Below are 288,358 nucleotides of genomic sequence, written 5' to 3'. Positions count from 1 at the left end.
TTGGGAAATAACATAAGAGGTTAAGAAAAAGATCAATTGCTACCTTGCTTCCCCACATTGCTTCCCATGATATTTCTAATCGTAGGGAGAGGGATTGTAAGGCTTTAGCCTATTATAGAGGCTCCAAAGGCTGCCAAAATTCACTCTACTCACTGTACGCTGCCTTTTCTCTCTAAATGGGTAAAACGGCGCCATTACAGATTGAACGCGACAATGCGTGAGTGGGTCGCGCAACGCATGCATTAGTTGCGTTAAATATTTAACGTGATACATCTTTAAAAAATTAATTACCGCCGATATTGGTACCTTAAGCCTAAACTAAACACTCTAGCTAATTGTAACATATTATTTCGGTAACGTTGAATACATTTAGAAAACGATTTAATTAAAAAAAAAAAAAAAAAAAAAAAAATATATATATATATATATATATATATATCAAAAAAGCATGGCCGATATTTTTTTTTGCCGATTCCGATACTTTAAAAATGACTGATGATGAATGTCTAGTTGAGGCACAGGCGGCGCGGTGATTTCGCGCTGAACCGGAAACAACAGTCTGAGCGGACCAATCACAGTCCATTTCCCCCATGTCATATGCGTTGACGTGACGCTAAGATTTGAAAAATCAATAGGTACACGTCAGGCTACACCGCAGGGTCGTAAATCAGGTCTTCGTTGACTGTTTTCGTCTGGAGTCACACACGCTAAGTGTTTTGGGAATTAGAAAGGTGCGTGCCAGCACGGGTAAACATTCAAGCCCAATGCAGCCACCTGTTGAGATGTGCGAGGGAATGTTGATCAGTATTTTTGCTTCATTCTGCAGGGTTCCAGCGATAGGTTGGAGCCGCAACATGCGCAGCCGTTTCGTAGCTTTGCCGTCACAACGGCGTCCTCGTTAAATCGCAACCATTGTTTACATCATATTCGTGTTGCACATTCATGCAATGAGGTGACGTGTTCGTTTAGTGTCTTTGGGATGTGTTTTAAGTCTGATTGAGTGTAAAGTGCTTAGTTAGCACCATGTTTTTGGCCAAATTGACCGCATGTGTGTATGTGTGTGTATGCCGTATTTCTGGGTTGTGAGCGCGCATCCGCGCCCGCCCCCACCTTTCTGTTTATTGCACTGTGCAATTAATTTGTGTGTTGTTTTTTATTATTATTATTAATATTATTATATCTGCATTGTTTTACATTGGCACTGATATGCTCTTAACCCTTACCTCTAAACCCTAACCCGAAATTCATAATTTTTTTACATTAGGCTTAATCTTCGAGTTAGCGGGGTTTAATTAGTCGGTGTAGTTGATTTCAACTAATTTCATGCAGTTTGTCAGTTATTTGTTAGTTTCAGGGCTCCGGAGTGCAATCAATTCCATCGACTTCATAAACCTTTGCTAACTCTATGTGACAAATTCTGATCTTCCCCTTTAAATTAAATTATTGGAAAGTCATTTACATGCGATAACATTATTCTGTTGTCATTCTTATGCTGAGGCCGAAAAGGGAGAAAAATAGGTAAAAAGTAACCGATAAAGTTTTAAAGTAACTTAGTTACTTTGATAATAAAGTAATCGGTAAAGTAATTAGATTACTTTTTTAAACGTAAGCGGTAACTAAATGACTTTTTCTGTAATCTGTGACAACACTGAACATTAGTATGAGTACAGTATACTGTATACTCGCGGCACGAACAAATTGGGATATTTCTGATACTCATACTGTATTGTATGACTAAACACTGGATAATTGGAGCTGTACTTTTTGCATTATAGCCTTCCTCGATGCTTAGTGGTGCTGCAGTCAGGGCACTTGAGAGATGACTGATTGAAAGCTGATGGATAATGTATGTTCTGGAGGTGAGCCTGTAATTTCCAGGGGTGGGCGAATTGGGTCGGCCGCAATGAATGATTTATAGGTAAACATTATCCATAGCTTTCCCTCAGCTGGTCGTTAATTCTGCCTAACCGCCACATCACGCGTGGTTGTAATTGGGTAAATTTGAAAAGCAGGTGCTGTTAAAATTTAGTTCATGATACCAGGCAACGTTTTCTTGACAGTTTGCAGATTGCGTAACCGGAGAAGACAAACTCCTCGGCAAGTGTGCGTGTAAGTAGACTACAATATATCCACATACTGTAGTGTAATATGTCCACAAACACAATTAGCCACAAACAGGCTTCATTTCTCCTGCAGACCATTAACGCCAGAACTTTTGTGCTTCTCCTGGCTACCAATCAATACAAACGCAGCACCCATGTTGGACAGCCAATAAATAAACCAGGCGCGAGGTTTGGTACGGAGGTCAAAGCTTCAAAAAGATCGAGACTCGGGGGGGTTCTAGCTAAGGTTTCCCAGGCGTACTGAAGCTGCCAAAACGGTTTCAAAGCAAAATAAGACGAGATTTCTCAGGGAGAAAAGGGAATGTGCTCTGCTGCCAACTTTCCCTAAACATTGATTGACTTTTAAGTGACTTTGCAGCGGCCTTGTTATCAGCTCCCCCCAACACCCCCCCACCCAGCAAAAGTGCTGACTCGCTTTTCGCATTAGCACTTGAAAGCGCATCTGTTGCCTGCCGGGGCAATTACTGCCACAGATTTGATATTTCCACACCAACATTCTTCCTAATCATACAGAAAATGAGGTTGGAATCTTAAATGGAAGGAACTAATGCTAGAGAGAGAAGTTACCCGTGGGTTCTTGGCGATTCTGGAGCGTGGGGGTGACCCATATTTTTCCCTCCTCGGAGGACTTGGCTTTGTTTTCGGGGTTGCATCTCTCCGTCTGGCCATTTCAAACATGGAAGACTTCATTTAAACAAAGCCATATGCTGTGTGGACACACAAACATGCTTTGCATTCTGCACAACTCATGTTTGAAGAGACTGAATAAATTTGCCATGAGGAGCAACCCATTACAGGCACTAAAAACAGATTTTTATCAATGGGGAAAAAAGCCATCCTCATATATGAATTTGAAAAACTTAATTAAAAAAAAAATCATAAAAAAGAAAATGTAGTTTTTATACAGTTATTCTTGTGAGCACAACTGTCTGAGATTCAGCATTGTGTGCAGAGGACCACACGAACTTGATGAAATGCTTAAAATTTCCCATTCCATCTCCATTTTCAAGAAAAAACTAGCAATGCATGTCTAACATGCTAATTCTTTGGATAACAGTACTGTACTTACCATCAAATCCAATGTAACCCGATTGTTGAAATTGTTCATAGTTAATTGTTTGTGTAGGTGTATGTGGTCCACATTTATAAAGATATCTGGCCGATATCACATGTTTGTGGAAAACCGGGCCTCCGACTAAGAACCTTAGCTATCTTGGAGTATCCTTTTCACTTAGCTAGCTGTATAAACGTATACTGTATCTGTTTGTATGTACCATGTATTGTATACTTTGAACATGAAACGGTATTTTTTAACATATACTCAATAACCCTCTAACACCAACTTAATTTAACCAGCCTAGTGACGCTCGTTTGAAAGTGGGGGAGTTTAGGTCCACGCCATTTTTACATGAAGGTAATTGTCCAAGTACCTTTTTTTTTTTTTTCCGTACTATAAGTGGCAGTTTTTTTCATAGTTTGGCTGGGGGTGCGACTAATACTCTGGAGCGACTTATATGTGAAAGTATTAACACATTATTATATAATTTCACATGTTATTTTGGTGTTTCGGAGTGACACTGATGGTTGGGTAAATTTGTTTGCATGTTCTTTATGCTATAGTCATCAGTAAAACATTCTCAATAACTATGCTACGTTAACATACCGGCCACGTTTGCATTTTGTTGTTCATGCATCATGTAACATTATCATACTGTCCACTTATTCAGCATGTTGTTATCGTATTTTTATTTTAAATTGCCTCTCAAGATGACATATCTGTTCTATGTGTTGGATTTTATCAAGTAAATTTCCCCCAAAAATGCGATTTATTGTTTTTTCCTCTTCGTTGGGCATTTTATGGCTGGTGCGATTTATAGTCTGAAAAATATGGTAAAATGGGAGATAATGTCATTTGAGTTTTATAGTTTTATTGCTCTCATAAATAAATATTAAAACGCTGCATGGACCATGTGTTTATGTCCATAGTTCCATCGTTTCTTGTCCTTTTTCAAAACCGAAAGCACCACGAAAGACTACATATCCCAAGAGCCATTGTGAGGTCACGAAGGACAGACGTAATGTGAACATTTTTAATCAATTGCTGAGCGAGGCGCCACCTAAAGACAGGGAGGCGAGGTAGCACGCGATGGCTGGTTGGATCGAGCGAGCGATTTTGAAACGTGCAGAACGAATCGAAAACTAAATTCGGCACAAGCTAATGCGCTTAAAAAAAAAAAAAAAAAAAAAGCATGTTATATACCAAAATAATTTTGCATAAGATTCTAAAACAGACTTGCATTTTTTATTCAGTATCATATTAAGTGATGTGAAATATGTGTCAATTTCAACCAAAAATAATTTAAAGTTAAGATTTTCCTTTTGAAATTTAGATTTATGAATATGATATTTCCCAAGCAATATATAAAGATTTGATATTGTATATATATTTTTATTTTTGGATTCAAATACGATAATAATTGTTTTTCCTTTTAATCCAACATCTTGTCTGGTATGAAATGAAATATATTTTTGAAGCTTAGTCCAAAACTTTGCACTTATGGGGCAACCATAAAACAAATGAGGTATATTTTCATGCTCATTCTTATAAAATGTGCATTTGTTGTCAACATCCTTAAAACAGGACAAGTACACATTAGTTGGGTATATTTCATGTAAAATCTTCAAATGTAATTCCCTTACTTTGTTCGAAACAAACAGTTTGAAAGGAACAAGCCACGCCTCTCTCCATTTAATATGATCAAACTGCGCATTCCAGAAGAATATCCCGCGAGAGACAATTTTTCTATTTCTATAAAAAGATTCCCTTATATGTTTGTTTGTACATTTCTTGCTAAAAAGATCTTTAGGATATTCGCATCAACAGATTGCTCATTCTGGTCTTTATAATCTTTTAGTAATTCTAATATTCCACTGGGAATGGAGTTAATCGCAGAATTAAATTCTTTAAATTTAATGGGAAACAGGCTGACAGCGCAAACGGTGGAAGAGTGAGCTGTGTATGACGTGGCCCTTTGAATTGCAGTGCAAGTGGCATGCCTGAAAAAATGGAACTAAACTAGTTTAATGTCAATATTTTTGAAAAGACTATTTTTCAGTGTTATATTTGATTTTTTTCACTATCAATCTTTTCAATTTGTATATAGATGTATGTGTTTGAGAAGCTTGATTTCACATATATATTTTTTGATAAGGTGATGGGTGCAATACCTAACCTCACAAAGAAATATCCTCCAAACCTCCAAACCCTTTTTGTGATAGATGATATATATGTACTTACATATATATTTTCGCTATTTTGCACTGTTGGTCTACTGTATATAACCTGTTTTGACAACAATATGTATAAAGGCCAAAAACGCCTATGACCATACCTGCTGTTTGTGTTGAATTGTCAAAATGTTAAATGTTTTTCCTAAGAAGTTGAATAAATATTATCAAGCTTTAAAACGGATCGTCGAGCATGTCTGGATGTCAATAGTACATCAATATTACAAATTTTGAAAAAAGATTGGGGATTTGTCTTTTCGGGGTCCAAAATGTTGATAATTGTCCAGTGAAGAAAATACAGCTTGGACATGGAGATCATGGTGTCTTGAAAAAAGCAACCCAACCAGGCCATTGTAAACATTTTTTTCTTTGAAATATAAAGGCAACATCAAAAGTATGCAAATTCGGACGAAATAGGCTCAGGTGTTAAAGAGTTAAAGAATTAAATGAATCAGAAGCGATATCACAATATCTTGTTTGTACTTGATTTTAAATAAGTTGTTTTTAATGTTGAATAATAAATTGTTGTTGACTAGAATATCATAAAATGATTACAGTGGTACCTCTACATACAAATTTAATTCGTTTCAGGACCTGGTTTGTAAGTCTAAACGGTCGTATGTCGAACGGTATCTTCCTATAAGAATACATTATAATTTGATTAATTTGTTCCATAGCCCAAAACCTACGCTAAATTGTTCATAAATCCTGCTGGTACAATTACAAATAGCAATTACACATTGCAAAACAAATAAATTACAAATGCAAATCGTAATAACAAAAATGTAACAAATCGGGTTCTAATGTGGCGGTTGTGTTTTGCATGCTGTTCCTGAACGCACCGTGTGACTGACGAGAGAGAGCGAGAGATAGATAGATAGAGAGAGAGAGAGAGAGAGAGAGAGAGAGCGAGAGAGAGATGTGCGGTAGAGTGGGAAGTATCTACTTTTCTCATGTTTTTGTTGGCGTCGGCAATGGCGTGTAGCCGTGATGTGTTGCATAAGGTCTAAAATAAATGATCAAAAACCTGACGAAGCTGGCGACTTCCTTGCCAATGTTACAATAATAATAATAATAATGAATCGGAAATAAAAAAAAGCATTTTTATTGTCACCTTAACTTATAGAGACTGACGAACGGATGTCAGAAGAGACCAGCCATGTTTTCGAGCCAATTTACTCACACACACAGCCAGCTCATTTTTTTCCATCATTACCTTCTTCATTTCAATGGTACGTGTCACTTTTTTCCTTTTTTCAACACCTGCACTAACCTTCTTGGGACCTATGTTGATTTCTCACAAGAAAATTCGCTGTGCGTCCGTCTTGCGGGAAAACATTGAAATTGCTACGCTGTCCTAAATTGTCATATTTCGGGCGTGTCATCATATGTCGAGACAAATGACGAGTCAAATTTTACGTCGGACGTCGAAAGGATCGTATGTCGAGGTACCACTGTATAATCTTTTTTGACGGTGATAGACGTCCGATCCATTTGAATTGGGAGGGTGGCAGCGAATGAATGATTGTTGAAGTCTACTAGCGATAAACTCATTTCAATTAACAAGAAAAGGATGATTGGACGCCACACGACTGGACGACTGCATTAAAAACACAATATTATGGTCTTCAGTGTTGGGAATAACGCCTTTATAACGCCGTTGCATAACGGGGTAATCCAACTAATTATTTTTTCCGCCGTTACCATTACTGACGGTCAAAAGCGGTGCGTTACTTTGAATCAATTGAAGAAACTACCAGTCGTAGCGAGCCTACGCTGCTCTGTTTATTTGTCATCCAAGACTTTGGGTGCGTTCAGGTTAATGGCAATGAAAATACAATACAAAACACATAGCCTACCTTTGCAAGAATGATGGAGTTGCCGTTTGATACGGTCATAACGTGCAGGTCCTGCACCCATCTGCAGCAAAACTGTTCGTAGCTTTGTAGCGATTTGTAATTTCGGAATCGCTGATGAGTTTAGTAACATACACCAAACAATAAATACAGCAGAATGTCCATTTCTCTTAATTGTGGAAGCCCGTCGACATCTTTACTCGATTTGTCTTCGGCTTGCTCGTAAGGGTTAGTTTGATCACATATCTGTTCTTCGCCTTAGTAACGAGTTTGTCTCTTTATCGAACTGGCAAGGTAAAGTTTAATGTCCCACGAGCCAGACCTGCTTCCAATATGACTGCGTTGTTGTCAAATCTCACGTGATCCCCCATTCTGTGACGTAAACGCTCGAGCCTAATAGCGCAGGTGTATTTGTTGTTAATAAAGATTTATTTTTTATTTTTTTTTAAACAAACTTCAGAGCCGGTGTTTTCACACACAAACCGGAACAGCGCGTGCGGCAAGCACACACACGCAAAACAGATGCAGAGAGATATGATGGCAGAGTATTCAGAGGAAAATTTGTCCTTTACGAGGTGGAGATATAAACACTATTTCAAGTTGGTAGAAATTATAGGAAAGAACATGCATGTAAACTGTAATTTATGTCCCGGGGCAAAGCTTTTGTCGACATCTGTGGTAAACAATTCAAATCTGTTTATTTTTGTTGCACTTCAAGTGAAGGATAAATCTGTTGCTGGTGAGGTGCAATAAATATTACAAGGTTCTACAACATAACGACCTGTCTGTTCTACTCTATTCAACTCGAATACTGCTCAGAAAATTTCCCAAATTCTTTGACATACAACAACTTCTTTTTAAAGTAACGGAAATAATTACTTTCCCTGGTAACTAGTTACTTTTACTATAGAGTAATTCAGTTACTAACTCAGTTACTTTTTGGAAGAAGTAGTGAGTAACTATAATTAATTACTTTTTTAAAGTAACGTGCCCAACACTGGTGGTCTTAGCACAGAGCCTTGAATGAGTCCACGATTTTTAAATTTTGATCCTCTCATTTTTAACCAGACAACATTTTTAACCCTAACCCATTGTATTTGATTAGCCTTCCTCAAAATTTCTCCCATTTCACTTGAATTGAACTGTTTCTAGTTCGCCGAGCGGACAGCTCATTCAGTGACACTTTTCGAGCATCTGTTAAAGCACATGTCAATGGCATCACTTTATGACTACACGAGAGGCTGAACAACAGTTGCTGTTCTTATCGAGTGGGCGGGAAGAAAAGGCATTTTTGAGCATTTGGCCGCAGGAACCGAATGTCATTGAAAAGTTGGCAGCCGCAGCAGCTTGGCATCGTAATTCTAGACAATACTTCAGAGTTCTTTCGGAACAGGCAGCTGCCACTTCCGAGCGCCTGGCTTCCCCTCGCCGCACCTCCCTGCCGGTGATGGATGAGCCTGTCTTGTCCTTTCACCTGCCGCGGTAATTGAGGCTTCACTTGCAGGGCCACACGGGTTTACAACGGACGTGAAGGAAGCGCGAGTCACTCAGGGCCAAAGCGGCACTCGCCATTTCCCTCCTTTTATCTTATAATCATGTCACTGAGACAATATGATGTAATGGAATGTCTCCATTTTCAATAATGGCCTGCCTGCCAAAGTTTAACATGGGGAGTCTTTAACGAATAAATATTGAGTGTGGATTTGATAGGGTTCACAAACTTTAAAGCTGCACTGCTCCACTCATGCACAATGACACTAGTTCAAGTAGTTCTCAATTTAGAGACATCCTAAAAACGTACTGTACAACTGGTTTGGATTTTACTCTATTATTTATTGCCAGCCCAGGTATTGTATACATACATGACAAGTTAGTTAAATTATGAGTGGTGTGGTAGTTACAGTGGTATGACAAAGTATCTGAACCTTTTAAAATTTCTCACATTTCTGCATAAAATCACCATCAAATGTGATCTATCTTTGTCAAAATCACACAGATGTAAAAAGTGTCTGCTTTAACTAAAACCACCCAAACATTTATAGATTTTAATATTTTAATGAGGATAGCATGCAAACAATGACAGAAGGGGGGAAAAAAGTAAGTGAACCCACTACCTAAGGAGATTTAAAGAGCAATTTAAACCAATTTTAAACAAACATTTTAAGTCAGGTGTGTGCCCAATCACTGATGAGAGGTTTTAAGCTGCCCTGCCCACTGTAAAACACACACCTGGTAAGAATTGTCTTGATGAGAAGCATTGTCTGATATGCATCATGGCTTGGTCAAAACAGCTGTCTGGAGACCTGCGATCAAGGATTGTTGATTTGGATAAAGCTGGGAAAGGATACAAAACCATCTCTAAAAGTCTGGATGTTCATCAATCGACAGTCAGAGAATTTGTCTACAAATGGATTCTAACACTTTTCAGATATATGTGAAAGGAGCTTAAGTGACAACAATAGACGTCCAATCCATTTTGACTGGCAGTCAAAATAGTTTAGACATATACTCCTGTCAATGGCAGCCAAAGTGTTAATTAATGTTAATCTGACAAAATCTCCAATGAATTTTGAAAATCAAGGGCACATGGATAAAATGTCTACCTCAAACCAAAATGGCAGACTGTGTTTTTGATCGATGTTTGTTTTTCTTAATTTACTGTAACTTGATAAGTTAATTTTGTGTCAACAGTTTCTTATGGTACAGTGTAGCCCTGCATGATGAATGAACATGTGTGGAATTATGTACTTGGCAAAATAAATTTACATTTGAGGCATACTAGACTGGTACTTAACCGAACCAAAGTACTTTCATGAAATTCTGGTGTGTGATTTCATTTCACAGATATTTTTTTTTTTTTTAATTTCAGTTCATGTTCATGCCAGTCCCGATGAAGTGGACTCATTCTTGGATAGCTCTTTTAATAAAAGGACTTGCACTCTGAAGCCACAGCGTTGCATTATCGTAATGCAGATAATGCAAACAATGATTCAAATGAGCGACGGCTGTCTTGACTTGGTTGTTCCTTGTTCCTGACCGCAGTAGTTTTGTAGGTTAGCAAGTTCTGCCAACTTTGATGCAGGTCGGACTTTCAGTAACAAATTTTTTTGTTGGTTCCCCCACCTCCACAGCATTGATGTGTTTTTACAATACTTGCAGTGGCTGCTGCTGGCCGAAAAAAAGGCCCCTCCTCTTCAAAGGGGCCAGAGAAGGCGGCATGTTGTCGACATGAATCTGTCGGGTCTGAGTGAATGTGCTTGTGTGTCTGTGTGGTGTGAGGGGATGGGGGTCAAGTCATCAGCCGATCAAACGTGCGTTTGAGGGGAAAAAATGGACTGGCACATTCAGCAAGTGAAAAGGGCAATTTGGAAATACCGCATCCATCTGCCATCATCCTGACAGAGGAGGACATGTTCGTTAAGGCGGATTTGGAACCAAGCTCGTGCCACCACAAAGACATCGTGTTTTTGTAGCCATGTTGCCGCTGTGTTATGGAAGGTATGTTCTTCCTATCCCTGCATTTTCATATGTCCGGTGCTCGAAAAAATACTAAAGCTAAAGTCTTGTGAATGAAACGACTTGTTGCCTTTGATATTATTATTGTAATTATGATGATCTTTAATATTATTCACTACAACTACTGTATTTGCTGCTAGCCTGTTAAGCAGCACGTGTTGGATGTCACAATTATGTCAATGCATAAATTCAAGGTTTTGTTCGTTTGTTTACAGGTGGAAAACTCTGGCAAGGGAAGACAAGTTGATGTGCCTCACAACAACAGTTACTGTTACTGACGGACATATATCGAGACTACGTGCGTCCTACCCGCCGGCGGCCGAGAGGCTGGGGTTTGGAGACGGTGGCTCGCCCCGCGGCGGACTGCCAGCTCGATCCCAGGATCCAACTTCGAGCATTTTAACTGCAGCAACCTTAAGATACGCTATTGGAGGTGGAATTACCAAGGAAAGCAGGAGAAAGCCTGTCTGGAGGCCACCAAAGGTCTCTGTAATAACGGGTGAAAGTTTGGCGAGGCTCCAGGGCTCTGCTGTCTGATATCACATTCTCGTATGCAATTTTTCTAATAATTTTTATAAATTGTGATTTATTGACCTGTTTTGCACATGCACCAATCATTTTAAATCAAACAAGTAATGGAATCATGTTGTCGAAATGTTTTTTTGCGATTAATATCTGCAATAAAAAAGAATGACATAGTATTTTTGTTTATATATACATAACTTTTTACATAAACATAACTATTTACTTGTAACAACAAAATCCATGTCACCCCTTCTTCATTCAGCAAATGTAATTTTATTTGTAATTTCACCTCATTTAGGTCACTCAAGTGGCTGGCGTATCAATCTACACCTCACGTCAACACAGGCTGCCAGGTTTTTATAATTTTGTCCATGAATGATCAACCAATTGATAAGAACAATCATAAAATCTTTTAGGTGCATCCTTAGGTTTAAATCACATCCTTAACTTCTTGTCTGCTGCTGGTTTCGATTTAAGGCGGATGGCGAGGTAGAGCCACACTGGCGCTTTGAAGCTGGAGGCTGTTCAAAACATTCCACTTCAAACCATATACAGTGGGGCAAATAAGTATTTGGTCACCCACTAATTGTGCAAGTTCTCCTACTTGAAAATATTAGAGGGGCTTGTAATTGTAAACCTCAAATTGTGTAAACCTCAACCATGAGACAGAGAATGTGGAAAAAACACCAGAAAATCACATTGTTTGATTTTTAAAGAATTTATTTGCAAATCATGGTGGAAAATAGGTATTTGATCAATACCAAAAGTTCATCTCAATACCTTGTTATGTACCCTTTGTTGGCAATAACGGAGGCCAAATGTTTTCTGTAACCCTCCATGCAAGATCTCACCCCGTGGCGTCAAAATGATAACAAGAACGGTGAGCAAAAATCCCAGAACCACACGGGGAGACCTAGTGAATAACCTACAGAGAGCTGGGGCCACAGTAACAAAGGCTTCTATCAGTAACACAATGCGCCGCCAGGGACTCAAATCCTGCACTGTCAGACGTGTCCCCCTGCTGAAGCTAATACACGTCCAGGGCCATCTGCGGTTCGCTAGAGAGCATTTGGATGATCCAGAAGAGAACTGGGAGAATGTGTTATGGTCAGATGAAACCAAAATAGAACTTTTCGGTAAAAACACAGGTTCTCGTGTTTGGAGGAGAAAGAATACTGAATTGCATCCGAAGAACATCATACCGACTGTGAAGCATGGGGGTGGAAGCATCATATTTTGGGGCTGTTTTTTGCAAAGGGACCAGGACGACTGATCTGTATAAAGGAAAGAATGAATGGGGCCATGTATTGAGAGATTTTGAGTGAAAATCTCCTTCAATCAGCAAGGGCATTGAAGATGAGACGCGGCTGGGTCTTTCAGCATGACAATGATCCCAAACACACAGCCAGGGCAACAAAGGAGTGGCTTCGTAAGAAGCATTTCAAGGTCCTGGAGTGGCCTAGCCAGTCTCCAGATCTCAACCCTATAGAAAATCTGTAGAGGGAGTTGAAAGTCAGTGTTGCCCAACGACAGCCCCAAAACATCACTGCTCTAGAGGAGATCTGCATGGAGGAATGGGCCAAAATACCAGCAACAGTGAGTGAAAAGCTTGTGAAGAGTTACAGAAAACCTTTGGCCTCCGTTATTGCCAACAAAGGGTAAATAACAAAGTATTGAGATGAACTTTTGGTATTGACCAAATACTTATTTTCTACTATGATTTGCAAATAAATTCTTTAAAAATCAAACAATGTGATTTTCTGTTTTTTTTTTTTTTTTTTTCCACATTCTGTTTCTCATGGTTGAAGTTTACCCATGTTGACAATTACAGGCCTCTCTAATATTTTCAAGTGGGAGAACTTGCACAATTAGTGGTTGACTAAATACTTATTTGCCCCACTGTATATAAGCACTTCCAGGAATTGACGCACAGCACAGTAAGTCTCGGAGTGTCATCTACGTCGTGCTGAATCCATTTTTGGATATTCCGTGGGTTCCTCTGGTTTGATTTTGCAGTTTTAACTTTGTCTACACACTGCTTATTTCAACCGCAATTCATGTTGTTCTTCCTAAACCGGAGGTTCGGAGCAGACATTTTCCAAGATAGCGCCGCCCATATTTCGCTCAGGAAACTTGTCTATACTTACAACATAAGGGAAGACACTCTAAGTTACCTATATAACTGAACTATATATATATATATATATATATATATATATATATATATATATATATATATATATATATATATATATATATATAATGTGAATAAGGTTGCTAACAAGTATGCCCTTGGACTATAACGATGGAAGTAGACTTACACGATTGATCTCGCTTTGTGAGCATCTTTGTCTTAAGCTTTTTGGAAGTAGTCATCCAGCAGAGATTGTTCAATGACAGTTATTTGCTAACCTTAGCTTGTTAGACTAAAGTGTGTGTTTGGAAGTGATGACTCTCAAGCAGAAATGACTCACAAAGTGAGTTCTACCAAATTGTATCAACCGTTGCAAGTCTGCTTCTTGTAAGTCTGTCCTTTATGTTTGTGTTGCAGCTATTAGCATTCATGTTTGTTTCTGTTGCAAAGTGTTTGGAATTTGCAAATTGCCTGACACTTGAAGTGGGTATTCTACATAGTCAGCAATGGGTTAAGATTCCCTTTCTGAAAAGATCCAGGATGAATTCCAGGATATTTATGCCAGCCAAGGTGGAGGCAGGCAGTGTAGCAAGCATTTGTGAAGGTGTTTGGCACATGAAAGCCGTCCTTGGTTGCAAGGTCTTGGCAAAGGCTCTCAAGGGATCAGGTGCTGTTTCAGTCTTCCAGGTGGCCGGAGTTGACAGCACACATGACAACATCTGCCATTTTGCTCTTCAAAACATCCGGATTTTTAGCGCTACTCTAGCAACCTTTTTGTTATCCATCAGGCTTTCCACTTCTTCCATCTGTTCCATTGTAATTGTTGCTTTTTTTGCAAACTGTGTTTATAATAATTTGCATCATTTGTTTCTATAAAGAATGGGAACTGCTGTTCAATAAAACTAAGACAAAGTTGCCTTGGGTTACAAATGACGCATGTATTTTTTCAAGATGAATTGAGATGTGAGTGACGTGCTGGTACTGAGCTAAACTTTCACAACAAGCAGCAGTTTGGCAGACAGTGAACTGCCCTAAAAAAAAGAGGCTTCAGGGAATTTATTGCCGTTCCCTAATCGAGATTTTAAAAAAGTAATTTGGAGTTAAGTTTCCATATGTATTGGTTGCTGATTCATTTTTTAAAAATTTTTATTTCTGCTGCAAACTCATTAATTTTCTATGAATAGAAAAAAAAAATCGTTTTAGGCTTTGTCCTCCAATTCCTTTTCTGTGAAATCAAGTGAAATTGCCTTCTTGAAATTGACTTTCTTTGTACCCTATTTATTCCGCAAATGGCAGTGCACACAATGAATTGAAAAGGCTCATCTGTGTGTGGGGTAACAACAAAAACAGTAGCCATTAGAAGCATTTTAAATGCTAATTTAATAAGCTGCTAAGGTTGACTGTAAAAAAAAAAAAAGTATGTTGCATTGTCAGGATTGCACTCATCAATCCTGAAATCCGCATTTGTTTTGGTACTGTTGGCACATTTGTACCAAAGCAAATCTCAGTTGAATTGAAGCACATTATCTCTCTTTTCCCAACTAAATCCAATGGGTCCGAGGCACATGGCCACGGGTAAACACTCAAACAATGCGGAACAAGCCATGGGGGTAGATGGAGCCCGGCGGAGGGTGACCGGGCTTTGGAAAGCGTGTTGCAATTGTCGTTTAGTTGCTCTTGTCACGGCGGATCAAAGCCTTGGCCGCTACCCTGTTGCAAGCTTCAGCTGAGCTCGGCAATGGATTAGGCCAAGCCTTGAATTTAAAAAAGATGGGGTGGGGGTGGGGTCTGTAAATGTTGGACTAAAGGGGAAGGCATGTTGCTATTTATGGCAGGAGTCGCATCATCAACAGCTCCAATGTATTGCTTACGGGCAGTTGATTGAGCCTCGGCCCCATTTGACAGAAATACTTCTGTAACGACGCAAAATTAACGTACATTAACTTCTCAAAGTGGAATTGATGGAGTCACTTGGCACGATATGGAGGAACTGATTAGGAAATCGCTCTTTTAGCGCTGTAATCTTGGCTGAGGTCTTTACACTAATTCAGCAGTTATGACTCTTTTTCCTCTCGTGAAGCCCAGTGTAGAGTTCCAAACTGCCATCATAGCGAAATCACATAAGTTTGAACTGTTAAATATTACGACGAGAATGCTAAACCTCCATCTAATGGTGCCGTATTTTTCGGACTGTAAGTCACACCATTTTTCATAGGTTGGCTGGCCTGCAACTTAGATTGTAGTAGATTGGTAGTAAAAACATGTTTAACCTTTTATAGGGCAATCATTGGCTGCCATTGACGGTGCTAGAACCTTGACGCCCCTCCCAGTCAGTGCCATCAATGGCATTGGAAGATGAGCATTCATAGCCAGTCCTCCCAGTTTAAATGAATCTATTGTTGTGAATGACGGGCAATGAGTTAAACATCCATCCATCCATCCATCCATCCATCCATCCATCCATCCATCCATCCATCCATCCATCCATCCATCCATCCATCCATCCATCCATCCATCCATCCATCCATCCATCCATCCATCCATCCATCCATCCATCCATCCATCCATCCATCCATCCATCCATCCATCCATCCATCTTCCACTTGCTCCTGGGTCGGGTTGCGGGCAGCAGCTTTTACAGGGAAGCCCAGACTTCCCTCTCCCCAGCCACTTCAACCAGCTCCTCCGGTGGGATTCCAAGGCGTTCCCAGGCCAGCCGAGAGACATAGTCTCTCCAGCGTGTCTTGGGTCGTCTCCAAGGCCTCCCGCTAGTGGGACATGCCCAGAACACCTCTCAGGGGAGGTGTCCAGGACACATCCGAACCAGATGCTCGAGCCACCTCAGCTGGCTCCTCTCAACGCGGAGGAGTAGCGGCTCAACGCAGAGTCCCTCCCGAATGACAGAGCTTCTCACCCTATCTCTATGGGAGAGCCTAGACACCCTGCGCAGAAAACTCATTTCGGCCGCATGTATCCAGGATCTTGTTCTTTTGGTTACGACCCACAGCTTGTGACCATAGGTGAAGGTAGGAACTTAGATCAACTGGTAAATCGAGAGCTTTGCCTTTCAGCTCAGCTCCTTCTTCACCACTACGGACCGGTGCAGAATCCGCATTACTAGAGACACTGCACTGATCCGCCTGTAAATCTCCCGATTTTCCTACACTGACTCGTGAACAAGACCCAAAGATACTTGAACTCCTCCACATGGGGCAGGATCTCATCCCCGACCCGGAGAGGGCACTCCACCCTTTTCCGACTGAGGACCATGGTCTTGGATTTGGAGGTGCTGATCTTCATCCCAACCGCTTCACACACAGTTGCGAACCGCTCCAATGAGACTTGGAGGTCACGGATTGATGAAGCCAACAGCATCACATCATCTGCAAAAAGCAGAGATGCAATGCTGAGGTCACCAAACTGAACCCCCTCAACGCTTCCGCTGCGCCGAGAAATTCTGTCCATAAAAATTATGAACAGAATTGGTGACAAATGGCAGCCTTGGCGGAGTCCAACCCTCTCTGGGAACGAATTCGACTTTCTGCCGGCAATGCGGACCAAACTCTAACACCAGTTGTACAGGGCCTGAACAGCCCTTACCAAGGGGCTCGGTATTTATATGAATATTTTTGGTAATTAAAAAAAAAAAAAATCAACCTCATGAAGACCTGGCGTCAACATTCCTGGACATTCAATTTTGGGTCATGTGGGCCACGATTGTAACATTTATGATTGCCATGTATGTGGACACCATGTCGTTGGATTACACCATGTAAGACATACAGGTAGTCCCCGGGTTACAACGTACACAATTTACAGGATTTTGATGGTGACTTTACGATGCAGTTTTGTCTCCAATTGTTATTTTTTTGTTGTTGTTGCATAAACAGTACCTAGTTCCGGTTGCCGTTCTTCATGTCAGGATGCCCCTCCTCCCCCAGTAGTGTCTCCGTCATCCTGCAGTACTTTTCGGCTGGGAGATCTGCAGCTTACTTGTTCTCATGCTGCTGGTGCTGGTACTGCTTCTCCTCTTGCAAGTCCTGATCCTTTTTTGTTCTTTTTTTTTGAGTTCGGACGACAGGCTTGCGCTGAGAGTGCCGACGCTGGCAACCTGAGCAACCATGATATCTTCCCGCTCTCTCCTCCCTACTTTTTCTACAGTGCCCTTTTCTCTCAGCAAGGTAACTTCTGAAGTCATTCAATGTAATGGCATTTAACAGAACGTACATCACAGAATCTTACGTTTTACTTTTTTTAAAATTACCATAATTTTCAGACTTTTAGGCGCACCTGACTATAACCCGCCACCCACCAAATTTGACACAAAACGGCATTTGTTCACAGATAAGCCGCACTGGACTATAAGCCGCCGCTGTGCTCACTGTATTATGGGACATTTACATCAAAACATATTAACCGGTAACACTTTATTTGACATCGGCATCATAGTACTGTCATAATACCAACTGAACCCCAATGAAGCTTTGAACCAATTGGCTGCAAAGCTTCAAGAGGCTTCATTTGGCTATCACTGCTCTCTTGAGTGAGACAGTCAACCTCTGCTGCCACCTGCTGGCAACACTATTGTCGTCCAACATGCCTCCTAACATGCGTTGCATCACTACAGATGTAAATAACAATCAAAAACCATGTTCTGTGCTAGTTATTTCTTCAATTACTGTTCCACTTGTTTCATTAATTGCCATTTATGGTATTTGTTCACACATTATTTGACAGTGGTGCCATAAGACCCTCATAAACCATCATAAATATGACATGATACTGCCATAAGTATTAATAAATGCTTATGACAGATATCATTTTCTGTGATCCGGAAAATAATCTCACTTTTGAATGAATGTAAAAGATCCGAGCTGGATATAAATGGAGTTAGTGACAAAAATCTTTTCGGGTGACACTTAATGACATCTGTCATTTGCATTCTTTAATGTCCATGATAGTGTCATGCAGTGTAGGGCACGTTACTTTAAAAAAGTAATTCGTTATAGTTACTCACTACTTCTTCCAAAAACTAACTGAGTTAGTAACTGAATTACTCTATAGTAAAAGTAACTAGTTACCAGGGAAAGTAACTATTTCCGTTACTTTAAAAATAAGTTGTTGTTGTATGTCAAAGAATTTGATATTTTCTGAGCAGTATTCGAGTCAGTTGAATAGAGAAGAACAGACAGGTAGTTGTGTTATAGAACCTTATAATATTCATTGCACCTCACCAGCAACAGATCTATCCTTCACTTGAAGTGCAACAAAAATAAACAGATTTGAATTGCTTACCACAGATGTCGACAAAAGCTTTGCCCCGGGACATAAATTACACTTTACATGCACGTTCTTTCCTTTAATTTCGACCAACTTGAAATAGTGTTTATATCTCCACCTCGTAAAGGACAAATTTTCCTCTGAATGCTCTGCCATCATATCCCTCTGCATCTGTTTTGCGTGTGTGCGTTTGCCGCACGTGCTGTTCCGGTTTGTGTGTGAAAACACCGTCTCTGAAGTACGTGCGCTATTAGGCTCGAGCGGTTACGTCACAGAATGGGGGATCACGTGAGATTTGACAACAATGCAGCCATATTGGAAGAAGGTCTGGCTCGCGGGACATTAAACTTGAACTTGCCAGTTCGATAAAGAGACAAACTCGTAACTAAGGCGAAAAACAGATATGTGATCAAACTTAAGGATGTGAACAATGTTGACCCTTTCGAGCAAGCCGAAGACAAATGGAGTAAAGATGTCGATGGGCTTCCACAATTACGCGAAATGGACATTCCGCTGTATTTATTGTTTGGTGTATGTTACTAAACTCATCAGCGATTCAGAAATTACAAATCGCTACAAAGCTACGAACAGTTTTGCTGCGGATGGGTGCAGGACCTGCACATTATGACCATATCAAACGGCAACTGCATCGTTCTTGCAAAGGTAGGCTATGTGTGTTTACTATTTTCATTGTCATGAAACTGAACGCACCCCAAGTCTTGGATGACAAATAAACAGAGCAGAGTAGACTCTGGTAGTTTCTTCAATTTTTCAAAGTAAGTAACGCACCGCTTTTGACCGTCCGTAACGGTAACGGTATTGTAACGGCGGAAAAAATAATTAGTTAGATTACCCCGTTACTGAAAAAATAATGCCGTTATGTAACAGCGTTATTTGTAACGCCGTTATTACCAACACTGGTGTCATGTCATAATTATGACGGTCTTTTAGCAGTCTTATGACGCCGCTGTCAAATAAAGTGTTACCTATTTACCCAATAAATCAACATATAAGCCGTACTGGACTCAGGATTCAAAATAAGGGAAAAAAGTAGCGGCTTTTAGTCCGAAAATTACGGTAATGTCATATATAATACATGTTTATGGATAGTTATTTTGAGATTTAGGGGGTATTAAAGGGTATTTGAAGGATTAATTCTGACTTGCGCAGAAATGGCGTACCGCAAGCAACACGTCACTTCCGCTCATTAATATTCATGACATTAGCTACTGTTGCTAAGCAAGGACAATCCATTGTTTGTCCCTAATAGGAAATGAATGGAAATCGTGTACGAAGGAGACGTTTACAGCGCTAAACCTACCAATTCTCTCCGAAAATGATGTGCCTGGTGCCAAATTGACTGGCATAGATGTGGAAGAACATAAAAATATTCAGTTAAAGAGATGGCTTTAGTGTCGAAGGCTGAAAAAGATGAAAAAAACGAGCCGACCTAAGCATAGCTTTAGCATTTTTTTATCGAAGCGACTGACAATGACATTCTCCAGTTTCAACAAGCTATCATCAGCCCTGTCTTTCTTATATATCCTCTGGTTGTCCTACGTCTCTTACCGTTCTTCGGGGTAATTTAGTTAGCTTTGTGTAGCGATCGCAAATGCTACTCAGTGACAGCCAACGAACACTTGTAATTTTTTTCATTGATAACACATCTTAATCCTATAATTTATTTACACTTCCACCTTACTAAAGTTGTTTACATATATAACAGAAACGGTAACAGTGGCAGTCAGATACCATTGTAATTTTTTTCAGGTCATTCATTGTCAGACAGAAGCAGTACGGCACAACGTTACGCTAAAAAAATAAAGTAAAAATATAAAAATGGCTTACCTCTTTGTCCTCTGAAAGACCACGCCATCCCAACATAATGTTTACTGCATATGAAACGTGAATGGATTCGCCGAGCTGGTGTTAAAGTCCGCGCAAGTTGATTCGGTCTTCACATTTTTTCCTCCCGAGTTTTTGGTTTCCGGGAACGTATGAAGAAAACATCCTTCATGGTCATAATGTCTAGAGTCATTTCTACAAGTTCCAAAAAAGCAATGCGTGATCGGCATGTTCGTTTTTGAAAGATTACCGGCGAAAAGTAGCACTTTTTACGCTGGGTCTATGCGAGGGCGGGTCTATAATGTCCCACTTCGGCTTTACTTCCGCTTTACGATGCGACGTCATGGTCTAAAAATAGCCTGCGTGCGGTACGCCATTGCGATTAATTACGATTAATTAATTTTTAAGCTGTAATTAACTTGATTAAAAATTTTAATCGTTTGACAGCCCTAATATATATATATATATATATATATATATATGTATATATGTATATATATATATATATGTATATATATTCCTGCTTATTTTATACACATAGTTTGACCTGAAACATGAACATTTAACACATAACTAGGATGTAAAATTGGAAATTTTGAATTTAGCCTCTAATTTTACGAAAACCAAACTTTTACCTTTTAAGTGGAAATTTTTCATTTAGTTTGGACCCAATCAACACAAAGAAAATGATTCTAAGCCAGGAACAAAATTATTATTTTTTTCTGTAACATTGTGTTATTATTTTTTAATTCCCTGAAATAGTCACTTGCCCCATAAAGTGTTAAAGTCATTTAGGTGTCTGTGAGATCGCCATGTGTCACGCATCGTCTAATCGCAAAAGGCCAGCGCACAGGGCAACCAATTAGACTGAAGTTCCTCACATAGCGTCAAAAGAGCTCCGGTGACGTCATGAGAAAAGGCTCTGATCCAAGCGGTTTTGACGGCAAGGGCATTTTCCGGTGGCTATAAATAGTAGCGCCGAGTGAGTTGACGGGTGACGCCACACAATTTTTTCCCCCTTAAATCTATTTTTTTCCTTGATAACCCCATCATTCCTTCTTTCCTGTTGGAGCTCTGGTTAAAAATTAATGCTCAGGTTCTGCACTGCTCGATAAATAAGCACTTAATAAAATGCCGGTTAATATTTAATCACCTCATTGTGCATTATTAAAAAAACATAAGTCAGTTAGGCATTTCCTGTCCTGTTTTGCTAATTAAGCATGTGGGTTTAAAATGGAAGAAGTCCTTTCAACTAAAAGTGGCCACCGTGGAATACTAATCATCCATTTTTTTTTTTTTTTTAATTTAAATTGAATTCCCATCTGTTTGGATTGGGACGTCTGATTGTGGAGGTTTTGCTGTCTAGCAGAGCAGCTTTGCGTTGATTTTCTCCAGAAAGTAAGTCATGAGAGTTTTGGATTGTGCAGTTAGTGTGTCTGCCAGACAGGATAACGTGCTGGAAAGTGACCCGATTCAGTGCTGGAGTAATGATTTCGAAAATGATGGTGGCAGTGTTCAAACACTCGTATCTGAGCAAGGGTGCAGTGGGAGAAATTGCTGCACTTTAATTTGCTTTAAAACACATCACTATTACCCACTCGGTATTATCAAATCAGAGTAAAAAGCAAAAATAGATTGTTGTCCGTTATTTTCTCCTGAACTTGATCCATAACAAACCGTAACCCCTATTTGGGATTGAGACTGGGAAGGACAAATGATTGTTTTTTTATTCGTCCCTCCCAGTCTAAATGGATTGGGCATCTAGCGCTGTCAATGGCAGCCAATGAGTGCCCTAAAAAGGGGTAAACAAACAAACAAACAAACAAACAAACAGTTATTGTTCATTTTATGCAGGGGCGTTAATCCTGTAGGCTGGTTGTGGTCAGAGAAGAGTGTGAAGTTAATTTTTTGAATAATTGTGAAATAGTAAAACTTGGTGTCATTGAAGAACATTGCGGTCCACTTCTCCACGATGTGTCAACGTCATTTGTTTATTCGCTCCCTTACAGACAAAATGGATTGGATCAAGGTTGTAGGTTTAGTCTGAACATTAGTAGGGACGATATAACAGCATAACCTGCTTGGACGCTTTTTGCTGGGGACGCGACATTAATAAGACCAAACAGATTGGGTGAACGGGGGTCGGGACTACATTACTCACGAATATGTGGAATCGCCCTGCACATGTTCAACCTGAGCCTGAAGCTGGGCAGAGTTCCCCAGCTGTGGAAAACATCCTGCCTGGTCCCGGTGCCAAAGACCCCACACCCGAAGGAGCGCAACAACTTTAGACCAGTGGCGCTGACGTCTCATCTGATGAAGACCCTGGAGAGACTGGTCCTTGTCCACCTGCGCCCCTTGGTGAGCTACTCAATGGACCCACTCCAGTTCGCATACCAGCCTGGTATTAGTGTGGATGATGCCATCATCTACCTACTCTACACTTCACTCTCGCATCTGGAGAAGGCGGGGAGCACTGTGAGGATCATGTTCTTTGATTTCTCAAGTGCTTTCAACACCATCCAGCCCACCCTATTGGGAGACAAGCTGGAGCGGGCAGGAGTGGCCCACCAGCTCACCACATGGATCCAGGACTACCTCGCAAATCGGCCACAGTACGTGAGGACACGAGACTGTGTGTCTGACGTGCTTCTCTGCAGCACTGGGGCACCGCAGGGAACTGTCTTGGCTCCCTTCCTGTTCACGGTCTACACTTCGGACTACAAATACAATACTTCCACCTGTCACCTGCAGAAGTTCTCCGATGACTCTGCGATCGTCGGCCTCATCTCAGACGGTGATGATCGGGAGTACAGATAACTTACTCAGGGTTTAGTGGACTGGTGCCAGCAGAACCGCCTCCAGATCAACGCGGAGAAATCCAAGGAGCTGTTGGTGGATTTCAGCAGGCGCCGGCACTCTCCACCTGCACCAGTGAATATCCAGGGAACGGATGTTGAGAGAGTCTCAACTTACAAGTACCTGGGTGTTCATCTGAACAATAAACTGGTCTGGAGTGACAACATTGACGCTCTCTATAGAAAGGGTCAAAGCAGACTCTTCCTACTTAGGAGGCTGAGGTCTTTTGGCGTCCACGGGGCACTCCTCAGGAACTTTTAAGACTCGGTGGTTGCATCGGTCATATTCCATGGAGTGGTCTCCTGGGCAGGCGGCGTCTCAGCCCGGGACAAAAACAGGCTGGACAAACTGGTGAGGATGGCCGGGTCTGTCCTGGGCTGCTCCCTGGACTCAGTGGACTCAGTGGGGGACAGGAGGATGATGGCAAAGCTGTCATCAATGCTGCACAACCCGTCCCACCCCCTCCAGGGCACCCTTACAGCACTCCACAGCTCCTTTAGTAATAGACTTTTACACCCTCGCTGTGCAAAGGAGAGATTCCGCCGCTCCTTCCTGCCTGCCGCTATCAGGCTGTTTAATAAGAACACTAGATAGTCTCTACAAACTGCCGGTCATTGGTGCAATTGTGCCGTTCAGCACTTGTGATTATACTGTGCAATATTTAACATTCCACTACTGTATTTTTTATTGCTTCCAATTCTGTACTTTATATTTGCACTGCTGCACTGCCACTTATTTTTTTCACTCTGTACTATGTACAGACTATTAATGTGTTTTCGAATGTTGACTGCTAATGTTATACATTAACGGCCACATCACGGCGTCCTCTGAGCTACCTATATCTTTGCTGCTGTAACACCGAGAATTTCCCCATGGTGGGATCAATAAAGGTCTTCTTATCTTATCTTATGAACCTATTTAATGAATAGTCTAAATCAGGGGGGTTCATTATGTTGATCGCGATCGACCAGCCGAGCGCAACGCTAGTGTGGTTAGTAGCTCGCGGCACCCCCCCCCCCCCCCACAAATGTTATTTATTTATTCATTTTTTGATATACATAGTTAATGAATGATTATGTTGTGTTGTTTGAGCACCATACTGCATGAGGTTATGCAGCATCCCCCCAACCACTCCCCTATGATTTTAAGGTAGCTCGCAGGAGGTTGTTTCTTTGAAAAGTAGATCTTGGAGCAAAAACAATGACCACCACTAGGCTAAATGATTAATGCAAAATAAATCTGTATTGACTTATGCTAACTTTCATGTGTACTGGTTCAGGTGTTACACTGTACGATTCAAACCTTTGTTTTCATAAATTACTAAAGAAACATTTTGAAAACCTCCAGAATAAATGTATAGATTTTATTAGCATATTTAAATTGCAATATTTGAACATAACTTGGATTATATTAACATACACAATAAATACAAATTTGTGAATAATCTCTTAACTATCCAGGATGCAAAAAACCAAACATTTATCGTAACATTTGTCAGTCAATATTGTCTGTCTAAATGAATGAATTCAATATAAAAAACTTCTTAGGGAAAAACATAAATACCAAATGGAGCCTTCCTTCCTTCAAAAATCCAAATCGGGATTAATTAAACTTTTTACTTTGATTATGATTAATGTACGGTTATCTGAAAAAATGTGTGCATAGGCTGCAAATAAAAATATTTTTAAATAATGTTGAAAATAAATAAATACACTTTAATCAAAAAATGAAATGCACTAATTTTGTTTCAAAAGGGTCACAACATGCGCTAACCTTCTTTCCTTCTAAATTTGGCCGTTTACAAGAAGAAAACAGCAGCATGTGTTTTTTTTTTACTGTCAACATTTTCCTGTGAAACACAGACTAGGACCTCTCTCTCTCTCTTAGCGGCTTCTTGCTCACATTTTTCTGGTTCTATAGTTTCCAGCAGATTTCACTAAATTTCTCACAGTTTAATTAACGTTAACAGTAGAAAACAAACAGAAGGACACTTCTGTCTAAGCAGTTTTGTACTTGAGTTTTGCAGGTCAGCAAGTTCACACAGTTTACTGTTATGCTAACTGATGCAGGGCGGACGTTCAGCAGCAAAATTAATGTTGTGTTTCCAACCTCAAAAACATTGATGTCTTTTTACATTACTTATTTACAAGTTTCCTGATCCAAATTTGGGCCGTGCCATCTATGACATTTTCTGCTCCGGACTTCAGGTTTAGACAGAACACCATGAATTGCGGTTGAAGTAGACAAAGTTTTAAACTGCCAAATCAAACCAGAGGAACTCATGGACTCTCCAAAAACTGATTCAGCACGACGTAGATGAGACTCAGGGACCTTTTGCGGTGTGTTTGGTTGTGTGAACTCCTGAAATCGCCTTTATATATACTTGGAAGTGGAATGTTTTGAAAAGCATCCAGTTTAAAGCGCCAGTGTGGCTCTACCTCGCCATACGCCTTAAATCGAGCAGACAATAAGTTAAGGATGTGCTTGAAAGCTAAAGGATCCACCTGAAAGATTGCATGTTTGTTCTTATCACTTCGTTGATCGTTCGTGGACAAAATTCTAACAATCTGTGCAACCTGTGTTAATATGGGGTACAGACTGATACGTCGGCCATTTGAGTGACCACAATAAGGGGAAATTACAAACAATGTGACAGTTGCCGGATGCAGAAGGGCTGACATGGATTTTGTTAATTTTCATCTAGTTAGGTGTACTGTATTATGAGCTCATCGCACATGTACATATAAACACAAATAATATGTCACTCTTTTTTACTGCAGATATTGATCGCAATAAAACGTTTGGACAACATGATTCTATTACTTGTTTTTTTTAAAAAACGATTGGTGCATGTGCAAAACAGGTCAATAAATCACAATTTACAAAATTATTAGAAAATGAAGGAAAATAGTCGATATTTCCTTTTTACAGGTCGTTTTATTTTCATAACGAACAGGAGATGATGACACAGAGTTCAGGAATAAAAAAGAACAAAGAATTTACACTTAAAGACAGACAGACATTAAAGACGTGACATTACGGTAACGGGACACAGAGTTTGTCCCGCCTCCCAGCGCCTACCCTTTTTCTTCCCCTTAACTTGGGGAGGTTAACTAGGGCCGGATTATGGGGAGTCTGGGCCCCAGGGCCAGGAGTTTTCAAGGCCCCACCCCCCGCCAACCTATTGTACCTACGGATCCTACAAAAGTTTCTTTCTGCTCTTCCTTCTTGCAATGTCGTCCACTAACTCATCAAAGTTGAGCTGTCGAGCAAACTCTGATTCTATTGCAAGAAGGGAGAGTGAATTCAACAGATTTTAGCACATTTTCATCCTGAGCTCATTTTTAATTCGAGCCAGTCTCAAGAATGACCGTTCCGCTTCACAAATTGTTATTGGCAGGGTCAAAAATAGTCTGAGTGCTATGTAAACATTTGGGAACGTGGACTGTAAATCCCAAATTTACCATAGTCTTTAGCATTATCTTTGGACACTTTTGTTCCTCTGAAATGAATGATTTGTACTGAACAAGTTCATCTGCCAAGCTCATGGTCAGATCAGTGGGATACGCTGCAGCAAGAGATTTGGCCCTTAAAGTGAGCTCACTTTTAGACATATTATTAGTCATGAAAAAAACATGAAAAAGATTCGTCAAGTGTGTGTATGCAGTTAAATGATGGTTAAGACAGGACACAAGTTTGTCAATTAGAACACTGAACGTTTCAATCCGAAACTTTTCTTTTCCACTAAATTCAACACCTGGCTCTGCACTCTGCCATACATTTGCGCTTCTTTGTAAGGAGGTCTTGTATGTAGTCTTGGGAGAAAGAATCAGTAGCATTTAAAGCTGACCCTTCAAAAAAGGCAAAATTGTCTCTCTGTGCTGCCACAAAGTCATGAAGTGAAAGGAGAAGCTGTGCAGCTATATGGATGTAAAAGTCATGTTTCTGCAACTCCAGGTTCGTGGCTTGGAACCGCTGCAGTATTGTATCCCAAAAGTGGGCCATGAAAGCTATCTCTAAGGTGTCCAGCTTGCCACAGAGTGTGGAGGCCTCACTCCTAGTTTCACGTTTCTCCTGTGAATCTTTGGAAATATTGTTCAATGCCTCTCTCAACTGTGCATAATATTTCCACAGAACCTTTGTTGATTTAGCTCTTGAACTCCAGGGAGTACCTGACAAAGATTTCAGGGTGAGTTTCACATTTGTATCACAGAACACCTTTCCTGTCACACACTGCCATTTCCACCCCAGGCCTCTGGACCCTTGGGCCCCTGGGCGCCGGCCCCACTGGACCGGTCCGTATTACGGCCATGAGGTTAACTCCATCTCCAGACTTGCTTGGAATGTGCAACCCCCAACCCTGATCAGATTACATACACTGGTAAGAGAACAAAGGAGCCTAGGGTGAATATGGAAGAAAATCATTGTGGAAAACGTTATTATGTCAATAAATGGAAATATATCTCTACAAGAAATATTAACGAAGGTGAAGCATAATCCGAGCCTTCCATCATCAAGGTAGAATGCTCGATATATGTCTATCAAAGTAAGTGTTGTTGTGAGGCACCTCAAGATGCCTTCCCTTGCCCTTAACAGCGTTTTCCACTTGTAAACAAACAAACAAAAAACGTGTAACACTTCAATTTAGGCATTTAGGGTTAAAAGCACATGTATGACTTGTAGTAGAAGAGAGTTTTCCATTTCTTTATCGTTGAAGCTAATGCAAAGCTAATGATTTCTCAGCTGTGACGCAACACAATTGTAGTCAAATTGAACATACTAGTATTTGTATCTGTTACTGCTCTGTGGTGGCACTGTCTTGGTTCCACATTGTCATGTCATGTCATTTCCCGTTTTATTTTGAAGGCTTCACCCTCCTCGTGTTTGTGTAGTTGCCCTTCCTCTTGTCACCTAATCACCTATTGTTTCCACCTGTTCCCCATTACCTCATGTGTGTATACTGTATATTGCCTCAGTTTCCCTTGTCTTGTATTGAAGTGTCTTACTACCCATGTTGGTCACGTCCGCCATGTTTCATAGCAATCATAGTTGTCTAGATTTTATCCTCCATTTGGAGTTTTTTATGTTTGTACTTTTCCTTATCCCCGCATGTCAGCGGAAGAATCTTTGTTTTCTTAAATAAACTTTGTTGCCAGATTTCCACAGCTGAGTCCGCCATCTCAGCCTGACACACATCTGCCTTCATGAACACAAAATTCCCATATTCATGTATTAGGACACATACAACTGGATGCTTTGGTGCTTTTCAGGTCCCTGACTGCGTTTCCATCCACTGCCATTGCATCAATAAAATACAAAACTATTTTGGTTGTGGCGGCTCTTGGCCTTTTCCTCATGTTGTCCTCCCATGTCGCGATGATGGCAGATGGATGCGGCATTTCAAAATTGTCTTTTTTGAGAGAATTTGATGAGTAATGGCACACCAGCTCCACAGTTGTGTTGGTTAGAGAAAGTTTAAGTGGAAGTCGCGAGCAAAAATGCAGAAGTAAAGCACAAGTACCTCGGAAATTGTCTATAGTGGCTGTTGCTGGCCAAAAAACATGATATAACTAAGGGGAAGGGGGGGTTGTCAACAATTGACATGTATTTCTGTCGGGGCTGTGTGACTGTGAGCGTACACGTGTGTGTGATTTGGCGGTGATGTTTAATGTCCCCACCGTCCCTATGCAAACCTATGCCCTTGGATTGGACGTCTGTCAATGGCAGCCAATGAGTTCATTTAATTTACTATTCATTATTTTTTGCTCCGTCATTTACTTTATAAATATTTTTTTAATCTTAAAATTATTTCTAATGTTATCATATTAAAGAAATCTATTTTTTTGGGGTGATTTCTTTATTCGTTTGTTGCCATCATTTCTATAATTTATATTCACGCAAGACAATTACGCACCCCTTACCATTGTTTTGGTGTTTGATTTTTTTTCATCAAAATGTGATTGACTAAGTCAACATTTATAGCGTTGCTCTTTTTTTTCCTTTTTTTCTTTTAAATCATCTTATTAAAAAAAAGATGTTTGAATATAAACTGTGGCTCCTGTTTGATTTGAATATATGGAATTGTTCCGTCAACGTCGAATGAATGTAAACCGACGGCTCTGCGATAGACATTTAATCTTGTTTTTGTGCATTGTAATAGAATTTCCATATTCACCATTGTTCTCCGCTTGTTAATTTAACTCCTGACTTTTGTGCGCTTTGTTTTTTCATAGGTGCTCTGGAACAAAAAAGGAGCGTTTAATTAGAGGAAAACGGCTCGGCTTTAATTTAGTGCCTGTCGGCCGCTGTTATTTGAATACGCTGCTGCAGGAAGAGGCCTAAATAAAGCGTGGAAAATCACTTTGCAATGTGTGAAAAGGTCTAATTGGCATGAGTTAATGTGAATGAACGTATGCTAAAATTAGAGAGCTCGCCAGAAGGAACACTCGGCCCGGCTAGACAGGACCAACTTGTACAGGGACTTGTTTCTGTTGTGTCTTTTGCATTATATTGTTAAAAAGTGAATATATTACTGTTTTCACGGAACTAGGGTTTTCAACTTGATTTCGATAGCCCCCACCAGAAAAAAAAAAAAAAAAATACTCGATAAAATTTGTATACTACTTAATATACAACCCAAACTTTTTTTTTTTTTTTTTTAATTAACTCTTTCAGTGTTTCTCCATTCGTGGTTATTTTCTGGGCAAACTTCCTCGAATTGCTCCAAAATTAACAAGAAGTGACACGATATCAACAGAAAGTGACCCTTAAGTGCCCCTAAACCAACAGAAAGTGACCCAAAATCAACAGGAAGTTAACTGGAAATGCCCTAAAATCAACAGAAAGTGACCCAAGAGCAGGAAAAAACCTGGAAATACCCTCAAATTACAGGAAATAATAAAAAATATATACAGTTAGTGACCAAATAACAGGAAGAAACCTGGAAATACCCTCAAATAAATGAAAATAATCAAAAATATATACAATAAAAGATGTCGGAATTCCCTAAAATGTACTGAAAGTTACCCAAAATCAACAGGAAGTGAGCTGTAAATATCCTAAAACAGTGGTCCCCAACCTTCTTTGCACTATGAACCAGTGTGACGTGGGCCTTTTTTTCACAAGCAGGCAATGTGTGGCAGAAAATGTCAGTAAATATAAAATAACACAACGGGCTACAAGCGAACATTAAAGGGAACCTTGGATAAAAAGACATGTAGTTCCTAAAAGATAATTGTTAGTACGAGTTACAATAATTTGATATTACAACCCCTCTTAATGTTTTCGTTTTAATAAAATTTGTAAAATTTTAAGCCAAAAAATTAACCAGTTGATTGCCATTAGTGTTGTTGACGTCGCAGCGCGGTGACGTCACATGGGCTCACTGCTGGACTTCCACAGTGTCACTCATGAACTACATAAACATGTCGTTGGTTCTGCCCTTCCAAATTATAACCCGAATGTAATATTAATGACAAGGATAGCCCTGTCGATATTTCACAAAACGAGCAGCAAAAGCAAAATGTACATCAAAAATGGGATGAGAGAAGTGGCTTACATGTGTTAAATTGGCTAGTGACAGCTAGCACTCTCCTGCTCTAGTGACGGAGAAGGAGAGTGTTTGATGTCAAAAAATGTCGTCGATGATCATCCTGTTCTGTTTATAAGATGTTGCTCCTGAGAGTCCGGAAGCTTGCTTCCCGGTTAATAAGCGACTTTTCCAGGGTTTTTCATATTCCTGCTGCCCTGGTTATTTGAATCCTTTACCATGTGCAGTTATTTATTTTTTCTTCGCCTCACTTTTACGGCTTCTCACCGTGGTTTTCCCTCTGTTTTTTTTTCTATTGTCTACCGTTTCGCGATCGCGTGTTTTTTGTGTGTGTTCAATAAACCGTTGTACGCAACCCCTCTGCATTTGTTGTCTAATCTGTGGTCAAGCCTGGCTTCCGCATTCGCCAACTATTTGTTGCTTTTCATCTGAGGACTTGAGTTACTTTTGCAGCTAATTGATCGATAAACAATACACAGACTATCGGTGAAGAAAAAATAACCGTCATTGTGGTGTTTCCTGATTGTTGCCAAAAGTGTGTGGTCTCGAACACTCCCTTATTGCAGCGCCAATGCGGAGTGGAAAAGAGAATCACGTTTGCTCACAATGTGTCTCATGTGCTTTAAGTACACGATATTCCTTTTAGATCTCAATGTGCAAAATAACGCGTCATCATAACCTGTCGGGGCAATCTGTTTGGCAGAAAATGATGCGAATAGCCAGCAATCAAACCAAGTTTAAAACATTTATTCATTCGTTTTTAAGCAAGCTTCCGAACTCTCGGGAGCAACATTTTATAAACTGAGACACAGACAGGCTGATCATCGATGACGTGGACAGCGCATTTACGTGATGCAAAAAAAATCCAACTGCTGTATACTACTGATGCCATCCACACGACAGCTCTGGATGCTAAGTATCTCTATAATAATCTAATGAATCAGGTTATACTATAGTGGGGGTATTTGCTTGCGTTCCTGAATGCACCGCGTGACTTACGGAGGTGCGGCAGACAGCAGCTGTGTGTTGTACAAGTTCCCAAAATAAAGAATTGCAACTTACTAATCGGGTGACACTTTTTAGACGTTACAATAATATTGGAATAAATTGGATCACAGAATAGTTTACCGTGAGGATCTGCAAACATTTTTTCACGTCACTCTCCGGCTCTGTCACTAGAGCAGGAGTGCTAGCTGTCACTAGCGAACTTGACACATGTACGCTACTCCTCTCATCCCATTTTTGATGTTCATTTTGCTTTTGCTGCTCGTTTTGTGAAATATCGACAGGGCTATCCTTCTCAATAATACTACATTCGAGTTCAAATTGGAAGGGCAGAACGGACGACATGTTTACATTGTTCACAAGTGACACTGTGGAATTCCGGCAGCAAGCCCATGTGACGTCACCACACTGCGACGTTAACAACAATAATGGCGGTCTACTAGATGAAATAATTTTACAAACTTTATTAAAACGAAAAAATTAAGAGGGGTTTTAATATCAAATTAGTATAACTCGTACTAGCATTTATGTTCTAAGAACTACATGTCTTTCTATCCTTGGATCCCTTTAAGTGCAGGGATAAACTCACCATATGCGGAATCACCATTTTTTTTATAGTGGCCGCTCCTAAAACTACGGCAAATATCCTTGTTAGCAGGCATAACGAGTTCTTCTCCAATCGTGAAAGGTTTTCTTGGCTTTAGCAAAACGGTTTGCCACGAGGTATGATGCTCTCAGTGCATTCGCTTTTGTTGCCTGGTTTGCTAGCTTTTAGCCACATATTATGCAGAATGGACGTGGTTGTAGACTCAGTAGCTGGCCACACAGAGGAAGTCTGTGTTGTTACGTTTGTTATGGTCCGAGTTGAGGAGCTGCAATAAACATAGACTCAAATGAGTTCACGAAACTAAACTATGTGCTTTATGAAGAGTGAAAAAAGCAGAATTTAAAACAGACGAAATCATTCGGCCGATCAGAGTGAAGTATTACCGAAACAAAATGGTGACGTCACGTACCGTAATGGTCGGCAACGGATCGCCGCATACGTTTCTTCAACAGAATGTGGCCGTGTCAATAAAAAAAAAAAAAATCAGTTTATATACATATATATAATATATATATATTTCTGTCTCCATCCATGTACCCGTTTATAATGCGCACCATGATTTTACAAGTTGATTTGGGGGGAAAAAAGTGCGTGTTATATTCGGGAAATTACGGTACTAATCTGAGCAAAACGACTGGAAGTACCCTATCCGCCATTGCTGAGGTGTGTCACCTGCAGCACACAGTCAACAGCAGCTAACGTTACTGTTTACATTGACTGACGCTAGGTAATGGCGACAAACCACTAGAGGGCGACGTACACAAAGCTCTATGAGGATTAGTTAATAGAGTAGACAGGCATATTGATATGTCAAGAGGCACAGGCCAGATTGCGGTCGTCAACAAATTATTTATTTTTTTCTCTGCGGCCCGGTAGCAAATGCGCCATGGACCAGTGTCGGTCCCCGGCCTGGTGGTTGGGGTTCACTGCCCTAAATTGTATAAGGTGACCCAATATGAACTCAGTGCCTTCAATTGACATCAATAGACATCCAATTCATTTAGATTGTTCTTTAAATGTTATTGTGTTGTTTAGATACTTTGATAACCCCAAATAAAGTAAATGAGAAAATTCCAGAGAAATTTCTACACATCCTTCCAGACAATCAGCCATATTCACACATAAGGACACCTCAGAGTGGAATATGGACCTGCCTCCCACTTTTTTCACATCATGTGCTCAATCATGAATATAAAATGCATTGAGACCTCTGCGCTTGCTTCCATATTCACAGTCGAGGTGAGGAGAAGCGTTACAACCAAGAAAAAAAAAAGTGCTCGCGGTTATCAGCTGAATCACACAGCGGTGAGTCATGACGTTCGCATGCAAGCTGACCAATAGAAGAACAACAGGAGCTGGTGACTTTTACAAATAGGTCAATTACTTGCATGCTACCACCTTTTTGCCTTGGAAAAGCTCAGTGCTGAATCCCAAGCAGACAAGCCATTTGTGCTCATTTAAAATCACATTTGCTGTTGTGATTTTAGTGCTGAGGGGGTTTGAAAAATGCAACAAAACTCCCATTAGAAATATAGTTTTGAAATGCTCCTACAGTTTGAAGTGTCAAGTGTACACTTTCAATTATTTTGGTGAACATCTGATGTGATTTTCTCAGAATTTCAATGCACGTTACAATCAATGCATTTTGTTATACACTTACAATGATGATGAGATAAACCTTAAAAAGGTACACATCGCTTCAATGTAATGTGTATAGCTTGTATAACAGTCTGTTCAAAATAACTGAACGCATACAGTAACTTTTATATTGGCTGAAAACCTTCTCATTTTAGCTGACGTCTATCACCGTCAATGGCACCTTATGAGGTAATAATGGTATAATGGTAATGCAAATAGAAAATGCAATTTCAGGAAAAATTGCATGGGATTGCTTTTATGCTGGCTGGCAAACTCCATGAAGTCACTTCCTGTTGAGTTTGGTGAACTTCCTCTTGATTTGGGTGCATTTACAGGTAACTTCCGGTTGATTTTTGGTCACAAAACCAGGACCACGAACTGACAAATTTGGTTAGCAAAGTCCTGTGGTCACTTCCTGTTAAATTTGGTTCATTTCCTCTTGATTTTGGGGCATTTCCAGTTAAACTTTTGTTAATTTTTGGCCCAAAAACAATGACCGCAAATTCTTTTACATCCCTGAAATTGGCCTGGTTTGTGCTGTAAAAATATGCGTTTGTGCAGCTATCGTTCTTGAGATATTAATTTCGAGTGATGACGTGACTCACAGCCTCCCATGTAATGCAAAATGGACCTGAAGGGGTGCCATTTGTTTTTGCTATGTTTGCGCTAGTTGTTGGAACACTCCTCTGTTATATAGAGAGCTGGTACGCTTCGTCAGCTGCGTCGTGGTGCAATTGACATCATCACTCGAAATTAATATCTCAAAAATGATAGCTGCACAAATGAAATTTTTTACAGCACAGACCAGCATAAAGGTAGCACAAATGATTGACACCGTTTTTAATTAAAATGGGGGGCTGGTTTACTTCAGATTGACCGATAAAAGAATTGTTAATAATATTGTTGCACTGATACCAATTTTTGGCCCCGATACCGATACCTGGCATTGCAGTATCGGCTTATACCGATACCATACCGATAACATTATGCTTATTTATAGAAATAAAATTTAAAAAAATAAAAATAAAAATAAAAAAATATATATATAAAGATAGATATATAAATATATATAGATAAAGATGTCCCGATCAATCGGAATGCTGATGAATCGGGTCCGATCACATCATTTTCAAAGTATCGGAATCGACAAAAAAATATCGGACATGCCTTTTTTTTAATATATATATATTTTTTATTTAAATTGTTTTCTAATTGTTTTTAACGTTACAGACAAAATGTCTTACACTCATCCAGAGTAGTTTTGGCTTAAAGTAGGGCTATCAAATTTATTGCGTCAACGGCGGTAATTAATTTTTTTTAAGTAATCACGTTAAATAATTAACGCATGCGCTGCACAACCCACTCACGCATTGTCGCGTTGAATCTATAAAGACGCCGATTTACCTATAGATAGCGCTAAAAGTCAGCGTATAATGAGTAGAGAGAATCTTGACAGCCTTTGTAGCGATTTTATATGTTGCTAAACCCTTACAATACCTCTCTCAGCTATTAAAAATAACGTGGGAGGCAATGTGAGGAAGAAAGGTAGTATCTGTGGATCCCTCTCACAGAAAGAATGTTAATAATGTCAATGCCATCTTGAGGATTTATAGTCATAATTAACAAATACAGTACTTATGTACTGTATGTTGAATGTATATATCCGTCCGAGTTTTATTCATTTTTTTTCTTAATGCATTGCCAAAATGTATATGATCGGGAAAAATTATCGGGAATGATTGGAATTGAATCAGGAGCAAAAAAAAAAAAAAAAAAAAAAAGCAATCGGATCGGGAAATATCGAGATCGGCAGATACTCAAACTAAAACGATCGGGTGCAAAAAAACATGATCGGAACAACCCTAGACAACCCTATATATATATATATATATATATATATATATATATATATATATATATATATATATTAGGGCTGTCAAAATTATCGCGTTAACGCGCGGTAATTAATTTTTTAAATTAATCACGTTAAAATATTTGACGCAATTAACGCACATGTCCCGCTCAGACAGTATTCTGCCTTTTGGTAAGTTTTACAGCAAGGCTTTTTGTGCTGTCTAACAGCGAACTCTTGTGGTCGCTTTGCGACATGGTTTATTGTTTTCTTGCCAGTTCAATATGGCTGCACGACGTCTCGGGCTGACACCTACGTTGTAATGTTGTGCTTATATGATCCTTGGACAAGATTTGTCCGTAAGTATGGTTGTTGTAAAGAATGTACATATTATGTTAGTAAGCGAAATGTTATATTTTTTGTATGAGACGCTTTTTCTTTATGTTTAGTGAACCTGTATAGCGTGCTAAGCTAACGTTGTTGCTAATGCAATGCTTGTGTACTTTTTTTTGTAGTTTTACGACGGTCTGAAGAGGACAATGGTTTGAGGCCATTTTATTAATAAATCAGATGAAAAAGGAAGAAGTCTGATTATTAAGCCGTCGTTCACTAGCTGTCTAGCTTTGGAAAAAGTAGACGCTTCGGAGTGAGGACAGCATAGACAGATTTAAATGACAGTAGAGTGAAATGCCCACTACAGTCCTTATGTACCGTATGTTGAATGTATATATCCATCTTGTATCTTATCTTTCTATTCCAACAATTTATTTTACAGAATATATATATAATTTACAGAAAAATATGGCATATTTTATAGATGGTTTGAATTGCGATTAATTACGATTAATTAATTTTTAAGCTGTAGTTAACTCGATTAAAAATTTTAATCGTTTGACAGCCCTAGTTTTAATATAAAATTACTATAACTTGTAACTATAACATTTATCGTTTAAGAAGTACAAGTCTTTCTATCTGTGGATCACTTTAACAGAAAGAATGTTAATAATGCCATTTGTGGATTTATTGTTACAATAAACAAATACAGTACTGATGTACAGTATGTTGTAAGTACATGTTTGTCGTGTGTCTTATCTTTCCATTCCAACAATAATTTACATAAAAATATGGCGTATTTCAGAGATGGTTTGAATTGCGATTAATTGCGATTAATTACGATTAATTAATTTTTAAGCTGTAATTAACTCAATTAAAAATTTTAATCATTTGACAGCCCTAATTATATATATATATATATATATATATATATATATATATATATATACATATACATATATATATATATATATATATATATATTTGAAGTTCCGCTCTGAGACCCCCAATTTAGCCAAAATTCTAAATTGTCCTGTATGCATGTGTGATACATCACTGGAAAGTTTCAAACCTCAATTTTCTGGGGGAAGAAAAATTTTGAACAGGAGGGCATTTAAAAAAACAACAACCAAACAACAGCAAAATTTTTAACTGGAGGTGAGAACACGCGAGAGCATAATTAAAGACGTCATGATTTTAACGAGATATTATCACGAACTTACCTCTTTTTGATCCAAAAATTCCATGTAGCATGTATCACCAAGTGTGAAGACACAGCTGTGAATGGCCAGAGCCGGATTTTTTAGGGGATTTTATGGGTGAAACATGGTACTATAACAAGGGTCGCGATGCAGAAATCGCAGACAACAAGGAGTGGTCGATTTTCATATATTTACCCTTTTAAACGCTTTTTTTCAATTTTTCTTTGTTTGGATCGATTATATATCATCTAAAATATTGGGGAAAATGCGACAGTAATGAATAAAATACAATTAAGCGATAGTTATGAGGTAGATATCCATGAATTTTTTACAGACGCAAATTTTTTCATTGTGACGTCATTTGTCTAAGTTTAAAATATGCGAGTGAATAATTTTTTAAAGTGTTTTTTTTTTTTTTTTTTTTTTTTTACTAAATATTAGACATTAATTGATTATTCTAAGCTAAAAATGACATACATTTCGAATAATAAATACGATTTTTAACCTGATTTTTATGGCAAGGTTGAAACAAAAGTGGTTGCGCAATGTCTGTAAACGGGGGATTGCAGGGTAAAACGGACAAATTAAAAATAGTTCGGGGACTTAATGCGCCATGAATCTGCTATGGCAGCATATAGACATATTGTTCTATCAAACACAACAGTTCTTTTGGCTTAAAATACAGCAATTTATTTTAAAAACGGGTGCAAGAGCAGAAACTGCTTTTTCAGCCTTGTCTGTGTTTTCTGCCATACACATATAACACACAAGGTGATTTGAATGACTTTGAACATGGTTGTTGGTCCCAGAAGGGCTGGTCTGAGTATTTCAGAAACTGCTGATCTACTGGGATTTTCACGCACAACCATCTCTAGGGTTTACAGCAAATGGTCCGAAAAAGAAAAAATATCCAGTGAGCGGCAGTTCTGTGGGCGGAAATGCCTTGTTGATGCCAGAGGTCAGAGTAGAATGGCCAGACTGGTTCGAGCTGATAGAAAGGCAACAGTGACTCAAATAACCACCCATTACAACCAAGGTAGGCAGAAGAGCATCTCTGAATGCACAGTACGTCGAACTTTGAGGCAGATGGGCTACAGCAGCAGAAGACCATGCCGGGTGCCACTTCTTTCAGCTAAGAACAGGAAACTGAGGCCACAATTTGCACAAGCTCATCGAAATTGGACAATAGAAGATTGGAAAAATGTTGCCTGGTCTGATGAGTCTCAATTTCTGCTGCGACATTCGGATGGTATGGTCAGAATTTGGCGTCAACGACATGAAAGCATGGATCCATCCTGCCTTGTATCAACGGTTCAGGCTGGTGGTGGTGGTGTAATGGTGTGGGGATTATTTTCTTGGCACTCTTTGGGCCCCTTGGTACCAATTGAGCATCGTTGGAACGCCACAGCCTACCCGAGTATTGTTGCTGACCATGTCACTCCCTTTATGACCACAATGTACCCAACTTCTCATGGCTACTTTCAGCAGGATAATGCGCCATGTCATAAAGCTGGAATCATCTCAGACTGGTTTCTTGAACATGACAATGAGTTCACTGTACTCAAATGGCCTCCACAGTCACCAGATCTCAATCCAATAGAGCATCTTTGGGATGTGGTGGAACGGGAGATTCGCATCATGGATGTGCAGCCGACAAATCTGCACCAACTATGTGATGCCATTATGTCAACATGGACCGAACTCTCTGAGGAATGCTTCCAGCACCTTGTTGAATCTATGCCACGAAGAATTGAGGCAGTTCTGAAGGCAAAAGGGGGTCCAACCCGTTACTAGCATGGTGTACCTAATAAAGTGGCCGGCGAGTATATATATATACATACAGTGCTGCTCAAAAGTTTGTGAACCCCCTCAACATTTTGGAATTTTCTATTATTTCAACCTGATGTCCTAATCAATCAATTCAGTAGTTTTTTTTTGTTTTTTTAACAGTTGTGTTGTCGAGACTAAATTAAAAAGAGTTTTCATCAACTGATGTAGGTGCAAAATTGAACTGTTTGGTCACAACCAAAACCGCCATGTCTGGCGAAAAGTCAACACTGCATACCACCAAAAGAACCTTCTCCCAACAGTGAAGCATGGAGGTGGGAATGTCAAGATCTGGGCTTGCTTTTCATCCTCAGGACCTGGACAACTCCACATAGTCCAGGGAATCATGAATTCTGAGGAATATTGTCAAATCCTAGAACATAACCTGACGCCATCTGTTTTGAAGTTAAAGCTTGGCAGAAGGTGGATCATGCAACATGATAATGATCCAAAGCATTCCAGCAATACAACCAAGGAATGGCTGAAAAAGAAGAAGATTCGTGTTCTGGACTGGCCCAGTCAAAGTCCTGACCTAAATCCCATTGAAATGCTGTGGCGGGACCTGAAGCGAGCAGTTCATGCCAGACGCCCATCAAACCTCTCTCAACTGACTGCGTTCTGCAAGGAAGAATGGGCAAAAATCCCCCAAAGTAGATGTGAGAGGCTGATTAGTCACTACAGAAACCGTTTGGTTGAGGTAATCTCTGCAAAAGGAGGCGCAATATCCTATTAACTGAAGGGGTTCACATACTTTTGCACACATGATATCTGAGTTTTTCTTAAATCAACCACTTTTGTTAAATAAAGAATGACAATAAAACTATTTCTTTTGTTTCAGTCCATTATTTGGAATGTCAGTATTGTGGATTTGGGTATAACTTAACATTTAATAAGGTTATTTTAGTTTTTTTTACAAAAAATCTGACCATCGCTGTGGGGTTCACAAACTTTCGAGCAGCACTGTATATATATATATATATATATATATATATATATATATATATATATATATATATATATATACATATATATATGTCAATGGAAGGAAAACGGGATTTTTTTTTTTGTCTTAAAAGTGAGCAAACCCATCTGTGAAAGTGTCCAAAAATGTTAAGGATTTACAGTAACTCTTTTGAGCTACTGAATACTGATCATACAATGTACAATAATTACATGAATATCTCTTGGCAGTGCCAATCAAAAGTGCACTGCAGCATTTCGTACTTTACTGTATTGTCTGTCTTCACACTCTATCCACTCTTTCCCCCGTGCATGTGACTCTCTTTTGTGCTGACAGCACAAATGGCTGTCGTGATTAAAGGCGCTGTCACGCGCCTGTCAAAAGACGCCGCTTCCGCTTTCCTCTCGTCCACTTCTAATTTCTCTCTTCTGGTACACAGACGCCGCTACTGCGAAGGCAGGCGATCCGTGAGAACGCCAGTGCGGGACCGAAATAGGCGGAGGAGGCCGCGTCGTTGTGATTGTGAGTTGAGATGATGCGTCGACATTTACTGTCGTACGGGGTGATCATCAAAGATCTATTATCTCAGTGGACGGCAATAAACGTCCAATCGATTTTAGGTGAGAGAGTGTACTCTGATCATGTTTTAGTTTCTTTGACAGCGTTAGATGTCCAAAATGTTAATTGGCAGCTGAACGTATTGGCACGAGATGAGACATTTGACTGGGACGGTCAAAATTGATTGGACATCGGTCCATGGCATTGAAAGATGAGCATTCACAGCCAAGTTTAAATGAATTGGATGTCTATCATTATCAATGGCAGGCAAAATATTAATAGTAAGTACAGGAAGTCTTGGGGTTGCGACGTATCCAACTTACGTGATTTCGACTTTACGACGCCGGAGTCTCATACACCATTTTGCTCCCACAAAGAAGTCGTGCAGCCGAGTGAGGGGAAATATTACAGATGTGATTTGATGTGTGTGAAGCATCCACAGAGGCAACACCTGTATATAACACCTTTTGTACAGTTTTTTTTTTTTTTTTCTCGGTTTTAAATTGTGGTCGAATACTTGGAGTGAGTTTATGTGATTGTTTTGATGATGTGCAAACGCTAACTGATACATGCTAATCGTTTGTGTGGATTATTTTTGCTGTATCAGCAGTTAGTTATAAACGTAACCTTGAATTGCTGTTATTAAGGATGAAAGTGACTTAATACCATTTTTATTTTAGTTTCATTCTGCAAGTGTTGATGTCATGCGCAGCTGAATAAAGTCAGCAAACCACACGGACGTCCGACATCTTCATTTCGGAATTTAGCTCGGTGTCTAGCTAGGACAGCGTCTTGGCAAGGACAATACAATGACATATTCTACCCTTGTACATGTCTTTGGATTGTTCTGATTTACACAGAAATTCGGGTTACGTCACCAGCGTAGGAACGGAACTCGTTCGTAACCCGGGGACTACCTGTATTCTCTTATAAAACTGCAGTTATTCTCTATATTCATTTAAAATGTTTCTTATCTATCCATATATTTTGAATTAAAATAAAACAGTATTTTTGTCATTAACACAAAAATAAAACTACGTTAAAAATGATCATATTTATTTATTTCAGTATATACAGTATGTATATATTTTAAATACATCACATAAAAAAGACAGAATTGCAGATATTCTCTTTAATTTATTTAAAATGTATATTCATTTTTATTTTTCAAATTAAACAAGGAAAGTATTTTTTTTTTATTTTTTATTGATGCTATTTTATTTATGATTTGTCAACTTCAGTGTTATTTAGTGCTTTAACATGAGTGTATTTTTTAAAAAATTCATTCGAGTTGTTATAAATTTTTTTTCAATTTAAAATGTTATTACTTCACAATATACTACACAAAAAGTAATGATTAATGATAAGAAAAATAAAGATAATTATAACTGAGACATCGTGGATATCACATTTTGGAAATTGATGTCAGGTGTTTATTAGGCTTCTTTAATTCCCACCCAAAAAAGGGCAATTCAGCAGTTTGTTGTTCAGGCATTTCACGACTAATCTATTTTTTTTAAACTTCCCTACACTGTAATAACGTCTTGGGATGGACAATACGAGGTAGTGGGTAGTAAACATGCTGCAGTGCTGCGTAAAACAACTAGGTGTGTGACAGTATAAAATGGTGGAGGGTGGGGTGTGTGAAAGCAAGTGAGGTTGGGGGTTGGCGGCAAGGAAAAGAAGAAGAAGAAGAAAAGAGTATTTATCAGCAAAAGGCAGCACATTTTACCACTTCCATCTCGGGGTAATCCTGCCCGCAGCCTCGGCCCAGATCACAAACAGCACACAGGAGCACAATGCTATTCATGTGATGCCATGCGCACACATGCAGTATAAAACACGCACATACAGTGCAGTATCAAATGCAAACAATCCATCCTGAGGGGTGAGGTCTTCTGCAGCGTGTTCCACTCGGCCTTCTGATAAGATGATGATACCAAAGAAACATTCAGTATGAGTAATATGACCTTTAGGAAATCATTGGCTGCCATCGACGACTCTAGACGTCCAATCCATGTGAAGTGGGAGGGTTGGCAGTGATGGAACAAAAAATGACTAACTCATTTTAAATAACAGGACAGGGATGATTTGATGCTAGAACCCCTACCAAAAAGTATGGAATCACCAGTCTTGGACAACCACTCACTCAGACATTTTATTGTGTAGAACAAACTCGGATAAAAAGCTTGAAAAAATAATGAATTACTTCAAAAGTGCAAATCTTTAGCATTCAGAAACACTAAAAGAAATGAATAAAAAACATTGTGGTGGTCAGTAAATGTTACTTTAATAGGGCAAGTGCAGGGGAATAAATATAGAATCACTTCATTCTGAGGAAATATATATGGAATCATGAAAAACAAACAAAGAAATAACCATCAAAACACATCCCTAGTATTTAGTTGCAACACCTCTGGCTTTTATGACAGCCTACAGTCTCTGAGGCATGGACTTGATGAGTGACAAACAGTATTCTTCATCAATTTGGTGCCAACTCTCTTTGATTGCAGTTGCCAGATCATCCTTGCAGGTCGGAGCCTTGCTGTGGACCATTTTTTTTCCATTTCCACCACAGGTTTTCAATAGGGTTGAGATCTGGTCTATTTGCAGGCCATGACATAGATTCGATGAGTCTTTCTCCAAAGAATGATTTAAGCGTTTTAGCTCTGTGGCATGATGCAATGTCATCTTGGAAAATAATTTCATTATCCCCAAACATAAATTCAATTGTAGGGATAAGAAAGCTGTATAAATTTCAATGTAAACTTGTGCATTTACTGAAGATTTAACCACAGTCCCCAGTGCCTTTGCCTGATATGCAGCCCCATATCATCAAGGACTGAAGGAATTTTGATGTTTTCTTCAGGCAGTCATCATTGGAAATCTCACTGGAACGGCACCAAACAAAAGTTACAGTATCATCACCTTGCCTTTGGCCAAAGCACACGGTCCCAGTTGAAGCCTGGGACCGTGTGTATTTTTGTGTGAGCCCAAGATTGAGCTTTTTGGCAACAAACACTCTAAGTGGGTCTGGCGTGCCACGAAAGATGCGCATGCTGAAAAGCTCCTCATACCCACTGTGAAGTATGGGGGTGGGTCAGTGATGCTGTGGGGCTGTTTCGCTACCAAAGGCCCTGGGAACCTTGTTAGGGTGCATGGCATCATGAATGCTTTGAAATACCAGGACATTTTAAATCAAAATCTGTTGCCCTCTGCCCGAAAGCTGAAGATGAGTCGTCACTGGGTCTTTCAGCAAGACAATGGCCCTAAAAATATGGCCAAATCTACACAGAAATGGTTCACCAGACATAAAATCAAGCTCCTCCCATGACCTTGTTTTGTTGGCAAAAGGGGGTTGTACAAAGTATTAACACCAGGGGTGCTAATAATTGTGACACACATTATTTGATGTCAAATAATTTTTTTCTTTATGTGGGATTTTTTCCCCACTGAGTGAATGCACTTGTATTGAAGGTTGGATTTTTCTCTTTTTTTCCCATTAAGGTCCCATATTATTTGAATTAAAAAAAAATTATTAGAAGCTAAAAAACACATCTTTTTCAGGGGTGCCAACTACCAATAATTATGGAGGGCGCTGTACATAATTGCAATTTTGTCATTTTTTATTTGAGCTATTTAAAACAAATTACAGCGAATTAGTGAATATTTACTGTTTTTCCATTAAAAACAACAACAAATATGTAAAAAATAAACTTTTGACAATGAATACAAGAATATTTACTATTAACTCAATGACAACAATCACTGCCCAATTAATTTAAAATGGGAGGGTTGACTATGATTGCCCATGTTTGATTGCCATTGACGACTGTAGGTGTCCAATCCATTTTGTCAGGGAGGGTTGAATGAATGTGAGTGAACGTTCATTCACCCCTCCCCATCAAAAATAATTGAACGTGTAGTGCCGTTAATGGCATCCAATTCGATAAATGAGTGCCCTATGAATGAATAATATCCTATTTTTATTGTGCAAGAAATTCCAGTACTCATACTCTTCCTCACAGCTTTAATTTGTTTTGAGAATTGCGCAACGTGCCAACATTGCATCATATTTTCTCCAAAATGGTTCCCCACCCCTGACTTGTGTCAAAACCATCCAACATATCAAACGTTAAAGATAAAAGAATAAAAGTCTATAGGCTTAAGATCGTAACCTCTAGATTCCCTCTCAGGAAATCCCTATTCATATATATCCTATAATCCAGTTGCCAGTTCATTCAGAATCCACTGTGGGAATGCCTCAATAGTAGTTTTCCGAAAATGACTTTTTAACTGATATACTGATATTGTCCAACTCCAAATATCTGATACCGATATCAAACCGTTACCGATATATACGGTTGTGGACTTAACATATTATGGCTAACTGTATTATGATGCCCAGGTCAAATAGTCTGCTCACATAACAAATCCCAAGCATCTTAGTTTGAGGTCACCTAATGGTCAACAAGCATAACTGCTGTGATCAGCCCTTGTATAAAGGTAGAAGGAAGAAGGCTTCTATATTAACTTTGATTTATATTGGCCCAGAATCAATAATGAAAAACTGATGTCGATATTATCCGATAGAATTTCAAAATTATCGCCTACCTTATAATATCAGACAACTCTACTTAACTGTATTAACAAAGCTTCCTGCGTACAAAAATCAAATCTTTCACCTCAAAGCTGAAAACAGTGGGTTAAAACATCCCTGTTAATGGCAGTTAATTGGTTAAATGCCATGAGATGTTGTTTTTAGAGCCAAATAATCACTAATACTAAAAAATCTCAACCTACAGTGTATCACAAAAGTGAGTACACCCATCGCATTTCTGCAGATATTTAAGTAGGTATATCGTTTCATGGGATAACACTGACAAAATGACACTTAGACAAAATGAAAAGTAGTCTGTGTGCAGCTTATATAATTGAGTTAATTTATTTTCCCCTCAAAATAACTCAAAATATAGCCATTATTATCATCTAAACCCCTGGCAACAAAAGTGAGTACACCCCATAGAAACTATGTACATCCCTAAACGTCCAAATTGAGTACTGTTTGCCATGTGACTCGTTACAGGAGTGCTGTCAGCATTGCTGCAGAAATTGAAGAGGTGGGGGGTCAGCCTGTTAGTGCTCAGACCATATGCCGCACTCTACATAAAGTGGTGTACCGTCTTCAGAAGAGGCTTCCTCCTGGGGTGACAGCCATGCACACCAATTTGATGTAGAGTGCGGTGTATGATCTGTGCCCTATCAAGCTGAACCCCCCCCCCCCCCAACCACACCTCTTCAATCTCTGCAGCAATGCTGACAGCACTCCTATAATAAGTCACATGACATTTTGGAGGGAAAATGACAAGCAGTAGTCAGTTTGGACATTTAGGAATGTACTTAGTTTCTAAGGGGTATACTCACTTTTGTTGCCAGGGGTTTAGATATTAATAGCTATATTTTGACTTATTTTGAGGGGAAAATAAATTAACTCCATTATATATGCTGCACGCAGACTACTTTTAATTGTGTCAAAGTGTCATTTTGTCAGTGTTGTCCCATGAAATGCTATACTTAAATATCTGCAGAAATGCGAGGGGTGTACTCACTTTTGTGATACACTGAATATTCCAAAAAAAGTGCTGAAAATGCAAATGAGCAGGCAGCTTTCATTGTCTAAGCAATTTTACAGGTTGTGTCAGGACTTTGATGACTGCTTCGCTTTGTTATAATTGCATAGTGATCAATCACGAGGAGAGCACTTGTATAATGAATTCTCTCCTGCACACAGTGTGGAGGTCAAACAGCGAGCCCATCCCACGCATGTCGAATTGAGCTGGCGGTTTTAATTGTGCAAATTGTTTATGGCAGCGGCGGCTTTGTGGAAGTCAATGACATCAGGGTACCACCTCCCCGGCAGTGGCTACCTGTGGAGTGGACGCTTTGGCACCATCAGGTAGAACAGATGAAGCGTGTCGGCCTCCTCGGGAACGTTTGTCCTGAGAGCTGCCCGGCCGAGCATCTCGCGAACCCTGCTGCAGGGCTCGGCTCTCCTCTGTCTCCTGCTGTCGCTTCCCATTTCGCTCTTTTTTTTTTCTCTGTCACCCTCTTCCGGTGCCGCTTATCGTCCCGGAATGTCGTCCTCTCCATTTCTTCCGGACCTCAGCCGTTCAATTTGACGTTTGATTTAGTCATTGATTATTTATGTGGAAGGGATGATACGAGAGCCGGCTTTGACTAACTCCCCATTTATAGTCAAAATGAGACTTTAGGCCTTCTTTTTCTTCAGATTCAGAATATTTATTGTCATTGTTACAAAAAGCACAACGAAACTTTGTCTGGAGCATCCATACAGCTCATGCAGCTAAGTTGGTAAAGTGCAAAACCCATAAAGTAAATACCCTTCAGTACCCAGTGTAAATATTGACACAGTTTTGGACATACCTGTATGTACAACAAAGATTCCACAGCAGCATGATCTTGATCTAGGTGTCTTGGTAACTGGTATACTGTCGTTTTTTTCAAGATTGTTTTAAATTTCATGTTTCTAAATCCAATTTAACTAATTGTATTAAAGGCAAATTATATTTCATAATTAAAACAAAAACTTAACCCCACCAAGACCTGGCATCCATATGCATGGGTATGACATTTTTAGAGTATATTTTTTATGAATAATTCAAATGATTTATAAAATGTTAATATTATTTTTCTAAAATGAATCTAAACAGAACTACACTCTGGTTATAGCCACCAATAACTCTGTAAAATTTAAGTTTTATTGCTTTCCATTGACAAGGATCGCTGTCCAATTCAATTAAAATTGGAGGACTGGCTGCGAATAGGAGGACTGCTTGCGAATGCTCATACTTAACTCAGTGACTTCAATGAGTGCCCTATAAAGGGTTAACGAATCTGTACTAAAAACCTAAAAAAATATAGACTAATCCGAGCAAAACAATCGGAAGTACCCCATCCGCCATGGCTGGGGTGTGCTGCCCGCATCACACACAGTCAGCAGATGCTAGAGTTTCCAGCCGTCGATTGAAAAACAGTACCATCCCATATTAAGCTCATAGACAAGTTTCCTGAGCGAAACTTGGGCGGCGCTATCTTTGACATTTTCTGCTACGGGCTTCCGGTTTAGACAGAACACCATGAATTGCGGTTAAAGTAGACAAAGTTTTAAACTGTCAAATCAAACCAGAGGAACCCCCGGAATCTCCAAAAATTGATTCAGCACGACGTAGATGAGACTCCGGGATTTTCTGTGCTGTGCGTGGATTGTGTGAACACCTGGAAACGCCTATATATACAGTATATAGATATACTTGCGAGTGGAATGTTTTGAACAGAGTCCAGCTTCAAAGCGCCATTGTGGATCTACCTCGCCATAGGCCTTAAATTGAAACCAGCATCAGATTAAGGATTTGGTTTACAGTTTTAACCCTAAGTATACACCTAAAAGATTGCGTTGATTGTTCTTGGACAAAATTCTCCCATTATGTGCAGCCTGTGTTAACATGGGGTGTAGATTGATACGCCGGCCACTTGAGCGACCAAAATGAGGTGAAATTACAAATAATATTAAAGTTGCCGTATGCAGAAGGGCCGACACTGATTGTTGTTGCAAGGAAATAATATAATTTTCATCTGGTGAGATTATAGTTTTGGTATTATGAACTAATCACACATGTACATATAAACATAAATAGAATGTCATTCTTTTTTTATTGCAGATATTGATTGCAATAAAGCTTTTGGACAACATGATTCCATTTCTTGTTTTATTTAAAACAATTAGTGCATGTGCAAAACAGGTCAATAAATCACAATTTTAAAACTATTAGAAAAATATTAACGAAAGTGGAGCATAAATCGAGCCTTCCAACCTCAAGGTAGAACGCATGTAGTCTCCATATACGTTCATCAACGTATATGTATTGTTGTGAAGCACATGAAGTTGTCCTTCCTTGCCTCAGCTGTAAACAAACAAACAAAAAACGTGCAACACTTGAATTTATGCATTTAGGGTAAAAAGCCCGTGTATGACTTGTAGTAGATGTCTTTGTTTTCCATTCTTTGTCTTTGAAACTAATGCAAAGCTAATGATGTCTCAGCTGTGACGCAACACAGAATTGTAGTCAAATTGAACATAATTGTACCTGTTATTGCTTTGTCGTGGCACTGTCTTGGTTCCACATCTGCCTTCATGAACAAATTCATGTATTAGAACACATTCAACTGGATGCTTCGGAGCTTTTCAGGTCCCTGCAATTTGTGCATGTTGTCATCCCATGTCGTGATCATGGCAGATGGATGCAGCTTTTCCCAATTGTCTTTTTTAAGGGATTTTGATGAGTAATGCCACTCCAGCTCCACTGTTGTTTTGGTTGGAGAAAGTGGAAAACAGAAGTTGCGAGCAGAAATGCAGAAGTAAAGCGGAAGAATCTCAGAAACTTGTCTATAAGGGACACAGTCTGTCCTGTATTGACATGAAAATCGAAAATAATGTTTTATTTATAGAAAAACAATAATATGTGGGGGAAAACATACCCCCGCCTTTCCTGTTTTCTGACCAATGAGCTGACAGAACAATGACAATCCCGCTCATCTCATTGGTCGAGGTATTGTGGGTTGTAATTATGATACCGGAAGACAACGTAGGAGATAAGAAGTTCGACTGAAGCTTGAGTAAAAAGTATGTTCGAAATAATGATGTTTGGTTTCCTTGTTCTTCTCTAATTTATTTTCACTATTTGCATAATTATTTTTGTGTTCGGTCAATTTTGTTTGTATTTTCACATTGTATTTGGAGAGATCTTTTGCGAAACTTAATGCTGAGGGGACTTTGAACGCACCTCAGTTTATGTTTGCACAAAGTATTGAAAATACTTTGCCAGTAATGATTGCTTTCCGATTTGCTCATATCACTCAAACATGCACCTAATTCAGTTTGAGTAAAATCATTATATTACAATTACCGTATTAGTTACATAGCAAAAAAAAAATCACTTTTTACATACAGAATAAAAAATGAAAGGTGACGGTTATCCGGCCGGCAGCTCTACCAACGAGCTGTCCCTTTTTATGTTCAGGGAGTTGGCCACCCCAGCAAACATTTACATTGACTGACGCTGAGCTGCTACTGAGGTGTGTTAACACTCCAGTAATGGTGGCCACCACTACAGAGCGATGTCCACAAATCTCTACTCGGATTAGTCTATATAGCAGGGGTGGATAAAACGGTCCTCGAAAGCCGCAGTGGGTCCTGGTTTTTGTTCAAACCGATCCAGCACAGACAGTTTAACCAATGAGGTTTCAGCAGAAACAAGAACCACAGGACTACAATTAACTGATTGCACTTGTAAAACACCAGATTGGCGAAAAGTTGTCCTCTAAATGGGTATGAACAAAAACCTGCTCTTACCCTTTGTGGAATAGTTCGCCCACCCATAGTCTATATATATATATATACTGTATATAGTGTAGTTCAATCTTTTATCATCGTATGTATAACAAATAAGATACTGTAAAAGGTTGATTCTGATATGCTGTTGTCACGGACCAACAATCGGGCCATTTTTGGATGTCACATTTACGCCTAATTTGATTGTTGAAAAACACCCTGAAATCACTGAAACTGACAAGTTTTTTTGTTGTTTTTTTTTAATTTAACGATCTTGATGATATAATTGCCAAGGCCAAACCCATTCACTACCATTGACAGGGATAGAGTGAACATAGTCCAACAATGGAGGACATCCTGGCAGAAAAACTCCTTTTTGTCTTTGGCCATTTCATTAAAACATCATTTTTGAGCACCTTCTTAGAGGGCAACTCACTCAACTTCAACTGTGGCCATCCGGCCGCCAGCCAAAGGGAAGACCCTGGCTCTCGGCCATGATAGAGGACATTGAAGCGCCATTCCAGCTCTGGATGAAACCCATCAAGAGAAGGCCCGGCATCGCGTTAAGTGCACATTTGCAGGCGTTAGATGTATTTACATCTCCTTTTCTCACCCCGCTTCCACTCTAAATGCTTTAAAATGGAAGTGTTACATCATAAGGCAATGTATCTGTCATCATATTATTTTAATAAGCTCTGAGATACATTCTGCAAGCATACTCTAAGTGTCGAGAAAGTGATGTAACGGGCCTCGTTTTTGCTTAAATTGGAAGCTATTTGGGAAATTGTTTCTTGTTAGAGGCTTTTAAGCTCAAAGGTTTGATTCATCCACTTGCAGGGTGCCTTTTCCCAATAAAGTACCATCTTTTTTTATACTTATTCTTCTAAGATAGTTGCAGATCCTCATGCACAATGACAACGTCTGCGTCTGTGTGCTCGGGATTCCTTCCTTGAGAGTCTCCCCTGATGTGAGCTGGGAAAACCTGTGCGGGATTCCCATCTGCTCAGCGTCGGAGTAACGGCCGCAGTTCATCATGCAAACACACATAAAAGTTATTCAGAAGGTCTGTCAGCTGTGGTTGTGAGGCATAGATGTCATATGTATGTATATATAGTAGAAGTGGAAAGCGCACTGTGAGCCAATCGTTATGTCGGCCATTTTGTGTCCAAGACATTCGGCAAACATAACATTTTTTTAGTCAATAGAACGTGTACTTTAAATTTCATTCAATTTTCAATGGGCTTAGTTTTTCATAAATGTCAGAGATGTGGTAGATTATCTGCATTCTTAATTATTTATATTTCGTTTCAAAATCCAGCCTGAATCATAGTTACGTAATAGAGTTTGTTATAAACCAAACCTTTTGAAAATCCATCGAGAAGTCCATTGCTTTAAGATGGCTGCCAATTACTAACCATACCGAGTCGGACTTTTCGCATCTAGTTCTATATATTGTAAGTGTCGGGGTTGGAAGGAGGACAGGCAGGATGGGTTGCAGACAGGTTGGGCTCTTGTGGTCGGCTTTTATTAATAACAAAACAAAAGAACAAGTAAAAAAAATATTCTGTTTCTGGGTTGCTCCCTAATCTTAGAGATAGAGAAAACAAACAAACAAACAAACAAACACATTATGTTAGTCAGGGGTCCTAAACAGGGTTACAGAACAACAATTAAAACTCCCTAGCCACTAGTGATGTAACGTTGTGCGCTGAGCCTTCGAAGCGTATGTTGGGTAATGAAAGGACGTCTCCATGAAGCGCGTACCGAGGCTCGCTTCATTTAGGGGAGGTTCCTAAAACGATGACGTCTGAAGCCTCGCTGCCCAACTGAACCACATGATTGCTTCAGGGAGTGCTTTAGATTTTGCCGCTACGTTTGACAGCTCTCTACAATATATAAACACCAACATGTCAACAAAGCACATGGATTACTGGAACCATGTCCTATGGTCTGATGAGACTGGCGGGCTTTCTTGTGTATCGTCTTTCTGGCTGTACTGGCTATATTTTGAGTTATTTTGGGGGGAAAATAAATTAACTCTATTATATAAGTTGCACACAGACTACTTTTCATTGTGTCAAAGTGTCATTTTGTTAGTGTTGTCCTATGGAAAGATATACTTAAATGTCTGCAGAAAAGTGAGGGGTGTACTCACTTTTGTGATACACCGTACACCCACAATGAATGTACAGTATGTAATATTTATACATTATTTTATGTTTGTTCATAGACTTAATAATTGTATTGGTGGGTCATATCTGTCAGCCACTGTGCAACGCCTTCAAGTTGGGGGCTGTCCTACAGTCCGCTTCAGTTATTCGCAGTCTGCAGGGGATCCAACGCCAGATTTAGGTTATGGAAGTACAAAAGCTCTACCGCATACAAACAGGAAGGATTGTCTCAGGAGTGATATGTTCGAGGATTCCGGGTAATTATTACATTTTTCGTACCATGCATGCATTTTGAAACGTGAAAAAAAATCAATGGAAGAAATTAGCAGCTACAGCATTGGCATTATACTTCGGATTAGTTACGTAAAATAACTGCTAACTGCATGTTTTTTTTTTTTGCTTTTAACCAAGAATTGGAACTGTTTTACGTACATATCTATAAAGAATTCAGGGATTTAAGCATTTATTCACAAGAATCTTCAACGAAAAAAGCTCTGTTTACAAATGGCAGCCGCTAATTTCATTACTGACTAGCCTCATAGGCTATTCAGGCTGAAAAAGTACAAAAGCTGTACAGCATACAAACAGGAAGCATTGTCTCAGGAGTGATTTGTTCGAGGATTCCGGGTAATTATTACATTTTTCGTACCATGCATGCATTTTGAAACGTGAAAAAAATCAATTGGAGAAATTAGCTGCTACAGCATTGGCATTATACTTTGCAATATTTACGTAAAATATATGCTACCTGCACTTTTTTTTTTTGCTTTTAACGAAGAATCGAGACTGTTTTACGTCCATATCTATAAAGAATTCAGGGATTTAAGCATTTTTTTCACAAGAATTTTCAACGAAAAAAATCTCTTTGTCTGTGTTTCCACTCCATCACCTTTGACAGAGATAGGCCCCCTATGAATCGGCCCCGCGCCCTGTGTCCCGTCAATATATTATGAAGTCTATGGTTTGTTATTCCATCCATCCATCCATCCATCCATCCATCCATCCATCCATCCATCCATCCATCCATCCATCCATCCATCCATCCATCCATCCATCCATCCATCCATCCATCCATCCATCCATCCATCCATCCATCCATCCATCCATCCATCCATCCGCTGCTAAATCTGGGGTTGGGTCGTGGGGGCAGCAGATTTAGCAGGGAAGCCCAGACTTCCCTCTCCCCAGCCACTTCAACCAACTCTTCCGGCGGGATCCCAAGGTGTTCCCAGGCCAGACGAGAGACCTGATCTCGCCAGCATGTCCTGTGTCGTCCCCAGGGCCTGCCACCGGTAGGACATGCCCGGAACACCTCCCTAGGGAGGCGTCCAGGAGGCATCCGAACCAGATGCCCGAGCCACCTCAGCTAGCTCCTCTCAACGCGGAGGAGTAGCGGCTCGACACTGAGTCCCTCCCGGATGACCGAGCTTCTCACCCTATCTCTAAGGGATTATATTATTAATATTTCATTTATGTTTCAAAATTCTTTAATGTTCTAATGATAACTTATGCATTTTTAAGATTATATATACACTTATTAATAATATAGACACACAAAAAAATGTATGTCAAAAATGGGGAGCAGGGCGGGGGAGATGACCCTATTTCGCGTTTTTTTTTTTTCACTTTACGCGTTCGGTTTCGGTCACCATTAACAGCGATAAGTGAGGGATCACTGTATATATTGTACATATATAATAATCTATGTACATACTGTAGATAATTCGGTCAAACAATATTTTGTAAATTCATTCCTTCCTAACAGAGACTCACACCCACATACACAAAATCAACGAAATCACTCATGTGGTTGAGAGACAAGTGACTGTGATCATACACTTTTCAAGTAGGTTGGTACCGTGCCCACATGAAGCTTCAAGAAATGAACCCTTCTTGAACCAATTGGCTCAAGTGGTTCAGTGCCTCACAAGGCTTATTCTAACCATCACAACTAACCACCCTCAAAAGCTCCCACATACTCACGTCTTCCAAAAACTTTGTGATTTTTCTCCCTCCTTTCATAAGCGGCAGAGCCCCTTGATTGGTGACGAGAGACCATGTGTTGCCTAATCAGGCAATTGGTTGCATGTGAGGTGGTCACCTCTCTGGAGTGTCACTTTCCAGGATGCTGAGGATTCTTGTACTTTTTGTGATATCCCCGGTGAGGTCGCTGTCCAAGGTGCTGAACCTCTGTGGTGAGCCCTGTGGAACTAACCACTGGGACGCCACAAGACGTGATATCTATGTCGTGAGGCGCCACCTGGGCATCATATACTGAACAGCCGTAACCCAATAGGAACAGTAAGTGACCAAATTTTGACAGGAAGTTACCTGGAAATGCCCGAAAAATCAACAGGAAGTTTACTGACCACTATACAAAAGCCTTCTCACGCAATCTCTCCATAAATTGCATATTTTAGTTTGAAGTATTTTACCTTGTTAAATTGCATATTTTAGTTTGAAAAACCTTACCTTATTAACTGCAGCTGAAGGTGATACTTTCAATCCCTCTGCAAATGGATTGGTGCAAATGACCAAATGTTTATCATCGTCGATAGCACTGAAACAGTGGAGAAATAGCAGGTGAATTCGATTATTAATGGTATCTTAATGAAGTATCGACAGACGAGCATGTCTCTGCTGCATCATAGACTGGCTGCGTTATTGATCACGATGTTGCTGCAAGATATTAAGTATGCATGTAAACGTTAGATTAGTTGTAAAAACATTTAACGGTTTACATCCGATCCAATTGAAAGGGGCGAATCAACATTTGTTCAGTAAATGAGTAAATTTGTATTTCAGTATTGAAATAAAGTAAATACTGTAGTAACCTCATTGACTGCCATCTTGACTATCCAAATGGATTGGATGTCGAGCGCCGTCAACTGCAGTGAAAGAAGAGCATTCACAGTTAGTCAGTTTAAATGAATTGGACAAATATTGATGTCAATGAATTAAATAGTATGAAAGGATAAACCTTTCGGGTATTATTGGGCGTAGTGTATTTCTATTTTGTTCTTGTATTTTGTAAATGTATTTATAAATGAAAAATATATAAGTAATGCTTAGTTTTCTAAATATACAGTATATGTGGGTTGGAAGTGGTCCGGAACGCTGTTTCGGGGCCTGAACGGTGCTTTGATTCCGAAAATATGATGGCAACTGTCAATACTCTATGTAAAAAAAAATGGCCAGGCTGCCACACACACATCTCATCTATATAATAAGAAAACTTTTTTTTTTTACCATGTTTATTTACAAACGTTTTCAATGAACAACAAACAGTGACGATCAATTTCTACCAGTTGTTGGCATTTTCTACTGTCACCATGACATTCAAGAGACAAGATACACACATAAATATATATAAAAAATTTTTTAAAAATCACCGCATGAAGAAATGTGTATAGAAATGTTGTATATTTGACAAAATAATCGCGTTTCTGAAGTTTGAGCCTGAAAGGGGAAGAATCCGGAAGTAACACGTCACACCGAGAACAGCGACGGCAGCGCTCCATACGGCCGCCATACAAAGCCCTTCAAACAATGATTCAAACAGCGATATAAGCGATAGATCGAGCGCAAGTGAGGAGATCCAATTTTTTTTTAGAGTTGGAGGAATAGGAGGAGGTTGGAATTTTATGTTGGACCATACATGTATTAGCCAGACGCTAATCAGGATGCAAACAATGTGCCCAGACTACCTGATTATTATTATTATTATACTGTTATTATTTTTATGATTTGAAGCATGTCAGGTAAATAAACCACCTACTATTTCCTGGGGTAAATGAAAAGTTTTGACGAATCCCCGATCGTGTTGTGGAATCAACAGTAGAAACTAGCGATGTTAGCTTTTATTTACCTGACATGTTTTGGCGAACACTCCCGCCTTCGGACCCTCTGACGAAGGCGGAAGTGTTCGCCAAAGCATGTCAGGTAAATAAACCTCCCACTATTTCCTGGGATAAAAGAAAGGTTTTGACGAATCCCCGATCATATTATGGAATGAACAGTAGAAGCTAACGTCGTTAGCTTTTATTTACCTGATATGTTTCGGCGAACACTTCCGCCTTCGGATCCTCTGACGAAGGCGGAGGTGTTCGCCGAAACACGTCAGGTAAATAAACCACCTACTATTGCCTGGGATAAAAGAAAAGTTTTGACGAATTTATAAGTGTAGGCAAAATGAACTCAATACAACCAGGATCGGGGATTGCCACGAGTTAGCTTCTACTGTTCATTCCACAACACGATCTGGGTTTTGCCTCGAGTTACCTTTCGGCTAACGTCGCTACCTTCTACTGTTCATTCCACAACAGTTGGCAGCTCTGCTTTGACAAAGTCATCAGTCATCTATCCAAAAATCACACTTACTTTTTTGCAAATCCTTGATCATAAGCAGACCGGTTGAGGAAGCAGGCTTCGTCGAAGTGTTTGTAGCAGAGAACACTACTCGATGATGGCGTGAAATTCATTCGCTTCGTGCGAACGAAAGATGTCAATTTACGTGCCCTGCTATCCTTTGGCCACTCATACAACTTTTCTTTAAATTGGAAACAATACATCGCCACACACCGCCGTGGCATTTTACCGAGGAGCAATGCAACAATACTGTTCTATGGCGGACTTCCCTCGCCGTTCTTTGTGTGACGTCATTTCCAAAGATTTCCGAAGATCATCGAAGAAAAGCGTTTTCGTTGTCAAGGGCGTTGCTATGGGTTCAACAAAGAATATGGAAGGGTTGCGTTAAAAAAATAACGAAAATATGCTTATAATTGTTTAGCCATTGATGTTATTCAAAAACATGCTTGGCCAACCTTACTTCACATTTGGTCTTTAATGCGCCATGAATCTGGTATGGCAGCATATAGACATATTGTTCTATCAAACACAACAGTTTTTTTGGCTTGAAATACAGCAGTTTATTTTGAAGAGGAGTGCAAGAGCAGAAACTGCTTTTTCAGCCTTCTCTGTGTTTTCCGCCCTATATAATTATTAAAGGGACCTGGTGACATGGCAAAAAAAAAATCTTTATGAGGTTAAGTTTTGTTTTTGTTCTTTTTTATTTTTATTTTTTTATTGACTAAATAAAGCATAGTCACTTGCCCCTTAAAGGTTATAAGGTAAAAGTGGCAGGCGCGCATGCACCTGCCCGGTCCTGCTTACCGAAAAGGGGGGAAAGGGCGCATGTGTGTGCCGCATCCAGACGACTCACTGGCCGCCTCTGGATGATGTTCACCCCCCTCCGCGCTCCCCCTCCTCTTCCTCTCCTCTTCCTCCTTTCCGTGGCGCGGTGCGCAAAGCTCCAGCGCCGGACTGGATGCAGTTTTGTCAGTCCAAAAACGCTGCTGGAGATCTCCAAAGAAATAGGAAAAACAGGGGGAGGGAAAAAAAAGACAAGAAGCCAGACATGGATATTTAAATGCTGTCAATTCGTCACTCAGTTTTATTTTATTTTTTGGGTGATGATTTCTCTCTTTACATGTAGATGTTGCTCCTGCCCCGCGAGCGGTTAAACGAGAAGCGGCTGCTTCCAATGACTCCAATCAGTTTTTAACCGCTACAAGATGAGGATTTCTTCCCGACGCTGGGTTTTGTTGATATTTTGGGGCTTGTGGAGACTGTCCTTGGCTGCTTTCCCCAGCAGTGTCCAGATCGGTAAGTGCAAAGAATACTCGAGAGCGTTTATTTTTCATTGTATTTTCTTTTTTTCCAAAGAAAGGATCGCGCATGAATGAATGAATGCGGTGCGCGGACGTCCTGACAGAGTCTTTTCATTTGGATTCTAGCACATTTTCTTGGATGTGTGCGCTCAAATCTCGGTTACGTTCGTGGATGCTTTTCAGCATTCACTTACTCTGTGCGTGTGTTTATGTGTGTGTACGGGGAGCGAGTGTGCATCCCGTCAGCGCACTGCAGCAAAGTGACTGCTTTTCTCCGTGCAGCCTGCATGTGCACGGGTTGTGCGTGTGTGCATTGCAATTAACCCTTTATAGTGCAAGTGACTGTTTTTGCTCATTTGAAAAAAACTTGGCGGGCACATAAGTGGTCATCACATTTTGGGTCATGGCCAAAATGTTAATACTTGGCATAGTATTAGTGTGGTTATCTTTTTATTTTATATGTACTACAATTTTTCGACTATAAAATGCCTCTTTTGCTCAATTTTTGAATCCTGCGGCTTATAGTCTGTGCGGTTTTCTTATGGTCAGGTGCGCCTTTATAATCCAAAAATTACAATGTATTATTTGAATAAATAAAACTAGGAATTAATAAAATAATAATTGTTACTATGATTGAATGAATTAAAATGAATTAAAAATACTCTAGTTATTGGTTTAATTGAATTAGTGTGATTAAAAAAAGGGGCAATGCAGCAAACTGCGCCTTTTATAATCCAAAAAATTACAGTATATTATTTGAATAAATAAAACTATGAATTAATAAAAACGAAATTAAAATGAAAACAAACAGAAATACTATAGTTATAGCCCCAAATAAGACTTAATTTGAATAATAAAATAGCATTAAAAACAATTTTTAAAAAATCCTTTCTTTGATTGAAAAAAAGTAAAAAAAATAAATAAACATAAATAAAAAGAAAAATTTCAATTTTAGCTTAGTTTTGCCCTTTTTGTTTTAGTTATTAAGTAAATAAATATAAGACAATAATTACTATAAATTTATTACCTGTCATTGATAACGATAAATGTCCAATTATTTATTTACTGGCTGGGACTGACTGTGAATGCTCATGTTTCAGGGCCATTGACAGCCAATCCGTTTGGACCGGGAGGGTCCCCCTCCCAGTCAAAACGGATTGGCTGTCGAGCGCCGTCAACGGCAGCCAAAGAGTTCAATGACTGTCCTATAAAGGGTGAAACCCCACAGAAATAGGCAAGATTTGCCTAATTACGTACTAGCGTTGGTTTCAAGCAGGGGTGGTAACATATCGTAACTCATTGGTAGCAATGACGGCGATTAAACGTCCAATCTGCTTTGAACAAAATGGATTGGACGTCTATCACTGGCAATGTCGCTGAAACGTGGTCAGTCACGACCAGTTGGAATTGATTGAATGTCTTTACTTTAAATCATCCATAGGAGTGACTGCAATACTGAAGCACACCCACGGCTCAAAAAGAGGGCAAGAGCTATTGAAAAGGGACGGATGGATGAATTTTATTTTTTACAGCATTGACATATTGCTCACCCTCCCTCCTGATGCGAAATGACACACTGTTCCAATGATTGTGCTTGTCTCTTTATATTATATGATACACTATAGTACCCCCAGGGAGTTCAGAGGTCGGGTTCTGTTATGAAAGCACACTGCTCAACCGGCGGCAATATGCCATTGTGCTGTTATAGTCAAAAGTAGCCAAGTGGACTAATGCTAACCAAATGATCAGTGGTCAATCGGATCCCCAAAAACATACAGTATGTGATACACAACTCTGGTCAAAAGTTAGTGTTGTCAAGGCAAGTCAAAACAGAAGTCAGGGTTAAGCATTGCGCCCTTCAAGCATTGATGAAAACCAACTAAACCCCTATATGAGCAAGCACTTGGCAACAGAGGCAAGAAAAAAACTAAGGAAGAAACCGACACCTCAATACTTGTCGGGGGGTCGTCTTAATTGGAGAGGCATAGTAGAGGGATAGTGGGAAGCGGAAACATGATCGAGAGTTTGTGTGACCAGCGTTGGCTATCAACAAACCACAGGCGGACAGTGGCCTTAAACGTGTAATTAGTTGGACTATATACAGCATGTCGGCTACACTACTATGTTTATTATCCGGATTAGTTGTTAGACTGATAATGTAGGCGGATAATATTACCTGCTGCTTAATATGGACTGCTGTCTCCATACAACAATAGGACACTAAGGAAGGGACGTCATGCCGTCGCCATTTTTAGTGCTGTATAACGGCATCGTAAACAATGGAGGTGGATGATCACGACGTGGCATTGCTGCTCCTCTTTTCTTGTCCACACATTTTTCTTGAACCCTCAAACTAAGTCTCAATAATATGCTTCAATTCAGTGCCAATTTGTGGTCCTCACATCGCGGATGACTCGGAGATGAGCGTTTTTTACAGAGCTCGTCACCCGCGTTGTCTCCGATCAGCCAGCTGCTGGGCTGGCCCCTCCCAACTCAATGCCGACTGAAGATGAGTATATAAAAATGCGTAGAGGAAAATTAAACCCCGAAAAGTGACCTGTGTGGTACCTACAGTCAAAGAGGCACACGATCAGTTTTTTCCCATGACATTTCTGATTGTCAAAACTGTCGCCACTTCCAGGGTCGCCACTGTTATACACAAGCACTCCTGCTTGCGGCTTCCAGGAAATATACGCAGCGCCACACCATATGCTTCTATTTGTTATTTTCCAAGTGGTGAGAGTGCAACTGAGCATCGATTGTAACATCCCAAGTAACGATGTCAGGCTTTCATTGTTTTCTAAAGACTTATTTCAATCACAAGTCGGCGACTGCTCTTAAAAACCGAGTGTGAGCTCCCTTCACTCTCGCTCCTGTGTGATGCGTTCTATTGTGTTCACGAAAAAAAAAACAGTGATCACAAAATAATGACAGTCTAGAACAGGGGTGGGCAAACAGGTCCTCAAGGGCCGTAGTGGGTTCTTGGTCTTTGTTCCAACTGATCCAGTACAGACAGTTTAACCAATGAGGTTTCTGCTGAAACAAGAAGCACCTGACTGCGATCAACTGATTGCACTTGTAAGACATCAGATTGGTGAAAAGGTTTCCTCTTGAGGGGTTGGAACCGAAACCTGCACCCACTGCGGCCCTTTGTGGAATAGTTGGTCCATCCCTGGTCTAGGAGGCTTAGTAATTTCGAAAGTTGCCGTCGGCGAGTAATGAGTTTCCAGTTCAGAGGTAAACCGGGTGAGCGATGATGCAACATATAAGGCTGCTCCTTTCTACGCATGCGTAGTTTGCGCTAATGCAGGTGTACCTTGCAGAAAAACCTTAAATGTAAGTGTGGAGGAGTATAAAAATAGTCGGCAAAATACCCTGGATAAAATTCTGTCCTAGGGAAGACATAGCCACAAGATGATCGTATTCTACATTGTACAAGAACAAAACAACAACAAAAAACCCTTTGTGACTATTTTGGTAATCAAAATAAAACTTGGCCTCATAAAAACCTGGCATTCAACATACTTGAACATCACATTTCAGGTCCTGTAGGCTGCAATATTTACATTTAGTGTGGCCTACATGACCCAAATGTTATGTTCACATACAGTATATGTAGATGTCAGGTCTCAGTTGCCACGTTTACATGGAGCCAAATATTCCAATTACAATCAGAATATTTGTTCAAACCGAATAAATGTGTTCCATATAAACACCTCATTTGGAATGAACAGGCACAAACCGAATGGAATTTCATTCCATTTCACAGGGGTGGAATATTCCTTTTCCCAAACCGATTAGAAATAAAATTATATCATGTAAACAGGGAAGCGGAATGGTGTCTGGTTGCGTTCTTTCTGCACATGCTCCGTACTGACGTGGTGACGTCACTTGGTGACGTAAGTAACGTCACTTGCAACATGGCTTCCAAGCACACGCACAGCGCACCCACACAACTTTTTAAATGAACGGCGTGTCATTCTGAAGTTTTGTTTCCACTCGAAAAGTTAAAACAGCAGCTGATCTGACGATTGATCTCCATGTTTTGCAACGTGACGCTTTGTTTTGATTAATCTCGCATGTCAGACGGCAGTTGTCAAACGTCCTTTCAGAATAAAGGCAGACACATGTAAACGCTGGATCGGAATAGATGAAGTGACATGTAAACAGCTGATCTGAAATTTCCATTCGGAATTATTTGAATCGGAATGAATAAAAGTCAGCATGTAAACGTGGTTAGTGACAATTATATACAGTCACGATACGACGTGCCCAATTACATGATTTTGACTCACCGACGCTGGAGTCTCGTCCGCCATTTTGTCTCCAGTTTTTTTTTTTAAAAAAATTTTTTTTATGTTAATTGTTTTAGTTAATGTTGACCTTTGTTTTGTGATACATGCGTTTATTTTGGCTCCAGAAACAGAAAAGGTAGTACTTCCACCCGTGAGTACGAGCGCATGTGCACACAAAGAAGAACGTATTTGCACGCGTGATGAAGAGGGCACGAGCACACACAAGGAACAGCGCATTTGCCCCCACGAAGAAGTCGCGCAGCCAAGTGAGAGAGAGGGGGATAGATTACAGCTATAAGCTTGCGCGCTCATTTGTTGCTTGTGAAGCATCCACAGAGGCAACACCAGTACATAATACCTTTTGAACTGTTTTCACTTGTAGTCAAATACTTGGGGCAAGTTTATGTGATTATTTCTTATGATGTGCGGATGCTAACTGATACATGCTAATTGTTTGTGTGGATTGCTATTGCCGGATCAGCAGCTAGTTACAAACACAAATTTGAATTGCTGTTGTTGAAGATGAAACTGATTTAATTTCTTTTTTAGTTTCATTCTGCACGTGTTGATATCATGAGCAGCTGAGTAAAGTCGGCAAACCACACGGACATCTGACACAGTCATTTTGGAGCTTAGCTCATGGTCTAGTTAGGACTTTGCTCCAACATCTTGGTGAGGACAGCACAATGACGTATAATGCGTGGTTTTGGATGGTGATTTTGAGATTTTGGGGGTGTTTAGGGTTACTTGAAGCGTTTATTCTGACACGGAAATTCGTGTTACGTCGCCAGCGTAGGAACGGAACTCGTTTGGAACATGGGGACTACCTGTATATGTGAAATGTGAATAAGTAAATATGACTTAAGGCAATTTTATTAATTTTAAAATGAATGAAATCAGTAAAGCACTTGTTATAGCCTCAAATAACACTATAAAAAAATGAATAAAGTGGAATAAATAATTTTGTTATTCCCGTTTTTATTTTAAAAATGTATGGAGAAGATTTTTAATTAAAAAAAAAAAAAAACAATATAGTCTGCCCTCTATATCATTATTAATTATTAGAAGTTTTATTTACTCATTGCCTGCCATTGAAACCAATAAAAATCTAATTCACCTAATGTCTGGCTGTGAATGCGCATCTTTCAGTGCTATCGACGGTGCTAGACGTCCAATCCATCTGGACTGGGAAGAGCGAATAAACTGATTGGAAATTGAGTGCCGTCAATGCCAGTCAATGAGTTAAATAAGTGCCCCATAAAGCGTTAACAAGTCTTATTCAAAACTTTAGAACAAAAATGTCCTCGTGTATTTCTCAGTTCATTGTTTTTGCGCCGTGCACTGTACCCTTCGCTAGAGATGCTTGTTTGTGTTGCGACATTACCTTCACTCACAAAAGATGTTTTCCGACAGACATTAATAATATCCAAAATACAGCAATTTGAAAGCAGAAGTGTTCACACAGAGTTCACTCTTCAAATGTACTTATACCTTGAATATATAAACCACTTTCATTTTTAGAGATAGTTAAACAACACAACAACTATTGATGTGAACCTAACATGCCCCCAGTTTACTATATACAGCAGTATTTCATGAGCGACATGATCAGACGTCTAACCTCATCACTGGCACTAAAAGAGCTAAACAGATTAGACGTCAATTGCTGTTAATGGCAGCTAATGTGTTTATGACCAGGATAGATTTTCCTGGATGTCCCAGCATACGTTTCATGACTTGGGTCAACGTGTGTGAACATTCTATTCTGACATTAAATCAATCCATCACATCCACAAAAGCCTCAAGTATTCTACGATTCAACAACAACAAAAAATAGATATAGATCTCGTTTACGATGATTAAACTTTACTCCTTTAAAGTTTGTGGTCATCAATAATACCCCCTTAAGGCATTTTTCCTTAAACTTCTTTTCCTCATCTTTCTTACAACTGTTTCTGCTTATGAAAGTCCATTGTGACTCATTAAGCGGTAATAAATTTAGGTTGGTGGAGGTCAACTATTAAAGAAAAAATACACACTGACATTTTGCTTTAAAGGACATTTGCACACAAGAAATATAGCCTGAAGGAATTCCTTTAAAAATGTGAAACAAACTGCCTTCAGGCTAAAATACCTTTGACATTTGCACAAGCATGAACATACATAATGAAGAGCTTTGTACACGAATTAGATTGTAATGTCAAGAAGGCTGAGAGGAACCAATAGGTTATTTTATTTTTGTAGTTTGATGAACATCACAGTTGCTATTGTTTTTATTTCAGGTAAAATCAGATTTTTATTTATTTTTTGCGTTATTATTATTATTTTTTTATAACCTAGAATGCAGTTCTACCAGGTTTGTGCGAGAATTTGTGTTAAAAGTAGCCAGAAAGACATTTTTCATGATACTGTAGTTGGTCTTTTTGAGGCTCTTCTGCACATATGAGGTTTCTCACCAACTCTTTCAATGCTATTGCTGTACTGTTGATAGACGTCCAATCATTTTGCTCTTTTGTGAATTCTAATGAGGTTGAAACTAGTCGACGTCCAATCCATTACTAATGGATTGGAAATGTATTGCCAATGACAGCCAATTTATTTCCGAATTACAGTGGAAAATAAGTATTTGGTCACCTACAAACAAGATTTCTGGCTGTCAAAAAGGTTTAACTTCTTCTAACGAAGCTCCACTCGTTACCTGTATTAATGGCACCTGCTTTAACTCATTATCGGTAGAAAAGACTCCAGTCCACAATCTCAGTCAGTCACACTCCAAACAACACTATGGCCAAGACCAAAGAGCTGTCGAAGGACACCAGAGACAAAATTGTAGACCTGCACCAGGCTGGGAATACTGAATCTGCAATAGGTAAAACCCTTGGTGTATAGAAATCAACTGTGGAAGCAATTATTAGAAAATGGAAGACATACAAGACCACTGATAATCTCCCTCGATCTGGGGCTCCATGCAAGATCTCACCCAGTGGCGTCAAAATGATAACAAGAACGGTGAGCAAAAATCCCAGAACCACACGGGGCGACCTAGTGAACGACCTACAGAGAGCTGGGACCACAGTAACAAAGGCTACTATCAGTAACACAATGTGCTGCCAGGGACTCAAATCCTGCACTGCCAGACGTGTCCCCCTGCTGAAGCCAGTACACGTCCAGGCCCGTCTGCGGTTCGCTAGAGAGCATTTGGATGATCCAGAAGAGGACTGGGAGAATGTGTTATGGTCAGATGAAACCAAAATAGTACTTTTTGGTAGAAACACAGGTCCTCGTGTTTGGAGGAGAAAGAATACTCAATTGCATCTGAAAAACACCATACCCATTGTGAAGCATGGGGTGGAAACATCATGCATTGGGGATGTTTTTCTGCAAAGGGACCAGGACGACTGATCTGTGTAAAGGAAAGAATGAATGGGCCATGTATCAAGAGATTTTGAGTGAAAATCTCCTTCCATCAGCAAGGGCATTGAAGATGAGACATGGCTGGGTCTTTCAGCATGACAATGATGCCAAACACACAGCCAGGGCAACAAAGGAGTGGCTTCATAAGAAGCATTTCATGGTCCTGGAGTGGCCAAGCCAGTCTCCAGATCTCAACCCCATAGAAAATCTGTGGAGGGAGTTGAAAATCCGCATTGCCCAACGACAGCCCTAAAACATTACTGCTCTAGAGGAGATCTGCATGGAGGAATGGGCCAAAATACCAGCAACAGTGTGTGAAAAGCTTGTGAAGAGTTACAGAAAACGTTTGGCCTCTGTTATTGCCAACAAGGGGTACATAACAAAGTATTGAGATTAACTTTTGGTATTGACCAAATATTTATTTTCCACCATGATTTGCAAATAAATTCTTTAAAAATCAAACAATGTGATTTTCCGTTTTTTTTTCCACAGTATGTCTCTCATGGTTGGGGTTTACCCATGTTGACAATTACAGGCCTCTCTAATATTTTCAAGAGGGAGAACTTGCACAATTAGTGGTGGACTAAATACTTATTTGCTCCACTGTATGTCTGTCAGTGAGAATCTGGTGGGCATTTATATTGAGTGTAGTAACTTTGACATATTGTGACAACACTGCAATCGTTCTTCAATGATACCAAGCGTAGCTATTTTACAATTAGACGTGCCAATTACTGGTTTCAAGGTATACTGTGGTATCAAAACTTCAAGGTTTCAAAACCACAAACATTTTCCATCATACCGTCCCGAAGGTATTAGCTTTTTTTATGTCCCAAAAGTGCATGGAGAAACCCCTCGCTTGCAGTCGTAAGGCATAACCCTCCCCCACCGGTTGTTGCTCAGTGTCAGTGAGTCAACTGTGCTACACGATGGAGGAGGTGAAACTCCTAAACTTTCTTCCCCATCTAAGAAAACTAAATCACTGGTATGGGAATACTTTGGCTACAGATATGTTACAGACGGCCGCGGCTTAGAGGAGGAGGGACAACTGATATGAAAAACATGTTTGCGGATGGTGGCTGCCGAGGAGGCAATACTTCCAATATGATTTCGCATTTACTGTATACAAAATTAAAGGTTAGTAAACACTGTCATGAATGTTTTCCACCAGCTACGAGAGTTAACACCAGCATGTTTAGTGTTTCTGGTGGTGGTAAAACATGTAGTTTTTTTTCTTCGGCAACTGTCTGTGTTGAGAGAGTGTGTGTTTATAATGTAAACATGATACGAGTCATACACGCGTGCTTTTTATGGAAAATAATTCAATTATTTTTGTTTTGATGGTAATAATGTTGAGCTGTGGTTGTGTGTTTAGGCTCACCTAAAGGACTGCATTTATTTTATTTAGAATATTTCAATTTATTTTTATTATTATTTTTTAAACATTTTCTAAACTTTACATTATACATATGTTCCAATTCTGTAATATGTTTTGACTAGGGCTGTCAAACAATTAAAATTTTTAATGGAGTTAATTACAGCTTAAAAATTAATTAATCGTAATTAATGGCAATTCAAACCATCTATAAAATATGGAATATTTTTCTGTAAATTATTGTTGGAATGGAAAGATAAGACAAGATGGATATATATATTCAACATGCGGTACATCAGGACTGTATTTGTTTATTATAACAATGAATCAACAAGACGGCATTAACATTATTAACATTCTGTTAAAAAGATCCATGGATAGAAAGACTTGTAGTTCTTAAAAGATAAATGTTAGTACAAGTTATAGAAATTTTATATTAAAACCCCTCTTAATGTTTTCGTTTGAATAAAATTTGTAAAATTTTCAATCAAAAAATAAACTAGTAGCCCGCCATAGTTGATGTCAATAATTACTTACACAATGCTCATGGGTGCTGAAGCCTATAAAATCAGTCGCACCCAAGCGCCAGCAGAGGGCGGCAAAACTCCATAAAACACAACAAGTGAGCGTTTCACTGTAGTGTCATTTATATCTGTCTGAGCGGGGCATCTGCGTTAATTGCGTCAAATATTTTAACGTGATTAATTTAAAAAATTAATTAACGCCCGTTAACGCGATAATTTTGACAGTCCTAGTTTTGACATATAAAAATCCTCCTCAATGGAAAAAAGTTTGTTTGTTTTTAACCCAGATATCTCAAAGTAACACATTTTAGAGCTGTAATTGCAATACCGCGCTATTTTGGCTTAAGGTTATCATACTGTCAGAATATCATACCAGCACTTGCCTATTTACAATTATGCAAAAGTAAAATATTGACTCAATTCACACTCCCACTGCAGTGGGGTTCTGTGATCGCTTGCACACAGAGAGGCTTATTTGGTGTTAGGAGGCAAGGTTTTAGAAGGACCTCCTGTTTCCAAAATGCTTCGATATTCTTTTAATATTAATCATTCACTTGATGCCAACGCATTCATACGATGCGTCAAGACTAGAGGTCATCTCGTCTTGCAATAAAAAAAAGACAAAAGAATCCATACTACAGCAAATGCACATGTACAGATCTAAATAATACTTTTCTCATGCTTATGTACTGTATGCCTAATTTGGCACATTTAGAACCAGGAATGGCAACCTCCAGATGGCTTTTCTCAGTGCGCAGTGCTGCCGAGTTTAGTGGGTGTGAAGGAAAAACGAAGAGTGCAGGCTTTAAAGTGAAATCTATGTATCCTGCAAATGGATTGGCACATTTGACAGAAGCATTCATCTTTGCCTGTTGATGCATTGGCCCATGACTTTGGTGATCCCTTGATATTCCTCCCTTGGGTTCCACCGGCGATTCGACATTCATCTTTCCTGTTGAATGGCCAACACAGAATTGGATGGATGGCTATGACATGTGGCACAGATGTTCATGCGTACCTTCGGGCGCTCTGCTGATCCCTGATTTTTCACCCCAAAGACGCTGCTGCTTTGGTGCAAAACAGTTGATGAATAAACAGAAGCCGGGAATCGAATGACATTCCCATTGGCCCAGCTCCAATTTGTCCTTCGTGGTGTACAACTAGTGTTTAACTGCTAATGTGGAATAGATGCCGAACAGACTGCTGAATGGTATACAAATGAATACATGCTCTGTTTAACGAGGACAAATAAAGGCCTGCATGGTCTAGCAGTTAGGATCCCTTCAAAAAGATGGCATGGTTACAGGCCACATAGGCTTAAAGCGCAAGATGAGGTTTTGATGAAATACATCTCAGCGGAAAGAATCTTGTTTAACAATTTGAAAAAAAAAAAAATAATAATAATGATGTTGTAATTATGATGTGCAATAGTGGAGAAAAATTTCAATAAAAAAACTATTTCCTGGAAGTTGGCAAAATAGCTGTCGTCAGACATTTTTAAATGTCAATGCTGTTTTAGCCGGTCAAATGAGATTATTTCTGATTGTCCTGCCTACTCATACATTGTCACTCACTGGGGCTACCCACCCATACATTGCTATTTAAGAAACAGCCCTTTTAGGTTTTTTTTCGGACAAAAATACTTATTAGTCTTGGTCATATTTTAGTAATTTCAAAATGTGTTCGTCTTCGTTTAGTTTTTGTTGACGAAATCTCGCACAAATTTCATCCTGTTTTCGTCGACAGTTACTCAAATGTTTTCGTCTGCAAAATTCAAAAGTTTTTGAACAAAAATAACAGATGCCGAAAATTTCGAATAAACATAGAGGAACAGATGTTGTAGCGTCTACAAGGACAACGCCAACTTGGTGATGATAATACAGTACATACTCAGCAGGAAACACACCTGGAAGCCACGAACTTTATGTAACATAAATAAATAAATAAATGTCCGAGCGTTTAGCACTGGGAAATCTGAGTTTTTCTTGCTAATCTTAGCCATTCTTAGTTATTCTTCTAGCCAGAAGTTGCAAGCAACCAGTGTTTCCCAGCAATGGCTCATTTGCCAAACAATACAGCTGAAGTGGGCTGTCAGCTAAATACTATTTTGCCAACTGGCTCTCCACTAGACTTACGGACCAGAAAAGCCAAGTGGCCCTGCTTTAGACTGACCAGTGTTTTAAGAGGACGATCGCCATTCTGAAGCTAATGCTAACTCGAATGCTACGTTAATGCTAGGAGTTACATTTAGCATGTGATGTTCAGTCAGCACAGAACTTTAAAGGCTAAAGCAGCACTGCATATTTTCTCTTGCCCAGATAAGAATACAAATCTTACCGTCTTTCCAAACAGGCAAGATGGAGTTAAGCCTAACTTGAGACACATCCTAATCTCCGGTAAGGAGAGTGAGGGAGAGGCGCGGCATATCTCACATGAGTGAGACGACACAAACACTGCCACGACGCAAGCTGATGTACGCCATGTAAAATATGAATATTGTGAAAACTGTGTCGCATTTTCGTCTCCATGTCGTCTCATCAGACGAAAACTGGCATGTCTCATTATGTTTGTCTCCCAAGCCACGTTTTTAGCTCGTCAACGTCAACACAAAATTGTTCAGCGACAAAACATTTACGTTATCGTCATTGTTGACGAAAACAACACTGTTGACAAACGAGATTTAATTCATCTGAGAAGTGAAGCAGACATCCCTGGAGTCTCACACGGAGGAAAGAAAAAGACAGATTTGCACTGGTACAGAAATGATTGAAAACATGATTTTACCTGTTTAAAGTGTACTATAGCAGCATTTGTGTGCAGCGTGAACATGGCACGACTGAGGTCACACTTGTCATTCAGTGGCTGCGTTCGCAGTGTCAATTTTTTTGTTGTAAACATTTTCTTTGTTATCATAAATTTTCATTGTACATATTCAGATTCTTTGAGTAACCATATTTCATGTGAACGTCATTTAGAGCGGTTGGACAAAATGATGGAAACACATCAACCAAAACTAATTTAATATGGGGTAGGTCTGCCTTTTGCTGCAATTACAGCCTCAATTCTCTGAGGTATTGATTCATAAAACTTGTGAATTGTCCAAAGGAATTTTAAGCCATTTTTCAGTTGGACTGCCCGCTAATTCTTTTAAGAGATGATGACGGTGGAAATCAATGTCTTCAATGAATCTCAAAAACTGACCATAACTGCTCAATAATGCAATACGAGATGCTCAACTTCATTACAATGGTCCCCATGCCTTTCTTTAACAATTATGTTCAATGATTATGATGCCAAAATGTTAGGTGCTTCCATTATTTTGTCCAATTCTCGTTTATTGAATAATGCCTGCCAGCCCCTCCCAGTCTAAACGAGTTGGGTGTCAGTTGCCGTCAATGGCGGCCAAATGAGCTAAATATTTCTATGGATTTGACAACATAATGGACCTCCTAAGGAAACCATGTCTGCCATTTCTACAAAGATGAGTTTCACATTCTTGAGCTAGTATCAGCAACCCACGGCCGCATGCGGCTTTTTGGTGCTGCCCTAGAAGCTCCCTGGAGCTTTTTCAAAAATTAGAATGGAAAAAGATGGGAGAGGGAAATATATTTATTGTTTTAATATGGTTTCTGTTCGAGGACAAACATGACACAACCATCTTCTAATTCATTAATATTGTAATGAACTTAAACTTCAGGTGGCATCGTAAAGCAGAGTATTCACGTGGTGCGTCATTCTCCATTAAATGCACTGCCGGGAAAATAAACATTTAATCATGAAGGCTCATTATGTAATTCTAGCCAACTTAGTCATTTTGATTGTAGGGTAAAATAGCTAATATAGATACTGACCACAAGTACTGGCACCTCGGCAATTCTGTCAGATAATGCTCAATTTCTCCCAAAAAAATGATTGCAATTACAAATGCTTTGGTAGTAATATCTTCATTTATTTTGCTTGCAAAGAAAAACACAAAAGAGAATGTTTTTTTTTTTTTTTTTTTTTTTTTTTTTTTTTTTTAAATCATTATCATTTTACACAGAACTCCAAAAATGGGCCGGACAAAAGTATTGGCACCCTCAGCCCAATACTTGGTAGCACAACTTTTAGACAAAATAACTGAGAAAAACTGCTTCCGCTATCCATCAATGAGTTTCTTATAATGTTCTGTTGGAATTTTAGACCATTCTTCTTTGGCCAACTGCTCCATGTCTCTGAGATTTGAAGGGTGCCTTCTCCAAACTGCCAGATTCAGGTATGGACTCATTGCTGGCCACTTTAGAAGTATCCAGTGCTTTCTCTTAAACCATTTTCTAGTGCTTTTGGAAGTGTGTTTTGGGTCATTGTCCTGCTCCAAGACCCATGATCTCTGAGGGAGACCCAGCTTTCTCACACTTGGCCCTACATTATGCTGCAAAATTTGTTGGTAGTCCTCAGACTTCATAATGCCATACACACGTTCAAGCAGTCCAGTGCCAGATGCAGCAAAGCAACCCCAAAACTTGGGGACCGTGTTCTTTTCTTTGAAGGTCTCGTTTTTTCCCCTGTAAACTCCATGTTGAGGACTTTTCCCAAAAAGCTCTACTTTTGTCTCATTTGACCAGAGACTATTCTATTTTTTGGCTTTATCAGGTAAGTTTTGGCAAACTCCAGCCTGGCTTTTTTTTTATGTCTCTGGGTCAGAAGTGGGGTCTTCCTGGGTATACTGCCATAAAGTCCCTTCTCATTCAGACGCCGACCGATAATACAGGTGGACACTGTTGTACCCTCAGACTGCAGGACCGCTTGAACTTGTTTGGATGTTAGTCAAGGTTCTTTATCCGCCATCAGTGCAATCTTTCATTGAAATCACTCGTCATTTTTTCTTTTCCGTCCACATCTACGGAGGTTAGCCACAGTGCCATGGGCTTTACACTTATTGATGACACTGTACACGGTAGACACAGCAACATTCAGGTCTTTGGAGATGGACTTGTAGTCTTTAGATTGCCCATACTTCCTCACAATTTTGCTTCTCAAGTCCTCAGACAGTTCTTTGGTCTTCTTTTCTCCATGCTCAGTGTGGTACACACAAGGACACAGGACAGAGGTTGAGTCAACGTTAATCCATTTTAACTGGCTGCAAGTGTGATTTCGTTATTGCCACCACCTGTTATGCGCCACAGGTAAGTAACAGGTGCTGTTAATTACACAAATTAGAGAAGCATCACATGATTTTTCAAAGGGTGCCAATACTTTTGTCCGGCCCATTTTTGGAGTTTTGTGCAAAATGATAATGATTTAATATTTTTTCCATGCTCTTTTGTGTGTTTTCATTGCAAGCAAAAAAAAATTAAGATATTACTACCAAAGCATTTGTAATTGCAATCATTTTCTGGGAGAAATTGAGCATTATCTGACAGAATTGCAGGGGTGCCAGTACTTTTGGCCAGCAGTGTACATACAGGATGTGTTGCCTTCCTTATACGGCTTTTAATTTTTTGTGGCTCTGGACATACTTGTTTTTTGTTTTTTTCTTTTGTTCCAATATGGCTCTTTCAGCATTTTGGGTTGTCGACCCCTTGTCTAATGCATCAGGTTCCCCAGTTTCTCAGGATATTGTCACAGGTTCCATAGATTGTAGCAGTTAAGTTTGTCATTTAAAACAAAATGATGAGCAGTCCCTGGAGTTTAGAGGTTGTCTAGCCATTTTGGTCCAGATAATTCCGCTCCATTTTTTTATCAAACTGAGAATCCTTAACATGAATTGTCTTTGTGCCCCTCAGGCGGCCTGTTTATCCGAAACACGGATCAGGAGTATACTGCCTTTCGTTTGGCCATCTTTCTGCACAACACCAGCCCCAATGCCTCGGAAGCGCCCTTCAACCTGGTGCCTCATGTGGACAACATCGAGACGGCCAACAGCTTCGCCGTCACCAATGCCTGTAAGTTTTGTGCTTTTAGGATGGGTTTGCACAGCATTAACACTGTGTTGATGAAGTGTTTTGTGAGAGACATAGTAGCTTTTAATTAGATGATAATGCTTGTATACTAAAGTTTGGCCTTATCTCAATTTCAGCACTTGTTTCGGTAATACAGTCGCTTGACACTATCTGGTGTTATTATTAGATCTTTTTTGTGAATAGGTGATGCATTTTACAGAGTTTGCTGCTTGATAAAAATAAGATACAAGTAGAATATTTCAGACAACACTGTTTAAATGTTTTGTCTCAATTAGAAATGACTTATTTTCTTAAGTGGATACCATGGCATACTAACTGAATACAGGACACAAACCGTTTCTGATGTGATGTGAGAGAACGTCAGTGTTGACTCACATGTTAAATTGTGCGTCAAATGCCAGCTAAATGTAGTATTTGTGCGATTTCCATAGTTGGTCCTAATACAATGTGCATTTTCTAATTACCTGATATTCAATGACAATTCCAGCGTAGAACATCCGTGTTTCTTCTGGCGATGTATTTGTAAATATGTCTGTGTACTGGGTGATATTGTTCGATGAGGAGCCTACAAAAGTCAGAAAGCACAAAGGCTCAGTGTCTTGCACTATGAACAGTGTGGTCTGCTGTAAGAAAAATCAATGTGGAAACCAAGCAGAGAATGAAGTGCCAATCGAAGGTTGCGTTATTTGTGAGCTACTTTTGTTTTGTTATTGTGTGTGACAGATTTCGAACATGGGCGAAAAAGACTGTACTCGTATTTATTCAATAGGTCTGTTGTTCAGACAGGAGGCAGAAAATATCATGTTGCCGACGTCTGTTTATAAATGTGGACGTGTGACACCACTCAATAATGGTCCTGCTGATTTTTTCCCAGTTTCTTTCCTTTTTTTTTTTTTTTGCATAGAGATTGAAGTCATCTGCATTGGAAGCTATACACCTAAATTGTTTAATTTCACTGGAATATTAGCAAAATGCTTCCTGGATAAAAGTAGTGTGACTTAACTAAATTTTGGTCATTAAAAACAGTAAAATGAGTTCAAAAGTGTCAATTTGCTGTAGTTTTTGAGATAATCTCCACAGAAAATGTTAAATTTAAGCAATTTAGGCAAAAATGGATATTAGCCGGTAATTGAAATGGTTATTTCTGGGTAAGCATATCGCCCTAAAAAATTGTTTACCTTTTCGGAATATAACAGTGTAGGCGAGAGCTTTGACATATTATGCTGTTTCAATGTATTGCTTAAATCCTGGTGTTTTGGAAGTGCACAAAATTAATTGATGTAAGCACATTTCATAAGCGGTGGCACACACTTGTATATCCAACTCATGTCAAATATAGCAACTTGTAAAAGAGATGTACCGTAATTTTCGGACCAAAAGCCCCTAATTTTGTTCTTCATTTTGAATCCTGCGACATATAGTCCATTGCGGCTTATTTGTTGATTTATTTGGGTTAACAGGTAACACTTTATTTGATAGCGGCGTCACAAGAACGTCATAATTGTGACATGACACTATCATGGGCATTCCTGAATGCTTATGACAGATGTCATTAAAGGGATCCTCTATTTTTAAGACAAGTAATTCTTAAAAGATAAATGTTAACATGAGTTATAATAATTTGATATTAAAACCCCTCTTAATGTTTTTGTTTTAATAAAGTTTGTAAAATTATTCTAAGTGATAGGTCGCCATTCTTGTTATGTCGCAGTGCGTGACGTCACTGGTCCCGTTGCCGAAATTCCAGCGTGTCACTCGTTAGCTTTTCCAACATGTCGGCAGTTCTACCCTTCCTATTTGAACCAGATCTGAAAAGTGAAGAGCAGGACAGCACTGTCGGTCGTTCACAAGATGAGCTTCAGGGAAAAATGCGTGCAGCAAATACCTGATAAGACAAAAGTTGGGCAAAACTGGTGATGCGAGAGTGTGTGCTGTTTGGAACTCCGGTTTCATTAGCAGATATTCAAGGTAAGCATATTGCGTTTTCAAACTTATCCCCAATATAATTATGTAGATTGTTAACATCCAGAGCTGTCGTGTGCTTACAGTAAGAGCACACCTTGTGTAATCCATGTCTTGTACATTGTAACGCGTGGTAGGTAGGATACGTGTATAAAAGTACCAAAAAGGGGAGAAGCTTCCACTATGCACATTTATTCACAAAAAATATTTCCACCTTGACCACTCTTCACTCGGGAGCTCAGCAGTGAGCAAACACGCGTTCCCTGACGAACTCCAACAATGTTGTGAGGTCCACGTCAGAGTCACTGTCGTCACTGTAGCATGCCATAGTGCTTTACCTATTTAGTATGATTTGGGGAAAACTCCCACGAAGAATAGTCAACATAAAAGATAACAATAGTAATCCAAATCCGCGTTTTTTACTCACTCGAAGATCCAGGAATTAGACCGATCCCATGGCAATATCGCAGCCGTCGATTACACAAAATGGACTGATCAGAAAAGCCGCTGTGGGACCGGCGAATCAAAAAAATGGACAGATCCGAAACCAATATTGCAGAGGTGGTGGGACCGTCGGATCCAGAAAATAGACGGATCCCTTACTTGACTGAGGATCCAGGAAAAATGTTCGGGCGCCAGTTGTAACGCGTGGTGGGTAGGGTACGTGCATACAGGGACCAAAAAGGGGGAGAAGCTTCCTCTTATGCACATTTATTCACTAAAAATAATAATTCCACCCTGACCACTCACTTCACTCCCCTTGTTTCCATTTGACTGGAAATTGCATCCAAAAGCAGCACATCATGGCATTTTACTTCGCGGGTTTTGGCAGCAATAAGCAATTGTTTAACAAGCTACACATTTGGAAAGATACCAGTTACGTCATCACTGAGAGCCCGCAAACCATGGCGCAAACTAACGGTCAAAATATGGACTAAATATTATAAAATATTGCCATTGATTTAACATTTTATGTGTTTCTAACAACATATTTTAGTACAAGAGAACAAATGCCGTTTATTAGAGCCTACATGTATTTAAGTTAGAGGATCACTTTAAGTGTCATTTGGCAAATTATGTCCCTAACTCCATTTATGTCCCGCTCGGATCTTATGCATCCTTTCAAAAGTGAGTCTGTTATAAGCATTCATTAATACACATGACAATTATAATTATGATTATAATTACAGTATGATTGCTGATGACAGTCTTATGGCGCCAAAGTCAAATAAAGTGTTACCAAATGCCATAACTAGCAATTAATGAAACAACTGGAACAGTAACTTCCGAAATAATTAGCACAGAACATGAATTTCGATTATTTACATCTGTAGTGCTGCAGTGCATGCTTGGAGGCATGTTGGACAAGTGTTGACAGCAGATGTTGGCTGTCTCTCCCAAGGGAGGAGGGATGATCAAATTAAGCTTCTTAAAGCAATGAAGCTCTTCAGCCAATTGATTCAAAGCTTCATGGTGGTTCATTTGGTTCATGACAGTCGTATTATGCCGCTGTCAAATAGTGTTACTGGTTAATATTGTTTGGTGTAAATATCCCATAATACAGTGAGGAAAGCTGCGGCTTATAGTCCAGTGCGTCTTATCTATAAACAAATGCCATTTTCGTGTCAAATTGGGTGGGTGGCGACTTATAGTCAGCTGTGCCTTATAATGCGAAAATTACGGTAATTACACCAACTTAAACATTAAATATCTTGAATAATTTAGCCAACCAACACTAAAATCTTATATTTTCCAATGCATGTCACCACAACAAGTACGATGTAGCCATTTTTATCTATGAAACAGATGTTTTCCAAAATTTTGTTGCGCTTTTCGAGAATTATTAGATAAAGAAAATGCCACAGAAATAACTGAATTTAGTCATTTCAAATCAATAAATACATAGCCTAAAAATCAACGTCGAAACAAAATTTAAAAGACAGAAAGCTCTCAATAAAGATGAACGAAACAACAACAACAACAAAAAACGCCTTATAGGGCACTCTTTTACCTCTGCCATTGACAGCAATTGACATCCAATCCATTTGAACCGTGTGGGATGGCAGCCAATCACAGTTGAAGTGGATTGGATGAATACTAATGAAAAAGTCATTGAAATTCACAGCAGAAGAATGAAAGAGTTAATATATAATATTGAGTGGACTGTAACAGAACAAATATATTCTTGAAAGGTTGTCTTTTGTCCAAAAAGTATCTTCTTACACTAGGTCACAGATAATTCCAGTAATCCAACTGTGACTTTTTTGCTTATACTTGCAAGGTTACAGCATCCTTGAAACATGCAGTATGGAGGGAGTTAGTATAGTGAACACTTTCACCCATCTTAATGACTAAACGCACAAGAGTAGTTGGCGTCTAAAAGACATTTGCTCAGTTGTACGTACAAACACAGTAGCCTATATGTATTCCCGAGAAGAAGAGGAATAGTGTGATTGTTCGTCTCCAATTTAATGGCTGTCACAGGAAGCCAGTCTGCGGCCCATTGATTGGACGAGGCAAATCAGAGCAGAATTACATGAGCCAATCAATGACTGTGATAGCTCAGGGGCCAGCGAGGAGGAGGGGGGTCGACTATCGAACCGCATAGCCTCTCATTTGACATTTAATACATTTTTGCATTCATTGGTCTGCCTTTGGCTGCTGTTTGGTTGTAATAATTCGATGTTTATCTCTTGAGGTAGACAGTTCATGGACTGCCCAATAGACATTACTGTATTATTTATTTCTGCAGAAAATTGATGTCAATTTTCTTATCCTTTAGTGCTATTCAAAGGCCTAAATGTGTCAAAAAGTTTTGCGTTTTTGTGTAATGGACAACCTATGTATATTAAGGTTTTATATGATTTCTTTACTCTGCCATTGACAGTGATAGACATCTAATCCATATTAACTGGGTGGGTTGGTGAATGATCGATTCCAGCCCTCTCGGTGTGACTTGCCTTATATAGATTATGTCAAATTTTGGAGTGTCATTCTGCAGTTTCAGAGGTGTTGCCTACGAATGATTGTTGATTTAATTTAGAAGCATTTTTAAACTGAAAATAGTTGTTTATAGTAGACGTGTCACAATATATCGATATGATGATATATGGCAAAACTGTCTATCCCAATAGGTTGTTGATATGCCCCTGTCGAAAATTGATTTACAGTTTTAAAATGGTGTCACTGTTTGATGAAGGAAGCAACAGGTTTATACTGAAATGTTCCACTAATAAATGTCTAAGTTAAGAAATACAGTTGTTCACAAGAAATGGAGGTCGATCGATAAGAGATTTTCAAATGCCGATGCTGATACTGTATCAAAAAAAGTATCCAAAAAAAAAAAAAAAAATTCAGCCGATTCCCGATATCCAAAGCCGATTTTGTAAGCCAATATTTGTGGCCGATATACTTTATTTTCTTTTTTAAATTTTTTTAAAAAGCACAAAGGTATATGGCAAGGTAAATAAGGTAAATGACAACAGCTTCAAATTTACAATGATGACCGTGAGACTTAAATTCGGTCTGGTGCTACCAAACCAACGAACGCAGCACTTCTTTTTATGATTATACACACTGAGTAAGAACAGTACGTTATTTTCAAATAATTAAAGTTACCAGGATGTCATGACTGGATGTAAACAAGTAAGAGTTTAAGAGGATGGTCGCCATGCTAAAGCTAACGCGAATGCTATTCTAACACTACAAGTTTATTTAGACTATAAGGATCACTCAGTAAACCAAAGGCGGTGTATATATTGGTGTATATATTGGTAGGGACAATATAACAGCATGTACACTTTTTGCTGGGGAAGGGACATTAATAAAACCAAACAGATCGGGTGAACGGGGGTCAGAGCTACATTTCTTACTAATATGAATTTTCAATTGATAGGCTAAATGATCAATGCAAAATAAATCTATTATTCTAACTTTCACACTTTAAATGTATAACATCTTAGTCTGATCATTTTTCTTAAGTCTGGTCAAATAATTTTCTCCATCTTGTTTTGCGTGTTAAAGGCTAGTTTCAAGGAATTTAAGTGAGTAAAATGTTCTTGAAGCACTGGCAGATATTTTCACTTTTTCTAGCTGAAACAAGGGAATTTAACTAGTTTTAAGAAGCTGTGTTTTTGCAGTGCATATGTATTGGTTCAGGTGATACACCGCTTGATTCAAAAGTTTGTTTTCAAAACCTACTAAAGAAACATTCTGAAAACTTTCAGAATAAATGTCTGGATTTTACTAGCAAATTTAATTGTAATATTTGAACATAAATTATATTAACAGACACAATAATACAAATTTTCCAGGTATGCCAAAAATAAACATTTGTCTTAAGATTTTCAGGAGCAAAATTAGTGGTGTGTACCCACCTCCACAACACTGACGTCTTTTTACATTACTTACAGCGGCTGCTTCTGACAGGAAAAAAAAAGTAATATTCCTCGTCTTTGAAGGGGGCGGAGGAGGCAGCATGTTATATTTGTGTCGGGTCTGAGGTTGCGTGTGTGTGGGAGGGAATGGGTCAATTCATTAGCCAATCAAACATCCATTTGATTAAAAAAAAATTTGACTGGCACATTCAGTAAGTGAAAAGGGGTCAATGTAAGTCTGAACATAATGAAAGTAATTCACTTAATAATGGTAGGGTGAAATCTATCCTTAAAACATATGGGACGACACTTTAAATGACCTATATATCTGAACTCATTATATAATGCCAATAAGTTTGCTTAAAAGTTGTTAGGAACAATTTGAGCATCTTGAAAAGTTGGGAGTGTTATGTCCCTACCGTCCCTGTGCAAACCTACGCCGCTGCATTTAACACTTTTAAAACGCTAGAGCAACATTGCATATTCTCTCATGAAAACAAAAAAATCTTACAATATTTACAAAATGGGCAAGCCTGAAGCTTCCTGAAGCAGCCAGGCTTCAAGCTGCTGTCCTTCCGGAATCACCCACACAAGTGCCTGATCAAAATCCTTTTTTAAACGGCTTATTTATTTATTTATTTATTTTTGTTAATCGTCCGATGCTGGAAAAAATTCCATATAACAAGTATGTTGTAATAATAGTGTTGCTGTATTTATATTCAGAAATAACACATTGAAACATTCTTGTAGTCTGGAGATAGGCAAAAGTTTTAGACAGATTGTGGGCACTTTCATGGACAATTTTTTTCCCCCATTAAAAGTTTGGATTGATTTCTTGACTCATGTATCGAAAACTGTCATATCGCATCATTTTGAGTTAATCGTTATAGTGGGGCTTGCCGCTTGTATCACAAATTGTGAGATACCGAGATGTTGCCACCCTCAGTTTATAATCAGTTGTTTGCAATAAAAATGTTTTTTGGAACGCAACATACTCAAGCTAGACTTGCTTTGACTCAGGGATGAAAGTGGTTAGAATTTCTTGCCAGAACTTCCCGACGCGAAGGTCGCCACGGAGCCAGAAATTTTATTTTATTTTTATTTAAAAAAAAATTTTTTTTTGAGGAGGGTGTCAAAACTACTGAAATGCAAAGAAAACTGTTTTAGCCAGTTATTTCTATATAACATACAAAAACTGATTTTCATTCAAAACTGTATTTTTTCAAGGATTTGCAAAATAAAAGCATAACAAACAAAAACAAAAACAGCAATAACCCCAACCTCCATCTCCTGATTTTTATTTTCCCTCATTTTCTCACATACTAAATGCCAAATCTCAATTTTAACTACTTAAGAACATAGGATATATATTAAAATTGAAGTTAATGTAAACATTTTCTTTTTTTTTTTAATAATAAAGATATAAGTAACATACATTCAGAAAAATAAGTACAAATTACTTATATTATGCAGTGAAATGGAATGTATATTTTGAAGATTGACTTTTTTTAAATCATAAGGAAATAAGGATAAGTAGCCTAACATAAATGAACAAATATAAGTCCAAAGTACACTTTGACAGCTAAGATGTTCTGAACCTCCCCATCAGAGCAAATAAAACTAAATATGATAAATAAGCCTCCTTAACTCTTGCCTTGCTCTTAAAGATTTGATCCATTTACTGTTGCAGTGCCCCTTTTTTTTGCTGTTTCAGAAAACATGCACATTTGAACCAATCCGAGCTAACGATCTCTGATGATCACATGTCAGTATGTCAGCCAATTGAATGGATAAACGAGTCCAGGCGTTTTGCTTTGCTGCGTGCATTAGCACATTGACGTGACTCGTCATTGTCAGAGTCAGTTAACTGCACCAGCTGGGGAAACCTCCATGCCGTCCGTGGAATTAAAAAAAAAAAAAAAAAATATCGGTGGAAACGGATTACACTACACAAGCCCTTTATTATGCTTGTTGTTAACACTTCTGTATGTAAATCTGATGTTAGTAGATTGTTTTCTTCTTGGAGATGAAATGCATGTGTGGCAGCTTTGTATTTTTTATTTATTTATTTTTTTTATAGCGTTTGGACAGTTGCCGTCATATTGTCGGAATCAAAGCCCTGTATACCGTAACAGCGTTCCGTCCCTGAATCTTACACCGGAACTGCGTTCCAGCCCTGAATCTTTAACAGAAACTGCGTTCCTGACCGTTCTGGCCCAATTTCACCCCTGTTTAGACTTGAACTAAATTTACAAATGTCCCATATTCTAGTGCTGTTTAGTTGAGGAATGGGATAATACGATCTTATAAACAATTGTAAATGGACTTTAATAAGTTTTAGTGGGCAATAAACACCAGTGTAACGTATCTATGGTTGAAACAAGTCGAATAACTGAGCTAGGAGTGGAGTACCGTTTTTTTATGCTGTTAAATGTCTTTATACAACTAAAAACGTAAAAACCCGCGGTTTACTTGATGGATCAATATTTCATTTAAAGATATGGCTCGTTTATATTATTTGAAGTCAGCACACACCCTAATTTCTTTTCTGGTCTATATTAACTCATTGGCTACCGATGAATTAAATAAAGATCAGTAAATCATATAAATCAGTAACTATACAGCGAAACTGCTATTCGAAAGCACTTCGAAATCTTTAAAAGGTATGTTCAAGCATTACCCTTAACCCTTTATAGGGCAAGTGACTATTTTTGGTGATTCAAATCAATCTTAATCCCATAAAGACTTATAGAGGCCACCATATTAACATTTGTTATACATGTGTGGCCTATGCGACCAGAAATGTTGTTTTCACACATGGTGACCACCGATCTCAATGTTAAAAAAAAAAAAAAAAAAAAAGAAATTATGTAAATTTTGAATTATCATGCATTTTTGATTAGTGAGTACTTTCATACATTAATAAAAATGTTTATAAAAACAAAAATTAATTTTTATTTTATTTTATTGTATTTAACTAATTGTCTGCCGTTGACAATGATAGATGTCCAATTTCAAATGTTTTGTTTTCACAGTGACAATGCACATTAATAAAGATAATAATGTACTTGAGTTAGCCAGAAGGCTAATTTTCATCGGTAGTCTCCTGCCAGATCTTATTAGACACCAAACAGAAAAATCACAATGTCAAAATTACAGTTTACAACACAATAAACAGAACCGTGTTAAATAAAATAAAAAAATTAAAAAAAAAAAAAAAAAAAGAAAGAAAAAAAACTGTTTCAGTGATCACATTTCTGGGATTCGAACAACCTTTTTTTTTTTTTTTTTTTTGGCATTCACTTCAAATGATTGAAAGAATGAAGCCACCATCATTGATAGGAGCACCGTGCACTGTTGATGGGAGGCTGGAAAGGAGAACACCACCTGGCTGAACGCTGATCTCCTAAAGGGGATTATACAGTCTCCTCTGGTGGTACGTGTAGTTCTACGGTTTGACTGGACTGCAATGAAATCAACTCATGCAATTCATTAAAACTGGGAGGACTGGCTGTGAATGCTCATCTTTCAGTGTCATTGTCGGCGCTAGACGTCCAATATACATTTGGACTGGACTCTCAGTCCAAACGCATTGGACGCCTAGCACCGTGAGTGGCAGCAAATGAGTGCCTTATTAAAGGCTGACATACAAAGCTTGTATCACTTTTCTATTAAATTTTGCTACATCCGAAAATAAGCATAAAAATGCTCTGACGATTTGTGAAGAGGAGACTGAATAGTGGGGTTCACTGTACAGTATATTAATGAACTGTTGCTAGGCTATTGTGTGTTAGGTAGTATGTTAACATTCTGTAGTTGAGGTCACCCACTGCTGACGCACATCCAAAGCATTGATCTGCTGAGGCACTGATGTGTTTGGCATGCCGGAATGGTAGGGAGTATGTTTGCTAATCTGGCATTAGTCGAGCTGGGTATTGCAGCTTGAAGCGTATTGCGATATGATCTAATACGGCAAAGGCATATTGCAATACGCAGAGCAACTTATTGGGAAATGCTTATCAAACTTTTATGGTTTACCGGTGCGTGAAAAAAACAGAAAATAATGTTTACCAAATTCTGTTTATTACTGTAAACTATTTTCAGGAATAATAGCTATCGAGCTATAGCCATATAGCTATTTGACGTTTGTAACATCGGTGTGAAGATTTTTTTTTTTTTTCAAATTGTGAGTTTATGATGATTTGTAGTTGTGTCTTGCACATCCAATCCAATGAGGTGTCTAGTATCTAGTAATCTAATTTTATCTGGATGCCACAACCATTAGTAATTATAGGCCAATATGAAATCTGCCATTCCTGGGGAAAATTATCGAGAGGGTTGTTTTTGAACAGTTTCAGGTTTTATGAAGCAAAACAAATCTTTTTAACTAATTTCAGTCTGGATTTCAGCCCCACCACAGCACCGAGACCGTGCTTATCAAAGTCCTAAATGATATTCGTTGGAATAATGATGCATGCAAATCATCTGTTCATCTACTATTGGATCTCAGTGCCGCGTTTGACACTGTTGATCACAACATACTTCTCAGAAGATTGGAACAGTGGGTAGGGCTCACTGACACTGCTCTTTAGTGGTTTCCATCTTATTTATGTGTCATTGTGTCATTCGGAAACCATAAGTCGGAACGAACCAAATTCACATGTGGGATTCCTCAAGGGTCCATTCTCAGGGCACTTTTATTTAACATCTATATCACAGGTGTCAAACCGATTCCATAAAGGGCCTAGTGGGTGCAGGTTTGCTTTCCAACCAATGAAGAGGACACCTTTTCACCAATTAGATCTTTTACATGTGTAATCACTTAAACTTTGTCAGGTGCTGCTTGTTTCAGCAGGAAGTTCATTGGTTAAAGTCTCTGCGTGTTATCGGTTGGAACAAAATCCAGCATCCACTAGGCCCTTTCTGGAATCGGTTTGACACCTGTGATCTATATGCTTCATCTAGCTCAGATCATGGAACAGTATGACATTTATCACACCTATGCAGATGACGCATAACTATGTTTCTGTGTCCCTACTTGATTATAGTCCCTTAGTCTCCCTGATTAAATGCATTCATCAAATCAATGAATAGATGTGCGAGAATTTTCCCCAGCTAAATGTGGGGAAAACAGGTGATCAATTAAAAAAAAAAAAAAAAAAAGGAAAGGTCAAAGATCAGCATGTACCTTGGCACAATGTCATAGCAACAAATCGAGTCATAAATCTTGCCGTAATTATTGAGTGCACCTATAGTTTGATAGCCATCTAAATTTCGTCACTAAATATGCCTATTACCACCTAAAATATAGCCAGAATTAAGGGGCTTCTGTCTAAACAAGAAATGGAAAAACCTATGCATGCATTCGTTTTAGTAGATTGGACTATTGCAATGGTATATTTACAGGTCTTAATAAGAAAAACAAAAATCAGTCAGGAAGCTGCAGCGAGTACAGAATGCTGCTGCCAAAGACTTTAAAATATTACTGCTTGTCTACAAATCACTTAATGGCCTTGGACAAAAATACATGCTTGATTTGTTTGACCCCTCTGAAGCCTCTACACCCTTTAGGCCATATGGTCTGCCGTATGTTACAAGAACCAAGCAGGGTGATGCAGCATTTAGTTTCTATGCTCCTCACCTCTGGAACAAGTTACCCGAAGGTCTGCAGTGTGCTGAAACTTTTAATTCCTTTAAATTAGTGCTAAAAACGCTATTGTTTACCACCATATTCATAACTGTCTATATAGTTCAAATTTCAAGTTACAGTGGTACCTCAACATACAATCTTTTCGACATCGACGTAAAATTTGACTCGCCAATTGCTTCTACATCTGACAACATGCTCGATTTATGCCAGCACAGCTATTTCTTGGTTTTCCCGCAAAACGGACACATGGTGAATTTTCTTCTGAGAAAAATGGATTCCAAGAATGTTTGTGCAGGTGGTGCTTAACATTAAAATGAAGATGGAAATGATGAAAAATATGAGTGCGGTGTGCGCGTCAGTGAACTGGCTCGACAATACGGCCGTAGAATGTCGACGATATCGATGGTCCTTCTTCTACCTCCGTTCGCCAGTCTTTATAAGTTAAGGTGATAATTATTATGGTGGAAAAATGGAACAGCTCACCAACATCAGCACTTCATCCCCACTGTGAAGCATGGTGGAGGGAGCATCATGATTTGGGGTTGTTTTGCTGCCTCAGGGCCTGAACAACTTGCAATCATTAATGAAAAAATGAATTCAAAAGTTTATCAGGGAAAACAAAGGTGATCTTTTTTTTTTTTTTTTTTTTTTTTTTAAAGAAGGATCAAAGATAAAAAAAACATGAGCGTGGTGTGCACGTCCGTAAACTGGCTCGACAATACGGCCGTAGAATGTCGACGATTTTGACGGTCCTCCTCTGACCTCCGTTCGCCATTTTTTATAAATTAAGGTGACAATTATTATTGTGGTAACATCGCCAAAGAAATTGCCAGCTTTGCCAGGTTTTAAATAATTTATTTCAGAACATGTGCAACTCAACACGCCGACTGTCCGCAGCAGTTGACGTAAAAAACAACAGGAATTAAAAGTGAAAGGAAAATCTCTACCACCATCTCACTGTCATGTCATCCAAGCGGTGCATTCAGGTACAGCACGCAAAACACATCTACCACATTAGAACCCGATTCGTTAAATTATTACAGGAATTATTATTATTATAATTATATTATTATTCTGATTTTTATTTATAATATGTTTTGCTATGTGTAATTGTCATTTGTAATGGTATCAGCAGCATTTATTAAGGATTTAGTGTAGGTTTTCAGGCTGTGAAATGAATTAATGGAACTATATAATGTATTCCCATGGGGGAATCCTGCTCAACATACGACCATTTCAACTTATAAACGAGGACCTGGAACAATTGAACTTCGTATGTAGAGGTACCACTGCATTTACTTTTTATTCTTTTTTTTTTTATTTATTTATTTCCATTTCTGATTTTTGTGATTTAATGTGATTTTCATGCATAATTTTATTTCCTGTTTCAACTTCCGTTTAATTTAAACGTGATTTTTACGATTCATTTGACCTGTTTGTGGATCTTCATGTGATGTAAAAGACTTTGATTTGCCTTGTGTTGAACTGTGCTATAAAAATAAATTTGCCTTGCCTACTAGTTTCTATGGTTGAGCATGCGCGTAATATTGACCTGTGACATCACACGGTAAAATTGCGTCTGTGAGAGAAATTGATGAAGGGAAAAAAATGGATAATCATGTATTTCTCCGAAAATATTCACGCAATATGTTAGAAACCGAACATCGTATTGCCATATGCGTATGTGTCACTCCATATGACAATATACCGATACACCCATAATATTGCCCAGCGCTAGCTACTCAGCCAGTGTGGTGATCCAAACCGAAACGAGGTGTCTATTAGAGTTTGGGCCACTATTTAGGATATAAACTGAGGGATACAATAAAAGGGGCATATGGCTTTCTGCTGGAAGAGCAGCCAATAATGGCAATAAAGCCATAAAATTAACTGAGACGACTCTGCATAATTACCGTGGGCAAATGACGATGGAGCGGGAGGTGTGGCACAGTTGTGATGTTAAATGTTTCCCGCAGTGTAAAATGGGAAAACTGTTAACTCCTTCAGTGCCGTTGACGACAATAGGTGTCTGTTAGGACAATTGTGATAAACCTAACAAAATCAGATCATTTGGCTCCTAATCTAAATAAAGCAGCCTTCATCGAAACATCGTCTGTGTGGAGTCATTCATATGCGGAGTATGACTCACACCGCCTGTGCTCCTATAGGCGCACGTGCGGCAAAGGCGATGCTTCTTTGTGTGTCCTTGAGTGACAAAACACTGTATGTGTGCGTGTGTGTTGACCGTATTGAAGTCTATTATCTCCCGCATTGGCTTTCATTCAGAGGACTCTTCACCATACGCACCGTTCCTCATTTGTCTCATTCTTCTAGGAAAATGTATAAAGGCCCTTTTGCTGCTTCCACTGCAAATGGCTGGCAAAAGAAAGAAAGGGATGGGGTGGAAGGAGTGGGGGAGAAAGAGGCTAATGAGACATTAATGTCGTGAAGCATAGAGGAAGCCTAAGGATGGCAAGGCTAAAAGGAAGATAATGTGAAAGACGTGTGAGGGGATAGTGGTAATACACTGTGCCACCTTTATATATATATATACAGCGGATATAAAGTGAACACGTACTCAATCACAACTTATTTTCTCTAGGCAAAGTAACTCTCGCTGTGCTCAGAACTAATCACATTCAAAAGTTAAAAAAACAAAAACAAAAAAACCCACCAAGTTCAGTTGTTTTAGTAGGCTTTTCCTGACATTTTTATGTGTATTCTGCTTTAACTTTTGTTTCATTTAGTGCCATTAATGATGATAGACATCCAGTCATCCTTCTGCTGTGAATTTAAATTACCAGGAGTAGACGTCCACCCGATTTGAAGCGGGTTCATTCGCTGCCCTCGCACTTTAAATATCAATTGCATCCGTCGAGTCAAATACAGTGATTTAGTCACTTAGAACAGTGTTTTTCCACCTTTTCTAATTTTCACTGGAAAAAATCTCACGGGATATCACAAAACAAAAATGTTCCAAAATTAATTTCTGTAGAGTATATTTAACTATAAACTAATTTCTCAATATTTATACTTACTCAATGTGAAACTTAAGCCTGTTTAGATGAACACAAAGCTGTTATCCTGGCAGGAATCTCCGTCAACAGCTCTGTCTCTCTCATTTTTTTCTAGCAGTTAGGCTTGAAAAGCTTAGAATGATCAGACATGGGGACTTTCGCAAAATCTTTAACCGCATCAGGGCCGAGCATCTAGCTGACAATGGGTTGGCAGCCAGGTAGTACTGTCTTTGCCAAAGTGTGGGACCTTCAGATTTACCAACAAGTTCAGCAACAAGGTAACTGGCGTTAAAGCCTTTCTCATTTACCTTTGTGGTTATTTTCTCAAAAAAGTTGCCTGTTTCTCTTTTCACGAAGGCGAACAAAATAGTTTATCAACTTGTTTGGAAGCGACGGGTGTTTCGTTTGGAGATAACGTTTAAGCTTGCTTGGCACCATGTATCGTGTTCAAGAACTGCTCGGATTTCTAGCTGCTGGAATCAAACACAGGGGGAGGATTGACGGTCGTCACATATGCATAATTTATTTATTTTTATTCTTCTGATTTTTTTTTTTTTTTTTTGTGTAAGGCAAGTCACGGAAAATTTATTTGTATAGCACAATTCAAAACAAGCTTTTTAAATGAGCTTTAAATTACATTAACATCGGCAAAAAACAATAATGGAAATAAAAGTGGTTCGCAACACAATGTCTTAAAAGGTTAAATCGGCAAGACACGGTTAAAAACAAAATGGGAATCGGCACAAGTCACACATTGCAGATTTGAACAATAAGGGCAGTTCAGCATATACAGTACTATAGAAAATAAAGGTTTTAGTCCTGATTTAAAGAAACCTACTGTTTGAGCACACCTCAGTGCATGTGCAATATCAAAGTAAACATGGTCCTTGTGGAGATCTCAGCCATCACACTTTGGTGGCAATATTGAAGATTTTATGCTACCTTAGCCAACATTCCTTTTAACCTTCACCTGTGGTATCAAGAAAGAAAAAAAAAAGTTTTTCCTACTTTATTTTGCGTCTGTTATTTGTTTTGTCGAACATTGGTGACATACTCCCTGCCACTTGTTGATGACGTATGGGTTGAATTCATGCAGATATGTGCTTATACTGCAGAAGTGTCGAATATACATTTGATTTGACACACAAATGGGAAAAAAAAATCAGATGCATGTCTTGTATATACAAAGACATCTGAATTGACTTGTAGTGTTACCGTCGATTTAGCTTCAAACCAACCAATCACATTCATACTCATGTTATAAGGGAGAGAACACCAGTAGTGATGATGACGATCGAGCTTCAAATTTTAAGAGGTTTAAGGCGTTCAACTTCAGAGATTCCATTGTAGTCAATGTTCTTGCCTAAAGGCGCATCTTTACTGTGCCGAATGTGGCTTTTGTTTTGTATATTTGCTAAGGTCAAATGCAAAATAAGCAAGAGTCCCTCCCGGTCAAATGACGGTGAGGCTAATCTAGTCAAATGAGGGGCCGACTTCAAAAACAAATTTGGCAAAATTAGGCTCACCTGAACAATTCGCAAGAGCTCTTCTGACAGAATGACCTCAAAACATTACATAACATAACATCACAAAGCATGATTAAAAAAGTTTCAAAGATTGCTTTTTAGTTTTGTTTTTCTTCTACTTCAAATCATGTCATCTTCATCCTTTTTATCATTATTAGTCTTCAAAACTATTATTGTTCTAAATATTTACAATATCACACAGAAAATGAAATAACAACCGAATTTTCTGGACTAGAAGTCACACTTTTTCATAGTTGGCCGAATCTGCGAGTTTTTTTTTTTTTTCACTGTGGCAGCCCACGAGATTGTTATGTTGTTGTGTTCAGTATATAATTATGTGAAAAACTGTTAACAAGTTACCTTAACAAATCTCTATTTAGCCAGTTGTTCTCCATTTTATCATTAATACGCTAACGTATGATGTTTGTTCTTATTTCTGACAAATTATAAAATTGCCCCACAAAAATATGACTTATACTCATATACAGTATATCAAGCTTCACTATCAGTTAACGAGACAGCTCCTACAGAAATTGCATCACTGCTTCCCGTTGGGGGCCGGGCCAAGCAGAGCGTCATGGCAACTTTCATTGTGATAAACTCAAACGCTGCGTTCTAACGCTGGATTTAGGTGGAAACAGGACACATGTTTTAGAGCATACAAGCAGGCAGGAGTGTCTCGAGGGATTTGGTTGAGGACTCAAGGTAATTATTACGTAAAATAGCACCATGCATGCATTTTTAAACATTGTGAAAAATATGAAATTGGCGTGAAAAATTTGTGTAACTTTAGTTTGAAATATTTACGTAAAATCAAATATAACAGTCCGTTTTTTGCTTTTAACCCAGAACCTAGACTGTTTTAAATTCAAATTCAACCTTATTAAGTTGTGATTGTCTATAGAAAAATGCAAAATTTGCTTTTGTTGAGGAAAGTGAAGATGATTCTGCATGATTTCCTCAAGTATGATGTGAAAATTGAGTGATTTATTAGCTGTTGAAAACTTATGTCAAAATTGCACTAAAAAAAATAATAAAATAAAAGTTGCTATTTTGGGCAAAGACTTATATGATATGTTAAATATTGCTACTGATCCTGAAAATATAGGTGATTATCAGGGGTCGCGTTAACCGAATATTTTCCGTCGTTGACCGGTTTTTTACAACGGTGACGGAAAAAAGTCCATCAGTCATTTTGACAGGTTGCAATTAACACCCCAGACCACAGGGTGGCGAGTGAGCATATTAATTAGCTATTGTCTCTCTTGATGCATGACGTCGTTGGCCTTACTCGGAAAAATGTCAAGGCAACTGAGTGTCCGAAGTTTCTTCAAAAAGCCCCAAAACGACAATGGTGTTGATAAAAGAGGTGAAAAAAGAGGGACTGATGCAGTGAAGGATGACAACGAATCAAGTGAATCGCCGGTTCACTCCTCACTGCGGCGAGCAGTTGAAAACGCCGCCAATTCCCAAGAAGGGCAGAATTGGTAACACGGTGAAAGCTGCATAAAGCCAAAAAAGCGGACCAGACTAGCCAGAGCCTGAAATTATTTCAAGGAAAATATGGAGGGTGCCACCACTGTGTGTACTCTTTTTGCTAAGCTGAGCTCGCATACCACGGTAGCACGTCGGCTATGAACGAACACTTGACGCGCCGTCACCCAGGTGTATTTCGGAAGACAACAGGAAACAACAAGCTAGCGGACTGTAAGTCCATACAACTTTCTAACGATTTTTTTAAAAATTGGAAGTTGCCTATATGTGCATCGCATCAACATGCATTTTTATTTAATAATAATAATAAATTAAAAAAATAATAATAATAATAATAATATATATATATATATATATATATATATATATATATATAATGGAATTATATATTTTATTATTATTAAATGTATTAGGATCATGGAAGGTCCCACTTGGGGGGCGAAAATATATATACTGTATATACATAATATAATAAAAATATATATGGAAACACAGTACTGGCCTGCTTACTGTAATCCATGACTGCACTAATATTAGTTACTTTATATTATATTGTATTATTGTGTAAATACATATAGTGACTGCATCAAGATATAGTCATTTTAAAAGTTTAAGTGACGGGTAAAAATATATTATGACCGGATTTTTATCACCCTGTCAGTCAAAATGACAGACAACGAAAAAGTCTAGCGCAGCCTCTGGTGATTATCTCTCCATTTGGTGATTTTTGCGCATCTAGCGTAAAAGCTGAAAATTTTATAGCCATTTTAAATTTTGTTTGTATAAAAATAATAAATCAGGATTTTTAGAACGACTTTGAATTTTTTGATTCAGCTGTTCATGGAGACTCGTATATGCTGAAGGGTGGTGCCTGTTTTGGTTTTAGGTCGCTAGCGGTTTTGGTGTTAAAAGGTTGTTGAAAGGTTTTTGAAAATAGGCCCCCTACGGAGAAGCCCCACGCCCCGTTGATATTTCAATGTCAAAAAATGTGTTTTTATTAGTATTAGCATTATGTATATTTCATGAATTTTATTTGTAATTAATACAGTAAAACAGGGGTGTCCAAACTTTTTGCAAAGGGGGCCAGATTTGGTGTGGTAAAAATGAAGGGGGGCGACCTTGGCTGACGTCCTTTACGTAGAACAATATATTTAAGCAAATTTTAGCAAGCCATTGTGTGTGTCACATTTTCTTTTTTCTTTTTTTTAAATCAATAATTTCAACAACAATCTCGCGACTTGCCTTTGTAGCATTCTCTTTCGCCTCTCGGGCTCTTGCAAAATACTTCTGCTGTGAAATTAAATTAGCTTCAAGTTGCATCAATTTCTCGCTACGTATCTTCTTTAAAATCTTGTACTAATCAGCGTGTCTTGTTTGTTAATATCGCCTCAAATTGAACTTTTAAAAACAGCGACTGTCTCTTTGCAAATGAGGCAGACACAGTTGTTGCGTATTTTAGTGAAGAAATAGTCCAATTTCCACCTATCCTTGAAGCGTCGGCCGTCGCAGTCAACTTTCTTTTGTTGATTGTTGCCATTTTAGAAAATTGTGAGTAAAGGGTAAAACGGGGTAATGTTGCTTAGAGTGCTGCTGCCTTTTAGTGGGTAAATGAGGAGCAGCGTTTATTGTGTAAGCTACTTCATATGCTGGTAGCAGTACTACTGACCAATTTATAAGTCCGTGTCCGGGGCAGACGTTATTGATTTTATGACAGAGGCTGGGGGCCGGATGAAATTTGACCACGGGCCGCATTTGGCCCCCGGGCCGGACATTGGACATGTCTGCAGTAAAATGTCTCGGGCGTGTTTTTTTTTTTTTTTTCAAATTCCATTTTACTGGGTGATTCAAAAAGAATGTCCTAAAATCCTCAAGCAATATGTTAAAAGTGAAAAACATGACAAAATTCAGGCTTGGACAGATATGTTGAGCATAATTTCAACTTTGATTTCACATTTTATGAGTACAGTACTGAAATGTTGCTATCACCAGCAGCACGGACAATATCAAGCTTATATGAGAATTCCTCCCAAATCAACATGGTTTACTGCAACATGCCAAGGTGTTTTAGTGAGGAATTCCATGTAAAGCATGAAGTTATGTTCAACACATGTGTCCCAGCCTGAATTTTGTAATGTTTTTGATATATCAGGTGATGATTTTAGGACATTCTTTTTGAATAGCCCTGTATTTTGAAAACACTCTTGAGAATTTGAAAAGGTATTTTGAGATAATAATCTTTAAAAAAAAAAAAAAAAAAAAAAAAAAGTAAAATATATCACAAAAATATTCAAAACTTCTTTCTTTCCTGTTTTTTTTAATTGGTTAAAGGTCATTGTTAATATCACCCCATTGAGGACTAGTTCTTTTTGTTAAAATTACTAATAACCCTGTCTTGGGCACACGCCGTCAATGCCACTGAGACTTGAGCACTGACAGCTACATTCCTATTTTATTACAACTTTTTCACTTACAGTGCACGGTAAAAATTTCAACAAGTAAAATACGTACCTTTTCTCAAAAAGATTCATTGCAGAGAAACTGAAATGAAGCACCTCTTGTTCAACTTTAACTCATCCCCTTTCTTCCCTGCACTGTCAGCCCCCTCCCTCCCTTCCCGCTCCGTGCTTCCCCGTCCTCATCTGTGTGCTGGTTATGTAAGTGCCCCCTGAGGCGTGTGTATGCATTTGTGTGTATGTGTATTTTGTGTGTGTAGGTCACATAGGTTGAGAAAGAACTCTAGGGAGGCAATTTGCACCAAACATTTTACTGTTGAGTATTCTAATACTGTTTGATTAACAACATCTTCGCTATGTAGTCTTACGCGACATCAGGGGTGTCAAAGTCATCTTTGTGGAGGGCCACGTTGTCATTCTGGTTTCCTTTATGAGTCCATGATGTCAGCCAAGTCGGTCTGCCGTGATTAATCGACAAAATTGGCAACTCATCGATTATCAAATCAATCGACAACTATTTTGTGAGTTGATGAATTGTTTAGTGACATTGTTGACTTAAACATGGTTCAAATACTCTCATTTGAGCCTCAATAATATTAAACAAGTAAAATAATAATAAATAATAAAACCTTGGAAAAGTGGGAGAAAATGGATGGATGGGTAAATTATAATTAATATACTGTATAATGATATAATTAAAAAAGAAATTGAGCCTCAATTACTATTAAACAAAATTTATTTTTAAAAATGGCAAATATACTCATTCATTTTCCATGCCGCTTTTTCCTCACGAGGGTCGCGGAGGTGCTGGAGCCTATCCAAGCTAACTACGGGCAGAAGGCAGGATACACCCTGAGCTGGTTGCCAGCCAATCGTAGGGCACAATGAGACATACCATTCATGCACATACTCGTACTGTATCTACGGACAATATAGAGTGTTCAATCAGCCTACCTTGCATGTTTTTGGGATGTGGGAGGAAACCGGAATTCCCAGAGGAAACCCACGCAGGCACGGGGAGAACATGCAAACTCCACACAGGAAGGGGGGAGCCCGGGATTGAACCCTTGATCTCAGAACTGTGAGGCAGATGTGCTAACCACACAGCCACCGTGCCACCATGGCAAATATATATATGGTGGAAAACACTAAGGTGACTTGAAGTTCCGCTCTGAGACCCCCAATTTGGCCAAATTTCAAAATTGTCCGATTTGCACATGTGATACATCATTGGAAAGCTTAAAATGTCAATTTTCTGACAAAAGAAACATTTTGACCTGGAGGGCATTTAAAAAGAAAAAAATTGACCTGGAGGGCATTTAAAAAAATATATATATATTTTTTAAACAGCAAAACCCTAACTGGAGGTGAGAGCACGCGAGAGCAGAATTAGAGACGCCATGATTTTAACGAGATATTATCGTGCCCTTACCTTGTTTCGATCCAAAAACTCTATATAGCATGTATCATCGAGTGTCAAGACACAGATGTGAATGGCCACAGCTTGATTTTTTCGGGATTTTATGGGTGAAACATGGTAATATAACAAGGGTCGCGATGCAGAAATCGCAGACGTCAAGGAGTATTCGAGATTTTCATTTTCTTTGTTTGGATCGATTATTTATCATCTAAAATATTGGGGAAAATGCGACAATAACAAAAAAAGTATACAATTAAGTGATAATTATGAGGTAGATATCCGTGACTTTTTTACAGACGCCAATTTTTTCATTGAGATGTAATTTGTTTAAAACTTTCAAATATGCGAGTAAATAATTTTTTAAAGTTTTTTTTTTTTTAATGAAATATTAGACAGCAATTAATGATTGTAAGCTAAAAATGTCAGACATTTTGAATAATAAATATAATTACTTACCTTCTTTTTATGGCTGGGTTGAAAGAAAAGAGGTTGCGCGACGTCTGTAAATGGTTTTTTTTCAGGGTAAAACGGACAAATTAAAAATAGTTCGGGGACTTAATGCGCCGTGAATCTGCTATGGCAGCATCTAGACATATTGTTCTAACAGACACACCAGTGCTTTTGGCTTAAAATACAGCGGTTTATTGTATAGAGGGGTGCGAGAGAAGAAACTGCTTTTTCAGCCTTGTCTGTGTTTTCCGCCATATATATAATATATAAAAATATATTTGCCAAAATGTATTTACCTTTTTTAAATATAAAATAAATACCAATTGGACAAATTGTAACAATTATTATAATATTAATAAATATTTAATCATATAAGTATTTTATTTTTAATTTAGATTAGGATAAATTAGGATTGATTTTATCCATTACTTATTTTTTTGTTTATTATTCATTTTTAAAAAGTTTTTACACATTTCCAAAACCGATTATTAATTTATTTATAAAATAATAATAATAATTAAAAATAAACACAAACAAGCGCGTAAATATTCATTGGGTTATGATTACCTCTTCATTGAGGATTTCAGAAATATTTAAGTAAACCTTGAACTTTATTTGGGTGAAAAACAAGAAGTCGATGCACATACACAAGATGATGTTGCGGGGCCAGATTGAGCCACCTGTCCTAGGGTTTGACACCTGTGCTCTACATACTAGCATATTTTACATGCATGACTAGCAGTCAGTGCCATGGACAGCCCTAGACGTCCAATCCATTCAATGAGCGCCTATCCCAATCAAAATGGAATGGATGTCTAGCGTCATCAAGGGCAGCCAATGAGTTAATGGTGAATGTTTAGTCATTTCATTTTAAAAAAATATATATATATATTTTAAAAATCACTTATTTTACCTGTGTTGTTATAATATGTTGCCAAAAATACTTGGCTGAAGTCAACTAAATGACTCCCGACAGATGAAACGTGCCAGAGAGGCTGCGGCGGGCCGCAAAATGTTTGATGAGGGTGACATTTATTTAACCGAGCCTGTCTTATGTGGAGCTGCTTTCTTCACTCAATTAAAACAACAGACGAAAAAAAGTCTATTTTGGGGAGGGATGTGAGGATTTTCAAATAGATTTTCTCTCTCCAAAGTAGGACAGGAAGTCATGCCAAACTCTTTGTGCATATTGTGTGAGAGGTATTTATGCAAAAATCTGGCATCCCGCTGAAATATGTAAATATGGTTTAATGGGTAAACAACAATTATAGGATACAGTATTAGGGGTGGGACTTTAATTGATTAATTAATTTAAAAAAAAAAAAACATTTTAATGCCAACTTATGCTCCAAAGATGGAACTTTTAGCTGTGCAGTGACTAAATTAACACACACATTAATTCACCTAATCAATACTGAAATAAAGAAATACAATGACATAAGCATAATTCATTTTAAAAAATATAAAACCTTGATTAAATTTTTGTACAGCATACTACTCAGCAGATTGAAACTATGGATAGGGCTCACTGACACTTCTTCAGTGGTTAACATCTTATTTACATTACAGAGATTTCTTTGTTTGAATCGGAAACCATGAGTCGGAGCAAACCAAATTCACATGCGGAGTTCCTCAAGGGTCCATTCTCGGACCAATTTTATTCAACATTTATATGCTTCGTCTTGCTCAGATCATGGAACAGTAAGACGTCTCCTATCACACCTTAGCAGATGACACACAACTCTACATTTCAGTGTAAAAAAAAAAAAAAAAAAAAAAAATCAGTCAGGAAGTTGCAGCTAGTACAGAATGCTGCTGCCTGAGTCCTTACATATACAAGGAACTTAAAAAATAGGTAGCTCTCTGAAATTTCAATCATAGATGCATTTCAACTTATAGAAACACAATCTACAAAAATAATCCGGAACTCGTATTGTATGATTTTTCAATAATTTATTTGTAATTTACTGTGGTTCATAAGTATTTGTCCCCCTGTAAAAATCAGTGCTAGTATTTAGTGTAGAGGCCTTTGTTTGCAATTAGAGAGGTCAGGCGCTTTCTGTATTTCACCAGGTTTTCACATATGGAAACGGGGATTTTGGCCATTCCTCCACACAAATGTTCTCTAGATCTGTCAGGTTTCAGGGCTGTCGCTAAGAAGCACAAAGTTTCACCTCCATCCAAAGATTTTCTATTGGATTGAGGTCTGGAGACTGGCTCGGCCACTCCAGAACCTTGATATGCTTTTTACGTAGCCACTCCTTGGTCAGCTTGGCTATGTGCTTCAGACCATTGTCATGTTGGGAGATCCAGCCATGACTCATCTTCAAGTCTCTGACCGAGGAAAGGAGGTTGTGGCTCAAAATTTGACGATACATTTCACCATTTATCCTCTGCTTTTTAAAGTACAGTCGTCCTGTCCCCTTTGCCAAAAAGCTGCCCCAAAGCATGAGGTTTCCACCCCCATACTTCACAGTAGGGATGGTGTTCTTGGGATTGTACTCATCCTTCTTTTTCCTCCACACACGACGAGTAAGGTTTGCACCAAAAAGTTCTACTTTGGTCTCATCTGACCACATGTCTTTCTCCCATGACCCCACTGCATCATTCAGATAGTCCCTGGCAAACTTCAGACGGGTCATCACATGTACTGGCTTCAACAGGGGAACCTTCTTAGCAATGCATGATTTTAAACCATTGCACCATAGTGTTTTACTGACAGTAGCCTTTAAAATTGTGCATCCAGCTCTCTTCAGGTCATTGACCAGCTCTTGCTGTGTAGTTCTAGGCTGAGCCCTCGCTTTTCTCATCATATGTATATTTTCATTTTCTGTTTCAGTTGTCTTTAACTTTCTTTTTGATTTAATGTGATTTTTAAGAATCATTTTATTTCTGTTTGTGGATCCTCATTTGATGTAAAATACTTTGAATTGCCTTGTGTTCAATTTTGCTATACAAATGAATTTGCTTTGCCTTGCCTTACAAATATTGCCAAGTGATTTAAAATGCGATTAAGCCCAATTAATTAATTACAGAGCCTATAATGAAAATAATAACATGTTTTATCCTTATAATTTAGCATTCAATGGACACACGGCCTGATAGAATATTTCACTGCCATTAACAATAATAGATGTCCAAACATGCAGAACTTTGAGGCGTGCCGGGGGTGCGACTGCAACTGGGCCCGGGCTTCTTACGGGCCCGGGTGTGTGGGTGTAAAGTGGGCGTGGTTGGGCGAGGGGTGGGTCAGACAGAAAGAGAAGATGATGTGCGCAGCTGTTATATTGTGTTTAAGTGTTAAAATATCTCTGCCAGTTGCTTGTCCAGTTGTCTGGAGGGACCCGCAAAAAATTTTCACTTGCACCCCACGCACACACCAGACGATCTTCATGAGAGGCCTGCGAAAGTGTGGAGGGGCCTGCGAATAACTCTCCATTTGTTTCCTTCCCCCATCCCATTGGACGGTCCACTCGAAGGTTCCCCATTAATGCTCAACCCACCCAAGCCCTGTACACATTTGTTATGCCGCTGCGTCCAATCATGTGGCTCTTTTTCTGTTTTCTGCTGTTAATTGAAATGAGTTTGTCCCTACCACGTCTGATCTGTTTGAGCTGGGAGGGATGGCAGCAAATGAAATGAGTTCATACTTTATACCTGGAACCGATGCATGCGTTATTGATAAAGAGCGACCAACAGCCGCCTCTGTCCGTGTCGACCTTGAGCTGCCGCTAATATTAACATTGTTCATGCAGCATTAACGCTAATGAAAGCCGAACAGATTGAAGGGAATTACTTCACCAGACAGAGGAGCGCAATTGTTAACTGTCGCGGGAGGGATTTCAGTGAATAATAATTTATATTTTAGTGCTATTGACGGCGATAGACGTCCAAATCCATTTGAACTGAGAGCAATCCTTCTCTTTCTATTCAAATGGATGTCTGTCACCGTCAATGGCAGTCAGTGAGTTAAATAAGAGAAAAAAGGTCGGTGGGGAGTCACGACAGGTAGCGCTTTACCTCCCGGGACCACATTGACGTGGAACTAATGAACAGCGCACATAATTGAGGGCGTCCGTGACTGCTTTCTCCATCAAAGCTGAAGATTTAACGAGCGTGTAATCAGTGGGCTAATTATTTGGACACACTCGCACGTTCGCCACAGATGATTTCGGTGCGTCTGTTTTAATACGCAGATCGCTGGCCATCTGACGGATGATAGACTGAGGTAAGAGTGTGGTCATGGAACTCTACATAAGTAACTCATTGACCTCACAGTCCAATCCAAAAAAGGATTAGACGTCTTGAGCCTTCAATGGCACTTAAACATGATTATTCAATGCCAGCCATCCTATTTAAAATGCATTTCATGTCCATATAGCTGCTAGTGGCAGTGAATGTGTTAAACCAAATTCATCTAAGTTTAATTTATTTTTGTTAAATTAGTTCCATTTTATGTTGATTAGTTGGATTCTTCCCTTAACTAGAGTTTAATGGATGCCAGACATTTTCAAATGTCAGAATGTTTTTTTCTGGAACCAACAACTGCAAAGTAAATTATCTAAATCACCTCTTGATGCCTGAATTTACATTTAACAAATATATATATAAAAACATTTTGAAGTTGTCCTATATGCATGTGTGATACATCATTGGAGAGCTTAAAATCTCAATTTACTGGGGGGAAGAAAAAAATTTTTTTTCAAACCCTTAAACCCTAACTCAAGATGAGAGCATGAGAAAACATAATTAGAGACACCATGATTTTAACAAGATATAATCGCGTACTTACTGTACCTTTTTTCGATCCAAACACTGTGTAGCAGGTCTCACAGAGTGTCAAGACACGGCTGTGAATGACCACAGCCGGACTTTTGGGGGATTTTATGGGTGAAACACGGTATTATAACAAGGGTCGCAATGCAGAAATCGCAAACATCAAGGAGTGGTCGAGATTTTATTCAAATTTTTATCCTTTTAAATGTTTTTTGTTTGTTTGTTTGTTTGGATTGATTATTTATCATCTAAAACGTTGGGGAAAATGTGACAGTAACAAAAAAAAAAAAAAAAAAAAACAATTAACCCTGTAGTCAGACACAGGATTTCCTGACTCTAACCCTAGTTGCACTCATTGTCAAATCAGAAAGATACAAATGTTTATATCTCAGTAAAAAAAAAATACACTATGGGTTAATTTGCACTGGTTGATTGCTTGTTACATAGCCCCAGAACAGTACATAATATTAATAATAATTTCAACAAGTCATATTTTTACAAATAGCATATTTATTTAGAAACATCACATCAGCAACAGGTGCAAGCCGTGCGTCTGTCTCCCAGTACATTCACACTCCAGCCATTTGTACCAGGCCCATCTTGAGATACATGCCCATCATTCGTTCTATTTCTTCTTTATTGGTGTTTATGGATCTTCCATGTGTTTGAAGGTTATACTCATTTGTGTTTATTGTGAGTGACTAAATCATGTCTTCAGACACAAATGGCGTACCGCACGCAGGCTATTTTTAGACCGTGACGTCGCATCGTAAAGCGGAAGTAAAGCCGAAGTGGGACATTATAGACCCGCCCTCGCATAGACGCAACATAATTTTATGCTACTTTTCTTCGGTAATCTTTCAAAAACGAACATGCCGATCACACATTGCTTTTTGGGAACTTGTAGAAACGACTCTAGACATTACGACACATGAAGGATGTTTTCTTCATACGTTTTCGGAAACCAAAAACTCGGGAGGAAAAATGTGAAGACCGAATCAACTTGCACGGACTTTACCACCAGCTCGATGAATCCATTCACATTTCATATGCAGTAAACATTATGTTGGGTTGACTTGGTCTTTCAGAGGACAAAGAGGTAAGCCATTTCTATATTTTTAACTTATCTTTTTAGCGTAACGTTGTGCCGTACTGCTTCTGTCTGACAATGAATGACCTGAAAAGAATTACAATAGTATCTGACTGCCACTGTTACCGTTTCTGTTATATATATATATATATATATATATATATATATATATATATATATATATATATATATATATACTTTAGTATGGGGGAAATGTAAATAAATTGTAGAATTAAGATGTGTTATCAATGAAAAAATTAAAAGTATTCGTTGGCTGTCACTGAGTAGCATTTGCGATCGCTACACAAAGCTAACTAAATTACCCCCAAGAACGGTAAGAGCCGTAGGACAACCAGAGGATATATAAGAAAGACAGGGCTGATGGTAAAGGATAGCTTTTTGAAACAGGAGACTGTCATTGTCAGTCATGTCGATAAAAAATTGGTAGGTTTAGCTCTGTAAACATTTCCTTCGTACACGATTTCCATTCACTTCCTATTAGGGACAAACGGTGGCTTGTCCCTACTTAGCAACAGTAGCTAAGGTCATGAATATTAATGAGCGGAAATGACGTGTTGCTTGCAGTATGCCATTGTCGGAAGCATTCCAATGGTGTGTCGAGGAAATGAACATCGTTTTTGAGAGGTGGGCCAGAAATGTCCAAATCAGGGCTTTGATTTTTTTTTTTTTTTTTGAAAATATAAAAAGATAAATATGGAAGAATTTATCAATGAATTCCAACTGCTTTTTTTTTTGTGAAATGTAATATTCATTTTTGTTTATTTATAAATATTTTTTAATTTACAATACATTTTCTGCATACATTTATATATACGTATATATATATGGCAGAAAACACTCAGGTGACTTGAAGTTCCGCTGAGACCCCCAATTTGGCCAAATTTCAAAATTGTCCGATATGCATGTGTGATACATCATTGGAAAGCTTAAAATCTCAATTTTCTGGGGGAAGAGAAATTTTGAACAGGAGGGCATTTTAAAAAAAAAAATTAAACAGCAAATCCCTAACTGGAGGCGAGAGCACGCGAGAGCAGATTTAAAGACGCCACGATTTTAACGAGATATTATCGCGTATTTACCTTGTTTCGATCCAAAAACTCCATGTAGCATGTATCACCGAGTGTCAAGACACAGCTGTGAATGGCCACAGCCAGATTTTGTTTTGATTTTATGGGTGAAACATGGTGCTATAACAAGGGCCACGATGCAGAAATCGCAGACAACAAGGAGTGGTTGAGATTTTCTTTTTCATATAGTTACCCTTTTAAACGTTATTTTTCAATTTTTCTTTGGATTTATTATTTATCATCTAACATATTGGGGGAAATGTGAAAAAATAAGAAAAAAAATACAAATTTTTCATTGTGACGTCATTTGTTTAAAAGTTTAAAATATGCGAGTGAATAATTTTTTAAAGTCGTTTTCTTTTTTAAAACTAAATATTAGATATCAATGAATGATTCTAAGCTGAAATTGCTTACCTTCTTTTTATGGCTAGGTTGAAACAAAAGCGGTTGCGCGACGTCTGTAAATGGGGGTTTTCAGGGTAAAACGGACAAATTAAAAATAGTTCGGGGGCTTCATGCGCCATGAATCTGCTATGGCAGCATATAAACATGTTATTCTATTGAACACAACAGTTGTTTTGGCTTAAAATACAGCAGTTTCTTTTAAAGAGGATTGCAAGAGCAGAAACTGCTTTTTCCAGTCTTGTCTGCGTTTTCCGCCATATATATATATATATATATATATATATATATATATATATATATATATTGTTTGTTTGTTTTGGGTTTTTTTTTATTTTAAGAAATTAATTTTTACCTGTATCCATTAGTTTAATTTTCTAAACAGTACTTGTTTTATTTAAGAATAGTATTTTTATATACTTATGTATTCCTCCAATGCTTTTTATATTTGTTAAATGTAAATTCAGGCAGCAAGGTGTTAAACTGTATTTACATTTAATGTGTAACCATACAACATTGTAACCCTATTAAAGTCAAACTTTTAACCATGTTTTTATGCATATCATTTAAGACTGATATCGGTCAGCAACAACGCAGTCTTGCTGCTATTATTCCAAGCATGGCAACACGATGTCTTAAGTGCAAATGGCCAATTGCTCTCTGTATTTCAATCGCGCGCGCACACACTTTAACCTTTGACCTTATGCTACTTCTTCTCCATCTAATGTTATTACAGCAAATCATTACTGGTTATCTGTTCCATGCAAACCCTTTAGCCTCTGTGTCACTGCGCGTGTGTCATTTTGTCTACAGTATGTGCGTCAGCTTTATCTCTACAAAGCCGGCATTGGACGATTTTGCCATTTTTCCCTCTCTCCGGCAAGCTGCCAAAGAAGAGAGCCTGATTGTAAGCTGATTGGCCAATTATTGCACTTTTATTGAGCACGTCGATAACACACCCTCAGTGGTGGTCTGCGAGCAGTGGCGGCAGTAGGATCAGATCATTGAAGCATCTTTATCCACCTGTGCAAGTTTGTACAAAATCACTTCAATTGTGTCTTGACTGCCCATTAAATAAAAAAATAAAAATCACGATTAGGATTTTATTAGAGTTAGTGTTCATTTTTTTCCCCCCTCAATGACTGCCACTGACAAGTCAGTGAATGATCATGTTACATAGAAAATAATTTAAGAAAATGTATGGATGATGTGCATCATAATTTTATGAATTAACTCCTTGTAAGGCATGCATTTAACTCAGTGGCTGCCATTGACAGCGGTAGACATGAATCTATTTGGACTGGAAGGGGTGAATGAATGTTCATTCATTATTTTTAAATAGAATAAATATAAAAGATGAAGCTGCAATTTATTGTCTTTTGTTTAAAATATTAACAAGTTCATTGTGTACCGTGGCTGCTGCCCATAATTAGCTGGGATAGGCTCTAGCAACCCAGCGACCCTCGATAGGTGAAGCTGTACAGATGAATGTTTTTTTTTTTGTTTGTTTGTTTTTTTGTTTTTGTTTTTATTTTAAAAATGTTATGTTATTAATGCTAATTTATTAATTCAATTTAGTTAATTTTGGTGTGTTATAACCAGAGTGCATTTCTGTTTTAATTCATTTAAATTTAATTTTCATCAACATTATACATTATTTGTACATACTTACATTTACATCATTCATTTATAAATATAATTCAGTAAAAAAAAAAAAATTATAATAATAATTAGGGTTGTTCCGATCATGTTTTTTTTGCTACCGATCCGATCCCGATCGTTTTAGTTTGAGTATCTGCCGATCCCGATATTTCCCGATCCGATTGCTTTTTTTTGCTCCCGATTCAATTCCAATCATTCCCGATAATTTTTCCCGATCATATACATTTTGGCAATGCATTAAGAAAAAAATGAATAAAACTCAGACGAATATATACATTCAACATACAGTACATAAGTACTGTATTTGTTTATTATGACAATAAATCATCAAGATGGCATTTACATTATTAACATTCTTTTTGTGAGAGGGATCCACGAATAGAAAGACTTGTGACTTTGTATATTGTGACTAAATATTGCCATCTAGTGTATTTGTTGAGCTTCAGTAAATGATACTGTGGCCATGCCCAAATGCATGATGGGTGGATGTAACACGCCTTGATCAACCATGACTGTGCGTAGTGCTACCAATTGATATATCTTCTCTGCGTTGGGAAATAACATAGTGTTAAGAAAAAGATCAATTGCTACCTTGCTTCCCCACATTGCTTCCCACGATATTTCTAATCGTAGGGAGAGGGATTGTAAGGCTTTAGCCAATTAAAAAAAGGCTCCTAAGGCTGCCAAAATTCACTTTTACGCTGCCTTTTAGCTCTCTATATAGGTAAAACGACGCCATTACAGATTTTGCGCGACAATGCGTGAGTGGGTCATGCAGCGCATGCATTAATTGATATATATTTTTTAAATTAATTACCGCCGTTATCGGGATAAATTTTAAACCCTATCTTAAGCTTAAACTAAAGACTCTGGATGAGTGTAACATATTATGTCTGTAACGTTAAATACAATTAGAAAATGATTTAATTAAAATATATATATAAAAAAAGGCATGTCCGATATTTTTTTGCCGATTCCGATACTTTGAAAATGACGTGATCGGACGTGATGTCCCGATCAATCGGGATGCCGATCGATCGGGACATCTCTAATATAATATGTATGAATAGCAAGTGTGGCCATCATGATATCAGGTCGTTATGGCTAGGTTCAAACCGCAGGTCTTCATGCACAATTCCAATTTTTCATTGTGTTTTTTTGGCATGTCCCTTTAGACTGCCTTTTTCCATTGAGCCAATTCAAGTACAGGTAGTCCCCGGTTTACGAACGGATTCCGTTCCAGTGCTGGCGATGTAACCCGGATAGCCGCGTAAGTCGGAATTAACCCTTCAAATATCTCAAAACACCTTATGGTTTGCTGACTTTATGCAGCTGCTCATGACATCAACACTTGCAGAACGAAGCTAAAATAAAATGAAATCAAATCAGTCTCATCTTCAATAACAGCAATTCAAATTTGCGTTTAAAAGTAGCTGCTGATACAGCAATAACAAACGATTAGCATGTATCAGTTAGCGTCCGCACATCAATACACATAAATTCGCCCCAAGTATTCGACCACAATTGAAAATGCACAATAAACAGTAGGAGAGGGGTTATATACAGCCGTCGCCTCTGGATGTTTGACAAGCAACAAATGTCACCTCTGCCACTCGGCTGCTCTGTGAGTCTGTGTGTGCGTGTGTGGAGTTGGCCGGTGCGTCTGTGCATGCGTTCGATTCCTGTTCTACGCTTCCTGCACCAAAGTAAAAGCATGCAACACAAAACCAAAGTCAACATTTAAAAATTTTTTTTAAAAAAATAAAAAAAACGACGAGACGCAGGCGTCGTGAGCTCGAAATCGCATCAGTCCTGTCCTTCTTAACCTACCTGTATTATGCTTGCGCAATAACTAGCAGTCCGACACGCGCTGAGCAAACTGACCTGCATGCGCAGAAGCATCAAAACAAATGATTACACATGCTGGCTCTACGTTATTCTATGGTGATCATATTTTGATTTCAAAAAGAGGTCACAAGTAATAGACACAAATAATATATATACAGTGGGGCAAATAAGTATTTAGTCAACCACTAATTGTGCAAGTTCTCCCACTTGAAAATATTAGAGACGCCTGTAATTGTCAACATGGGTAAACCTCAACCATGAGAGACAAAATGTGGAAAAAAAAAACAGAAAATCACATTGTCTGATTTTTAAAGAATTTATTTGCAAATCATGGTGGAAAATAAGTATTTGGTCAATACCAAAAGTTCAGCTCAATACTTTGTTATGTACCCTTTGTTGGCAATAACAGAAGCCAAACATTTTCTGTAACTCTTCACAAGCTTTTCACACACTGTTGCTGGTATTTTGGCCCATTCCTCCATGCAGATCTCCTCTAGAGCAGTGATGTTTTGGGGCTGTCGTTGGGCAACACGGACATAACTCCCTCCTCACCCCGTGGCGTCAAAATGATAACAAGAACGGTGAGCAAAAATCCCAGAACCACACGGGGGGACCTAGTGAATGGCCTACAGAGAGCTGGGACCACTGTAACAAAGGCTACTATCAGTAACACAATGCGCCGCCAGTGACTCAAAACCTGCACTGCCAGACGTGTCCCCCAGCTGAAGAAAGTACACGTCCAGGCCTGTCTGCGGTTCGCTAGAGAGCTTTTGGATGATCCAGAAGAGGACTGGAAGAATGTGTTATGGTCAGATGAAACCATAAAAGAACTTTTTGGTAGAAACACAGGTTCTCGTGTTTGGAGGAAAAAGAACACTGAATTGCACCATACCCACTGTGCAGCATGGGGGTGGAAACATCATGCTTTGGGGCTGTTTTTCTGCATAGGGACCAGGACGACTGACCTCTGTAAAGGAAAGAATGAATGGGGCCATGTATCGAGAGATTTTGAGTGAAAATCTCCTGGCTTCGTGAGAAGCATTTCAAGGTCCTGGAGTTGCCTAGCCAGTCTCCAGATCTCAACCCCATAGAAAATCTGTGGAGGGAGTTGAAAGTCCGTGTTGCCCAACGACAGCCCCAAAACATCACTGCTCTAGAGGAGATCTGCATGGAGGAATGGGTCAAAATACCAGCAACAGCGTGTGAAAAGCTTGTGAAGAGTTACAGAAAACGTTTGGCCTCCATTATTGCCAACAAAGGGTACATAACAAAGTATTGAGATGAACTTTTGGTATTGACCAAATACTTATTTTCTACCATGATTTGCAAATAAATTCTTTAAAAATCAAACAATGTGATTTTCTGTATTTTTTTTCCACATTCTGTCTCTCATGGTTGAGGTTTATCCATGTTGACAATTACAGGCCTCTGTAATATTTTCAAGTGGGAGAATTTGCACAATTAGTGGTTGACTAAATACTTATTTGCCCCACTGTGTGTGTGTGTGTGTGTGTGTGTATGTATATATATATGTATACATATATATATATATATATATATATATATATATATATGTATATGTATATATATATATATTATATATATGTATATATATATATATTATATATATGTATATATATATATATATATATATATATATAATATGTATGAATAGATGGATAGAATTCATGACCGCAAGTCTGGCCCGGCGGCGGGACCTGCGGCGAACCTTGAGCGGTGCTGGCGGGCTCAATGTGAGGCGCGTGCCCCAGAGCAGCGGACGACCACTGGCCTGAATCCGCCTTGCCGGGTTTGCTGGTCTGGTGTGACGGTGACCGGCCGGCTGACCGGCAGGAGTAAGGACATTGCAAACGTAATGCTAGGTGGCTCCAATAATACCTGACTGTAGCCGATAGCCTACAAACTACGCCCACATGATGCTACGGTAGATATCACATATTATAGAACTAGATGCAAATGACAGACACGGTGGCATTACCAACATATATAAAGAACTAGATGCGTTAGTAAACAGCCGCCATCTTACAGCAGTAGACCTCTCAAGAAGTCTCTGTCGTACAGAACCTTCCAAGCGAACCTAAGTAACTTTTTATCTAAAATGCTCCTAGATTTAAGTCAAGATGTTGCCAATTTATCTTTAAATGATGAAACAGTTTTAAAACTTACACATGTCGAAAGTGGACTAAAGGCTACTAATGCAATAACGAAAGCAATTTTAACGGTTAATTCAGAACATTAAATGACTTCCATACATAGCAAAGGTTACAATCTAGTTATCGCAATATCCGCAATACCCCTGTGTCTAGTTAAGTTTAGGGTAAAGAATTGGGCTAGGACCAATTGTCCCAAAAACCCCTTAAAACTTCGCATTGTGTGACCTGTTTTTGAGAAAAAAAACCATGAAAATTATCACCAGTTACTTTGCCAAGTAATTAATTACTTTTACATTCAGGTAACTGAGTTACTAACGCAATTACTTATTGGGAGAAGTAATATGTAACTGTAATAATGACTTTTTAAAATTAAGATCAATAATATATATATATAAAAAACACACACTTACAGTAAGGTCACTTTCCCCCGACACTCGGCCATGTAAGCAGTATTGAAATATTGCTCATTTGGTGCTCCGAAAGAAAACCGAGCATTCTCCGGCTTGTCCTTTGTTTTTCATTTGATCGTTTTCTATGACTGGTCAAGCACGCCTCCCGTCTAAAAGCAGAATTCAAGCTCTTTGCTAACAATAATGCATGGCTCCATTTCTGGCGTCCTCCCTGCCTCTCTCACTCTTTGCTAACTCAAGTGCGGCATGAATTCCAATTTGGGAGACTTTTGAAAAATGTGGCCCAAATCGGATTTAAAACCGCATCAGAAAGTGACCTAGAGTATAATGGTCAGCTTCTATGCAACTTGTCTTGTTCTTAGTCGGGAAAACATCGGATTTGTTCATGAAAACCTGAAAAATTCAACTCATTTACCAGAAATAGTCACTTGCCTTCTAAAGAGTTAATGCCAACAGACAACATTCTGATGTGATTTAAATATTTCCTATGCAGACAACAAATTACAAAAAAAAAAAAAAAAAAAAAAGCTTGCCATCATTTTGTTTTACTAAAACAAGTGGACAAACTTTCATGACGTCAAAGGGGGAAAAGAAAGCAACAATGCAGTCGCATTGTGCATTGCCTTTTATTGGCACATTTGCACACAGCTGATGTCGGGGCTTATTTTCTGAGAGCTGCAGAGGATTTAGAGAGTGAAAAAAAGGCAAGCTTATTTTTTCTTCTTCTTCCTTTTACATTGCCCTTGACATTTAGCAGCCTGGCACTCTTGCCCAGTCAGAGACTCTCCACATTGGATTTGTGAGCATTGGTCGACCATCCTTCCGCCACAATATCCCGATTTTCCACCCGTCCGCAGCATGTGATAATGAATTGTCCTTGAAATGTTGCTGGGGATCTTATGGACCCCCACCCCCATCCACTTCCCCCACTCCATTTGAGTAAATCCGCTGACTTGCAAGATCCTGTGGGAACAGACTGCATGATGATGCACATTAAAGGCCCACAGAGAAAACACATTTTCTAAGTCGGACTGATGATTATGGCAGAGAAATGAAGAGAAAATTGCATAATTCATCATATTATTACCTATGCAGTTGGATCCATACGGACAAAGATGTTTTTTTTTTTTTTTTTTTAATATACAGTCGTCGGTTGTAAAATGGAATGCGTTCTACTGTTTGAAACTGTTAGACTATCAGGTTTTTGCTCCAAAGGAAACATTAAACTGAATTTAAACGCATTTTATCACTAGTAGACGTCCGATCCAGTTGTACTGGGAGGGCGGGCAGCGAATCATTTGCTGCCAACCCTCCCAGTTCAACTGGATCGGACGTCTAGCACTGTCAGTGGCTGCAAATTGTTCAATATGGAACTGACTGGTTCCTATTTGAATATTCTTTGCTCTGATAGGCTGTCGGTTCCTGGGCTTTGGCAATACGTGTGATTACTTAGGCCACGGTTACACAACAACAATCTTACGAAACAATGCAAAAGTGGTGTTATTTTAATTTGGCGTTTACACGACCATTATGTGTGGGGAAAACTGCATGCACACGGAAGCACAAAAGTGCATAAAACCTTCAATTGGCTGATATAATATGCATTCCCAATGTGTAGGTGGCAGCACCACTAAAACTTGATTCCAGTGTGTAACCCTTGCCTTCTGCTGTTTTCTCTTTCGCCCTGGTCAAATAAAAACATGGCGAAGTCCATCAGGCAGAATAATTTTGTGTAGAGTGACGAGGAGGTAGAGCTGTTGCCTAACGTAATTATAAGGTTGCTACTTGAAGACATGTTTTCGTACACCGTCAGACTTTGCGCGTGCACTGACGTCTAAGGCTAGGTTCATACTACAGGTCTTAATGCACGAATCCAATTTTTTCGTGTTTTTCCGACTCAAGTCAGGCATTAACTTGACGGTCTGAACGGGACAGGTCGCATAGAATTGGACCATTTCAAATCTGATCTGAGTCACTTTCGTATGTGGTTCAAATTCGATCTGGGCCACATTTTTTCAGAACGTGACTTGCGGTCTGAACTGTCAAGACTCCCAAATCGGAATTTGTGCAGCAATTACGTCAGCAAAGAGCAACAGGCACGGAGGACGGCATCCATGTAGGCATTAGGGCCTAACTTGAACTCTGCTTTTAAGCACGAAGCGGGCTTGACCACAGTCATAAAAAAACAAAATAAAGGAAAGAATAAGCCTTACAATTTTCGATTTTCATTCTGTGCGCCGAATGAGCAATATTTCATTATTGCACACATGGCCGAGTCGGGGCAAACTGACGCACCCACATCATTTCACGCACACACATCAAGGCTCATGTGTGTGCGTGTATGCGTTCTATCAGTCTAAACTTTGAATATAAGACTAAATGGGGATTATTAATGTCTGTTATTTGCGTCCTCTTTTTGTAAATCAAAATATGATCACTCTGGAATGACATACAGCTAGCATGTGTAATTTGTTTTGATGCTTCTGCGCATGCAGGTCTCCGTGCTGAGCGCATCTCGAACTGCGAATTAGTGCGCATGCGTGATACTTGAACGGTCTCAATGGACGGAGGCAGTCTGAATGGGCACGACAAAAAAACAGATATGGCAAAAAATCGGATTTGTGCATTAAGACCTGTAGTATGAACCTAGCCTAAGTATCTTCATCTCCTTCACTGACAAATATATTGGAGCATTATCGCCACTTACTGTTCTAAAGTATGAAATTCAGTTGTCACCAAAAACTCGCTTTTGCGTTGTTTATGTTAAGACGGCGACGACGGGGGAGCGTTTTCAAGATTTCCATTCTGAAAGGGCTTTCATATGTTTGCGTTTTCAGCTCCCCAAACCAGCGTTGCCGTGTAGACAATAGTGCTCTCTGGAAAGGTTTTTGTGTTGTTTTCCCCATTGCCGTGTGAATGGCTCCGTAGACACAGCGCAGAGACACAGCCTGCAATCATTCTTGACTGGCACCAACGCCCCCTTTCAGACTTATATCCCACTAAATTCCCTTGTAAGGTGACGCAGGATTTACCCGTCATGGCTTTCAGACATGAGGAGATGTATCGAGAACTACCATGATTGGACACTTTCAAACTTGGCGTTTCGGCGCTCTCTGTGTGGTGAGGGCGGGACTTTATAACCTGGACATTACGTCATTTTTGGTCTGCATCGACAACAAAATACAACGCACATTTCCAAAGATGGAGGATAGACTGTCTCTTTCTCGGCTCTAAGATCTAGTGGCAATTTAATTTTTTTTACAGTTTAATTTGGCTATCTTTCCAGTTTTTCATGGTGATAATTACGATAGTTGTTTACCACTTTTCGTCTTACTGCGAAGAAAGAGGAAATGACGATCACCCTGCCATGATATTTACGTCATCAACCTTTGCGCTGTTGCCCGGAAATTAAATGGATGCTTTCACACATGCCGCGTCCCGGGTAAGTCCCGGACATTGTACTAGGAAGAGACCCGGTTAATGTCAGCTCCGTGTTATTCGACCCGGGAAATTGCTTTCAGACTAGAGGGCTACTCGTTTAAATCCCATGATTTTACCGTTCAGCGTATATCTGAAAGCCGCTCAAGGGTCGCTATTTCACAATCATGAAAAAAATAAAATAGTGATCCCTCGCTACTTCGCGTTTTCAAATCGTGGATTTTTTTTTTCAAATTAAAAAAAAATAAATAAAAAATACAGATGAGCTGTCCCGAACCGATCACGTAGTCTCACTCTCGCTCCCTCCCTCTCCCTGCTCTTTGTTGTAGGGCACTGCACGTGCATTGGAGTTCATTAAAGTAAACGATAATTAACAGGTGTTTGTGTCCGATCTTGCCAGAGTCACTAACTTCAGCATCAAAGCGCCACATGCGTCAATCATCGTTTAACTTGTTAAACAGTTGCTGTGGCAACTCGTTGTGTGTAAGTGAACAGAAAGAGTGGATTTGAGTAAACTCACTCAATAAAGCATCTAATAAAGCCAAGCATTTTTTTACTACTCTATTCTTGTTTAAAAATAATTCGGTGGGACAGTAACATGTTTAAAACGTATCATAATTATTACATTTGAAGTGCTTTTTTTTTTTTAATTAAAATATACACACACACACACATATGTGTGTATGTATATATATATATATATATATATACACACACACACACATCTTTTAGAGCTGTCAAGTTTATCGCGTTTACGGGCGGTAATTTTTTAAATTAATCACGTTAAAATATTTAATGCAATTAACGCATGCGCGGCACGACCCACTCGCGCATTGCCACAAACAGCCTACAATGGCGCTGTTTTTACTTATATACAGAGCTTAGAGGCAGCGTCAAGGGAGTGGATTAGTTACAAGCAGTCATTGCGACTGTGCTTTCAATTGGCAAAAGCTTTAACATCTCTCCCACAACAACTATATCTATTGTGGGAGGCGACGTGGGGAAGAATGACAGGAGTTGATCTTTTTCTTAACACACTGAATTGTACCCAACGCAGAGAAGATATTGCATTTGCAGCCACCACACACAGTCATGGTTGCACCACTTCCCATCATGCATTTGGGCAGAACAGTTAAGTCGCTATAGTGTCATTTACTGAAATCTCAACAAATACACTAGATGTCGATATTTAGTCACAATATACAAACACACATTTATCCTTTAAGAATTACAAGTCTTTCTATCCGTGGATCCCTTTCACAGAAAGAATGTTAATAATGTTAATGCCATCTTGTGGATTTATTGTTATAATAAACAAATACAGTACTTATGTACAGTATGTTGAATGTATATGTCAGTCTTGTCTTATCTTTCCATTCCAACAATAATTTACAGAAAAATATGGCATATTTTAGAGATGGTTTGAATTGCGATTAATTACGATTAATTAATTTTTAAGCTGTGATTAACTCGATTAAAAATTGTAATCGTTTGACAGCCCTAATATATATGTATATATATGTATATTGAATTTGTGGGGAATAAGTGGGAAAAAAAAACATGTCTTGTATGTATTTCTTTCCAATGCTAAATCTGAATAAATACATTGAACACACACACACAAAGACATTTTTTGCGCGGTTTTTCACTTATCGCGGCGGGTTCTGGTCCCCTTTAACCTTGAAAAACGAGGGATCACTGAATGGACTCTTCTTAACTTTTCGCCGACCGCAACCAGCCCACCACCCACAGTCTATTCACCCCTACCTGAAAATACTAATTGAATGAAAATGGCCCCTCTCAATGAAAATGAACAAGCACTGTCAATGGCAGAGCAACTTTTATCAACTCTAAACACAATGTTTTCGAACTGTAATACAATGTAAAAGTTAAATGAAACAAAGTTTTTTTTGTTTGTAAAATTGTAACCAGGAAAAAATTAATTTGAAATACAATTTCTGACAGAGTGCAACGTTTTCAAAACAGGAGATCTGTGAATTTGGGTGGGGCCAATGTAAGCACAATTAAAAAGTTGTAGCAGGTTTTAGTTGACATTGGGGCTGTTTTGTTTAGGTTGCATGAAAAATTGAAGCACTTTTGAGAGTCTTTGGATTTGCAAGTTCCACTAATTAATTCAATTCTAATTGCATGAGCTGCTGTTGTGTAAACTTCTGTCTTTTGAGTTGAATAAAAAGTTCAGAAATCACATTTCATACTAGTCTCTTATGGCTAGTACAAGTATCCTTTTGGATAAATTGGATATCCCAGAGTAGTTTCAATGCAAGCTTCAGTTTTGCGCTGCACTCTCCCGACTGTCTTTCCTCGGGGAATAAGAAGGTCAGAAATCCCATTTTGTGTCAGCTTAAGTAAAATTTGCTACTGTGTTGACAGATGTGTTTGTTTTACGAGCGCTTTGACATTCAATCCACCTTTCCTGAGCGAGGCCGCATGTGAGCAGTAACTGTCAGAAGCTGCGCATTTGTTATTAAGACGACACATCTCTTCTTGCGTCACTCCCCATTTTTCTTTTAAATCCCGCAAACAAACATCATTCACGCTGCGTCTTGTGCCCCCACCCTTGGAGTTATTTCCCATCTCCACAGGGAAACTGAGGTAAGTTAATGAGGCAGACGGGCCAGATGATTCTCCTCCTCGGTGCAGAACATCCAACGTTCCCTCAACATGCATAATGCAAACCCCCTTCCGGAAGAAATGAAATGAAACCTACTTGAAGTGTCGTCTTGATTTTGAACACAAAATGCGGAGCGAGTGCCACGTCTTAACACAAACTTATTACGTGTTTTGTCAACAAGAGCCCTGGATATGAGGACTACTTGGATCTCACATTACAGAGCCGTGAGAATGACTTGTAGTTAAGTAAATAAACAGTCTCATTCTATCTCTCAAGTCACCTTGCCGTCACGCAAGCGCGTCGGCTCGATAGCGATGCGCTCGAGTGCAAATAAGGGCCGCCGCTTTGTCTAGAAGGAGATAAATCGCCGGTCCGACCGGTGTTGCGCGCACTTGTTCACGGCTGTAATGAGGTCAGAGTTAGCGCTGTCTCGCTCCAATGGAGATTTATTCAGAGATGAAGAGGTCCAGCTGTCTTCCGCCACTCCTGCCATGAAGATGCATGTACCATCCGGCAGCTTGGAGCGGAGTAGTGGGCCGTAGGTGGAGAACGCTGTGGGGATTGGCTTCACATCAGAAAGTTGAAAGTTTTGTATCGATTGCTGTTCGTTGGACCGTTTAGTAGTAAGCAGGGTTATGTCAGACTTATGCTTGTAGGCTGCCATTGACGGCAACAGACGTCAAATCCAATTTGACTGGGGGGCTGGCAGCAATCGTGAAGCATGATCATTCGATCGTAGCTATTCCAGTTCAAATAAATTTAACATCAATCACTGTTGATGGCAGTGAAAGAGTTAATTCAGGTACAGCGTTAGGACAACACAACAAAATCCAGTAACTGTTTATTAAGATATTTCCAAATAATTAGTCTTCCTTTTAGACGACTCAATATTCTTGAAAACTCTTCAGTTTTGATAATGCCATCAATGTGAAGAAAACTGATGTATTTTAAAAATAATCAAACAAACAAAAAACATATAATCTAACAGTTTTGCCACTTAAACAAATCAAATGTAGTTGGCATTAAATAGCAGCCTGAAGCTTCTAATGTGGGTGAAGCTTGCTGTCAAGTGTTGTTTTTGTCAGCTCTTTTAAATTTCATCTTAGTCTTATGTATGATAATAGTACTTTGTAGAGGATGATGTCGTTGAGTCTGTCACTCGGTGAGTTGAGTTCGTATTTTTTCGGCAGCTCGTTAGTCTCTCTTTGCCGGATAAACCGCACGACAAAGAGTTCCCCTCCAGAACACAACATCCCGCATGCACATTAGTTCCATGGGTGAATTATATTATGAGGAGGTAGTGGTCACTACACAGCCCCCGCAGAATCCATCCACACAGGACGCCAGGCGTAACCCAACTGAATGGAGCAATCGGGCGGATGCTGGGCCGCCAGGCGTGGGACGACCGAAGGGGATGATCACAGGGACGTCCAGAATGCCAGCCATGGGACGACCCAGCGGGACGATCGGGAGGACATCCAGGACGCTGAGCGAGTTGTGAAGCACCGCCCAGGCGTGGCCGGAGAAGCCGGCGACCAGAGATGCGGAACACCAGCCGTGGCTGGGGACAAGGGTCAAGAAGCGTGACGTGCAGTGCCACACAGTCTAGTCTGGAAACGAGGGCGACAGGCACGGCGGTGTGAGTTGCCTGCCCGTGGTCGGGGATGAGGGCGACTGGCGAAAGAAACCAAGCCGACCAGTCGTAGCAGGAGCGAGGCAAGTGCCGAAACCAGAGTCGAAGCGGCGTCCTCATCGTCTAGAAGCAGAGAAACCGCGCACGCGAACCACGCGGCTGCAGAAGACTCACTGAACTTCGCTAGCTCGAGAAAGCCAGTGTCATGTCAATGCCAGTCGGGGACCTTGCAGCCACAGTAATAGGGTGGTTGGTGGGTCCCACACTTTTTCTCTATGGCGTGGCTCCCGGGGCGTGGCCTCCCCTCTGCCTGGACTGCCAGCTGCAGAATTGGGGGGAGGTCGGGGCACGATCTCTCGTCGCCCCGGCTCCTCTGTGCTCTCCTGCTTCTGCCTTCTGCCTTGGCGGGGGGGGTGTGGCCCTGGGGTGGCGCCCGAGCGGCATCTCCGCTTGTCTGCGTGGCTATCGCATGTTTGATGGGATTCGCCCGTGGCTGGATGTGATTGGGCGCGCTCGGGTGGAGGACCTCGGTGCCGGGATTGGCGATGGGGCGGCGTAGGGTGGGTTGCCAATGGGCTCACACTCACAAGGGATTCACACAATTACTGGGTTCTAGATCACAGGGCTGATTTGTGTACACTCCACCCCTCCCAATCACTTCTTCTAGACTCCCCCCGCCCCCTCTCTTTCCCTGGCTAACAGGCCCTGCATTTGATGTCAACCGGAAATACATAGCACCAACATATTCATAGTTAGTGTAGGCGTTCAATTTATTTCTTGTTGTTTGTGGTTCTTCTGTCTTTCTCTCCTTCTTGTTCCCCCATAACCCCTTCCTGTTCACTGCTTAGTGTTAATAAACGAGGTATGTTGAATGATCACAATGGAAGTTTGTCATACTCCAATGTGAAACATTCAAACTGTTCAGACCAACCGGACACTCAGACTTTCATTCACTGTGTCAAACAGCTGAACAGGACAGGTTTAAAAAAAAAAGAAAAAAAAAGAGAAAAAAAAATGGAGAAAGCCAGAGTCCGCCATATCATTTAATGTTCGAAAAGGTCGTCGGAGACTTCAGCGAGGCAGGTCGGGATCACCACTGTAGCGGAGGATGTTGGTTAGGCTGTTGCTCGGCGAGTTGTTCGTGTTATGTTCGGCCACTCGTATTCTCTTTAGTCTCTCTCGACAGGAAAACCGCGCGACAACACAACATCCCCCACATTAGTTCCCTGGGTGATTTATGTTACAAGGAGGTAGTGGTCACTACAACTTATTAGTTTTAGTCATATTTTAGTCACCACAAAACCTGTTTCTCTTCGTCTAATTTTTGTTGACGAAAACCCAAGACTAATTTCTTCTAGTTTTAGTCGACGTTTACAAAAAAAAAAAGTTTCGTCTGAATGTGAATGCTATGCTAACGCTACGAGTTACATTTAGTGTGTGATGATCATTCAGCACTGACCTTTAACGGCTAAAGCAACATTGCATATTCTGTCTGGGCAAGATAACAAATCTTACCGTGTGCGCAAACCTTGAAGGGAGAGGACACTGGCAAGATGGGGGTGACGGTGGGGGGCACAGCACTTCACATGACACAACCACAAGCTGCTACAATGCAAGCTAACTACACATAAAATGTCACACATTATGAACATGTGATGGAAACTAATGCGCATTTTCAACTCGTTCTCATCTCATCAAGCAAAAACTGGCACTTGTTTCGTTATGTTTTAATCTCCCAAAACATCATCATGAAAAAAACTTTTCGTTTGATGAAATATTTTTACCGTCATCGTTGACGAACACAGTTGTGGTCAAACATTAATACCATTTCAGATGTACTAGGCCCCTCAAAGTAAAATCTTGGAAGGCTCGTACATCAGCTGACTGGATTTAGTGTGACACGAATGCATATTTTCTCCTAATTAATTCAACTGGACTTTAGAGAATCCATTGTCTTCTTGGTGAGCCGTCTCAAGCTGGAAGCTGGTCAACCCCTCACCAGGTTGCACGTGGGCATCCTTCATTGTTATGGAAACGCAGAAGGCTCATTTCTAATTAGATGTACGATTCTTTCGACGTCCAGGCCAGCGGGGATGCTTTTTGGAAGCGACGAGCAATTAAATGCGCAGAATGAGCCAGTTCTTTGTCATGCGCTTTTGGTCGAAATATAAAACTAACAGGATTGTGAGCGAGAGCAGTGGATCATGTTTTCAGTGCAATTGACGGCGATAGACGCCACTGGCAGCCAATGAGTTTCTCTCCTTTTATGGTTTAATAGCAGGGCTCGAACCTTCCTCATTTCTCTCAAATAATGTAGTTCACGCTAATATGAGAACACTTTATTTTTAGAAGGTCACGGTTGTTTTTTTTGCCCTAGGAACTAGAGCTCCCATTGTTGTATGAGGCCTGTGAACGTAACACATTCTCTGGATTATTCATGGTCACTTTAAATAATGCAAAGTGTTTACCTTCACCCACAGCATGTCTTTCACAATAACAACTGTGCCGCATATGTGTGTGGGAATACTTGCCGTGTGGTTTCAAATCCCCCGACGAGAAGGAAGTTCTACCCTCTTTTCCCACAATTAGCAGCGTGAACGAGGTGTAGCGCGAAAAGAAATTGGGCGTCCACGCTCCTCTGAGCACCCAGATGGTGTTTGCCAGTGACGTAGCCTTCAAACTTCCACCCTTGGTAGCACACCGCCAACCACACGTGTGCTCGCTCTCATTTACTGTACAGTAGATAGTTCCCATTGGTGCGACCCTGACATTGCGGTGCACTTTCCAGGCAAGACTTTCTCCTCATTAGGCATCCCATCTGGTTGTTGCCATGTTGATACGGAAATGGGATTTTTCCAGGCACCTTCACCAAATCACACTCTTGCTGTGTGCATGTGGCACATGGATGCACCCGCAAATACAAGTGCAGTGGACAGTTAGATGTCAAGATGAATAGGTTTCCTTTTCATAGAACTAGATATGTGTGTGTGAAGAGAAAACAATGATTCATTATTTAGGAATTGCAACATACTACACCTCTTGGCGGCATGGTAGACGAGTGGTCCGCACGTCCGGCTCAGTTCTGACAGTAAGGGTTCAAGACCGGGTTGCCTTCCTGTGTGTATGTTCTCCCAGTGCCTGTGTGGTTTTTCTACGGGTACTCCGGTTTCCTCCCACATCACAAAAACATACATGATAGGCTGATTGAACACTCTTAATTGGCCCTATGTATGGGTGTGTGCATGAATGGTTGGTCAGCTCCTTGTGCCCTGTGATTTAGCTTGCAACCGGTTAAAGGGCGTACCCTGCCTACTGCACATAGTTTGCTGGGATAGGCTCCGGCACTCCCGCGACCCTAGTGAGGATAAGCCGATCGGAAAATGAATGAATATACCTTAGGACTGGGCAGTCTTTTTTTTTTTTTTTTTTTTTAATAGATATGATCATTCAAACTTGATTATAATTCAGATTTTTCAAAAACTTGATCTGAATGTTGTATTTCAGCTGATAATTTTAGTATCTTTTTCTCGTATTTACTGTTTGATAGTTTGTATTACTCTAACACACTTTATACAATCAATCAGGGAATAGTATATTTTTCCGTATTTACTGTTTGTATTACCCTAACACACTCAATATAATATAAATAGCATTTCTATCATAGTTTAAGAAAAACAAGCAGAATATATTTAATATTATGAGCGGCTGGTCTTGGAATGATTAGAACTGGCAGTGCCAAGACAACGGGCAGATAAGGTTAGAAAGATACAGGACACCTTCTGACAACGGAAGCCCAACGCGCACGCCATTCAGCTGACTGAGCAAGATTGATGCTGACAACCAGGTAATAGGCAAGACATCTACAAGCCCATGTATGCACCACCAAATCCCGCAATCAGCTCTTCCGAACAGTCCAGAACAAATGGCGGGACATATTGTCTTGCTGCAAGGAACATCTGATACGGCGGAACCCGCGACCGAGAAGTGAACACTCAGCACTCAGTTGGCGCTGAGGATGGCAAAATCCTCAACTCTTGTTACCCGGACAACAGTAACGCCCGAAACTCTCCAGCCCAACCCACAACAGAGAATAATCCTAAACAACGCCCAAACACACCCTTCTTCCAGACCACAGTCCGCCTCACCAGAGACTATAAAAAACAATGTTTAACTAATCGTTGTCGTTTTTCTCTGGAATCTTTTGTTGACTGGTGATATGGTGACCCTGGATCCAGTTTGCCTCCTCGCCTGGGTCTCTCTGTGCTCTATGATTGCTGTCGACTTGGAATTAATTGTCATCTTGTGTTTTGAAGCCTTTTTCCAGCTTTTAAAATGGAGTCGGTACAAGAGGACTAAGAGTGAGTAAGACTAAGGTGACCATGCAGATTTTGGCCTTTTGGCCGGGTTGTCGGGGTTCCACCGCCCGGACCGTTCGAATTGCGCTAGCGCTGTTCCGGCTGTTCGGCTGGTGTGATTCCAGCAATCTGTCTGAAAGGTCAGATTTCTTCACTATCTAAGAGGCCGTTTACATGGTGACACTCAAAGAATATGACAAATTTCATGGTTGCGTTTACATGGTTACGTCTCCATTCAAACAATGTCGGAATTCTGCGTTAAAACGATGTAGTATTCATGCCAGGCCCTAGAGGGACGTTCAGTATTACAAGGTGACAGCCAATGATGCACTTCCTTGGCAACAACCTCCTCAGCCCGGACGACAACATAACCGCCCACTCGAAGCAATGTCGTCCATGCGTTTTTTTCTTTGGCTTCAAAAGGCACAAAAACACGAAAATAAAATATATTTGAATTGAAAATATTGTTAAAAACTGGTAAAAGGTAAAAGCTGCCATTCACCCATGTTTGCTGTTTGTAATTTTTACTAGCAGCGACTGCACACACCCAAAGTGACGTGTGCAAGTACTGACGTCATCGGAGCAAGAGTGTTTGGAAGCCGGAATCAAAAGTTTGCATCATCACCCTCTGTTTTCACCGTCACCATGTAAAGGCGAGGCCATTCCGCAACACAATTGTTGCGTCTTGGTGTCGCAGAGTCACCATGAAATGGCCCATAAGAAGCTAGAGAGTAGTTCAACTTTTATCAACATAAGAAGTAAATATTAGACCGATTCGGATTTGCTGTCACATTCCCACAACATTTTCTTCTAATGATTGGGATTAATTATTTAAAAATTATCATTATTTTAAATTAATTTATAAGGGACCGTGAATATTATGCATAATATGCCAGAATTAGCCAAAGGCTACTTTTCCTCTGCAGTCTCTGGCAGGTCAGGAAAAGTGACAAAAACAAAATTCATGAGATAAATAAATTAACAATAAAATGAAAGAACAATATTGACGAAACAACGATCACTAAGAAGATAAAAATTCAGGTTTTTTTGTGTATCGTTTTTCTCTTTTCAGCCACTTTTTAGATCTATAATTTTGAATTTTAGTTGCTCTACAGCAGCCCTCAACTCATTTTCCAATATTTTAAATTGTTTCATGCATTTGTGTATTTTTTTTTTTTTTTTTTTGATTGTAATTACATTTGCAAGTTCAGCAGACTGTAGGTTTTGAAATTGGTCACGGTGTGACTTCACACCATGCCTTAATATGTAAGTACCTGCCCTCTTCGTTCTTCTTTCATAGCCACTAATATCGAGAGTGCCGAGCACTGTAAAAACCATCTAAGTGCAGTTGTGTGCCAATCAATTTGATAATGGTGAAAAAACTGCAAACTGGCCACCAGGTTTGGGAAAACCACATGCGTATATTTCTCTGATCAAAGTTCATAATGACAGTTTCACCCTTGTTATTCTGTTCAGCTGAAAATGGACCCATTTTAAAGTTTGCATATGCAAAAATCAATAGTAAATTATATATCTCCAAACTTAAAAATGGGTCAATCTTGACCCAAATCCAATATACAGGTAGTCCCCAGGTTACAAACGAGTTCTGTACCTAGGCTGGCGATGAAACCCAAATTTCTGCATAAGTCTGAATTAACCCTTTAAGTACCCTAAGATACCCCCTGAAACACAAAACAACTGTCCAAAAACATGTATTACCGAAATTTCACGAATATAACACGCACTTTTTTTCCCCAAAATCAACTTGTAAAATCATGGTGCGCATTATAAACTGGTACATGCAAACTGGCCACCAGGTTTGGGAAACCCACATGCGTATATTTTTCTGATCAAAGTTCATAATGGCAGTTTCACCGTTGTTATTCTGTTCACCTGAAAATGGACCCATTTTAAAGTTTGCATATGCAAAAATCAATAGTAAATTATATATATCCTAACTTAAAAATGGGTAAATCTTGACCCAAATCCAATATACAGGTAGTCCGCAGGTTACAAACGAGTTCTGTACCTAGGCTGGCGATGAAACCCAAATTTCTGCATAAGTCTGAATTAACCCTTTAAGTACCTAAGATACCCCCTGAAACACAAAACAACTGTCCAAAAACATGTATTACCGAAATTTCACGAATATAACACGCACTTTTTTTCCCCAAAATCAACTTGTAAAATCATGGTGCGCATTATAAACTGGTACATGCAAACTGGCCACCAGGTTTGGGAAACCCACATGCGTATATTTTTCTGATCAAAGTTCATAATGGCAGTTTCACCGTTGTTATTCTGTTCAGCTGAAAATGGATCCATTTTAAAGTTTGCATATGCAAAAATCAATAGTAAATTATATATATCCTAACTTAAAAATGGGTAAATCTTGACCCAAATCCAATATACAGGTAGTCCGCAGGTTACAAACGAGTTCTGTACCTAGGCTGGCGATGAAACCCAAATTTCTGCATAAGTCTGAATTAACCCTTTAAGTACCTAAGATACCCCCTGAAACACAAAACAACTGTCCAAAAACATGTATTACCGAAATTTCACGAATATAACACGCACTTTTTTTCCCCAAAATCAACTTGTAAAATCATGGGGCGCATTATAAACTGGTACATGGATGGAGACAGAAATATAAATATATATATAATAATAATAATAATAAACCGATTTTAAAAAAAAAAAAATTTATTGACACGGCCATGTTGTGTTGAAGAAACGTATGCTGCGATCCGTTGCCGACAGTTACGGTATGTGACGTCACCATTTTGTTTCGGTAATACTTCAGTCTGATTGGCCGAATGATTTCGTCTGTGTTAAATTCTGCTTTTTTCACTCTTCATAAAGCACAGAGTTTAGTTTATTGAACTCATTTGAGTCAACGTTTATTGCAGCTCCGTAACTCGGACCATAACAAACGTAACAACACAGACTTCCTGTGTCCGTCAACTATATCTGTCCCTCGGGAAACTCAAACCCAAATAACAATAGTTCCTACTGTTCCTGGATTCTGGTAAGTTGAAGAAGTTATCAGATCATATTATTACCGTACATATTGTCAGTTTATGGTAATGTGTAATGTAATGTGCTATGCTTGTGCTGTGTTTCACCAGTCAGTAAAATGACATTTCTGTATCTGTACACGAGCTCTGTTTTCTTGTATTCTTCTATTTATTGGTGCTAAAATTAAGGTGCGCGTTATACACGGGTACAATAATTTTCCCTAGATTTTACAAGTAAATTTGGGGTGCACGTTATACACAGGTGCGCCTTATATTCGGGAAATTACGGTATGCCTGATATTAATAAAATAATGTAAAAAATAAGTACTGAGAGGTACGTTGTGTTAAATGCCGTTATATTCAATGACTAATCAAGCTTTTAAAAAATAAATCTTCAGGCTTTACGCGCGAGTGAGTCACCTAGCTGAGAGAAAAGGGCGCTGTGGAAAGAGTAGGGAGGTGAGAGAAGGGGTATATCATGGTCGTTCAGGTAGCGAGCGTCCCCTCTCTTAACGCGAGCTGAGCTCAAAAATACAGATTGGGACTCGCAAGAGGAGTCCGCGCCGGGTTGAAGCAGCAGCATGAGAACAAGTAAGTGGGACCTGACGCCGTCAGGGACTGCAGGATGGCGGCGATGCTGCTGGGGGACGAGGGGATCCTGAAATGGCAAGAAGTACTTTACTAGACAAAAAAAAAAAAGAGGACTTGAGACGGCAGGCGAGACGCCGGCGTCGTAAAGTCGAAATACGTAAATCGGGTGCTTCGTAACCCGGGTACTACCTGTACTGCAAAAATGTTATATTTTCTGACTTTGTTAAATCACAGATCAAATTTAATCCACCATCAAAAATGTGGGCAGGGTTAAGGACATTAATGTTATAGAAGGCTAACGCTCTATAACGCTAAGGGATGAATACATCAAAGTGGATATTTTTCTTTTTTTATTGAGCTTAATAAAAGAGTTTGGAGACCGTAAAGTTTTGTAAAGTTTAGCTTTTTTATTTTAAAGCCACCTTAGTGCTTGCAACGCTCGGTTATTTTAGCGGCGTTTGTTCGCGTTAATGCCAATCATTAAATGATTGATGTAGGCTACTGAGCGTGAATAATTTCTATACTGCAGAACAGCTGGAAAAAGATGGTCGTCAGCCCAGCAAATTCCTGGCGTTTCATTGGCTGCCCGGCATATTTCTTGGCATTTCACTTAAATAACTTCATTACACCATGCTTTTGGGACCCTGAGCATATCTGGCCGCTGTTTTCTGAATTTCTCAAATTTTTCCAAAAATATGAAAAATGTAAGCGTGTAACACAGTTTGGTTTGACTGTAAAAAAAGAAAAGAAGAGTGAGGGATGCCAGTAGTGCGAGTGTTAACTTGATTGCCCGGGCCGCTGATGAATGAGGCAGGGATCGTTTACTTCTCCCTGGAAAAGACTACCCAGATTTTGCAACTTTTGTTTCGAGCGAGTAAATTTTGATTGTAAAAAAAAAAAAAAAAAAATCTTTTTGAAATTCAGATTAAAAATCTGATAGCGCAGATTTACTTCTATGCACTTTTATCAGCTTGTGTGCCAGTAAAAGTCGGCCTCCTCACCTAGTCCACGATCGACTTTGACCAGTCAAATTGAATTGGACGTCTAGAGCCGTCAATGGCAGCCAATGAGTGCCCTCTAAAGTGTGAAACGACCACACTCAGACCTTTCGAGTTTTTCGAAGGGATGCAAACGTATTCTTGCCGAGTAGCAGAGTAATTGTCCTGAGCCATTTTTTCTCATTGTTGCTGAAATGATGACCTTATTAGTGGAGCCTATTGGTTTTCCCCTCTTATTTGTTCTAATGAAAATCCACGCGTGTGCCACACAGACAGATTCATTTTGATAATAATAAAGATAATGAATTTACACAAAAGGTGTTCCATTGGCAGGGGAGGCTTATGGGAACTCGCCACCATCTCAGGCTGAGCTTTATATTGTGTGTGCTTTTGGATGTTTTCTGCCTGTCTGAGCGGCTTTCGGCGCTTTCTAAAAATAGGGCAAACGTCTCCGTGGTGGTCAGCGCAAGGTACCGTACAGAACGTGTGAGCGTCAGTAGGTCATTGTGTATCATATCACAGATGCTATCGAGCATCTATATCTTAAATTTCAGTGTGTCGTGGTTGCATGTACTTGTTTCTGGATGTTTAAAACATTATGGAATTTTCTACTGGTAATCTCAAGTGACATTCACCAAATCTTCAACATACTTCATCTGTATTTGTCTTTTCTGGGTTTTTGGCAGGTTTGAAAGTAACGAGCTTGAACTTCTAATTTACTTGGAATAACTTGGAATAACCTGTAGACCGCATCACTATTTTTTCATTGGACTCTTGCATTAACATTGACAATGATCGACGTCGCATCATGAATTTCTTAAAAATGGAGCGAGGATTAGTGATCAGGCAGCATAGAATAGGATGTCAACATATCCACATTAGGGGTGTCAAACGATTAAAATTTTAAATCGAGTTAATTACAGCTCAAAAATTAATTAAACGTAATCAATCGCAATTAATCGCAATTCAAACCATCTATAAAATATGCCATATTTTTCTGTAAATTATTGTTGGAATGGAAAGATAAGACAGAGATGGATATATACATTCAACATACGGTACATAAGTACTCTATTTCTTTATTATAACAATAAATCAACAAGATGGCATTACCATTATTAACATTCTGTTAAAGTGATCCATGGATAGAAAGACTTGTAGTTCTTAAAAGATAAATAAAAATAATAAATAAAATATGTAAATATATAAATAAATAAAATATATAAATATTTATAAAAATTTATAGAAAATAAATAAAAGATAATAACTAGTACAAGTTATAGAAATTTTATATTAAAACCCCTCTTCATGTTTTCGTTTTAATAACATTTGTAAAATTTTCAATCAAAAAATAAACTAGTAGCCCGCCATTGTTGATGTCAATAATTACTTACACAATGCTCATGGGTGCAGAAGCCTATAAAATCAGTCGCACCCAAGCGCCAGCAGAGGGCGGCAAAACACCGAAAAACACAACAAGTACACCTTTCACTTTGCTGTCCTTTTAATATGTTTGAGCGGGGCATTTGTGCGTTAATTGCGTGAAATATTTTAACGGGGTTAATTTAAAAAATTAATTACCGCTCGTTAACATGTTAATTTTGACAGCCCTAATCCACACTAAAGCCTGAGTTATGCTTCTGCGTTGCGGTGACGGTTTAGCGACTACAGCGTCAATGAGCATTCGATAGTTCTGTGGCAAGGGAACACCTGTGGCAAGTTTTACACCTCACATTGCTGATTTGTGTAGGCTCCACCCCACCTAATCACATCTCTGCTTGACTCTTCCCTCCCACCCCCCTTCTCCTCGGTCATCAGGTCCCCACATGGTGTCCACTAGAAATACAACTAGTTAACATTAGCACCCTATATACAGTACATACAGTGGGGCAAATAAGCATTTAGTCAACCACTAATTGTGCAAATTCTCCCACTTGAAAATATTAGAGAGGCCTGTAATTGTCAACATGGGTAAACCTCAACCATGAGAGAAAGAATGTGGAACTGAACTGAAAATCACATTGTTTGAATTTTTGAGTTTATTTGCAAATCATGGTGGAAAATAAGTATTTGGTCAATACCAAAAGTTCATCTCAATACTTTGTTATGTACCCTTTGTTGGCAATAACGGAGGCCAAACGTTTTCTGTAACTCTTCACAAGCTTTTTACACACTGTTGCTGGTATTTTGGCCCATTCCTCCATGCAGATCTCCTCTAGAGCAGTGATGTTTTGGGGCTGTCGTTGGGCAACACGGATTTTCAACTCCCTCTACAGATTTTCTATGAGGTTGAGATCTGGAGACTGGCTAGGCCACTCCAGCACCTTGAAATGCTTCTTACGAAGCCGCTCCTTTTTTGCCCTGGCAGTGTGTTTGGGATCATTGTCATGCTGAAAGACACAGCCACGTCTCATCTTCAATGCCCTTGCTGGTGGAAGGAGATTTTCACTCAAAATCTCTCGATATATAGCCCCATTCATTCTTTCCTTTACACAGATCAGTAGTCCTGGTCCCTTTGCAGAAAAACAGCCCCAAAACATGATGTTTCCACCCCCATGCTTCACAGTGGGTATGGTGTTCTTGGGATGCAATTCAGTATTCCTTCTCCTCCAAACACGAGAACTTGTGTTTCTACCAAATATTTCTATTTTGGTTTCATCTGACCATAACACATTCTCCCAGTCCTCTTCTGGATCATCCAAATACTCTCTAGCGAACCGCAGACGGGCCTGGTCGTGTACTTTCTTCAGCGGGGGATACGTCTGGCAGAGCAGGATTTGAGTCCCTGGCAGCGCATTGAGTTACTTATAGTAGCCTTTGTTACTCTGGGATTTTTAAAAGCTCACTGTTCTTGTTATCGTTTTGACGCCAGGGGGTGAGATCTTGCATGGAGCCCCAGATCGAGGGAGATTATCAGTGGTCTTGTATGTCTTCCATTTTCCAATAATTGCTCCCACTGTTGATTTCTCTACACCAAGTGTTTTACCTATTGCAGATTCAGTCTTCCCAGCCTGGTGCAGGTCGACAATTTTGTCTTTGGTGTCATTCGACAGCTCTTTGGTCTTGGCCATAGTGGAATTTGGAGTGTGACTGTGTTTGTGGACAGGTGTCTTTTATCCCGATAATGAGTTAAAACAGGTGCCATTAATACGGTGGGGCTTGCGTGCTGCTGGATGTGGTAGGGCATGCTCGGGTTGGGGGTTCCGGTGCCGGGATTGGCGATGCGGCGGCGTAGGGTTGGTCGCCAACGGGCTTACACTCATAAGAGATTCACACGATTACTGGGTTCTAGATCACAGAACTGATTTGTGTACACTCTACCCCTTTCAATCACTTAGCTTATAGTCTTATAGACACCCCCACCCCCATTCTCCTCTTTCACTGGCCAATTGGCCCCCACATGGTGTAAACCGGAAATACATCTCGCTGACGATAGCACCAGCATATTAGTAACTAGTTTAGATGTTCAATGTATTTCTTGTTGTTGTTTGTGTATGTGTTTCTTTTCTTTCTTCTCTTGTATTTCTTTTCTTCTGTCCCCCCATAATCCCTTCCTGTTCGCTGCTTTGTCATAATAAAAAGGTATTTTGAATGATCACAATGGGAGTATGTCAGACTCTCCATGTGAAACATTAAAACTGTTCAGAATCCGGGCATTTAGACTTCCATTCTCTGTGTCAAACAGCTGAACAGGACAGGTTTAAAAAAAAAAAAAAAAAAAAAAACTACAGGTAACAGAGTGGAGCCTCGTTAGACCTCATGAGAAGAAGTTAGACCTCTTTGACAGCCAGAAATCTTGCTTGTTTGTAGGTGATTAAATACTTATTTCCCACTCTAATTTGGAAATAAATTCTTTAAAAATCAAACTATGTGATTTTCTGTTTGTTTTTTTTTCACATTCTGTCTCTCATGGTTGAGATTTACCCATGTTCACAATTACAGCCATCTCTAATCTTTTCAAGTAGGATAACTTGCACAATTGGAGGTTGACTAAATACTTATTTGCCCCACTGTAGTTAGTGTAGGTGTTTAATGTGTTTCTTGTTTTTGTTTGTTCTTCTCCCTTTCTGTCTCTCTCTCCTCTTCTATTTTCCTTTCTGTCCCCACATAGTCCTTTCCTGCTCACTGGTTTCTCCTAATGAATTATCACAATGGGAGTATATCTTACTCCCATGTGTTACATTAAAACTGTTCAGACCAATAGGACACTTTGATTCCCATTCTCTGTGTCAAGCAGCTGAACAGGATAGGTTTAAAAAAAAAAAGAGACCCGACCCCGGGTTAAGCGGTAGATGATGGATGAATGCAATACAAAAATATCCTCCATTACTATCAAATGTATTGCAAAATCAAATTTACCCCATGACAACAAATTCTGGTGACCTTTGGTTGTGCAAAAACAAATAACTGTGTAGGGCTGACCAATATTGGAAAAAACTGACATTGTTTTTTTGCGGGTTTGCGATCTATGTATTGTGATATTAACACTAGAATAATTTTCAACAGATGACTTGAAGAGCTCATTTTAGGAAGACTTTAGTTGACTCATCATGACCACATTTATTCATATAATCTGTGAATGATGAAGATATCTGTATACAAAAGGGATCCAGGAGAAAATGTATCAGCACACTTGCTGCTTTTATGAAGCAAAACAAAAGTTTGCGTATTCAAAAACAAAACAAACAATTGCACGTTCTGCGATGGGATTATCGTGCACATCGCGATGGCGATGTTGAAACTGTATCATGCAGGCCCATGACTGAGTATTGTATCGGGATACAACTTTTCAGCATCGACACTTTATTTTCTTTACCTTTGACAACCCTACGTGCCAGTACGGGACGTTCTTCTGATTGGCCCTGATAACCAGTGTTGGGAGTAACGCATTTATAAATAACGCTGTTACGTAACGCCGTTATTTTTTCAGTAACAGGGTAATCTAACTAATTACTTTTTCCGCCGTTACAACGCCGTTACCGTTACTGACGGTCAAAAGCGGTGCGTTACTTACTCTGAATAAATTGAAGAAACTACCAGCCGTGTCGAGTCGACTCTCTGCTCTGTTAATAATAATAATAATAATACCTCAAAGTTGTATAGCGCTTTTTTTGGACACTCAAAGACGCTTTACATAACATAACACAAAGACAGAATTAAGAATTAAGAGGTGGGAAAAGCTAGCTTGAACAGGTGGGTTTTAAGGAGTGATTTGAAGTTTTGTAATGAGTCAGAGTTCCTGATGGGTTTTGGGAGTGAGTTCCAGAGTGAGGGAGCAGCAGCAGCAAAGGCTCGGTCCCCCAAGGTTCGGAGCCTAGTGCGAGTGATGGGTGTGAGGAGATTGGAGTCGGCAGAACGTAGGCGGCGGGAGGGACAGCGCTGTTGTAGAAGGTCAGTGAGGTAGGAAGGGGCCAGGTTATGGAGGGACTTGTAGGTGAGGAGAAGGAGTTTGTATTGAATCCGGTATGAGATTGGAAGCCAGTGAAGCTGTTGGAGGGTGGGGATGATGTGCTCTCTGGAGCGGGTGTGGGTGAAGAGGCGGGCGGCAGAATTCTGGACGTATTGCAGTTTTTGGAGATGAGAAGATGGAAGACCATAGAGGAGGCTATTGCAGTAGTCAAGTCTGGATGTGATGAAGGCGTGAATGAGTATTTCAGCTGTGGCTTGGGAGAGGGAGGGACGGATGCGGGCGATGTTGCGGAGATGAAAGAAGGAGATTTTAGTGAGGTGGCTGATGTGTGATTGGTATGACAGTGTTGAGTCCATTATGATGCCAAGATTGCGTACGGAGGTGGAGGGGGTGACACGGTGACCATCAATGAGGAGAGTGAGGTTCTGTACAGAGGGGAGGAGAGCTTTGGGTCCGGTGATGAGAAGTTCTGTTTTTTTACTGTTGAGTTTGAGAAAGTTGTTGTCCATGCGGGTTTTTATGTCAAACAGGCAGTTTGAGATTTCAGAGAGAATGACAGGAGTGATGGATTTAGCTGAAATGTAAAGTTGAGTGTCGTCTGCATAGCAGTGGAAATTGAGTCCATGGTGGCGAATGATTTGACCGAGGGGAAGCATATAGATTATGAAGAGAAGGGGGCCGAGGACCGAACCTTGGGGGACACCATGGGTGACTGGAGAGGTGTGGGATTTATGGTTATGGATGGAGACGAAGTGGTGACGATCGGAGAGATAGGAGGTGAACCAGAGGAGTGCAGTGCCAGATATCCCTATTGACTGAAGACGGTGGAGGAGGATGTTGTGGTCAATGGTGTCAAATGCGGCAGAAAGGTCGAGGAGGAGGAGGATGGAGATGGAACCAGAGTCAGCGGCAAGGAGAAGATCATTGGTTACTTTGATGAGAGCTGTTGATTTGTCATCCAAGACTTGGAGTGCGTTCAGGTTCGAGAATAGCGCACGTGTTTTGTTTTGTGCTTTTTCTTAGCAAAAATATACCACAGAGTACGTGCTGGCACTCTGTTTCTTTAATAGCACATACTGTATAACTTCAACATTAACATAAACGTACGGTTCTCGGCAGGCCGTGTCTCTAACTCACTCCCGCATCATGTGAGCAAAACAATATTGGCGCCGTGTGCACTTTAGGGTGCTTCGGATAATTCTGTATCAGAATATTACAGCACGTACTTCTAATGACTCAAGGGTGTTTGTCCCTGCTCATTCAATTAGACAATGCTTTCCAAAGTTTGGTAACGTTTCTATGTTTGCTACACCTGATGCTAGCCTCGTTCCCATCTCCCACTGTCAGCCAGCAATAATTCTGCTTCCATCTTGAGGACGGCAGACGCTTTGAAGGTGACGTGAATTGTCGGGAAACCAGCCTACCTGAATGCAGCCCCTCGAGAGATGCGATGGAAGTGATTGTGATTGGCTGAGGGTTAGTCATGTGTCGTTGTAAGCCAATCAGAGCCGGTGATTTCACAAGCAAACTGGAACAGCGTGTGCGGCAAACACACACACGCAAAACAGATGCACAGGTTCGGGGTGGCAGAGCATTCAGAAGAAAAATTGTCCTTTAAGAGGTGGAGATATAGACGCTATTTCAAGTTTGTCGAAATTAAAGGAAAGAACCTGCATGTAATGTGTAATTTATGTCCCGGGGCAAAGCTTTTGTCGACATCTGTGGTAAGCAATTCAAATCTACTGAAGCACCTAACAAGTTAACTACCTGTCTGTTCTTCTCTATTCCACTGACTCAAATACTGCTCAGAAAATTTCAAATTCTTTGACATACAACAAGTTCTTTTTAAAGTAACGGAAATAGTTACTTTGCCTGGTAACTAGTTACTTTTACTATAGAGTAATTCAGTTACTAACTCAGTTACTTTTTGGAAGAAGTAGTGAGTAATGTAACTAATTACTTTTTTAAAGTAACGTGCCCAACACTGCTGATAACTGCAGTGACCAGTTCACATGTACTGGGCGTCTGCGAGTGACAAACTCATTTCAGTTCACTGCAGAAGGATGAAAATATTGGGTGTCTGTCATCGTCGATAGAGTGTATTCACAGCCAGCCCTACCAGTTCAACTGGATCAGACGAATGGATCGAGCATATGTGCAGCATTTCACCAAGTGCACCTTCTCATTTGCTCCAGTCTCAGCCTACTTTGTATGCTTACAGCAGAGCGAAAACTGCTATCTCCTATTGTGTTATTGTCTGACGTGGCTCTGCCTCAACCAAAAGCCAGATTAACACCTTTCATGAATGGGAGTGGAAACGAGTGTGACGTAATTGAACGGCAAATGAGGAAGCTTGACTCATACGGCGAGGGCGGGTGTGAAGCGACGGAGTGATCGTGCTCTGTTTGCGATGCAAAGACGAGCCTCTTTTGCATGTCCTCTTTATGCCCTCAACCCGTCCGCCCTTTTGTCTTTGATTTGCCTCGTCCCCGCCTGAGTGGACAGGAGTACACGAATAAGGAGAATACATCTGTCTGCTCCTCCCCAATGATCTGGAGACGGAGCTTGAGGAAGGCCCCATCGCGAGTCTGTGTGTTTTTCCACTCTGCGCCATACATGTGTGACACTGAGTGGATCTGACAGCGTCGGCCCAGAAAAAAAAAAAAAATGAACTGCTGTCCTCAGACCAAAAGTCCTCCCAGCTCTGCTACAGTTTAAGTGTGGCTGGGTGGACGCGTTGTCTCCAAAATCATTGAAGCAGAGTGTGCTTTATCCTTCTGAACATCCTGTCCTGAGATGACTCACAGCATGCATGCGTGCCTGAATGTATATAAAACACGTATGTCCCTTTACCCTTTCATAACTTAGCAACAATATTCCTCATTTTGCAGCTGTGTTCCGTGCCTCTAGGCTGACATACAGCTGCAAGCCGGTCGCATTGTTTGACACAAAGCTTAGGGAGTTAAGTGAGACAGAGGATTTTGGTGGTAATAGATGAGACTCTGAAGTAATAATCAACCTTTTGTAAGGCACTCATTGACGGCGCTAGATGTCTCAGTCCATTTTGACTAAGAGGGGCAAATGTACGGTGGCCGAGAGGTGTCAAACTAAATGCAAAGCACGAACACCAATTGCCAACGCTTTGCAAATGAAAAAAAAGCCTGAAATCTAGCTGGCACAACAAGAGTCCCACTTGCCAAAGCACGACTGCAAGTTGGCAAAACCCCAATTGCCACATCACGAATGCAAATGGCTCGCAACACAAATGCAAATAAAAAACTCACAAATGCAAACTGCCGCAACACGATCCCCAATTCCTAAAGAGCGATTGCAAACGGGCAAAAGCACGAACTCCCAACTGCCACGCACCAATGCAAATGGCACGAATGCAAGAAGCCAAAGTACCACTGTACGAATGAGCTTCGTCAGTGGCACTGAAGGATGAGCAGCCACAGCTAGCCCTCCCAGTTTAAATGAATTGGACGTCCATCCTTGTGGATGGCAGGAAATAAGTTAAATACTGTAGTATTACTGGGTGCCATAACCTGAGTGAATTTGTTTATATTTCTTTTTATTTTAGTTGTATTAAATTTTGTTAATTTATAATTAAATCAATATTTTATGAAATAACATAACTGTAATAATCGTCATCGTTGTTGTCATCTCCCACTTATCCGAATCTGGATCGCGGGGGCAGCAGCCTCAGCAAAGATGCCCAGACAGCCCTCTCCCCAGCCACTTCCACCAGCTTGTCTTGGAGAATTCCAAGGCGTTCCCAGGCCAGCCGAGAGATATAATCTCTCCGGTGTGTCCTGGGTCGGCCCCTGGGTCTCTTCCCGGTTGGACATGCCTGAAAAACCTCCCGAGGGAGGCATCCAGGGGGCATCTTAACCAGATGTCCAAACCACTTAAACTGGCTCCTCTCGACATCGAGGAGCAGCGGCTCTACCCAGAGTCCGTCGTTCCTCTCCAATTCTGAGCCTGGACACTCTGCAAAGGAAACTCATTTCAGCCGCTTATATCCGCGATCTTGTTCTTTCGGTCATTACCCAAAGTTCATGGCCATAGATGAGGGTAGATAGACTGTTTAAGCGCCTACAACACTGTGGACGCTGCCCCAATCCGCCTGTCGATCTGACCTACCCTCACTCGTGAACAAGATGCCGAGATACTTGAACTCCTCCACCTGGGTCAGGCACTTACCCCTGATCTGGAGCAGGTAATCCACCCTTTTCCGCCCAAGAACCATGGCCTCAGACTTGGAGGTGCTGTTTCTCATCCCAGCCGCTTCACACTAGACTGCGAACTGTCCCAGCGAGAGCTGGAGGTCGCTGTGTAATGGAGCCAAAAGGACCACATCATCTGCAAAAAGCAGAGATGAGACCCTCCCACCACCGAATTTGACCCCCTCCACCACCCGGCTGCACCTAAAAATTCTGTCCATGAAATTCCCGAACAAAATCGGCGACAAAGGGCAGCTCTGGCGGAGTCCAACCCTTACCGGGAACAGGTCTAACTTGTTGCCAGCCACACGGACCAGACTCATACTCGTGTGGTACAGGGACTGGACGGCACCTAACAAAGGGCCATCCACACCATACTCCAGGAGTACCCCCCACAGAGCCCCTGGATACACGGTCATAAGCCTTCTCCAAATCCACAAAATGCATGTGGACAGAATATGCAAACTCCCATGCCCCCTCAAGCACCCTCGCAAAGGTAAAGAGCTGGTCCACGAAAACCACTTTGTTCCTCCTCACTCTAAGGTCCAGCTATTAACCGGACCCTCCTCTCCAGTACCCTGGCATAAACTTTACCGGGGAGGCAGAGGAGTGTGATCCCCGATAGTTGGAACACACCCTCTGGTCGGCTTTCTTAAAGATAGGGACCACCACCCCGACTTGCCATTCCAAAGGCACTGCCCCCGATGACCACGCAATGTTGCACAGGCGTGTCAACCAAGACCGCCCTGCAACATCCAAAGCCTTGAGATACCCAGGGCGGTTTTCATCAATCCACCGCCTCGGAGTAATTTCACTACTTCGGCGACTTCTGCCTGAGAGATTGACCCGTCCAACCCCGGGCTCCTCGGCTCTGTTTCCTCCATGGAATTCGTGTTGGTGGGATCCTCAAAGTATTCATTTTACCACCCGACAATGTCCTCAGTTGAAATCAGGAGCTCCCTGGCCCCACAGTACAGCTAAATCGAGTTTGTGAGGGAAATGCCGCCTTCCCCCCTGAGACGCCGGGCGGTTTGCCAGAACCTTTTTGGAGCCGATTTATGAATGAACATAACTGTACTAATATTAATAATATAAATATTGACAGTGGAGAGCTGGTGTCCAAAAAAGTGGACATGACATTTTGGGTAATGTAGGACACACTAAATATTAATATTGTGGCCTACGTGCACCACAATGTGATGTCCTCGTATAGGGACTCAAGGTCTTTATAGTGTAAATATTCTATATTAAATGACCCAAAAATAGTCACTTGCCCTTTGAAAGTACAGTACGTGACAATGTAAAAGTTCAATTGCTCATTTTTTTCAATTACTAATCTATTACTATTATTGTAATTTGTTCAAGCGGAAGTGAAGTAGGTAAACACACACATATCCGTCGTGAGGAATTACGCTCACTACCATTCTTCGAAATCAACCTCAAAATTTTCCCCATCAACGACGGCAATCGTGCAGACCAGTGGCGGAACAAATGTGAACAGGGTCCTGGTGCAATGAGTAAAAACGGGGCCCCCTGAGTGGACCGTCCAACATGGGGGTGGGGGGGTGGTTGCTACAGTGGTATGCAAAAGTATCTGAACCTTTTGGAATTTTTCACATTTCTGCATAAAATCTCCATCAAATGTGATCTGATCTTTGTAAAAATCACACAGATGAAAAGGTTATCAAGGTTAATAAGTCAAATTTCTTGCTTTTATCAATAGGTCTGGGACCCTCATTTTTGTTCCGTTGAATGAGGTATATCCAAACTTGTTGTCTGTACTGGATGTATGTACAGTGGTATGAACAAGTATCTGGTTTTTTAAAGGAAAATGATTTTATGAAATAGTGCCATCCTTTTAAAAAGATATATTCTTTGCTACCCACTTCCAACTCCCCCCCCAAAAAGTTTACACTACCCAGATTTGGAATCAACACCCCAAATTACAGTGGTATGAAAAAGTATGTGAACCTTTTGGAATTTCTCACTTTTTGGCATACAGTTACCATCAAATGTGATCTGATCTTTGTCAAAATCACATAGATGAAAAAACAGTGTCTGCTTTAACTAAAACCACCCAAACATTTATCGGTTTTCATATTTTAATGAGGATAGCATGCAAACAATGACAGAATGGGGAACAATAAGTAAGGAGACTTAAAGAGCAAATGAAACCAATTTTTACCTAACACTTTAAGTCAGGTGTGTGCCCAATCACTGACGAGTGGTTTAAAGCTGCCCTGCCTACTATAAAACACACACCTGGTAAGAATTGTTGTGATGAAAAGTATTGTCTGATGTGCATCATGGCTCGGTCAAAAGAGCTGTCTAAATAACCTGCTATCAAGGATTATTGATTTGTATAAAGCTGGGAAATGATACAAAAACACCTCTAAAAGTCTGGATGTTCATCAATAGCCAGTCAGAGAAGTTGTCTACAAATGGAGAGAGTTTGTCACTGTTGCCTCTCTTCCAAGGAGTGGCTATTCACCAATGATGATGCCAGGAGTTCAGCGCAGAATGCTCAGAGAGGTAAAAAAGAACCCTAGAGTGTCTGCTAAAGACTTACAGAAATCACTGGCACAGTCCAATATCTCCAAAAGGTTTAGATACATATTCATACCACTATAGTTAACAATTATGCGTGGGCCCCTCCTCCACAACCCCTTTACACCCGCAAAATTGGCCCCCTTCAGGCCTGGGCCTGGGTGCGGCTGCACCCCCACTGCCCCCCTATGCTCCACCCCTGATGCAGACCTCTTGTGGGGATTCTAGCAGCTGTAAACTGATAAGTTAGCAGCTGTGATGTTAAATCAAGAGAGTCTGGTAGTCCGCTGTGATAATATATATGATACTTCCCAATACATTTGCCATGCTCTCCTCCAGTCTCTGCTTATCTCATGTTTTATGGATGCTAAGTGGTTACAAGGAGTTTGGTTCACACGTCTCTCGGCGCCAGCACTTAAAATATTCATTTTTAAGGCGCTCCCGGCAATCCCCTCTGCGGTTCTCCGCTGCATTATTAGCGCTTATATTTGTTGTGTTTTGATGTCTCGCGACGCAAATGTGTTTCTGCTCAAGCTCACTCTGTATTGGTGGGGCCAACGAGCCCGGGGTGCTGCTGCTGGCGTTTTCTGGCAGTTGTAACTATATTTTAGCCTTCTGTCATATTCCCTCTTCCTCCACAATGGGCTCATGGAGGCAGCGGGTTCCGCACTTAGCGTAATTGTGTCGGTCTGATTTTTACTTTGCCAATAGTCTCACTGTGTGATGGATGTGAGGCATTTTATTTGATTGAATTCATTTACCCGTGATTGTATTCATGCATCCCTCGCCGTTTGTTTTAATAACATAATACTGTCATGGTGGAGGATTGTACTGCTTCAACAATGAAGTATCGACTCATTAGACAGTAGGTTGCGTCGTGTACGACACATTTTCATTCTTCGGGAGGTTGTAGAAAAGTAGTTTTACAGCAAAGTATTTCATTATCCTTTTACAGAGCAGTCATTTAACTGCCATTGACAGCGCTTGATGTCTAATTTATTTTAACTGGCAGAAGCTGCCCGCATCAATAGCAGGCAATGAGTTATTAATTATTGGGGGCCATAACCAGAGTGTATTTCTGTTTATTAATTTTAGTTTTATTTTATTTCATAAAAAATATCGCTGTAATTTTTGGAATATAAGCTTTTACTTTTTTCCTCATCTTTGGACTCTGTGGCTTATTGATGGATTTTTTTGTCCCCCTCCAAGTTAGCTCATTGGCTGCCATTGATGGCGATAGATGTCCAATCCATTTTAGGTGGGAAGTTGGCAGAAAATTAACAAATTCATTGCCACCATCCTTGTTCAAATGAATTGGGATGTATACAAATGATAAACTAGTTTAAATTCACAGCAGAAGGAGGGAAAGAGCAATAAGATTGGTCGTTTATCTACGTCAATGCCACCCAATGAGTTAATGACCTGAATTTCTTTTCGTGTAAATTATTACAGTCATTTACAGTCCAAAAATTACATTACAGGTTACGACGTTCCCGAATGATGTGATTTCGACTGTATGACGCCCAGTGTTGGGAGTAACGCCGTTACGTAACGGCGTTATTTTTTCGGTAACGGGGTAATCTAACTAATTACTTTTTCCGCCGTTACAACGCCGTTACCGTTACTGACGGTCAAAAGCAGTGCGTTTCTTACTCTGAATAAATTGAAGAAACTACCAGCCGTGTCAAGTCGACTCTCTGCTCTGTTGATTTGTCATCCAAGACTTGGGGTGCGTTCAGGTTCGAGAATAGCGCACGTACTTCTGACTCCAAGCTGTTTGTCCCAGCTCATTCAATTAGACAATGCTTTCCAAAGTTTGGTAACGTTTCTCTGTTTGCTACACCTGATGCTAGCCTCGTTCCCATCTCCCATTGTCAGCCAGCAATAATTCTGCTTCCATCTTGAGGACGGCAGACGCTTTGAAGGTGATGTGAATTGTTGGGAAACGAGCCTACCTAAATGCAGCCCCTCGAGAGATGCGATGGAAGTGATTGTGATTGGCTGAGGGTTAGAGTCATGTGTCGTAGTAAGCCAATCAGAGCCGGTGATTTCACAAGCAAACCGGAACAGCGCGTGCGGCAAACACACACACGCAAAACAGATGCACTATTTCAAGTTTGTCGAAATTAAAGGAAAGAACCTGCATGTAATGTGTAATTTATGTCCTGGGGCAAAGCTTTTGTCGACATCTGTGGTAAGCAATTCAAATCTGCTGAAGCACCTAACATGTTCACTACCTATCTGTTTTTCTCTATTCCACTGACTCGAATTTCAAATTCTTTGACATACAAGTTCTTTTTAAAGTAACGGAAATAGTTACTTTCCCTGGTAACTAGTTACTTTTACTATAGAGTAATTCAGTTACTAACTCAGTTACTTTTTGGAAGAAGTAGTGAGTAATGTAACTAATTACTTTTTTAAAGTAACGTGCCCAACACTGATGACGCCGGAGTCTCGTTTTTTGACTTTTGTTTTTTGATACATGCTTTTATTTTGGCGCAGGAAGCAGCATGCAGGTAGTACTTCCGCACGCGAGTAAGAGCGCATATACACACAAAGAAGAACGTATTTGCACTCACGAAGATCAGCGCATGTGCACGCGTGAGGAAGAGCTGACGAGCACACACGAGGAAGAGTGCACATACGCAAATAAGCGTGTCGCACAGCCGACTGAGAGAGAGGGCAAAGACGACAGCTGGAAGCCTGTGCACACATTTGTTGCTTGTGAAGCATCCCCGAAGGCAACACCTGTGTATATAACACCTTTTGTACTGTTTATTGTGTGTATTCAATTGTGGTCGAATACTTGGGGTGAGTTTATGAGATGTGTTTTTGATGATGTTGTGGACGCTAACAGTTACATGCTAATCGTTTATGTAGATTGTTACTGATTTATCAGTGGTTACTTATGAATGCAAATTTGACTTGCTGTTGTTGAAGATGAAACTGATTTAATTTCATTTTTATTTTAGTTTCATTCTGCAAGTTTTGCTGTCATGAGAAGCTGAGTAAGGTCAGCAAACCACACTAACGTCTGACATCGTCATTTCGGAGCTTAGCTTGTTGTCTAGGTAGGACTTGGCAACAACATCTTAGCGAGGACAGTACAATGATGTATAATACATGTTTTTGGATAGTTATTTTGAGATTTAGTGAGTATCTAGGGGTAGTTAAAGGGTCAATTCCGACCTAAGCAGAAATTTGGGTTACGTCTCCAGCGTAAGAATGGAACCTCGGGAATACCTGTATATAAAAACTTAAAAATACAATAACTAGAGGAGCACTCAGAGCCGAAGCAGCTAAATTGACTGGAGTCGGTGACTTTTCTGTTCATATAACAAACGTATCCTGCAAGTTTGATAATCCTTTTATTCGCTCTTGAGTAGGGATGGGAATCGAAATCCGATTCCAATTCGGAACCGGTTCCGAGTGTTTCGAGGCCTCGACATCACAATGAAAAAGCCTTAACGATCCCTTTAACGATTCCTAAAGATGCTTATTGCGTCGTGACGTGTGTTGTTGTCCAGACGCATCAAACTAGCATGGCGCCAAGAACCACTCGCTCCAAAGTTTGACTACACTTCACCAGGAAAGAGTGTGAAAATGAAAGGTTACGACGGGTAAGAACAAGCATTGCAGCCATAAACATAACAATGACAGCACGTAGGTTCAAACGCTCGAAAGTGTGTCTTCACTTCACGAGGAAAAATTACGCGTGAGGAAGCGCAAGGGCGCCCCCACTTGAACGTGTACGCGCCACAAAAACTAAAAGGCATGCAATTCAATGTAATGGTAAAATAATACACGTTAACCCAGAAGTCCCCAAACTGCGGCCCGCGGCCCAAATACGGCCCGCCTCTACATTTGGTCCGGCCATTTTGAATTTTTTTTTTTTTTTCTCAATCATGTTATTTATTTTCTGACCTTTTCCTTGAAGAATTCAGAGAGGGTTATTTGGTTATTATCTATTTAATTAATAGTGTTTTTATTATTAATTATTATTATTATTATTATAAAGAATCCAGAAAGGCTTATTTGATTGTGGCTTTCTGAAAAACAATAATTTTTTACATTTATGCACTTCTGCAATCGTCACACTTTTTCTGTTACAAACTGACCCCGGCCCCTCATCAGAGAAGGGAAAAGTTATGTGGCCCTCACAGGAAAAAGTTTGGGGACCCCTGCTTTAACACATATTGCCAAAGGCAGAACAAAAATCTATCTGCCAATATATACCAATATTTTTTATTTCTATTAGATAAATGTTTCAGTAAAATGTTACTCATTCTTGTGTATTTGCCACTTATTGCCACAGTTAACATTGACGCTTTGGGCCTCTTTTGATCTCGTTGTGAGTTTGTAAGGTTGTGACTTCTGATTAAACAAACTCGATGCCAATCAAAACGTTTGTTCTTCTTTATCCCCCAAATTAGAATCGATAAGAGAATCGATAAAGAATCGAATCGTTAAGCAATATCGATAATGGAATCGGAATCGTAAAAATCCTATCAATTCCCATCCCTACTCTTGAGTAGGGGTGTCAAACGATTAAAATTTTTAATCAAGTTAATTACAGCTTTAAAATTAATTAATCGTAATTAATCGCAATTAATCGCAATTCAAACCATCTATAAAATATGCCATATTTTTCTGTAAATTATTGTTGGAATGGAAAGATAAGACACAAGATGGATATATACATTCAACATACGATATATAAGTACTGTATTTGTTTATTATAACAATAAATCAACAAGATGGCATTAACATTATTAACATTCTGTTAAAGGGATCCATGGAAAGAAAGACTTGTAGTTCTTAAAAGATAAATGTTAGTACAAGTTATAGAAATTTGATATTAAAGCCCCTGTTAATGTTTTCGTTTTAATTAAATTTGTAAAATTTTCAATCAAAAAATAAACTAGTAGCCCGCCATTGTTGATGTCAATAATTACTTAGACAATGCTCATGAGTGCTGAAGCCTATAAAATCAGTCGCACACGCGCGCCAGCAGAGGGGGACAAAACTCCAAAGAACACAATTAACAAGATGACATTTCACTGTGCTGTCATTTTAATCTGTTTGAGCGGGGCATGTGCGTTAATTGCGTCAAATATTTTAACGTGAATAATTTTAAAAATTAATTACCGCCCGTTAACGCGATAATTTTGACAGCCCTACTCTTGAGTTATCTTGATAGATTATTATTAATATTATAATAATTATTAATAAATGTGTACATATACGGACATCACAAGTTAGGTCATGTTTTATTTATTTCTAATTCCCCAAAATAGTCACTTGCTCTATAGCCTAAATGGTTATGAAGCTGCAACGTCTTTTATGACTAGAACTGTAAATCTTTCACTTCTGTTATTACCGAGATAGTGCATCCAATTAATGTTTTCAAATCTGCTTGTTGACAGCTGGTAGTTCCATTCATGTGTCAATTTCCAAAATCCAAACTATTATTGAAAACAGACATTATAAGTGCTAAAATGGAAATAGTTGGTTCGCTAACCTGTCTATAATTGCTTGGAATGTTTTTTTCCACAAGGGTTATAGGCAGTGTTGTTAATAACGGCGTTAGAATATAACGGCGTTACTAACAGCGTTATTTTTTTCAGTAATGAGTAATCTAATTAATTACTTTTCTCATCTTGGCAACGCCGTTACTGTTACTGAGGCGGGGAAGGCGTGCGTTACAATGCGTTACTAAGTTGGTTGAATAGTCTGAGAGAGACGGACTCACGGAGACGAGAGAGCAGAGCAGGAGTGTGGAAGACGCCGTTGCAAACGCGATGCTAGGTGGCTCCAATAATACCTAACTGTAGCCATAGCCTACAAACTACGCCCACATGATATGGTAGATATCACATATTATAGAACTAGATGCAATGACACAGCTGCATTGGCAACATGTTTTAAGGACTACATGCGTTAGTAAACATCCGCCATCTTAAAGCAGTAGACCTCTCAGGAAGGCTCTGATGTAGAGATCCTTCCTAGCGAACCTAAGTAACTTTTTTTTTTTTTCTTTAAATCTAAAATGCTCCTAAATCTGCAAAATCTTGACTTAAATCTATTTTTAAATGGTGAAACAGTTTTAAAATGTACACATGTTGAAAGTAGACAGAAGGGAACTAATGCAATAACGGGAGCAATTTTAACAACTCTAACGGTTGATTCACAACTTTAAATGACTTCCACACATGGCAAAGGTTACTATCTAGTTATCGCAATACCCTTGTGTCTAGTTAAGTGGAGGGTAAAGAATTGGGCTAGGGCCAATTGTCCCCAAAACCCTTTAAACTTCACATTGTGTGACCTGTTTTTTGGTTTGTTTTGTTTTGGGGTTTTTTTGTTGTTGTCTTTTTTGAGGGAAAAAAAACATGAAAATTATCACTAGTTACTTTGCCAAGTAACTAATTTCTCTTACATTCAGGTAACTGAGTTACTAACGCAATTACTTTTTGGGAGAAGTAATTTGTAACTGTGATTAATTACTTTTTTTAAGTAAAATTAACAACACTGGTTATAGGGTAGAAATTACAGCTAACTAGTTAAGAATGCTCCAAAGTAAAGATACAGTACATCCCCTTTAACTCATTAGCTGCCATTGACAACGATAGGCATCTAATTCATTTTAAGTGGGAACAGTAGCTACAGTTATTCAATTTCCTACCCCCCAAAAATAATAATAATTCACTGCCAACCCTCCCGGTTCTAATGCAATGAAGAAAATCAACGCCTTGGGCCACAATTTGCAGATAATGATATTCGTCATTTCCATATTCATTTTGCTGTTCTTTTAACACGGCTCTCGTGGAGATGTGCGCTTTAATTAGATAAGAACGAGGCCTTGGAATATTATCGTGCCGTACCGTGTAAAAAGCGCCTGTTAATGCTTTTCAACATGCAGTGTCAGGCTGCCTGAGTCGAAGACAGCCTCGTGTGGAAATGATGAGTGCGCTCGCCCCCCGAGCCATCACTTTGAAAGCCAAGGCACGCTGGGAGACAAAATCAAGCTGACAGAAGTGCACCATACACGTGTGTGCGTCAGTGTGTTCACGCCATATGTGTGTGCGCAGTCACGCTCTCTCGGTGGCCCTCGTGCATAATGCGAAACTGTGTCCAGTGGGAGCCCGCGTCTCTTGGATTTTCTTCTTTATTCCCCTTTATGTGTGTGCCATGCCCAAGGTAACCGAACGCGTATAAACGTGGACATGTGTGCACTCGAGTGCACACGTGCTTCATTCAAGATGACACACACTCACGCGCACACAGAGATGTATCGTACATACGCTGTGTGTCTGCAGGCTTCACTCAACCAGCTGTGTTGTTTTCAGAAAGGCGTGGCGCCTTGTTGCTTTTAATGCCGTTGCGAGGGTTTGACTACAATAGCATATTGTGGACCCTCCAATGTCTAAATATAGTAAATCAGAGGCTGCTGGGTGAATTCTAATCGTGTAGTTTTAAGATTAGTAATAATAATAATAAAAAAACATAAGATCTATATATTACCGCATTTTTATTAAATAATAAAAATATTTTTAATTTTCAACACAAATGGTCTCGCAAAACAAATGACGTAGTAACACTTTATTTGAACCTTGTGTCATAAGACCGTCATGATTATGACATGACACTCATGACTTATGACAGGTATCATTAAGTGTCCTAAACATAACAATTCCTAAATTCTAAATCCGACTAAAATACATTTGAAAAAATCTCAATATATCATCAAAAGTGACATAACGCCTTTCACACACTCCGAAACACCGGGAATATCGAGAGATTTAACCGTGCAGCAGTTCTATGCGAAAACAATTTCCCGGGTCGACTGACACGGAGATTACGCGGACATTTCACGGGTCACGTCTTAGTATAATGTCCGGGACTTTCCCAGGAAGCGGTGTGCGTGAAAGCAGGCGTTAAATTCCTGGGTCACAGCACAATGGCTGATGACGAAAATATCATGGCGGGCCAATCGTCACTTCCTCCGTCTTCGCAGTAAGACGAGAAGCGGTAAACAAACATCGCAATTATCAACATAGCAAGTTGGAAATAGCTAAATTAAACTGAAAACATAACTAAATTAAATTGCTACATGATCGTAGAGCCAAGGAAGAAAGTCCATCATCCACCTTTGGAAGGAACTGTGTGGTTTATTTTGTTGCCGAAGTTGGGGTCCGCTACTGCGGAAAAAAGTGTGGACTTCAAAGCAAAAAACAACGGAGGGACGCGCTCAAGGGTTTATTGAATACAAAAATACATGCGATAACTGAAAAGGGGAATTACCAGTGTTGGGCACGTTACTTTAAAAAAGTAATTAGTTATAGTTACCCACTACTTCTTCCAAAAAGTAACTGAGTTAGTAACTGAATTACTCTAGAGTAAAAGTAACTAGTTATCAGGGAAAGTAACTATTTCCGTTACTTTAAAAAGAAGTTGTTGTATGTCAAAGAATTTGAAATTTTCTGAGCATTATTCGAGTCAGTTGAACAAAAAAGAACAGACAGGTAGTTGTGTTATAGAACCTTGTAATATTTATTTCACCTCACAAGCAACAGATTTATCCTACACTTGAAGTGCAACAAAAACAAACAGATTTGAAATGTTTACCACAGATGTCGACAAAAGCTTTGCCTCGGGACATAAATTACACTTTACATGCACGTTCTTTCCTTTAATTTCGACCAACTTGAAATATTGTTTATATATCCACCTCGTAAAGGACAAATTTTCCTCTGAATGCTCTGCCATCATATCCCTCTGCATCTGTTTTGCATGTGTGTGTGTTTGCCGCACACGCTGTTCCGGTTTGTGTGTGAAAACACCGGTGTTCTGCCAAAATCTGCTACATCGGCGAAACATCTACATTAGTCGAATTTGACTCCCAAAGTACTACCGTGCGTTCTAAACTTGTTTGGTTTAGATGCATTCAGAGCAGAAGGTAGTAAAAAATTGCCTTAAGAACATACTTAAATGTAGTTGTATCAAATAAGGACGGTTTATATATGCTATGTGACTAATGTGGTCAACTGCCTCAAAGCTAACACAAAAAAAAAAAAAACACAATGGTTAAAAGTATGAGAGGGTAATACATGCAAAAAGTATTTTTGAGGCAATGAAAAGGTTCTAAAAAACTAAATAAAAACAAAAATAGTGAGTACTCTTGTACTCACTAGTGCCGCTTGTAACCGATGTGCGAATGCTATGCGTAGTAAGGAATGGCCGAACGTGAACTACGTGCGCTATTAGGCTTGAGCGTTTACGTCACAGAATGGGGGATCACGTGAGATTTGACAAAAACGCAGCCATATTGGAAGCAGGTCTGGCTCGCGGGACATAAAACTTTAAAGACAAACTCGTTACTAAGGCGAAGAACAGGTATGTGATCAAACTTGAGGATGTGAACAATGTTGACCCTTACGAGCAAGCCGAAGACAAATGGAGTAAAGATGTCGACGAGCTTCCACAATTATGTGAAACGGACATTCTGCTGTATTTATTGTTTGGTGTATGTTACTAAACTCATCAGCGATTCCGAAATTACAAATCGCTTCAAAGCTACGAACAGTTTTGCTGCAGATGGGTGCAGGACCTGCACATTATGACCGTATCAAACGGCAACTCCATCGTTCTTGCAAAGGTAGGCTATGTGTGTTTACTATTTTCATTGCCATGAACCTGAATGCACCCCTAGTCTTGGATGACAAATAAACAAAGCAGAGTAGACTCGCTACGGCTGGTAGTTTCTTCAATTTATTCAAAGTAAGTAACGCACCGCTTTTGACCGTCAGTAACGGTAACGGCGTTGTAACTGCGGAAAAAATAGATTACCCCGATACTGAAAAAATAACGCCGTTATGTAACTACGTTATTTATAACTGTGTTATTCCCAACACTGGGAATTACACAATGCTTCGGTGACGGTAGAACCGAGGGAGAGAGTCCATCTTTGGAAATGTGTGGTTTATTTTGTTGCCGAAGTTAGGGTTCGCTACTGCGGAAACAAGGTAGTACTTCAAGCAGAAAACAGCGGAGGGATGCGTTCAGTAGTTCAATAAATACAAAAATACACGTGATTGCTGAAAAGAGGGAATTACACAATACGACCGTGACAGTAGAACCGAGCAAGAGAGTCCATCATCCATCTTTTGAAATGTGTGGTTCATTTTGTTGCCGATGTTAGGGTCCGCTACTGCGGAAAGAAGGTTGTACTTCAAAGCAGAAAACAACAGAGGGCGTTCAAGGGTTTATTAACTGCAAATATACAAGCGATCGCGAAAAAATGGGTAATTACACAATGCGTGCGTCCATAACAGTAGAATCGAGGAAGAGAGTCCATCGTCCATCTTTGGAAATGTGTGGTTTATTTTGTTGCTAATGTTGGGGTCCGCTACTGCTGAAAAAATGGTTGTACTTCAAAGCAGAAAACAACGGATGGATGCATTCAGGGGTCTATTAACACTGGAAGTCCTGGTTTTTTTTTTTTACTATAAAGAAATACCAGAAAGGCGTCAAATGACCCCGATACCAAACTGACTACTGGGCTTTGTCAAACAATAGACCACTCAAAGAGCAATCAAGCAGGCCACCACCCTACACACTCTCGTGGAGTCGCTGCCTAGGTGTGAACGGGGGGTTTAACCCTGGATAGCTGCAATTAGCATCTTGAATATAGGAGACACGGGTGGACTTTTTGGTGGGTCTTGCAAAGGACTCTCATGTTGGCGCAAAGAAAGCCAGAAGGAAAAATTGCTTCGGCAACAACCTCCAAAATCTAGCCCTGGGAATAGGGCGAATATGTCACCACATAAAAAAAAAAAATTGTTTTTTTTTTTTGTTGCACTGTCCCTTGTACACTACTGCCCAAAAGTATTGGCATCCCTGCAATTCTGTCATATAATGCTCAATTTCTCCCAGAAAATGATTGCAACTATACATGCTATGGTAGTGATATCTTCATTTCTTTTGCTTGCAATGAAAAAAACCCAAAAGAGAATGGGGGAAAAACATTAAAACATTATCATTTTACACAAAACTCCAAAAATGGGCAAGACAAAAGTATTGGCACCCTTTGTTAAATCATGTGATGCTTCTCTGATTAATGTAATTAACAGCACCTTACTTATCTGTGACACATAACAGGTGGTAGCCATAACTAAATCACACGTGCAGCCAGTTAAAATGGATTAAAGTTGACTCAACCTCTGTCCTGTGTTCTTGTGTGTGCCACATTGAGCATGGAAAAACGAAAGAAGACCAAAGAACTGAGAACTTGAGAAGCAAAATTGTGAGGAAGCATGGGCTTCAAAGCTACAAGTCCATCTCCAAACACCTGAATGTTCCTGTGTCTACCTTGGATTGCTTTGGCTTAAATACAGTCTTGGTGAGCTTGAATTGGCTGCACTCACGACGTCGGGAATGCTCCCTCCGGACCAAAACACGATTTGACCAACATTGTGACAGCTGATGCCAACCAAAAATGACGTAATATCCGGGTTATAAAATCGCGCCAGCAGCCCTCCCCACACAGAGAATGCCAGTGGGCAACACGGGACAAGTCTGTGAAAGTGCCCAACCCGCGTCATTCTTGGGCCATCTCTACATACATGAAAGCAATGACGCGAGTAAATCCCGCGTCACTTTACATGGGAATTTCCCTGAATATGTGTGTGTGAAAAGGGCTTTATGACTCAATGACACACAGTTCAAATGAACTGTAACCAATGATGTCAAAAGTTCTAAAAATTATGTTAAATTTTTTTTTTTTTTTAAACGTATGGTCACTAACTCTTTCTAGGGCAAGTGAGTATTTTTGCTAATCAAAAAAAAAAAAAACTATTTATTTACAAATAATCATGTTATTATTTTTATATTGCTTTTATGTATTATTAATCAATGCATTTATAGAATAATAAAAAAACAATGATAAGCTTATTTAACTAGAAAATGCAATTTCTGGAGTAAATGCATGGCGTTGCTTTTCTGTGCTCATTTTTTGTTGATTTTTTTGGGGCATTTGTAGGTCACTTCCTGTTGATTTTGGAGCCTTTCCAAGAGAAAACAACCCAGTAGTTATTTATTTTTAATTCATAGTATTTAACTGTGTGCCCTATAAAAGGTTAAACATATATGGATCTTTATGTAGCGTTTGATCGTTTTTTTTTTTTATTATTACTTCCTAGCTCTAAAGTGCTTGTCATCCAAGTGAAGTCATATTTTGGTAGCACTAGCTTCCTTTCATGGCTCACACAAAGGAGGCCGCATTGATCTTCCACCATGGAGAAACCTACACAAAAGGACTCTGTGTTTTTTTTCCCCCCTCTCATACTTTCATTTCCCTCTAACGGCTCCATTCTCCATGAGTCGATCAAGACTATTTCTACAGTTAATCTCGTGACGTGAAATGGTGTCATTATAGACCTTTAACGCTCATTTTCTAGCCATTACCTCTCACTCTTGATGGAAATTTTAAAAAGAAAAAAAATCATCCCGAAAGAGTCACTGTGAGTGGTTGTTTGTCGATATTTCCCCTGCAGTTGGCTGGTGACCAGTCTCAGTTATAGCTAGTTTGATAGGCTCTAGGTTTTTAGTAGCCCGAAACAAATTTACAGTACTGTAATTCAATTAATATTAATTCTTAACCCTTAAAGACGTGCAACATGAAGCAATTATCAGAGAATCCCAAAATTTGAAAATCAAGGTCCTAATGAAACCTTTTTTACCAAATTTGTAAAAAGAAATGTCAAAATGAATATGTGTAATAAGCCCTTATCTATAACCCTAGCTAAAGCCTGTTTTTTTTTTACTCATGGAACCGGCAGATGCATGTGTTGACTTGCATCCATCATTTTTTTTTTTCCAAAAAGAAATGTCAAAATTCTGGATTACTCTCAAAATCATGAAGTTTTAGGTGTATCAAATGTGATACATTTGGCAATAAAGGGTTAACTTTGTGTTCCACTTTGATGGATAGAAAAGTTTCAAAAGCGGGCGTCAGCACGTGTGTGGTTACACAGATTTTGTTGCTGGTTGTTATTTGTTAACACATTCGCTGTTTTGTTTGGACGCGATGGAGCATACACTGCGCTGGCCCTTTTTATCAAGTACCATGTTTAGCATTGTTTGTACACTGGTGGATAATGTGTGTTACGTGCTGCGTTTTCCATCAGAATTGCAGCACAAATAGCCTGTTGTTCAGGGAAATCTGAAAGGTGGAACAAATTCTGGATATAAGATGAGCAGGGTTTCCCACAGAAAAGATTGCAAAGGCTGGTGGCAGTTAAGCACATTGGTGGCTAACCATGGTTTTGGCCAAAAAAATGTATGAGACTATGTGTTTTTATGATCCATTTGTTAATAATACTTAAATGTAGGGTCTTATAAAAAGGCTCAGTCTTGAGATGCAGTTTTAATAAACACTTGCTCTTTCAAACGCACTACCAGTCACAAGCCTAAAATTTTCAACTTGATACATTACTAAAAAAAATAAATAAATACTGTACCATTTTCGACTCTGCATAAATTTTTTAAAATCCAATATATATACACAAACACTCACGGTGTCCCCAAAAAACTTATACACCCTTTTGCAGCTAATAATGTTCACACTTGAACTTCATTTTTTTTTTTATTATTATTTCCTGTAGAGTTTAGTCTGGCTGCTGGCATCATTGATTCAATGTGTTTATTGGACAAAAAATCCATAGACAATTTGGTTACCAACTGCTAAAGACTGTACAGTGATCCCTCGTTTTTCACGGTTAATTGAGACCAGAATCTGCCGCGATAATTTGTGTGTGTGTGTGTGTGTGCAATGCATTTAGTCAGATTTAGCATTGAAAAGAGATACATATATGACATGTTTTTTTTACCCCCCTCCTCCCCAAAGTATTAATTAAAAAAAAAAAAAAAAAAAAAAAAAAACATGTACATGTGTATATAAATAAATGGTTTTTAAGCACTTCAAATGTAATAATTATAAGTTTTAAACTTGTTACTGTCCCAACGAATTATATTTAAACAAGAATAAAGTATAAAAATGTTTGTCTTTGTTAAATGCTTCATTGAATGTGAGTCCGTTCAACTCCACTCCATCTCCTCACTTACACCCAATGAGTTGCCACAGCAAGTGTATAACAAGTTAAACAATGATTGACGCCTGCGGCACTTTGAAGTTGAAGCTTCCAGGGATCTGAGGCAATATCAAACAGAAGACGTCTATCAATCATCGGTAAATTTAATAAGAAACTCCACAAAATATTAAATGTGATGGTTCACTTACTTATTTTCCAAACTTCTGTTATTGTTTGTTTACTATCCTCATTAAAATATGAAAACCTGTAAATGTTTGGCATATTTTAGTTAAAGCAGACAGTTTTTTCATCTGTGTGATTTTGACAAAGATCAGATCACATTTGATAGTGATTTTATGCAGAAATGTGTGAAATTCCAAAAGGTTCAGATACTTTTTCATACCACTGTATATGAACACTTCTAAAACTCTATTCTATTCTATTCTCTAACAGTGATCATTAATTCCGGCACAAAAGTGCTCAAATTTTCCCAAATTAACAAAGTACCCCAAAATCAACAGAAAGTGACCTGCAAATTCCCCAAAATCAATAAGAACTTACCAATGAACTGAAAGCGACCCAGAAAAGTCCTAAAATCAACAGGAATTTACCCTCAAGTACCCTAGAATCAGCAAGGAAGTGACTGGTGCTGCGTGACTAGTAGGTACAGTAGATGGTGATGTAGTGTAAAGCGCTTTGAGCGCCTTGAAAGGTGGAAAAGCGCTATATAAGTATAACACCATTTACCAAAAATTAACTCATTGCCTGCCAGTGACAACGATGGACGTTCAGTTCATTTAAACTGGCTTTGAATGCTCATCTCTGAGTGCATTTAACAGCGCTAAAAGTCAGTTTCTGAATGACTGTCAACGGCAACCAATGAGCTAACAAGGAAAGTGCAAAAATATCCTCCATTACTATCCAAACTTGAGCAAAATCAAAATTTACACCATGACGGCCAAGCGTATGCAGGCCCACGGAATCCCGGACTGGTCCATTTAGTCCCACACCAGCGGTGACCCTGAAAACGCATCCGCTAGCTTCACACTTCACTGCACAAACAGGTCACACAGCAGCTGATCAATGCTTCAGACTTGTATGCGTGTGACATACAAACGAGAGTTCAGCATGTCACTTCTGCTCCTTTTTGTCTTCTAATCTACTACTGAAGATGGATCAAAGTGAGATAAGCTTTTTTTTTTTTTCCGCGATCTTCTGCGAGATTTCGGAGGACTTTATCCAATGCTGGGGTAGAATGTATCAAATATATCACAAATTGAAATGGAAAATATGTAAATCCATGCATAGTTGAAAGCTAATCACAAAGAACATTTAGACTATTCAACTAGTCATAATGACACCATTTATGCACTCATTAATTGTATGGTTGCCATTGACAGCACTAGACGTCCAATCCATTTTGGGTATAATCCAAAATGGATTGGACGTCCATCATCGTCAACATTTTGTAAATGTATTTATACAAATATATACCTTAATTTCTGGACTACAAGACGCTTCCTTTTTCCAGCACTTTGAACCATGCATTTTATTTGTGGATTACTTATGGACAGGCTAATGGACTTTGGTGTAAATTACGGGTGCACGATATCCATTTTTTAAAACCGATATCGATAACATCCTTCTCCTCAAAGCCGATACCGATATCGATAACCGATAATAGATATATAATTTTTAAAATGTATATTAACCCGAGTTTTTGAACACCTGGAGGTTTAAAAAAAATAATAATGGTGGATTCAACATAGATTTGTCTTTGATCTCACCAGAATTTTCACAATGACATGAACATTATTATAATGAACAAAACAAAGACAAGAACAGACTTGACTTCAAATAAAGTGCCAATATTTATTTTTTCAAATAAATATAATTTGAGTCAATTACAATCAATTAGTCAATATAATTAAAGATGTGTTTCCTGAACAATGAGCACTGAACTAAAACATAAACCCAACAGGTATTGTGCTTTGTCATCAGATAAAAATATTTGGTGCTACAGGAGACTGTTGTGGTCTTGGTCCATGAAACAACTTTCTTAACCTGGGAGACAGGTTAGGACAGCAAGCCTATCAATAACCAAAAGGCCTCTCAATAACTTACTAACTTATAACTAACACTGTAAACATTATATAGTAAGGTTTATCACTCATTCCTCATAACAAAAATATGGTACAACAAAAAGGATTAATGGCTTGCCTTATAATAATATAAACAGCAGTGAGTGAACCCATATTCAATAAAGTATGAGGTTTATTCTCTGCATAGTATAAAATCCTACCAAGCATGCTGACAGGACTAACATTACACGACAACTATTATATGTATGTACAGCATAGCACACTGGTTTGAGCTACTGGCCTTAAGCATTGGCTGGCTTCTATAACACAACAACTTATGAAGTTCTGTACATATGACCCTTCACCACCGAAGTAAACATATATTGCACATCCATATGTTATAGTAAACATAAATACTTACAATCATATATTTCCGAGGCGGAAACGTAAGTAACAGAAAGCATTCACGATTGTCAATGCTAACGCTAGACACAGCACTGTGTAAAATGAATGAGTTTGTGGGCCAAATTATAGATGCAGCGAATTATTCTGACCGGCAGGTGGCAGCAATGCCCCGCAAATGGTCAACTGATTTCCCAGCCAGCGAGCACAGTTCATACTGTATTATCGGTCCTATTAATTATGTTATTGGATTTATTGGGATGACGTCATAATTCCTATTATCGGACCAATAATTATCGTGCACCAGTAGTGTAAATATCCAATAATACAATGTGCACAAATGCGGCTTATATGGTGAACATTCGCCTTTGCCAGTCAAATTGTATTGGACGTCTAGCACTGTCAATGACAGCCAATGAGTTCTGTTTAAAGTGAATGACGTGGTTTATTTCGGGTGTACAGCAGCCTGGCAGTTTGTAAAATAAAAAAGCAGACACTGCAGGGGGTGACAAAATCTTCAGTTTTTTTGGTCAGCCACCAGCAGCTTCCCATAAATGCATGCTAGTGTGTTGTCATTGAAGCTGTCATTCCCATTCGTGTGTGTTTGTGTGTGAAGCCTCAAGAGAGGACATCAGTGGGATGAGAGGATTTTCAACCTTCTTTCCTGCTTGAGCGGACCTGCTCTCGACCGCGACACCCCTGCTCCCGAGGGCCGTCATCCCGCAATGTGGACACGTGTGTTGAAACACACGGATGGACGTTACAGGGTTTTTTTTTCTGGAAAAACTCAAAACTCACACAAATTTTCAAGTCGAAGTTCTGCAAAATATGTTAAAGGGAACCTCGGATTTAGACTTATCGGCTCTAATAAGCCACAATTGTTCTCTTTTACAAGAGTGTTAAAAAAAAAAAGATGTTCAAAGATGTTATCAGAAACACATAAAATATTGCCATTTATTAAAAAGTCTATAATATTTAGGACATATTTTGACCTACGGAGGGCGCCATGTTTTAAGCGCGCAATGGACGCTCGGTGTGATGACGTAGGTTGTCACTGTCACTCGACGAATACTACCGAGTTACTGCAATTCCTTCTATGAGGCGAGACGTCCAACACATGCGCTCATCAGTTAAAAGCGGCGAGTACTTACTATTTGTGTTTTTATTGAGTCTTTTATTACCTTTTCATTGCCTCAAAATACTTTTTGCATGTGTTTCTCTCTCATACTTTTAAGCATTGTGTCTTCTTGTGGTAGCTTTAAAGCAGATTGTTGATCTGTTGACCACATTGGTCACGTACGGTAGCATATTTAAACCACCCTTATTTGATATTACTACATTTAAGTATTTTCTTAAGGCATCTTTAGTATGGTCTGTCTGTATGCATCTAAACATAAATACAGTAACTAAATAAATAAATAAAACCAAGCTGAAAGCACACGGTAGTACTTTGGGTGTCAAATTCGATTTTCAACAGGTAATAAATCAATTTTCACATCAGAAACTAAATACTCAAGTAAAGCATGCAGAATCATCTTAATTTTACTCAACAAAAGAAAATTTTGCATTTTTCTATGTACAATCACAATTTATTTAGAATTTTGAATTCGGATGTTGCCTCGGCATGTCCTGCCGGCTATCTGGCCCTCGTTGTTTTTAGATTGAAATATCACATAAAATAAAACACGTAAAATCAGATTTATTTTTTTGTATGGACGAACAACTGTCTAAATGACTTTTTTTTTTTTTTTTTTGCCAAAAAAACTGGAAATTGGCCAAAAATTACCCGATAAGTTGAATGTAAATTTACGCTACTGTGTATAGACACAAAATCCAACATGGCGGCCATCACAAAACAAAGAGCTTTTCACAACATTTCATAGTGCATGGATGGTGCAATTCTATATAATAATTACCTTGAATTCTCGATCAAATTACTCTTGAGACACTCCTGCCTGCTTGTATGCAGTAAAACCTTCGTCCTGTTTCCACCTATATCCGGCGTTAGAACGCAGCGTGTTTTTGAGTTTATCACAATGAAAGCCACCGCAATGCTCTGCCTGGGTCGGCCCCGTACGGGAAGTAGTGTTCTGTAGGTGCCGTCTTGTCAACTGATGGTGAAATCTATGTTTCACCACTACTACCAACTTCACTAACCTTTTGGGACTCATGATGATTTCTCTCACAAGAAAATCCGACGTGCTGCCGTCTTGCGGGAAAACAATGAAATTGCGACGCTGTCGTAAATCGTCATATCTTGATCATTTCGTCATATGTCAAGAAAGATGACGAATCTAATTTTACGTCGTATATCGAAAAAATTGTATGTCCATGTATCGTATAGGGAGGTACCTAGAAGGTTCCCAACGTTAGGTGAAAGTGAAGCTGCACAAATATTTTGCTGACATCACGCGTGTGTTGTTTACCTCAAATAGTTAAAGGAGCTTTCGCAGCTACTTTGAGCTGAGGATGGAGTAGGCTGCTCATTATCTTCCTGTTGTGTTGTTCCACGTTGGGCAATTATAGTACACAGGGACTGTTGTTTTATAATAAGATCTCCCTTAAACAGTCCAGTGTGGTCAACACAATGCCTTATGCGTCTTTTTGTGCTGTTTTGATGTTTTTTTTTAATGGGGAGAATACATCTCGGGATGAGCATGGCTTTGCTGATGAAAGTAGAAGAAGAGTTGTGTGTTTTTTTTTTACAGGAGTGTTTTCATGTGTGTTTACCATCTTGTGGCGTCCTCTTAAGGAACTAGAGGAGTTAATGGTTTGTTAGTGCGTCGGCTCGTTGTTGTTACCCTACATTGTTTGTTCTTGTTTTTTTATGCTGTTGGCAGCATGCCAACAACTTGATCAAGGTATTCATCTTTTTTTGTTGTTGAGGAGTAGGACACAAACGTTGGAAACGATTGTTGAAATTGAAATGTATATCCAAATCACCAAACTTGATTGTGTAATACATGACTGTTTTTGGCACCCCCAGTTTGCTCCCAGTACTCCCGAGGTGTCTTTGCCATCTTCGGCCTCTACGACAAGCGCTCGGTGCACACGTTGACGTCCTTCTGCAGCGCCCTGCACATCTCCCTCATCACACCCAGTTTTCCCACCGAGGGCGAAAGCCAGTTCACCCTACAACTACGGCCGTCCATCCGTGGGGCCATCTTGTCCCTGCTGGACCATTACGATTGGAACAAGTTCGTCTTTCTCTACGACACCGATCGGGGTGAGTTCAGTCTTTTTTCCTCATTTTACATGCACTTTTTTTGGGCGCTTTAAACAAACAGTTGTACCTCTACTTACGAGATTAATTGGTTCTGGAAGTAGTCTTGTAACCTGAAAACTCTGTAAATAGATGGGTTTTACAAGTAAATCCCCTAATCCGTTCCAAGCACTATTTTATACTTGGGGTAAAACCGGAATAAAACAACAGCCAAACACGTTGGAATCATTCCATATACTTAACCTAACTGTTCATACATGTATGGAGTAGATAACAGAACAAAATGCAGAGAAAAAATATATATATATATACCATCTAACCTTTCAAGTGAGGCAATGTCCTCTTTCACTCTCCGTGACATAAAAACGCGAGGAGACCTGTGCTCTAATGTGCTACTAATGTAATGAACAGTCTGTGGGATTTGTGAGACGCAAACAGAAGGAGTCTTGTGCTCATTTGGCTCAGACGTCGACCTGCTATATCAACACTAACATTTTCGCGCCTGTGCACATCATTATCTGTGACACCAAAATTGAAACGTCATCAACAATAGGCCAACAGGAGAGCGGAATTCCATCACGGAAGCATGATGGGAAAAACTATATGAACAATCTGTCCAATAGGACCAATAGGCAGAATATTATGGCGTGACATTTAAAAGCAGAAAGCACATACATATGCCACGCCTACCATTATAAGGCTCTAGCGTCCCCAACAGGAGAATGACGTTGGCAGAGTAATGGTTTCATCTGATTTGCATTTCAACCCACTGAGGGGGAATTATTCAGAACGAGGAAAATGCGACGAAGAGAGCCTTAAAATTTTATTGTTTCAGTCTCTCTACTCAAATATTTTTACAGGATATTCTTTTATCGAAGTATTTTCCCTCAATTGCTACATAAAGGGTATGGTCATGACAAATAAGTCTTGTGCTAAATGGAATATGAAATAATAAAAATGCATTTATTTAGTACGACATGACAAAATTACTCCATAATGGTCAAAACTGTCGATTTCACCTTTACTGTTGCACCTCCCTAATGATATTTTATGCCACCGTAGTTAGTCCGGCTGCCACATGGTCAACACGAATATGGCATAAAATAATGCTTTACTACAAGACAAAGACGTAAACAGAGACCGGCGTGCAGTTGTTGTGCCTCTAACATGGCAGGATGTGTCTGAGGAGAACTTTTCTATATGTCGGTTCATGATCAAACGTAAGTAAATAGTCCTTTATTTAAAGAAAGTTTGTAGTGATTACTATGTAATCGCTGTATTCGCGACCATTTTTATCACAAAGTTGCAATTTCTGATGGGGTTGAAAATTTGACAGAACACCGGGCACACGAAGAGGGCAATAAGCGAGTATAGCGCTCTCCCGGCGGGGGTGTGTGTGACAAGTCGCCGGTCGTCGGCCGAGTGGCATTTTCGGTGGACAATCAGCCACAAAATGCAAGCCAACCCTGTATTAAAACATGTGCCATGATCCCAGTATTTGACATAATACATAATACAAAATACGATATTTACTCACTTCCTCGTAAGTCCAATGGTCCCACAGTAGTAGGGCTTGTTTTGGCCAATATCCGCAGTGCACGGGAACCTTTAGAAACCCAGGGAGCTCACACGCCTCTCCCTGGTGCGGGAACAATTTTCTGCAGCCGTTTGGCTGGCGTGATGCGAAAAATAAACGAATTAATCCGCAAAATCGGCTGAATCCGCAGTCCATCTGCATGCTATAAAGCAATGCTGTATTGTTGCTGATGGTGACCCGGGTGACTTCACATTCGCATTCGTCCTAAACCCGAGACTGAAGCCGGAAGTCACTCATTTTTTTGGCGCGGGATTCAAAAATTGAATATCTAAAACGATCGCTTCCACACACATCAAAGCGGTCTATTTCATTCAGGAGCATAAAACACCGCGTGAAATATGAAATAAACATGCTTTTTGGTGTCATACGCACTTTTAAGGTAGCTATGAGCCGCTACGCACTTTATATACATGTACTTTAGCTGGGAGCTAGGACGAAGCATTAGTATACATTCTTCTATTGGTTATAATTTGATGTACTAGTACATGGGGCAAAATAATAAGGGTTTGCTTATTTGTAAAACTGGTTCTAAAACAAAAGACTATTTAAACACTGTTGATTTTGACTGAGGTGGCAACGCATTACGTACAGTACGTAGCTGATTAAATAGCTACATTAGCCCGACGTAATAATATGACTTATTCTTGAATTATTACATCCATCCATTCATCATCTACCACTTAATCCGGGGCCGGGTCACAGGTGTAGCAGAAGACACACGTGATGTATTGTTTTACTTACCTGGTTCTGACTGGTTAGAGGACCGGCGCAGCATGTCAAATGCGTGGCACTCAGCTATGCACTACTCGGCACTTGTATTCCATGAAGCCGGAGGTGTTTAATCATATTGGTTGTGCAGCCACCTTTGCATGATATAACTGTGTTGCAGTTGCAAATGTTGCATTGAGCATACTGGACATTTTTCTTTCGTGAAGTTGAGCAAAACTTTTGAGCACAGCCGCATCGTGTCCATAGTTGAAATCAAGTTGCAATGCACAGACACACGTTTCATGTGGCTTCTTCTTCGTGGTGTTCGGCAGCTATTTTTTTCCTATCGGTGGTCAGGGCATCGAAACATGGAATCGAAATTTTAAAATCCGAACGGTTCCGGGAGAATCAGAGTGTTAGTCCAGGATCCCATCGATGCTCGATGCCCAACTCTAGTAGTGACAATGTGGCATGTGCTGCACCGCCCTGCTGCCAAAGTGCTCTAATATTTCCAAATGAAGCTAAGTTTATCAATGCTAACGATTAAGAAAAATTGATAAAACTATGTATAGGACCGAATAGTCAAACTGGTATTTTGTCAACATTTAAAAATCTGTATAAAATACCACTAATGTCAGAATTTGAAAAAGGCTTATTGCATTAGAACTAAAGCATACAGCAATAAAACTGATGGTAGACATGAAATCAGCGCTTAAATGTTGCATTGAGTTAGTCAAAAAACACCTCATGCAACAAAAAATGTATGTTAGCCAGTGTACTTAGATCCCCCAAAAAGCTAAGTGCAATGGTCAATGACAAAATTCTTTGTACACACTTGTGTATTTTGATGAATGCTCAAAAAATGATGTCCCTTCAGTTAAAAAAAAGGTCAATGTATCCCTAGCAATCTGATCGGATTTCTGTAAATGGTGTTATCGGCATTGTTAGAGGGCCATTTGATGAATACTTGCTCATTTCCTGTACGACCCTCTGAAATCGCAAATACCACGGCAAGAAATAATGACGGTACTTTGTCCGCAACATGCCGCGGGGTGAAGAATGCCGATCAATATCACAGTGCAGCTCTTGGGCCAGTTAGTGTTTTCCCCCACCCTCCGACACCTGAAGCCACTTTCACGGTTTCCCATTTTGCCTGTCGGAGACTTTTCGTTCCCATTACAAGGCTGTATCATCACCACATCTCACTTTCACATTTTCCAGAAGGCATCAGGCTTTTTTATTTACTCTGTGTGCACAGTATGGGAGGGGTTACTGGAATAAAGTCCCATCTGTACCTTAAACTCCATTCCCTTTTTCCCCCCCATCTTATTTTCGCACTTGGCGGCATTAAGAAACCGGTGGACCCACTTGACAAAGCTTATCGAAGGTTCTAATATGGAGGAGGAATTATACAGTATCAATATCAGGATGTATTGTTTACTAATATAATGCAGACATTGGCAATACAAGGTCTTTTTTTAAGGGCTGGGCAATAGTTACTAGTTTTAATCGGGATGAATCATGTGAGATTCATTGCGACTAATCCAAATCTGTATAAAACTGGATGTAGTAGTTACTACAATTTTATTTAGTATATTGCCATATTAACAAAATAATATATTATTTTTGGATGTCATTGACAGTGATAGACATCCAATTCTTTTGAAATGGGAGAGGCTAGCAGTGACTGATTTCTGCCAGCCCTCCCACTTTAAATGTATTGGACGTATATCTTTGTTACATAGTTAAAATAATTAACTGTGAGATTTATTACAATTAATCACAGTTTGTATACAAATTCAAGAGTCTTTAATTTGAAGTGGACTGTCATATTGATGAAATATTAATCTATATTAGCTCAAAATGAGGCTTGAGTTAATGTGCAGTTAAAATAATTACCTCAGTCATTTGATATGTGAGTTAACTTTTTTTTTTTAATCTGAAATCTGTTCATTTACATGGATTATTCATTTACTTGTTTAATGTATGTATCTGATTGAATAATCGATAAATTGAGTTGCCGCCCAACATGTTCGGCTAAATGAGAATGTCAATGTGAAGAAGCTCTTCGCTGCCGGCTCTTGTTATATAGTTTGGGTTTTCATTAATGGTTCTCTCAACTCATTAGCTCTTACCGGCTGACATCGACTGCGATACACGTCCAATTCGTTTGAAGTGTGGGGTTGTTCATTCGCTGCCACCCTCCCACTTCAAATGGATGAACGTCTACGAGTAATAAACTCCTTTACGTCTAGTCATGTAGCTCTTAAAAACAAAATTAAAACTCATTAAAGTCCAAATGAATTAGACGTCTATCGCCGTCCATGTCGGCTGACTGATTAAATGTTATAAATCAGTTATTTTGTCAGTGTTGCTCGTTATGTTTTACTCTGAGAGCAGTATTTTGAAGTAGTAGTGGATGAAAGAATTTCGAATACCACTGCTTAATATGCACACTGTGCACAACATTCTATATTGACCATAAATCGTCCTTGCAAGGAGCAAGAAATTAACGCGGGCCTGAACCTTTCATCGATCTACAGCTACGTTGGCGGTGTGTCAGGTTAAAAAAAAAAAAAAAAAAATACTACGAATTGAAGTGAAACGAAAGGACACGTGAGTACGTATTGACATGAGAAGAATGACTTGACTGATGTCCAAATTACTCCTTTTCTATTCATCTTGTCCTTGAGTCGGGGCCTTCAGTCAAAAGCATTTTAAAAATGATGATTGTTGTATGCTGTGCTTTTAGATGTACATTTAACCTTTTACAGGGCTCCAAGTTAAATAGTAAATATTCTCTTAAATGTATTTTCTAAAGGGAACCACGGTTAGAAAGACTTGTAGTTCTTAAAAGATAAACATTGGTATGACCTAAAGTATTTGATATTAAAACCCTTCTTGATGTTTTCATTTTTATACAATTTGTAAAATTAACGTATTGGCCCAAATATAAGACGGTGTTTTTTGCATTGAGATAAGACTGAAAAAGTGGGGGTTGTCTTATATTCGTGGTCTTGACATTATACCCATTCACGACACTAGATGGTGCCAGATATCATTGAAGCGATGTTCTGTCATGACAAATCTCAGCTACTCTCAAGTTTAACCAGTTTGCATTATTTTATTGCAATGTTTTTCCTTATTCAGATTTGTTTCAAGACTACAGTTACAGTTAGACTTCACTTTGATGGTTAATGCAGTTATTGCAATTTTGTTGTTTTATCACAATAGATTGGTTTATTTATATTTCAAAAACCAGAAGCCATTCATCTACGAATGTGATTGCACTTTAATTTACATATTTAAATATTCAGATATTAAGATTTGAGTGAGGCAAAATAACATGCTTTTTCTCTCAAATATATTGTTATAATCATTTGTTTCAGATGTACTGTAATTATTTTCTGTATAAAAATTAACTTGGTGTTCAAAACGTCTTTTTTCAAACTTGAGTCTTGAAAAAGAGGGGGTCGTCGTATAATCGGGGCCGTCTTATATTCAGGCCAATACGGTAGTTTCACTAGTAGGTCGCCACTGTTGCTGATGTCGCAGGGCGGTGACATCACTGGACTATGCTGCTGGGCTTCCAGAGTATGACAAGCGAGAAAAACATGTCATCCATTCACCCCTTTCAATTTGAATGAGCATGACAGCACTGTCGATATTTCACAAAACGAGCAGCAAAAGCAAAATGAACAGGAAAGTCGGGATGAGACAAGACGAGAGTAGGACAAAACCGGTGTTCTGGCAAAATGTGCTACACCGACGAAGCGTCAACGCCGACAAGAAGCGAATTTGACACCTAGAGTACGACCGTGCAATTTCAGTGTGTTTTGATGCAAACAGGCAGGACATAATAAAGATGCCTTAAGAAAATACTTAAACGTAGTAATATCAAATAAGGGTGGTTTAAATATGCTAGGTGATTAATGTGGTCAACAGATCTGCTTTAAAGCTACCACAAGAAAGGACAATGCTTAAAAGTATGAGAGGGAAGCACATGCAAAAAATATTTTGAAATAGTAATGAAATAGTAATAAAGACTCAATAAAAACACACAGTAAGTACTTACCGCTTCTAACCAATGTGCACATGGGTCGGATGTCTCGCCACATATAAAACCAAGGCAAGCAACAAAGGGAGAATACAAACTGTCAAATGGCAGCAAGTCAATATCTTGGCAACCTGCCTTGGATCAGTTTAAAGACACGGCTGATGAGCTGGAATTGGATGCAGGTACGACATTGTGAACTCATCCCACAGCTCTGTCACAAAACAATCTAACCAGCAGCAAAATGTGACAAAATCATGCCAGTTGTTGTACTAGCTTCACTTGCTATCTTGCACAGCTATTCTCCCAGTCCAGGCCAACTACGTCATCACCCCGAGCGTTCATTGCACGCATAAAACATGGCGCCATCCTTAGGTCGTAGCGTAAGTATTACATTGTAAATCAATGGCAATATTTTATGTGTTTCTAATAACATATTTTAGTAGAAGAGAATAATGATGGCTTATTACAGCCTACAAGTCTTTAAGTCTAAGGTTCCCTTTAGCGGTGCTATGAATTGGTGACTATGTCAAAATAATGAAAAATGATGGCACTAATTTAATTTTACATGTAGAAAATAAATTTGTCACTCAAATCTGGCTGTTTTTAAATTTATTTATCTATTTTACAATCTCATGGTTATTCCACACAAAACAATGCTTCAGGAACACCCGATTTTTTTCAGAAATTCTGGTTGTGACATCACAGCCAGAATTGATGATCACTTTTAGCTATCTAGTCCAGTATTAGCTAGTATATGTTGACGGAATGATTGAACAGTCACATAACATGTTGGTAGACTGCAAAAAATTTGCAGCTCATTCTCGGTGTGACATCATCGTCTGTTTGGAGATTTTGTAGTAGGCGGGGACAAGACAGCTGAGAAAGTAAGACAAATCAGGATCGAATTTCATTTGTAAACCTTTTCAGTTACTTTTGTGGATGGATTTGTCTCCGAAATATAGTCTATTATTTTAAAGTTGCTTGATGAGTATTTCGTAGACCCTGAAAACATATAGCAGTGTATGGTTTCTTTATTATGACGTATATAAATTTGAATTTGTTATATTGAAAAAAACATAGCTCAAATTACAAAAAGTAAAACGAATATTCTATTTAAAAATGTTTATTAATTTTTTATTATTATTTTTAATATAAAAATGCTATTTCATTTATCATTTATCAACTTTAGTGTTATTCTATTTTTATTGATTTTAATTGTTTTTATTGTCATCAATTGAAATGTATTCATTAATATACAGTGCTGCTCGAAAGTTTGTGAACCCCACAGCGATGGTCAGATTTTTTGTAAAAAAAACTAAAATAACCTTATTAAATGTTAAGTTATACCCAAATCCACAATACTGACATTCCAAATAATGGACTGAAACAAAAGAAATAGTTATATTGTCATTCTTTATTTAACAAAAGTGGTTGATTTAAGAAAAACTCAGATATCATGTGTGCAAAAGTATGTGAACCCCTTCAGTTAATAGGATATTGCGCCTCCTTTTGCAGAGATTACCTCAACCAAACGGTTTCTGTAGTGACTAATCAGCCTCTCACATCTACTTTGGGGGATTTTTGCCCATTCTTCCTTGCAGAACGCAGTCAGTTGAGAGAGGTTTGATGGGCGTCTGGCATGAACTGCTCGCTTCAGGTCCCGCCACAGCATTTCAATGGGATTTAGGTCAGGACTTTGACTGGGCCAGTCCAGAACACGAATCTTCTTCTTTTTCAGCCATTCCTTGGTTGTATTCCTGGAATGCTTTGGATCATTATCATGTTGCATGATCCACCTTCTGCCAAGCTTTAACTTCAAAACAGATGGTGTCAGGTTATGTTCTAGGATTTGACAATATTCCTCAGAATTCATGATTCCCTGGACTATGTGGAGTTGTCCAGGTCCTGAGGATGAAAAGCAAGCCCAGATCTTGACATTCCCACCTCCATGCTTCACTGTTGGGAGAAGGTTCTTTTGGTGGTATGCAGTGTTGACTTTTCGCCAGACATGGCGGTTTTGGTTGTGACCAAACAGTTCAATTTTGCACCTACATCAGTTGATGAAAACTCTTTTTAATTTAGTCTCGACAACACAACTGTTAAAAAAACAAAAAAAAAAACTACTGAATTGATTGATTAGGAAATCAGGTTGAAATAATAGAAAATTCCAAAATGTTGAGGGGGTTCACAAACTTTTGAGCAGCACTGTATTTACAGTATTTGTATTATATACAACAAAAACAAATATATAGTGTAGTATAGTATATATAGTGGTACCTCTACATACGAATTTAATTCGTTCCAGGACCTCATTTGTAAGTCGAAATGGTCGTATGTCAAGCGGGATTTTTCCATAAGATTACATCATAGTTAGTTTCACAGCCCAGAAACCTACGCTGCTGGTTCAGTTACAAATAACAAATACACATAGCAAAACATATAAATTATAACTACATATCAGAATAATTATAATAATTTAACAAATCAGGTTGTAATGTGGCCATTGTGTTTTGCATGCTGTTCCTGAACGCACCGTGTGACTGTCAAGAAAGAAAGAGGTGCGGTAGAATGGGAAGGTTTTACCTTTCATATTGTTGTTTGCGTCGACTACGGCGGACAGTGGCCGTGTTGTGTTACACAAGGTCTGAAATAAATGAATAAAAAACCTGACGAAGCTGGCGACTTCCTTGCTGATGTTACAATAATAATTATGAATAAGAAATAGAAAAGCGTTTTTATTGTCACCTTAACTTAGAGACTGGCAAACAGAGGTCGGAGGCAGCTCACTCACAAGCTTACCAGGGTCATATTTTTCTATCATTTCCTTCCTAATTTGAATGGTAAGCATCACTTTTTCCTTTTTTCCACCACCTGCATGAAACTTCTTGGGACCATGTTAATTTCGCTCACAAGAAAAATCATCATATTTCGTAACTCATCATATTATGAGCATGTCCTCATTTGTCGAGTCAAATTTTACGTCGGATGTCGAAAGGATCGTATGTCAATGCGATCAAATGTCGAGGTACCACTGTATACCACATTAACCTGAAAGAGGCCAGTCAAGACGGCTCGGTGATGCAGTTCAAAATCAAGAGACACACTGCTCTCAGCACACTCATGAAGGCATACTGTGAACTACAGGGACTGTCGATTCATCAGATAAGGTTTTGTTTCTATGTAAGAATAATAAATATACTTTATATATATTACTATAATATAATGCACACGACTGCCCAGCTCTCTCCATAAAAGTGTCATCAGCACAGAGATATTAAAATCACAACAGAAGAGGGCACATGCCTTCTACTGGCTAACTGGGAAACTACAGGCAACAATAATTTTGCATTTAATTAATGTAATAAACAGCCCTGATGCAAAAAAAAAAAAACCAAAAGCAACAGGTGCCGAAGATTGATGCGTGTACTGTAAATCCCTAAAATATACCTACCATATTTCATTCTGGTATAAGTTTATCACTAGTAGACGTCCAGTCAATTTGAACTAGGAGGGATGGCAGCAAATGAACAAACGTCCAGTACAAATGGATCAGCGTCTATGCCCATCAGTGACTGAATCATGAAAACATTGAAACCAACCAATTAGTGCAATTGAGAAAAGGACAATTACTGTTTGACCCTGAAACAAATTGTTATTCCGGTGGTGGACATGAAAGATAAAAATCCCCCCTCCCCCCCTTTCTACGTGAATGAGCATGTGAAAAATGAGGACATTCGAGCCGGTTTGTAAACAAGACAATCTTTCTTCTCCGGCTTGCGCCTCCTTGTACATATAATGATAGATGTTTTGTTTTTTGTTTTTAACATAATCTGAAAGCACTAATTCAAAGGAGAATGGGCACACATGCAGATTTGGAATGGTCGTTAAACAGGATCACATGCTGTCCTGTTGGCCTGCTGGCCCACCGTCGTTGATGTATCAATCCAAGGCGGCACGTTTATCATGCAGGAATCAGCTGGCCCACCTGCCCGCTGCACCGCTGGCTGGCCGGCCGGCTGTCCGTGTGGCACAAGAAAGCATGACAGATAATCGTATTTAATCTTGCAACATGGACCAGGCCTGCTGATGGCCGTGTATACTAGAATTACAGGGATCTACCACCAGCAAATTTTTGCACTGTATTTTTTAGACGTACTTAAAATCCTTTAATTTTACCCAAAATTGATAATGCGCCTTGTAAGATAGTGTGCCTTATCCATGAATTCTGGTTGCGCTTCATGACGTCAAGCCTGTTTTGTTAAAGCATTCCAACTACCTTTGTAAAATGACTCATATTATTGCACTTTACAAAGTTACTTACGAGAGAACATAAAACATTTATTTATAAAACAATTAAGGTAATTTAATTAAGTTTAATTTAATTCGATCAATAGTAGTAATTGGTAGTTTAGTGTAACCCTTTCAGCGACAGTGGTCACTATAGTGGACATTTATTCAAAAGTCATTCAAAAATCATTAGCTTAACTCATTCACTGCCAGCCCAGGTCACAGAGTATGAAATGTAGTAGTTAGCAAACGAGGGAATTGATATTAAAAACAACCAATTGTCAGCAATAGACGTTCAATCCGTCTTAACTGGGAGGGGCTGGAAGCGATCGAACGATCGATGATTGCTCATGATGTTTTTGATTTGCTTTTATCTATTTTTTATTCTATTTTAAAACTTATTACTATGTACCTTTGTCCTTTAAGGGCATGGCAAGCCCCTTGGTAATAATAAAACACAGGTCTGGCAAAAATGATGAAGCAGCATAAAGGGTGGCAACAGTGAGTAACTATTTTGGTGAATTTTTTTTTAACAGTCATAAATAAAAAGCACATTTTTTCAATAAATCTGTTAAAATCTTTGAGTAAATAATTTGAAACAAAACCACAGAATAGAATAGACTCAAACATACCTAATCTAAACTGTCAAGACCCCAGCACTGAAAATCCAAAGTAAACACCACAAAGTTTCTATTCAAAAAGGAAACTGTAGTTACGTTTGGTCACGGACGCACACAAAGGAAAGCTGTCCTCACGCACGCACCTAGCACACACACCTAACCCCTAAGCTGCGGTCAACTCAAATGCACGCTGCTCTCAACGTTGAGCATTTATTTACGTCGTATTCATGTTGCACATGTATGTTTATGATGTAGGTTGTTTATTTAGAACCTCTGGATAATATTGAGACTCTAACTGAATGTATAATACTGCTTATTCATCGAACAAAAGCTTCAGAGGAAAAATCTAACTGAACACAAGACATAATGTTACTAAATAGCTAACGTTATAGCTAGATAGATATTTGGCCTGTGGGGTTTCTCGTTTTTAAGTTGTGAGTGGTAGCATTTTGCCTCGATTATAAAAATGGTCTGCTCACTGTAAAATTTAATACCATGGACATACCACACCACTGTATACTACAACCCTCTCTGTCAGCTACTAGATGAAATTAATTTTAAAAAAATGTTTTTAATCATTTAAAAAATAAAGGTCTATTGCCAGCTGTGGTAGTGCAAATTCAGAAATTTGAACGCCATCAACGAAAAATTGTTTGTATTTCAAATTATTTATATTTTTCATCAGCAATCACAAAATCCATACGGGCAACACCAATACTACAAGTGGACTATGGTGGCTGCAAAATATCGTCCTGTGGGCTGCAAGTTTGAAACCACTGTCATATAAATGAATGTCATAAAAACATTTAAGTAAAATAAATAAATAAATAAAATGCTTTTTAAAAATGCATTAATGCACTAATGCGCTTTATAATCCAATGTGCCTTAAAGGGGAAGTTCAGAATTTTTGACATCATGTCAGGGAAGTGTGGGTAGGCAGGTGGTGTGTGGACCCAAGTGCAGGGAAACAGAGGTCAGGCAAAAAAAAGTGGTGCAATAATGTTTTAATTAATGCCAACAAAAAACAAAGTATCAACAAAACGACCAGGGAATCCAAAAACGTACGAAACTTAACAAACAAAAATCAGGCTAACAAATCAACTTACTTTCAAAGCAGGACGAGGAATACGAGGAACTGGAGGAAAATGCTGACATGAGCGTGGACATGCACATTGGAAATGTCGCGACACGGAGTGAAAAGAAACTGGGAGCTTATATACACACACACACAGATAAGGGGTAACAAGACAACGAGGAACAGGTGGGTGGCACAGGAGGATGTAGGTTGGAGGATACACTAGGAGCAGGTACAACTGGTGAAATCAATGGGCAAATCACAGGGACACACTAGGAGGTAACCACACATCAGGCTTAATCTTCGCATTAACTAGGGTTTAATTAGTTATTTCCGTGTAGTTTGTTTGTTATTTGTTAGTTTCAGGACTTTGGTGTGGCTAAGCTAGCGCGATTCAATTGGGCTGATTTAGCATGCCAATAAAAAACAACATATGCACACATGAAATCATCAATGACCAATGCAATCAATTGTGTTAGCTATGTTTTCAGCATAATGTTAGTAAAACTTACCTGTCAATGTCAATAATGTCAATGTCATTTCAATAGTTGCAGTGTGAAGAGCAACATTTCTAATCCAGCAGCTCTGCAGAGGAGCAAGAGCGGAGTGATATCACATCAGTTTTTTTTTCAACTCTGATTTTTTTTTATGTCGTAGCCAGCAGCGAGTAAGCAGTTTATATGGTTCCTTGTTCTTCATAGGGAATTTGTGGAAACTGCTTTGCCCATTTCTTCTGTTTCCACAGCCTTTAAATGCACATTTCACCATGTTGCCCGTCGTCAGTTAATTCTGCAGACTGATGCTGCATTCAAGGAAGGTGGGAAGTCAAGAGTGTCCAACCGCCGTTCTGGAACAATATCATTGGAACGCCTCCACTATTTGATTACGAGAGGTTGGAGGTCAAAATATCTTTTGATGGACAATTCAAAAAACAACTTGTCGCAATCAGCCATCTTTGCTGTTTACATTCGCTTGGAACGCTTTAAGGTCGCAGCTAGGTACCATCCGAGCAGGATAAGTCCGACTTCCCACCTTCCTCGAATGCAGCATGAGCACGAGCTGCCGAAGCATTCCTCTCTATTGTGGTCGTATTACACATCTAAAAAAAAATAGTCCTGCAGAATGAAATGAATTACTGCAGTTTGGTGTGACATTGTTTTGGCCGCATGGGTGTTTTGGAACAACCATCTGCATTTTGAATTTATTTGACTATGTTGGATCTGTTCCTAGATCTGTATCAGTTTTTTATTGCCATGCTAGGAAGGGACCATTGACCATTAGCTTAGCCACTCCTGAGCCCTGAAACTAACAAATAACTTACAAACTGCACAGAATTTGTAGTAATCAACACCACCAACTAGTTAAACCCCCGCTAACTCGAAGATTAAGCCAAATGTCAAAAATTCTGAACTTGCGCTTTAAGTATGTAAATAAACTAGTTCATTGATGGTTCGCGTTATTGTCCAAAAAAAACGCAATACTCTCTTCTCCATGCAGTCATAAATGATGGTGGCAAATATTTTTGGGACGGCTGCACTGAAAAGATATCAACAATGTTACTGATAATAGATTTCAACTTTCTAATTTGAGGAAATTCTGTATTAAAACTGTCCTGTTTTGGCTAAAACAAGATGGGCATAGCTGTACCTAATAGCACGACCTGTTAGTGTGTGTGCGCAGACTTCATCTGTGTTATCTTCTGCCTTGTGGGTTTCCAAAGGTGCAGGTGGGAAGGAGGGAATGTAGAGGGGGATGAGCCGGGTTGCCAGAGTGCAGGTTAAGCCACTAATTGGTAGCAAAGGGAGACGAGTTGCCAGATTGTGATGGCCACCAGGAGGGGCCGTTTAAGCGGTACATCTGTTCCTGCTGGTGAACAGCCGCACTCACAGTTCGTCGCAGTCACTCGTCTTCTTTTCACAGCAACTCGACAAGGACCCCCCTTGCCCTCAAGTACAGAACAACGTGTGAATGAAAATCATTGGGTAGCCTCATCATTAAGCCCTCTTGCTCTTGTTTTTATTAAGATTCTTTCAGAAAATTCTGATGTAAATGTACTTATTGGGTTAATGAGCCGCGTTTCGAAGCAAGTGCACTATACCTAGACCAAAGGTTCTTAACCTTGCTAAAGGTATTGAACCCCATGAGTTTTACACGTGCATTTACCGAACTCTTCGGAATTACAACTTTTTTTTTTTTTTTTTAGTTCAAAATCAATATATCTAAGCTAACAAGCTAAAACCCAAGTGAATTTCAAATTTCTTCTCGTTTAGACAGCATGTTTTTAAACAGGCCAAAATGTATGTTTTTTTCCTTATGCCTGCAGCATCATCAGACCACTAAAACAAGACTGGCCCAATGCACATATCTTAGAATTTTTCATTCAAATTTGGAAGAATATAACTTATACAGTATTGTTCAACATTAAACCTGCTTTGTTGCATTAACCTTGACTGTGCAGTTTCTGGCATGTTTACATCTTAAATTTGTACACAAAGTCATTATGTGAAAAAAAAACAAAAAAAAACACATGAATCATCTAACAAATCCAATAAACAGCGTAAATTTACAACAATTTTGCTTTTTTAAATCTGCTTTTCACATTAGAAAATGAAATTATACTCAATTTATTTCACACCGTTTCTATTTTTGTTTTCATGTCGACATTTTCATTTAATTACATCCTTGCCTCACATGTCATTTTCATGGCGTAAAATGTGACGCAAATATTGTGTGCATGTTACCCGTAGATCTGTTGATCTTCCTCATACCAAGTGAGTCAACCTTCCACTGAGCAAACCAGTTTCTCCTCCCATCAACTAGAGGACTAGCAGTTGGAAGAATCGGAATAAAGCCTGTAAATTGGGGACTAACAAGTCCAAACCTGGTCTAAAACACCACTTTACCTAGATTTAGCCAGTGTCCAAAAATAGGCCCTGCGGGTCTTAACCTTCACCGAGTCCCTTTGACCGACTCACTGAACCCCTGGGGTTTGATCAAACCCAAGTTAAGAACCACTGACCTAGATGGATTGGTGATTCCCAAGCATTTTTTGCTACACTGTCTAATGTGAATGGAGCGTGCTGTCAAAGTTTATCGGAGTCATCCTCAAACAGGGCGCTGAATTGAAGGTGGAGATCATTTGATGCAAGTTGGGCTGGTGTGTAAAAGTCTCTAACTGTGTCGTATTCCACAATACAGGATATGCCATCCTGCAGGCCATCATGGAGAGGGCGGGGCAGAACAACTGGCAAGTGAGCGCCATCTGCGTAGAGAATTTCAACGATGCCAATTACCGACGGCTCCTGGAAGACCTGGACCGGAGGCAGGAAAAGAAGTTTGTCATCGACCTCGAGGCCGAGAGGCTGCAGAACATGCTGGAACAGGTGATGGCACCTCATTATATGATTAATATAATAATAATCCTGACAATATCATATATTGCTCATGATAACTTTAGTGTCATCGTCATCATTGTTTCATAGTATCATAAAGGCAGTGTAGGTTTTCGCTAAGCTTAAGTTTATGTTATCTCAAGATCGTTGGCCCTGATATTATTATTATTATTTTTTTTGGAATAATATTATGCTATTTTGTAGGGCACTCACTGGCTGCCATTTGGCGCTGTTACCCGTTCAATACATTTTGACTAGGAGGGGCGAATGAACGAACGTTCCCTCCCAATCAAAAGGATTGGACGGCTTTCGCTGCCAGTGGTAGTGAAACATGGGAATCCAAAGCCAGTCCTCCCATTATAAATTAATTGAGTTGTATTTTGTTTTTAATAATAAATGGATTATTCAATAAAATGATTTTGTATTTGCGCTTACCGTAATCGCATAAGATTGTCATACGTACAATCAGACAACAGATTAAAAAAGTATTACAGCGGTACCTCTAAGTACGAATTTTATTAGTTCCAGGACCTGGTTTGTAAGTCGAAATGGTCGTATGTCGGGCAGGATTTTCCCATAAGAATACAATATAATTGGATGAATTCGTTCCACAGCCCAAAAACATATGCTAAATCCCACATAAATTCTGCTGGTACAATTACAAATAGCAATTACACATAGCAAAACAAATAAATTATTAATGCAAATCGGAATAATAATATAATAATTATAATAATGTAACAAATCGGGTTCCAATGTGGCCGTTGTCTTTTGCATGCTGTTCCTGAACACACCGTGTGACTGACAAGAGAGAGAGGTGCGGTAGAGAGGGGGTTTTTTGCTTTTTTTCATGTTGTTGGCGTCGGCTACAGGGGACAGTAGCCGTGTTGTGGTGCACAAGTACTGAAATTAAAAAAAAAAAAAAGATTCAAAACTCATGAAGCTGGCGACTTCCTTACCGATGTTACAATAATCATAAGAATAAATCGGAAATAAAAAAGCATCTTGATTGTCACTAACTTAAAGAGACTGCCTAACAGAGCTCAGAGGAGACTGGCCATATTGTCGAGCCAGTTCCATCACACGCTCACCAAGCTTATATTTTTCTATCCTTCTTAATTTCAATGGTAAGCAGGACCTTTTTCCGTTTTTCACCACCTGCACTAACTTTCTTGCGACCCATGTTGATTTCTGTCACAAGAAAATCCGCCATGCGTCCGTCTTCTGGGAAAACAATTTCCCAACGAAATTGTGATGCAGTCATAAATCATTGTATTTCGAGCATGTCGTCATGTCTAAACAAATGACAAGTCAAATTTTAATTTTGATCTCGAAAGGATCACATGTCAATGCGGTTGTACGTTGAGGTACCACTGTATTTAGCACACTATTATTTTAAATGTACTGCCATATTAAATAAATATTCATTTATAATAACTTATTGGCAGTGAGTTAAAGCGCCTGTGACACCATAGAAACATCTTTAAGTAGCATTGTTATGTAAATTAAAATTATATTTTGACTTTGTACAGCAATTTGGCAAAGCGCAGATGACGAAAAATTTGTCTTTTAATCTGCCGTTTAGCCCCGTCTGTCATTATAACGCTCTAGCGCCTCTGGGTGATGACGTCGGTAGAGTAACGATTTCAGCTGATTTAGAATTCAGCCTATTGAGGGGGAACTTTCAGGCAGTGCTCGTCGCCAGGGACGCAGAGGGGAATAAATGCCGAAAATAGCGCATTTATGGTGGACCGAGTATAACGCCCTATAGGCGGGCACTGGAAGAGGACGAGAGGGGTGGAAGTCTCTTCACAATCGAGTATCGGCGACAAGAGCGGGGAGCTCCCTGGGCCCAAGCTGAGGCACGCTTTTATCAGCGGGGACCACTGTGTGCGACAAGCCGGTCGTCGGCCGAGTGGCCTTCTCGGTGTACAGAGAGCATTGTCAGCCACAAAATGCAAGCCACCTCCTCATTAAAACGTTTGCCATGATTCAAGTATTTGACATACCATAAAACATGTAGCTTACACACTTAATCATTCGTCCAGTGGTTGCTTCATTGTCATACTTGTTTTGCCCTTTCTTAGTGGTGAACAGGATCTTTTGGAAATCCAAAAAGCCTCACACCACTCTTCCTGGTGTAGCAACAAAAGCCTGCAGCACATTAGGGCTTGCGTGACGCAAAAAATAAACCAATTAATCCACAAAATCAGATGAATCCGCAGTCCTTCTGAATACCATACTAATGGCTGTATTGTCAAGATTGTTTGTCCGCTGACATCACACCTTCTTCCTCAGTCCGACACCATGGCCGGAAGTCTCTGGTTTTCGAAGCGCGGGATTAAAAAAAAAAAAAATTGAATAAATATATCGATCACTTCCACATACATCCAAGCCGTCCATTTCATTCAGGAGCATAAAATACCGCATGTATTATGAAATAAGCATGTTTTTTGTGTCACAGACACTTTAATGCTCAGTTAAAACATTTGACTGTATTAATTTGTGAGTTGTAATTAAGTTGCCCAGCATTATCAATAAGTAATTCAATATGGTGTTATACTTGTATAGCACTTTTCCACCTTTCAAGGCTCTCAAAGTGCTTTACACTACATCGCCATCCACCTACTGGTGACGCAGCACCAGGAGCAATGTGGGGTTCAGTATCTTGCTCAAGGATACTTCGGCGAGTTCATCAGGGCGTAGAATCTAACCCACAACCTCTGGGTTGGGGGACAACTACTCTACCACTGAGCCACGCCACCCCCATTTCTTGAGAAATTGTGTAGGAATAGTTAGTTTCATGCTGATTGGTTAACTTCCGTAGGTAACTCCCTGTTAATTTTGGGTCAGTTCATATTGATACTGGGTCACTTCCTTTTGATTTTGGGGCATTTCGGCGTCGCTTCCTCTTGAATTTGACACATTTATGGAACCAAACAATGAACTCATTGGTTGCCATAGACGGTGCTAATGAACATTCATTCATTCGCTGCCAACACTCCCACTTCAAATGGACTGGACGTCTAACAGTGACAAATTAATGCAAATTCGCAGAAGAATAATGAAAAGAGCCCACAATATAGACAATTTAAACCGTATAGTTTGCAATGTTTCTACACAGTCATGTAGAAATTTTCTAAAACAGTTTTAAGATCTAAGGAATGCGATCTGTCTTTCTTCTTCAGTGTATTAAGCGTTGTTTCTTTGAATCAGTTCATTGATGTTTATCTGGCAGCTAACAGGAAAAGATCGGATGTAGAGAGCAGCCTGTTCTAATCTGGAACGGTGTTCTACTTGAGCGTAAACAAACGCCCCTTTCCTCCCCCCCGCGTTGGTCTTCCTCACATCTTACCGCAGGGGCAACTGGTGTCTGTTCAATTATTCACAGAATATCCGCTTTTGACATCTGCCAAACCATTTACTTTTTACACACGGTAGACTTTTCGGGCCCCAAAACAGAGGCACACGCCGTGCTTGACAAGATGGGGTGATGTCATATTTAGTACTTGTGGTCAAATTTTACTTTAAAATCAGAATCTGTCTCTTAGAATATGATAGTTTCTTATTACACAGGGTTTAGATTCACCTGTCATTTTTATGCATTTATACAAACAAAACTGACTAAAAATTGTGCTATCGAAAGACTATTTTTACAAAAGAATTAGGGGCCATTGAAGTCAACAAATACTGCTGGCAGGACTCTTACTTTTACATTGAAACTTCTTATTCTCAGAATTCCGCCTTTTGTGTCAGAATTTTTAATTTTTTTTTATTCATTGGCCCTAATCCTCTTCCATATATTTTGATACCAACAAGATCACTATCATGATAGCTGGAGCAAAACATCACATTATTATGCAGAAAGTAACAACATTATCACCAAATTTTGTGCCGGTAATGATCGTCTAATGTCGTTTTTGTACATTATCGTAATGATGTAGGCCTGGCTGAGAAATCGATTAAATTAATCACAATAATTTTCTGACTATAAGCCACTACTTTTTCCTGCTTTAAACCCTGCTCATTATAGTCAAGAGCGATTTAAATATGAACAAATACCGTAATTTTCGCACTATAAGGCGCACCTGACTGTAAGCCACCACCCACCATATTTGGCACAAAAACAACATTTGTTCATAGAAAAGCCGCACTGGACTATAAGCCGCAGCTTTTCTCACTGTTTTATAGGATATTTACACCAAAATATATTAACCCTTTAACACCTACGCTATTTTGGCCGAATTTGCATGCCTTTGATGTTGCCTTTATATTTCAAAGAAAAAAATTGTTCACAATGGCCAGGTTGGGTCCCTTTTTTCAGGAAACCATAACCTTCATATCCAAACTATTGTTTTCTTCATTGACCAATTATAATCATTTTGGACTCAAAAACGACAAAAAAAAAAAAAAATCCCAAAATCTTTTTTTCAAAATTTGTAATGTTGATGTCCCATTGACAACCACACATGCTCGGCCAACCGTTTTTAAGCTTGATAATATTTATTCAACTTGTTAGGACAAACATTCAATAGAAAAAACTAAGACTGGATAGTTTTATGTTTGACAATTCAACACAAACAGTAGGTATGGTCATAGGCGTTTTTAGCCTTTACACATACAGTGAAACCACGACATACAATTGCTTTGACACACGATCTTTTCGACATCCAACGAAAAATTTGACTCGTCATTTGTTTCTACATCCAACGACATGCTCGAAATATGTACATTGACATGACAGCAACGCAGACAGACGCATGGCTGACTTTCTTGTGACAGAAATCAACACAGGTTTCAAAAAGGTTGGTACAGGTAGTGAAACAAGGAAAAAGGTGACGCTTACATTCTAAATTAAGATGTAAATTATAGAGAATTATGAGCATGGGGTCCGCATCCCTGAACTGGCTCAACAATACATCTCCACGGTCCTCCTCCGACCACTGTTTGCCAGTTTTTATAAGTTAGGTTGACAATTATTATTGTGGTTACATCGTCAAAGAAATCGCCAGCTTTGTCAGGTTTTTATTATTTATTTCAGAACTTATCCAACACAAAACGCCTGCTGTCCGCCGCAATTGACTGTGTACTCAGGAAAACATTGAAAGTGAAAGTAAACTCAACCGCACCGCTCCTCTCACTTGTCACGTCAGTCACGCGGTGCGTTCAGGAACAGAAAAAAAAAAGTCCGCCACATTAGAACCCGATTCGTTACATTATTACAGGAATTATGATGATTATTATTATTATTATATTATAATTCCGTTTTTTATTTATAATCAATGTGTTTTGCTATGTGTAATTGCCATTTGTAATAGTACCAGCGGTATTTATTAAGGATTTAGTGTGGGTTTTCGGGCTGTGGAACGAATTAATGGAATTATAATGTACTCTTATGGGAACATCCCGCTCGACATACGACCATTTCGACTTACAAATAAGGTCCTGGAACGTATTAACATCGTATGTAGAGGTACCACTGTACTATGGTCAAAACTGTTTACATACAGTGCAAAATAGTGAGAAAAAAAATATAATATATATAAATATATACCATCTAACACAAGAAGGGTTTGGATGATATCTTTTTGTGAGGTTAGGTACTGCACCCATCACCTTATCAAAAGTATATATATAAAATCAAGCTTCTCAAACACACATCTATATACAAATTAAAAAGATTGATAGTGGAGAAAAAAAATCAATAATAACAATGAAAAAAATTATTTTCAAAAATATTTACAATAAACTAGTTCAGTTCAGTTTTTTTCAGAAATAAGACTCAAGGTTCCTCTTGAACAGGACAAGGAGCTAGGACAAGGAAAACAAGGACAAATACAGCTCATCTTTTTCCTTGAGTTAATGAAATTTAGTTTTCGATTCATTCCGCACGTTTCAAAGTCGCTCGCTCAATCCGACGCCATTGCTCGCTTCGCATGCCTCCCTTTCCTTAGGTGACACCTTGCTCTGCAATTTATTAAGAATGTTTACATTAGTTTTGTCCTTCTTGACCTCACAGTGGCTCTTGGAATATGTAGCCTTTCGTGCTGCTCTCGGTTTTGAAAAAGGACAAGAAATGATGGAAATATGAAGATAATCACATGGTCCATGCAGCGTTTTAATGCTTATTTATGAGTGCAATAGAAGTATAAAACTATAAATATCAAATGACATTATCTCCCGTTTTACTTGGTCGGTTGACTTCAAATAAAAACTGGTGTGGACATCAACTTCCGCACTTTGAAGCGGCACGTGGGTGACATAATCACAGTGTGACGAGGCTTTAAAGATGATATGCGTAAAAATGTCGCCGCCGACACGTTCGGTGTCAAAAAGTTTACAGGTAACACTTTATTTGACAGCGGCATCATATAACTGTCATAAGACTAAATGAACCATCATTGCTTCAAGAAGCTTCATTTGGCCATCACTGCTCCCATTGGGGAGACAGTCAACCTCTGCTGCCATCTGCTGTCAACACTGTTGTCATCCAACATGCCTCCTAGCATGCATTGCAGCGCTAGAGATGTAAACAACAATCAAAATTCATAATCTGTGGTAATTATTTCTTCAGTTACTGTTCTAGTTGTTTCATTAATTGCTAGTTATAGTATTTGGTGACTTTATTTGACAGTGGCACCATAAGACTGTCATTAAAAAATCATAATTATGATATGACACTGTCATGAGCATTAATAAATGCTTGTAACAGATTTCATTTAGTGTTACCCAGCCAATTATCCCACTTTTGAATGGATGTAAAAGATCTGAGCTGGACATAAATGGAGTTAGTGACATAATTAACCAGATGACACTTACTGACGTCTGTCATAAGCATTCAGTAATGCCCATGATAGTGTCATCTCATAATTATGATGGTCTTATGGCACCGCTGCCAAGTGTTACCTATTTACTCAAATAAATTAATAAATAAGCCGCACTGAACTATAAGCTCCAGGATTCAAAATGAAGGAAAGGTTTATTGTCCAAAAGTTACTGTAGTATTCCTGTCAAATTTGGTGGGTGTGCCTTAAACAGTGGTACCTCAACATAGGATCGCTCGACATCTGACGTAAAATTTGACTCGCCATTTGTCTCAACATATGACGACATGGTCGAAATATGACGATTTATGAAAGTGTCGCAGTTTCATTATTTTCCCGCAAGACTGATGCACGGTGGATTTTTTAAGAGAAATCAACATGGGTCCCAAGAAGGTTAGTGAAGTTGGTGAAAAAAAGGAAAATGGTGACGCTTACCATTGAAATTAAGAAGGAAATGATAGAAAAATATGAGCATGGTGTGCATGTGACTGAACTGGCTAGACAACGCGGCTCACGTCAACAACAACAGAACATGAAAAGCGAAAGTAAAAACTTTACCGCACCGCTCTCTCTTGTCAGTCACACGGTGCATTCAGGAACAGCATGTAAAGAACAACTACCACATTAGAACCCGATTCGTTACATTAATTTATTTTTATTACTTGTACTGTATTAAATTATTATTATTATTCTGATTTGTATTTATAATTTATTTGTTTTGCAATACGTAAATGCTATTAGTTATTGTATCTGCCAGTGTTGTTTTTGTCAACGAACAATTTTTTCATGACGATGACATCATGATGACGAGCTAAACACGTGGCTTGGGAGTCTAGAACATAACGAGACAAATGCCAATGCCACATGGTTTCTGTCATACCGTATGTTCACCATATGTGACATTTTCATATTGTACGTCAGCTTGCATCGGGGCAGTGTTTGGGTCGTGTCACTCGAGTGAGATGTGCTGCGCCTCTCCCTCCTCACCGGAGTTTAGGATGTGTCTAAAGCTATGCTCTGCTCCATCTTGCTTGTTTGGAAACATGGTAAGATTTGTTTTCTTATCTTGGCAAGAGAAAATATGCAGTGCTGCTTTAGCTTTTGAAAGTCTTTGCTGAGTCACTATCAGACGCTAAATGTAACTCCTAGCGTTAGCGTAGCATTTGCGTTAGCATTGGCTTCACAATGGCATGCATCCACTAAAAACACTGGCCAGACAAAAGCAGAGCTACTTGGCTTTTCTGGTCAGTAAGTCTAGAGGAGAGCAAGTTGGCGAAATGGCATTTAGCAATTCGCACACTTCAGCTGTTTTGTTTGATAAATGATCAATTACTGGGGAATACTGATTGCTTGCAACTTCTGGCTAGTCTCTAAGAATAGCAAAAAAAAAAAAAAAACTGATTTCCCAGTGTTAAACGCTTAGACATATTTTTTTAACATACAGTTTGTGGTTTCCTGGTGGGTTTAATTGAAAATGATGACAGTTTTTCTGCTGAGTGGGTATTATCATCACTAAGTTGGCAGTTGGCATTGTCCTTGTATAGACGCTTGCCTGGTATACTAGACTCACCGCTGTTCCAGCGATTGAGTCTGGCGACCGTCCGGCGGATCAAATTCCGAAGGGGGCGCAAGTTACAGCAAACAGACAGCGGAGTGGACCAATCAGCGACGGGCAGATGTGACGTTGTTAAAGCGACAAGTAATTAGCGTGAGCGGAGAATGGAGAAGTTTATTCAACATGGTTAGCGTTAGCCATGTTGACTGTTGTCAGTGACTTGTTTCGATGTGTTTTTTGTAATTTAAAACTGGTTTTACCACGGATTGGAACATATTCTCGGCTCTCCCGTTCGCCATCTGTGTTGTTGTAGACACGACTTTCGGCGCGCAAGAGTGACGTTACTCGTTAAGAACACGTCACGCAAATAAACGAATCTGATTGGACGATTGATTTTGTACCTTGCTCGAGAGGCCGTTAACTGGCTGGGTCCCAGACTATTTCTCACAGTGTTTGAAAAATACAGGGAGAATAGTCTGGCTGTGCCAGGCAAGTAGACGCTACAATATATGCTTGTATATGTTCATTTGAAATTGTTGGAAGCCTTTATTTTTTGACTAAAATTTTGAATTTTACAAACGTAAACATTTTGAGTAACTTTTGACTAAAACTAGACATAATTTGCATGAGATTTGTATGAGACTAAAACTACATGAAGTTGAACACATTTTGGAAATGACTAAAATATGCCTAAAACTAATAAGTATTTAAAACTAATAAGTATTTTCATCCAAAAGACTAAGACTAAAACCAAAATTGAAAGGACTGCCAAAAACAACACTGGTACCTGCAGTATTTATGAAGGATTTAGAACAAATTAACCGAATTCCAATGTATTCTTATGGGAAAATCCCGCACGACATACGACCATTTCGACTTACAAATTAGGCCCTGGAACGAATTAAATCCGTAGGAGAGGTACCACTGTGTTTCAAAAATTACATAATTCTCGTTTTGTTTTTCTTTAACTGTGGACAATTTATAAAATATTTTTTTTCGTCCATGTTTCACCTCATCAGTACAGTTTTGTTGTTTTATGGCCAATTGATCATGTACGCAAGAGGAACATTAGAATTTGAGTGCTTAGTAGATAAGAAAAATAGTGATAGACATCTGGAAAATGGGATTAATAAAGACAAGTTCCTGAAGCTTAGAGTAACAAAGATGTCAAGTGTGTTTAATTTAATGCAACTGTTAAGAAGCAAGAAGAAGAATGGAAAACTAGCAACCAAGCATTCAATGGATTATTCCATTAGAATTACTCTGTATATTCATTACGTTGTGTGCAGGGGCTGACAGCACAAATCGGAGGAGGGAGAAAAAAAGTCAGGAAAATCGTTAATCAATTTTTTGGAGTGGGCGAAAAATTTTGAAAAAAAAGATGCCATATCGCCCAAAGCCAAACACTGTGTTTCCCCCGAAATAACAACAGTATCACAAATTGTTCTCATCTTTATTATATGAATGTAAGATTTGTAAAGTAATACACATTTGTACTTGGCAAAGTTGCCCTTTGTAGCTGTTTGGTGTTTTATTGTAGTTTTATTATCCTTGCGAGCGCTCCACAGAGATTGAAATTGTTTCTTTTTTTCGATGCTTAGCTCACACTCTCAGTAAGTGGCTGTCCAGAGGGATTTTCTGGCAGATGTCAGCTTTCAAAATCCGTTTTTATCAACGCTTAGCGAGTGCGAGTGTGTGCGCGCATCTTATCGAGCATTGTCTGAAGGTATTTACGTCCAGACACGCTGGCTTAACACAATTAACGTGCGGTGATGTCACACCGTCCATATTAAATCATTGTCTAATTGTCATAAATCTATTTGAAGTGGGAGGGTGGCAACGAATGAACGAAATCGCTGCCACCCTCCCACTTCAAATAGATTGGACGTCTACAAGTGATAAAGTAATGTAAATGATTAGACATCTTTGGACAGCTGCTACCGTCAATGGCAGCCAGTGAAATAATGCCGCACTTTCCCCACCCTTCCTTGCAGATCGTCAGCGTGGGAAAACACGTCAAAGGTTACCACTACATTATGGCCAACCTGGTGAGGACAAAACTAAAAGGTAGATCTCTCATCTTTCTCCCATGACGCGTTTTTGCTCGGTCGCCCCCTTAAGGGTTTCAAGGACATCAATCTAGAGCGCTTCATGCATGGCGGCGCCAATGTGACAGGCTTCCAGCTGGTGGACTTCAGCAATCCTTTGGTCATCAAACTGATGCAGCGCTGGAACAAGCTGGATCAGAGAGAGTACCCGGGCTCTGACACGCCACCCAAGGTAAAGCAGAAGCTATCATGACATTTCACTCAAAAAATAAGAATATCACGATCATTTTCCATGTTATATTTTCCCCTAAACACCAAAATCAGAGGGGTCACATCCCATTAGGCAAACCAGGCAATTGCCTAGGGCCTCCAGCCAGCAGAGGCCACCAGAGGGCCATCAGATTTAGCACACGCAGTTTTACTGCACTGTCGCAGCGACAAGTGCAAGAGTGCCAGCGAAAGCCTTGTGTCTGAGTTCCCTGAAGGGGCCCCTTCACCCGCTCTAACCCCTCCCCCCACCCCTACACCCCGCTTACGTGACCCATAGTGAGAGTGAGCGGCAATTTGGCTTTTTTTTAATTGGCGTGTATCCAAAATGAAGAGAAGTTATCCTTCTGGAAGCGACAAAAGAAAGAAAATAAAAGCAGAAGAGGAGAAAAGGAAGAAAGACAGCGGTGAGTGTACTATGTTACGGTAATTTTATGTCCAAATGTAGTAGAAGCCGGGCACTTTGAGTACGTATGAGACCGAGGCGTTATTATACTTTTATTAAATATGCTATTGCTCCAAGTCCAACTGTCCCCCTTACTTGCACATGCTCGAAGGGCCCCGTGTTGCTTGTTGCCTGGAGCCCCCGGGGACCCTTGCTACGCCTCTGACCATAATATTATAACATTTCACTCCAGGAACAATAATTTCCCCTGATCAATAAGACTATCACAAATATTCAATATTTAGTAAAGTTGTCCAATTTTATCTGGTAGCTAATAATATTGGCCGATGAAAGCATTTTAAAATTATATCGGATTATATCTACATTGGTTTTTCATAATCTGTTTTGAGCCTAGATGCATGTTGCCTTTAAAGCAGTGGTGTCCAAACTATTCCACATAGGGCCGCAGTGGGTGCTGGATTTCATTCCTACAAAACAAGATGACATCTTTTCACCAATCTGGTGTCTTAGAAGTGTAATCAGTTGATTGCAGTCAGGTGCTGCTTGTTTTAACACAAACTTCATTGGTTAAACTGTCTATGGTCGATTGGTAGGAACAAAAACCAGGACCCACAGCAGCCCTTGCGGACAGGTTTGGACACCCATGCTTTAAAGTGAATGTAGAAGCCTTAAGCCTTTGTACAAGGGCTGGTCAAAGTTTAGCACAGCAGTTATGCTTATTAACCATTAGATGTCTCCAAACTAAGATGCTTTGGATTTGTTATTTTGGGGTTCAGGAGATCAGGGCAGCTTGATTTCAGTCTACAATAAAATTATTGTACTTATTTTATTTGAAAAGCTCGTTGGTTTTCAGATGCCAACGTTTTACCTCATTCAGTGTACCAAAGCGGTGTGCCTTTGTTGTTATTTTGAAGCAGAAGAGCTGTGTAAGCCATATGTGATATGGCAGTGCCTGATTGGCACTTTGCACTTGCACTTGATCCAAAAAACTGATGTTTGCATTTATTGATTTCAACAATAAATATAGTGGTGTAATATAGGCACTTTTTTCCATACCTTTTGGTAAGTTGTTCTTATTTTTCACAGAATGTTTATTTGGAAATCCTTGAAGTTGTCAAATGTGTCATTATTAAAACATCCAGTGAGTCATCACAATACAATTAGCCATAATGCGTTAAGTCCATCGGTATCGGTTTGATATCGATATCGAAATTCTGAAATTGGACAATATTGGGATATCGGTTAAGAAGTCATTATCGGATAACTCTAATATTTAGTTAATATTTTGCTAATTTGACACAGTATAACTAGTATCACAATATTTTGGCCACGCAAAATGACTATGATAGTCCAGTATTTCGCTCTGATAACAAAAATATGGTATTCATACAGCAGTTATAATATTGTCACCAAAGTTTGGCCATTGTAATAATATTATGAGGATATTTTGCTCCGATGATGCTCGCGATACCCTTTCATAGGGCAAATGGCTATTTTAGAAAAAAAAACGTTTTTGACTTGTCCTGTTCATCTCCTTAGACACAGAGAAGAGGAATCTAAGGCTAGGTTCACACTAGTGCTGCAACAATTAATCGATTAACTTGAGTAATTCGATTAGTAAAAAGATCTAATTAAATTTTGCTGCTTCGAGTATTTGTTTAATTAAAGCAGCTTTGTAGTGGTTTGTTTTGAAAGTGTTTGCATTTAGTTATATTGATTTGGATGGATACACCGCCATCTAGTGGCCACAGGGAATATGACACAAGTCATTTCACATGGCTGAATTGAACTGCTCCCTGTTAAGTTTTTGTTTGCGCTAATTTTTTTTAATGCATTCATAATTTTGTTCATAGGTATATTTAGCCGTTTTTTGTGGGAATGTGTTTGAACCATTTGTTATGAGAATTGTTAAAAAAAAAAAAAAAAAGATAGCATTTAAGCTAGCAGACATTTGCTTAGATCGTCATTTTTTCTTTTTTTTTTTCTATACCGTTTGAGGCTCAGCTCAGGTATTTTAATTTTTCATGTTCCTTATCCGATTACTCGATTATTGGAACTAACTAGTTCATCGATTAATTGACTACTAAAATATTTGATAGCTGCAGCCCTAGTTCGTACCGCAGGTCTTAATGCACGAATCCGATTTTTTTGTATTTTTCCGACTCGAGTGAGGCATTAACTTGACAGTCTGAACGAGACAAGCCGCATAGAAGTGGGCCATTTCAAATCCGATCTAGGTCACATTTGTATGTGGTTAAAATCCGATCTGGCCCACATTTTTCAAGAAAGTGGCTGCGGTCTGAACTCTCAAGTCTCCCAAATTGGAATTCATGCAGCAATTATGTCAGCAAAGAACGATAGAGCTATGGCAGCGATGGAGCTGTTCATTAGCTTTTGCGCCTAGCTTGAACTCAGCTATCAGGCAGTCGGTGGGCTTGACTACTGACATAAAAAATACAAAGGATACACCTGAAAATGCTCGGTCAATGAGTTCTGTGCACCAAATAAGCACTATATCAATATTGCTTAAATAACCGAGAGTCTGGGCAAACTGACCGTATATGTGTGCGTGACGCACACACATACAGTCAGTGAGTGTGCTCTATCAATCCATAAACTGTGAATATAAGACAAAACGGGAATTACTTATGTCTGTTATTTATGTCCGCTTTTTTGAAAACCAAATTTATAATCACCCTAGAATGACGTAGAGCCAGCGTGTGCAGTCATTTGTTTTGATGCTTCGACGTATGTGGGTCAGTTTGCTCCGCGCAAGTCAGACAGTGAATTAGTGCACATGCATAATATTTGAACGGGTTCAATTGACAAAGGCAGTCTAAACGGGCACACCAAAAGTCAGATATGACAAAAAATCAGAGTGCATTAAGACCTGCGGTATGAACCTAGCCTAAGTGTCTTTATGGTATGAACAGTTTTAATCTATTACATGGGAGTTTGATATACTCCCATACAGGTAGTCCCCCGGATTACGAACAAGTTCCGTTCCTACGCTCGCAACGTAGCCCGAATTTCCCTGTAAGTCGAAATGACCCCTCTAAGTACCCCTAAGTACCCCCTAAATCTCAAAATAACTATCCAAAATCATTTATTATATATCATTGTACTGTCCTCACCAAAACGTTGAAGCTAGGTCCTCGCTAAACAGCTTCGTTGGAGCAAATGTGCTCTTCCTCGTGTTTGCGCACTTGCTCTCCTTTGTGTGCGCAAATACGTTCTTCATGTGTACATGTGCTGTTACTCACGTGCGCTAATACTACCTGCTCTACACTTCCTGCGCCAAAATAAAAGCATGCATGACAAAACAAAAGTCAACATTATAATCAAATATACATTTCACCAATAAGCAGGGCCGGCCCAGCCTATACGCAGATTATGCAGCTGTTTAGGGCCCCTGACCACCAGGGGGCCCCTCAATCTGGCAATTGTTTAATTTATATTCTATTTTGTTTACTACAGTTTGCTTTATTTGACTTTTGATACTTGATTACAAGCTTTAAAAAATAAAAGTTCTTCCTTAACTTCTTTCTTTGCTCTTTTAGAAAAAGGTTTGGCGCTATCTACTGTAAGTACTGACAATCATTTGGGGTTAGAAGTTTGAAGTATGCAGTGCAACAAAATCTGATTAATATACAAAATGTGGACGTATGGGTTGGATTGCATGTATGGGTTTCACAGTACAATGTGACAAAATGGTGGGCCAAAAATATGGGCCCCTTTGCATTATTTTGCTTGGGGCCCCAAAATGGCCTGGGCCGGCCCTGCCAATAAGGTATTGTTTACGCGACTAAAAAACAAAAAACACAAAGTCGAAATCACGTAAGTCGGGTACATCATAACCCTTGAACTACCTGAATAACAAACTCCTATGTGGCACATTAAAACTGTTTAGTCTGTAAGGACACTCATTCCTATTTTCCATGCCTAAACAGCGGAACAGAGCAGGTAAAAAATATACGTAGACAAAAACACATTTTGGATCGTGTTGGCCAGAATATTAACACTGAGGATACAAGTGACCAAAAAATGTCATGTCCACATATGTTGGTGCCAGGTCTGATTATAATTTTAAATTATTAATCATTATTTAAATATATATTAGAGTAAAAGAAAATGAGTACAATGATAATAATAAATAAAAACAGAAATGCACTTTGGTGACTGGGAGAACGAGCTGTGAATGCTCATCTTTCAGTGCCATTGACAGCGGAAGAAGTTCAATCCATTTTGATTGGAAGGGGGGAATGAACATGTGTTCGCTCACCTCTCCCAGATTATTCAATAATCATGATCATACAATGCCAGCCATCCTAGTTTAGATCTAATCTCTATTGCTGTCAATGGCGGTAAATTAGTTAATGTACTTATTTGTTTTATAGACATACTCACACTCACACAGCTCTACAGTGTAAACTTTTTAATTGAAGCGGCCCTATCCATCAGATACACACATGCATAAGCTTGACTCACGCTGTTTCCACACCACTGCAGCTGCTTCATAGTTATAATAAGAAAAAAAGATTTGCTTGCGGCGGACGTTTTGCTGACCGCCTTCTTGCCCCACTGCCATTTGCTATCCGTGCTAAAAAAAAGTGGGTCATTCAGCCACATCGCCGCGGATGACAGGGTGGACAAAGCCAAGCCTAGCGTGGCTGTATGAACAGGCTAGTGAATGTTTTGCGTTTTTCCTGTTTTTCTGACCTTGCGACTTGAAATCTAATTTGCAACATTATTGTCAAGCTTCCACTGAGTTAGAAATACACAAACATTGAGATACTACTGTTTTTATGACATTAACCTTTTAGAGGACACTCATTGGTTGCCAATGACGGCGCTAGACGTCTATTCCATTTTGACTGGGAGGAGCGAATGAAAGAATGTTGGATGCAGTGAGTGGCAGTCAGTGAGTTAGTTAATTTAATATTAAAGCCATTAGAACAGTAGGAACATTGTTGCTTTGTTTCCTTAGTTTGAGTGTACTCAGTGGAAATATGCCAATGTTACGGTGTGGTTAATGCAGAAACATTTTTAGAGCAAATCCAGTTCGTCTGTCAACGTCATTGGCAGCCAGTGAATTAAAAAGTAAACATTTTAGGCTGTCAAGGGCATGCCAAAGCAACTGGGGGTGCTATGGCCCCCAACAGTATTCTAAAAAAAAATAAGATGGAGAGCTTTTTGGATTTTGGTATATTCATTCATTCATTTTCCATGCTGCTTTTTCCTCACGAGGTTCGCGGAGGTGCTTGACTCTATCCCAGCTAACTACGGGCACCCTGAACTGGTTGCCAACCAATCGCAGGGCACAAGGAGACATACAACCATTCATGCACACACTCATACCTATGGACAATTTAGAGTGTTCAATCAGCCTACCACGCATGTTTTTGGGATGTGGGAGGAAACCGGAGTTCCCGGAGAAAACCCACGCAGGCACGGGGAGAACAAGCAAACTCTCCACAAGAAGGCCAGAGCCCGGAATTGAACCCTTGATCTCAGAACTGTGAGGACGTGCTAACCACTCAGCCACCGTGCCGGCTAGGATTTTCACGAATTTTACGAATATAAACTTTGGATGAGTTCGTTGAAACACGTCATTTCCAACGCGTAACTGCGAGGATAATTTGCATTTTTTTTAAAAGTTTTTTTGCATTCCATTAATAGTCCCTTACCAAACCCGGAAGTGTGACGTAAATTCCCGAACGAATAGAAGACTATCCACAGTGAGCGTAGCAGCAGCAACGATACCAGTAATATTTCCACTGAAAGTAACCATTCAGGATCACTCTTTCGTGACGCTAACGATGGCAAAGGCTCCCAGGAAAGATTATTTACAAATAATCCGAACACGTTTGAAGCTGAGGCGTCAGATGACGACGATTTACTCGGCACAGGAGACGTTGGTGATGACGCTGGTTGGCAGCTCGACATTTCACAAAAGGTAGAGTGGTAGGCCTATGTCTAGCATCATGATTTCCCTCAATACCTTTTTCCCCAGTCATTCTGAGATATAGTTTTCAGTAATTGCACAAACAGACAAGTAGTAATATAAATCTTGTAATAAATGTATCAAATTTACATGAATAGACAACCTCTCAGCTGTCTTATGACAGGCAAGCAACCACAACAAACCGGGTCGCGATCAACTAATAAACGTGTCTAATTGACATGAACAGACAACCTGTCAGCTGCCTTATGACAGGCAAAAAAAAAAAAAAAAAAAAAACAGGTCACACTTCAACGAACAGGCAGTTGGTTTTGCCCTCCTATATAAACAGAATTGCATTAAATTTTGGAATTAGAAAAGCCAATATGGGTCTACTTACGTCTATGAAAAACCAAGGTTTTGTCCTTCTTGGCTTTCAAAGCTGTCGACGCTGAAATGTTGAAAGCAGACGTGATCGAAGAGCCAGTGACAATTTCTTCCGCTTGACTCTCACAAAAGATGTCCAAATCCTTGCAGAAGAAAGTTTTTGGGGCCAGTCATAGAGTCTCGAGCCTTCGTGTAAGCAAGTCGCTACACATCGAGATGGCATGATGAATCTCGCGAGTAAAACCCAGAAAATGTTTGCAATATATAACTAGGATAGCGTGGTGCTATACTTTGGTTTGGTTTCGCTTCATCGGAGTGCTGGCGAGCTCTTCAGGTAATGACGTCATCAAGTAGCGGCCAGCAGCGAGAATCGTCCCTCCTTGCTGGGCATGTTGCTATGGCAGTAACTCGAAAAGTATCCGTTCAATTAAAAACGGTAATATGAGTTGGTAATATGAGTTTTGAGACAGCGAATGATGATTCAATACAATTTAAACAAGTAAAACTCCGTAATTGAAGTCTTCACCTGCCCTTTTATGAAGCCCTTGGGGGAAAACCCTGACTATGCTATAATAATATAGTATAGTATATTTATATAGTAATATATAAATAATATATTATTGTCATAAAATTGAATAAATAAAATAAATAAATAAATAAAATAAAATAAAATGCTGTTTAATACACACTCACATTTTATAACTAAAAATGCAGAGCCTATATAAACGTTGCTAATAAAAAGCACATGCACATTAAGGCTATATTACGCATGTTCCCCCTGCATGTTAATTGAAATATTCTGTCAAATTTGGCAGTGCATAAGTTAATGTACATATTTGTTTTAAAGATGCACACATTTTTGCCACAGCAGTCCTCTGTATTTTGGTTTTAAACCCCTTACATTTATTCTTTTCCCAAGCCGCTTATCCGCACGAGTGTCGTGGGGGTGCTGGAGCCTATCCCAGCTAACAATAGGCAGTAGGCGGGGTACCCCCTGAATTGATTGTCAGTATATTGTTGGGCACAAGGAGATGAACAACCATTCACGCACTCATACCTAAGGACAATTTAGAGTGTAAATCTCTTACACTTGACATAAATTCTGTACGGATACAAATACTGTGAAGATGGTTTAAAAATTTTGCAATCACATAAGCTTGTGCACCTAAAAGGTCCGTCCTTCCCCCAATTTACAGCTGTGGGTGTAGGGTATTTAAGTAGATGCAATGGCCTTCTTGTCATCGTGAAGAAGAGGAAGTCAGCCGTGCTAAAAGCATAATAATGTCCCCGCAAGTCACGGCCTAATGAAAAGGAGTCACTGGCAGCCGGAAGCCAAACTGATGAACTCCCGCTAGTCGTCATGATTAAAGACGGGCTGGCTGTTTGCCCCCCGCTTGGGCTCAACACTCACTCTTCATCTTTGCACCATTTGCTCAGTCCCCTCCATTAGTTGCTTCAGTTTGGATGGTAACGGGTGGCTTGGAAGAGCATACACGCAAATTCAATGTCACATGCTCTTCAGGTCAGTTACTGTTTCGTCCGAAAGGATTTCAAATATTCTTAGTTGCACTTTAAAGTGGTCCCACACTGAACTTTGCATGAGTAGGATAACATTTAATTTGGGTTCAAGTTGGTTTAGCTGGTACATTAAATGTACTTTCATTTTGGGCGATCATTCTGTGCCAGCCCTTCCAGTTTAAATGGGCTGGACGCCGATTGCTATCAATTGCACTGAAATGTGAACATTCACATTTGTGTTTTTAGTACAAAGTGAAAGTTATTAATTCAGTTCCTTATCCATGTATGTATGTTTATTATCAAGATAACTCAAGAATGCGCCTGCTATGCTTGTACAGTGATCCCTCGTTTTTCGCAGTTAATGGGATGGAACCCCTCGCGAAAATTGAAAATCTGCAAAGTACAGGCGGAGCTTATTTACATAAAGAAAATATTTTTTGGGTGTGTTCAATGTATTTATTCAGATTTAACCGCATTGGAAAGAGATACATATACCATGAAGAAAATAAGTATTTGAACACCCGGCTATTTTGCAAGTTCTCCCACTTAGAATCATGGAGGATTCTGAAATTTTCATTGTTGGTGCATGTCCACTGTGAGAGAGATAATCTAAAAAGAAAAATCCAGAAATCACAATGCATGATTTTATAACAATTTATTCGTGTGATACAAAGAGAGTAGTAAGTAGAATTCTGACCCGAAAGACCTGTTAGTCTGCCTATTAAAAGTCCACCTCCACTCCATGTATTATCCTGAATCAAACGCACTTGTTTGAGGTCAACAGCAGCATAAAGACAACTGTCCACCCCATGCAATCAGTAAAACTCAAACTTGTAACATGGTCAAGACCAAAGAGCTGTCCAAAGACACCAGAAACAAAATTGTTCACCTCCACAAGGCTGGAAAGGGCTACAGAGCAATTGCCAAGCAGCTTGGTGAAAAAAGGTCCACTGTTGGAGCAATCATTAGAAAATGGAAGAAGCTAAAAATGAGGGTCAATCTCAATCGGAGTGCAGCCCATGTAAGATATAACCTCATGGGGTCTCTATGATCCTAAAAAGGCGAGGAATCAGCCCAGAACTACACGACAGAAGTTGGTCAATGACCTGAAAAGAGCTGGGACCACTGTTTCCAAGGTTAATCTTGGTAAACTATACATTGTTGAAATCATGCATGGCACTGAAGGTTCTCCTGCTTAAACCAGCACATGTCAAGGCCAGTCTTAAATTTGCCTTTGACCATTTGGATGATGCAGAGGAGTCATGGGAGCAAGTTCTTAGTTCTCATCTCAAAAACACCATCCCTACTGTGAAGAATGGGGGTGGTAGCATCATGCTTTGTGGGTGTTTTGCTGCACATGGGACAGGACAAGTGCACTGTACTGTATTAACGAGAGAATGACTGGGGTTCTGTATTGTGAGATTTTGGTGAACAACCTCCTTTCTTCAGTCAGAGCATTGAAGATGGGTCGTGCCTGGGTCTTTTAACATGATAATGTTAAGCACATAGCCAGGAAAAACAAGGAGTGGCTCCATGAGAAACAAGGTTCTAGCGTTGGCCTAGCCGGTCTCCAGACCATAACCGAAAAGAAAACCTTTGGAGGGAGCTAAAACTCCGTGTTTCAGCAACAGCCTAGAAACCTGACTGATGGGTGGGCCAACATCCTCCCTGTAGTGGGTGCAAACCTGGTGAAAAACTACAAAAACGTTTGACCTCTGTAATTGCAAATTAAGGCTACTGTACAAAATATTAACATCTGTTTTCTCAGCTGTTCAAATACTTATTTGCAGCTGTATCACACAAATATATCATTAAAAAAGTCATACATTGTGATTTTTTTATTTTTCTTTTCAGATTATGTCTCACAGTTTTCACAGATTTCTACAGTATGTTGGAGAACTTGCAAAATAGCAGGGGGTTGAAATACTTATTTTCTTCACTGTATGACATATTTTTTCCACTATTTTTCCCCAAAGTAAAATAAAATAATGATAATAATGATAATTTTTAATAAATGGGTTTGAAGCACTGCAAATGTGATAATTGAGATTTACAAAAGAAAAAGATGATTTGCATATGTATGCATGCATACTGTATATCTTAACATTTTCAAATAAAATACTGTATTTTTTTTTTTTTTTTAATTGAAAAAAAATCTGCGATGGACTGAAGGTGCGAAGTTTGAAGTGCTAAGTAGTGAGGGATCACTGTGATGAAACGGAAGCGGGAATTTATATTGAGGTCATTAGGTCACAGAGGTCAGAAAAGGAATTTTGCGATAAAACTCAAGAAGTAATGGATTATGATCAAACTTTGTGGATTTTTGTAGTATGAAACGAGATAAGTGATTACATTTTGGGGTAATGAGGTCAAAGTTTAAATGTCATAGAGATCAGGAATGGAATTTTGCAATAACATAGTTCATACATAAAAGTAGTGCCCACTCTACCAAGACCGGCGGTGCTTTGAATTTGGATGCTTAGGCAGATGTTTGCTTTCTCTGAGTCCTTCTTTAGTTTTTATTTTATTTTTTTGAGTCATAATTTTAATGTAATACATGGATCATTACCTCTGCATTCCAGTACACTTCGGCGTTAACATACGACGGAGTGATGGTGATGGCTGAGGCTTTCAGGAACCTACGCCGGCAAAAAGTGGACATTTCCAGACGAGGGAATGCCGGCGACTGCCTGGCCAACCCGGCCGCCCCCTGGAACCAAGGCATCGACATGGAGCGTAATCTCAAACAGGTAAGAACTTTTTCTTATTCGGACAATTATTTCGTCACACGGGAAATTACTCCATGTGATACGTTTTATTTTTAGGTGCGGCTGCAGGGATTAACAGGTAATGTCCAGTTTGACCACTATGGCCGCAGGGTCAACTACACAATGGACGTGTTTGAGCTGAAGAATAATGGACCTAGACGGGTAAACGCATCACGCTGCGCTCACTACATTTCTTACATCTGCCATCTTTCATGTTTCCATGCACCTGAAGGTGATAGACTTCCAATCCATTTAAACTGGGAGGGCAGGAAGCGAATAAACATTTGTTCTTTCTCTGCCTGTCCTCCCAGTTCAAATGGATTTGATGTCCATTGAGTTAAAATTAGATATGATTCAAAAGCTTAAATGTATCGCTCAGAGTATGTCATCATACATCATATATTTTCAATTCCTATTATTTATTCATGCATAAGTGATATTATTAGAACTAATTTATTGTTTATTCATTTAATATATTATTTGATATGACAATACCATCAATCTTAATGTCAGCTTTGTGTGTTTTGACGATCTAAGTAGGGATGTACCGAAAGCAAAATTTTTGCCGAAAACAAAAATCGAATATTGGAAACACTTGGCCGAAAAACCGAAAGGCCGAAAAGTACACATGCATATAATTCTTTTTTTTATTTCATTTATTTTAAAATGATTTTATTTCATTATTTTCCAAAGAATGCCCTTTGTCTTGGCATTGGTTCTACAACCCCGGAGACTCGAGCAGGGGTGAAAGTGGGCCGGAGCGGGCGACAAGAAGTTCGATGCCGGAACGGTGCTTTGATCCCGAAAATATGACCGCAAATGTCAAAACCCCATGCTAAAAACAATCTGCCTGGCTGCCACACAGGCATCTCCAACAGGAACACAAGTGTTGACAACAAGCATAATAAAGTGCTTGTGTAGCGTCATCCGTTTCCACCCATATTTATTATTTACGAGTTCTCCCAGCGTGTGTCTGATGTGTCATGTCGATATGTGCATGCACTCAGCTACCACCCCTCCCTGGCTGGGACTCCAGTTGCCAGTTCAATTTGCTGACATACTGACTTGTGATCAGCATGGATAGTTAGCTCTGATTTGTTCAAATGACATGTTTTCTGGAACAAAGAAAAAAGAAAAATCTTGTTAACTTAATGTGATAAAAAAAAGGGCAATGCATCGGAAAATTGATCAGATCTTTAAGAGAAAGGAAAGAGTTGAAAAGACTTTAATTTCTCTGATGGGGAGGTTCAGAACATAATGCCTGACCCCAGAAATAATGAACAGAAAAGATTTTTTTTCAATTGTGGTCCTTAAACGTAATTTAAAAATATAAACATTTTTAAATTCAATTTGTGGATATATATTAAGGGTGTAACGGTACATGTATTTGTATTGAACCGTTTAGGTACGTGGTGCTCGGTTCGGAATGGAGGCGTACCGAACGAGTTTCTGACGTAATGTAACCCTTACTTTTCGAGGCTATGAGTTGATCGGGTTACAGTTTCTTTGTGTAGATTATCTATTTACTCTGTCTTCTCTACTATAATGAGGACCAACATGGTAGGACAGTATATAACCAGGAAACGTCAACGGCGCGGCAACGTGGCCGCCGTGAGAATGCAGTGATACGCGGGCGTTAAAGTCAATCAGCCAATGCACACCAGTCCCAGAAGCGGCTCAACACGACGCATGCGAAAAAAACGTCTGAGTTTATTATTTGACGCTAGACGCGACCCTCCTGCGTCAATACTACTACTGGTAGCTAGGATTGGGCAGACCAGAAGTCACTCGTGTAAATATACGGTGGATGCGGTCGATTTTCAAACTAATTTGCAATTGTAACCCACTTTTTGGGTCCATCAGATCTCTTGAATGGTATAGCAGGCACAGTTGACATGTCTTTGTTGATTTACTGCTGTCGTCTCTGCTATAATAATAACCAACACGGCCACGTGTTCAATACAAAACCCTCCTACCACAGCAAAACAAGTAGGAACTAATATTCACATAGGAACTAAAGTCATACAACATGAAATATACAATATAAATGAATACTACATCACATCTGTAAAATATAATACATAATAAAATAAATAATATCCCATTTAAATAAAATAAATTGAAATGAGCTAAAACACCTGAAATTAAATAATAAGAATAATACAGATCCTGCTTACACAATTAAATTTATTAATTTCTGTGTGGCGCTTTAACTTGAGAAAATCCTCCAATAAAGCTTTTGAAAACCGTTCATAAGAAAAAAAAAGATTCATTGAGGCATTTCATATGTAAAATACATGTTAAATCTTTGTCATTGGGATTGGTTTTCTCTTTAGCACAGGAATTCTTTTTTCTTCTTTCTTTCAGAAAGAAAGCTGACCAATACGCGGGGTCTGAAAGGCAAATTGTTGTTGGATTATCTTTAAATACCTGCTACTTTTTTAGCAGAATTCTAGCTTTGTCTAGGCAAATGTTCCTATTGGTGAAAGCACAAAGGTGTGTAATAAACAACTAGCACATTTATATTTTGCGTTTTGTTTTCTTACTGTACTGAAATGTACTGAACCGAGATTTTTGTGTACCGTTACACCCCTAATACCGTAATTTCCCGAATATAAGGTGCACCCGTGAATAATGCGCACGCCAAATTTACTTGTAAAATCTAGGGGAAATTATTGTACCCGTTTATAACGCGCAGCCTAATTTTAGCACCAATAAATAGAAGAATACAAGAAAACAGAGCTCGGTGTACACATACACAAATGTCATTTTACTGACTGGTGAAACACAGCACAAGCATAGCACATTGGTAGTTCAAAACATTACCATAAACGGACAATATTTACGGTAATAATATGATTTGACAACTTCTCCAACTTACCAGAATCTAGGAGAAAACAAAACAGATGTGACTTTTCTTTTGAAGGCTGCTGTATAACTTGCTCATTTCATCATGATGAATAAATGTTTCTTCCATGGATTGATACGCTAAAATGAAAGTGAGAACGTAAGTCGGAAATCCGCGAGAGCTCATCGCTGTCAACACAACAGTAACAATAGGAACTATTATTAATTGGGTTTGAGTTTCCCGAAGGACAGATATAGTTGGCGGACACACACAGGAAGTCTGTTGTTACGTTCGTTATGGCCCGAGTTGCGGAGCTGCAATGAACGTTGACTCAAATGAGTTCAAGAAACTAAATTCTGTGCTTTATGAAGAGTGAAAAAAGCAGAATTTAACACAGACGAAATCATTCGGCCGATCAGAGTGAAGTATTACCGAAACAAAATGGTGACGTCACGTACCGTAATGGTCGGCAACGGGTCGCCACATACGTTTCTTCAACACAACGTGGCCATGTCAATAAAAAAAAAAAAAAATCGGTTTATATATATATATATGTAATATATGTATATTTCTGTCTCCATCCATGTACTCGTTTATAATGCGCACCATGATTTTACAAGTTGATTTTGGGGAAAAAAAGTGCGTGTTATTATCGGGAAATTACGGTATATGTATACATATATATATATATGTTTTGGGGTTTTTTTTAAGTCCAGATATCTCTAAGTAACACATTTTAGAGCTGTAATTGGAATACCGTGAAACCGTGATATTTTTGCTGAAGGTTATCATACCGTCAGAATATGCCCGACTTCAAACATCTTCAAATAAAATGCTGACTGGAAATAACTGACTTCAAAAGTTACCTCAAATAAATGCTTTACTTTGAATTGATGCCTTAGTTATAAACATTGCTTCAAATAATGTCTTACTGGAAACAAATGGCTTACTCTACATCATTTAGTTCAGAAAATAAACAGCTGACCTCACTAGGAAATGAAACCACTTTTCTTGGAGTACAAGAGAATGAATGGCTGCAAGTAGTGAGGATGGCATTCTTGGGAAACGACTCAAAAGAGGGAGAGCGATAGTGAGCGGATGCAATGAAAGCGGCTGCGGCGAGGAGGGCAAGGGAGGAGCCGCCATCAATCACAGGCTGCTTTGGCCCGTCTTCCTTCACACCGCCAAGGTCCCGTTAGGACACACGGCGAGTCTGTGTGTGCGTTGCTCTGGCTCCCCACATTTTACATGTTCCTCAATCATCCACGCTAGAGGTGCCAGACAATCACAGCCCTTTGCGCTCTGTTTTCGCCATCATCCATCTGCACCACAGATGCTTGCATTCCAACCGTCAACAGCGGTCCAATTGCTCTTTGCACACAGTCCTCTCAATTCAAATCGATTGGTATCAGATTGGTTCTTGGTTTTGGCAGATTTTAGACTGGGGCGCTAAAACATGTGATTGGGACAACCCTAATAAAAACTGGACCGTAGTTGGACACCCCAGTTTTAACTGAAAATAAATGCCTCTCTTGAAGTAATGAACTCCTTCAAATTAGCAGCTCATTTCACATAAACATCTCCTTTCAAAGAAACATCCAGTGCTCTCTTTATGACACAAAATGACACAGTATACATAAGATTTAAGGTTTTTGTAACGTTCCATTGCACAGATCGGGTACTGGAACGATGCTGACAAACTGGTGCTGATCCAAGACTCTCCGCTCCTTCCCAATGACACGACCGGCATGGAAAACCGCACTGTGGTGGTCACCACCATCATGGTAAGAAAACATCCTGTCCGCACGCACTGTTAAAATGAATATTTCTATGATTCTAAACAACCGCTTAGTAGCTTCATTTAATACAATTTGCCAAAAAATGCGGGAAAGGTCTGTTTGCGGCTTGCAAGATATACGTACTGTGTGTCTGGAAATGAGGGCGTCGCTGGTAACGCGTGATTGGCACGTACAACCCCTAACAAAAAGTATGGAATCACCAGTCTCAGAATATGTTCCAAAGTGCTACTCCTTGGCATTCAGAAACACTAAAAGAAATGAATAAAAACATTGGAAGGAAAAAATATAGAATCAATCCATCCTGAAGAAAAAAATACGGAATCACTCCATTTTGAGTAGAAAATACAGACAAACCCAATAAATTTCCTTTCCTTATTTGGGCCCCTGCCTCAGGTTAGGTCTGCTCGTTAGTCAGCTGTTAAAAACAGTGCGGGTTATCACACTTTGTAGGGCTGCTGGACTAAGTGGATTCACAAGAATCATGGCTCCAACAAGAGAGATGTCTCTTGAGACCAAGGAGAGGATTATAAAACTTCTTGAAGAAGGTAACGCTACACGTATTTTTGTCAAAGATGTGGGCTGTTCACAGTCAGCTGTATCTAAAATCTGGACCAAGTACAAACAGCATGGCAAAGTTGTTAAAGTTGAGTGTACTGGTAGACCGAGGAAGACATCCACACATCATGACAAACAATGTAAGGCCATATGTCTTGAAAACAGAAAATGTACAACAAGACAAATGAAGAAGAAATGGGAGGAAGCTGGAGTCAAAGTATGTGACAGAACTGTGCAAAATTGCCTAAAGGAAATGGGATTTTCATACAGGAAAGACACTTAAACAGGAAACAACAAGACTGCAATGAATGCAATGAATGACTGGATGAAGGTTATTTTCAGTGATGAGTCAAGAATATGCATTGGACAAGGTGATGATGCTGGAACTTTTGTTTGGTGCCGTTCCAGTGAGATTTACAAAGATAACTGCCTGAAGAAAACATCAAAATTCCCTCAGTCCTTGATGATATGGGGCTGCATGTCCGGCAAAGGCACTAGGGAGATGGCTGTGGTTAAATCTTCATTAAATGCACAAGTTTACATTAAAATTTTTGACAGCTTTCTTATTCCTTCAATTGAAAATATGTTCGGGTATAATGAAATCATTTTCCATGATGACAATGCATCATGCTACAGAGCTAAAACTGTTAAAGCATTCATTGGAGAAAGACTCATCTAGTCAATGTCTTGGCCTGCAAATAGCCCAGATCTCAACCCTATTGAAAACCCGTGGTCAAAATTGACAAAAACGGTGCACAGCAAGGCTCTGACCTGCAAGGATGATCTGGCAACTGCAATCAAAGAGAGTTGGCACCAAATTGATGAAGAATATGGTTTGTCACTCATCAAGTCCATGCCGCAGAGACTGCAAGCTGTCATAAAAGCCGGAGGTGGTGCAACTAAATACTAGAGATGTGTTTTGATTGTTATTTCCTTGTTTGTTTCTCATGATTCCATATTTTTTCCCTCAGAATGGAGTGATTCCATGTATATTTCCTTGCACTTGCTTTATAAAAGTAAAATTTACTGACCAATACAATGTTTTTTATTCATTTCTTTTAGTGTTTCTGAATGCTAAAGAGTTGCACTTTTGAACTATATAATTATTTTTTTCAAGCTTTTTATCTGAGTTTGTTCTACATAAATAGTGTCTGAGTGAGTGCTCATCCGAGACTGGTGATTCCATACTTTTTGCTAGGGGTTGTATAGCTAACCCCTTAGCCATGTAAAAAGTCATGTGCGACACGCTGATCTCGCCGCGGGTGGTCATGTGGTTTATGGAGACCTGAATAGTTACAAGCACAAGTAGCGGCATAATGGTTTTCTATAAAACTGACAACAGTGATTGCGACATTTAGGGGGAAAATGGATAAAAACATGTACTTGTTTGATTATGTCAATGGGATCCGCCCTCGTCAAAGCGATGTTTGGAACTATTTGAGGCTCCATTTCCCGGAAGTAAAATTGTATAATGGATCCTTATGGGAGTGTCGCAACTCTGTTTTTTACATGGCTCTGGCTAACCCTATTTGTAACCCCAACTTCGTGGTCAACGTGGACTCTAGCAGAAACTAGCTAGTTGGCCAAATTTCTCAAGCACAATAACTTAGCCGAAATTGGGAAGAGTAACGTATAGGAATAACTTTATGTAACAAGCTATGCACGTTGTTGTCTAAGCTTTGTTGTGGCGTGTTTTAGGAGAATTGTTACTGCTTTGTTGTGACATACAGCCAGGCGTGCTCACATCTTGTAACCCACAGACAATGAGGGCATCACTGGTAATGCGTCACTGGCACATGGTCTATAAGCGAACCCTATTCATAAGCCTCACTTCAACCTAGCCCCAACCTCCCTTGCACATGATCTACAGCTAACCCTTTTTGTAACCCCAACCAAGTGGATCTTGGTTTGATCAAACCCCAGGGTTTTTTTGAGTAAACCCTGTTTTACACCAGGTGCACCTGCGGCCAACAAGTCAACACAGTGATACACAGGCGTTAAAGTCAAGCAGCGAGTGCACACCAGTTTCAAAGTGGCTGCATTTCAGACGCGTGCCCGAATCGGTAAAACGCGACGCACCCAAAAAGAACGGCAGTTTATTATTTGTCACGAGATGCAAACCTCCTGCGTCAGTTGTACTAGGTAGGATCGGGCAGACCGGTAGTGACTCATGTAAAAATAGTGGATCCGGTCGATTTTCAAAATAGGATTCAATTACCATTTAAATGTATTTTTGCGTGGCGTTTTAACTTGAGAAGATTCATCAATAAATGGGAATCCACAGGAAAAACAGGGGGAAAAAGTTGAGCAACACATGATGTATGAATGGCAAATTGATGTAAATAACCGTTACTCTCGGGTGATCTTGCAAACTTTGCATTAACCGATCGAGCCCCTCCAACAGACACTCTGCTCGTAAAACACATCCTGTGTGAAGAGGTGGGTGAGTGTCTGCAGTGCATCTGGTGTAAAACAGGGGTAAGGGTATGTTAAAGGGTTCGGCAAAGGTTAAGACACGCAGGACCCTATTTTTGTACGCTGTTTAATTAAAGCGAAGTGGTGTTTTTATTCCAGTCTTTATTCCATTTCCTGCAACTGCTGGTCATCTGTCTAATAGGAGAAACTGATTTGCTCAGTGGAGGTTGACTCGCACTGTGTATGAGGAAATGCAACAGTTTTGTACAGTACACTTTAGCAAGGTTAAGAACCACTGCCCTAACCTTAACAACCCCTCCGACAACAAGGCGTTATGTGGAAGCTAACGACAGTCCCTGACAAAAGTCTTGTTGCTTATCCGTTTTGTAGAAACAATTGCGAATAACCTGACTTCTAATTATTCAGTTGGTTTCAGAAATGGCTCATATGAAAGCTAAGACCCTCCCAAATGATGTTTAATGTACAAAAATATATTTGTTTTACTGAAAAAAGATTGATCATTTAATGAAGACATAAAGGTCAAATTTTGGCAAGACAAAAGTTTTGTCGCCTACAGAAATTAGTGTGGAAATTGAACAAAAAATGTACTTCAACTACAAAAATATGGTACATAACATAAGCCAATTAAATACTGGTGCTGTGAGATCCAAATTTAATATTTTGTATGACTTCTATGGGCTTCGGCAAGGATTCATACAATTTATTGATGAAGTCATCAGGAACATCAAAGAAAGCAGTCTTGCATGCCTCCCAGAGTTCATCAACATTCTTGGGTTTCGTCTTCCATGCTTCCTCTTCCATCCTACCCCAGACATGCTCAATGATGCAGGCTATTTATCTCTCAGGGTGCAGACAGTTAAAAAACTGTGAATTGAATAATTAAAAGTCAGGTTATTAGCAATTGTTTCTACAAAATGGATAAGCGACAAGACTTTTGTCAGGGACTGTAGTTGGCCAATGATTTTTAAGCTTTGCGGAAATTGGATAGTGCAAATCTGGGAGATGTTTCGGAATACATTTATGTAACAACTTAAGTGCATTATAGTTGGCGCTTTGTTGTGACGTGTATCAGGAGCTTTGTTAACGGTTTGTTTTGAGGTATGGCCAGACTTGCCTCAGTCTTGCACGCCATTCTTAAGTCAATGGCTGCCATTGACGGCGCTACATGTCCAATCCGTTTGAAGTGGGAGGGTTGGCAGCGAGTAAATGAACGCCGCGTCCCCTCCTACTTAAAACAGATTTGACATCTAGTAGTGATAAACTCAAGTCACGGCAAAAGGATGAATAGAGCCACATGATGGATCGTCTATCACCGTCAATGGCACTGAAGGAGTTAACAACACCTAAAGAAATTGCAGGGAACCCGTCACGGGTGGTAAACGATAATTCCAGCTGTGGATTGTAGCCCTCATTCTGGCTAATTTGCACTCGGTATTTACACGACAACAACTACTGTTTGCAATTTCGCCTCATGTTGTTTGTACCTTTGTAACACGGCTGCTCGTTTATTGCTATTCACAGGATAGAAACAGCTCCATAAATCTGACTCATAATGAGAATGAAACAATCCAAAAGAATAAAAAAGTCGTCCCAAATCATAAAATTTTACAGTCATTCAATCTCTTCAAATGATTTTAACAAAATGTAGCAGACGGTTCAAATTCAAGGCCACTTCTTGAAGTGTAGTCGCAAAGTCAGACAGGTTTTTGTTATTTTTTATGCACGGCGGGTGATTCAGGGGAGCGTAAACCGGGCATCCGGAATAGAGGTTTGGGGGTCAACAGCTCAGCACAATCCTCCCCTCTTTTCAGCCCCCGCTGAGGAACCCCATTTTAAGAAACTGAGCCCCCAGCTGCGGACAGCGAGCTGGAAATGACACAAGAAGACGGGGCAGAGTAAAGACACGGCGGCCGTGTTTAGAAAGGAAACGGAGACCCCCTTGACTGGAGAATGAAATGCATACGGATGGAAAAGAAGAAAAATGCTCCGCTCTCGTTGTCCTTGTGTGTCACGCATTCCACGCTCCGTGTTGTGATCACAGCATCCGAAAGTGATATCATGTTTTAGCTGTAAATCTGTCAAAAGTTTGCGGACAGTCTACTTTCTACGTGTTTATCGAGTTTAGTGTTAATTCAACACGGGCATTTGAGGATGTTTCGCGCTTAACTCATTCGTTCATTCGCCCCCTCCCATTCAAAATTGGATTACATTTCAAAGCGTTATTATTTAATGAATTTTTTGGGGATTGGATGTTCATCCATCAATGGCAGCAAATGAGTTAACAACTTCTAAATGATTGGCAAGTTGTTGTTTTAAAAAGTGGCACTAAAATGTTTTCTTTTTAATTAACATAACCTTTGATGCCATTCTACCAAGTTTGCAAAACAATTTGCAATGAAAGTCACCAAAATAGAATATTCAGTACCGTATTTTTCGGACTACAAGTCGCACCTCAGTATAAGTCGCACCAGCCATAAAATGCCCAAAGAAGAAAAAAAAAAAAAACTTATATAAGTTGAACCGGAGTATAAGTCGCATTTTGGGGGACATTTACTTGATAAAATCCAACACATAGAACAGATCTGTCATCTTGAAAGGCAATTTAATATAAAAATACAATAGAGAACAACATGCTGAATAAGTGTACAGTGCATGAACAACGAAATGCGAATATACTGTCCTCACCAGGACGCTACGGCTCGGTCCTGGCTATGCAGCGAGCTAAACTCCCAAATGACGATGCTTGACGTCCGTATAATTTGCGGAATCAATTTCGTCCTCGATACCAAACAGGTTCGCATCAACGTAAATAAATGATAATTAGGTGCTGTTACAGCAATGACACAAACAGTTAGCATGCGTTCGCTAGCATTAGCACATCGTTCAAACAACCACACAACTGGCTTTAAGTGTCCGATGGCGGGTGGAAAACACACAACAACAACAGAAAAGATGATACACACTGGCGTTGCCTCTGTAGAGATATTTTACAAGCATAAACAATGAACGTAGGTTCGCAGCCGTGTTTCTCTCTCGCTAACTCGCCCACTCACTCAGCTGCGTAGCTGTCCGTCTTTTTCTGGCGTGTGAGCGGTTTTATTCACGTAAACAAGTGCGAGTGCGCCCTCACGTGGGTGTGAAAGCGCCACAAACTAAAATCATGCATTTCAATATAAAAAAGTTAATAATACAGTTGAACACACATTGCCAAAGGCAGAACGCGAACAAGGTCATAGCTATTAAGAGTTATTCAGATAACTATAGCATAAAGAACATGCCAACAAGTTTACCAAACCATCAGTGTCACTCCAAAACACCAAAATAACATGTGAAATGATATCATAATGTGTTAATAATTTTACACATAAGTCGCTGCTGAGTATGAGTCGCACCCCTAGCCAAACTATGGAGAAAAACTGTGACTTATAGTCCGAAAAATACGGTATTTTAAATTTCACCTCTTTGCACTGATTGGCTGTCGGTGGAGGGATCGAAAGCTCGTGGGCATTGGCGATTCGTGTGGTGACGTTGACAGATCATGGAGACGCGGCCTACAATTGTTTTTCAATGGAAACAATCTTTGCTACTTCACAATCATACAAACATAAAAATCACTTGACACTTCGTGTGCAGGTGCACACTGTGAAGTTTTTTTTCCAGTCACGAGGAAAGCTTTTGATATGACTTCCTGGTTACAAAATGCTTATATTAACCTCAACAAAAGATTCACTCACTTGATGCCAACACATTCACACGTTGCGTCAAGGCTGAAGGTCATCGTCCTCTTGCAGGTGTCAGGAGGTGATGCATAGTAGATAGAATTTTTTTTTTAAATAATGAAGTTGATCAAGGACCAGGCGAAGAGCCTGATGTTTGCTGGCATGCAACTAGAAAAAAAGGGCCTTTCGGCCAGCTACTGTTGATGGCAAACGGCTTTGGGGTGGAAGTTACGGGGGGAAAAAAGTGACAAAGATAGGAACTAGTCCCACAACAAAATATTGTACTAAACCACAGCAAATGCATGCATGTAGTATGGATTTAAATCATGCTTTCTACATTCTACTGTATACCGTCTACATTCTATTGTATACCGTATGCTTAACGCGGCACATTTTAGAATGTGGAAGTGGAAAGCGCCACACTGCTTTTATCAGTGCTCAGCACTCCTAATATTAGCAGGTGGACAGGAATAAAAAATATGGAAGGTACCTGCATAATAAGGTAGGGTGTGACATCACACTGTGACCAATTTCAAAACTGTAGAACCATAGACTTCACTATCAGTTGACAGGACACAAGGCTCAGGGTCGATCCGTAGTGGGCCTATTTTCAAAAACTTAAAATTCAAATGTTTTCAAAACCAAAGCCGCTAGGGACCTAAAACAAAAACAGGCACCTCCCTTAGGCATATAAGTCCCCATTAGCAGCGACATCAAAAAATTCAGTCGTTCCCTAATAAAATCCAGATTTTTTATTTTTATTTTTTTTAAACATATACTGTAAGTATAAAAAAATCTAATCACTATAAAATTCTCAAATTTTATACCAGATGCACAAAAATCACCAACTGCAGAGTTAATTTTCAGTATCAACAGCAATATTTTACATATCATATAGGTTTTTGCCCTAAATAGCGATTTTTTTTTTTTTTTTTTCATTTTTTGCAAGTTTTCCACAGCTAATAAATCACTCGATTTTCACATCAGAAAATTAATACTTGAGGAAAGCATGTAGAATTATCCTAATTTTACTCAACAGAAGCAAAATTTGCATTTTTCTATATACAATCACAACTTTTTTATTCCGATGTTACTATTGCCTCAGCACCTCTTGCTGGCTATCTGGCCCTTGTAATTTATAGATTTAAATGTTACATAAAATAAAACACGTAAAAGGCGAATATTTTTTTTTCTTTTTTTTACGGACACAGAAATGTTTAAATTACAATTTTTTTTTTTTTTTCCCAAAAACGTTCAGTTGGCCGAAAATTACCTGATCATTTCAATGTAAAATTACACTATTGTGTATGGATATAAAAAGAACAACATGGCGGCCATCACAAAACAAAGAGCTTTTTAAGTTAAATTCTTGTAAATAAATACTTACATCCAGGAATTTCTATAGATATGAACATAAACGGTCTAGATTTTTGGTTAAAAGCAACAACAACAGCAAAAAACGGGTTGTTATCATTCATTTTACATAAATATTTCAAGCTAAAGTTACGCAATTGTGTAAATTAACTACATTGAAATGTTACATAAAAAAAATAAAAAAAACAAGTAAAAAGCGATTTTTTTTTTTTTTTTTTTTTTTTTTTATGGACTCAGAAATGTCTAAATTACTAATTTTTTGCCAAAATCGAACAGTTGGCCAAAAATTACCTGATCATTTGGATGTAAAGTTACGCTATTGTGTATGGAAAGAAAATACAACATGGCGAGTATCACAAAACAAAGAGCTTTTTAAGTTGCAAATTCCTGTAAATAAATGCGTTCTTCCTGAAATTTCTATAGATATGAAGATAAAACAGTCTAGATTCTTGGTTAAAAGCACAAAAAAAAACGTGCAGTTATCATTAATTTTATGTAAATATTTCAAGCTAAAGTTACGCATTTTTTTTCCCATTCATTTTTTTACACAAAGTTTCAAAGTGCATGCACGGTGCTATTTCATATAATAATTAACTTAAATCCTCGACCAAATCACTCTTGAGACACTTCTGTCTGCTTGTATGCAGTAAAACTTTTGTCCTTTTTCCACCTAAATCCGGCATTTGAAGCAGCATGTGTTTGAGTTTATCACAGTGAACGCCACCTCAACACTCTGCCTGGGTCGCCCCCCTCCGGGAAGGCGTGGCACAATGTCTGTAGGAGGTGTCTAGTCAACTGATGATAAGCTCTATGGTAGAACGGTTTTACACGATTTCAATCAAATAACACATAACACACTTCAAGCAGGGCATACACCCAGTTCGGCTTATAAATGTATCTTATGCATGAAACGGTCATAATGCTGGAAAATGACTTGAGTGCCTCTTTAACGGTGTTTATTTAGTATCAGTTTAGTAGTTTTTTTTTTTTTTAAATAAAGGCCGTAATATCCAATGAGGTGTAAATTGGAACGAAGGTCTTTATTTGAAGCTTTGCATCTAAGCAAATGAAAGAATTCCACTCCTTCACGCTGCACTTGGATTGAAACAGAGATTTCAAGAAAAATCATGATTTTTTTTTTACATCAATCGAGGAAAGTTAGTCAACTAACCAAAGTTAATCTTGGTATGTTGCTGCTGTGACTATTGACGCAGTTACAGCGCTCATCAATCAAGCCAACGTTGGACTGGAGGCCGTTTACGCACCGATATCAATCTGCGTCATATAAATCCCTGAGTCATCACGTGCTGAATCCTTCCCCGTTGTATCAAACGGAAAACGGGGAAAGGAAAAACAAGGCGTGATTTATATAAGGCGATTATGAGCGGCACGGCAAAGAATCTTTGCCACTAAAGCCGTCTTTGCATTTTTGCTCTTTTGTCTGAAAATCCCTGTAAAATCAGCCTGATTCTCCGTTTGTCTTCCAGCGTTTTGCCATTCACAAGGAGATTGTTCTCCTGTGTACATAAAGCAATGTTGGGAAATCATAAAGGAAATGTTCCTAGTTAGTATAAAGTCATAACCACAGACCTTTGAATTAAACAGTTTACTTCAAATAAATGCCTGACAAATTTACAAAATGTGCTGTAAATTTTTAAAATCAAAATACGTGGTATTGTACTTCGAATGCTGCAAATAAAAATGAACACAAACAAAGTAAAACCCTGACTTCAAATAAACATTAACATGACGTACTTTTTACACTTTTAATAAGTTATTCCACCATAAAATATTGGTCAATTCAAATATATGGCTGACTTAAAAAGTACAATTCAGAACTTCATTTTAAAATTTCTTTCTTTTTATTTTATTTCTTTTCGGGTTGAATTAATTGTAAACACATATAAATGCTGTATGCTGAAAGAAAGAAAGAAAGAAAGAAAGAAAGAAAGAAAGAAAGAAAGAAAGAAAGAAAGAAAGAAAGAAAGAAAGAAAGAAAGAAAGAAAGAAAGAAAGAAAGAAAGAAAGAAAGAAAGAAAGAAAGAAAGAAAGAAAGAAAGAAAGAAAGAAAGAAAGAAAGAAAGAAAACATACAGGGTGTTCCAAAATGGCTGACCACATTCTAAATGCCCCTATCTCGGAAACTACTTGATGGATCTTAATGAAACTAAATACACTTTATGTTAAATGTCTTAAATTTTATTGGTTAAATTTACAAAGGAAAGTACAAATATTTGTTGGTTCTATGGCAGATTTTCATAAATGTTCAATATGAGTGCCGCCTGTGACACTGCACACGTCAACTTGGTATTCGAGCTCGTGCCAAACTCGCCGTAGCATGTCTTAGGTAACAGTTTCCAGTGCAGCTGTAATTCTCTGTTTTGTTGTTTAGTTGGTGCCTTGTTTGCAAAATTTTTGAAGATGGCACACTACACTGTCTTTGGTGACTGAGTCCGAGCATACTCTAACACGCAAAATGCCTTTTCTTTTGAAGTGAATGGCATTTCTTAATCTGAAAAGATAGAAACGCCAAACGTTACACACAAAAACTTGAAACGTTTCTACACAAGCTGTGAAAATTTGAGGTCATTCCAACAAAATTGTCAAAATTATTGGCCTACGAAATGGGGTCAAACATTTTGGAACACCCTGTAATTTAAAAAACTTGACTTCTAATAACCAAGTTCAAAATGAACTACGACAGCCTAACTCACTCCCTAAATATCTCATCAGCTCAGTGACATGAAAACTAGGGCTGTCAAGCGATTAAAATTTTTAATCGAGTTAATTACAGCTTAAAAATTAATTGTAATTAATCGCAATTCAAACCATATATAAAATGTACCATATTTTTCTGTAAATTATTGTTGGAATGGAAAGATAAGACACAAGACAGATATATACATTCAACATATGGTACATAAGTACTGTATTTGTTTATTATAACAATAAATCAACAAGATGGCATTAACATTATTAACATTCTCTTAAAGCGATCCATGGATAGAAAGACTTGTAGTTCTTAAAAGATAAATATTAGTACAAGTTATCGAAATTTTATATTAAAACCCCTCTTAATGTTTTCGTTTTATTAAAATTTGTAAAATTTTCCATCAAAAAATAAACTAGAAGCTCGCCGTTGTTGATGTCAATAATTACACCATGCTCACTCATGGTGTAACACATAAAATCAGTTGGACCCAAGCGCCAGCAGAGGGCGCCAAACACCAAAAACCAAGTAACAAGCGAACATTAAACTGTACTGTCATTTTAATCCGTTTGAGCGGGGCATGTGCGTTAATTGTGTCAAATATTTTAACGTGATTAATTTAAAAAATTAATTACCGCCCATTAACGCGATAATTTTGACACCCCTAATGAAAACACAACTGAAGAGCGCACATGCCCTCTACTGGCTCGGAGGTCAGAACCTACAGACAACAATAAGCAATAATTGCAATTAATTATTGTAATAAAGAAATGATGAACAACTGACATCAAACAAATGAGGTACTTTTAACACTTTTGAAATTACACTTCACTACAAAATATGCATCAATTCAAGCAAAAAAAAAAAAAAAACGACTTCAACTAAACACCAGACTTCAATACACTTTCAAAGAAAGTTACAGAAGTAACGTCATTGTCATGTCTTGTGCAACAAAGGACCAAAACAGGAAATTGGTGGGAAAAACTCCATCGTTCTGCCATTTACAGGTGCGTAAAAAGCACTGTTAGGTGGCAAAACTCCATGCCAACTTCTTTCCACTTTCTGCAATGATGCTATTTATACAAAACCGCGAGAAAACCACAAGAATAAGTCTGTCATTTACGGGAGGTGGAAAAGACTCCTCAATGCGGCGGCCACATCCAAGCATCAAAGATTTTTTTACGTGCTTAACTCATTCACTGCCATCGACGCCCATTGCCGTCGATAGCTGCCAGCGCTGTGAAAAGTGCGCAGCATGCAATAGAAGTCGGCATTAAAATTTGATGAATTGTGGGGGATTGGTTGTTCATCCATCAATGTCAGCAAATGGGTTAGCACATCCTGAGTGACAGGGAAGTCGTTTTATAGTTAAAGTGGCACTAAAATATTATCCAATCATATACAGTATGTTCTGGAAGTAGTTTCATTACCTGAAAAATCTGTTAGTCGAGACACGTTTTCCATGTCCCGAAATTTTCGGATTATAAAGGGCACCTGAGTATAAGCCGCCACCCACCAAATTTGACACGAAAACGGTATTTGTTCATAGATAAGCCACACCGGACTATATACCGCAGCTGTCTTCACTGCATTATGGGATATTTACACCAAAATCTATCAACCGGTAACAGTTTATTTGACAGCGCCGTCATAAGAGTGTCATAAGACCGTCATAATTATGACATGACTTTGTCATGAGCATTAATGAATGCTTATGACAGATATTATTTAGTGTCATCTGGGAAAGTATCTCAGTTTTGAATGGATGTAGAGGATCCGAGCTGGTCAAATATTGAGCTAGTGACAAAATATGCCATGTGACACTTAATGCCATCTGTCATAAGCATTCAATAAGGCCCATGACAGTGTCATGTCATAATTAGAGGTGGGAACCTCTTGGTGCTTTACAATACGATTTGCGATATTAAGCTCACGATAACGATGATCTCACGATATGGCGATGCAACGATTATCGATATTTTGGTCAGGAAATTATTCTAAGATATTCTACAAAACGACTAATAAACAGAAAACAAGCTATCTTTTTCCTTTGAGGACTTTCTTAACCTGAAAATTCTCTAAGTAGCGGTACCAATGTACATATAACCAGGCCCGGAGTGCCTAATCGGGAGGATCGGGACACTTCCTGGTGGGCCGGCCTGACGTTTGGACCGGTCGTAATATTTTTAATTGGGCTGTTAGTTAAACTCATTAATAACGGCATTAACGCAACCCCCCTTTGCGGAATAAATTATTTCCCTTCTAGCATCCCGTAGTTTGGAATTCAAGAACCTGCGATGCGCTCCCAATGCCGCCAGTTTTGGGGGAGAGTATCGTCCTGTTGACTTGATCCTACGGTAAAACTTAATGTTGCACACAGAGGCTCGGGGTGAAATCCCCTTGGCCGGCGAAACGTAACTTTGTCTTTTTTTAGACCAAAACGTGTGCTTCTTTTGCGGCCGCCCGAAGCTCACTATTTTGGGGCAGAAAGACAGAGGATTGGGGCGAAATCCACGTTCTCAGGCAAAACATAACTTTGGCATTTTGACCCAAAACATTGCACTCTGAGGTGAACTGATGGGTGCGAACTACCCCGAAATGCACAGATGTTCGAACTGTATAAGTTCTTTGGGAGACAGCCGTTTGGTGAGTTCAATCTTTTTATCTTTCCCATTTAATTTTTTTGTCATTTTATTCCATAAATAATATGAAACTACTGATAACCAATTATATATTACATTATAGTATATACTAGGGGTGGGAACCACATGGTACCTGACAATACGATACGATTTCAGATATGAAGCTCACGATAACGATGATCTCACGATATAGTAATACAGCGATTATCGATACATTGGTCAGGAAATCATTTTACAAAACAACTAATAAAGAGAAAAACAAGCTATCTTCATCCTTCTGCTGTAAGTTTACGTCCAATCTATTTGAACTGGGAGGCTGGCAACAAATGAAGCCCTCCCACTTCAAGCAGACCCCTCCCACTTCTATAGCCAGGAGTGGCAGTCAATTATTGCCAGGCAAGGAGTCATTTTGGGCCATTTCAGGTCATTACCTGTTGATTTTCAGTCACTTCCTGTTGATTTTGGGGCATTTTATGGGCACATCCTGTTGATTTTGGGTTATAGAGCAGGAAGTGAGCCGGGAATCCCACAAATGAATAGGCAGTGAGTCAAACTCAAAAGGAAATGCCCTAAAATGAACAGAAAGTCACCTGTAAATTACCTAAAAATCGAAAAGAGTGACTGTCAATGGCTGCCATTGAGGTAACTGAAACACTGTTATGTAGTAAGATTTTGGTTCCTTCTTTTTCTTTTTTTTTTAAACATTGATACCTTTTTAAAACGATATCTCGATTCTTGGCATGAGAGTATCGATAACCTTTTGGGATGCAAAGTATCACGATATATCACCATTTATATATTGTCACACCCCTAGTGTATACAGTACTCATTGAAAAATTTGAAAGTTGTTTCATTTTGGCAATTTAACATAAAAGATTAAACCAACAACATTGTACGTCAATTTGCATGTAATGGCTCGTCTCAAGCAGTTTGAAGATTTTTCAGCTAATTATAACCACAAACTTAAAAGAAAAAAATAAATAAATAAAATTGAATACGATGAAAAGCTTAAGTTGTGTACACTGTTGCTACATGTGTAATTCAAAACCCGAGCCTTTAAAAAGTCAGTCTAATATATAAGGTAAAATTATAGATAGTACCCAAAAAATAAAATGGTAACTCCACACAGAACCCGTGCTTGAGCCCTTGATCTCAGAACAGTCAGCAGACATGCTAGCCGTTCCTCCTTTGTGCCTCCATTTTTACAACTTATTTGGGGGAAATACATGTTTAATTCATCTTTACAAGTGTAAAGTAAAACTATTTTCTTGTATCTAATGAGGCTTAAATTTGAACAATGTAAGGTAAAGACATTGTGCTACTGTGCTAATAGGTGTATCTAAAAATTAAAATATATAATTTTTGCATTTAAAAAAATGCCACTAATTGCAAGTTTACTATTGACAGCATGTGATTAATCGCAATTATTATTACAACATTTCTATAAAGTAGGTCATGATATAAAGTGGGCATGTCTGTAGCATGAAACTCCCGGGCTGAAAATGAGTCCCCCTCCGGCCCTGTATATAACCTTGAGTGGCATTTTACAAGGTTTGTACAACAATTTGTGTGGAAAGTGCCCAAAATTCCATTTTTCAAGTTGGTCCTCTTGACAAAAGTGGAATTCTCATTAATATGCAGCTGACCAGAACCAATTTGAATATTCAAATATATAAATTTAAACTCCTTCCTCTGATTGGCCATCGGTGGAGGGCTTGAAAGCTCGTAGGCATTTGCAATGTGTATGGTGACTTTGACGCTTTACAGAGACATGGACTACAATCGTTCTTCAATGACCCTAAGCTTTGCTATTTCAAAATTATACCAAAAAAAAAAAATTGTTACTCACTGTGTTAATGCCATTTATGGAAAACCGCAAGAATCAGACAGATATGAAAAGGCTCCTCAATCCAAGCGTTGGATTTTTTGAGTTCAGCTTGTACTGACTTGGAGCAATGTCGAACAAAATCGTCAGAATAAAATGCGCCTTTTCCTGAAAACGTAGACGCCCGTCTTGTACAGTATGACAAAAGTAATTTGTTTAGAATCATTCGGGCACCGGGCAAGGCAAGTGTTCCATTTAGATAACTCAGGATTCTATTGTTCCAGAACACTCGCCACCTCCCCCATTCTTTTCCCGATCCGCCACTGAAAGTCTACCTTGTATTTGTCACTCTGTCTGAGGGCAGCTCATTTTTCACTTGCCATCAGCTTTACCTTCACTTTCTGCTTAGTCATGCTTCCCTCTTTGATTCCGTGCACCATCCATCCGCATTAACATTTTGATGACTTTTTTTTTAAGCCCCTGAATGTGCTGTGCATATGCAGCACGAAGCCATCACAGCGATTACCTGCGCGTAGCTTTTTCGTTTTTTGTTGTTGTACCTCGGCGGGAGAGGCAGGACGTTACGGTTTGAAGATGTCTGGTTATTTTTGTTATTGTTTGCTTGATGTGCAACGTTTAACTCGTTCACTACCGTTAACAACAATAGACGTCCAATCCATTTGAACGCCGGGGCAGGCGGCGAAGTTCATTTGCCTTCAAATAGATTGGATGTCTAAAAGTCATAAACTCATGTAAAGTACAACATTCATTCATCCGCTGCCTGTCCTTTGACCTCAAAATGGATTGGACGTCTATTGCCGTCAATGGCAGCCAACGAGAAAGCTATCCATTTTCGACAGTATCTTGTAATCTTACTCTCACGTAAATGTTATTGATGTCTGTATTGCAAAATAAATAAGTTTTTCTTGTCCAACACGAAAGAATAGTCTCTATTTAGTGACGCCATAAAAGCTAGACATTTCTGTGCCATTCTGTTGTCCGCAGCTGTGTGACATCTGTCTGTCCTTGTGTCCGTCTGACGGTACGCTTCACTGCCTGTGCCCCCCTCCCTCCCCTTTGCGTTTGCGTAGGAGGGTCCTTACGTGATGCTCAAGAAGAACTGGGAGATGTACGAAGGCAACGACCAGTACGAAGGCTACTGTGTGGACCTGGCGTCCGAGATCGCCAAACACATCGGCATCAAGTACAAGATATCCATCGTGCCCGACGGAAAGTACGGCGCCCGGGACCCGGAGACGAAGATCTGGAACGGCATGGTCGGGGAGCTGGTGTACGGGGTGAGAAGGAACAATTTGAAGTGATACTCATATGAAACCAGACAGATGAGTCAGAGATTAAAAAGTGTCATGAGATTAAACCCGGTGTTTTGTCAGATTGGCATACATATATGATTACATAGCGCTTTCCCGCACATTAAATGTTGCTCAAAGTGCTTTAAAATACTTGTTCATCTATACAGTGGGGCGAATAAGTATTTAGTCAACCACTAATTGTGTAAGTTCTCCCACTTGAAAATATTAGCGAGGCCTGTAATTGTCAACATGGGTAAACCTCAACCATGAGAGACAGAATGATTGATTTTTAGATAATTTATTTGCAAATCATGGTGGAAAATAAGTGTTTTGGTCAATACCAAAAGTTCATCTCAATACTTTGTTATGTACCCTTTGTTGGCAATAACGGAGGCCAAACGTTTTTCTTCACTAGGTTTTCAAACACTGTTGCTGGTATATTGGCCCATTCCTCCATGCAGATCTCCTCTAGAGCAGTGATGTTTTGGGGCTGCCGTTGGGCAACACGGACTTTCAGCTCCCTCCACAGATTTTCTATGGGGTTGACATCTGGAGACTGGCTAGGCCACTCCAGGACCTTGAAATGCTTCTTACGAAGCCACTCCTTTGTTGCCCTGGCTGTGTGTTTGGGATCATTGTCATGCTGAAAGACCCAGCCACGTCTCATCTTCAATGCCCTTGCTGATGGAAGGAGGTTTTCACTCAAAATCTCTCGATACATGGCCCCATTCATTCTTTCCTTTACACAGATCAGTCGTCAGCCTCAAAGCATGATGTTTCCACCCCCATGCTTCACAGTGGGTATGGTGTTCTTTGGATGCAATTCAGTATTCTTTCTCCTCCAAACACGAGAACCTGTGTTTCTACCAAAAAGTTCTATTTTGGTTTCATCTGACCATAACACATTCTTCCAGTCCTCTTCTGTCATCCATATGCTCTGTAGCGAACCACAGACGGGCCTGGACGTGTACTTTCTTCAGCAGGGGGACACGTCTGGCAGTGCAGGATTTGACTCCCTGGCGGTGCATTGCGTTACTCATAGTAGCCTTTGTTACTGCGGTCCCAGCTCTCTGTAGGTCATTCACTAGGTGCCCCCGTGTGGTTCTGGGATTTTTGCTAACCGTTCTTATTATCATTTTGATGCCACAGGGTGAGATCTTGCATGGAGCCCCAGATCGAGGGAGATTATCAGTGGTCTTGTATGTCTTCCATTTTCTAATAATTGCTCCCACAGCTGAGTTCTTTACACCAAGCGTTTTACCTATTGCAGATTCAGTCTTCCCAGCCTGGTGCAGGTCTACAATTTTGTCTCTGGTGTCCTTCGACAGCTCTTTGGTCTTGGCCATAGTGGAGTTTGGAGTGTGACTGACTGAGGTTGTGGACAGGTGTCTTTTATACCGATAATGAGTTAAAACAGGTGCCATTAATACAGGTAACAGAGTGCAGTCTGGTTAGACCTCGTGAGAAGAAGTTAGACCTCTTTGACAGCCAGAAATCTTGCTTGTTTGTAGGTGACCAAATACTTTTTTCCACTCTAATTTGGGAAAAAAAATTCTTTAAAAATCAAACAATGTGATTTTCTGTTTTTTTTTTCACATTCTGTCCCTCATGGTTGAGGTTTACCCATGTTGACAATTACAGGCCTCTCTAATCTTTTTAAGTAGGAGAACTTGCACAATTGGTGGTTGACTAAATACTTATTTGCCCCACTGTACATTTAATAGTGGATTGTGGATAAATTGCAGAGAGGACGTTCCCAGAGGCTGTGGTTCGATTCCCCACTCTGGTGACCTTGTCGAAGTATCCTTGAGATAGATACTGAACCTCACGATGAACTTGAAGCTGCATAACAACTAGCTACAGTGGTTTGAAAAAGTATCTGAACCTGTTGGAATTTCTCACATTTCTGCTTAAATCACCATCAAATGTGATCTGATCTTTGTCATAATCACACCGATGAAAAAACAGTGTTTGTTTTAACGAAAACCATCCATTTATAGGTTTTCATATTTTAATGAGGATGGCATTCAAATAATGACAGAAGGGGGGGAAATAAGAAAGTGAACCCTCTGCCTAAAGAGACTTAAAGAGCAACTGAAACCTATTTTTACCAAACAATTTAAGTCAGATGTTTGCCCAATCACTGGTGGGTGGTTTGAAGCCGCCCTGCACAATATTAAACACACTTGATAAGAATTGTCTTGTTGAGAAGCATTGTCTGATGTGCATCATGGCTCTCTCAAAAGAGCTGTCTGAAGACCTGTGATCAAAGATTGCTGACTTAAATAAAGCAGGGAAAGGATACAAAACCATCTCTAAAACTCTGGATGTTCATCAATCGACACTCAGAGAAGTTGTCTACAAATGGAGAGAGTTTGGCACTGTTGCTTCTCTCCCAAGGCGCGGCAATCCACCAAAGATGACGCCAAGAGTTCAGCACATAATACTCAGATCACTCAGTTAAAAAAGAACCCTAGATTGTCTGCTAAAAACTTACAGAAATCACTGGCACAGTCCAATATCTCTCTGCACACATCAACTAGATGTAAAACAATGGCCAAGAATAGTGTTCATGGGAGGACTCCACGGAGGAAGTCACTGCTGTCTAAAAAAAACATTGTTGCTCGTTTCGTGTTTGCAAAAAAGGCACTTGGACACTCCACAGAAGTTTTGGCAAAATATTTTGTGGATTGATGAAACCAAAGTTGTATTGTTTGGGAGTAACACACAATGTCATATGTGGAGGAAAAATGGAACAGCTCACCAACATCAACACCTCATCCCCACCGTGAAGCACGGTGGAGGGAGCATCATGATTTGGGGCTGTTTTGCTAACTCAGGGCCTGGACAACTTGCAATCATTAATGGAAGAATGAATTCAAAAATTTATTAGGATGTTTTGCAGGAAAACCTGAGGCCGTCCGTCAGACAGTTGAAACTAAAAAAGTATAGATGCTGCAACAAGACAATGATCCAAAACACAGAAGTAAATCAACTTCAGAATGGTTTCAGAAGAACAAAATACACGTTCTGGAGTGGCCAAGTCATAGTCCAAACTTGAACCCAATTGAGATGCTCAGGCATGACTCTAAAGACAGAGTATAAGTTGCACCCCCAGCCAAACTATGAAAAAAACTGTGACTTGTAGTCCGAAAAATATGGTGCTAATGTTGTGTATTTTATGGAGCCTGTTCAGATACTACACTAACCAATTTGACGTACGCTGAAGGGAATGGGAGATCGACAGGCGGATCGGTGCAACGTCTGCAGTAATGCAGACTCTGTACTGGTCCGTTGTGGTGAGCTGAGCCAAAAGGCAAAGCTCTCGATTTACCAGTCAGTCTACGTTCCTACCTTCAACTATGGTCATGAGCTGTGGATGGATGCATTAACCTTATTTCATATACAGTAGTTGTGTTGTTGCCACCATTTTTTTCTGTAATAAATGCAAATACTTTTACTGTTGTATCGTTTTTTTGTTTTTTTTGTTTTTATAACCATTTGATGACTGTCATTGACATCAATGTTCCATAAATCTGCATTTTAATAAAAAAGAAATAGGTGGTGGCCACACAACCTTATCAAATGCAGTCCATTGCAGACCACACAGATTTAGTGCAAGACTACATCTATCATTTAACAAGTGTTTTAAGTAATATAAAGTGATATTAGCAACATTTAACATGTGGAAAAGCGTAATATGAGGATATTGGCATGCCACTTTGACTGAGTACCAGCTGACATGGTCAGGTTTTGTGCTGACTTTGTTCATATAAATTCTACTGCCTATTTATTAAATGAAGATTTTGGGGGGGGGGGGGACATTTGCGTAGTATACGATTCACTTTCGACACAATAAGTTTTGTGCTTCGCAGAAGAGGTTAGTTGAATATTTCATGAAACAAAATAATCTTTGGGTTTTGAATTACTTTGATTTGGTCGCCAGTACATATTTGTGTACATATCATAGATCTCGCCGGCTCACTTTCATTTTCATTTTCTTGCCGAAAATATTTCAAGAAATCCTCCTATTTGCATGAGCTTTCCAAAATAGCAGAAATATCGAAAAGCCTATTAGAATACAATAGAACTCTTTGGTTAAATAAGTAGTAAAGTGAAATCAATATTTGTTCCACCGCCTTTGGGCTGATTGGAGTTAATCCATCACTCCGAATGGCATCTTTCCGTAATGAAGAGCCTTAAATTTCCCATCAGAGCTCATGCAAAATTAAACACCGTGTCACGCCTTCATTAATGAAATTCCTGTCCTTGCGCTTGGCCATTTGGTGTGGTTTTGAGCACACCTTCACCTCCTCCCCAAATTAACTTCACTAATTTAAGGCACCGCCTGCAATTATGGGATGCGGGAGTTTACTCCAGAGTAAATACAGAGCATTACAAATTCTCCACTTATGTATTTGTGGGGCATTGTTTGGCTGCCCTTGAAGGCACTAGACGTCCAATGCATTTTAGCTGGGAGGGGCGAATTAACCAACTCACTCTACCAGTGGTGCTGAAACGCAAGCGTTCAGTTCTCCCAGTTTAAAAGAATTGGACGTCTATTTTTGTCACTGGCAGGAAATTATTGAATTGTAAATACTCTAGTCTCTTATTTGTTCATTTAATTTTTTTTTTTTTTTTTTTTAAGTATTTTCATAAAAAAAAAATAAAAATAAAATAAAAAAACAGTACATATTCAATATGTACTTTGATTAAATAGCTTAAATTAAAAAAGATAAAACTGCAAAGTTTTTATTTTTTCTTTGTTTACATGTTTTGCTTAATTAAAAACAAAAAATAAATATTGTTGTTTTATTTTACTTTAAAAATTAACTGGTGCCCATTACAGTATTTCTGTTTTTATTCAGTTTGTTTTTATTCACATTTTATTTATTGAATCAAAAACACCTATAATAATAATAATAAGAACAATGATAATAATAACATATATAATTATAACAGAGACCTGGCATCCAAATGTATGGACTTGCCATTTTGGGTCAGGTAGGCCACAATGTTAACATTATGTATACTAAAAGTGTGGCATACTGTATAACACAAACTAAAAGTGTGGCCTACTGTATAACACAAAATGTGCCAGGTCTTTATAAGGCAGTTTTTTTTTTTTTTTTAAATTACCAAAAATATTCTTGCCCTTTGAAGAGTTCAACCAACCCCATCTTAAAGGGATCCATGGATAGAAAGACTTTTTTTTTTTTTTAATTCTTAAAACATAAACGTTATTATGAGTTAAAATAATTTGATATTGAAACCCTCTTGATGTTTTCGTTTTTATACAATTTGTAAAATTACATTTAACTAGTAGGTCGCCGTTGTTGTTGACATCACATGGTTTCGCTGCCAGGCTTCCAGAGTATGACTTGAGCAACATAAATATGTCATCTGTTCAACCCTTTCAATTTGAACCCGAGAGGAGCATGAATGAGCATGACAGCACTGTCGATACTTCACAAAACGAGCAGCAAAAGCAAAATTAACAGGAAAGACCCGATGAGACGAGAGTAGGGTAAAAAAAAAAAATGTGTTCTGCCAAAATGTGCTACACCGGTGAAACACAAGATAATACAAGAGACACATTTGACACTCAAAGTACGACCGTGCGCTTTCAACTTGTTTTGTTTAGATGCATACAGACAGAACATACTAAAGATGCCTTAAGAAAATAATTAAACATAGTAATACCAAATAAGGGTGGTTTAAATACGCTATGTGACTAATGTGGACAACAGATCAACAACAACAACAATGCTTGTATGAGAGGGAAACACATGCAAAAAGTATTTTGAGGCAATGAAAAGGTAATAAGACTCAGTAAAAACACAAATAGTAAGTACTCACCGCTTTTAACCGATGAGCGCATGTGTTGGACATCTCGCCACGTAGAAGGAATTGCAACAGTAGTATTCTTCGAGTGACAGTGATAATCTACGTCAGGGGTCCTTAACCATTTTTTGCATCACGGACCGGTCGGATTTGGGTCTTTTTTTCACAGACCGGTGTTTTGTCCAATCTTTCACCCTTATAAAATTTTGCTCCCAAAGCTTTTGTGGCGTTGAAAAAAGCCCTCTTTTATATTCAGTTGGTCTCTCAATGTTATCCAACGGTGCTAAAAAACTACATCATAAACATACATGAGCAACACGAAAATGGCGTAAATTAATGCTTACTGACACGGCGAAGTCGTTAAGAGAGCTGCGTGCTGTTGTTGTGTGCAGCTAACATGGCAAACATAAGTTAATATTCCTTTAAGAAAGTTTGTAGTGTGTACTTTCAAATCGCTGCGTTCGCGCTCATTTTTAACATTACGCGCATGCCAAATTTGTCAAAACACCGGCAATGCGTGGCAGAAAAATACAGCAAATATAAAAAAACATTTGTTTTTAGCCTCGTCGTGTTAAGTGCAGGGAAAATACAACTCACCTGCTGACTCAGTGGGAGGCCTGAGCTTGTTTCATTTAGACGAGATGGTCCCGGGAAGGTGAGAGAAGCCCGCTTCACAAATATACGATGTTGGAAATTGTAGCACAGTTTTCAGTGCTCTCCTAGCGATGTCAGGATATTCCGAAATGACTTTAATCCAGAACCTTGGTAGAGTTGTTGTCTCAAATGTACATTTAAGGTCGCCATGATTTGTGATCTCTACAAGCTGATATGCCTGTTGCATACCTGTATCATATTTTGCTTTTCAAAAGGAGGACACAAATAACAGACATAAATAATCCCTGTTTAGGCTTATATTCAAAGTTTATATGGATCGATAGCATGCACGCACTGTCTGTGCATGTCACACACACACACACGGTTAGTTTGCCCCGACTCTCGGCCGTGTAAGCAATGTTGAAATATTGCTTATATGGAGCAGACAGAAAACCGGTCATTCTCAGGCTTATCCTCAACCCATTTTTATTTTTTATGACTGTTGTCAAGCTCAGCCCTTACCCAAAAGCGGTGTTCACTGCAAGCTAGGCGCTAATAACGCACAGCTGCACCGGTACGGTAACGTCTCTCTCGCTATTTGATGACGTAATTGCTGCATGAAATCCGATTTGGGAGAGTGGACAGTACAGACCGCCGCGACAGTCTGGAAAAATGTGGCCCAGATCGGATTTGAACCACATACGAAAGTGACCCAGCTCGGATTTGAAATGGTCCAGCGACTTGTCACGTTCAGACCGTCAAGTTAATGCCTCACTCGAGTCGGAAAAACACGAAAAAATCTGATTCGTGCATTAAGACCTGTAGTATGAACGTAGCCTTAGTTAACTCTATGGCTGCCATTTAGACTGAGAGGGTCGAACGAACTTTCATTCATTCGAAACCAGAGCATTCACAGTCACTTTCTGATTTTCAGTCCATTTACAGGTCAATTTCTGTTCATTTTAGTGAATTTAAAGGTCGCTTCCAGTTGAGTTTGAGTCATTACCTATTTATTTGGGAGATTCCCGGGCCACTTCCTGTTCTGTAACCCAAAATCAACATGAAGTGACTCATAAAATGCCCCAAAATCAACAGAAGTGACTGAAAATCAACAAAGTAATGATCTGAAATGCTCCAAAATTACCTCGTTGCCTAGCATTGGCTGCCACTGATGGCCATAGACGTTCAATCCGTTTGAAGTGGGAGGGGTGGCAGCGAATGAACGGATGTTCATTCGCTGCCACCCTCCCAGTTCAAATGGATTGGATGTCTGCTCGTGGTCACCTCATTCCAATTCACAACAGAAGGTTGTTTTTCCGTTTATTAGTTGTTTTGTAAACTTAGGTTGGTCTGAGGTCTGAGGTTGATCTTTGGTTGATTTCCTGACCAATGTATCGATAGAGTATAGAGTGTTAGAACTCCGGTGATGTAACAATGAAAACTTTTCAATTGGGACTCATATAAGTCATTGTACCACTATACTTGAATTTCCCAAAAGTTTTGGCGGAAATGTGTTTTAAAAGAGTTTACACATTTAAGTATTGTGCACCAGTGCGTGACAGGAGAGGTGACAACTGAAGCCGAAGACCTCCGACGGGAATGTCTGAGGGCACGGAAGCTGTCAGAGGCAAGAAGACTTTGCTTAGGGAGCACGCTTCCCATTTGATCTGGTTTCTCCCAAAAGCCAACCACAAACACTCCACTGCCAAGTCTTTTAACACCGGCTGTCATCTATTTTGCTGTGGATAAAAGATCTTTGAATTTCTATCATTGAAGTGTCAGGTGGTCAAATTCAGGCTTGCAAAATTCTTTGTTTCTCCCTGTTAGGAGGACGACTGAAATCTGCTTTGTGGATTTTCAGTGAGCCAGTGACTTTGCTGAGCCAATTTCTGCCTCCTTGCGCTGTAAACACATGATTTTATCCTCACCAGATGATTCGTCCTTATTTTTCTCTGCAACAGAGGGACTTTCCAGAGCAGTGTCTTTGTCGTGCTGTAGGTTTATTGCCCTGAGACGGTGCAAAATTGTATTAGAATGACTTTCAGATCTCTATTCTGAACCCATCCCCCCGTTTCCTTTTAATTTCCACTAAAAGCGGGAATTTGTTGGTTAAAATATGACACCAATAAACCACTGCCAGCTCTTCCTGGTCAAAATGGATTGGATGTCTAGCACCATCAATGGCACTAAATACTTGAGTGTTCGCTGCTAGTCCTTCCAGTTGATATTAATTGCACATCTATTGTGGTCAGGGGCAGTCAATGAGTTAATATAATGACTTTAGTGTCATTGGGGGCCATAACCACTGTGCATTTGTGTTTTTATATATATTCTATTCATATCAATTAATTTATCACTAGTAGATGTCCAATCCATTTGAACTGGTTTGTTCATTCGGTGCCACCCTCCCAGTTCAAATGGATTGTACGTCTATCACCATCGATGGCAGCCAGTGAGTTGAGTATGGCTGCCATAAATCCCATTAAAGTTGCCCAAAATAGAGACAAGATTGTAATTCCTACTGAGAAATGAGAAAGTAAGACTAGCTCGAATCTTAAAGGGAACCTCAGACTTAAAGACTTGTAGGCTCTAATAAGCCACAATTATTCTCTTTCACTAAAAGTTATTAGAAACACATAAAATATTGCCATTGATTTAAAAATCTATAATATTTAGTACATGTTTTGACCTACGGAGGGCACCATGTTTTATGGACACCCGTATTTTCTTCAGGCATCTTCATCTCGTCTGTATGCATCTAAACAAAGGAATCTGAAAGTGAGTGTCAAATTCGGCTCTTGTAGGACGTTTTGTCGGTGTAGCACATTTTGGCAGAACTCCGTTTTTTTTCCTACTCTTGTCTCATCCTGTCTTTCCTGTTCATTTTGCTTTTGCTGCTCGTTTTGTGAAATATCGGCAGTGCTTGGGTCATGCTCATTAATGTTCCTCTCGGCGTCAAATTGAAAGGGTTGAACAGATGACATGTTTATGTCGCTAAAGTCATACTCTGGAAGCCAGGCAGTGTAACCATGTGATGTCACTGCCAACAACAATGGCGACCTACTAGCTAAACTAATTTTGTATAAAAACGAAAACATAAGACGGGTTTCAATATGAAATATTTTTAACTCATTGTAAAGTTTATCTTTTAAGAACTACAAGCTTTTCTGTCTGTGGATCCCTTTAAGAATTCCTTGGGTTTTAAAAGAGTGCTGTACATCCCTTTAAAACTCCTTTGGTTGAAATAAGATTTGCGTGCAGCTAAGCATCTTGAAATCAAGCTAGTGTACTTGCCAATGTACTTTCCTGAACATTCTCCTTCAATTGCAGAAAGCGGAAATCGCTGTGGCCCCTTTGACAATCACGTTGGTCCGGGAGGAGGTGATTGACTTTTCCAAGCCCTTTATGTCACTGGGCATTTCCATAATGATCAAAAAGCCCCAGAAATCCAAACCGGGGGTGTTCTCCTTCCTGGACCCGTTGGCCTACGAGATCTGGATGTGCATCGTGTTCGCCTACATCGGCGTGAGCGTGGTGCTCTTCCTGGTCAGCCGCTTCAGCCCGTACGAGTGGCACACCGAGGAGCCCGAAGAGGGCACCGACGGTCCGCCAAGTGACCAGCCCCCCAATGAGTTTGGCATCTTCAACTCCCTCTGGTTCTCCCTGGGCGCCTTCATGCAGCAGGGCTGTGACATCTCGCCCAGGTAAGAAATTGAAGCCTTATCGTACGCATTCACATACACCCGGAAAGATGTGCTGAATTGGTGTAATGTGGGAGGTATTTTCCCTGTCGAAGGTTATACTACAGTAGCAAGCAAAAAAATATCCCCTATAATTTTAACGTGTAAAAATATCAGAAGAAATCCTATAAGACTTGCACAAGTTCAAGAAAGAAAAATCCCATGAAGGCTGTGCAAGTCATTCATTCATTCATTGGTCCGAATATAAAACGGCCCTGATTATAAGACGACCCCATCTTTTTCAAGACTGAAGTTTGAAAAAAAGACTTTTTGAACACCAAATTAATTTTTATTCAGAGAATAATTACAGTACATCTGAAAAAATGATTATAACAATATATTTGAAGTAAAAAGCATGTGATTTTGCCTCATTCAAATCTTAATATCTGAACTTTTAAATATGTAAACTAAAGTGCAATCACACTCGTAAATGAATGGCTTCTGGTTTTTTGAAATGTAAATAAACCAATCTATTGTGATAAAACAACAAAATTGCAATAACTGCTTTAACCATCAAACTGAGGTCTAACTGTAACTGTAGTCTTGAAACAAATCTGAATAAGGAAAAACATTGCAATAAAATAATGCAAACTGGTTAAACTTGAGAGTAGCTGAGATCTGTCATGACAGAACATTACTCAAGTTCAGCATTCGCTTCAATGTTATCTGGCTCCATCTAGCGTCGTGAATGGGTATAATGTCTAGACCGCGAATATAAGACGACCCCCACTTTTTCAGTCTTATTTCAATGCAAAAAACACTGTCTTATATTCGGGCCAATACGGTATATAAAGCAGTGTTGTTTTAATCAAAAATTACGCTTACGAAAATATTTCGTCGACGATTTTTTTCATGACGATTACGTCAGGATGATGCACTAAAAAATGTGGTTTGGAAGACTAGAACATAACTAGAGGAATGCCAGTTTTCGCCTGACGAAACGGCAACGAGACGAAAATGTGAAATCGTTTCTGTCATACAGTATGTTCACAATCCCTGACATTTTCATATTGTACGTGAAGTACTTCAGCTTGCATTGGAGCTGTGTTTGGGTCTTGTCACTCATGTTAGATGTGCTGCACTGCTCCCTTACTCTCCTCACCGGAGTTTTGGATGTGTCTCAAGCTAGGCTGCGCTCCATCTTGCATGTTTGGAAACACGGTATGATTTGTTTTCTTATATTGGCAAGAGAGAATCTGCAATGCTGCTTATGTATTTAAAGGTCTGTGCTAAGTAATCATCAGACACTAAATGTAACTCATTGCATTAACATTAGCATTAGCTTCAGAATAGCGAGCGTCATCTTAAAACAGTCTAAAGTGGCCAGTCTAAAGAAGAGCCACTTGGCTTTTTCTGGTCAGTGTGGGTCTAGAGGAGACCCAGTTGGCGAAATAGCATTTATTAGACGCTCTTTATAGTCACCCATCGGAGGCTAATTTCTCTGGCTAGACTCTAAGCAAAGCAAAAAAAAAAAAAAAAAAATACAATACATACAGTTTCTTCTAAGTGTGCACTGCTTGTCCTGCTGAGTGTATTATCATCACCAATTTAGCATTGTCTTTGTAGACGCTACAATATTTGCTCGTCTGTCTATCTTCATTCGAAATTGTTGTAAACCTTGATTTATCTTTAGTCTAAAACTTGTTAATTTTACATGCGAAATTTTTTTTGCGTAATTGTTGAGTAAAACTGGATGAAGACGAACACATGTTGAAATGACTAAAATATGACAAAACTAATAAGTATTTTCATCCCGAAGACTAAGACAAAAATTACTAGGACTGCCAAAAACAACACTGATACATTGTAAATGCCTTTCAACCATGCAGATAAACATAAGCCTTACTCTTAAGTCCCATAAAAGCTGCAGAGGGAAACAATAGACTACCATAAAAAGATTAAAATAAAAATCCCTTTAAAGTTGATTGAAAAATTTATATGAGAGAGCCATAAATTGTTCAAATTAAAGTAGGTGTAAAGTGTCAGGGCTCCAGACTGCGACCAACTGGTTGCAGAAGAAAAAGAAGGTGGAGGCTGGCGATGTGTGGACTCTGTGGAGCGGGTTATAATTAGGGTAGCGCAAAAACTTGACAGCACTTGCAAACAATTGTGAAAAGGATAATGAGGCTAGGTTCACACCGCAGGTCTTAATGCACGAATCTGATTTTTTCATGTTTTTCCAACTCAAGTGAGGCATTAACTTGACGGTCTGAACGTAAAAAGTTGCATAGAAGTGGACAATTTGAAATCCAATCTGGGTCCCTTTCGTATGTGGTTTAAATCCGATCTGGGCCACATTTTTCCAGAATGTGGTGGCGGCTTGAATTGTCAAGTCTCCCAAATCAGAATTCATGCAGCAATTACGTCAGCAAAGAGAGAGAGTGGCAGGCAGGACGGCTGCGATGTAGCTGTGCATTACAGTTAGCGGTTAGCTTGAACTCACCTTTAATGCAGGAGGTGGGCTTGACCACAGTCATAAAAAAATAAAATGAAGAAAAGGATAAGCCTAATAATGCTCAATTTTCTTTCTGCGCGCTTTGAACTTGAACAGGCTCGATGGGCAAAGGCAGTCTGAACGGGCATGCCAAAAAACAGATGTGACAAAAAATCAGAATTGTGCATTTAAGTGCGTATGACAGGATAAAAAAAAAGTCTTAAATAGCATTATTATGTGAATTAGAATCATATTTTTGACGATTCGACTATATACAACAATTTAGCAAAGCGCAGATGACGAGAAATTACGGTAGTCTTTTAATCTGCCGGTTAGCCACGCCTACCATTATAGGGCTCTAGTGTCCCCAACAGGTGGATGACGTCAGTGGGAGAATGGGCTCATTGGTTTTACTATTCAGCCCATTGAGGGGGAATTATTCAGAATGAGGAAAACGCGACGAAGAGAGACGCAAAATGTCATTGTTTCAGTCTCTCTATTCCAGTATTTTTACAAGATATTCTTTTTATCCAAGTATTTTTCCTCAATAACTAAATAAATGGCATGGTCATGACAAATAACAGTCTTGTGCTAAATGGAATATGAAATAATAAAAATGCATTTATTCAGGACGACATGGCAAAATTACTCAATAATGGTCAAAACTGTCGACGTCACCTTTACTGTCGCACCTCCCGAACGATATTTTATGACACCTAAATCGGACATATGTCATTCCCCTTCCCCGGCTTCGGAGAATGTAAACAAACCGAGAGGTGTGACAGCTAGCCGACATGCTAACCTGAACCGAGTGATGTTTCAAAGTCTTCGAAGCGGAAAATCACACATAACTAGCTCGGATCATTTCACATGACGACTGGGTTGTCGATTGTCTTCGCCGATCGGCAACCCGCCCGGAGGCGAACAAGTTAGAGCTCGTCGTTCGCCTGCGGAGGGCACAGGGCTCGTTTGCGGGGAAGCAGCTGGACAATGACTGCAGGACAATCCGGCCGATGTCGGAGGAGCGTGTAGCTGCCAAATGGTTAACACGAATATGGCAAAATAACGCATTACTACACGGCAAAGTCATAAACAGCGAGAGACTCATAGGAGGGCGGCTGCAGTTGTTATGCAGCTAATAGAGGTGTGCATCGGCACTGCCCTCACGATTCGATTCGATTACGATTCGGAGGGCCACGATTCGATTCGATTCAGAGGGCCACGATTCGATTCGGTTCGATTCGGCAATGCATCATGATGCATTAAAGCCTGGGATGCATTAAAATGCTAAAGCAAAGCATATTTTTCGTGAATCATGAGGCAACACAAGCGGTCAGACATTAAACACCTTTTTATAGGCTCTTGTGTCATTCCTGGTTGTAGTCAAATGAAAATAGTAATATATATATAAATAAAATAAAAAACATCACAGCATTTAATTAGTGCTTTGAATGAGACCAGGGCTTTCTTTTTTTTTTTTTTTACATACAGTAGCAGCCTTTCATTTTTTACACACCGCATAAGTTTGGTCAAGTTTCCCACCAACCTCATAGAAGCCAAAATGTCTCCATATGCCTGCTTTCAATGTCTTTGGTGCGTCAATAATCTTTCGCGCTCCCTCTTTCTCCGCTTCAGCCATTGTTGTTATGTCTTATCTCTCTGCTTTCTCGAGTGCCACTGTGCAATTGCGCATGTCTGTGACGTTACTCCCGTGAGGAAGCAGATTTGGGTTCCTCGTCCCCCCTGCATTGCTTGTACAGTAGCTCCCTCTACAGGTAAACATGAGAATAATAATACAAATGGGGAAACCAAATCCATTGCATCACCGGAAGATTTTTGAACGGATTTATATATTTTAATATGTGCTGAATCGATTCGGCTTGTTGCCCGCATCGAATCGGATCGTCCATGGCCCGCATCGGGATGCATCGCCGCATCGATTATTGTTGACACCAGTAGCAGCTAACATGACAATATGTGTATGAGGAGAGCATTTTACATGCCCATCCATCATCAAACGTAAGTAGTCCTATATTTAAAGAAAGTTTGTAGTGTTTAACTTTGTAATCGTTGTATTTGCGACTATTCTTAACACAAAGTTGCAATTTCTGATCGTTTGAAAAATTTGACAGAACACCGGGCACATGAAGAGGGCAATAGGCCGAGTATAGTGTTCTCCCGGCGGGGGGATGTGTGACAAGCAGCCGGTCGTCGGCCGAGGGGACAAGGAGCATGTCAGCCACAAAATGCAAGCCACCTATATAGTAAAATGATCTCAGTATTTGACATAACAAGTCCCTCCAGAAACTGTAGCTCCTCCAGAACTCAGCAGCACGCCTCATCACTCGAACTCCCGCAACACACCACATCACCCCCATCTTCCGTCAACTTCACTGGCTTCGCGTCAAACAAAGACTCAATTACAAGATCCTCATCATCACCTTCAAAACACTCCATGGCCTGGCCCCTCCCTACCTTTGCGATCTACTCCGTTTAAACAATCCAACCCGTTCACTTCGCTCTACCACTATTCTTCCCCTCTCCGTCCCCCGTGTCTGTCTCTCCACCTTTGGTTCCAGAGCTTTTAGTCAGTGTGCCCCCCAGCTCTGGAACTCCATACCCCCTGATCTTCGCAGCATATCTACTCTATCACTTTTCAAATCCAGACTGAAAACACACCTGTTCACTCTTTCTTATCCACCGTAACACTTAGCTCTATTATATTTCTATATCTTTTTTTTTTGTGCTTTTGATCTTTTATCCTTTTAATACTTTTTTATCGTACTGTGATTCCATGTCTCTTGTGAAGCGTATTTGTGTGGTTTGAAAAGCGCTCTAGAAATAAAACGTATTATTATTATTATTATAACACAAAACACAATGCTTACTCACTTCCTCGTAAGTCCCATGGTCCCACAGTAGAAGGGCTTGTTTTGGTCAGAATCCACCGGTGAATGGGAACCTTTTGAAATACCCCAAAAAGGCGCACACGCCTCTCCCTCGTACAGCAAATTTTTTCTGCAGCCGTTTGGCTGGCGTGATGCGAAAAATAAACGAATTAATCCGCAAAATCAGCTGAATCCATACAACAGTACAGCTGTATAATGAAAAGGACTCCTTCTCCCGTACACGTCACTGCGCCCTCTTCCTCAATGCAAGACCGAAGCCGGAAGTCTGTCATTTTCATAGCGCGGGATTAAAAAAATTGAATAAATATATCGATCGCTTCTTCACGCATCCAAGTAGTCCATTTCATTCAAGAGCATTTATTATGAAATAACCCTGCTTTTTCATGTCACAGGCACTTTAAGACTTGCGGTATGAACCTAGCCTAAGAGACTACTTTCTTTCCAACAAACGCGCCGGAAATGTTTCAAAGGAGGCCAACGGGGGGAATAAGTCCGACTCGGGACACACGAGAGGCGATGAGCGATGGCAAAATGCAAAAGTCATCGATGCTGAGTTGAAAGCCAACACACAGGGTGCGATGCGACTGCAGCGGCAAGCCACACGCACAGCACTCTGCCTCTCTGATTAGTTATGAATTTGGAGGGCATTTTAAAATTTCCAGTCTTTTCTGAGTGCCAACAACTTCCCATTCTGCTGTTTTTTTATTTATGTCCTGGAAATCAGGCCGAGAGGTATCATAAAGTTTGTCCTGGCCGCACACTGCTAAAATAATATGTCCCTCCATGTTGACAAAGTGTGGCGTGTGGATGTCAATTTCCGGGTTGGCCAGTGTCCTCGCAGATGATTTGTCGATCAGTAAATCCGTTGCTGATTGGTTGTAGTGGCAGGTGACAGCGACAGAAATAGAACAAAGTTCCCATGTTCACCTAATTTTTAAGCAGTATCCTAGCTGATGTAAAAACTGATAGAAAATAAAATATAGATTCATAGGTTTGTAGTTTTATGCATTTATTATGAAGTATTTATCTGTTGAACAGTGAAAATTAGGAAAACTTTGCCTGTCGACTTACAGTGTGCGCCCCTGAATCTTGTGCTCGCGCCCCTAAAATTTTAAGTTAGGGGCCATGTGCTCTTGTTCGTCTGGAGCCTTGAGTCTATTACTACATTCCAAATTTGCACATTTTAAAATAAGGTTTTCTATAAATCCCCAAGTCAATTTAGACTTGGAATAAATCCTTAACGCGTCATCCATGTCAAATAGGTTAAAATGAGCATAAATCAACTCAAAAGATATGCACATTAACTTACTTTTAAAAATCTCTTCAAAATGACTCCAATTAAAGCAGGACAACTCTTGAGGATCTTTGCTCCGGGATCTTTTTGTGCGTCATCACATATTGACTTACGTACTTTGTACAACTGGGAGGGAGCCTGCCCTTTCTTTAAAGCCTTTCTTAGCTGTCTGAATAGCTTCAGCCAGCTTAAAGTTTCACCAAAATAAATTGTCCTAGCTATTTTAAGACTCCACTCTGCTTGCTCCCCTCATTCCAGTGAGTCTTTCCGATTAATTGTGCTCTTATCTGTGCTAAACCCAGATGGATCTCCTACTGTAATGGAGTTAGTTAGATAGCGTCCACCCTCCAACCTCCCCGAGTAATGTTGCCGTCATAAATTTGTATTGGAACTTTATCGCTCACAAAACCACCTTTAAAGGGAACCTCGGACTTAGAGACTTATAGACTCTAATAATACAAAATTGTTCTCTTTTACTAAAATATCTTATTAGAAACATATAAAATATTGCCATTGATTTAAAAATCTATAATATTTATTACATGTTTTGACCTAAAGAGGGCGCCATGTTTTATGCATGGAATGGAGGCTCAGAATGATGACGTAGATTGTCAGTCTCACTAGACAAACACTACTGAGTTATTCAAATTCTACGCGGCGAGACGTCCAACACATGCACACATGGATTATAAGCGGCGAGTACTTACTATTTGTGTTTTTATTGAGTCTTTTATTACCTTTTCATTGCCTCAAAATACTTTTTGCACGTGTTTCCCTCTAATACTTTTGAGCATTGTGTTTTCTTGTGATAGCTTTAAAGCAGATTGTTGATCTGTTGACCATATTAGTCATGCAGCATATTTAAACCACCCTTATTTGATATTACTACATTTAAGTATTTTCTTAAGGCATCTTTAGTATGTTCTGTTTGTATGCATCTAAACAAAATATGCTTAAAGCGCACGGTGTTACTTTGGGTGTCAAATTCACCTCTTTTAGGACTTTTCACCGGTGTCTTTACATAATGCTTTTGCTACTGTGATTGCATCCGGCTCGAAGGACCAATTTAATGTCAAGTTCAAATATACAGTAGTACCTCTACATATGAAGTTAATTCGTTCCTGGACCTTGTTTGTAAGTCGAAATGGTCATACGTCGAGAAGGATTTTCCCATAGGAATACATTATAATTCCATTAATTCGTTCCAAAGCCCAAAAACCTACACTAAATCTTAATAAATACTGCTGGTACCATTACAAATGGCAATTAAACATAACAAAACAAATAAGTTATAGATTATAAATAAAAATAAAATAAAAATTATTATTCCTGTAAATAATGTAACGAATCGGATTCTAATGTGGTGGACACTTTCTGCTGTACCTGAACGCTCCGTGGGGCTGACGTCACAGTGAGATACAGTGGGGCAAATAAGTATTTAGTCAACCACTAATTGTTCAAGTTCTCCCACTTGAAAATATTAGAGAGGCCTGTAATTGTCAACATGGGTAAACCTCAACCATGAGAGACAGAATGTGGGGGAAAAAAAAAAAAACTGAAAATCACATTGTTTGATTTTTAAAGAATTTATATGCAAATCATGGTGGAAAATAAGTATTTGGTCAATACCAAAAGTTCATCTCAATACTTTGTTATGTACCCTTTGTTGGCAATAACAGAGCCCAAATGTTTTCTGTATCTCTTCACAAGCTTTTCACACACTGTTGCTGGTATTTTGACCCATTCCTCCATGCAGATCTCCTCTAGAGCAGTGATGTTTTGGGGCTGTCGTTGGGCAACACAGACTTTCAACTCCCTCCACAGATTTTCTATGGGGTTGAGATCTGGAGACTGGCTAGGCCACTCCAGGACCTTGAAATGCTTCTTACGAAGCCACTCCTTTGTTGCCCTGGCTGTGTGTTTGGGATCATTGTCATGCTGAAAGACCCAGCCACGTCTCATCTTCAGTGCCCTTGCTGATGGAAGGAGATTTTCCCTCAAAATCTATCGATACATGGCCCCATTCATTCTTTCCTTTACACAGATCGTCCTTGTCCCTATGCAGAAAAACAGCCCAAAGCATGATGTTTCCACCCCCATGCTTCATAGTGTGTATGGTGCAATTCAGTATTCTTTTTCCTCCAAACACGAGAATCTGTGTTTCTACCAAAAAGTTGTTTTTTTTAAAAAATTTCATCTGACCATAACACATTCTCCCAATCCTCTGGATCATCCAAAAGCTCTCTAGCGAACCACAGACGGGCCTGGACGTGTACTTTCTTCAGCAGGGGGACACGTCTGGCAGTGCAGGATTTGAGTCCCTGGCGCATTGTGTTACTGATAGTAGCCTTTGTTACTGTGGTCCCAGCTCTCTGTAGGTCATTCACTAGGTCCCCCCGTGTGGTTCTGGGATTTTTGCTCACAGTTCTTGTTATCATTTTGACGCCACCGGGTGAGGAGGGAGTTGAAAGTCCGTGTTGCCCAACAACAGCCCCAAAACATCACTGCTCTAGAGGAGATCTGCAGGGAGGAATGGGCCAAAATACCAGCAACAGTGTGTGAAAAGCTTGTGAAGAGTTACAGAAAACATTTGGCCAAAGTATTGAGATGAACTTTTGGTAATGACCAAATACTTATTTTCCACCATGATTTGCAAATAAATTCTTTAAAAATGAAAAAATGTGATTTTCTGGGGTTTTTTCCACATTCTGTCTCTCATGGTTGAGGTTTACCCATGTTGACAATTACAGGCCTCTCTAATATTTTCAAGTGGGAGAACTTGCACAATTCGTGGTTGGCTAAATACTTATTTACCCCACTGTAGGTCGGTGCAGTAAAGATAATCCTTTTGTTTTCTTGAGAGCACAGTCAACTGCGGAGGACAATGGTCTTTTTGTGTTGGATGAGTTCTTAAATAAATGATAAAAGCGTGACGAAGCTGGCGATTTCCTTGGCGATGTTACCACAATAATAACCTAATCACCTTAACTTATAAAGACTGGCGAACGGTGGTCGGAAGAGGATCTTGGAGCTGTATTGTTGAGCCAGTTCATGGATGCACACCCCACGAGATCAGAGATCAGTAAAAAATAAATAAATAAATAAATAAATAAATAACAAGACGGGCAAACAGAGGGGAAAAACTGGGCTCAGTGTCCAGTTCTAGCAGCATGAACTAGGCATCCAGAGAAGTAACGTTTGATGGAATTGTTCAATCTTTTTGAAGAGAGCCGAGGGGTGGGACGTTGGATCTATTGGCTTGCAGGGCGTCGGTCTTTGGATCAGGCAAAAGAGTTCATCTTTGGTTGGTCAGGGCAACGCTGATCATATTCTGTCCGCATCAGTTTAGAACGTTATGTCCATCAATTATCATATGGTGAGGGTGTGACATGGTTTGGTCAACTGGCAGCATTTTATTTTGTTTATTTATTTTTTTAGGTCTTTTGTCTGCCACACAAACATTCTTCTCATGCACTCACATTTGAGATGTCTTTTATTGTTGCTTACATTATTGTTTTAATATTTTATGTACAAAATCAATAGAAGCAGGCATGTCTGTGATTATTCATTAGCACATTAGCAAAAATACCATCTTTGTTTAGACACAGAAACACATGCTTTTATTTTGACATGAGCGCTGTTAAACCGATTTCAATTTGTGATTTGTGGAATCGGGTGCATGCACAATTGCACTTGGCTCTTCTTCATGTCTGCAGTCAGCTACAAACCTCCGTCAGTAGTACTTTGTCCGCCATGTCTCTCTCTCTGTTGTTGCATAACGGTAATCCATTGAGATTTGCACATATGTAAATGAAAACACAGATACATAGTACAGTATGAACAAGATTTTTTGTTGATTTAAAAAAAAAAAAAAAAAAAAGATTCATATGTGTATATTATTCATTTATTTATTTGGCAAATGGGTGGGTAAAATTAATGATTTGGCCAAAAATATACTGGTCTTGCCCACACGAGATCTATTTACTGTGAATGTGGCTCGTGAACCAAAATGAGTTTGACACCTCTGGTCTAGATAATCCCTATTCTAATCTCTATTTCACAGGATTAAGAGAAAAAATACTGTAAATCAAAATGTCCAACTAAAGCCCCCCCCTCAAATTAACAAAACGATAAAATTAGGGTTGTTCCGATAATGTGCTTTTGCTCCTGATCCGATCCCGATCGTTTTAGTTTAAGTATCTGCCGATCCCGATATTTCCCAATCCAACTGCTTTTTTTTTTTTTTTTTTGCTCCTGATTCAATTCCAATCATTCCCGATAATTTTTCCCGATCATATACATTTTGGAAATGCATTAAGAAAAAAATGAATAAAACTCGGACGAATATATACATTCAAGATACAGTACATAAGTACTGTATTTATTTATTATGACAATAAATCCTCAAGATGGCATTTACATTTTTAACATTCTTTCTGTGAGAGGGATCCACGGATAGAAAGACTTGTGATTCTTAAAGGATAAATGTGACTTTGTAAATTGTGACTAAATATTGCCAACTAGTGTATTTGTTGAGCTTTCAGTAAATGATACTGCAGCCAATTAACTATTCTGCCCAAATGCATCATGGGAAGTGAAACCATGACTGCGTAGGGGCACCAATTGATATATCTTCTCTGCGTTGGGAAAGAAAATAGGGTGTTAAGAAAATGATCAACTTCTACCTTTCTTCCCCACATTGCCTCCCACGATTTTTAATTGCTGAGAGAGGGACTGTAAGGCTTTAGTCAAATAAAAAAAGGCTCCAAAGGCTATCAAAATTCTCTCGACTCATTATACGCTGCCTTTTAGCTCTAATCATAGGTAAAACGGGGCCTTAATAGATTGAACGTGACAATGCGTGAGTGGGTCTTGCAGCGCATGTGTTAATTATTTAACGTGATTAATTTTTAAAAATAAATTACCGCCGTTAATGCAATAAATTTGATAGGCATGTCTGATATTTTTTTGCCGATTCCGATACTTTGAAAATGACATGATCGGACCCATCAATCGGGACATCTTTAGATAAAATGATCTTTTATGTTGTAGCAGTCTGACTCCTACTTCCTTTCTTTTCTGATGTTTTTGCCTCCCTTTCCTCCTCTCAATTTATTAGCAAACATTGAAAGCGATAGACGTCTAATCCATTTGAACTGGAAAGGCTGACAGCCAGCTGTTCAAACGGATTGGATGTCTACTGGTGATGAACTAATTTCATTTAAGAGCCACATGTTCGGACGTCTATCATCGTCAATGGCACTGAATGAGTTCATAAGGGTTAATGCCATTTTTCTGCTCCTCCAAGGCAGCCTGTAATAATGAATCTGGTGATTAATATGATGGTCTCTGGTGGTAATGTCTCCGTGGAAACGGGCTAAAAAGGGAGATTAAATTAAACGGTTGACACAATAGCTGCTTCCCTTTTCAGGGATGTGGACTTTTTTCGTCTGAGATGTCTCACGCATGTAATTATGGAGGCGCACCGATATGGATTTGAAATGTTGAAGGGGTACTGAACTGATCGCAATCCAATAGAGCATGCTTTTTCTTACTGAGGGAAACAAGTGAAATGTTAAAGCATCTATGAATATCTGATCCAAAACATACTTTGAAACCAACTCAATATTCTTTATTTCCAAGTTCGGTCTCCTGATCCCTACCCAATTGAAAATGTATTTCTGTTCGCTCTTTCACTTCTCTGCGCATTTGCTTCCTTCAAATGGAATCCTGCCACTGACAATAGAGCCAATAGTAAAGGCAGGCAGAACCGCAAACATTCAGTAAAAAGGAAAAAATGCATGCTCACATTCAGATATGATAAACCTGAGAAATGGCTGACTTCTACTCTTTCTATACATTTATAGGACACTCATTGGACTGACTAGATGCCATGATTACACATTGATATAATTAATGTATAACCGAGACCTGGCTTCCATGTATGGACATAATATATTGGGTCATGTAGACCACACAAAATGTTAATACTGGCGCCCAAATGACCTAAAATGTGGCATCTACTAATGTGGACACCATGTCTTTGTTTTTGAAATTACCAAAACTAGTTACAGGTAGTCCCTGGGTTACGAATGAGTTCCGCTCCTATGCTGGTGACGAAACCCGAATTTCCCCATATGTCGGAATTAATTCTTTAGGTACCTCTGTATACACCCTATATCTCAAAATAATTATCCAAAAACATGTGTTATATGTTATTTTAATAGGATTAATTAAAACAAGATACTGTACTCACCATCAATGCTGAGAGGTGTTACTGTTAAGCCCCTTTCAGACATACGCGGAACTACGGTTAAATCCCAGGATTTTTTTTTTTAAACCTGTCCTGTTCAGCTGTTTGACACGGAGGATGGAAGTCTGAGTGTCCAGTTGGTCTGAACAGTTTTAATGTTTCACATTGGACTATGACAAACTCCAACTCCAACCATTGTGATCATTCAACATACCTCGTTTATTAAGACAAGCAGTGAACAGGAACAGAAGAAGAGAAGGAGAGAGAGAAGAAACACAAACAACAACTAGAAATACATTGAACGCCTACACTAACTATGAATATGTTGGTATTATCGTCAGCTAGATGTATTTCCGATTGACACTATGTGGAGGGCCTGTTAACCAGGGAAAGAGGGGAGGGGGTTCTAGAAGATTGGGAGGGGTGGAGTGTACACAAATCAGTCCTGTGATCTAGAACCCAGTAATAGGGTGAATCCCTTGTGAGCACTGCTCATCCCTCCTCCCGATGCCCAGCAAAAGGGCCATCGTCACCCCCCATGGATCAAGGGTTGTCCCCTGGGCCACCCGTGCCCCCATCACCCAGGCCTTCAGGGATGAGAAGAGGGGACGCACCACCAACCCCCGCCCGCCCACTCGGCCTGGGAGCCACTGCCACAGCCCCCCAACCGGCACTGCACATCGCGGGACACCCACCCAACGGCCCACCAGGGCAGGGCCCCCCGCTGGAGCAGGTGACACCCAGCCGGCACACCAGTGTCCAGCCAGCAACCTGCGCCGGGCGCATACCCAGACAGTGTAGAGAGGGGAAAGTGGAAGCAGGAGAGCACTGAGGAGCAGCCGCAGGGCGACACGAGATCAGACCCCCGACCTCCCCCACTCCCACGGCCGGCATCCCAGGCAGATGGGGGGGCCACGCTCCGGGTGCCACGCCATAGAGAAAAAGTGTGGGACCCTGGCAGCCATTACCCAGCACCGTGATGGGATTGTGTGGGGAGGGTAGTCCAATGTATGCTTTGAAATAGGAGAGCTCGGCCTGGGGCAGTGGGACAGCTGCATGTAATTTTCGCAATATTGTTTTTTTGGCTATCGTTTAACTTGCCACTAGTGGACGGGTTTGATCATTTGAGATATTCACTGTATTCAGTCCCGGAATTTACGATTTATGACAACATAAACTAAAATATCATTGCGGGGTGATCATCGTTTCCACTTTCTTCGCAGTAAGAAGAAAATCGGTAAACAAACATTGCAAACTAAACCCTAACCACCATTAATATGGCAAACTGGAAAGATATCTAAATTAAACTGAAAAAAATAACGAAATTAAATTGCTACTGGATCTCAGACCCGAGGAAGAGACAGCCCATCATCCATCTTTGGTTTATTGTGTTGCCGATGCTGACCAAAGATGACGTCATGTTCGGGTTAAAAATCCCTCCACCCGCCATACCTGCACAGAGAGCTCCAAGTGGCCAACACGAGACGAGTCTGAAAGTGTCCGACCCCAGTAATTCCTGGTGCATGTCCCCATTTCTGAAAGCCATGACAGAGGTAAATCCCACGTCACATTACACGAGAATTTAGCGGGATATAAGTCTGAAATGGGCTTTAAGCGACAAAAAAAATATGACTGAAGACAAAATGATGAACGATACTCCGGCGTCGTAAAGTCAAATCACTTAAGTTGAGTACATCGTAACCCGTCGACTACCTGTATTTGCTCTATGAAGGGTTAAAGCAATGTAATTGCACAGTCCTTAAAAACTGAGTCAGTCACCTGACTGCAACCTTATAGAGAATTTTTCCCACTTACTGAAGACATGAGAAAAAATCTCTACAATGAAGGATTGGCATAGCATCTCCAGGGATACAAACGTTAAAATTTGCCAGTTTCCACTTGATCAAACAGAACATCTGAGGCATTCTACTCATCTATAGGCTTCCCATTATTCCCGAGCCCAACGCCAGTTAGCTTTCTCATTCAGCTGGAACGCCGCACAGCTGTTCTTTTCTGCGCTTTTTTTCCCCCTCCACCGCTGCCATCATCGGAACTCGAGTTTTTTTTTTTTTTTTTTCTGGACACCCGAGCTGCCGGCCCAGCAAGAGGCCACGTGTCCGCAACTTCAAAGCAGAGGGGCAATTCTAATCTGGAAGCTTTTCATCCCGATGCGGAATAATTTTTATCCACTGTTGAGGTTGTTGTTGAAACATCTCAAGAAGGCTTTGACGTAGACTGTTTATGCAGCAAAACTAGATATAAATAAGTCAAGCAGTGTGGCACTGGCCCCCAGGTGTCACCTCCGGGCCAAACAAGTACCTGCTCATTTATTTAGACCTCCATTGTCATTTTTCACTTCAACACTGGCAAGAGACATGGAAAAGTGTTGTTTTTAATACGGTTGTGCTCATACCTCAGCCAAGATGGAACTATCAGCGACAACTTTTACAAAATCATTGTCGGCTTGTCCTAACATTTTTTGGCAGCTACATATTCCTACGGAGATTAATATGAACTATTAGAGGCGCCTTGACACTTAAAATCCAATTTTACGTCGGACGTTGAAAGGATTGTATGTCGATGCGGTCGTATGTCGAGGTACCACTGTACCGTTACAGTTATAGCAGTGCGTTCCAGAGGCGAGGGGCCAAACGGCTGAAGGTTCTCGGCCCCATGGTAGACAGGCGAGCAGGTGATTGATGGCCTTGAAGGTGAGGAAAAGGATTTTATAAATAATTCTGGAAGCCAATGGAGCTGATGCAAGACTAGTGTTTCCATAACCCACTCATAAATACTACTACTCATAAGTGGACTAGTGGGGTCTGGAAATCATTCTGGTTTTGAACCAGTTGCAGTTTATGGATGGATTTATCAGGTGAACCAAAGAGGAGGGAGTTGCAGTAGTCCAGATGGGATGCAACCAGGATCGTTGTACTGATGGGTGTAAGTACAGTGCCTTGCAAAAGTATTCGGCCCCCTTGAACCTTGCAACCTTTCGCCACATTTCAGGCTTCAAACATAAAGATATACAATTTTAATTTTTTGTCAAGAATCAACAACAAGTGGGACACAATCTTGAAGTGGAACAACATTTATTGGATAATTTAAACTTTTTTAACAAATAAAAAACTGAAAAGTGGGGCGTGCAATATTATTCGGCCCCCTTGCGTTAATACTTTGTAGCTCCACCTTTTGCTCCAATTACAGCTGCAAGTCGCTTGGGGTATGTTTCTATCAGTTTTGCACATCGAGAGACTGACATTCTTGCCCATTCTTCCTTGCAAAACAGCTCGAGCTCAGTGAGGTTGGATGGAGAGTGTTTGTGAACACCAGTCTTCAGCTCTTTCCACAGATTCTCGATTGGATTCAGGTCTGGACTTTGACTTGGCCATTCTAACACCTGGATACGTTTATTTTTGAACCATTCCATTGTAGATTTGGCTTTATGTTTTGGATCATTGTCCTGTTGGAAGATAAATCTCCGTCCCAGTCTCAGGTCTTGTGCAGATACCAACAGGTTGTCTTCCAGAATGTTCCTGTATTTGGCTGCATCCATCTTCCCGTCAATTTTAACCATCTTCCCTGTCCCTGCTGAAGAAAAGCAGGCCCAAACCATGATGCTGCCACCACCATGTTTGACAGTGGGGATGGTGTGTTCAGGGTGATGAGCTGTGTTGCTTTTACGCCAAACATATCGTTTTGCATTGTGGCCAAAAAGTTCAATTTTGGTTTCATCTGACCAGAGCACCTTCTTCCACATGTTTGGTGTGTCTCCCAGGTGGCTTGTGGCAAACTTTAAACCAGACGTTTTATGGATATCTTTGAGAAATGGCTTTCTTCTTGCCACTCTTCCATAAAGGCCAGATTTGTGCAGTGTATGACTGATTGTTGTCCTATGGACAGACTCTCCCACCTCAGCTGTAGATCTCTGCAGTTCATCCAGAGTGATCATGGGCCTCTTGGCTGCATCTCTGATCAGTTTTCTCCTTGTTTGAGAAGAAAGTTTGGAAGGACGGCCGGTAGATTTGCAGTGATCTGATGCTCCTTCCATTTCAATATGATGGCTTGCACAGTGCTCCTTGAGATGTTTAAAGCTTGGGAAATCTTTTTGTATCCAAATCCGGCTTTAAACTTCTCCACAACAGTATCTCGGACCTGCCTGGTGTGTTCCTTGGTTTTCATAATGCTCTCTGCACTTTAAACAGAACCCTGAGATTATCACAGAGCAGGTGCATTTATACGGAGACTTGATTACACACAGGTGGATTCTATTTATCATCATCGGTCATTTAGGACAACATTGGATCATTCAGAGATCCTCACTGAACTTCTGGAGTGAGTTTGCTGCACTGAAAGTAAAGGGGCCGAATAATATTGCACACCCCACTTTTCAGTTTTTTATTTGTTAAAAAAGTTTAAATTATCCAATAAATGTTGTTCCACTTCACGATTGTGTCCCACTTGTTGTTGATTCTTGACAAAAAAATTAAATTTCATATCTTTGTTTGAAGCCTGAAATGTGGCGAAAGGTTGCAAGGTTCAAGGGGGCCGAATACTTTTGCAAGGCACTGTAATAGGCGGAGGGGAAAGATATTCCATAGGTGGAAATAAACTGAATGGGTGACATTATTAACTCATTCACTCCCAGCCATTTTCAACGGTGCAACCCTCTTCGCTCCCGGCCGTTTTACTGGATTTTGACTGATTTTGCAAGGCCCACAGAAAATTATGTTCTATTGCTATATGAACATGGAACCCACCTTAAGAAAGACTCTCTCTCTTAAAAAAAAAAGTTCATATATTTTTTACGGCTGTCAAAATTATTGCGTTAACGGGCGGTAATTTTACATGTATTATTGAACCAAGATGCGAAATGACACACTTTCCGGCTTTAGTAAACAGCCGCCATCTTAAAGCAGTACTAAAGCAGTGACTTCTCTAGAAGGCTGTGTTGTAGCGAACCTAATTAACTTTTTATCTAAAATACTCCTAAATCGGCAGAATCTTGTCTTGAATCTATCTTTAAATGATGACATAGTTTTAAAACTTAAACAAAAGTAGACAGAAAGGAATTATGGAATAATGGGAGCAATTTTAACAACTGTAACAGTTGATTCACAACATTAAATTAATTGAATGTAGTTTAAAGCTGCTGATGCAGAATGGGGACTGGAGTATTTTATTTACTGTTATTTTTTTTTATATATATTTGTTTACTGTTGTATGCTAACTTGATACTGAAATAGTAGTTTGGTTTAGCCTGAGAGGATTTTTTAACAATTTTGGAACTAATGTACAAAACATTTTTTTTTAAAAAGGAGGGGGGTACATCAATAATCGTTTTATAATAGAATCTGAGCCTCTGAATCGTAATCGAATCGTTAGGTGCCCAAAGATTCCCAGCTCTAGTAATTATTTTTTTAAATTAATCACGTTAAAATATTTGACGCAATTAACGCACATGCCCCGCTCAAACACATTAAAATGACAGCACAGTGCAATGCAAACTTGTTACTTGTGTTTTTTGGAGTTTTGCCACCCTCTGCTGGCGCTTGGGTGCGACTGATTTTATGGGCTTAAGCACCCATGAGCATTGTGTAATTATTGACATCAACAATGGCGGGCTACTAGTTTATTTTTTGATTGAGAATTTTACAAATTTTACTAAGATGGGTTTTAATATAAAATTTCTATAACTTGTACTAACATTTATCTTTTAAGAACTACAAGTCTTTCTATCCATGGATCGCTTTAACAGAATGTTAATAATGTTAATGCCATCTTGTTGATTTATTGTTATAGTAAACAAATACAGTACTTATGTACAGTATGTTGAATGTATATATCCATCTTGTGTCTTATCTTTTCATTCCAACAATAATTTACAGAAAAATATGGCATATTTTATACATGGTTTGAATTGCAATTGATTACGATTAATGAATTTTTAAGCTGTAATTAACTTGATTAAAAATTTTAATCGTTTGACAGCCCTAATATTTTTCCATTCTTTGGAAATCAGCATTAGAAAATAGCTTAATTTTGAGCAATTTTCCAATTTCTGAATAAAAAACAGAGAAATTGAGCTTTTTGTGAAAGCATACACAGCTATAACACAGCTATTTTTTGCTTTAGTTACATCCCAAACATCTGAATAATGTTTTCCTTTTACAAAATAACATAAACAACAAGACAAATAGAGCTTTTGATAGCGAAGTAATAATTTATTTACACATAACTAACTGAGAGATGACGCTGTTGTGGCTGCGACAGCCGGGGCAAACTTTTCCCTCATCGCTGCCTGTCTCTGCTCGGCGAGCAGCATGGACTCAATGGCATCGTCCGCTGCACTGGTGGTCCCAGTCGTTCTGCTTGGTCATCCGCCACCTGGCATCCTGGACATCCATTCGGTCGTCTTCCGCCAACGCCCCGGCCGTGCGCCCGGCCATTCGTTCATTGAATCAGGTTGTGGGTCTTACCAAATGCGCTACTGCCCTCCAGTGGCCAGTTTTATTGCTTTAAAATTGATTTTCAGCATTGTTGCAAGTTGCAAGTTGAATCAGAACCAGGAGATGTCTCTTGTGAAAAAAACGTAAAAGACGTATTTTGGGACACTAAAACAATTAAAAATAGAACATATTTATACGTTTTTGGGAGCAAATGAGTTAATGCTGGATTGAAATGAAAGTTTACAGTCAAGGATGACACCCAGACTCTTAACCCGAGTTGAGGGGGAGACTGAGGAGTTTTCAAAAGATGGATAAACGGTCTGTCTTTGAAAGGTTGGATTTGGTGCCAATAAGGAAAAGCTCAGTTTTATCGCTGTTAAGTTTTTTTATGCATCATATTAATGCATCATCTACCACTGATGGCGATAGACGTGCATTCCCTTTGAAGTGGGAGGACAAATGTTCGTTAATTCGCTGCCACCCTTGACAAGCGACAAACGAATTCCTAAATTCACAACCACTTATTTTTTCAAAATAACTAGTGAGGCATGCGGTGAAAAGGTTCACTGATCATTCCTAGAGTGGAATCGCTTTCCACTTGTCTTGCTTCCTCCTCTTGTGGGAGAGCCAAATTGGTTCATGATTACACTCAAGTTCTCAAGCTAAATTTTTTTTTTTTTTTACATTTTTAGACGCTTCAAAACTCTGCCAGCTTAGTGACGTTGAACCAACTGTGCGTACACACGCTGATGTTCTCATTTGGCCTCATTGCGCCGGAATTACTTTATGGTAATCTGATTAACTTCACGATCAACAGATGCCGCGAAAACATCATTAAGAACATTTAATGAACGGATGCCACTTACAAGCAGGGGTTCGTGTATTTGTACACGCACCCAGAGAGTATTCAAATGTTGCGTTTCCGCCAAGACGGCTGGAGAGGAAACGTAACGATGCCTTGAAGTGGACCCTACTCAGCCACCGAACCCCCGCCCTGTGTTTACCGCATGCCCGTCACTGTGAATCAACGTCAACGACTGGAAACATGGCGGGTCAATGCTCACGGAGGCATAGCGAGGAAACCCGGATGCCTTCAGACGCTCACATTAAAATTGACTGGACCTAAAAAAATCTCTTAACTCATTTGCTTCCATTGACTGACATGGATGATCAGTTTAAATAGAGTAGAGGTTGATTTGGAAATATAGTCGAAAATACAAATCTGTTTTTAATATTTAGGGAATAAACTTAAACTGGAAGAAAAATAAGGAATCAAGCAGGAAATCGACTTTATCTGCCTTGTGGCGTCGTAATTATGGTAAATACTATGGATTTACCGAAATCCAATTTTTTGGTCTGAAACAGAAAAACTGAGAACCAAAAGAGAACCAAAAGGCCAGGTAATGCATGTATGCAATTCATTTTTATTTTTTTGATAGTTTTTTTTTTTTTTTTTTTTTTTGGATTTCATTATATTCCGATTAATGCCCCTTCACCTTGGCACTACCCCCAGGAAACACTTTCTTGAAAGTTTGGGACAATTAAAAAAATGGGTCTCACACCTTCAATTTGCTAAGCTAAATGAGATCTCGATGTACGTTTGTGTGGAACTATAGTTCACAACAACAATAAAAAACTAGCCGAAACTAGCAATGCTCTTTACAAGGCTATTACAATCTCTCTTTCTCCGTAAAATAAGACTCGCTGTTTTCTTGTGCAACAATTGGAATTAAGGGCCAGGCGAGTGAGCCGGGTTCTAGCGGCAGCGAAGCCGAGCGAAGTCGCTCCCAGCCGGAATAAACGGAGACTGACAGAGAGGATGTGGAAGTCGCGGGAAAAAATGTGACAAAAAGATGAAGTGGTCGTGCCATAAACTTATTGTACTAAACCACAGCAAAGGCATATGTATGCATTTAAATATTACTTTATTTGTATACTGTTCGCTTGATTAAACTCAAAACTACTCACCAGTGTTGTTTTCGTCAAAGATGAAGATAACGAAAATATTTCGTCAATGAACAATTTTTTCATGACGATGATGTCACAATGACGCGCTGAAAAAGTGTCTTGGGAGACTAAAACATAACGAGATGGATGCCAGTTGTCGTCTGACGACACGAGAACGAGATGAAAATTCACCATAGTTCTCGTCATGAATTCACAATGTGTGATATTTTCTTATTGTATGTGTAATTAGAACGCATTTTGCAGTGTTTGGCCGTGTCACTCATGTGATGTGCTGCGCCCCGCTCCACACACACACTCTTACCCCTGTTCCCATTTCAGGCTCATTTTGTGAAACATGTCAGGGGCTGCTTGCTAACTTTTGCATTCTTATCTTGGCTAGATATGCCATGTTGCTTTAGCCTCTAAAGATCTGTGCTGAGAGATCATCATGCACTAAACTTACTTGTAGCGTTAGCATAGGGTTCGCATTAGCATAGCATTCGCGTTAGCATTAGGATTTAACGCGGTGACTCGGTGTCTTCTTAAACTCTTAGAAAATATTTTACATACAGTTCGTGGCGTCCAGCTGAGTTTAATTCTTTGCAAATAATGTGCTGTTTTCCTTCTGAGTGTGTATTATCATCATGAAAATGGTAATGTCCTTGTAGACTCGACAGTTACTGTATGTGCTCGTCTGTCATGTTCACTCGAAATTGTTGGAAACCTTTTATTTTTTTTATTCATGGACTAAGACTGTTGAAGTTAATAGACAAAAACATTTTGAGAATTGTCGACAAAAACTAGACGAAAGTTGTCTAATTTGCGTTGACTAAAACTAGACGAAGACGAACACATTTTGAAATTACTAAAATATGACTAAGACTAAGAAGTATTTTCATCCAGAAGACTAAGACAAAGACATAAATTAAAATGGCTGCCAAAAATAACACTGCTACTCACGCACGGGCTCAAATGCACTGTAATCGAAGTGATGCGGGCATTGCAGCGACAAAGTAAATTCATTTTACTTTCCTTCAGTTAATAATTTATACATTTATTTGATACCTCAAAATACTTCCAAATCACAGACTTGTTGGCTGTAAGTCAGTAGTGTTGGCAAGACAGCGTCGGCAAACGTGTTGCTTCTCACCGTGTTTTGACCTCGTCATCACAAGAGGACTAAGGTTCTTCACAATATTCTGTTGTAAACTTTCGGTCTTCAAAACCGAAAACCGATAATGCAGTTATAGCTAGTTCAGGCCGATAGTTTTGGGCGCTGAATTTTCAGGTCACATCTCGAGTACATATAACTTGTCGATGGGAAAATTGCATATGAAAGCCCCCTCAAATCGTATTTTGGAGAATATGGGTTTGTATTATACCAGAGTTTCTGAGATGGGACTTTTTACCTTTCTAAATGGCAGCGCGCAAACAACCGCTTGTGAATGGTAAGAAGCTTTGAAATTAGCTTTATCTTCAATATGCTTTTTTTTTTTTTTTTTACGCCAACATAATAACCTTAGAGTAGACAGTTATGAAACTCTTATTTTTTATTTTCTTTTTGTTACCAGTGTTGTTTTTATCAACAATGACTATAATGAAAATATTTCATCGATGAACATTTTTTTTTCATGACGATGAGACGATAACAAGCTAAAATCGTGTCTTGGGAGACTAAAACCTAACAAAACAAATGCCAGTTTTCATCTGACGAGATGAGAACATGATGAAAATTTGCCATAGTTTCCGTCACATGTTCACAATGTGTGACATTTTTATGTGTAGTTAGCTTGCATTGTCGCAGTGTCTGGTTGTGTGACATGTGACATGCTGCACCCGCCCACCCTCAACTCACCGGTGTACTCTCCTCTCCAGGCTTGCTTGTCTTGCAACATACAGTAAGACTTGTTTTCTTATCTTGGCAAGACAGAATATGCCATGTTGCTTTAGCCTTAAAATGTCTTTGCTGAGTGATCATCACACACTAAATGTAACTCATTGCTATAGCATTAGGCTAGAGCTAACGGCGAGCATGCTCCTAAACTCTCTTTTTTTTTTTTTTTTTTTTTAACACACAGTACGTGGTGTCCAGGTGGGTATAATTAATTGAAAGTAATGTACTGATTTGCAGCTTGGAGTGTATTATCACCAGGAAGTTGGCGTTGTCCTTCTAGACGCTACAATATGTTCATTGTTCATTGGAAATTGTTGGAAAAGATATGGATATAAATAAACACTTTTGAATTTTAGAGAGAAAAGCATTTTGAGTAAACGGCGACTAAAACTAGACAAAATTATTCGTCAATGAAAACAAGACGAAGACACATTTTGAAATGACTAAAATATGACAAAGATTAATAAGTATTCTAGTCCAACAGACTTGGACTAAGACGAAAATTAAAAGGGCTGTCAAAAACAAAACTCTGTTACAAACAGAAACTTCTCTTCTTGTTGTGTTACATGAAGTAATATAATAATAATATTAAATTTGGAGCTCCTCTTGTTCCCTCACTCTATGGCAGGGGTCCCCAAATGTTTTCCTGTGAGGGCCACATAACTTTTCCCTTCTCTGGTGAGGGGCCGGGGTCAGTTTGTAACAGAAAAAGTGTGACGATTGCAGCAGTGCCTAAATGTAAAAAAATATTGTTTTTCAGAAAGCCACAATCAAATAACCCTTTCTGGATTCTTCAGAAAACAAAAGTAAATAAAATAAAAATAATAATATAATATAATATAATATAATATAATATAATATAATATAATATAATATAATATAATTAGTCCTGTCAACAATAACGCGTTAACGACCATGATTAACGCATTTAAAAAAATAACGCAATTTACCGCTCACACTAAGTTTGGCCACAACCGCCTCCCATAGTCCCACACGGTGATGTTTACATTCTCCGCGCGGCAATGCAGGACAAAATGCAGCCAGCCACGATGAGTGAGGATGAGACCCAGGACTGCTTCATGGCAAATTCCGTTTTATAAAGCTGCCTAATGGAAATCTGGATAAAAGAAAAGTTTGCACATACTGCCGTGATGAACTATCCTTCCATCAAAGCACAACCAGCCTAAAGTACCACCTTCGGGCTAAGCATATCTTCGCTAGTTTTAGCAATGACGCTAACACCGCAAAAACAAGCCGCAGTCATCAAACTACACTGGCAGAGTGCGGACTCGGACTTGTCAACAAAAGGACAACAAGTAGGCTGACAACTGCTATCGCTCGATGGGTAGCCAGAGACTGTAGAGACCCATTAACTTAGTCGAAGACAAGGGCCTTGAAAATCTCATCCAGATAGCATCGGGTGACCCAACATACAGAACACCTTCACGGGCAACTATTTCCACAAAAATTCATGAACTTTTTGAAAATGAAAAGGCAACGAAGGTGGAGCAACTAGCCAGAGTTACGTTTGTTGCACCGACAGGAGACCACTGGACAAAAAAAGGGTATGACTGGCTAACTTAAGCAGTGTTTTTAAACACCTTTACACACATTTTAGTGTAATGTTTTTCAGTTAACTGTGTGAAAATTGACAAATTATTATTATTTTTTTTTAAATATCACACACCTTTAGGCCATTTAGTGTAAAACTGCAAATGCTGCATTTATTTGTGTGAAATTTTTTATTTAACAGACAAGTTGTTTACACATTTTTTGAAACACTAGCCATTGTTACTGCATTGTGCTTGTCTGCTCTTTAAGTTGGCAGTTAATTTTGGGCAATATGCCAAACGGTACTTGAGCCACATTGTTAGTCTGAGGCCCTTTAATATGTTAAGGTCTCTTCTGTATAATACTGACAATTTATTTTATTTTATACGAGCTGAGTTGTGAAATAACATTTTAAAACTGTATTTGGTTAAGTATTAATTCATTCATACATCATACATTTCATCTGAAAACAAATTTTAAGTAAATCATAGTATTTTCCTTTTTTTTTTTTTTTTTTTCCTGAAGAGCAACTTTATTCATCCCGAGGGAAATGTGATTAATCATGATTAATCACACAGTTGACATATGATTAACTAGATTAAATTTTTTAATCATTTGACAGCACTAAATATAATATAATATAATAACATTATTAATTAAATAGATAATAACCAAATAACCCTCTCTGAGTTCTTCACAGAAAAAGGCCAGGAAATAAATAACACTATTGAGAAAAGAAAAAAAAAATTTCAAAATGCTCTCTGGTATTGTTCAGGGGGGCGGACCAAATGTGGAGGTGGGCCGTATTCGGCCCGCGGGCCGTAGTTTGGGGACCACTGCTCTATGGCAGCTCTTCAAACTGTAACTCTGTCTGCTAATTCCCATTAGCAGTCCTGCTGCATCTTGTCTATCCGTCCTGGGAGTGGAGCTCTCCTGATTGTGGTTCTCCTCAAGGTTTCTCATTATTCCAAAGGGTTTTTGGAGTTTTTCCTTGCCGACATGGAGGGTCTAAGGATGAGGGATGCCCAGGACTTGGACTAGAACTTTATTTAATCCATCTACTGCTTCTGACTGTGTATCATGTTGCCTCTGCAAAGCCCTTTGAGACAACCTTGTTGTGATATAGGGCTATACAAATAAAATTGAATTGAATTGAATTGAATTAATAGGTCTCCTTTTTGCCCACACAACAAACCACTATGAAGTCCATGTCTGCTATGTCTTTTTGCTACAACAAGAAAAGCACGTGAACAGGACGTACTCGTAATAACTAATTAGCAGGTGGTAAGGATCATCTTTCCCAGATTATGTCAAGTCAGTAATAGTCTTTACTATTTTCAATTCTGGGCCTACGTGCACCAATCCCCAACACCAGCACTATCGCTACCACCTGTCAATATCTGGTATTTCTCAAAAGTAAAGTGGGAATCAGCAGGTAAGGAACAAAGAAGAGGAATTCATTTGTATTCAAATCCAAAGCTAATGCGCCAAGTGAGCAGTGCAAGGCTTACAGTGTGTGTGTATGTGGGTGTATAAATGCGACATCTTTAGTCGCTACAAAACCAGAAAATGGCATTGACGCCGAATGTCAACGATTGTATGACCAAAACTTTCTGTCCTTGTCTGCTGTAAGCGTTCAGGTTTGCAGCAACATTGGATAAACCGACATTTCAACAACTCAGAGTGGAATCTTAGTAACGAATTCAAATGGGAAGGAAACAAGTTGGTGTTTGAGTAGGGTTGGCTTAGGGCTAAAGCGCGTAGGACTCTCAGTCTGAGAAAGCAATCGATGAAGAGCTAGCACTTGTTTCTTAACACATGTGTTCACACAGGCAGATCACAAGACATTAGGTACTACCCTTAGAGTCTACTAGTGGGAATCGTAGTTGCAGTCCAGATGGCAATAAGTCACATTGCAGGGAGCGGTCCGAGCAAAAGCGCCAACTACCGCAGATGTCTCTGTGTGTCTCTCTCTCTCACTTGGCTGTCTTTGCTCGCTCATTCTATCTGACACGCTGGGGCCTGTAGGGGTTTTGTATCTGCCGCTGTTTGAATTGCACCAAGGGGAGGTCTTGTTTGTTCTCCTCAATGCAGCATTTATGCTTTAAGATTCTACTCACGCACTGCCGCTGCTCCTCTGCAGCTTGCTATCTGTCTCCCCCGAGTGTGCGAAGCGGGGTAGCGCCACTGCCGCCGCAGGGGTCTCGCAGCTCTTTTCTTTCGGATAAAACCAATTCGTTTGTGCGGCCTAATCTCAAATAATGAATGAAAATGGTCCAACTGCTGATTCAGAAGTGGCAGAAGTACTGACATTCTATACTTTAGTAAGATTCCAGATACTCCATCTAAGCAACACTTTCCTTCTGCTTATCCGGGGTTGGATTATAGAGGCTTAATCAGGGCAATGCAGAGATCCCTCACCTCTCTTCAATTTAACTAGCTCTTCAAATGTAGGGAGTAATGGTACAGATACATATGAATAGTAAGAAACCACAGTATTTACTTCCTACCACTGCTGCTGATCAGTCCCCTTCTCCTTGTCTCTCTACCAAGGTCGTTATCCGGTCGTATTGTGGGCGGGGTGTGGTGGTTCTTCACACTTATCATCATCTCGTCCTACACGGCCAACCTGGCCGCCTTCCTCACGGTGGAGAGGATGGTTTCACCCATCGAGAGCGCAGAGGACCTGGCTAAGCAGACGGACATCGCCTATGGCACTTTGGACTCCGGGTCCACCAAGGAGTTTTTCAGGGTGAGTTGCTCCAATGGCCGAGGCTTTCATGCTCGGGAACGGCATTCACAAGGCGGAAAGTTGGAAACTAAGTGAACTATATACAGTAGGCGCTTGCCTAGGGTGCCATCTAGTGTTGGGTGACTAAACGTCCTCTTTTGCCCGGAAACATAGACTTCATAATGATATTGACGGGTCAGATTCGACCTTCAGTGCGCCACACCTTCAAGTAGTGGACCATCCCACAATCCGCTTCAGTTATTTGCAGTGGGTCGCAGCAACACATGCAGGGATCCAACGCCAGATTTGAAAAAGTACGAAAGCCGTACCACATACAAACAGGAAGGATTGTCTCAGGAGTGATTTGTTCGAGGATTCAAGGTATTTTTTTTGTACCATGCATGCATTTTGGAACGTTGTGGAAAAACTCTATGGGAGAAATTAGCCGCTACAGCATTAGCATTATACTTCGCAATATTTATGTAAAATAAATGCTACCTGCACGTTTTTTTTTTTTGTTTGTTTGTTTTTTGCTTTTAACCAAGAATCGAGACCTTTACATCTATGCCCATAAAGAATTCAGGGATTTAAGCATTTATTCACAAGAATTTTAAACGGAAAAAGGTCTTTGTCTGTGATATGTCAGCTGCAAATTTCCATACTGACTAGGCTCATAGTTAGCAATATTTACGTAAAATAAATGCTACCTGCATGTTTTTTTCTTTTAACCAAGAATCAAGACTGTTTTTTGTCCATATCTATAAAGAATTCAGGGGTTTAAGTATTTATTCACAAGAATTTTCAACGGAAAATGCTCTTTGTCTGTTTTTCCACTCGATCGGCTTTGACGGAGATAGGCCCCCTATGAATCGGCCCCGTGTCCCGTCAATGCATTATGAAGTCTATGCCGGACATGTCCACATTTTACATCCTGTCCATGGCTTCTGGTGGGTTTTTTTTTAAATTCATGAAAATGTCCGGTTTTTATTATTTTTCAATTGGAATGTGTTGAAATTTACTGACGCTTTGCACTACGTACACTACGTGTTCCCAGAGAGCCTGCCCAGTTGTTAAGACTTTTATTAAGATCAATAGGTATATAATGAAATGCTCATGTACCCAAAAGAGTAATTAAGTCGAAAATATATTTATTCTACTTCGGATACAAATTTGCGAATGCATGCCCAGTCACAGACTGGCTTTATCATGGCGTCATTCCCAAACAAACCTTCGTCACGCCAGGAGCTCACGGCTTATCGGTATGTACACTTGCTAAATTTACCTTTCGAACTGTTGACTTTAAAATTCCGTTCGGTGTCGCATCATTGCGCTGCCGATAATTGTAAACTTATATGGCGGAAAACACTCAGGTGGCTTGAAGTTCCGCTCTGAGACCCCCAATTTGGCCAACTTTCAAAACTGTCCGATATGCATGTGTGATACATCATTGGAAAGCTGAAAATCTCAATTTTCTGGGGGAAGAAAATTTTTGAACAGGAGGGCATTTTTTAAATTTTTTTTAAACAGCAAAACCCTAACTAGAGGCAAAATCATGCAAGAGCAGAATTAAAGACGCCACGATTTTAACGAGATATTATCGCGTATTTACCTTGTTTTGATCCAAAAACTCCATGTAGCATGTATCGCCGTGTGTCAAGACACAGCTGTGAATGGCCACAGCCAGATTTTTTGTGGATTTTATGGGTGAAACATGGTGATATAACAAATGTCGCGATGCAGAAATCGCAGACAACAAGGAGTGGTCGAGATTTTCTTTTTCATATATTTACCCTTTTAAATGTTATTTTTCAATTTTTCTTTGTTTTGATCGAATATTTATCATCCAAAATATTGGGGAAAATGCGGCGGTAACGAAAAAAATAAAATTAAGCGATAGTTATGAGGTAGATATCCGTGACCTTTTTTCAGATGCCAATTTTTTCATTGTGACATAATTTGTTTAAACGTTTAAAATATGCGAGTGAATAATTTTTTAAAGTCGTTTTTTTTTTTTTTAATTAAATATTAGACATCAATTAATGATTCAAAGCTAATTTCGAATGATAAATACGATTACTTATCTTCTTTCTATGGCTAGTTTGAAACAAAAGCGGTTGCGCGACGTCTGTAAACGGGGGTTTCCAGGGTAAAACGGACAAATTGAAAATAGATCGGGGGCTGAATGCGCCATGAATCTGCTATGGCAGCATATAGACATACTGTTCTATCAAACACAACAGTTCTTTTGGCTTAAAATACAGCAGTTTATTTTAAAGAGGGGTGCAAGAGCAGAAACTGCTTTTTCAGTCTTGTCTGTGTTTTCCGCCATATAGCAATGTTTGATTTTTGCCACGGCTACAGGTGCTCGCTAATAGGATAGTTGCCAGTGAGCTAAGCCGCGCTAGGCATTATGGGGAGTGTAGTTTTGAACTGCTGCGTTTGGAAACATGCTGGTTGAATTGTTTGTCAGTTTATCTCGGTTATTGTTTGCGAGCAATCTAGAATATTTAATGAGGATAATAATTGAGTGGAAATAAAAAATTGTCAATGACAATTGTATTGATAGTAATTTCTAAAAATGTTTAGTTTTCACATAATGTGTGTGTATTGACTGGACTACACCTCAGTGGGTCTGCATTATATTCATAAAATATTTAGCTACTAGTTTTTGAACAACTTCTGTGTAATGATGATGCTGCTGACTGATTATATGGAGGTACATTTATGTCTTTATTATTCAGTCAAAAAAATTTCAATCAAAGAAAAAAAGTACAAATAAAACTGAATTTTCCGATCCAGACCGAGAAGGCACACTTTTAATTATATTAAAGTGATAAGGCATCTTTGAGTGAACTTAGAGTAAAGTTTAGGTATCTCAAGGCCGAGCGGAGTGTCCTCTTTTTTTGGAAATCAAAATATGGTCACCCTAATCCAGTGGAGGGGGCGCCAAATTGCTTTGGGGGAAAAAATACTCATGCTATGCTTCCCGAACGTTTTCTAACATATCAAGTAAATTTCAATATGCTACATATAAAAAAATATATATTGTTTTCAAAATGACTTCTCGTCTGAATCCGTGACTGTGAGTCATGACCTGGCTCCCTGAACCTCTTGTTGCTGTTGTTTTGTTACTCTTGCACTCTTGTTGACAATTGGGGAAGTGTGGCACATCATCTTACTGTATGAAATGAATGGATGAAAAGGTCCTCTGGTGCTGCTTTTAAAAAGCAATAAAAGGTTGTGGAGGAAAAAAACGGGCCCTAGGTAAGGTATGTCTTTTGACTTAAAGTGCCTGCGACAGCATAACAAAAATCCTTAAATAGCATTATTATGTGAATTAAAATCATATTTTGAGATGATTCGACTATAAACAGCAATTCGGCAAAGCGCAGATGACGAGAAATTGGTCTTTTATTCTGACGTTTAGCCCCTGCCTGTCATTATAGCTCTCTAGCATCCCTAGCAGGAGGGTAATGTCAGCAGGGTCACGATTTCATCTTATCTAGAATCCAGCCCATTGAGGGGGAATTATTCAGAATGAGGAAAATGCGACCAAGAGAGCAGCAAAACGCATTGTTTCGATGACTCTACTCCAATATTTTTACAGGATATTCTTTTTCTCTAAGTATTTTCCCCCAATTGCTAAATAAATGGTATGGTCATGACAAATAACAGTCTTGTGCTAAATGGAATATGAAATATTCAAAATGCAGTTATTCAGTACGACATGGCAAAATTACTCCATAATGGTCAAAACTGTCGAATTCTCGCGTCTCCCGAATGATATTTTATGTCACCTTAGTTAGTCCAGCTTTTGTCATTTCCCTGCAATCTAGTGTTAAACACGTGATGTGTAATTAATCGTTTCTCTTACGCTTCAGAGAGCGAAAAACAAACCAGGAGGTGTGACAGGTAGCCGGCATGCTAACCCGAACTGAGTTTCCAAGTCTTATTCTCGCCTTTCGAAGCAAAAAATCACACAAAACTACCCCGGATCAGATCACACGGCCGCGTGGTTATCAATTGTCTTCACGGATCGGCAACCCCACCGGGGGCGAGCAAGTGACAGCTCGTCGTTCCCTTGCTGCGAGCAGGAGAGCTCGTTTGCCGGGGAAGCAGCTGGAGAATGACTGCCGGACAAACCGGCCTACGTCGGAGGAGCGCGTAGCTGCCCGAGCCCAACCCGAGGATAGTGGTCTTTTGCCAGGTACACGAAGAGGGCAGAACGGGCTGCAAGTCTGGACGATATGGAGAACCGCATGAGCATAAGCCGAGTATAGCGCTTTCCCGGCGGGCACGCGAAAAGGACTGGGGGGGTGCGACAAGCCGCCAGTCGTCGGCTGAGTGCCATTCTTGGTGGATGAGGAGCATTGTCAGCCACAAAATGCAAGCCACCTCCGTATTAAAACGTGTGCCATGATCCCAGTATTTGACATAATACAAGACAGGATGTATATTCACTTCCTCGTAAGTCCAATGGTCCCACAGTTGTCGGACTTGTTTTGGCCAACCTCGGGGTGAAACTGGAACTGTTTGAAACCTCACACGCCTCTCCCTGGTGCAGCAACAAAACCCTGCAGCACATTTGGCTGGCATGATGCGGAAAATAAATTAATCTGCAAAATCAGCTGAAACTGCATGCTATAAAGCAATGCTGTATTGTGTGATGCTGACTCGGGTGATGTCACATTTGCATTCATCCTCCACCCGAGACTGGAGCCAGAGTCACTCATTTTTAATGGCGCAGGATTCAAAAAATTGAATAAATAAACCGATCACTTCCACACACATCCAAGCGGTCCATTTCATTCAGGAGCATAAAATACCACCTGAAATATAAAATAAACATGCTTTTTGCTGTCATAGGCACTTTAAATAAAAGTTAAACATGAAAATAGCCTTACCTTTGTTGAAAGCTTGTAACTTGTTGACTCCCCCCCTACTTCGTCCATGCATTAACAGTGACATACATACATGCTTTAAAGTGCCTGTGACACGAAAAAGCATGTTTATTTCATAATACACGCTGTATTTTATGCTCCTGAATGATATGGACCGCTTGGATGTGCGTGGAAGCGATCGCTATATTTATTTAGTTTTTTTAATTCCGCGCCAGGAAAATGAGTGACTTCCGGCTTCGGTCTTGCATTAAGGAGGAGGGCGCTGTGACGTGTACGGTAGAAGACGTCCTCTTCACGCTACAGTGTACTGTTGTGTATGAGGACGAAGGATTCAGCTGATTTTGCGGATTAATACGTTTATTTTTCGCATCACGCATGCCAAACGGCTGCGGAAAAATCATTCTGTATGAGGGAGAGGCGTATGCGCCTTTTTGGAGTTTCAAAAGGTTCCCATTCACCGTGGATATTTACTGTGGGACCATTGGACTTACGATGAAGTGAGTAAACATCTTGTTTTGTATTATGTCAAATACGAATACAGCGATTAGAAAGTAAACACTACCAACTTCCTTTAAATGAAGGACTACTTACGTTTGATCATTGATAGGCATGTAAAAAGCTCTCCTAATGCATTAGCAGCAGCACGTTAGCTGCGTTAGCTCCAGCCACCCTCCTCCGGGGAACGAACTGTAAATTGCTCTCCGCCGGGCGGTTTGCCGATCCGCTAAGACATTCGACAACCGGGTCGTCATGTCAAATAATCCAGGATAGCTATGTGTGATTTTCCGTTTTGAATACTTTGAAACATCACTCGGTTCGGGTTAGCATGTCGGCTAGCTGCCACGCCTTCTGGTTTGTTTACATTCTCCGAAGCCGGGGAAGGGAAATGACATATGTCCGATTTAGGTGTCATAAAATATCGTTCGGGAGGTGCGACAGTAAAGGTGAAGTCGACAGTTTTGAGCATTATGGAGTAATTTTGCCATGTCGTCCTGAATAAATGCATTTTTATTATTTCATATTCCATTCAGCACAAGACTGTTATTTGTCATGACCATGCCATTTATTTAGCAATTGGGGAAAATACTTGGATAAAAAGAGTATCCTGTAAGAATATTGAAGTAAAGAGACAGAAACAATGACATTTTGCCGCTCTCTTCGTCGCGTTTTCCTCGTTGTGAATAGTTCCCCCTCAACGGGCCGACTGGTCCTTCTCAAGACATTTATATAGCTATTGGGGAAAAATACTTGGGTAAAAAGAATATCCTGTAAAAATATTGGAGTAGAGAGACTGAAACAATGACATTTTGCGGCTTTCTTCGTCGCGTTTTCCTCGTTCTGAATAATTTCCCCTCAATGGGCTGAATAGTAAAATCGATGAGCCAAGTCTACCGCTGACGTCATCCACCTGTTGGGGACGCTAAAGCCCTATAATGGTAGGCGTGGCTAACCAGCAGATTAAAAGACTAATTTCTCGTCATCTGTGCTTTGCTAATTTGTTGTATATAGTCGAATCGTCTCAAAATATGATTCTAATTCACATAATAATGACATTTTAGACTTTTTTTCTCGTGTCATATGCTCTTTAAGTTGTGAAGATACGTACAATATTTACAAAATGTACAATACTTCGAAAAATATATTGTCATTTTTTGAGGAGGTTCGTAGTTACACTTTCGCCTAGAGGGCTTCTCGTCACTTAGACAAACAACCTGCTGACAATCAACATTTTCTGCTGGCAAATAGAAGGCTGGTTGTGGAATTGAGTAGGGTAAGGTGATAGTTCTCACTGCCCACAGGCTCCTCGTCTAATAAAGTTTGCGGATACACGAGAGCCTCATTGCGCCAATATATTTCTGACCGGTGTGTTTTGTGCATCGTCGTTTCCTTCAGAATGAGCGATCCCAAAATGAATTTACCTGTTATGTGCAGTGAACAAGGGGCATAACTTTAAAGGAGTGAACCAATATCGATAATCTTGTTCCCAAGTTTAACCCTCACGCCAGCGCTTCTTCCACCTGCTCGAGTATTCTCTCTACTTTGAATCTCCTCCAGCGCTCCAAGATTGCCGTCTACGAGAAAATGTGGGGCTACATGAGGTCGGCCGAGCCCACCGTATTCACCAAGACCACAGCGGAGGGCGTGGCACGCGTGCGCAAGTCCAAGGGGAAGTATGCCTTCCTGCTGGAGTCCACCATGAACGAGTACACGGAGCAGCGCAAGCCCTGCGACACCATGAAAGTGGGCGGGAACCTGGACTCTAAAGGCTACGGTGTAGCCACACCCAAGGGTTCACAGTTAAGGTGGGTGGGATAGTGTAACAATATGGCTGACGTGTTGTTATGGTATTCCACCTACCTTGGCGTGCCGCCTTTTTTGTCTCTGTCAACACTTCCTTCTTTGGTTTGGGCCTTCTTTTATGGCAATTTTCGCATCTGTGTTTGAAGCATGCATGTTTTTATCGTCATCTAATCTACCATACTTCCTCAAATATTGGTCCTAACTCAACCTCTGTAAAATAGGAGGATCTTTTATGATGTCATCTTTTGCATTTCGCGCATTGCATGGTGGTTGCGTGTGGCAAGAAACATAGTACAGTGGTACCTCTTCATATGAAGTTAATTCGTTCCAAGACCTTGTTAGTAAGTCAAAATGGTCGTATGTCGAGCAGGATTTTCCCATAAGAATACATTATAATTCCATTAATTCGTTCCACAGCCCGAAAACTTACACTAAATCCTTAATAAATGCTCTGGTATTATTGCAAATAGCAATTACACAAAGCAAAACAAATATAGTGGGGCAAATAAGTGTTTAGTCAACCACTAATTGTGCAAGTTCTCCTTCTTGAAAATATTAGAGAGGCCTGTAATTGTCAACATGGGTAAACCTCAACCATGAGAGACAGAATGTGGAAAAAAAAAAAAAAACAGAAAATCACATTGTTTGATTTTTAAAGAATTTATTTGCAAATCATGGTGGAAAATAAGTATTTGGTCAATATCAAAAGTTCACCTAAGTACTTAGTTATGTACCCTTTCTTGGCAATAACTGAGGCCAAACGTTTTCTGTAACTCTTCACAAGCTTTTCACACACTGTTGCTGGTATTTTGGCCCATTCCTCCATGCAGATCTCCTCTACAGCAGTGATGTTTTGGGGCTGTCGTTGGGCAACACGGACTTTCAACTCCCTCCACAGATTTTCTATGGGGTTGAGATCTGGAGACTGGCTAGGCCACTCCAGGACCTTGAAATGCTTCTTACGAAGCCACTCCTTTGTTGCCCTGGCTGTGTGTTTGGGATCATTGTCATGCTGAAAGACCCAGCCACGTCTCATCTTCATGCCCTTGCTAATGGAAGGAGATTTTCACTCAAAATCTCTTGATACATGGCCCCATTCATTCTTTCCTTTAAACAGATCAGTCGTCCTGGTCCCTTTGCAGAAAAACAGCCCCAAAGCAGAGTGTTTCCACCCAAATGATTCACAGTGGGTATGGTGTTCTTCGGATGCAATTCAGCATTCTTTCTCCTCCAAACACGAGAACCTGTGTTTCTACCAAAAAGTTCTATTTTGGTTTCATCTGACCATAAAACATTCTCCCAGTCCTCTTCTGGATCATCCAAATGCTCTCTAGCGAACCGCAGACGGGCCTGGACATGTACTGGCTTCAGCAGGGGGACACGTCTGGCAGTGCAGGATTTAAGTCCTTGGCGGCGCATTGTGTTACTGATAGTAGCCTTTGTTACTGTGGTCCCAGCTCGCTGTAAGTCAGTCACTAGGTCCCCCCATGTGGTTCTGGGATTTTTACTCACTGTTATTGTTATCATTTTGACGACACGGGGTGAGATCTTGCATGGAGCCCCAGATCGAGGGAGATTATCAGTGATGTTCCATTTTCTAATAATTGCTTCCACAGTTGATTTCTATACACCAAGGGTTTTACCTATTGCAGATTCAGTCTTCCCTGCCTGGTGCAGGTCTACAATTTTGTCTCTGGTGTCCTTCGACAGCTCTTTGATCTTGGAGTTTGGAGTGTAAATTCTTTAAAAATCAAACAATGTGATTCTCTTTTTTTTCCACCTTCTGTCTCTCATGTTTGAGGTTTACCCATGTTGACAATTACAGGCCTCTCTAATCTTTTCAAGTAGGAGAACTTGCACAATTGGTGGTTGACTAAATACTTATTTGCCCCACTGTAAATTATGAATAAAAATCAGAATAATAATATAATAATTGTAATAATAGGAAAATAACACGTGTAATAATGTAACCAATTGGATTCTAATGTGGTGGATGTGTTTTGCGTGATGTGCATGAACGCACCGCGTGGCTGACTGAAGACGGAACACAAGAAAGCCCGCCTGTCTCATCAGACCACAGGACATGGTTCCAGTAATCCATGTGCTTTGTTGACATGTCTTCAGCAAACTGTTGGCGGGCTTTCTTGTGTTCCGTCTTCAGAAGAGGCTTCCTCCTGGGGTGACAGCCATGCACACCAATTTGATGTAGAGTGCGGCGTATGGTCTGAGCACTAACAGGCTGACCCCCTCACCTATTCAATCTCTGCAGCAATGCTGACAGCACTCCTGTAACGAGTCACAGGACATTTTGGAGGGAAAATGACAAGCAGTACTCAATTTGGACATTTAGGGATGTATGTTTTTTCTAAAGGGTGTACTCACTTTTGTTGCCAGGGGTTTCGATATTAATGGCTATATTTGAGTTATTTTGAGGGGAAAATAAATTAACTCTATTATATAAGCTGCGCACAGACTACTTTTCATTGTGTCAAAGCGTCATTTTGTCAGTGTTGTCCCATGAAAAGTTATACTTAAATAGCTGCAGAAATGCGAGGGGTGTACTCACTTTTGTGATGCACTGTGTTTCAACAACGCTATAAAATTTAAGCTGGTGGAATGAATTCCACATTTTCTGGAAACAAACAAAGTGCCTTTAGAAATAAGACTATATTTAACCAATATACTTTGTTTTCACAGATTTCTGTACTTTAGCATGATTGTAGTGTTACCGCTGTACTTAATCCTGGTTTTACACATTCTGCATCTGGAGTAACTTTTGTACACCACCAAACAATGCACAAATCGATACGTTAGCGAATTCGCTAATTAGCATAGGGCTCGGCGCTAACTACTAACATCTCAAAAACGATAACAATTAAGGCTAAACAGTACAAGATGGTTCGTGTACTTACCTCTTATAGACGCACACGGGACTTAGCAATACACTAGGGACATTTTCCAATCAACACAACTTGAACCGACTACTGGACAACTGAAAGGCAAAGAGCAATAAGCTATCTCTCTTCCCCTCTCTCTCTAAAAAAGCACACAGAAGAGGACCCAAAGTGCGCTCATACACAAATGTATTTCCGAGTCTTTTAAACAGGAGTAAATTTCTCACTCAGTAACTTCCGCTGCAGCAATCTTAAACTTCTGCATTCCTTTAGGTGTCCGGGCAGCAGAACGTGTCTTGAATTTCGTTCCAGTTGCAGCAGGCTGTCATTAAGTTATTAAGGAAAATCATCATTTTTTTAACATTTATGAATCTTCATCGAATCATCACGTGTCAAAACTCAATCTAATAATCGAATTTTTGGCACAGCTTTACTTGACAGAGAGAGAGGGACTTTTTACTTTCATTTTGTTCAGCTGCGGCGGACAGTAGGCATGTTGTGTTGCAAAAGTTCTGAAATAAATGATTGAAACCTAACAAAGCCGGCGATTTTTTTGGCGATGTTACCACAATAATAATTGTCACCTTATAAAGACTCGCGAACGGAGGTCTGAGGAGGACCGTCGAGATCGTTGAAATTCTACGGCCGTATTGTCGAGCCAGTTCACGGACGCGCGCACCACGCTCATATCTTCATTTCAGTGGTAAGCCTCACCTTTTTCCTTTTTTTTCACCACCTGCACTAACATTCTTGGAACCCATGTTGATTTCTCTCAAGAAAATCCGCCGTGCGTTCGTCTTGCGGGACAAAAAAAACTGCGGTGCTGTCATAAATCGTCATATTTCGAGCAAGTTTTCGGATGTAGAATTTGGCCGATAGCTGCAGATGATCAGGAGGTTATTTTCTGTAAGATTAGTATATCGTGTTATAATTTAGCGCTTTTTCACACATTAAATGTTGCTCAAAGCACTTTGTAATACTTAGATTTGTTAATTTATAGATTTAATTGTGGACTAACCACGTTGGGTGTACAATGAACTGAATTTCATAGGTGTCGGCCATGCTTTATCAAATGTGGTCCATAGTCCGCCACATGGGGTTTGTGCACATCAATAATTTAACAAGTATTATAAAGCACTTCACGCAACATTTTATGTGTGGAAAAGCGCTATATAAGGGGTGGTCTACTCTGACAAAGTATGCTAACATGTCAGAAGAAATTGGCTCAAATTTCCTCGAAATAAAATAATTGTAGGCAAGACTTTTGAAAGCCTTTAGTTTTTCACAAGTGAAGGGTCCAGGGCTTTCGATTAAATAGGAATAAATGTCTCCCTAGCAGATTTGTGGTCAAGACAGAGGTGAGATGAACCATCATTTTTCCATTATCCCGGATCTCAGGAGCTTTGAATGACTTCAATTTTGTCACCATGACATATTTTAAAATTCTATTTAAACTTCCTTCCATCTTCAGACGTTAAAGTTTGTTGTGTCTTCACTTTCTGCCATCATCATTGTGACTTCTTGCCACCCTACCAACTGTGCATACGCCAAAAAATGTCAAAACCATATAGTAATGGCTTATTATACGTCAATGTCCACGCGGTCCAGCACGTACAGAAGGACGTAAAGTCTGTTTAATTAACTCATTGGATGCCATTGACAGCGATAGTCTCTAATCCATTTGAAGTGGGAAGGTTGGCAGCGAATGAATGTTCATTCGCTGCCAACCTTCCCACTTCAAATGGTTTGGTCACTTACAAGTGATGAAAGAATTTAAAATCCCAGATAGATGAAAAGTCTTCTTTAGCTAACGTCTCTGGCCAATATATGAGGAAGTAGGTTTATTTCTCCACAGGTGATGCTGCTCAGGTAAAGCGTGTTTGCATGGCATGCCTCACTCATTAGCAAAGTATTTAAATCTTTACATATTCATGGGTTAAATTTATGTTTTCATTTATTTATTTTTTAACAAAATGATTTGGAGACTTTTTTTTTTTCTGGGGTTTCACATGAATGCGAAGGTCTCACTCTGAAGTAAACGCTGTTTCCTCGCAAAGGCCAAAATGAATTTATAGACGTGTAAATGGCTTGGCGGGCAGGAAGCGTAAACAACACGCCAAACCACTTTAATGTCAGCAAGCGTAGCAAGTAATTAAATAATAAGTAAGTAATGATAATAATCGTAGGAATAAAAATTAATAGTATAATAATAAAAGGTTGGTAAGTAATTGTTTGACTCCTTTCACAACTTCTGTAAATTCCTTCCGTGGCATGAAGCAGTCATTGCGTTGTTTTTGCGCAAACAGTTTTCCACCCGGGGGAAGAAAGTCCCTGACGGATCACAGTAGTCCCCACTCTAAGCCTCCATCTCATTATTTCGGGGGACTATCGTGTTCTGCCAGTCACTTGTCCAATGTGATGTAACAAACAAAAACAAAAAAACGGCAAATTTGCGAGCAGACGGCGTTGTTGGTCGAGGCCGGAGCAAAACACAATCCAAGCCAAATCTGCAATGGCTCAAAAATCTGATTTGCTTCTTAATGTTAATCTCCAGTCCTGTAGGTGGCGGCAGTTTACAGTACATCTGACACATGGTGGATTACTGTTCCTTCTTGAGTTTCAATCCAAGTCGTTTTCAAAAAATTGTTATGGAGTCTAGTAGAAAACAACAGCAATCTAAACTCACAATAAAAAATCAAATAAAGCACAAAATAATAAAGGTTACATTTAAATATTAACTCATTGAAATACGTTATCAGAGCTATAGCTAGTTTATTTCTCATGAAAATCCCTCAAAATAAACAGAAAGTGAACTGAAAATGCCCCAAAAAACAACAGGACGAGATCTAGAATTGCCCCAAAATCAATAAAAAAGTGTCCCAGAAATGCTCAAAGATCAACAGAAAGTGGCACAATATCAACATGAATTGACCTGATAAAATCAACCAAATCAACCCACAGCAACAGCCCGATTATCCGATATATTTCGGAAGCGATCTGAAAATGCCACTAAATTAACGGGAGGTGACTTAATATCAACAGCAAGTGAAGTGACCCAAACACCAACCATGCATGCATGCAAGCATGAAATCAATCCCTCACGATTTCTCCAGAAATTGCATTAATTATGAAGTAATAATATTCAGGGTTTTTTAATTGCTAAAAATTGCCACTTCACCCCTGAAAGGTTAAAACAATAGAATATGGTATTAATAGAATTGTATGTAAAAATATGAAAACAGTTGCCCTAAATTATTTCCGTTTGAAACATACAGTATATTTTTTTATGTTTTCAAAATGTTTAATCATATTCTTCATAATATATTGACGGGGCGCGGGGCTAATTAGTCGACAGACACACACACACACACAAAGAGCTTTTTCCGTTGAAAATTCTTGTGAATAATTGCTTAAATCCCTGAATTCTTTATATATATATGGATGTATAACAGTCTCCATTCTTGATTAAAAGCAAAAAACTGGGCAGTTAGCATTTATTTTACGTAAATATGTTGAATGTGCTGCTAGTCTTTAAGCCACTGTGGCGCCGCCTTATCACAACAAAGAGCTTTTTACGTTGAAAATTCTTGTGAATAGATGCTTAAATCCTTAAATTCTTAATAGATGTGAACGTAAAACAATCTCGATTCTTGGTTAAAAGCAAAAAACGGGCAGTTAGCATTTATTTTACGTAAATAATGCGAATTATGACGTCAATGCAGTAGAGGTTAATTTCTCCCGTTGATTTTTTTCACAACATTTCAAAATGCATGTATGGTACGAAAAATATAATAATTACCTATAATAATAACAAGTCACTCCTGAGTCAATCCTTCCTGTTTGTATACGGTGCAGCTTTCGTACTTTTTCCACTTAAATCCGGCGTTGGATCGCTGCATGTGTTTGAGAATAACTGCGACTGACTTCGACTGACTGAAGCGGAGTATGGGACGGCCCCCTACTTGAAGGCGTGGCGCAGTGTCTGGGAAACGTGTCCCGTCAATATCATTATGAAGTCTATGGTTTAATGATGATTAATTCTCAATATGGGATTTAAATTGCAATTTGAGTTCTCATAAATGTTTAAACATTTTAAAAGACTGATGGCAATAACAAATCTATTTTTGACTCAAATGTCTTTAAATGACTGTAATAACTGTAATAACGTTTTATTCAGAATATAGTAATCCCTCGTTTTTCACGGTTAATGAGGAATGCCCAACGAAAATCGAAAATCCCCCAAGTAAAGATTTTTTTTTTGTGCGTGTGTTTGTGTGTATTCAATGTATTTATTCAGATTTAACAGCATTGAAAAGATAGATAGAAGACAATAATAATAATAAGATAAGATAATTTAGTATAATACCAAAAAAAAAAGTATATTTTAATGTTTTTTTAAGCACTGCAAATGTAATAATTATGTAAATGAGAGAAATATAAAAGAAAATGATTTGTACATGTGCACATGCATAAATCTAAGATTTTAAATAAAATACTCTATTCCTATAATAAAAAAATCTGCGATGGACTGAGAGCGCAAAGTTTGAAGCGCGAAATAGTGAGGGGTCACTGTAATGACTTTATTATTTTGTATTTTTTTGTCACTAGCATATACATAGTAGACTAGTATATACATATGGCGGAAAACCCAGGTGACTTGAAGTTCTGTTCTGAGACCCCCAATTTGGTCAACTTTCAAAATTGTCCGATAAAGCTTAAAATCTCAATTTGCAAAACCCTATCTGGAGGTGAGAGCACGCAAGAGCAGAATTACAGACGCCATGACTTTAATGAGATATTATCGAATACTTACCTTGTTTAAATCCCAAAACTTCATGTAGCATGTATCACCGAGTGTCAAGAAATGGATCTAAATGGCAACAGCCCGATATTTGGGGGATTGTATGGGTGAAACATGGTAATATAACAAGGGTCGCGATGCAGAAATCGCAGACATCAAGGAGTGGTCGAGATTTTCTTTTTCATATATTTACCCTTTTAAACGTTTTTTTTTTTTTTTTTTTTTTCAAGTTTTCTTTTTTGGATCGATTATTTATCATCTAACATCGGGAAAAAATGCGACAGTAACAAAAAAATACAATTAAGCGATAGTTACTAGGTAGATAGCCGTGACTTTTTTACAGGCGCCATTTTTTTCATTGTGACGTCATTTGTTTAAAAGTTTAAAATATGTGCGTGAATAATTTTTTTAAAGTCGTTTTTATTTTAAAAATGAAAAATGAGACATCAATTAATGATTCTAAGCTAAAAACAACAGACATTTTGAATAATTGAAGAATTGAAGAAAAAGAATTAAATACCTTCGTGTTATGGCTGCGTTGAAACCAAAGCGGTTGCGCGACGTCTGTAAACGGGGGTTTCCAGGGTAAAACGGACAAATCAAAATTTGTTCGGGGGTTTCATGCGCCATGAATCTGCTATGACAGCATATAGACATATTGTTCTATCAAACACAACAGTTGTTTTGGTTTAAAATACAAGTTTCTTTTAAAGAGGAGTGCAAGAGCAGAAACTGCTTTTTCAGTCTCGTCTGTGTTTTCCGCCATATGTATATACAGTATTAAATAATATGGAATGAATTTAACTTTAGTTTGTTACTAGTTATTATCATGAGTACATGTCCAATCTGTTTGAAGTTGGAGGGTGGCAGTGAATTAATTCATTTGCTACCAACCTTCCACTTCAAAGGGATTGGACCTCTAGCACCATCAATGACAGTCAATAAACAAATCCATCGTCCATCATTCTTAACAAATATTTATCTTAATTAGGTCAAAATGGACGCCACTCATGTTGTTCTAACAAAATTGCTTCCTTGCTCTGACGAAAGCCTAAAAATGTTAGATTTGGCTTCAAATGTGCTCTGGATTGGGATTGTTGCACTATCCACCGTTGTCTGCCTCCCTTTACTGCCCCCCTTTCTCTCTCTCTCCCGCCCAATTGTATCCACACACTCACCCTTTTCACCCAATTTCTCTCCACGGTTGTGAAGAAGCGCTGTTAACCTGGCCGTGTTAAAGCTCAATGAGCAGGGCCTCTTGGACAAATTGAAAAACAAGTGGTGGTACGACAAAGGAGAGTGTGGCAGCGGCGGCGGTGGCGAGAAGGTTAGCCGCTCACGTGGGCCTCACGCTCATGTGTTTTTTGTCATGTGTTGTGCTGGCAAACGGGTGCATCTGCAGGGACCAATATTGAAAATATTTTGGCTCTTTTGTCTGACTTGGGGTTCCTTTTTCTATGAAAATAAGAGGGCTGTCATTTTTGGACTATACACTGCTACTTTTTTTCCTCCAGTTTGAACCGTGTGGCTTATAAATGGGTGTTTACCAGCAGATGAACTGTATGTCTTGGGTTGTCAAAAGTTTCGATACTGAAATGTATAATACGATACTTGATTGCAAAAGTATCTATATTCGGTTACTGGCTTGATTTTGCACCACTTACACTTTCCTAGTTAATTAAAGTGGTATGAAAAAGTATCTGAAACTTTTGGAATTTCTCACATCTCTTCATAAAATTACCGTCAAATGTGATCTGATCTTTGTCAAAATCACACAGATGTAAGACCAGTGTCTGCTTTAACGAAAACTACCCACACATTTATAAGTTTTCATAATTTAATGAGGATAGTATGCAAACAATGACAGAAGGGGGGGAAATAAGTAAGTGAACCATCTGCCTGAGGAGACTTAGAGGAATTGAAACCAATTTTTACCAAGCAATTAAAGTCAGGTCAGTGCCCAATCACTGATATGTGGTGTAAAGCTGCCCTGCCCACTATAAAACACACACCTGGTAAGAATTGTCTTGATGAGAAGCATTGCCTGATGTGCATCATGGCTCAGTCAAAAGAGCTGTCTGAAGACCTGCGATCAAGGATTGTCGATTTGTATAAAGCTGAGATAGGATACCAAACCATCTCGAAAACTCTGGATGTTCATCAATCGACAGTCAGAGAAGTTGTTTCTACAAATGGAGAGAGTTTGGCACTGTTACTTCTCTCCAAAGGAATGGCCGTACACCAAAGATGACACCAAGAGTTCAGCTCAGAATACTCAGAGAGGTACAAAAGAACCCTACAGTGTCTGCTAAAGACTTACAGAAATCATTGGCACAGTCCAATATCTCTGTGCACACATCAACTATATGTAAACCTATGGCCAAGAATGGTGTTCATGGGAGGACTCCACGGAGGAAGCCACTGCTGTCTAAAAAATCATGGTTGCTCGTTTAATATTTGCAAAAAGGCACTTGGACACTGCACACAAGTTTTGGGAAACAAATTTGTGGGCTGATGAAACCAAAGTTGAATTGTTTGGGAGTAACACACAACGTAATGTGTGGAGGAAAAATGGAAGAGCTTACCAACATCAACACCTCATCCCCACCGTGAAGCATTTTGGAAGGAGCATCATTATTTGGGGCTGTTTTGCTACCTCAGGGCCTGGACAACTTGCAATCATTAAGGGAAGAATGAATTAAAATTTTTATCAGGATGTTTTTCAGGAAAACCTGAGGCCGTCTGTCAGACAGTTGAAGCTAAAAAGAGGATAGATGCTGCAACAAGACATGCATCCAAAACACAGAAGTAAATCAACTTCAGAATGGTTTTGGAAGAACAAAATACACGTTCTGGAGTGGCCAAGTTAATTGAGATGCTGTGGCATGACCTAAGGACAGCGATTCATGTCAGACATCCTAGGAATCTGACTGAACTACAGCAGTTTTGTAGATAAGGATGGGCCAAGTCATGATCGATTGGGGGGCAAAATATTAAATGAGATGTTTCATTTATTTTTCTTCCCTCTTCCGTCATTGTTTGCATACTATCCTCATTAAAACATTATAACCTATAAATGTTTGGGCGGTTTTAGTTAACGCAGACACTGCTTTTTCATCTGTGTGATTTTGACAAAGATCAGATCACATTTGATCGTGATTTTATGCAGAAAGGTGAGAAATTTCAAAAGGTTTACATACTTTTTCATACCTCTGTAACTGCCTTCCATTGACGGCGCGAGACATCTAACCCATTTGAAGTAGGAGGGGATGGCATTTGTTCATTCATTGCCAACTTCCCGTCTCGAATGCATTGGACGTCTATTAATGATAATGTAATTGGTTGGAGGGTGCATCTTGGCCAGAGGAAGAACATTTTTTAAATGCATTTGTTGCCTTTTAATGGCGCTAGACATCCAATCCATTTGAAGCAGAAGTGTTGGCTTCATTCACTGCCACCCTCCCAGTTCAATTGAATTGGACATCGACTAGTGGCACTCTTTTAAAGAGTTGAGTTTATTGGAGTCACACTAATTAATTCTGGGTTTTTCATTTATGTAGCATTGAAAATGGGCGCATATCGACTACTTTTTTCAGTATGAATTGGGAGTTAAAATTTTTAGTTTCGTAAAAACAGTAATGTTTTAGTGTGAATACCCCTTTGGGACTGTATATGAATGTATATGAATATCGTTTTCTTGGAAGAAATTCGGTGGGTGCGGCCTATAGTCCCAAAATGACGTTAAATTTATTTTGAACACAATACCAAAATATGACCAATATTTTTTCCCACTAGATTCCAAAAGGTCCCAGCAGTATACGCTCGTTCCAGATAAGCGATGCGGTCGGGGCCTCACGTACTGTATATACGAAACGCAAGTGGGGCCCCCTCCCAGGCAGCGCCATGAGGTGCCCCCTTATTAAGGGGATGACTTTTTGAATGAATAACATAACATAACATGTTCTATGATGTTATTTATGTTATTTCCCCTTCCTCCTGCCCCCGACCCTTTTGGTTTGAAGAACGCCGGTAAACCTTGCCGTTTTGAAACTGAGCGAAGCGGGCGTCTTAGACAAACTGAAAAACAAATGGTGGTACGATAAAGGGGAGTGCGGACCCAAGGACTCGGGAAGTAAGGTCAGTCCATCAGGACCCTCCCCTTTGTTTTTGTCTGTCTTTGTGTACGCTTTCACGGGGCTTCCGCACAACGCTGTTGCGATGTAACGACACCGAGCACTTAAGAGGGCACTCAAACTCATTGGTTGCCATTGACGTCGCAATCCATTTTGACTGTGAGGGATGAATGAACGGCAATGGACAGTCAATCTTTCCAGTTTAAATGAATCGGACGTCTATCCTTGTCAATGGCAGGCAGTGAGTTAAATAGTTTGAAAGAAAATTTATTTTAGAGTTTAGGGGACACTAACCAAATCAATCAATTTAATACTGTAGTATCAATTTAAGGTAGGCAAAACCTTTTTGCAAGTCAGAGGAAAAAATATAGTGATTATTATAAACTTCGGCCACACTTGAATACCAACTGTCAAAATTGTGGAGTTTAACTTTTATGGGGGGGCAAAACATGTTAATGACCCCGAAACGCAGTGTCAGCAATAAAATTACCTTACTATATTATATTTCATCTCAGTTATTGTCGAAGCTTTGAAAACTTATGTTTTTTTTCAAGAAATTCTTTAATATTTATTATTTATATTTATCTTCTCAGATGTAGTTTTGGCTGAGCAAAGCAAAGGACCATCTCTATGTGCTAGTCACATGATCTGTTTGAAAATGAAATTGTATGAAATACTTTGTAGGACGCTTGTTCATTCCATTCATTTTTTTTTTCTTTCTTTCTTTACAACTAATAGACAATATTTTAATGGCTAGGTCTTTATTTTAAAGGGGATGTTCAGAACTTTTGACGTTAGGCTTAATCTTCGAATTAGCAGGAGTTTAATTAGTCGCTGACGTTGATTTCAACAAATTTTATGCAGTTTATCAGTTATTTGTTACTTTCAGGGTTCTGGAGTGGTTAAGCGTGCGTCAATGGTACCTGCCTAGCATGCCCCAAAAAAAAAAAAAAAAAAAAAAAAAACAATATTAACTGTTCTAACATAGTCAAATTAATTCAAAATACAGATCGTTGTTCGAAATACCCAGGCGGCCAAAACTATGTCACACCAATCTACCGTAATTTATTTCATTCGGCAGGGTACCATTTTTTTTTTTTAGATTCGTAATGCAACCACAATAGAGAGGAGTGTTTTGGCCACTCATGCACAGTCTGCTGGGGAGTCCCTTTCGTTACCACAAAAAATAATCAGCGGTGAAAAAAAAACGATGTGATATCACTATGCCCTGCTTGCCTAGACAGCCTGTTCCCTGCAGAGCTGCTGGATTACAAATGTTGCTGTTCATACTACAATTATTGACACACAATGGTAAGTTTTAATTTGCCTGGTATACCAGACTCACCGCTGTTCCAGTGATTGAGTCTGGCGACCGTCCGGCGGATCAAATTCGGAGGGCGGAGCAAGCCACAGCAAACAGACAGCGGAATGGACCAATCAGCGACGGGTAGACGTGACGTTGTTAAACCGACAAGTAATTAGCATGAGCGGAGAATGTTTATTCAACATGGCTAGCTTGAGCCGCGTTGACTATTGTCAATGACTTGTTTCGATGTGTTTTTGGTAATTTAAAACCGGTTTTACCGCGGATTGGAACATATTTTCGGCTCTCCTGTTCGCCATTTGTGTTGTTGTAGACACGACTTTCGGTGCGCAAGAGTGACGTTACTTGTTAAGAATACGTCACGCAAATAAACGAATCTGACTGGACGATTGATTTTATACCTTGCTCGAGAGGCCGTTAATGGGCTGGGTCCCAGACTATTTCTCAGTGTTTGAAAAATACAGGGAGAATAGTCTGGCTGTGCCAGGCAAAGTTTTAATAACTTTATTCTGAAAACATAGCCAACACTACTGATTGCATGGGTCATCTGTGATTCTCATGTGTGCATATGCTGTTTTTTTATTGGTATGCTAAGCAGGCACCATTGACTCACTGTAGCTTAGCCACTTCCTGAGCCTTGAAAGCAGGCATGTGTCGGTATGATATTCTGATGGTATGATACCCTTAAATCAATATATCAGTTTCAGGGTATTCCAACTACAGCTCTCAAGTGTGTTACTTTGAGATATCTAGATTTTGAAAAAAGAAAAAAAAATTAATTGAGGCGGCACGGTGGCTGAGTGGTTAGCACGTCTGCCTCACAGTTCTGAGATCAAGGGTTCAATCCCGGGCTTCGGCCTTCCTGTGTGGAGTTTGCATGTTCTCCCCGTGCCTGCGTGGGTTTCCTCCGGGAACTCCGGTTTCCTCCCACATCCCAAAAACATGCATGGTAGGCTGATTGAACACTCTAAATTGTCCATAGGTGTGAGTGTGTGCGTGAATGGTTGTGTGTCTCCTTGTGCCCTGCGATTGGCTGGCAACCAATTCAGGGTGTCCCCTGCCTTCTGCCCGAAGTTAGCTGGGATAGGCTCCAGCACCTCCGCGACCCTCGTGAGGAATAAGCGGCATGGAAAATGAATGAATGAATGAATGAAAATTAATTGAACAGGAATTTTATTTTTCAAAACATATTAGCAAATTGGAATATAATTATAATGTTAAAATATATATTTACTAGTTAGGGCTGTCAAACAATTAAAATTTTTAATCGAGTTAATTAAAGCTTAAAAATTAATTAATGGTAATTAATCGCGATTCAAACCATCTATAAAATATGCCATATTTTTCTGTGAATTATTGTTGGAATGGAAAGATAAGACACAAGATGGATATATACATTCAACATACGGTACATAGGGACTGTATTTGTTTATTATAACAATAAATCAACAAGATGGCATTAACATTATTAACATTCTGTTAAAGCGATCCATGGATAGAAAGACTTGTAGTTCTTAAAAGATAAATGTTAGTAGAAGTTATAGAAATTTTATATTAAAACCCCTCTTAATGTTTTCGTTTGAATAAAATTTGTAAAAATTTCAATCAAAAAATAAACTAGTAGCCCGCCATTGTTGATGTCAATAATTACTTACACAATGCTCATGGATGCTGAAGCCTATAAAATCAGTCGCACCCAAGCGCCAGCAGAGGGCGGCAAAACTCCATAAAACACAATTAACATGTGGCCATTTCACTGTACTGTCATTTAAATCTGTCTGAGCGGGGCATGTGCGTTAATTGCGTCAAATATTTTAACGTGATTAATTTTAAAAAATAATTACTGCCCGTTAACGCGATAATTTTGACAGCCCTAATAGTAGTATATATACTGTACACTAAATAAAATTGAAATAGTCATTTTGATGAGCCTAAACCCACAGCCACAGCTCAACATTATTTCCATCAGAACAAAAATAAGTGAATTATTTTCCATAAAAAACAAGTGTATATGACTTGTATCATGTTTACATTATGCACACACACTTTTTCTCAACACAGTTGCCAGAGAGAAAAAAAACACACCATATTTTACTACCGCTAGACACACTAAACACGCCGGAGTTAACCCTCATAGCTGGGGGGAAACGTTCATGACAGTGTTTACTAACCTTTAATTTTGTATAAATGCCAAGTCATATTGGAGGTATTGCCTCCTCGGTAGCCACATTCCGCAAACATGTTTTGCATGTCTGTCAGCCTTATTCCTCTAAGACGCGGCCGTCTGTAACTTTTCTGAAGCCGAAGTTTTCCCACACCAGCGATTTTGTTTTTTTCGATGGGGGGAAAAAAAGTTCAGGAGTTTCACCTCCTCAAGCCATCTTGTAGCACAGCTGACTCACTGACACTGAGCAACAACCGGTGGGGGAGAATTTCTCCATGCATTTTTGAGTAATAGAAAATAGCAAATACCTTAGGGGCGGTATGACAGAAAATTTTTGCAGTTTTGAAACTTTGACATTTTCATACTACGGTATACCTTGAAAACGGTAATCAGAACATGCCTACTTGAAACTAAGAAATAACTAATAAACTGCACGGAATTTGTTGAAATCAACTTAAGCGACTAAATAAACCCCTAATTAAGCCTTATATTAAAAAAAATCCAAACTTCCCATTTAAATTCATTTATAGGAAAGTCAATTACATGCAATGACATTTTTAGGCCACCAGGGGCTCAATGCCAGTTTGTTATGGGTTTAAAGTGCAAGACAACACCTACTATAAATGATAGTCGTTTTATAAAAGACAGTTGCTCTAAGTATTAAAGTATGTGAATTGCGAATTTCTTAGACCTCTGAACATGGTGAAAGTAATGTTTAAACAAAACAATTGGCTTACAGGTGCAGCCATTTTGTGATATCACTTATACCCCCACACATATACAGCAATAGGTTCGAAAACAGGTGCATGTGATAATGGGTATAAATGACCTAATGAGGAAGGGCAAGACATTTAGGATACTCACATTTGATCGATAAAATAGTACCAGCATTGATAAACTAGCTGTCTCCTATGGGGCGCCGTTTGTAAAGCAGCACATGCTGAAAATTACGACAATATCTTCTCACATTTAGCGCCACATTGTTGAAAACGAGGTATGAAATATCTTGAGTCACTTTTTTTTGCACTTTTACAAAATTATTTAGCAACTTAAATATTCATTTTTAAATAAGAGGTTTTGTACCTGAATGTTGAAATCCTGAACTAACTATTTAATTTAAATCCTTAATTTATATCCTATATCCTAAATCTGGATAAAGTTGGAACTATATATTTAGCTTAATATGCAAATTCACATGACTGGAGACCGGAAGTTACAAATAGAAGCTGGAGCACACAAAATACTCTTTAAATAGTTTCTCCTAAATATGTATTTTACCTATATATTGTTATTATCACAATGACTCATGTCTAAGAGCAGACTGCCACCGTTGAGTAGGTTTTATTCATTTTAAAGCAACGTAAACAGACAGTCTGAGCTGCCCCACCAGCTTTTATTTTGTTACTTACGGTCTCCAGTCATGTGAATTTGCGTATTAAGCTAAATATTTATTTCCGAACGTTACCTGATTTAACATTTAGGATATAAGATATGAATTTAAGATTTAAATTAAATATTTTGTTCTGGATTTAAAGAATCAGGTCCAAAACTGCTTATTTAAAAATAAATATTTAAGTTGCTAAATAATGTTGTTAAAAAAAAAAAAGTACTCTAAAATTTTCACACCATTTTAAACACTGTGGCGCTAAATGTGAGAAAATGTTGTCGTAATTTTCAGCATGTGCTGCTTTACAAACGGCGCCCCATAGTCTCCACCATTACACATTGGGAAAAATAATATAGTTTTTAAAGTGTATTTAATAAACAAGATTCTTTCTGCTCATATGAACATGAAGTAATTGATGTCATTCTCCGACTATTTTTGGTCATTCCAGAAAAAAAAGGGAAAAAAAAAAAAAATTCCCCTAAAAGGGGCAAAATGAGAAATATGACTGTTGCTCTGTTTCCACATTAATATATTGAGCAATTTAAAGAGCTGATAATAGCTTGAGAACGATTCTGTTGGTTGTTCGTCTTGTAGTTTTATTGGTTGCATTACTCGAGGCTTTTAACAAATAACTACAAAGAATGTGGGTTGATAATGTCAGTATACAGTCTTTCATTAGGTCTGGCACTTTTTAGTTAATTGAGGAAGATGGCTTTTTGGTGAGTTCTGAGCATTAATAATTTTGAAGTTGCAAGGTTTCTGCCAAGCAGTGACTGCATAAAAGGGTCATAAAATGTGGTTTGATTTTCACGTAAATAACAACAAATACTGTACATATAAACTAATACTTCACAAACCTTCAACCAGTGAGGGTGCAAAAGGTAACCTTTCAAAATAGTTACATGTCAAAGATTAACACAAAAAAGGAAAAGTAGTTGCAGTATGTCGCTCATTTGTAGTTTGACATTTTGTGCTTTTTTTCGATATCCAACGTACGTAAATCCGTTTTAGTTATTTTTCACTTTGTGCGCGATAAGGTGTGTTTGTGTGTCATTTTTTGCATGTCACGGGTACCCACCCCAGTTCTAACTCTAACACCCATGTTTCTTGTTATTCTCCCTCCCCCACAAGGACAAGTCATCGCAGGCCCTCAGCCTAAGCAACGTGGCAGGGGTCTTCTACATCCTGGTTGGGGGCCTAGGCCTAGCAATGCTAGTGGCCCTCATCGAGTTCTGCTACAAGTCCCGCAACGAGGCCAAGAGAATGAAGGTGGACCCTCCGTTCCGGCCCCCCGACAGCCCCGTCCCTAGCCCTCCCACCCCAAGGCCCGGCGTCCCCGACTTATCTGAACTTAGCGAGGCGTTTGGCGGCTATGGTGCCGATGAGGAGGCCGATAACATGTAGTCCGCTTTCTTGTACGAGACCCTATTCGACCCCTACTATCCCCCCTTTCCAGGCGACTGTAAGTGACACCCACCTGTTACCCACCCAATCTGGCTACGCTATGCCTGTGGTGACCAGTGGCTATCCCGCTGTGTGCTCATGTGGCGTTTTGGTCATTTTTCGTTCGTCTGTGGCTGGTTGGGATGAGCCATTCTCATTGTCTACATTGACTGCGGTCTGCGATAGACGTCCAATCTTTTTGAAGCGGGAGGGTGGCAGCGAGTGAATGAATTTTCATTCGCTGCCACCCTCCCGCTTCAAATAGATCGGACATCTACTAGTGATAAACTCATTTTAAGAGTCTTTAAGGTCGTTTGTATTGTCCCAAATTGGGTGGCGACTTCTCGTAATTGGACAATGACGGTCTACTTTGGAAATTGCTGCGTATTTGTCCCACATGTCTCTTTGTGTCCCCCCATTGAGCAGTTGAAAGCGTCTTCATTATCTTCATGTCGCCAAGTCAGCTTCTCAGTTTTGCCTCCCTGGCCTGCAACTGTGCAGTAATGCATGCGTTGCAATGTTGCTAACTACGCCAGCATTCTTGACAGTGGAAAACCCGTTAATTTCATTGTGGGGGGGGGGGTTACATGAACCAAATCAAAATTATACCACTTTTATAGAATATTTAGGCTGATTGCACAAACTACTTTTTGTGGGGATATGCTGCTCTCTGTCGGTCACAACTAATCATGACAAGTGTCACAAACAAGGAATTTAGGAACCTGGGATTTGTCAGAAAATGTTGCCATCTTTTACCTTCAAAAAAATTGAAAAATGTACTTTTCAAATATACAGTATTACATTGGTAGGCTTTTTTGTGTTTTAATGCTCTGTATATAGAGCATCAAAACACACATAAAAACCTTTTAAAATCAGTGTAAGATGCTAGCTAAAAATGAACAGGTGGGTAGAGTAGCGAAACATTTTACTCATGTAAGAGTAGCGTTACTTCAAAATAATGTTACTCAAGTAAAAGTCATGCGAAAAATGTACTCAAGTACAAGTAAAGTATTTGGTGAAAAGAATACTCAAGTAATGGGTAATATTGTGAGTAATTGCTTATATTTTAGTTGTTTTTTATTTTTGTTACACAATTGTAATTTTTTTTCTAAGCGCAGTTATCTATATGAACTGTGTTATAATGATACTGTACAATAACCCATTACATAACCACATTAAGCCAAAGAAATTTTAAAAAATGAAAAAAAAAAATTAATCATTCCGACGAGAGAAAAAAAAATTGCATAAATGATGCATTATTCGTCCAAAGAGCATGAGTGCCCTCTGGTGGAGAAAATAGTTCCTAGTTTGAATAGTGACTAGTTCCTTCATAATTACAATTAACGATGAACTTTAATCCATTTTAACTGGCTGCAAGTGTGATTTAGTTATTCCCACCACCCCAGGTGCCCCAGGTAAGTATCAGGTACTGTTAATTACACAAATTAGAGAAGAATCACATGATTTTTCAAAGGGTGCCAATACTTTTGTCCGGCCTGTTTTTGGAGTTTTGTGTAAAATGATGATGATTTCATTTTCATTACTTTTGGCCTGCACTAAATATGGATGAATATTGGTTAATCATGGCGTGACATTCCATTTAGCTCAGCTCCATCTTGTGTATGCATAATGCAATGCCAAACATTACTACTACTACTACTACTACTACTATTGCACCTTATAACGCAGTGCGCCCTATACATGAAAACGGTTTTAATATAGGCCATTCGTTGAAGGTGTGCCTTATAGTCCGATGCGCCTTATAGTGCGGAAAATATGGTAAATGTTTATTCTCCCTGGAGTGCATCCTATTGAGAATGACACACCAGATAACTACTGTTTTATGATGCCATTTCAAGTTTCATGACAGTATTAATGAATTAGAAGAGTGTTTGTGTCATGTTTGTCCTCCAACAGAAATTATATTAAAACTAGGGGTGTCAAACGATTAAAATTTTTAATCGAGTTAATTACAGCTTAAAAATTAATTAATCGTAATTAATCGCAATTCAAACCATGTATAAAATATGCCATATTTTTCTGTAAATTATTGTTGGAATGGAAAGATAAGAAACAAGATGGATATATACATTCAACATACGGTACATAAGTACTGTATTTCTTTATTATAACAATCAACAAGATGGAATTACCATTATTAACATTATTAATCTGTTAAAGCGATCCATGGATAGAAAGACTTGTAGTTTTTAAAAGATAAATGTTAGTACAAGTTATAGAAATTTTATATCAAAACCCCTCTTCATGTTTTCCTTTTAATAAAATTTGTAAAACTTTCAATTAAAAAAATAAACTAGTAGCCCGCCATTGTTGATGTCAATAATTACTTACACAATGCTCATGGGTCCTGAAGCCTAGAAAATCGGTCGCACCCAAGCGCCAGCAGAGGGCGGCAAAACTCCGAAAAACACAAAAGTACACCTTTCACTGTGCTCTCATTTTAATCTGTCTGAGCGGGGCATTTATGCGTTAATTGCGTCAAATATTTTAACGGGATTAATTTAAAAAATTAATTACCGCTCGTAAACGCGATAATTTTTACAGCCCTAATTAAAACTAAAACTATATTGCCCTCCCCCATCTTTTTCCATTTTCAAACATTTTTGAAAAAGCTCCAGGGAGCCACTAGGGCAGCGCTAAAGATCCCGCATGCAGCTTTAGAGCCCCAGGTTGCTGACCCTCGAACTAGACTGTTAGACTACCCTTTATAAGACTTGGGAACGCTAAAAACTCCTTTATAAATGTTGATATTAGACTTCAAGTAGCTAGTAAAAGTAGTCTTTCAACATTTGTGTATCAGGGAACCAAAGGTTTACTAAATACTATAGATGAGTATAGAAAGAGTAGTCCATCAAAATGACCTCAAGTTAAAAAAAAAAAAGTGCTTCTAATCTTAATGTTACCCTTGATGTCAAAATGCAAAATAAACAGTAACTTTCTTTCGAAGTGCAGATTGGACACACATCAGCTGTTCTTTCTTTTGTAGCTCACGTTTACTGAAGCCATGAGGAACAAGGCCCGCCTGTCCATCACGGGAAGCGTGGGCGAGAACGGCCGCGTGTTGACGCCCGACTGCCCCAAGGCTGTCCACGCCGGGCCGCCCCTCCGCCAGAGCTCGGGCCTGGCCCTGGTCTCCTCGGAGCTCCCGTGAAAGCCAAAAACCTCTCAAGTGCCTTAAATTTCCAGGAGCGGCGAGGAAGGGCCTTGTCACTAGCCGGGAACACTGTCCTAGGTTATGTCTTCAAACTAAAGGTCGGGCTGTTTGAATCCCGATGTGGCCCGGAAGCGCGCCGGGATATATCATTATTTATGATAAGCAAAAACTTTTTGGATGGCTTTTCCGAGAGGAGAAATTTCAAGGACTCTCGATATCAACAACGCCGCCCAATTTCACATTTGTATCCATACTACAAATACAGAAATCTATTGATAATATAGGAAACTGTGAACTTAACAAAAAACATGTATATTAAGCTAGGTGTACATAAGGACGACCGTGCTTGCTTTTTAAACCGTGTACAAAGATTGTGTAGTGGCCACTTGTTCGTTTTTAACGGCAATAACAATACTGACAATATGGTAGCTGCCTCATGTTAACTCATTGGCTGCCATTGATGGCAAGAGACCAATCCTATTTGAACCGCCAAAATGATGGAACGTCCACCCCTGTCCAAGGCAAACCGTGAGTTAATGAATTAATTTTAAAGATGAATGTCCACCCCCATCACCCCAAATCCCGCTCTATGTTGAGTTTAAAGTGGGGGGGAAACGTCATCTGTGAGGTGGGAAGAACTATTTTCAATTGTTTTTTTCTATCAAACATTGGGGAAATGTCCAGTAATAACCGTAGATCTTTTAGTAGCGTTTGTCCGAAAAAGAACGTCAACAGATTGCCATTTTCTCTTGTATGTGGTTTGAAATTTCTGTCAGTGTTTGTTGGTACATCTAATGGGGCAAAGCAGCAGTGTTTCCCATTTCCACATTCATTGCCTTTTTGTCCTTGCGTCCACCTACAAAGCGGACGATGTCATTGTCTTCTTCGGGTTCCAATTGTACGTTTTTCATTTGGGATTTTTTTGTTAAGTAAAAAAAAAAATATTCTAAAGCGTCTTGGCTCGTTATTGGACTTCACACAGAACTTGTGTATTTGTTACCATATTAATTCCAGTAGTGGTGTTGTGTCAATGCATAAAAAATGTATTGGAAATCTTTTTATGTCCCCAATTAAAACACATTTCAAATGAGCTAAAGTACCGTAATTTTCGGACTATAAGCCGCTCCCCCCAGTGCGGCATTTGTTGATTTATTTGGGTCAATAGGGAACACCTTATTTGACAGCGGCTTCACAAGACTGTCATCATTATGCCATGACACTATCATGGGCATTAATGAATGCTTATGACAGTTTTCAGCCGGCAAATGATGTCATTAACTCCATTTATGTTCAGCTCTAATCTTTTACATTCATTCAAAGTGAGATCATTTGCCAGATGACACAAAATTACATCTGTCATAAGCATTCATTAAAGCTCATGGCAGTGTCATGTCATAATTACATACCTGTCAACCCGAGGCCTTTGGCAATCTTAGAAATACTGACGTATGCCCTTATAAATTGGTGACTAATCGTACGTTTTATATGGCGTTAGTGTTATACATATACATATTTACATATATTAGGGCTGTCAAATGATTAAAATTTTTAATCGAGTTAATCACAGCTTAAAAATTAATCGTAATTAATCACAATTCAAACCATCTCTAAAATATGCCATATTTTTCTGTAAAATATTGTTGGAATGGAAAGGTAAGACACAAGGTGGACATAAACATTCAACATACTGTACATAAGTACTGTATTTTTTTATTATAACAATAAATCCACAAGATGGCATTAACATTATTAACATTCTTTCCGTTAAAGGGATCCACGGATGGAAAGACTTGTAGTTCTTGAAAGATAAATTTGAGTACAAGTTCTAGTAATTTTATATTTTTTTGTGAGATAGGAATATTATTTTTGTTGTGCTTTCACTAAATGATACTGTAACGTAACTCTTCCGCCCAAATGCATGATGGAAGTTGGGCAGCCATGACTGTCAGTGGTGGTTGCAAATGTCATACGTTATGATCTGCCTTGTGTTCAATTAGGCGTTTTAAGTAAAAGAACGTCTCCTGCTCCGCCCAAATGCATGATGGGAAGTTGGGCAACCATGACTGTTAATAGTGGCTGCCCAAGCTTGGGCCAATAAATGGCGTGGTCCAATGAACGCCTGTGTCCACTCGCATTTCTCTGCCTTTTTGCTCTCAATGTGCTGAAACGGCGTCATTGTAAACTGTTTGAGGCAAAATATGAACGGGTCATTCCGTGCATTCCATAATTGCGTCAAATATTTTAACGCGATTAATTACAAAAATTATTTACCACCCGTTAACGCGATAAATTTGACAGCCCTAATGGCAGAAAACACAGACAAGGCTGAAAAAGCAGTTTCTGCTCTTGCATCTCTCTTCAAAATAAACTGCTGTATTTTAAGCCAAAAGAACTATTGTGTTGAAAGAACTATACGTCTATATGCTGCCATAGCAGATTCATGGTCCCCAAACTATTTTTGATTTGTCCGTTTTACCCTGGAAACCCGTTTAGAGACGCCGCGCAACCGCTTTTGTTTCAATCTAGCCATAAAAAGAAGGTAAGTAATCGTCTTAATTATTCGAAATGTGTGTCGTTTTTAGCTTAGAATCAGTAATTGATGTCTAATATTTAGTTTTAAAAAAAAAAGACTTAAAAAAATTATTCATTCACATATTTTTAACTTTTAAACAAATTATGTCACAATGAAAAAATTTGCATCTGTAAAAATGTCAAGGACCTCATAACTATTGCTTAATTGTATTTTTTTTTTCGTCACTGTCACATTTCCCCCAATATTTTAGATAATCGACCCAAACAAATATAAGTGAAAAAAAGATGTTTAAAAGGGTAAATATATGAAAAAGAAAATCTCAACCACACCTCGATGTCAGCGATTTCTGCATCGCGACCCTTGTTATATTACCATGTTTCACCCATAAAATCCCCCCAAAATCCGGCTGTGGCCATTCACAGCTGTGTCTTGACAGTCAGTGATGCATGCTACACAGAGCTTTGGGATCAAAAAGAGGTAAATACGCAATAATATCTCGATTAAAATCATAGTGTCTTTAATTATGCTCTCGTGTGCTCTCACCTTCAGTTAGGGTTTTGCTGTTAAAAAAAAATTCTTTAAAAAATGCCCTCCAGTTCAAAATGTTTCTTCCCCAGAAAATTGAGATTTTAAGCTTTCCAATGATGTATCACACATGCATATAGGACAATTTTGAAATTTGGCCAAATTGGGGGTTTCAGAGCAGAACTTCAAGTTACCCACGTGTTTTGATGGGTGCAGTTCATGGTACTTCAGCATAGCTTTTCATTCTGCAGACTGCATCTTTATGACCAGTGTTGTTAATCTTACTTAAAAAAGTCAGTTACAAATTACTTCTCCCAAAAAGTAACTTAGTAACTCAGTTACCTGAATGTAAGAGTAATTAGTTACTTGGCAAAGTAACTGGTGTTACCTTTCATGTTTTTTTCCCTTTCAAAAAAAAAAAAAAAAAAATCACAATAACCTTCGCTATGTTTGGAAGTCATTAAATTTTGTGAATTAACCGTTAAAGTTGATTAAATTGCTCCCATTTTTGCATTAGTTCCCTTCTGTCTACTTTCGACATGTGAAAGTTTTAAAACGATTTCATCATTTAAAGACAGATTCAAGTCAAGGTTTTGCCGATTTAGGAGTATTTTAGATAAAAAGTTACTTAGGTTCGCTAGGAAGTTTCACTACAATAGATCCTTTCTGAGAAGACTACTGCTTTAAGATGGCGGCTCCTTACTCACTCCGCCGAGTCCGTCATTTCGCATCTTGTTCTATATGCATGTGATATCTAGCGTAGCATCAACTGGGCGTAGATTGTAGGCTGTCGGCTACAGTCAGGAAATATTGGAGCCACCTAGCCTGCAATCGCGTTTGCAACAGCGTCGCAACACTCTTCCCTTCTTCCCACTGCCGCTCTTCTCTGTGTCAAACTTTTCTCGCATCATTCAACCAACGTAGTAACACACACCTTCTCGGTGCATTGTCTCGTTGCCAAAATGGTGCCAAAATCCGAACAGAGGGGGGAAAAAAACGTAATGCACAAAAACGTACAGATTTTGAATGTACTGCGTACATTTAAGAATCAGTGCTTACTTGTACAAATTACACAGAAACAGTACAACTTGACAGGTACAGTGCCTTGCAAAAGTATTCGGCCCCCTTGAACCTTGCAACCTTTCGCCACATTTCAGGCTTCAAACATAAAGATATAAAATTTTAATTTTTTGTCAAGAATCAACAACAAGTGGGACACAATCGTGAAGTGGAACAAAATTTATTGGATAATTTAAACTTTTTTTAACAAATAAAAAACTGAAAAGTGGGGTGTGCAATATTATTCGGCCCCCTTGCGTTAATACTTTGTAGCGCCACCTTTTGCTCCAATTACAGCTGCAAGTCGCTTGGGGTATGTTTCTATCAGTTTTGCACATCGAGAGACTGACATTCTTGCCCATTCTTCCTTGCAAAACAGCTCGAGCTCAGTGAGGTTGGATGGAGAGTGTTTGTGAACAGCAGTCTTCAGCTCTTTCCACAGATTCTCGATTGGATTCAGGTCTGGACTTTGACTTGGCCATTCTAACACCTGGATACGTTTATTTTTTAACCATTCCATTGTAGATTTGGCTTTATGTTTTGGATCATTGTCCTGTTGGAAGATAAATCTCCGTCCCAGTCTCAGGTCTTCTGCAGATACCAACAGGTTTTCTTCCAGAATGTTCCTGTATTTGGCTGCATCCATCTTCCCGTCAATTTTAACCATCTTCCCTGTCCCTGCTGAAGAAAAGCAGGCCCAAACCATGATGCTTCCACCACCATGTTTGACAGTGGGGATGGTGTGTTCAGGGTGATGAGCTGTGTTGCTTTTACGCCAAACATATCGTTTTGCATTGTGGCCAAAAAGTTCAATTTTGGTTTCATCTGACCAGAGCACCTTCTTCCACATGTTTGGTGTGTCTCCCAGGTGGCTTGTGGCAAACTTTAAACCAGACTTTTTATGGATATCTTTGAGAAATGGCTTTCTTCTTGCCACTCTTCCATAAAGGCCAGATTTGTGCAGTGTACAACTGATTGTTGTACTATGGACAGACTCTCCCACCTCAGCTGTAGATCTCTGCAGTTCATCCAGAGTGATCATGGGCCTCTTGGCTGCATCTCTGATCAGTTTTCTCCTTGTTTGAGAAGAAAGTTTGGAAGGACGGCCGGGTCTTGGTAGATTTGCAGTGGTCTGATGCTCCTTCCATTTCAATATGATTGCTTGCACAGTGCTCCTTGAGATGTTTAAAGCTTGGGAAATCTTTTTGTATCC

At 39.4% G+C, this 288,358-nt stretch overlaps 1 protein-coding gene and 1 long non-coding RNA gene across 7 annotated transcripts; one reads left to right on the top strand and one right to left on the bottom strand.

The window, feature by feature from the left end:
- Window positions 1-54,662: 54,662 nt before the first annotated feature.
- Window positions 54,663-57,860, bottom strand: LOC130906291 (uncharacterized). The gene is made up of 4 exons (XR_009061283.1): window positions 57,711-57,860; window positions 55,373-55,426; window positions 55,011-55,098; window positions 54,663-54,869 (listed from the first exon to the last, which is right to left on the bottom strand). It is a non-coding gene; the product is annotated as an uncharacterized LOC130906291 (long non-coding RNA).
- LOC130906286 (glutamate receptor 4) lies at window positions 57,777-284,134 on the top strand. Of its 6 annotated transcripts, none has more exons than XR_009061281.1 (16): window positions 57,777-58,202; window positions 73,581-73,739; window positions 157,959-158,198; window positions 173,738-173,922; window positions 184,305-184,358; window positions 184,432-184,590; window positions 195,460-195,627; window positions 195,703-195,807; window positions 200,167-200,277; window positions 216,644-216,850; window positions 226,634-227,007; window positions 254,328-254,526; window positions 261,462-261,709; window positions 270,615-270,729; window positions 279,542-279,872; window positions 282,861-282,998. XR_009061281.1 is itself a non-coding variant. In XM_057820452.1 (16 exons), the coding sequence occupies exons 1-16, from the start codon at window positions 58,112-58,114 to the stop codon at window positions 283,023-283,025; spliced, it is 2,718 nt and encodes a 905-aa protein (XP_057676435.1). In that variant the 5' UTR covers window positions 57,778-58,111; the 3' UTR covers window positions 283,026-284,134. The 6 variants fall into 6 exon arrangements, 5 of the variants coding, with proteins under 5 accessions (XP_057676435.1, XP_057676437.1, XP_057676436.1 ...); XM_057820452.1 differs by lacking the exon at window positions 270,615-270,729 and adding an exon at window positions 273,425-273,539 and having other exon boundaries at window positions 57,778-58,202; window positions 279,542-279,679; window positions 282,861-284,134; XM_057820454.1 differs by lacking the exon at window positions 282,861-282,998 and adding an exon at window positions 273,425-273,539 and having other exon boundaries at window positions 57,778-58,202; window positions 279,542-279,679.
- Window positions 284,135-288,358: the final 4,224 nt, after the last annotated feature.

This window comes from Corythoichthys intestinalis, chromosome 18 (assembly GCF_030265065.1).
Source record: "Corythoichthys intestinalis isolate RoL2023-P3 chromosome 18, ASM3026506v1, whole genome shotgun sequence".
Classification (NCBI taxonomy): domain Eukaryota; kingdom Metazoa; phylum Chordata; class Actinopteri; order Syngnathiformes; family Syngnathidae; genus Corythoichthys; species Corythoichthys intestinalis.
Note: the sequence above shows the minus strand (reverse complement) of the source record. Positions and strands in the feature narration are given on the sequence as shown.

Bases quoted from the DNA above. Each gene is read 5' to 3' on its own strand.
- LOC130906286 (XM_057820452.1), top strand. From the start codon at position 58,112: ATGAGGATTTCTTCCCGACGCTGGGTTTTGTTGATATTTTGGGGCTTG. The intron at 273,540-279,541 runs GTCAGTCCATCA...CTCCCCCACAAG, and splicing joins CCAAGGACTCGGGAAGTAAG to GACAAGTCATCGCAGGCCCT. The intron at 279,680-282,860 runs GTGGACCCTCCG...TTTCTTTTGTAG, and splicing joins ACGAGGCCAAGAGAATGAAG to CTCACGTTTACTGAAGCCAT.